General features: G+C 38.5%; 3 protein-coding genes across 7 annotated transcripts; all 3 read right to left on the bottom strand.

The window, feature by feature from the left end:
• Positions 1–11225: 11225 nt before the first annotated feature.
• On the bottom strand, positions 11226–25253 carry pus7l (pseudouridine synthase 7 like). The gene is made up of 8 exons (XM_007245033.4): positions 23981–25253; positions 22853–23012; positions 21443–21638; positions 19474–19572; positions 18532–18613; positions 15678–15967; positions 12703–12756; positions 11226–12588 (listed from the first exon to the last, which is right to left on the bottom strand). The coding sequence occupies exons 1-8, from the start codon at positions 24798–24800 to the stop codon at positions 12268–12270; spliced, it is 2022 nt and encodes a 673-aa protein (XP_007245095.3). The 5' UTR covers positions 24801–25253; the 3' UTR covers positions 11226–12267.
• A 1801-nt stretch (positions 25254–27054) lies between these two features.
• twf1b (twinfilin actin-binding protein 1b) lies at positions 27055–43230 on the bottom strand. Its single transcript, XM_022671272.2, has 9 exons — positions 43119–43230; positions 41571–41648; positions 41173–41351; positions 38681–38776; positions 38156–38260; positions 33782–33907; positions 32721–32871; positions 29327–29448; positions 27055–28627 (listed from the first exon to the last, which is right to left on the bottom strand). Exons 1-9 carry the CDS (start codon positions 43141–43143, stop codon positions 28460–28462), a joined length of 1050 nt encoding a protein of 349 aa, XP_022526993.2. The 5' UTR covers positions 43144–43230; the 3' UTR covers positions 27055–28459.
• A 74240-nt stretch (positions 43231–117470) lies between these two features.
• nell2b (neural EGFL like 2b) lies at positions 117471–256348 on the bottom strand. Of its 5 annotated transcripts, none has more exons than XM_049474235.1 (20): positions 256025–256347; positions 251793–251921; positions 227084–227234; positions 214181–214354; positions 213921–214017; positions 213754–213826; positions 213477–213586; positions 212222–212350; positions 208937–209039; positions 205780–205871; positions 201546–201648; positions 198111–198245; positions 194802–194927; positions 180459–180581; positions 178198–178293; positions 155412–155552; positions 153490–153683; positions 151840–152016; positions 124252–124479; positions 117471–117823 (listed from the first exon to the last, which is right to left on the bottom strand). In XM_049474235.1, exons 1-20 carry the CDS (start codon positions 256125–256127, stop codon positions 117752–117754), a joined length of 2556 nt encoding a protein of 851 aa, XP_049330192.1. In that variant the 5' UTR covers positions 256128–256347; the 3' UTR covers positions 117471–117751. The 5 variants fall into 5 exon arrangements, with proteins under 5 accessions (XP_049330192.1, XP_049330190.1, XP_049330191.1 ...); XM_049474233.1 differs by lacking the exon at positions 117471–117823 and adding an exon at positions 118177–118789 and having other exon boundaries at positions 256025–256348; XM_049474234.1 differs by lacking the exon at positions 117471–117823 and adding an exon at positions 118185–118789 and having other exon boundaries at positions 213504–213586.
• Between the last annotated feature and the right edge of the window lie 32010 nt (positions 256349–288358).

Below are 288358 nucleotides of genomic sequence, written 5' to 3'. Positions count from 1 at the left end.
GGATGCCAGTGATGAGCACCATCAGGGTCAGTAAATAAGACCAGCAAGGGTGTAACATGGGCCCCATCTGGGCTGCACACTGTATATGGAGACTAGATGGAACCCATGTAAGATTAGGGTGGGCTTTAATAATAGAGTTCATTTGAGGGTCCCAGTAACAATACTCACTTGAAACCAACCTAGCCCATGTTCCACCCATGTGACCCACTCATGAGAAGATTGGCTGAAATATTATTATTTTTATTATTATTGGGTTTTTTAGGTCTTGAGATTTTCAGTGAACATAAGCAGGAAGACCCAGAAAATAATCTAAATATAACAGTAAACATATTTGAAGTTCCATTTGGAGTCTAGCTAAATGGAGCATGTTTAAAAACTTGAGGAAAGAATGATTCATTTTTATTAGACTTGTATTTTCCTGTTCCTCGGTTTCTCTGGATGTTCACGAGTGCAGTGGAGCATGAATGGAAGGGCGGCGGGATTCGTAAATGAGTGCCGTTGCTCTCCCCGGGACATCAGCTCTGATCTCTCTGCGTGTCCATCAGCCTGAGCCTCTGTGCCCACTCACCCGGCCGGCCTGCCTGCCTGCCTGACGCAGCTGCTGCTCTGCAGCCGGACGGCATATGGGCGAGAGACAGAATAAGCCGTGTTACACAACTAGTGTTTTCTGCATGAACTCAAGACACACGTTCTGCACCCGGGGCATCTGGTCTGGAGGAGAGCAAGCGCCAGCCCCAGTTTCTTCATCCTGTTGCTCCAGAATAGCTGAACATCTTACAGAACATCCAGTGACACACCATGTTAATGTGACCTAAAGACTACAAAACAGAGGCTGAATATCTCAGCACATAGAACAGTGTGCATTGGAGAGGACTGCAGAAGAGAAGAGATGAGAGGGAGAAGGCAACAGAAATAGGGTAGAAAAGAAGGGAAGAGAAGAAAAGACAGGAGAGTAGATACAAGGAGAGAAAATAAGAAAGAGAAGAGAAGCAGAACAAAAAAGAACAACAGAATGGAAAGGAATCAGGAGAACTGAATAGAGTGGGATACATTTTGTTATATATTTTTGTTTAAAAAGAGGAAAGGAGGTAAAAGAGAAGAGACAAAAATCTAAACAAAAATAAAAAGAATAAAAAGTTGAGAAAGGAAAAGAGAAGATAGAAATTGAAGAGAAGTGAAGAGGGGAGAAAAGAAGAGAATAGAAGAAGAGGGTAGAGGAGAAGAGGGTAGAAGAGAAGAAAAGAGAAGAGAATGGTAGAAGAGAAGAAATAAGAAGAGGGTAGAAGAGAAGGGGAGGAGAGAAGAGAAGAAAAGAGAAGAGAAGAACAGGGTAGAAGAGAAGACGAGGGTAGAAGAGAAGAAGATGGTAGAAGAGAAGATAAGAAAAGAGAAGAAGAGGGTAGAAGAGAAGAGAAGAGAAGAGAATGGTAGAAGAGAAGAGAAGAAAAGGGTAGAAGAGAAGGGGAGGAGAGAAGAGAAGAAAAGAGAAGAACAGGGTAGAAGAGAAGAGAAGACGAGGGTAGAAGAGAAGAGAAGAAGATGGTAGAAGAAAAGAGAAGGGTAGAAGAGAAGGGTAGAAGAGAATAAAGAGAAGGGTAGAAGAGAAGAGAAGACGAGGGTAGAAGAAAAGAGAAGGGTAGAAGAGAAGAGAAGAAAAGAGAAGAAGAGGGTAGAAGAGAAGGGTAGAAAAGAAGAGAAGAAGAGTGTAGAAGAGAAGACGAAGGTAGAAGAGAAGAGAAGAAGATGGTAGAAGAAAAGAAAAGAAAAGGGTAGTAGAAAAGAGAAGGGTAGAAGAGAAGAGAAGAAGAGGGTAGAAGAAAAGAGAAGAGAAGAAGAGGGTAAAAGGAAATAGAAGGGTAGAAGAGAAGAGAAGAGAAGAAGAGGGTAGAAGAGAAACGAAGAAGAGGGTAGAAGAGAAGGGTAGAAGAGGGTAGAAGAGAAGGGTAGAAGAGAAGAGGAGATAAGAGAAGACTACAAGATAGGAAAGAAAAGGATTAAGGAAAAGGGGATGAGTGAAGGAGCTAAGAACTGACAAAGCATTGTCAGGATGTATTTGAGTGTGTGTGTGTGTGTGTGTGTGTGTGTGTGTGTGTGTGTGTGTGAGGTCAGCTGAGTGATGGATGATGCTGTACTGTGTTAGAGGCAGTGATTATAGATGGGGGCAGGAGGACAGTGATTAGCTCTGATTGTGTTGAGCACTCTCTCACAGAGCTGAGCCGGGTTCAGCCACTTCACTTAGCTCCACTCCACTCTACTCCAATTATCATACTCCTCCACCTGATCTCAGCTCAGACCCGGGGCAGAACATCAGCAACCAACTAGTAAAGCTACACACTCCTGATCACCTATTGAACAGCATATGGTTATAAAAAGACTGAATAATGTAAATATCTGACCACTGCTAATGTATCAGCACACACAGTGTCACTGATTGATTGATTTTCTAAAATACTTCAACTACCATGATATTTTACAATTTACCAGTGTGGACTGCTTAAGCTTTACCTCAGCTAAACAGAGCAAAGCTAGCTTTAATATTTAACCATTCAGTGAAATGTCCAACTAGAAAAAGTTCTAGTCCCATTTATTTGATGCTAAATGTGTGAATGCTAATGCTGTTATTAAGAGATGGTAACTTGTGCGAGCCTGTAGCTTTAATAAAAGCTTGTTCATTCACGTTGGCCTTCTGCAGTTTAAACACTGTGCCAAACAAAATGCTTTACTTACTTCTGACAGTTATTCTCTGACAGTAACACATGGTTCAGCCATTGATTCTTTTAGTTTACTCTACAAAACTGATTTCCACTGTTCAATAAGGATTCCCCTGCAGACATTCATTCTCTGCCATGCTCAGAATTGGCTGAGCTCTTCTAACTGATAGCTCATCTATGCAGGTTCAGTGTGGTTGCAACATAGTAATACTTATAATAGTAATAGTAATACTTTTTTTTTTTGTTTGTTTTTTAAATGTTAGGAATTATGTTTATTGCCCTAAAACAGATAATAGAACTTCTAATTCTATGTTGACACAATATAAGATATGATTTCTGCCTAATTTTGTAACTCCCACACACTAGCTACACTGGCTGTGGGACGCTGAGTGGTCCAGCGGTCTAAAGCGCTTCCACTATGAGCGGGAGTTCGCAGGTTCAAAGCTCATGCAGCTTTGCCATCAAGCTGCCGGCGTTCAGAGGGTGCAAAATTGGCACTGCTCTCTCTGGGTGGGTAGATGGCACTCTCTCCCCACATCCCTCCTAGGGTGATGTCTGCAGCACTGTGAGCTGATGTATCAGAACCGAGCTGCTGCGCTTTCCTCCGAGTGCGCTGTGATGCTGCTCGGCAATGCTGCATCAGCAGCAGCTCGAAAAGAAGCGGTGGCTGACTTCACATGTATCGGTCTTCACCCTCCTGGTGTGCTGGGGCATTACTAGTTATAGGGGGAGTCCAAGTGAGTGGGTTGGGTAATTGGCCATGTAAATTGGGGAGAAAATGGGAAAAAATTGAAATAAAATTATATAAAAAAAAGGATTAACAGCTGAATAATTATCTGAGGTTTCAATAGGATGCAATATAGACAAAATCAACAATCCTGCAATTTAAAGCATATGATCACTTAACCTCTTACCATAAACACTGGCTGTGTGATTTCTCTGTGTTCATGTTTAAAACAGAACTACAAATAAGCATTCATGTGTTTTTGCTCCAGTAATTTACATAATATAAATATATAACACACTGCGCTCGATCACGTGGAACCGACCACTCAGATCTCGGTCAGGTTGGATTAACATAATACATCCAAGTGCTGTTGCCAAGAAGTTGTCCACCCCCCTCCATTCTTCCACGTTTCAGGCTGCGTCTATAAATGTCTCCGTTGTTGTTTACATTTATTGAGATGTCCAGAAGCCTGACTGCAAAATTAAAGCCTGAATAAACCAATGTGCATAAACCAGGCTCACGGATTTTCCGTGGCAGAAAACAAATTTAGAATACCCTCTGTTATGAATATAGTCTTCAAACAAGCGATTCCAAACAAAAAATAGGATTTTAGCTTTTGTTATTCTAAAATACAGTATGGATGTCTGTGTGATGCACTTACCAGTAGTGAATGTGGCTCCAAAAACGCAGTGGTTTAGTGAAATGTGACATTACAAGAGTGGGTATAAAGAGCAGCCCCCAACGCCGCTCCCGCGGCCCGTTTTTTCCCTGTTTTCCCTTGTAATCTGCGTTCTTCCGCCGGGCCCGCTGGCGGGCCGTGGCTCCGCCTCCCTGCAGTCTCGTAGGGCGTGGCCACTCCTCCTCCTCTGTCTCTCCTATTGCTCCTCCCTACTCCTCTTCTGTCTCCCATTGCCATCATCTTCCCACTCCATCAGCCCCCCCCCCCCCCCCCCCCGCCATCACACTCCATCGCCCCCCATCTTCCCACTCCATCGCCCCTTTCTAAAACATGCAAGGCCCTAAAGTTAACTAGTTAACCAGCAGCAGCTAGGTTACTCAACTTTACAGCTCCACTGCTATCAAATCAGCCCGGCAGGGTATCGGGTGCTTGAAGGGTTGTCTCAATTCTTAGGGGGAGGATTTTATCCCTTTCCCTTGTACCTTTGTTCCAAGTGGAAGGGTTGCACTTGAAAAGAAGGGGTAGGGGTAAGTGGTACAACCAAGGGGTAAAACGGGATTGAGCCAAACTCAGCAGCATCAGATGAGCTTCTGTCTCTGAATTTTTAATAGAATGGACAGTGATTGATCATGGTGTTTAAAAGCTCCAGCAACACTGCTGTGTTTACTCATACCAGCACAACACACACTAACACACTAAAACAAAGAAACAAAATTACTCCAATCTGTGATTATAGAATTATAGTGTGCTCCTATATCATCAGTGGAGCGTAAAAATAATATGTTTGATATAATAATATATAATATAATATGTATATCTATACAAAAACACATATCTGTCCAAAATGAACATTAAAAAGCCTATTTAAATAAAGGCATAACGAGAAGAAACATTCTGAGTGTTTTTAATGCATAATGTCACATAAAAATACAAGAAAATCTAGGATGAGTGTAGGAGAGAGAGTGAGAAAGAGGGTGGTTGTAAGATTGTTTATATTACTGATGAATGAGGGCCAGTACTTTCATGAACTTCCTCACAGCACAGCTCACTCAGTACACTCTATACAACATGACACACTCCACCATTGCAAATGGGGCCAGTAGATTAGCATAAGAGCAGTGCATAGAGAGCTTAATGGAATGGGTTTCCATGGTCGATCAGCTGCATCCAAGCCTTACATCATCAAGCGCAATGCAAATCATCGGATTCTGTGGTGTAAAGCTGTAGAGCACGCCGCCACTGGACTGCGAATCCTATAGACGAGACTGAGTTTAGTGGTTGTCAGGATTGTGCCAAGTGTAAATTTTGGTGGAGGGGTATATTATGGTGTAGGGGTTTTCAGGAGTCAGGCTTGACTGCTTAGTTCCAATGAAAAGAACTTTTAATGCTTCAGCATACCACAAGATTTTGGGCAATTTTATGTTCCCAACTTTGCAGGAATAGTTTGAGGAGAGTTTTGGGATTAATATGAATGAGCGAGTTTGGTGTGGAAGAACATGACTGGCCTGCACAGGGTCCTCAACCTGATCTCAACCTGATACAAAAGGTGCGTTGACATTATAATAAACCCTACAGGTTAAAATATATTTTTGCCAATATAGTGTATCAAGAACATTTCCAATACACATCTGAACACATTTTTTACACAGTTCTGCAGTATGTATTCACCCTCCTCATATTATAATAAATACCAATAAAGTGTAGAAATGGGTTTTTGAGAGTAATGCCAAAGAAAAACCCCTTTAAGCCCCATTTTTTATTTCTTTTTTCTCCCACTTACTCCCAATTTAGCTAGGCCAATTGTCCCACTGGTTTTATTGCTAGTCAGCTGTATATCCACCATCACTGGTAATGCCACCACACAAGGAGGGTGAAGACTAGCAACAAGAGTCAGCCACCACCTCTTTTTGAACTGCTGCTAATGCAGCATTGCCGAGTAGCATCACAGTGCACCCGGAAAAAAAGCACAGCGACTCAGTTCTGATACATTAGCTCACAGATGCCTTGTGCTGATCGACATCACCCTTTGGAGTGATGTGGGGAGAGAACGCCACCCAGAGAGAGCAAGGCCAACTGTGCTCTTAGGGCTCCGGCAGCTGATGGCTTTTAAGGATCCTTTTAAAAGGACCCTTCAAAAATATTAAAGTGTTTAATATTTGTATTTATGCATGTACTGTATGTTTTACTTTCACTTATTGCCTACTTTATAAAGTCCAAATACTGGCGATTTTACAGTCCAGAATTAAGTATATTCTAATGTCAGTATGCTCTCAATTTTTTTAAAGGTTATAAAAAATATATATATATATATATATATATATATATATATATATATACATATATACAAACAAGCTTTTCCATCCTTCTTTTTTTATAATTGTAAATTTAATTTTGAAAACATTAAATCTATACAAGAAAAAATATGGGAAGTGTTAAACAAACCCGAATATATTTTATACTTTAGATTCTTCTACATACCACATTTATCTTTGAGGACAGGTCTGCAGACTCTTGGTATTTTAATCTGAGTGTCTTTATGAGGGAGAGTCACCTGGAATAGTTTTCTTATCATCTTGAAGGAGTTTCTGGAGGTACTGAACACTATTGGCTGCTTTTCCTTCACACTGTGAAGCTTCAGCACCAAATCAGCATCGCAGTTGGGTTTAGATCAGGGGATTGTGGAGGACAAAGACTTTTTTGTTTAATGCGTAATTCCATATGTGTATGTTAATTATTTTTATGTCTAGTATGTATCCACAATGTAGAAAATAAATTAAATAAAGATTGTGAAAGAGTATGTCCAATTTTGACTAGTACTGTATGTTATGCTGTATAAGACCAACTTGTGAATTAACAATTGAATTCAATCAGATGTTTGGAAAGAAAATCAACAAACTCTGCTAGTAAAAAGAATCAGTTTAAATATTCAAGTAAACTCAGGTAGCTGGAAAGCTATAGAGGAAAATAAGCAGCACCCTCCTGTATTAGCTAGCTGTGTGCTGCCACACTGTGCTGAATCAGGTATATTACAGTCCCAGCCTGAGAAATCAGCATGCACGTGTTTCCTCCTCTCTCACAGTGAAGACATTCTCTCAGGCTTGTCTGTGTTCATACATTCACTGATAGATCTTATTGCTGTAGTCTGCTGTGCCTCTTCCGGGTGGAGGAGGGAGGGTTTAGGCCCCTGTCACCCTGATAAAGCAAACACAGTTGAAGCTGGACACAGGGAACAGCTCCTCTCTGGAAAACAGGCCGCAAGCAGCTATTTGAGGTTGAGTGCTGTCAGCACTGTCAGCTGGAGCTGAGCCACCACGGGTTAGAGCACATTAAAGATGATGAGAGGAAAAGGATGTGGCTCTGGAACTCACTCCAATAAAATAAAGAAGGAAATTTGGCAATAAATTTCTTTACTATCACGTTTACTCAAGCGTGAAGCCATTTACAGTACAGTGAGCACTAATAAAGTAGTTACTTTGTTTTCATTATATGATGATCATTAAATCTTCATAATAAAAGTTACCTTAGACCATTTAAAAATATATAACACTCTAAAACCCTGTATTTTATTACATTACATTTGGCTGACGCTTTTGTCCAAAGCGACTTACAATAGTCAAGTACAAAATTAATAGAAGTTAAAGGTAAAACATCTTTAGATAGGGCCTAAAGGAGGTCGAAGGGAAATAATGGGATAGAGAAGTGAAGGAGGGGAAGAAGGAAAAGATGTTAGAAGTAGTTAGTGTGTTAGAGGTGTTAGGAGAGTAAGTGCTCTTTGAAGAGCTCTGTTTCCAGGAGTTCATTAAAGATAGTGAGAGATTCTCCTGATCTGGTAGTAGAAGGTAGTTAGTTAGAGGTGTTAGGAGAGTAAAGGCCTTGGCATACTTCCAGCGAAACGAATTTCGTGAGCATTGCACGAAGTCAAGCTCGCTTTCGAGCTGGCATACTTTCTGCGGCTTCGCTTTGCCTGTCTCGCATGCTCCACAACTGCAGGTGGTGCTGTTACGTTAGTAACGCTTAGTTTCATGACTACCGGAAAACCATCGCGCTCTGCCTAAACAAGCTCCGGTATGGCAACGTGTGAAATACTCGAGGTGTATAAACATATCCTAGAAGATTTCTTCAAAATCGTCCATGTTTGTTTTCTTGGCACGCCTCTTTTTTAACGACCAATCACAGCCTTTGTCGCGTTGTCTTCGGCCATGGAGTTCGCCCAGCTTCCATGTGCACGACACGGCGAACGAAGCCCCTGTGCGACGTCCGCGCCTGTTCGTTTTCTCCGCAATTACGTCACATTGTTCGCTAGAGCCACGCGAACGTCGTCTCCGCATGAAGTATGCCGAGGCCTTAACTGCTCTTAAGAGCTCTGTCTTCAGGAGTTTCTTAAAGATAGTGAGACATTCTCCTGATCTGGTAGTGGAAGGTAGTTTGTTCCACCATTGGGGAACTCTGTATGAGAACAGTCTGGATTGCTTTGTGTGTGTGTTTGGTAAAGCGAGGCGACGTTCATTGGAGGAGCGCAGCGGCCGGGAGGTAGCGTAAGCCTTCAGGAGTGAGTGCAGGTAGGAAGGAGCTGTTCTGTATCACTTTGTAGGCGATTGTAAGAGTTTTGAATTTGATGCGAGCATCAACTGGTAGCCAATGGAGCTCAATGAGCAGCGTGGTGACATGTGCCCATTTTGGCTGGTTGAAGACCAGACGTGCTGCTGCATTCCGGATCATTTGGAGTGGTTTTACTACGCAGGCCAGGAGGACAGTTAGTAGGGTATTGCAGTAGTCGAGGCGTGAGATGACCACTACTTGTAACAGGAGTTGGGTGGCCGGTTGCATCAAAAACGGTTGAATTTTGTCTGAAGTTATAAAGCGCAAAGCGGCAGGATCAAGCAACTGAGGCCACATGGTGCATGAAGTAGAGCTGGTCATCAACCATAACACCCAGGTTCCTAAAAACTTTTGTCAGTGAGAGAGAGATTTTATAATGTGATACTTACACATCTTTACTTTCAAAAGCAAAATTAGCCTCATAGTCCTCTGACAGGGCAGAAAACCATCAATAGATCGTATTAATGTTTATGGAATTGCTGTTAATAAGTAAAAATTTTATTACCTTTAGACATTTGATGATTTGACACATTTTAGACTTTGTGGTATGTACATCTACTCATCCATGCAAATATCTAATTAATCAATTTTGAGCATAAAATGATTGTTGGAGGTAGACAGGCTAGTTTAAACATTTATTGAGTATATATACAATAGTGTGAAAAAGTGTTGGCCCTCTTCATGATTTCATAAATTTCTGCATTTTTGTCACTCTTAAATGTTTCAGATCCTTGAACTTTAATTTTAAATATTAGTCAAAGACAACACAGGTAAACCCACCTGAGTTTAATTTCTCTAGCTACACCCAGGCCTGATTAGCCATACCTGTTCTCAATCAAGAAATCACTTAAATAGGACCTGCCGAAATAAACCAAAAGATACTCAAAAGCTAGATATCACTCAATTTTAAAAGAAATTCAGCAACAAACTAGAAAGTAATTGAGATCTATCAGTCTGGAAAAGGTTATAAAGCCATTTCTAAAGTTTTGGTGAACCTCAGTGACTCTGAGTGACAATGATTCTGCCTAGGACTGGCCGGCCGAATTAAATTACATCAAGAGCACAGTGATGTCACAAAAGAGACATCTTGATGATCCCCAAGACTTTTGAGAAAAAATACTCTGTGGACTGATAAAAGTTAAACTATTTGGAAGGTGTGTGTTCCATTGCATCTGGCATCCTAAGTAAAACTGCATTTCAGAAAAAGATCATCATACTTTCAGTAAGATATGGTGGTGGAAGTGTGATGGTCTGGGGCTGTTCAGGAATGTTTTCTTAGGAAATCATAAATGAAAGAGCCATGTAGAAGCTCAGTGTAATGAAGGGGTTGAATAATTCTGAGACTGCAGTAGTCAACAAAAGTGAGATTTTGAGTTAAAATTGAAAAAAAAAAAAATTGATAATTAAAATATTTGTCTGTGTTTCAGCTGAAAGTTAATAAAGCTAATTTGCTTGCTATCAGCTGCCGGAGCCCTGAAAGAGCACAATTGGTCTTGCTCTCTCTGGGTGGGTAGATGGCGCTTTCTCCTCTCATCACTTCAAAGGGTGATGTAGATCAGCACAAGGCTGCGTCTGTGAGCTGATGTATCAGAACCGAATCACTGCGCTTTCCTCCGAGCGCACTGTGATGCTACTCGGTAATGCTGCATCAGCAGCAGTTGGAAAAGAGGTGGTTGCTGACTTTACATGTATCAGAGGAGGCATGTGCTAGTCTTCACCCTCCTGGTGTTGTGGCATCACTAGTGAAGGGGGATATACTGCTAAGTAGCAGATAAATGGGTGGGACAATTGGCCTATTTAATTTGGGAGAAAAATGGGGAGGGAAAAAAAAACTATTTTGCAGTGTGGGTAAATTAAATAGATTACAAGTGTATTTGCTGAACACATGTAGTATGCAAAAATTCTTGTGCAAAAAGGAGTGTTAAGGTGCAGGCTATTATTTAAAGACATATTTACAAAAAAATCGTAGTGTTCTTTAAAGAAATGTTTTTTTTTTATTTTATAAAGAAAATGCAGCTGTGGTACCTCTTAAGAAAAAAATAATATAAAACTTAATTTATAGTTTCATTCACAATGATTTTTTTTAAACTTGTGTCAGGCTGTCTGCATGTAGTCCGCAACAGTTTGACAAGAGGAATACTATTTTTATGTACAAACAGAAGGTCTAATACTGATTTGTTAAAAAAATATATACAGATACATTTAACAGACAATTTCTCAGCCTAAACGGCAAAAATGTGTTTAGTTCATGCTTTACTGTTATTACCATATTACAGCTTTCATTCCTTACAGGTAACTTTTGTTTTGCAGGAATCTGTAAAAAAAAAAAAAACTTTTCCACATCTCCAATGTTAAAACTTGTGACTTGAAGTGTGAGAAGCAGAAAATGATTCAACTACTAAAAATTGGAGCATATTTTGCTTCTCACCATACAAACAATCCCAAAATGACATTCAGTGACAACTCTGAAATGGGATTGCCAGTTTCTTGTTCAGAAATCATCAGCATATTCAGTTGCTTTGATTTGATTTAATGTTTTTCTGTGTGTCCTTTAGATCAGCTCTGCAACGTTGAAATAGAAGAAAGGACAAAAACAACTGTGTTTATTTTGGAATTCTTTTCTTTGCATTTGCTTGTGCTAAAGGATCATCTTATGAATATTTGCTGCTCACAAATAAGTTTTGGAAAAAAATGTCTTACATTTGCACAGTTCTGTATTAGAAATAATGAATACTTTGCCTCAATCCCATTTTACCCCTTGGCCCTACTATTTACCCCTACCCCTCTGTTTTGCACGTGCACGCCAAGGTGTTTGTTAGCCCTTTATACGGAGATTTTTCTGAGGCACACTTCAAACCAAGTATGAGAATCACTGGTAAGATAGCAGAACAAGCAACCAAAGAAACACATTAATGTAGGTATTTTCCTTGTTAAAAGTGACGATGAGCACTATATTACCAGATATTTTAATGAGTAGTTTCAATGTTTTATGGCTATATTCTTCATAACAAGCTTAAAAAAGATTGCTAATAGTTTGTCTCAGTAGCTAGCTGGCTAGCTAACTTTTCCATTCCACCTTAAATGGTATAAAAGACTGCAGGGGCTGCAGCATTTAAGGCAGAGTGAAAACATTAAATAAAATAAAAGCTAACCAACGCTTATTTCAGCTTTTCTTTACAGAGGAATTAAGTAATGGACAATAATAACTAATTTCTGCCCCATTTCCCCCCTTTCTGAAGATATATGATGCCCTAATGTTAACTAGTTAACCAGCAGCTAGGTTATTGAACTCTAGCACTCCTGATGTCATGTCGGTGGTTAAAGGGTCATCCATTTCCACCCCTTTCTTCTTGTATTCTAAAGGCTCACACTCGAAAAGAAGGGGTTAGTTAGGGGTAAGTGGTAAGGCCAAGGGGTGAAATGGGATTGGGCCTTTGTATTACTTTTGAATCAAGTTCATGTAATCCAACCATCCCATCTAGTGGCCACTTGATGAAATGACATGAAATTAAAGCAAAATGAAACCACTGACATTTACAAATTCTACATTCCTAAGGGTCACACTTCATAATTTCCCTGAGACAGACTGTGGCGTAGCAGGAAGAATCAAGATCAAAAGACAGTTTTAAGGCAGTTGTGGAGGGAGGGGGTGACGGCTCTGTGAATGATTCTTCTTCAGTAGTCTGTAGGCTGTAGGTGATGTTATGAGGATAAGCCAGTAAGGGCCGGTAGCAGCCAGGCACGTTGAGTTTGAGTGAGGTGATTCTGAATCTGCAGGAACCCAGACCGTCCTGTGATAGCCGGTCCTGATACCATTTACCAAGTACATTCTCTGGATATTTTACAGTGTTGCCGGGCATGGGGAGGACCACCTGAAAGATTAATCATATGAGATAAAAAGAAAAAAAAATGTATGTAAGCCTGATACTCAATTAGCAATGAAAGCTTTTAAAAACCGCTTGATACAATAAGTGTTAGGCTGGTACCTGTTTTAGTGAGAAGACATTGTCTTTTTCTTCAGCAGAGGTGATAATATGGACCTGAAAGAGATCAGGTGACATCATGTATATCGAGTATAAACTATAAAAAAAGTATCTACACAATGTAACACTATTTCTTTTTTAAGTTTCATTTCTGTGTTATTTCTTACAAAAAATTAATATTTTTATACCAACCCAATTAAAACAAATCCACAAATACATATGAACTCCTCTGACAGGACTGATAATGTCTTATGAAAAGTTCACGTTGACTGTCAAGTAATCGACAGTGTGCCTTATAATTCAATAATTCGCCTTATGTATGAATTTTACCAGTCAGGTATTGAGGAGCAGTAAAGCCACTCTGCTGAAGTACAGCATTATAAGCGTAAGTTTTCAGTGAAGTTTCTCCAGCAGTAAGGCTGGGTGCAGCAGTATTAGCATTAGCCGCTAACCACAGTGCCATTTCACCATTTTGAGGTGAACATATCGGACTGTAGTTTGCGTGCCTGCCATGTTAAAACAAGCTACATGGGACGTAACGCTAGCTGATAGCGCCCTGGCTTACAGGAACACTCAGCGTTCCTTAGTCTAGCACTGTCCAGTGGCATTTACGTCCTGATTAGCCAAAATATTTGAAATCTAAGCAAACTGTAAATAAACAAAGTGCTTTATTCACCCAAATAAACAGTTTTCAGGAAAGAAATCTGTGTAGGTTAACATCCAGTGCTCGTTTGATTTTAAAAGAGAAGGGACACATGGTGACACCCCTGCTCACTTAAATGTAGGAATCCTTATTAGTGTCGCCCTTATTAGTCTGAAAAAATGTGGTCATTGAGCAAATAATATCTATACATTACATAGAAATCATTTAAAATATAACTTTGTACATATAAATAGCTAGAAAAACGATTCCAAAATTTCAACAGAGGCATTTAGTGCTTTCAAACTCAACACAACTCAACACTCAGAACAGAGTGTCATGGAATGCCATATAATTCATTCATCAGCTTTTTTTGTCGAATGTAAAACATTCACCCAAACATTTTAACATTTTGTGGAGGAGAAACTTAATAATGAAGATCCAGTGAAGCGGTTGGACAGGTTGAGTGAGCCTGTCATGGAAGACACTAGCTTAAGAATTCATTGGAGTTTCTTAACCAAGACATTTCTCTGGTCTAAGGGTGTTCTAGGATTGTTTTAAATCATTTACTCTCCACAACATTGTAAGATGCTAGGTTCTTCAACCAGTTATCTTTGTTTGAAAGACAGTGGATGTGATGTTCTGAGATGCTATGATTTTCAGTATTTAACTGAACCATTCAGTTTGCCCTGTTCAGTTTGATACACCCATGTGAACTTTAATATTTCTGTACACACGCCTCGGCTGATGAACACATGTGAAGACACACACTCGTGGCTCAGGAGCAGCATCCTTGTGAGTTTGAGTGTGCCCACAACTGTCTCTTTCTGGTTCTGTTCCTTATCTGGCTCCCTGGTGTTAAAACTTTTTAAAAAAGTTTAATGTGTTTATTTCACATTAATTGTATTGGACGATAGTCAGAACTGTTTAGTACATGGGGTGTGTTTTGGGTTTTTTATGAGTTCTCAACTTGTCTCTCCACAAGCATGCAACAACCAATCAGATTTTCCCTGACTTTCCCAAAAGCCAATCATGGCTTTTGCCGATGTTTGAGTATGTGAGTCGCATGACCATGGCGATGGAACGTGAGAAAAAGGAAAGAACATTTGAAGATGCACAGTCATCCTATAAGTCCGCTGTGTAATAATATTTTGGCTTCATCAAACAAAGCACAGTGTGCTGACAATATTTGTTGTTTGAGTTGATTGAATAATGTTCATGTTTAGATTTCACATTACTTTATACTGCACTTTACTGTACTTAATATTGCCTGTTTTTGACAAGGGCAGAATAAGAGTTCCTTTTTAATAATACATTTTGGCAATTGACTTCATCTGTGCTGTTTTTAGTGGTGTCAAACAATTTAAAAACTTTATTACACTATAAATTAAACACAATATAGTTTGTGATTAATCACGATTAATCACACTTGTCCTTGCTTTAGACTAAACTTTTGATAACGGGTATTTAAATATGAATAAAATAATCAGTGTTAAAATTACTTGGTTTTTTGTTATTGGTGCCAATCCATTAAAATAATTTATTGTATTAAATTACACCAATATTCTGTGACTAAATTATGGACAAAATCATGATGAACTTGCTTTATATGCTGGTACTTAATAATGTTTTTGGGAAGGGGACAGTAATAACGGTGTAGTTTGATTTAGGTCTGTCAGACTAGATCAGTTTATTTACTGTATTAAAGTTCTGATGCTTGAACATTGTAAAGTGCTGAGTTACTGAGTGTTTTAATAGAGAAAATAAACGCTAGTCTAGCTCCATAATCCACACATTTAACAGCTTGAAAAGAGTTGCCATCAGCTGTGTGTTTTGTGTGCATATCCTAAAATAAAACTACTAATGGGTCACCAGAAAAAAAAATGTGTAAATTTTTCTAGATTAACTGCATTAATGCATCAATGTTTACAGCCTTACTTTTTATATTTAATACTGTCTCTGCAAGTGTAAGTAATTTTGACAGAGAATGAGCAAATAACCTGCTGCATGTTAGAACTAAGATAATACTGATATTGCAAAAACAAACTGTTACCATGGCCCAAAAATCATGATACAAACAGAACTGTGGGCACCGTGTACCATTGCATTCATTACAATTTTTTTCAAGCCAGATTATCCTCATATTGGTGACTCTCTAGGCATATTATTTCATTTATTATTTCATTGTTCCATTAAAATATAGCAACTTTTACTTTAATATGAACTCTACAACTGCTACATTACTGGCAAACACAGCTAGAAAGTGTCTTTGTTCTTCAAACACTACATATCAGCTAGTGCTACATATCAGATAAACAGTGACTCTTAATGGACTCACCTGAGCAGTATCAGATTCTTCAGTTGCTGGTTCATCTTGTCTGGAACTGGTCCACACCAGGTCTCCCTGTACAGGCCTGTGTGGCAGAGTGTTCAGCCTGTAGGAGGCAGCCTCGTTCCACAGCCGGCTGCAGTAGGCGTGGAGGTAGAAGACCCTCATGCCATGGGGCAGACTGATCCAGGCTCGCCCACAACCCTCCTGGTCGCTGCCATAACGGTGCAGTGCCCGCAGCATGAGCCTCTCTCTAGCTTTATACGCTGGCATTAGAGCTAGGCTCTCTTTTGCGTTACCTAGAGAAGAAAAGGCAGTAAGTCAGGTACTTATATTTTTAATAGATTTACAGTCCTGCTCACCATTATTTGCACCCCTGTATTTGTTGCATAACATATATCTGCAGAAATAAATGGAAATCATTATATTATTAGGACTTTTAATAATTTGATTAATATTACACAGAATTACATTTCAGCTTACAAGCTGTGATTTTAAATAAGAAACAGAAAAAACAACATAGGCAGTAATAAAGGCATTATATTTTATATTTTCACACCCTTTGACAGTAAGGACAGCGACCAAACATTTCTTGTAGCCATCGATAAGCTTCTTGTACTTCTCAGCTGGTATTTTATTTATTTATTTGTGTTATTCTTGTTAAATGTTCACAGGGTTCTTTTCCCTAATAGCAGATTTCAACTCACCCCAAAGATTTTCAACGAGAATGGGATCAGGACTCATTGCTGGCTATTTTAAAATAGTGGTGTTTTCCTTTACAGCCATTCCCGGGTGCTTCTGAATGTGTGCTTTGGGTCATCGTCTTGCTGGAGGACCCATGATCTTTGACTTAAACCAAGTTTTCTTACACTTAATAAGACATTTCTCTCTAAAACCTCTCTTGATAATTCTCATAATTGCAGTGATTTCATAATTTATATATAATTAAGTAATATAATACTGGATATAATACTGGATTTATCAATTTCCTGTATTATATTACTTAATAATTTTATAATGGTCAAGGCCTCCAGTACCAGGTACAGCAACTCACAGCATTATGCATCCTCAATCATGCTTTACAGTAGGTAGGGCATTTTTTCCCCATATGGGGTTTATTGCACTGCATTTAAACAATCTATTGGGGTGCACTGCCAACAAGCTCTATTTCTCTTTCGTCTGTCAACAGAACATTTCCCTAGGATTGTGGATTGTCCAGGTACTTTTTGGCAAAGATGAGTCTTTCCTTTTACTGTCTTTTATTCTGTAATGATTTATTCTTTGGCCTTTGACTATAAAGCTCTTGGTTTAGTGTAAGGTGTGGTAACTGACCCCAGACTCTTCCAGATTGGTATTCAGGTATATAGATGTTTGTCATGGTGTTTTTTCCACTGAATACTTCTCTCATCAATTTTCCTTTACCCTCCACATCCAGGGACTTTCTTAATAGTTTCATGCCTAGCAAAACGCTTAACATTGCACACTGTTGAAACAGGGCTACAAAGGTCTTTGCAGAACTTGCTTTTGCTAATAATAGCATGTTCAATGTCCTCAGGCAGCTTCTTTGTCTTCCACATTGTAGCAATAGAACAGGGAATAATGTGGCTTTTTAAAGCACCACAGTCATAATTCATTGGGTAATGTCACAGGGGCACTATTTGGATTACTTTTAATAAATTAAAATAACATTTAAAAAGTGCTTTTTATATTCACTCAAGTTATACAGGGGTTGGACAATGCAACTGAAACACCTGTCATTTTAGTGTGGGAGGTTTCATGGCTAAATTGGAGCAGCCTGGTGGCCAATCTTCATTAATTGCACATTGCACCAGTAAGAGCAGAGTGTGAAGGTTCAATTAGCAGGGTAAGAGCACAGTTTTACTCAAAATATTGCAATGCACACAACATTATGGGTTGTGCACATCTTGCTGGTGCATCTGTGACCAAGACAGCAAGTCTTTGTGAGCCACGGTATCCAGGGTAATGTCAGCATACCACCAAGAAGGACGAACCACATCCAACAGGATTAACTGTGGACGCAAGAGGAAGCTGTCTGAAAGGGATGTTCGGGTGCTAACCCGGATTGTATCCAAAAAACATAAAACCACGGCTGCCCAAATCACGGCAAAATTTAATGTGCAACTCAACTCTCCTGCTTCCACCAGAACTGTCCGTCAGGACAATGAATTATTGTGGTCTAAAACCAGGTGTTTCAGTTTCATTGTCCAACCCCTGTATTTGTCTGATATAGTTTGTTTAATAATCTGGAACAATGTATGTATGACAAAAATACAAAAACAAAAGTAATCTGTAAGGGGCAAATACTTTTTCATGCCGCTGTATTATGCCGATGCACACCTGTTTCCACGTTCTCTTTGTATATAGCTATTTGTATATCCCTTTGTATAAAACTATACAATTTAAACCTATAAAATGTATAAAATATTAGACTTATTTGTTCTGTATTTATATTAGACCCATTCTCTAATCTTTAGTATGAATATGTTGTGTGATATGGTTTTTCTTTTAGCAAAAATGAAAGATTAGAAAATTATTAGAAAATGGTTTTAACTTAGACTCTCTCTCTCGATCTTACTTAATATCAGGTACTATCGTACCTGATATTAACACTGTGAATTTGCTGAGAAGCTGAGCTGGGGTCACTGCAGACTGAAAGGGTTATTTCTGATATAACTGCAGCATTTTGTACACTTTGCACATACCTGCAGGCTGTATTTAGCCTGTATTCTCTAAATACATGTACCTTTACCCGCTTTTAAATAATAGTGCCGGACAGATATAATTGCTAACACTTATACATTAGGTTAATTAGGTATGTTGTATGTTTGTCAGGTGTACTTACCCGTATGAAGGAAATGCCGTTTTGCTTTATTTTGGAGGTCATCACCTTCTTCAGGGCTCAGAAACAACTTCAGAGCAGTAACCTAATGGCATACAACCAGTTTGTGGAATGCTGTTTATAGTCACTGTACAAATAATATAACTCGATTTTGACTTGACACACCCAAGAGTGATGCCTAAGCATCAGTCAAATAAACACTGCATCATTTCTCATGCCCACTGATTTATTTGTATGGGCTGTTCTCTACATTTCAATACAATACATCAGACTGGTACCTTGTAAAATATTGTATTATATGACAGTGTAATACTGTATCTAATCTCCAGTGTAATAACAGGTCTCACTCAGTCACACTTCAACAGATCTAGTCTGAGCAACAAGAAGAAAACAGATAAACCATTAATTAACCAGTTAGTGGCATTTAATGTTTGCTTAACCCTTTCAGATCTGAATTATGTTTCAGTAAAAATAGAAGAAGGCTGTTTTCTGTCTACAATTCACGCAAAAATGATTGTAATTGTCTTAAGAGAAATAAAAATAAATCAAATTAACTAAAATATGTAACAGCTTTTTTATTGACCATTGCATTGGGCGCTTGTGATTGACATTTTTATTTCACAAATCATCCATAAACAGTAACATTAACGTGATAAAGTGTTCAAAATCACATACAATTAGTAAAAATTTGCTTTTACTACTTTGAGTTGCTGTTTTTCTTGATGCAGTGGGTGAGGTTAAGCTACTGTACATTTTTCATTGGCTTGTTTAATGTTCTATTCTGATGGAACATAGGCTTTAATTAGAGTTATTTGCAAGAAGACATAAAAAAAAGAAAAGAAAACACATGCTGTCCATTGTAATGGACGTAGGGTCTGAAAGGGTTCATTTCTGGTATAAAAAGGGGAAAAAAAAAAAATTAATGAATTTAAAAATTCAACCTACCATGTCTTCTTTCAGAAGTGCAAGTCCCACTCTGTCAGCTTGAACACTCTGGCTATTTCCAAATCTCTGAGGCCCATAATAATTCACAAAACCATGAGTCTGCAAAGAAAGCTTGCAAGAGTCAGCAGAGAGAATGCACTTAAATTATGAATTATGTATATCAGCGGGGTGGAGAATAGAGGGCATGAGTCCTGTACAGTCTGCAGAGTGTTCCTTGCTCCAACACACCAGATAAACCTGGCAGTTAATATTTGTGGTGAATCAGATGTATTTGAACAAGAAAAAGAACAAAACTGTGCAGGAATCTGTTTATCTAGGATCAGACTTTTCCATTCCTGCTGTAAATTTGTTTTTAACCCTTGTGTGGTGTTCATATTTTTGTTACTCGTTTACTTTGTTACTTGTATTTAATTCAGCAAAATTAAGCAATTCTACATTAAAATGCTTTACACAAGCTCGCTTCACCTAAATTGCAAGCCATATAAACAGCTTACATGGTTAATATTTGCCCTTTACGTTTCTTATGTTACATTTCTTTTAAAAAGTGCTACTCTTTTTTTTATTAGTTTTTTAATCAAATGTAAAAGAAAATGAATTAAACTCAAGATATGAGTAGAAAATTTGTTTAGTTTCAAATTTACAAATGAAGCAATGTTTATTAGCCCTTGGCCAAATGTAATATAAATGTGTGTGGGGGGGGGGGGGGGGGGGGATGTGTTTTGATATATGTTTTTCACAAAAAATGAGCCAATGCCAATGAGTTTGAGTTAGAAAAAATATTTTTTTTGTATCATTTGATGAAAAATGAAAACGGGTCCCGCAGACCCGAACACCACACAAGGGTTAAAAGTTTAGAGCAAGCAGATTAGGGGTGGGACAGAATATCAATCTTGTGATAAAACATATGATTTTCTTTTGTGATACATTATTAATATATACAGTGTCAAATATTGATATATTTGTTGAAATACAGGCATTCTAAACTTCCTAAGAATCGCCCAACAATTTAACTGAATGAAGTTACTGCTGCATTACTCCACATGGTGGCGCCTATCAAATGAATTGGCTAAACCTGTGGTGAAGAGTGAAACTGGCACAAACAAATACATAATTCCTGGTATTTCATTATTTAGCAGCATGTAGTAACACAGATGGCATTAAGTATCTGAGAAAATTGTCTTGAGATAAATTAAGCATTGTAAAATTACTGTATCGTGAGATCATCAATATTGTGGGCAAAATATTTTGATACAGTAGTATGAAAAAGTTTGGGCACCCCTGGTAATTTTCTTGATTTTCCTTTATAAATCAATGGTTGATATATTTGACTAAAATTGCTGATCTAAACATACAGCAGATGAACACAGTGATGTCTGAAAAGTGAAATTAAGTTTATAGGATTTACAGAAAGTGTGCAATAATTCTTTAAACTAAATTAGGCAGGTGCTTAAATTTGGGCCCCAACAGAAAAATGGAATTAATATTTAGTAGATCCTCCTTTTTCAGAAATAACAGCCTCTAAACACTATCTATAGCTTCCAACGAGAGTCTGGCTTCTGGTTGAAGGTATTTTAGACCATTCTTCTTTATAAATCATCTCCAGTTCAGTCAGGTTTGATGGTTTTCGAGCATGAACATCCCACTTTAAATCACACCACAGATTTTCAATAATACTCAGGTCTGGGGACTGAGATGATCATTCCAGAACATCATTCCAGTACTTGTTCCTCTGCATGAAGGCTTTAGTAAGTTAGTAAGTTTTCACAAATTATTGCACGCTTTCTGCAATAATTTATAAAGTATTTATAAAGTAAAATCATAAAAATGATTAGGGGTGCCCAAACATTTCCATACCACTGTATTATCATGTCATAAGATGCCCCGTGATTCCCACCCTTAAAGGAGGTTATGTCTTAATATAAATCATGTAAAATGATCTTCTGAATGAATGCTGATGAATTTGGCTCACCTTCACATTCTCCACTGCCTTCTTCACAAGCTCTTCCAGCTCTAGTGAACTACACTTCTCATAATTCTTCAGGTCCCGGATGACGAGGTCAAAGTGGTTACCCTTTAGCCTCCCGAGTCGAAGGGGTTCGGACACTGAATGAATATTAGACACCTGCATTCCTCTCCTCTCAAACTCTGAGAGCTTCTCCTGCAACCTAGCAGCAGACATTAACCCAAACACTGTAAACACGAGTAGTGTAAAATATATATATATATATATATATATGAAAGTATGGCAATAGTTAGTTGTAATACTGTAATGATTTACAAAAAATAATTATGATTTTTATTATTACTTTACATGGTAATTGTTTCACTCAGATTTTATATGATATGATTCCTAAAATTTAAATAATCATAATATATTTCCTTGCTTCCAGTATTGCAATATTTTGAGATCTATTGAATAGGGTGTGCCATATTCACCCTATAAATTCTGACACAATCTTTTTACTGTATTTATTTCATATTTTATTTGTTCATGTTTACAGTTTATGTGCACTAAATATGCTGCACTTTAGTTTTGTGGTGGATTTTTGTTGTTACAGTACTTTACTTTTGTTATATTGATTATTTTGTTAAACTATTATTATTCTATGTAAAAGACTTGAAAAGGTAATGGTTACGAAACAGACAAACTTTCACAGATGTTTTTTTGTTTCTACTGAACGTATGAAACGCTGATACTAAATAAAACTACACTTTTTATTTTGCTCCAGGTGTATAATTTTTTTTACATTTCAAGAAATGTCAGTGTTTTGTCATATTGCCAAAAATATCACTTTCGCTAAAATACCCTGAAATGTTGTGATATTACTTTAGTCGCCCACCCCAAAACAAAAAACTTTAATAGTGATATTTATTTTATTTTTTTTTCGTTACACAGCAGATTAATCCAAGGTGCCTTCATTTATGAAAAAGTCTGACATATTAAAAAATAATAATAATAATTGAGGAATTCACTGCCATCAGCAGTGGAGGTCTTCCTTGGCCTACCAGTCCCTTTGTAATTAATGTTTTAATAATCCCTAAGTTTGATTGATGATCTGTAATGGTTTTATTCATGCCTGTATTAATAAAGCAATTAAACACACCTAAATAATCATAAACACCTATGAAGACAAATGTCTCAAATATTAGGATACCATAAATTGTTTACAAAAAAAAATATATATATATATATATATATATATATATATATATATATATATATATATAATTATAATTATAACATTGTAAAATTTAAATGTGTGCAAAGAAGTCTGAAATGTGTAGTGTAATCATCATCTGTAAGGTCTGACTTGAATCCTTAATATGTGGAGCAGACAAACATTACGGAGTGTATGTGTTTGTATGTTCTGTTTATTACCGCTTTGTGGAGATCTTCTTCACAACCATGGACTGATAGGTGATGGCCCGTTTATCTTTAATGCCAGCGTAGCTGAAATCTGATGGGAGAACTCCAAACACAGCGGCCATGTAGCTGATTGCCTCAAGAGTCTCCAAGTTTTCTTTCTTTAGTGTGAAACCTTATTTAAAAATTAGAACATTGATACATAGTGAAGATTAAAAAAAAAAAAAAAACATGACAAGGTAGAATAAACTTAACCACTTAATCACTTATCAACACCAATCAATCATAAAATGAATCAATCATGCCTACATATAACGTAAATAACAAAAATTACTTATTATTATGATTAATTATGAATTAATTGTGCTGTCATTGTACTTGTGTCAAGCTATCACAGCTCACCTTACAAAGCATTTCAGAAATTTCACTAGAATGAAGAATTCCACATCTAAAAAACGCCATTTATGCCACTATGCCAAAAAATATATTAAATCATTATTATGAGATAGTAAGTCATAATTATGAGACACTACATCATAATAAGATGCTAAGTCATTAATTTGTGATACTGAGTCATAATTATGAGATACTAAGTCAACACATTAAGATACAAAGACAATTATAAGATTCTACATCATTATTTTGAGATGGTAAGTCATGATTTTGAGATACTACAACATAATGAGATGATGAGTCATTAATTTGTGATACTGAGTCATTATAATGACTTTACGTCTTTTTTGAGACGGAAAGTCATTATAATAAGAAGCTAAGTCATACTTATTAGATGCTAAGTCATAATTATGAGACACTAAGTCATTATTTTGAGATGTTAAGTCAAAATTATGAGATATTGAGTCACAATTCTGAGATAATGAGACTTACTCATAATTATGACTTAATTATGACAAAATATTGACTTAGTATCTCGTAATTATGATTTACTGTCTCATAATTAAGACTTTTTTTTTCCAAGTGGCAGAAATAGGCTTCCATACACATCAAACCACTCTGAATGACTCGTCTCCAGTAAATCAAATTGTAATTGCACAGGTATTTTTATTTTATTAAATAAGTGTAATTCTTTCTCTATTTAGTTTGGGAAAAATGGAGCTCTGACACGACTTCCTTCCTCCCTCTTACCTGTGTAGGTCTCCACCTGCTCTTCACAGTCTGCAGCTGTCCTCTTCTTGCCCTGTTTTCCTCTCTCTCTCAGTCTCACTGTGATAGCAGTTCTGTCCTGCTCTGAGAAGCTCTTGGTCTCCACCAGCTTCCCAAACCTCCTGCTCAGGAAGTGGTGCACAGATGTGCGGTGACTCTTGCTGTCATCAGGTGAGAAGGTGAAGGCAGATCCGGGGACTTTAGCATCTATAAACCGGAAGAAGTCCTCCGCCTCCTCCTCAGGGACCAGCTTCGACAGCTCTCTGAAGTCTGGGTCCTCTCTGACCCGGATCTCTGCCTGGTTGGTGATGGTCATGAGATGTGGGTAGCTGTGTCTCACTGCTCTGTGTACACTGGCTCGCTGGTGTTTATCAGGGAAGGTACCGAGGCTCATTTCTAAGCCCTCAGTCATTTTCTGCTCCTCTCTGCATCCTACAAGTTTGCTGGAGAAGTTCTCCAGTGCTTCATACACAGAAGAGCCCAGCAATACATTTAGATCAAACCCCTCAGTTAGATCTCCTTCCCCATTTAAACTGGACAGTTCAGCAGTGACCTCCTGCAGGACTGCTTTCTCAGTCCTGATATCTGCTCTCTTATTCTCTTCTTCTTTGCTGGAGGACTGCTGGACTTCAGCAGCAGGCTGCTCTGGGGTTTGCTGGGGTAACGTTAGTGAATTCACACGTTGTCCATGGAGGTCTATCTCAATGACTATAAAGTCTCTGGTGGAGTTCTTGATGCTGCCACTGAAGCCCTCATGGTCAGACACGAAGCAGGGAGAGAGGCACTGACTCTCCATTTCCATTCAAACAACTAATCTAACCTAACCTAGATAACCAGCAATGCAGAGGCACAGCTTTCACCTGCCCTAAATTTCAGTTTAACAGTAGAAATAGGCGATTTTCTCATTATATACACAGTATTAGAACATATATAAAGGCACTGTGTAGTTCAGGCGCACACAATGTGCACTGAACGTCTTTTCTGAGTATTGTTTGAACAGAAATCAGAAATGTATCAATACACTACTGTACACTCACCCACATGCTCTAAACAACATACGGGGAATTTCCGCCCCACGTGTGCAGCCTGGAGGAGGAGCTTCGCCTCTCTTAAAGCTACAGTAACCTAAAGCAGCCCATGCACAGAGAAAGCAGAGCCATAGAGAGACTGATACCGTATACTAGGGGTGGGCAATATTATATCGTATACAATATATCATGACACAGAAATATCATGATATTAAAAATCCATATCGGGATAATAGGGCTGTTCTGTCTTAAAAGTAGTCTATTATTTACTGTGAAGCTTTAAGTGTATTTATTGTATAATTGTTTTAGTTTGCAGTTTATATGCATGCACTAAATATTTATATATATATATATATATATATATATATATATATATATATATATATATATATATATATATATATATATATATATATATACGTATGTATATATATATATATATATATACGTATGTATATATATATATATATATATATGTATGTATATATATATATATATATATATATATATATATATATATATATATATATACATACATATATATATATATATATAGATAGATATATATATAGATATATATATATAGATATTTTTTTTCTGCATTATATTATTTTATGCTATATTATTTATTTTGTCGTATTATGATTTTGCTGTTATACTATTATACTATATTCCTGAAATTAATTCATTATTTTTCTGTTTTCCTATATTGCCAAGTATATTGTTATCGCAAAAATACCCTGAAATATCATGATATTATTTAGAGCCATATTGCCCACCCCTACTGTTTACAGAAAAATACTTAACTTTTAAATGAGACATTTAAGCCTAATTTTCTTTCCTTTTTTGTGCTCACTCTGTTAACTGTTATAGAGTCCGTATATGAAATTTCTTTCTGTTAAATGTTTCATTTCAGTATGTTTTTTATGTTTGTCCCAATGGTCTATAAAATATAAAAATGCAACATTTACAAACAATGCTAATAAAAACATGACACTTTGCTCTGTGATGTCACTTTATCTAGCATCAAATTATGTTTTCAAAATTCCAAAAATTATGTTTGTAACTGTTAGATTTGCTAGTGGAATCTTATTTGATAAGCACAAACTTAAGGCACAAAATGGTGAAAATATTTAAGTATTTCATGATGAGTTAAATATTTGTATACATTAATGGATCCACAATCCTAAAATAGGCCTTATATATACAATTATATAAAATTGGCCAAATAAATGTGTAAATTATGCAATTCAGATTTTTCTTTCTTTCAAAAAACTGTTGCAAGAATTCTGAATATAGAATTAGCATGTCATTATGTGATTCCTCTGAGCAAATTTCAAATTTCAGAACAGTAGAATATTTTTGTACCACATGTAAGAGGACCATTATTTAATTACATTAAAATAGTGGTAAGCTGAAAAAAAAGTAAGGCAAGTTACCCTAAATGTATAATTCTGTAACGACTCTGCATCTTTTACTTTTCCATTTGCACATATTCATATATTAATAGATGTTTGTTGACCTTAATTTTGAACTGTAACATAACAGTAGAACTGCCTAATTCACAAATATCCGATATATGAAAGATGAATCTATCAATTCCACAAAAATAGACTTAAAAGCTGCAACATTTGCATTAAGAACAATTGTGTAGCCTACCCTAAAGTCACACATCACTGCCAGTTGCACAGTTAGATATTTAGATAGATACAGTTATGCTGACTGCTCTAAAAAAAAAAAAGAAACAACAACAAATAGCACAGTTAATATATTGCGTTAACTTAAGTGTTGCATTTTGCTAACAATTTACAGATTTTAAGTGAATAAGACATTGCTAGTGGTTTTACCTGAGGATTTTATTCCGCTCATGATGCAGGCTGAGTGAACTGAGCTGAAGCTGCAGACATGCACAGAGTATTAAAACTCAGCGAGAACTAAAGCTCAGTGTGCACATTACTCCTCGAATTTGCTAGTCAAATTTCCCGTCACATCCCCTGTGCTTTAAACAAAGAAAGACAGACAGATACATGTGATTTAAATATTTTAATTTCCCTATCTCATACATTTTGATTTGTTAAAAAAACATTTGAGACATTACACTGAACAATGACGCTGACATTCAAGACTTCATAACACTCAAGAGAAATGCTTATAGTGGTTTGCCTGTTCAGTAGACGGATCTCTTCACTGAAGTCCTTTTCCCTTCTGAGAGGTTTTAAAGGAGTAGTCCGATGTTGTTCCTCTGTGTTTTTTTTTATATTTTTTACTGGATTCTTAAATGGTTATTTGCCTGATTTTGTAAATGTTTTTTGGCAAAAAGGTTGGGTAAAATATGACAATTATGTAAGGACATATAAGGACAATGGTTACATGGTTGTAGTCCTAGTTTGGGGGCCTACAGATGGTAAGCTGTGTTTTGTACATGAAAGCACACACTTCCCCTGTAGAGTTTGCCCAGAAACTGGGCAAAAATGTTCTTTGAGGATCAACTATTGTACTGTTCCTTTAGTGTTGTTTTCTCCGTAGAGATGCTGTGTAAACTTAATGCATGTTAAAAGGAAGTGAATGCCATGCAATTTCCTGGAAGCAAACATTCTCCGAGACAAACAGGATAGCCACTGTGACAGAACAAACTTGATGTGGACATACCAGCTGTTCAGGTTTAGAAAAATAGTGTTTCTACAAGCTTATATTTCACTTGAAGAATGTGAAAAACATTTTTCAATGCAGAGAGCATCAATCAATCATTCAGATTTCTCAGACAAAATGGGTCCTTTAGAAAAGGCATCCTCTCTATTATTAAAGTCCTCTACACATTACAAATCACAAAAGAGTTAATACCTACATTCAATGCATTATAAAAATGGTAGAATTTCTTCATGGGTTGGTTGCACTGAGCAACTCCTTCATTAAAATGATCTGACTCCAAACAAAAGGGCTACAAAGCTCAGACATGTCAAATGTCCGGTGTGCTATTGATTAACTCACTCTCTGAGTCATAAGGTCTCTGTTTAGGTAAAAAGCAATCAACTGCTGACATCCTGCTAAAATGCAGAGAAAGTTAATCAATAAGACCCAGACAAACGAAGGGAAAAAACAGCTGACCTTTCAGCCTTCCTGAGGGTCAAACAATTGCATAGGGCTACAGAATAGTCCTGGCTTTCATTCCAAAGCTGGGTTGTAGTATGCATCTGAAAAGCTTGTCCGTATTCCAGCTAAAATGTGTAATGTAGTGTTAAGGAGTGTCACCATATTAATCACAGATGCATCCAAATGCTCTTCAGATGGTCCTAGATTAGTGTTCTTTTTTGTGCATAGATAAAGCTATGGGGATGTGGGCTGCAGGTAAACTGGGAGGTAAGTTATAACAAGGGCTCATCACTGGAGGTGTGTTGTACCACTGATAGGCTAAAAAATGGAGACAAGTTAGGCATTAATCATCATCATCCCCATCCCCCGGTGGACGTGTGATTCTGCGCCCACCTCTCTTCCCGGTTGGCCCCTTGGGCTTGGCAAAGGCTTGCTTGTGCGCATGCTGCTTGGGGTGCACCTCTTCATACATGTAATCACTGGTGAGTTCATCGCCATTATCAATCTCCAGCTGTAAAAAAAAAAAAAAAAAAAATCAGAATGGTTAATCAGGAAAACAGTCACACAAAGAAATATATATACAGTATACATATAGCTCTGGAAAAATAAGAGACCACTTAAAAATGATGAGTTTCTTCGATTTTATAATCAAGGAATATAATCAAAAGGGAGATGGATGACCACAAGCCATCAAACCAAACTGAACTGCTTGAATTTTTGCACCAATGTGGCATAAAGTTGTCCAAAAGCAGTGTGTAAGACTGGTGGAGGAAAACATGCCAAGATGCATAAAAACTGTGATTAAAAAACAGGGTTATTCCACCAAATACTCATTTCTGAACTCTTAAAACTTTCTGAATATGAATTTGTTTTCTTTGCATTATTTGAGGTCTGAAAGCTCTGCAACTTTTTTGTTATTTCAGCCATTTCTTCTTTTCTGCAATTAAATGCTCTAAATGACAATATTTTTGGGAGAAATGTTGTCCTTAGTTTATAGAATAAAACAACAATGTTCATTTTACTCAAACATAAACCTATAAATAGCAAAATCAGAGAAACTGATTCAGAAACTGGTTTAGAAACTGACGTGGTCTCTTTATTTTTTATCAGAGCTGTATATTAAAAAAGAATCAAAAAACCCAACATGAAAGTGAATTGGTTTTAAATAGATTAACATTTTACTGGACTTCTAATGTATAATATACTGAACCTTTTTGGCAACTTCAATGCGTAGGTTTTTTTCCACTGTGTCTATGAGGGGATTTTTGCAGCTGGAGTACAACATCCTCTCCCGAATGCTGCACTTATAACCAGGCATCGAGTAGATAAACACTGAAAACACACACAATATAACACACTTTATGACACTCTGAAATACTGTATAACTACATAATACATAAGAGAAAATAAATAGGAAAAAGTGCTTTGGACACACATTTTCATTTAATGTTTTTCTTCATTTATTTACTTTGTAGTATGTAGATTAATATTTAAGATTAATTAAAATTAAGGGACACATATAGAATTACATAGTAAATGAAAAAAAGTGTTTATCCTCCACAATCCCCTCATCTAAACCCAACTGAATTGGTGATTTGGGATGAGCTGGAGCTTCAGAGTGGAGGAAAAGCAGAAACTATTGTTCAGCACCTCCAGGAACTCCTTCATGACGCTGAGAACTATTCCAGGTGACTCTCCCTCATGAAGACACTGAGATTAAAATACTAAGAGTGTTCAAATCTGTCCTCAAAGTACTTATGCAGTACTTAGAAGAATCTAAAATATAAAACATATTCTGGTTTGTTTAATATTTTTTGTTCACAAAATAATTCAGCATGTGTTTCTGTATGGCTTTAACATCTTCAATATTACATTTTTAATGTACAAATAAATAATTAAACATAAAAAGCAGGAGAAAACACGAGAGGTATGTGCAAACTTTTGACTGGCACTGTATATTATTAAGCTATTTAGGGCAAAAATATGTAGACACCTGACCAACAATACTGCTCGATATTACATTTAAAATCATCAGGCTTTAATACACAGTCAGTCAACATAGTTGCTATTAAATTTGTTCTCCACTCTTTTAGTAAGGCTTTCCACAAGGTTTTGGGGCATCAAAAGAGCATCTTTGAGGATAGACACAAAAATGGGACAACATTTTGATGGACCTTGATTTGTGCACAGGGCCACAGTTGTCTGCAAACAGTAAAGGGTATTACTAGTGAGGAAATAATCCACAACATTTTGTTTATTTATTGTAATTTTTATATTATTACTATTGTTGTTGGTAAAATGAGACAAAAAAATACACAAATTGAATTTAAATGCATTTCAAATGTATTTTTGTTGATTATGCTTGGACTCTAGATGCTCAAAAATGCTTCTAAACCTGAATTTTCACAAAAGACAGTGGCTGATCACTAAGCATAATGAAAGTGAGCTAATTCTCTGTGATCCATTTAGTCTTTAGTCGTTTCCATTTAGTCTTCATAAATTTATTTGGTTTTTGAAAAGCATGAGTGAAAATCGCCTGCCTGTTTGTTCACTAGCAAGAACTATAGATTCTCGAATGTGCAACCTCAGTAGTTGCTTGATTAAACTGATTAAACTGTACAATGAAATTGAGCCATACTCCCACCCCTCAACATGCTGGCTTCACACACATTACAAGTAAGTGTCTTGCTCTTTAGCATTTTTAGACTAAAATATCTCCAAACAAATATTTTTTTAGTCAAACCAACGGTTACATTATTTGCTCACTGATGCTATCCATGGCTGCTGCAGGTTCATAGTAAGATGTGGACTGGAATCTGGATCAATGATGTGTGTCATGTTATATTATTGTTGGTCTAAAGTCCAGTGTATGCTGTGGACTAGAATCTGGATCAGTAAGTGGATCAGAACCAATGGAAGTGAATCACACATATTTATTAGAGCTAACAAATACAGGATCAAATCGACCCCCTTTCTAGGTCCTCCGCACATTGTTACAAAGTTAGAAACTAATACTTGTCCAAGTTGTCTTTGTGAGCATTGACATTATCCTTCACTGGAAAAAAGGCTACGTTCACATTACAAGTCACATTGCTCAAATCCGATTTTTTGCTCAGATCAGATTTGGTTTGAAGGTTAACATTAAAAAATGTAAGTGACCTGTATCTGTGTGTAATGTGAACGAATCTGTCCCTAAAACGCCTCACATGCGCACATTGATACGTGTATTAATGTCGCCTTTTTCACCAACAACAAAAACTACGTCATATTTGAGAGACGACTCGTACCTTTATAAAGGGAAATGGATGTGTTAGCAGCTCATATGTGCAGCATCTTTTACTCGAGCGGAGAGGAAACAGCTGGTCAGAAGTTCATGCTGTGTTGGTACGAGAGAGAGGCATGTAGCTCAGGTGTAAAAGCAAAAAGACGCATGAATTCTGATTTGACCGTTCACATCTATGTCGCAGTCCATGGTCAGAGACATATCCGATAAAAGACCACATATGAAAGTGACTCAAATCTAATTTGGAAAAAATTGGATTTGGCATGTTCACACAGCAATGAAAAAATTTGATCTGAGCCACATTGAGCAAAACAAAACAAAAAAAAAAAATCAGATTTGAGTCACTTCATCCTGCTTAATGTGAACACAGCCTAAGCCTAAGCCTTATCACTTCTCCACCAAACTTAACTGCAAGCAGCTTCCAGGAACAGATAGAAATTTGAACAAAGAGATGCAACAGAAAACAACTTTCAATTGACGGGCATATCTAACAGTGCAGAGGTTCATTAAGTGACATGATAAATGTGATAATCTCATGACAATGCTGTTAAAAATCAACTAATGTTTGTTTGTGGAAAGGACATTGATATATAGTTGATTTTAAACACCTGGTAGAAATTGGTGTGGATTAAACATTCAAACTGTCACAGGACTATGAAGGACTGGACCCAAGTGCAAAGAGGTAAGTAACATTTTACTGCTTTATAAGGATTTATTTTTATTATGTTGATATGGATATGAGGGATTGCTTTAAACTAGGCTCGAACTCCCAACCTGTCAGTGCTGGGCCAACACTCTACCCCTTCGCCACTGACAAGGACGTGGGAATTACACCCTCTTAACTAAAGAGGAAAAAAGGCGGGAAAACCAATCAAAGGAGATGCCACATGGCATTTCTCAAACAAAGGAAAAGCAAACAAACTAAAAAGGAAACTTAGGACAGACTTGCTAAAAGAAGTCATTTTCTTTCGAGATCTTTTCTTTCTTTTCTCTTGTTTCTTCAGTACCCTATGTTACCAGTCACCCCTCTACAAAGATGTGGCAAGAGTGTGCTGCTTTCCTAGGCCTTATATACCAGTGCCAGCAGGTATATATCGTTTGCAGTGATTACCACTTGGAACTGTGGGATTTTTGTGTGCGCCCCCTGCTGGCAGCTGGCAGCACTGGCCAACCCCTTACACAAACATTGTAATTGAAGGGGTGTCTACACACATTTGGCCATATGTTGTAGGTTTATAATTAATAAAATAACCACTTTAGGAAAGCGCAGTTTCTATTTTGTTTTGGTCTGTTCTTGGCGAGTAAAATTAGATCCTCTTACCTGTGGACTCCAAGTAGTCTCCTTCATGGGTGTGTTTGTAGAGGAAGAAGTGGTAGCGTGCAGCATCTTTAGGGATTCTTTTCGGCAGGTCCTTCAACTCTGTGGGAGCTGTGCTGGACAACTTGATGGACTCATTCGGAAAATCTATTTCCTGCAGAGAATGCAAACACTTTCATAGACTGTTCAGAGTCAATCAGCTTTAAGCAGAGATACAGTATTTCTATCATAAGCTGAAGCTGTTTAAAGCAACAGAACACAAGATCAGGGGATTTGGGGATGTAAAGACCTCGCTACACAGATCACATACAAAAGTACTTTTTTAATAGAGGATATTATAAATGTACTGATGTGTGTGAAAAACTGTTTTTGAGTGTGTTGTTTTGTACACTGATTATTTCTGTAATATTGTAGATATAATGTAGAGAGCAATTACATCAAACAAACCTACCACACCACCCTGTATTTAATATATGATATAAGATGTTGGGGGGGTGGCTGTGTCAAGAAACTGACACTATTAATTAGAATAGTTTGTCCTGTCCAAACTCAAGAATACTATTGGCTTCAGTTTAAAAGAAAAAGATCTTAGGGACTGCTGCTTTTATTTTTAACTTAATTTTCCATAGAAATAGCCTTTTATGAAGAGACAATAGTACTGCATTTGCTTGATAATCAGACATTACTTACAAGTAGGGGTGGGCAATATTAGATTGTATACAATATATCGTGGCACAGAAATATCATGATATTAAAAATCAATATTGTGATAATAGGGCTGTTCTGTCTTAAAAGCAGTCTATTATTTACTGTGAAGCCTTAGGTAGTTTGCAGTTTATATGCATGCACTAAATATTCTGCAATATTATTTGCTGCATTATATTATTTATGCTATATTATTTATTTTGCCACATTATGATTATACTGTTATACTATTTAATACTATATTCCTGAAATGAATGAATTATTTTAGTTTTCCTATATCGCCAAGTATATCGTTATCGCAAAAATACTCTGAAATATCGTGATATTATTTTAGAGCCATATCGCCCACCCCTACTTACAAGTTGAACATAGTTTACTCTCTTCTCTCTGAACTGCTCCAGGGCCTGAATAGCATCTCTCTGCATTGGAAAAGCTACACCCTGCAGAGTCTGCTGCTTAGTGTCTATGTGGATGTCTGTCTGCACCTGAAAACACACAAACACACACACACACACACAAAAAGTTATTTTAACATCAAGCATCTCAGCTCCATCTGGGACTGATAGAGCTTATGCAGTCATAAAGAAAAAATCCTGTTGCCTATCTGTGAAACTAATTATTGGTGTAACATTTTGGGGCTTTTGTTTTGCTGTACTATTCAACACTAGGAGGACTGAAATTTCAGGATATCGAGGACATCACCCCTCTTTTATCTCAATCATTAGAGAGCTTTCTCTCCGTCTATATTACAGTGAGAAACATAAATGGTGAAACCATAGAAAATAACTATGATCTATCTATCTATCTATCTATCTATCTATCTATCTATCTATCTATCTATCTATCTATCTATCTATCTATCTATCTATCTATCTATCTATCTATCTATCTATCTATCTATCTATCTATCTATCTATCGCAGCTGTCTTAGCTGTAGCTGAATAAACGCAATTTACACTTACAGCAAATACACAAACTCTGCTTCAGCACTACAGTTCCCAGAATACATTAATTATCTAAAATCAAACAAAATATTCTATGTTAAGAAAGAAAAAAAAACACTGACTACAATGCCTGCTTTTACTCTGAAAGGCTTTAACCAGACGACTATTCGATAACACTTTACAATAAGTGTACAATACTTAACAGTACTTACCACAGAACATCTCTGCTAATTATTTATTAATTGACATTAGTTAAGACAATATTAACCATTACAAAATCATTTAACTAATGTCTCAATTTATTATTATGAATTACATTATGAAGCATTAAAATTTAGTAATGTTTAATAATGTCTTAGATAGTACCAATATATGATTAATTCAGCCATTACTTATCTAGAATGTACTTATAAAGAATGTATATTTCTGTCATAAATACTGTTATTTGTAACCCTTAATGTTAAGTGTTACCAACTGTTCTGATCATTGACAGTGTTGTTCAACGAAAGACATATTTGAGACTGTGCTGGGCGGTATACCGGTCACTACAACCGTAGTGTATTTATCTCGTACCGCCATAGTTTTTGACTGGAGAAAAAAGGGATGAATTGTGGCTGAGTTTAATACTGTAATGCCTCTAATGGCTTCAGGAATAATATATAGTACATTTATGTTGAACGTGTGTCTTACTTGTGCAATAGAGCTTTTGAGAAATATCTCTTTAAATACTTAAACATTGAGTATTTTATGTCCATTTATAGTGTTTATGGAACTATTACAAATATTTAAAATGTTTTTTTAAAGGAAGTTGTGTTAAAGTTGTTGGCGTACGTTTTTTAAGGTATATTGTTTATATTCTTCAGCTGTTTTTTAACTAATAAAGTCGGATTTTTTCATATACTGTTTAATTTTGTTGGACAAAGTAAACTCAATAGTAATCAAGTGTTTTATATTATATGTTCTCCTAACAGTACAGTAACTCACAAACCTATATTAAAGCCCAATCGTGCAAAAAAAAATGTAAAAAAAAAAATATATATATATATATATATATATATATATATATATATATATATATATATATATATATATATATATATATATATATATATAAATACAGTGATATACCTTGAAACCGTCAGAATCTTATAAAATATTGTGATATGCATTTTTGGCCATACCGCCCAGCACTAGAAAACACAGGTGCACCACTGACTGATTAAAACCCTGATAGTCACCCTTCAGACGTTCATACCTATCTTGGCGCACTCGGCATGTATACACCCCAATTCGTTACACACACATACAGCAGTGCACAAACCCAACTTTTACACTAAACCCAACAATTTACCCAACAATAAAGACAATAAAGATACCAAAGACACACTGATTCGCCCTAAATCATGCCGCGCTATTGAGCTGTCAACAGCTCAACTATAGATTGCTAAAATAGGACCCTATTGCTTCAATGTCGAGAAATAAACAGATAAAAATAACTGCACTGCAATACTGCTTTTTAATAATTAAATACAAAACAAACAACAGCACAGCTTCTTAATTTACAGTGCATTTCTCCATGTATTCAAATGAAAAATCATTAACCTTTAACTGTGACTCTGGGACCACTTTATCTACTTTGTCCATAATGGCAGGATGTGCCTCAGTTCCTACACTTTCAACAGCAACAGGCTTTCCTCTCCTCCTGTTCACCTAAACACACAGCATACGGCTTATCCAGTCACAGAGGCTGCATGAGATGGACCTGTTTTTGCATCTATCCACTTAAATAGATGCAGCCTCTCAGAAAATGAATAGTAAATATCTCAAAGCCTCTTTTCCCTCTGCCCACAAATGTAGCTTAGTGCGGTATTATCTTTTTCCTGCAGCTGCTGAACTACTGGTGGGGGGATGCTGCTTTGCAGTTGGCTGCTTTTTCGGTGGCTGTCATTTTGAAATAGCCAGAAGGCACTTTTAAAACAGCCAGGCTACACTTTTATGGTTTGGGTGTAAGTGTACAGCCTGTACATTGAAAGTGGTTTAAATGAGAGAGTAACCATAACTTATTTTGAGCTCAACCTGGGCTGTAAATAAAGAAGAAAAAAAAGAATCACATCCAGAGGTACAGCAGCAGATGCAGAACCTGACAAAGAGGCAAGGCAGACAGCTACAGCCTAAAACATATTCAATATGCATAAAATACAAAAACGTGCATAAGTGATGTGAACAGCACAGTGTCCATGCACTGTAGATGTGGAGACAGATGGGAGATCCAAAGCAAAGAGAGTAAAACAGCAATCTAGGCCAGTTTCTAATCTGTTCAACACATCGTGCAAAATCAATGGCCTACACTGGCCCAGCATGGTCACATGACCAACTGCAGCCAGCATTATGAGGCTTCACTTAGTAAAGCCAGTTCATGTCTTTAGTGTGTTGGGAGAACAGGGTGTAAAAACGGACTGTAACTGACCAGGGCATCTGCACACATTCCATCAAAGGGAGAGGCACATAATCTTTGTATACAAAAACCTTGAGGCTTATTTTAGTAGACTGATAAAAAGGTTGTATTTAAGTATACACACTGCTTCTATCTCTGTTAAAAAAAACACATTTTAACAAATGGAAAATGTGTTGGAAAATGAATGGAATCTTGACTTCAGGGTCAATCTAATAATATGTGTAATACTATACTAATACTATACTACTTAAGTATACTATAGGAATTGTATTCAAAAGAGCACCTTTCAGTCAATTTATTATTTGCTTATTTTCTTGGAAAAATCAATAAAAAACAAAATTCTACACATATGAAAACATGATTAATGCTTATTTTCTTAATTTATTATACTGTAAAAATAAAACATGGCATCTAGCATGTGTGACACAGTTAATGTTTTTTGAGCAAAATAAAAAAAACGCACACTGTAAGCCTAAGTAACTGGTTCCCTTAAGATTTCTAAAGTAATGTTTACTGAAACCTTCAAAAAGTTATTTAGACTAAAAACCTTTAGATATTAAGCTGATTGTTATATCGATTGCTTTGCATAATAATTCTACTTTGAATGTTATAGTCAGGTAAATACCTTTTAATACCTTTTTTGTGAAATTATCTTTATCTATTTTATATTATTTTATTTATATTCTATTTTATTTTTATCTTTATATTTATCTATTTTAACAACTGCTCTCTGGGTGTAAACTGTACCGTGTAAATACATTCACAATTGTTCCACCTCATGTACCATATGTGATGTGAAGTGACAATTAAGTCTCCTTGAATCCTTGAATAAAATAGATTCATATTAAGTCTTTTTTTTATTTCATTTAAGAAAAACACAGATTTAAAATACTCAAAGAAAAAGTATGCTTGTTCTTACAGCCTACAACATAGAGGCCATTTATGATTTCATAAATAATAAAAAGTTACCTAAGGTAGCCTGGGGGGTTATCACTTCACACAGATGGTGAGTGTCAGAAACTGGGGGACACACCCAGTATGGAAATAGAATGTGCCAAAAGTCAAAGAAAAAGAAGCTGAAAATGGCAACAGACTGAACTCAGTTATTATAAGTCGATTCAACTCAAAGATCTCTGTTTGAATGCATATGTGCCCACAAATGTTAATCTAATTTAAAATAGTTGAATATTGTTTGGAAATATTAATTTGTTTGAGTTCAATCTAATAGTGGTTATACAGTGTAGTCTCTAATGTTCTATTAGTTATTACATTTGACACCGACATGTCAAAATTGTAATTGATTCTAGTTTTAAGAGTGTTATGGACTGTGGTACCTCACTGAGTTTGATTTGCCTCAGTTCCTCCTCAGCAGCCGTCAGTGGGAGTGGAGCAGCCTGGGAGGTCAAGTACCTTTTATATCCATTGAGAGAAACATCATCCTGTGCAGAGAGAGGTTTGTTAGCATGTCCTTAAAGGCTGCACAATAATGATTAAATTAAATACTAGCAATGCAACTATTTAGCTGTATATCAAATTTGCAACACCCCCTGCAATATTTATTGCACAAGTCAATCAATAATCTGACACAACAAAAAGCTGTCCTGCATTAATATGACCAAAACAATTCCTTTTGATGGATTAAATTGGTGGACATTAAACCATCCGCAGAAAATGTAAATGGAACTGTAATTGTCACAGCAAACGATAAAACACACACTGAAATTGATTTGAGGTCTCATTTGTATGAGTAACTCATGGAAGAACGTGTAGTTTAGTAGACTGTTTCATTAAATGGTCTTCTCTTTTGTGTGTACATGAAATGAATCACACTGACAGTTACTGTCTGACATTAAACATACCTTAGCCGTGCCAAAGATCTCCTCTTTTATGTGCCCACCACCAAATTCTTTCTTTAGTGTTGCCCTGGTAGCAGCATACAGCATCTTTTGCCGGACCTGAAAACAGCATTTATATACTGATTAGTATAAAAGATTATATAAGAAAATTATAAGAATGAAATCATGGCATTAAAAGCCTTATGGAAACAAATGCAGGGAATTATTGGCAGCAGTGATGGGACTTCTGCCATTTTGTCCCCTTCCTGCTGGCTGTGAAGCACAACTGCGTTACTGAACATCACAGGAGATCATCAGAATTGCAAATTTACCACACAAGTCTACCCGGTTTTACAATGGTGGTTTCCCTATATTTAACCTCTCTTCTCTTCAGTAATCCTTCTATAAATGTGCGTAACGGGTGGGGATTTGGGGATCTTAATGCAAGCTGAATAGTTTTAACACCAAAATAGTTCAACATGTTAATTTAAACGTACTGCATTTAACACTTTGTTGAAGGGATAATGCACCACACTGCAGCTTTCTTCATTAAAAGATGAGTCATTTGTGTTGCTTCAACAAAACACACTGAATTACTTGAGATGTTTATTTAGTCAATGTAATTTGGCCAAGAAAACTCCTGACACCACTTATTATTATGCATATTTATAGTTTAATACCCAACCTCTGTGTCTAATCTTTGCTTCTTTATCGCCGTCTCCAGTGTGTAAATATCTCTATTACTTTTGTTAACCACCTAGCCTATTATTACCACCTCGTTTCTACACTGACTGTCCATTTTTTTAGGTTCCACAGACCATACAGGCACACTTTATAGTTATATAAATACAGACTGTAGTCCTGTCTCTGTTTATCTCTTTACTTTATTATTATTTTTTCTTTCAACCTGTTCTTTAATGGCCAGGACTCCACAGGGTAGACCACCACAGAACCGCTATTATATAGCTGGTGGTCTTTCTCAGAACGGCAGTAGCAGCACTGACATGGTGGCGGTGTGTGTTAGTGAGTGAACTCCTGTTTTTTTTTTAAGGAATAACATTTTGATAAATATCTATATTGCTATAATGTACATAATCTGCTGCTGTGTAAGAACGTGTTTGTTTATAAACCATGTGCTTAAATTGTGTTTAAAATGCCATACACAAGGTGAGCTGCGATGCTAAATGCTATCTTACACTTCGCCAACAGCCTATTTCATGCCCTGCACCTGCGTTGTTTAAATTGCATTTTCGCTTACACATATATTTACACAATGGGACCGGGTGGTCTGGAAGTGAGGTGTGTTCAGGTCAATTTCTGGCGTATCGCTATCTTGGCAACAGAAAACACAGGTGCAGCACTGACTTAGAACCTTGACAACAGTCAACCGTCAGACGGTCATTGCAAACTCGGTAGCACAGGAATGCCACGTGCATGCTCAACACATGTATACCCCCCACTCATTACACACACATGGACACCCATTTTTTTACAACAGCTATAAACAAAATACTAAATTATCTGCTCGGTATTAATCTGCTTGTGCACCTTCTCTGCATGGCTGAGAACCGCAGAAGAGTTGTACAATTAAAATACCAATCCACCAAAGTCTGAGTGCACCTGGCACCTGGCTTGCCTATAGATAAAAGAAATGGGGTCCTTAGTGTTAGAAACAACACATGTCTATTTGGGATTACTTAACAGTTTCATGAAAGTGTGTAATGATTTAGGCATTCTGTTTAAGCAGTTTAAACATCCAGCTCCCCATATTACTAATTAGGCATTGTGCAACGAGCAAATTAAAGGTGTACAATATTGACAAATATAGCTCTGAAACAAATTAAAAGACCACTTCAGTTTCTGAATCAGTTTCTCTGATTTTGCTATTTACAGGTATATGTTTGAGTAAAATGAACATTGTTTTGTTGTTCTATAAACTACAGACAACATTTCTCCCAAATTCTACATAAAATATTGTCATTTAGAAAATTTATTTGCAGAAAATGAGAAATAGCTGAAATTAAAGCTTTCAGATCTTTATGCCACTCCTGGTGCAAAAATTCAAGCAGTTCCACATCATTAAGTGGTCTCTTATTTTTTTCCAGAGCTGTATGTGATGGGTCACAGGCGAAGAAGGCGAACAAAGTAACTGTTGGATATTACTGTTGTTCAGATATCGATGTGAAAAGCATCATTGAATTTAAATTTGCTGTTATTCACTGCTCTTATAATGTCTTTATTGTAAAAACTTTTTATATGACGATAACCATACAAATATGATTTTTCAAAGCCCTTGAGCAACTTAAGTATAGTTTAGGTTAAGGAGAAAGATGTGTAAATCTGATTTTGCCATTGATTTAAGAGAAAAACATACACACTAGGTAAGAACAATGCCCATGTCTCATTTGCCACGTGACTTATTTCCATAGATAAAGCAGAGGCTACAAGTCTCGACACTTCCAAACATACACGACTTGATTTGCATGAACAATATCAATAGTGTGGGTGTTACTCACAGGGGAGTGGTCTGGTGACCATGCCAGGAAGATCCACTCATAGCCCTGGTTATTGGTGGTGTCTAGCCTGTAGAGGAGGTAGGAGGGCAAGTCATCCTGCAGCAGAGGGAGAACGTAACTGTCCCATTCCTGGTCCCACTTCTTGGCTGCTGGTTTGGTTCCTCCCAGCACAAGCTGTTCTGGAGAACAAAACAGAGGTGGCAGGCTCAACAACAGAGGCAGCTCTCTCGCCTTTTAAGGCGTCTTAATAACATAAACAAACCTGAATACAAACTAGCCATCTATTTATCACCAGTTCAGGGTTTATATTCACACTCCACTGCATAACAGCTCTTTATATGGACAGTGTCGTTCTTAAAACAAAAAAAAAAAGACTTTTCCCCCACCAAGACACTTACCATTTTCAATCACGACTTTGATCAGACGATACTCTCCATTCCGTGCTTTGGCAAATATGTCTTTCACTTCAGCCGTGGCTGCAGAGAGAAAAAAAAAAACAGTGTTAACAAAGAGGTTGTTTAGTGCTGACAGGAACAGAGCAGATCTGACTGAAGAACAACTGAGGCAGATCTGGACGATGAATGTGAGCAGCGTCTGTGAGGAGGCTTTGTTTGGGACTTTGGACAGCAGGGTTAGCTCTGTGGCGATGAACAGGCCTCTCAACAATCACCACAACAGAGGCACCTTATATAACCTACCTACAGGAAGTGTCAGAGAGGCATGAGCTTTACTTATGACATGGGTTGTTATTAACAGGTGTTTGGATTAGACAACCGTCCTGAGGTAACTTAAATGAAAAGTCCCAACAAATGAGCACTCCTATACAAGAAGATGTAGTTAGCTAGGTTAGCAACCAAACACAAAAACACATTTTCAGTGGGAGCACTAAATAACACTCAGAACCTTTTGATTAAGCTACTGTAGCTGGCTACGAAAAACACAGCCCTGTACAGTATAGCTAGCTAGGAAATAAAGTGTGTCACTCGGCACAATTCTTCCTTTTTTTGGGAGCATAACCATAATTGAAAATAAAACGATTAAAATGACGTTAAAGCTGCATAACAAGAAGTGTAAGGGAAGTTTAAATGCTGAGCTCACAGAAAGGAATGAATGAAATGTGAGAGAGAAAAAAAAAAGGCAACGCTGACTGAATGAAAAGGATTTAATGTAAACTCAGGTAGGTTTCAACTGCATACAAGTGAAAGTAATGTTTTAAAATCCTTAAAAGATTAATCATCATCTTCATCAGTACAGTATGTATGTGGCTGTAACTAATTAGTTACTACCAAACTACGATTATATTAGTACTACTATCACTTGCGAGTGCTTTTAAAAGGCGCCGCAGATCTGAATGAGTAACCAGTCTAGTCCAGACTGCTTTTATGGATCAGACCTTTGAAACCTTCTGCCTGGCCGGAGAAACGACGCCTTAATGGACTACAGCTCTGCTGATGGATGAAGAGGCCACTCTCTGTTTATTTGCAGGACATATGAGAGCGATAAAAGCTAAATCGCACTTGACACAGATTCTCTCTCTCTCTCTCTCTCTATTTCCCTCTCTGTTTATCTATCTCTCCATTCTTTCAATCTGTCTATCTCTCTTTCTGTTTCTCACTCTATTTTTCTCTTTGTCTATTTATCTACCTTTCTGTTACTCGCTATATTTCTCTGTCTCGGTGTTTTTTTTTCTCTCTCTCTTTAGCTATATGCCTCTCTCTATCACTCTATGTCTCTCTGTGTATCTCAGGGCTGTGTATCTCTGTGTCTCTCGGTCTGAAGAATCGCCGGTATCGAGGAGGTTGTAGTTAGTAGTTACAGTCTCTGATTAGCGACTCATTCCCTGCGGCTGATTTAATCCGGGTTAAACACGCAGTGTCCGTGTTTCCTGGGTATCTGACAGTGTAATACTAATGATATCAGACGGGAATAGAAGGAGAAAGCTGTACCTTGGATGCCGGTTTGGTGAGACATCGCGGCTCTTCGCTCTCGTCGACCGGAGGAGCTGCAGAAACACGGAAACGGAGCGCAGCGCCCAGGCCCCGCCCTGCGGCGTGATGTCACCGCGCAGCCCCGCCCCCTCACTCACGTGACAGTGGTTTCTTAAAGAGTAGGTTCATATGAGGGGCGAACATGCTGTTAGCTCTGCTCCAAAAATATCGCCCACATTTTCTCAGCCACCTTCTACAATGTTTATCCTTCTTTTTTACACAGAACTGCGCTTCAGGAAATAGAATGTGGGCGGGGAGACCCAGCAGAACAGTGATACTGACAGACAGTAACTGCAGGTTCCTATACCTGACTATTCAGTCTATTTAAGGAATTTCAGAGGACAAGATGTGTTATTATAGGAACATAATTAACACTAACACTCTATGGCACAGTGTTGCCCGCAGGCAGCAAACCTAAATTTGGTTATTGCACCTTTCATACCATACTTCATTTAATTATTTACTAAGTTACTTACTTATGGTATATCTACTTTTCAAACAGTGAGGTGGACAGTCATACATAAAATACATATACGTGCAAGAATATGTAAAGAAGTATATTTGGCTGTTAAAATTCTTACTATTTTCTTACATTCCTGTTGTAGCCTTACTTGTTTTTTTGTACAGTTAAACCACTTTTGTTAGATTATAATCACAATGACGCAAGTGTTCTTATCAAAACATGCCTACCTTGCATGGTTTGGGCACTTCCTTGCCCTAAAAAACACCTGATTCAAATGACCAGCTAGTTATTAAAAGTTAAAATAAAAAAAATCTTTATGCAAAGGGACTCCCAAACCCCTCCAGAACAGTAGAATTTATCCCATACAGGCAGGTCTCTAGAGTGCGACCTAATTTCTCAATGGTGCGACCAGCTATAATTTAAGGTTGTGACGGTGCGACCAACCGATTGACCGGAAAACAAGCCTCTGCGACTCTGAAAGTCTCCCTGTGGTTCAACAACACACAAATTAGACCTGTCTAAAACAACAATAGTAAAGGGTGGGACCCCACCGTGATATCATTATATTTCAGTATCACTCAGAACACTCAGGTGTTCTGTCAAGTTCTAAATTGAGAGTTTTGTGCACGCGCAGAGCCGCTAAGCAGCACATACTTGCATGTTAATGGGTAGAACAACTCAATATAACAGTAAAAGCATTCTCTTATCAACACAATTCATTAAGAAAACAGTTAGCATCGCCAGTTAGCCCTCAGCCAGCTCCATTAACATCTGTAGTCTTTTAGCCTAGCTAGTTAGCACTAATCCAATAGTTGCATTCCCGTGTTCGGAGGTTGACAAATAAAGACTTAAGTAAACTAGAGCAATAATCTACATATCATATTAAACCACAGACAATGCCCACCCTATCCAGCACAAATACATCCACCCAAAAACACGGTGATTAATTTATCTTGGAATTACAGATAGCATCGTCAGTTAGCCGTTAGCCATCTCCATTAACATCTGTCGTCTGTTAGCACTGGACAGACAGCTGCATTCTGTAGTTGTGAGAGTAATAACTAAGGACCGGAGTACACAAAAGCCAAAATCCACACATTATATCAAACCACAGAACTTTCCCACTGTAACCTGACCAAATACATCCATCTGTTATTAAAAACAATGATTAATTCAGCTCGGAAGTATCATTAGCATCGTCAGTTAGCCGTTAGCTATTGTGGCTAATATGCTATTGTGATTTTCATAATAAAAGTCCTCAGGCTAGGTCATGTTCCTGAAGGCCCTTGCACTTTTAGATTTTCTCTGTATTTAATTTTATCTTAAGATGATTTAAGTTTAAATTTCAGCTCAGTGAAGCACTTTTAGTATCAGCACTTTTTTCAGTAAGTTGCAGAAACATTGTTGAAAAATGTTGTACACATTGCTGCATAATCATTAACAAGTCAGTACGCTATTAAAAAAGTGAATCTCTGAAACCAGTGTTAAACTCAATGCGGTCAAAAAGCACAAAAAACGTTTGCGCGGGTGCACCTAAGAATAAAAGTTTGGCTCACCGGTGCAACCAGTGCATTTTTTCTGGATGATATATTGTACTAGAAATAATTGTGATAAACAGTATTATTGTAATTGTAATTTTTTTTTGCAACTAATATAAATATAATCGCAAAATTGCAAGTGCCCTTTTACAAATACAAATAAATAAAAAAATATATATATATATATATATTTATATATATTGTGGCATGGAAGAGGATGGAGGACTCGTGAGACTAATTGCAAGTACTCAACAGCTCTTTATTAACAGGCTTGCCACTCACTTATAGCCTTTAACAAGGCTAGGAGTGCAAAACCCAACTGCTCACACAGTATAAACAGCCCTAAGGTCACTAAACCAACTAGGAATCTACCGGATGGTAGATTCAGAGTGGTGCCCACCACTCTGCATAACCCCACCTAAAAGGGAGGCCCCACACCTGACATCCACTCACACACAGGCACACGGAGGCGGGCACACAGAGACAGGCACACAGCAGCCACACACACACACACAGATGCCACAATATATATATATATATATATATATATATATATATATATATATATATATATATATATATATATATATATATATATATATTCTCTTTTAAAATAAGTTATCAGCCCAGTCAATAGTCAAATAGTCTTTAAGTTTTTAGAGGATTTGATCTGCTCATAAAAGAGACAGCAAACAAAAGTACAGCAGGGCAACTGTCCCACCAGTTAAGCAAATCTACTGTGGTCCAATGTGTCCAGCTCTTAGTGGGCCAATGTAAAGAAGAGGACAATAATGTGGCAATGAGCAAATCCACACCTCAAATCTTGGGATCAGAAACTAGGCCCAGGTTATCAATTCTGGACCTTAAATCCAGTATACAGGCCCGGATCTTGTAACCCACTGGAAATGAAAGGAGCAGCCAATGTAGTTTATAGGCAGTGTAGTGTCAGACTTATCAAGGATCATGTAGCCAAGGAACCAAAACTGGATTCAAGGTCCAAATTTGAAAAACTATAGGCAAGAATGATGGTTGGCCACACATTGCACTGGAACAGATGAGCAGCAGCTTTTAACTCAGTAGTCTTTAAACTCTCCAGCTACCTTCTTGCACGTTTCAACTCCAGCCCAGATCTAACACAATTCAATTAAGGACTTCTGAACACAGTAATTAGTGGAATCAGTTTGTGACAGATTAAGGTTGGTTCCAAAGGCTGCAATAATCTTGACCTACAGAAGCAGGGCTCTGTTCTCTCTCTCTCTCTCTCTCTCTCTCTCTCTCTCTCTCTCTCTCTCTCTTTCTCTCTCTCTCTCTTGCTTTTTTAAACAAATATTTTCTAATTTAATGCCATTTTTATCCAATCCCACTTCATATGAAATTCCCCATACATTTGAAGCCTCCTTTGACACTTGTAGAGTCCATAGTGGAGACCACTTTTCTAATTGTACTCCAGCAAGTTATACCAACAAGACAGGTGTTTCCAATAAAGTGGCACTGAAATATATGGAATGAGGACCTTAGGTCAGCCCAGAATCTAAAATTAAATTATAACTTGAAATAAGCAATGAGCAAAACTAGGAAGCAAATGTATAATGAAATAACACTGCAAGTAAAAAAATAACTAATTGTTCATTTAATATAATTTAACAACTATTACAGGCCATACAGGTTGTACTATGTAAAGGTTCACTGAATAGCCTGGTGGTAGTGTAGTGTAGTGTAATCCTGGCCTAGTTCTGTAGCAGAGAATGCTGAGAATGCTGCAGTTTGTATGGCCACCTCAGACCCTGCAGCTATAAGAATTTCTGAAGTGCAGGGTGGGGCTGTGAACTCCACCCTACAGTCTGGCTATATAAATACTCTTCCAGACTGCTGTGTTGATTCAACTGCTTTGTGTGTGTGTGTGTGTGTGTGTGTGTGTGTGTGTGTGTGTGTGTGTGTGTGTGTGTGTGTGTGTGTGTGTGTGTGTGTGTGTAAGTGCGCACATGCGTTTGTAGAAACCACAGAGGTCGGAGGGAGGGGTGGCTCAGAACTATAGAGAAGAAATAACATGGTAGGAGAGGACTAAATGCTGTGGATTAGTAGTTTCTAGGAAACACACCCTATGGTACTCCAGTTTAAAGACTGGAGGTAGACGTGCTCCTCTGCAATTAAACCAATGAACACCATTTTATAACCACTGTAAAACACTTCCAGTACTGTTACATTGGGACACTGAAGACAAAATATTCAGCTTTAAAACCAGTACAATTAAGCAGTTTTAATTTACTAATTACATTACGTTTTGAACTACAGGAACAAACAGTAATCTTTTTTTTCTCAGGCAGTGTTAGTACAACATGCATCTTTTGTAGATTTTTTGAAGAAACAAACTAGCTGCTTCCAGATAAAAATAAAGTAGATGGGTTTAATTCTACAAGGTTCAACCAAATGTGTACAAATATTATGGTCAAAAGTGTAAAAGCTGTACCAAACAACAAGAACAGGTAGCATTAGCCAAAAAACAAAATAAAAACCAGAGAAGACAGAAAGAAAGAAACAGCAACCTGACCAAAAGTAGGAAAGTAGAATAAACACTCTGCATCCAAAGAGCAGGGCTGAGGCAGGGCTTACTACATGAAGTAACAAACAGTCTAAAGCAGGTGTGAGAAATTAGTATATGAGTGAGTATGAATGTGGTGCTCGCTGGCTATAGGTTGGTGTGACGCATGTGAGAATCATCATTAGAGGGTATTAGAGGGTTCATACATACTGGAATCTGTACTTGGATCCCAAAGACTAGGCTGCAGCCAGTACAATGTAGAAGGCTGTCTCAAACAGGACCTTCATATACTGCTAAGAAATTTAGGGAAGGTTGTGGACGATGGATTTGAGGATGGCACTGATGTATCCTTCACAGGCCTTAGTTACTACCAATTCATTGCAGACATATGCAATGTCAAGGTAAAACAGAAAACACAGCAAAACATACATTTTGTGGAAAATTGTTTGAAACAATAACCTCCAGAGTAGATTTAGTTTTAATAACTGTTAGTCATTTCTGTGAAGAAATAAAAAAGCACATGCATTATGTGCCATAATGCCACCATGTGATATTTGCATATGGTGTCAGCACAATGCTTTTGTTAGACTGATCTACAGGTATGATCAATAGGCTACTAAGAAGGAGTCTTCATAAGACAGTCCAACCAAGGACCCGCTCTTCTAGGCTTTGAAACACAGCTTGTGAGGCTGACAGTACCATTTGGAGAGACAGGTAGCATAACAAAACTATACAGATAACACCTAATGTTTTGTTAAATGTCATAGCAGATTGAAACATTTACTAGAGGCTTCTGGTTGGATTTTTGACCACTTATAGGTATATTGGTTAGTTTAAATTGTTGGTTTCCTGGCGTTGATTCCACCCACATTTTTATGTTAGGGCTGAGGTCAGAACATTGGGAGCGTTTTTACTAAAGCTTAATGTTAGTCTGCTTTATCCTTTCCTTCCTATTCTATCCTTATCCTTCCCTACCCAATGTGTTTGTGGTCATTGTCCTGGTGGAACAACAACTGTGCCCAGATTTGAAACATCTGATGATTTGAGGTTATGGTGAAGAATAAGTGGTAGGTTGGAGAAGGTAGTCCTTTATTTACATCCACTTTGTGAACTGTACCAGTTCCACTGGCAGAAACAGGTGGCAGAGTGTTATTTGTGTTGAATGCCTTATGCCTCTTTTAAACACACCTTTTGGTCATTGTGGCCAAACAGTTCAATCTCAATCTGCCTATTTAACATTTCACTAGCAGCAGCAGTAATGCTAGCATCTCTGTTATCCGTCTGCTGTAGAAAAATTTGAATATACAGATACATTTTTTTTAGCAAAATACTTTACTCTAAAATTACAGGGATATCGTGGACATCACAATTTTCAATTACCTGTAGCTCAACACCCATTCATTAATTAATAACCAGCAGACTCCTTCTAGCGTTTTACGGTTATTTTCTGTTATAAATCCTCAATATCATGAATTATATTTTTCGGGAGGAAAGAATATAATTTTTTGGAAGCTGCGAGTCCCTGTGGACATAGCTTAAATTAGCTATTTAGACTTTTGATAACAAGCTGATCTTTGAATCATATTTTAGAGCAAGGAGCACAAAAGTGCTCTAGTAGACTCAGAAACAGACTCAGAAAGTATTTAGTCTCTCAGGCCATAAGACGGTTCAACTCCTCTCAGTACAACAAATAAAAAAACTGTGAAACATTTTCATTCTGGTCACTTCAATACCCCCATATACAGGCACGCCCTCCTAGAAGCTCTATTTTTATATTATTTTACCCCATTCTGAACTAGTACTTTTGCTTTTCTTATTTATTTTCCACTATTTACATCTTTGCAAATTCGCACAGCTAAATTATTATATACCTGCGTACTTGTACTGTCTGTATGGCTGACATCAGTCATCTTCTCAATATGCACAGCAACTTGAGTCTCTGAGTTATTAAGAGGAGGATGACAGGAGAAGATCTCTGTGAAGATGTGACCTGTAGAGGGAGACAGAGGGAAGATCATAGTCACATAATATCATATTAAATATATACAGCTCTGGAAAAATTAAGAGACCACATCAGTTTATGCATCAGTTTATCTGATTTTGCTATTTATAGGTATGTAAATATCAAAACTACATATAAACTACAGACAACATTTTTTCCAAATTCCAAAATATATATATATATATATATATTGTTATTTAGAGCATTTTTTTTGCAGAAAATGAGAAATGGCTGAAATAACAAAAAAGATGCTGAGCTTTCAGACCTCAAATAATGCAAAGAAAACAATAATCATAAAGTTTTAAGAGTTCAGAAATCAATATCTGGTAAAATAACCCTGGTTTTTAATCAGTTTTCATGCATCTTGGCATGTTCTCCTCCACCAGTCTTACACACTGCTTTTGAATAACTTTATGCCACTCCTGGTTCAAAAATTCAAACAGTTCAGCTTGGTTTGATGGCTTGTGATCATCCATCTTCCTCTTAATTATATTCCAGAGGTTTTTCAATTTGGTAAAATCAAGGAAAAACATCAACATTAAGTGGTGTCTGGTATATACACATATATATATATATATATATATATATATATATATATATATATATATATATATATATATATATATATATATATATATATATATATATATATATTATTATTATTATTTATTTTTTTTTTTTTCATAAAGTTGGACACATTTCTGTGGGCTACTATCATTGTATTGACTGTTTAATATTAAAAGGCTTGGTTTGGCTTTTTGCTTTATTGTGTAAATGCATATTAATTAAATAATGACACCAAAAGACAACTAGGACTATTTACACAGTTTATTTACATCTGTACAGCAATACAGCAGTCTTCGTCTAGTGGGTGAACTCGACAACCTCATACTCATAGAAACTCTTGCTCTGTTTATTGGTGTTCCCATCACTTTGACAGACCAGAGGCACACTCTTCTGACTGATCTGTGGCAGGCGATCAGGACGAGAGTCAGAATCAAACACAATGTGGGCTTTAGGTTTGAGGTCACCCTGCAAGGCTGCTCTTCTGGTAAGCAGCGGCTTTCAGTGTACAAAGTGGGAGAAACCTTTTGGCTTTGTCTGGGGTAACAAGATCACCTGAGGGAACGAAGTCAGGCTTTCCAAGTCCTGAAAGAAAACCTTTCCTCCTGTACCTGCTTCCCAAACCATGGAGCTGCTGTCATGACTGCAGACCTCACTAGCTCTGTACATTTGTCCTGGATATACAACAGGTCCAGCTCCAGCGGTCACCATCTGCAGAATACATAAAATGGAAGTTTGTTGTTATCCTTCTCTATAATAATAAAATAATATTTAAATCTTAAAAACAAAAAAATATTTTTTAAAGGGAAAAACATAGTTATAATAAAACTTGTGCTGTACAACTACCATTTCCAATTCAGTTAACTGCTGCTGAAAGCTTGTACTTCTCCCCGACTGAACAAATCTAATTAAATTACTTTCTTTGTGCAGTAGAATACTTACATCCTCCTCAGAAGTGTCAGAGGTCAGAGGACGCAGTTTGCGACAGGTTCTGTCTTTCTTTGACTGGGGAGGTTGGCTGGTTGGAGGCCGTGGGATTCTGCAGCATTGTTGTTGCTGGTCCAGAATCTCTTCAAATCCATCAGCCCTCTCTTGTCTCTTCCCTCTGATTCCAGGTAGCACTGAGAAGCTCCTGAAAGACATGTTTTTTAACTGATTCCAGCAGAAACGGTCTTTTAGGCATTCTTGGTAAGTTGATGGTCCTTTCAGGTATATGGGCCTAAAATAATATCACGATATTTCATGGTATTTTCGCGATAACGATACTCTTGGCTATATAACAAAATACTGAATTATTTCAAGAATACACTACTGCAACAAAATGAATATTAAATTTTCTTATTGCATACGGTATGATATGTCACACCCCTAACTGAGATTTTAAAAAAAATACAAGACATTCAGTAACATTAATTTGTAACAGAAGTCAATGATCCAGAATGTCATGATACTAATAATAATGCACTCCAAATATCTCCATATATCCAGGATTAAAGTAAAATAAATGATACTGGACAGATATAATCTCTAGTAGATATATAATTAAAAATGAGAACAGTGTGAATTTTTCTTTTGCTAAAAACAGCAAGAAAGTAGTACCCTGATGTGATAATTAGGGGTGGGTGATATGGCACAATATTTCAGGGTATAATATCGTACACGATATTAAAATGTTTTGGCGATATTGTCGCATACGATATGACATGGCACACCTCTACTTTCAGGTATATTCTTAGGCACCAACTCTAAATCATTTCCAATTAAATGACTGGCCTTTTTCTCACTGAATTGCTGGCTGACAGCAGGAGGGTTTGAAGACCATTCTGGGATGATTCTCAGTTTTGGAAAGAAGGTCTTCCTTGTTGGGTTTCCATGCCCCGTCATTGTAGCACTCTGAAAAAAAAATTGGTCATTTTGAGAACCTAATTCATATATAAATTAATTGTGTATTCAAAAATGTACATATGTACACAATCCCCACACATACAAAATGAATATGTTTTCTAGACATAACATATGTTTTCTTCACATAACATTGCTTAGCGGCCATATTAAAGACTGAACCGGGGAGATAGCTAGTGTGTTGTGCAGGATTATTTTTGGTTGGCTAGAATCCTCCAGTATAAAACCTAAATTTGTATTAAATTTCATCTTTAAATCCCTTTTGGTCTTGTGTTTCAGGGCTGCATGCTTTGCAGTGCGCTGTGCTAAACCCATAAATATAATCCCCCTCTACTGGTAAAATGTGTGCTAACTTTTTAGCTGGTTAGCTTAGCAAAGGAAATATTCATGCGGCAAGATGTTTGTCATTAAAAAAAGTTGATATTCTATATGTTAGCTTTATGTTTAACTCCTCTACAAATAAAAAAGGGCACTAATCTGTTAGCTAGGTAGCTAGATAGTTAGCGTTAGGTAACGCTAGTTTTGTGAACCTGTGTTTCCTCATCGGTAAAGCTTAGACTGTAGCTCTAAAGCACAAGTTAACAACAGAAGTATCACAAACAACATGTGAAAACATCAAAAACTGCGGGTGTGTGAACAAACAGAGCCACCAAGTAGCACTTATTGATCTGTTGAACTGGACAAAACACCCGGCTAAGCTAAGCTAAACAAGCTAATATGTAGTTTGTTTTAATAAACCATGCAAGTACATTCTCTCCTCTGATTGGTCAGAGCTGTCTGGCACAGGAGCAAGAAAGTAAATATAGCGAGACGATGCTGTGTTCCAGAGCGTATATCTGTGCAGGGTCACGCTGCTTTAACACAGAATGCTGCAAATTTGTCCTTGCGCTTTTGCGAGCAGTGAACACAGCACATACTGTGTTTAGCATGTAAACAACATGAACATGAATCAGATTAAACTAATCACGTTTTTACTATGAGCGAACCTCCAGAAAATAAATCTTGGCATTGGGTAGGGGCGGGGCAGATTTTGGTGGAAGTTGGGGTCAAACTTGGTGGTGTAATTAAGTTGCATTAAAAAAATAATAACACGTTAGTGATTCTGAATTAAACACGTGCGTTAAAATGTTAACATTGACAGGCTTAGACAGGCTTGGGTGCCAAACTGATTTATGTGCTTAAAAATGCCCCAAAAAAAGCACATAAAATGGGTTGGTTAAAACAACCCTGTCAGCAGGACCACTCCCAGCTTAGGGTCTGCTTCCTGTGTGCTACATGTTTAACTGTCTTTAGAAAACATTTACAATATTGAAAAAAATAAAAATTATCTGTCTAAAATTACTGCAAACACCATGCCTCACAGGTTTAAAGACATTTTGAAACTTTTCAGCACCTAGTGGGTGATTTTTTTTTTGCATGTTTTTGTATGTACAATTTTGACATTTTATTGATTTGGCAAAAAAAAAAAAAAAACTTGTGCACTAATTTTTTTCTTTTCTTTGTACTGTGCATTGTACATTCATTTTGAGCCAAGAAATTGAATAAATTGCTGAAAGTTTAATATTGTTATAATATCCATGTAAATTATATTGTAAGCATAACTTGTGAAGGTATACTGTAAGTGAGTAGCTTTAATTTTCACTGAAACTAATGATAAAAAAATTATGTTGTAACACAAATACACAATTGATTGCAACAAAAGAACAAGAAAAATGTGTATTTGAAATTTCTACCATGAACAAGCATTTAAAATAAATTAATCTAATTAAATACTGACCATAATACATTACCTTATCTAGTCTCCTTTTCATCTTTCTATGATACCTAAAAGGTAATGGAAGAAATTCCTATAAGTGCCTCTTATTGTAATCATGTGTTTATCGCAAATGGCCACTAGATGACACTGTTTTCCAAGCTATTCTTGGAAACTGTGTTAGAACTGTGTGTGTGTGTGTGTGTGTGTGTGTGTGTGTGTGTGTGTGTGTGTGTGAGAGAGAGAGAGAGAGAGAGAGAGAGAGCCCTACTGACTTTTGGCCTTCCCCTAATGAGAAAATAAATGGACCAATCAAAAGCTGCCATCAGGTGTTTGGCCTAGACTGAGACGCCCTATCAGGCAATGCACAGGAGGCTATAACTCAAGCTGTCTGCATTAGAGGAGGGGAGGTGAGGGGGAGTGGGGGTGAGAAAAACAGAGAGAGAGAGAGAGAGAGAGAGAGAGAGAGAGAGAGAGAGAGAAAGAGAGAGAGAGACTGTTTCTAAAAATTTGGGGACTTCAAGCAACATACTTTGGAGACCCTCATACATTTCATATTAAGAATATAAAAAATGAAAAAAAAAAGTTAAACGATAAAAACATAATAATAATAATAATAATAATAACAATAATAATAATAATAATAATAATAATAAAAACAATAATAATAATAATAATACTAATAATTTTAGTTTTGTTGTTGTTGTTATTATTATTATTATTATTATTATTATTTTAATAGTATGTTATATTAACATTACATACATACATTACAACATTATATATAACAGTGTCATTATTAATATTAACATTATTATTATTGTAAAGATGATAAGAAGAAGAAGAGCAAGACCCAGCTGGCACACAACCGACCTTCAACGTTGAAATGTGGTTGAAATATGATTTAAAAAATGTCTGTTGTTGTTCTAATGTTGATTCAACAGTGATTTAACATTGAAATGCCAGCTGGGGAGTACGAAGGAAAGAAAGAAGTTGAAAAGAAGAAGAAGAAGAAGAAGAAGAAAAAGGAAAATAAAGAAATGCAAATAATCACATAATCTATCAGTTCTGGGGGCCCATTTGTTTAGGGGGTCTGTGACCTAAGGCTTATACAGAGTATAGCAATAGTGTGTGTGTGCATTATGACATGCCAGATGGTGAAGTGGTAACAGTTGTAAACATCACTTTAAATCCTGTCAGGCATTAGAACAGAACACCAGAGATCACAATTTACAGGGCAAGTGTAGGTCACATGAACAACACACAGTACAATACAAATAAAAAGCCAGTTATTAATGCTTAGAAATCCATGTTAATGTCTTTCCTCTACATCCTGATCTAAGATCTTCAGTCCCTCACAAACTGGCATCATGTTTCTACTGAATACCTAAAAAAGGGTGAAGGCAGTGAGGCAGAAAATGGATGGCTGCCTCTTGATTTTATGGCTGTGGAAAAGCAGTGAGTGTGCTCGTGTCCATCTGTCACTGCTTTCCTGGACTTGCTTTAGCACCAGCCGTCTGGAAGCTTTATTACCCCCCCTTCATTACGATAAGCCCCCACCCAACCTGCAACGAGTGGCTGGTAGGATCCTGCCTGGTGCGTTATCATTGGATGATAGATGTGCTTGTAAAGCTATGAGCCAGTCATAGTGCTGGGCATCTTATGAAGATGGGACACCACATTTAATCGCTTCTGATGGAATTAGCAAGCGATTAGAAGGATCACTTCAATGTCCAGTTTAGAGTCAAAGCATCTGTTGTCTAAGAGTATGAAGATAAAAACTGCAGTCTGCGAAATATAAATGCCAATGTTTGTGGATGCATTTTAATTAGATTTCATGACTGTATTAATTTGAGTAACCATATTTTGCTTTTTAAAAAATACACTGGGCTGAAAGGACATACGCTTGCAGACAATAATTGATTGCAACTAAAACTATGCAAGGCCAAAGCATAGAAACATATAGAAAATAGTGCAAAACCAATCAAAAAGAACAGGCAAAACATTCCAAAATAGCAAACCGACAGGAAATTGGATAAAAGAGAGAGCTTATTTACATGTAGGCAACCAGATAGATAGGCAAAATGCTAAGTATGCCAGTGAGTATGCAATACATTGCAAAGTACACAGAAAAGCAGACTAGTATACATTGGTGGTGTCAATTGATAAAAAAAAAATACTACGATTAATTACAACAAAATTCTGTAGTTAACTGGGATTAATCTTGTTCTTCTTAAGATGCACGGTTTTACAGTAGATATTTAAATGTAAATAAAATAATGAATGTAAGAAATGTAAAATGCAATTATATTTATATTAGTAGTGTCAATTAAAATATTAGTATACACTTGTATACCTCTAATTAGAGGAGTGGGTGACTTGGGAATGTACACTGCAAAAAATCCATTGGCAAAAACTAGACAAAATATATGCAAATTAAGACACATATATGTATATTATGCAAACAAATCTGCCAACGGGGTAAGCAAAAATTTCTTAATAAGATTTCTTACAAAGAGCAATGGCAAAGTCTCAAAATAAGTGAAGTAACACCTAAATCAAGCAAAAACTAAGAATGATTAAGATAATTATCCCTAAAATAAGCAAAATAATCGAACACTTACCATGCTTAGTAAGACAAAAAGTCTTATTAGAGAAATAAGTCTTATAAAAAATTATTTTTATTGTCTAAAATTTTGAAAATTTCACTTGCTAAGATTTAGTTTTTTGCAGTGTGTGCACAATCTTCACAATCTACACTTCCAGAAATCTGAAATCACTGGGTACTGTGGCGTGAGGAGGCGGGGGAGTTGTGGGTCCGCCCCACGCCAGAGCGCAAAGCCATGCCTGTCTCAGCTGGCCCGCATTGAGCTGCCAGTTGGGACAGGCATATATACTCAGCCTCAGCCATCATTTAGGGGGACTTTGACTGGGGAGCTGAGGGCTGAGGCTGCGCGGACTCTAAAACAAAAGAAACTAAAGAAACTACTGAACTATAGAGCCCCACTGGGCTAGCATTATGTTTTGAGTTTGTTCTGGGTGTGGTGGAGGGCGTTTGAAGCTAATAAAGGTATGGTTTGAGTTCATTTACTCCCCGTGTCTGTGTTGTCTGTGAGCTTCCTCCTTCCGGGTCACAGTGGTCACGCCCCTAACCCCAGGGGCCTACCACAGTACATATAATGAATATCCTCTGAACAGGAAAATAACCCATTTCAGGGTTTATTATGTGTGATGTCTTGTTCTGTGTCTCTCCTGTGTGTCTCTCTGTTTTTTTCTGCCTTCTTGTTTGTTTATTTACCTTCCTCTGCATGTGGCCTTGTGTGTTTCTCCTGTGTCTCCACCTTAGTGCTTTCACCTGTGTTCATTTGTAGCTCCACCGCCTCCTAACCTGTCCCCATGTGTTTCCTGTTTCCTGTCCTCTTCCTCGTGTGTGTGTATATAGTTCCTTTCGTTTCAGTGTCCCGTGTTGGTTCTTGTACGTTGTCGTGTTGGTTCTTGTACGTCGTTACGTCGGTTAGGTTGTAGGTTCTTTTTTGTTTTCAGTCTTAGTGAATTCTGTGTTTCTCCTAGTTACTCTTTTTGTTTATTTACCCTTTTTTTGTTAATTTTGGTTTATTTTTGTTGATAAAAATCACTTGTATTTGCATCCGCTCTCTGCGTCCTCCCCCTGCTCCAACCTGACATGTGAGCCCTATTTTTTAAATCTCCAATAAGAGTACCAGTCCTGGAAAAACTGACATACACTGAGGATGTTATCCTCCACGGCTGTCGTATTCCAGAACTACAACCTGCCTTGAGTGCCCACAAGTACATGTGCTGTGCTCAGAGACATAGCCAATGTAAGGAAGGCTAAAACGTGTCGATTAAGACACAAAAGATAAAGTATCAGCACTGAGCCAAGATAAAGTGGTGTGAAAAAGTAAACATAAGTAAACACAACATTTTTAAATGAAGGTTTTCATTACTAAGAAACAAAAAAAAAATCCAAACCTACATGACCCTACAGGGGTAAACACTTTTTTACATCACTGTATCTGAAGATTTTTCAAAAGTTTTTTTGGACTGATCAGATGGATAGGCCCGTGGCTGGATCAGTGACTGGCACAGAGCTGGTACTTCAACTCAGACACCAAAAAGCTGAAGGTGGAGTACTGCTTAAAGTGGAGTACAATCCTAAAATCGTATGCATACCTCTACCTACGTGCCTATATTGTGAAGGTTCAATTAGCAGGGTAAGAGCACATTTTTGCTCAAAATATTTCAATGCACACAACATTATGGGTGACATACCACAGTTCAAAAGAGGACAAACCGCCAATTTGTCCCTCTGTTCCCCTGGAAGTAGTTTGAAATTGAAGAAGTCTATGAGATTTTCATTTTCGTTTTCGTTACAGTCTTTAAACATAATCCGTTTCCCAAACCTAAAATCAGCTACAGCTTTGTACAGTGTTTTACTTGAATTCATGTTCCAATTTAGATTTAAACATGTGTGCTTTTCAATAAAATCAGAGTATATTGGTTTATACACTCTAAGAAATATAAGTACAGATTTGTACTTAAAAGAGTACAAAGCTTGTCGCTGGGGCTGTACCTTATATTGAGGCACAAAAAAGTACCTTTCAGTTAAAGTCCTTTTTTGTACCCATGGTTTTTGTGGCAGTAAAGATCATAAAGATTATAAACATTATCATCAACTAAATATGGCTCAAAAACTTGATGATACAAAATTGTCTGGCTTTCAAATAAAAAAAATTGCAATTTAAATATATATTGTTCATTAGTACAGTGATGCAGAATACTGAATGTACCCTTTGGCTGGTTAAATGGTACAAATTTGTACTTATTGCTGTTAGAAATGACTTTGTACTTCAGAGGGAACAAATCTGACCCTGTAAAGACCAATATTGTACCTTTGAGGGTACAATTATGAAGAGTGTACCTTCGAGTACAAAAAAGTACTCATGTCGTACCTCTGTTTTTTAGAGTGTAATATGAATTTTTCCTCTTGCCTTTTCCCATTCTATTTTATTTCCAATTCATGTAGCTTTGTTTTCAATACTTACACTGACATATCTACAGTAGCTGACCTTAAGTTTGTCTCTGATCTCAAAGGCGCTCAAACCACCATTTTCTTTTGCTTATTGGCTGGCTGAGACACATGACCGAGAAATGCATTCTTTGAATAAGAGTTTTTGAAGGTGGAAAATTCTGTGACATTACGACTGAAAAGATGGGTCGCTAAATAGTTTTTTTTATTTAAAAAAAAATGTTTATTTGTAAATCTTGAGTTATATATATAACAGAAAATAAATGAGTGGGGTGGATTTTTTTTCATTTAGTTGCATAATAATACTGCACACTTTGCATACTACATATTTGCAAATTGTGCATAATAACAATATAATAATTCTCAAAACTACAAAAAACAACTCTAAAAATGTTGCACACAGTGTACAGTCACTAGAATGTCTTGGTCTTAGCTCTGTCATAGTAAAATACTGCCCCCTAAGACTGGATTAATTTGCTGTGAGACTGTGCACTCTGGATGATCCTATACTCTGAATGTCAGAATATGAAGCATCCCTCTCTTTTTGGTGGATGACATGAGTGGCAGTAAGATACTGTAGTGGGCAGATTAACAAGCCCATACCATAGTCTGGTTTGCGCAAACTTTGTTTAGAAGGACAGAGAGTATAAATAACCACCAAACATGCAGTTGGTGGCGATAAAATTGTGGCACACTGGTGGTGACCCTTATTCACCGTTCAGCTCAATATAATTAGGGTGAACAAAGCTCCACCAGTGGAACCACCACAACTAAACCAAACAAAACATTTTAAACACATGAAGCAATAACATCACCCTCTAACCAAAAACACCAAAAAGAACCTTATATAATCCCAGTGAAAGAGAAAGGATGACTGTCAATCATGCTATAAACCCTCCAATGCTCACCAAAAAAGTATTATTCTGTTTCCTATCACTGTTCACTCTGTTGTTGCCTCTTCAACAGTAAACATATAAACAGGTTTCTTTTGGGAATGATTTCAAATTAAATATTGATAGTTTCATTATAACAATAATAAGCAATATGTGCCTGGCATCAGCAGCCCGTCAAGCATAACTTCAGATTTGATGAAACAAGCTATTGAATATAATATATACACATTTTCTGTAAGCAAAGGAAATTAATTGAATTGAGACCTAGCTAAATCTTACTCTCAAACAACATGAGAGTAAGATTTACATGCTACAAACACAAATATTGTAATATCCCCAACCTTTGTTTTAAACCCTAAACCTTTAGCTCTTTTTCTTCTACAACTAATTTACTAACCTAAACCCTAACATTCCACTATCCATAAAGTAAACTAAAACCTAAACGTAATTTAACTCTAGACCTAAAGGGCTAATGTTACCCTAAACCTAACCCTAATGTTATCCTAAACCTAAAATAACCTTAAACCTAACCCTAATTTTACCCTAACCCTAAACCTAATATAACCCTAAATCAATCCTAACATTAAACTTAATGCAATCCTTACTCTAAACCTAATGCAACCCTAAGTCTAAACCCGATGCAATCCAAACCATAAACCTAATGCAATCCTAACCCTAAAACTGATGTAACCCTAAACCTAATGCAATCCTAACCCTAAAACTGATGTAACCCTAAACCTAATGCAATCCTTACCCTAAAACTGATGTAACCCTAAAACTGATGTAACCCTAAACTTAATGCAATCCTAACCCTAAACCTAATGTAACCCTAAACCTACTGCAATCCTAACCCTTAACATAAAGTAACCCTACTCTAAACCTAATGTAACTGGTTATTTCCTGATGTTTTACATTACATGTAGCACAGTGTCTAGGAAGTCTGCATTTCATTCATCACTCAACACATATGTGACACAAATGACTTTGATTAATAGCAACTACATTTGAATTAAATTGCATCAGTTCTTTGGTCATTTTTATATAGTTACAGTCATGCAATGCTCAGCAAAAAATAGTTTATGTATTTCTTAGAGTGATGTATGAGACTTCCTGTAATTATTATCCTGTATTATCTTCTAAGTAGTTAAGAACTTCCATTGCTTGATCGCTGCATCAGTCAACAGACATCAAACATATTCTGCCTGACTGACTATGCTTAGAGTAAAAGAAAAAACAATGTATAATTTAGACTTTTACTGATCCATAGTAGTCCATGGTAGACTGGATTGACTGATACAGCTTCCCTCTACAGCGCTGATTTATGCGGGAATGAAGATGTGGGACATGAAGGACAGTGGGAGCAGACACAATGCACCGCAGTCCATGTTATTAGAGTCATCTATTAAATTTCCCAGTGATAGATGATAGTATACATGTTTAGTTCCACTCTCAGAGGTAGAGATGATTTTTCTTTTCTCTCTCGTTCTTTTCATTTTTTTTTTATTGAGTGGGGGATGTGGATACATAATCACCTCATCTGTCACGCTGGCCACATTCATCTTGGGAGGGGGAGGGCCATCTACAGGTATTGTACAGAGTAATAAAGAGAGGCTGAGGGGGCTGAGGATGGGCTGTCCTGCAAGATGCGTACGACCCATGAGATTCTTCTGAAATCTGCTTGATTTTTTTAGGATCTCAGAAATACCTGATTAACATAAAGATTAATGTAGTAAATCATTAAATTCATCCATTTGGCTCGAACACTAAAACCCCTGTTTTACAAGCAGCTGAATCAATAAACCACGAGGCAGGACATGGCACAGGGTGTTGTGTGAAACTGAGGCCTTTTTTGTTATTGATGTTCTGCTGTTATAGTTTTTCAGTGTGTGAGATCAGTTCAGAGCAGGTGGGGATCAGCAGATGGCAGCATACATTAACACACACAAATCCTCCATCCCTAAAGATGAACTGAAAGGCAAAAAGCTGCAATTGCAAGAATTATGACGTGTTCAAGACAAGTCAAAAGATGCATACAGCAGCACAATCCTAGCTTTCTTTGAATTTTCTTTCTATTACCACTTTTTTACCACTCTAATATCACTTTTCTACACCACCCTCCCCCACCCCAGGGGTGTGCCATATTGTATTGTATGCAATAATATCGCCAAATCACCCAGCCCTAATTATCACATCAGGGTACTACTTTTTCAGCTGTTTTTAGCAAAAGAAAAATTCACACTGTTCTCATTTCCTGTTATATATCTACTAGAGACTATAGAGATTATATCTGCTCAGTATCATTCATTTTACTTTAATCCTGGATATATAGAGATATTTGGAGTGCATTATTAGTAACATGGCATTCTGGATCATTGAGTTCTGTTACAAAGCTGATTAAATTCTTGTATTTTTTAATATCTCAGTTAATGGTGTGCCATATCATATATTTTGTTGCAGTAGTGTATTCCTAAAATATTTTGCCTAATTTAGTATTTTGTCATATCGCCAAGAGTATCGTTATCACGATACTTATAGTTTTCATCAGATTTTCACAAATCAGGTTTCAGTGGGTGTTTCTGGATACTCAATAATACATTTTATTTTCTTGGAGCAATTCAAAAATATATAAATATTTGGAAAGCTAACATCAGCATGATGTAAATTAAATTATATTTAGTATATATTTTTAAAATAAATCTGACATGAAATTTCTAACAACATTTAAATATATTTTGTTGTGGAAATCCAAGGCATCCCAGAGAGGAAAGCAATGTTGACACATCATGGATTTTTAACAGAAACATTATTTAGGTTCAGATTAAAATTTTAATATCGGTATTATATTGGATCAATGGTAAAATATCAGTGAAAGCTGATGGTTCTCCTAACATTGGAAGCAATGATATAGGATATACACTGAATATGTGACACTTAAACTCACTCTGGCAATTTTAGCAAATTGTTACAATCTGCTGCCTCTAAAAGTGCTAAAAATATGTGTTTTCTGGGATGCTACTGGTAATATATTGGGTTTAAAATAATGTTATTTAATAACTAACTAAATATACTTTTCACCATCATGTCATCTGTTTCTCAACAACCATTATTAAATCCAATTTAGTTAAAACTTTTCCTGCTGCATCTGTGGCTCATTTGATAAGGGACGTATTAAGGACAACTAAATAATTTAAACATTGTGGCTGCAGAAGTAAAAAACAATAATTTCAAACTATACTTATAGTTTTCATCAGATTTTCACAAATCAGGTTTCAAAACAATATTTAGAACCTTAGAGTAATTATTTTTTTTTTTAAACTTTCAGTAATATATCAGAAAAGCGATAATAATCCAAAGCTTGTCAGGTTGTACTCTCTCCCAATAAATTGTCTGAAAAAGTGTCACAGTGCCATAGGTGCCGAGTGGAAACAAACTCCATTTCCCATGATACACCTGCACTCAACTCTCGGACATGCTGGATGACATGACCCATCCTACTGATTGCACACACCTGGACTCAGCATTACAAAAAGTTTTCACTTTTACCTTGCCTGGTATTGAACCTATTTAGCATAGCTCTTCTACCTCCCAGTTCATCTTTTTTTTTTTTTTGCTACTCAGACAATTTTTTTGCCTAGCCCATTGTTTGTTACCTTTTTTGGTACCGACCTGTTCCTGTTTATTGACTATTCCCTCTGCCTTGCCCTCTTTCTCTGTTTTGGATATTCTGTGTATGACCTTCTGCCTTAAACATTCTGGTATGTTGTTTGTTTACGCCGCCATTTTGTTTCTTGCTCTGCCTGCCCTTGATTTATAAACCTTATCCATGCTTGTCTGTACCCTGTTTGGCAGTTTCTGGCAACTCTGGTAATGTGGACTGTCTCTGTGAAAATGCATCAGTGGTTATATGAGTTGTTCAAGACTACTCAAAAGTGCTTGGACCCTGAAAATCGGCACTTTCAGCTATATCTGTAGTTGAAATTTGCTTCAATATTAATTTAGAGTGCATACATGATGACTTAACACCTAATTGGAACATTTATTTATTGGTTAATACATTTTGTTTAAGTTTGAGAGCACCAAAAGGTTAAACGCCCATACAAGTAATATTTCCAACTTAATCATTTCAATGTTAACAGTAATAAAAGCAGCAGCCATGTACAGTTTATTATCCCCTGTAGCCATCTGTGAGTTTCATTAAATCAGTTGTACACACACTACTGTCCATCTACTGTCAGGGGACATGTTTTCATGGAGTTGGATGCCCAATATATATATATATATATATATATATATATATATATATATATATATATATATATATATATATATATATATATATATATATATAAGACACATTTTATTTGGATTTGTAATACATGGTTGTCAATCCAGCTGACTGTTGTACAGTTGTGTGTGTGTAAGGTTCAAATGGTACATATTCCATTCAGATGTGAGGTCATTCCCAGCTCGACTTCTGAAGTAAAGAAAATATAGCATGTTATACATTTTATGTAAAAAAAAACATTTAAGAAGTAACTAAATAAATTAAACAGTAAATTACATTACAATTTACCTCACACTCCACAATTAAATAATAAATATGGTTTAATTTTTTTCTATGCTGCTCCACAGCCTTGTTGGCGGTGGAGCTCGCTGCCCTTAAGAACTGCAGGTCACACTGCTGCTTTCAGGATAAATCATGTTCTAATCCTTCACACACATTTAATTAACATCAGCCCATTTACACACAGCCCATTCATCACCTACTGTTTCAGCTCTCTGGGTGTGTGTGTGTGAGAGAGAAAGAGAGAGAGAGAGAAAGAAAGAGAGAGAGAGAGAGAGAGAGAGAGAGAGAGAAAGAGAGAGAGGGGAAGGAGTGGAGCTGACGGCTGTGTGTTGGATGATATATGTAAGGCTGATAAGACTTGTTGTAAGAGCTATTAGAAATGGCCACTAAGTGTTTAGCAGGATTGCAGGTGGTTATGACACGTTATCTCCTGACCCAGGTCAGTCTGACCTCTCCTCCTCCTCAGTGTCCTCTCTCAGTGTGCATGCTGCCTGCACATCTGCACAAACAGCAAAGATTGTTAAATAAACCATTTATTATTTATTTATTTTGGTTGCATTGCATTTTTTAACATTGATTAACATGAAAAACAACCTTTATTTATCATTGCCTCACAGACATCGATTAATGTTGAAGTTCTGACATTGCATCAATGTTCATTTAAAGGCTTTAAAGGGTTGGGGCTTCTCTACAATCACAATGCCTTTAGCTGAATAATAATTCATTTATTTTGTAATTTTACCCCATTTTCTTTTCAATGTGTAAGGCCAATTACCCAATCCATTTATCAGGACTACCTTTATCATAACTAATGGCCCCACAACTAGCAGGGTGAAGCCCAGCACATGCCTCCTCTGATAAACAGAGGCTTGCAAAAGTATTCATACACCTTGATTCTTTCACCTTCTGTCACCTTACAACCAAAACTTAAATGTATTTTATTGGGATTTTAGGTGATAGATAAACACATATAATTGTGAAGTGGAATAAAAAAATACCTGTTTTTCAAAATGGTAATCAAATAAAAATTGTGATGTTCTAAATATTCAGCCCCTCTATATCAATGCTTACCTACAGTATATACCTACCTGTAAACAGCTGTCATTAACAAGACATCGATTGATTTCATTTTTTTAATTATGACATTGAATCAATATTCATGCTTTTAGGTGAATAATAATTGATTTCCAATTTTACCCTATTTTTTTACCCAATTTGGAAGGCCAATTACTCAACTCTTTTAATAGGACTCCCCCTATCAATAGTAATGGCCCCTAATACTGGTAAGGGTGAAGACCAGCACATGCTTCCTATGATATATGATATATGACATATGGTTTGTTTCCCTATGCTGTGCCTCATTTTATCACAAACTACTTTATTTAAAAAAAGGAAAAGAAAAAAATCATGATAGGTACTCCCCATGTTGACATTGGGGGGAACACATCTGCTAAAATGAATCAAAGCCCACCCTATAGTAACTTAGAACAACATTTGCACAATTACAGTTAATCTAAAAAAAAAAAAAAAAAAACATTTTTTTCTGTACTTATGTTTATTATTAGATAAATTCATACCAAAAACATGTTACTTCACTACTACTACATTTCCACATTAATTTACTGAGAGAGGGTGCTTTTCCTGGTGGGGGTGCTGAATTCAGCAATATAGTTGTGCCAAAATCTGCACCCCCTCCATGAAAAGCACCCCCTCTCGGCAGCGCGTATGTACCATCTTCCGGATAAAAGTGAAGATAATTGCTTTAGCTAACTTTAATTAGAAATGTGCTCCCGAGAGGGGTGATTTTCATGGTGGCAGTGCAGATTTCAGTGCACTTTCAAAATAAAAGTTTATTTTAAAACAATTTCTGCTTTTTCTGCGGTATCATTTTTGAGGGGGGACAAATCCAGCTATTTCTGATATTGGGTGGTGCACGTCCACCCCGGTTCCAATGCCAATGGGTACCTGAATGTTACCTATATACCTACTGTACATGTAAACATCTATTCTGTGCTTTATATATATACATAAACATTTCTTAAAAATTAAACCAATGTAAACAATCTGAATAAAATCCTGTTTTATCATAAAGTGTTGTTTTGTCTTCTCATATAAAGTTACCAGTTTGCTGGAATGAGATACAAGGTTCTGGAGTAAGCATTGCTATACTTGGTTTAAGTGACTGTGGTTTTATGGTAATTCCTCGGCTGGACATGCGTCTGTATTACCAGCTCCATTGAAGCCCTTTTGTTTGAAAGACTATGAATGCTATGAATGTTATGAATGTGTGAATATTATGACGGCGCTGCGAGCTCTCATGCAGACACCTGCGGCTCATTTAATCCATTTCCAATTCTGTTTCCACACAGAACATCTACGCAATTCTACCACTAACTAGGGCTCTACAGTCCGTCCCATGTAATTTCCCTGGCTCAGTGCATACAATCAGGCCAGGCTATTCCTGCTCCACACAGGGGGCGCATTGTGTATTCTGGCCCAGGCTTTTCACACACACAGTCAGGAAATGTAGCCCTAATGAAGACCCCAGGGGGTCCTGCCTCGCTGAGTGATGCACGGCATCATCGGAACGGACCCTAGCTCCATCCCGCGAGGAGAAGGCCCGGGGAAACCGCCGAGAAACGATTAGCGGATTGGGAACGTAACCCTACACCGAGTTAATGGAGGTTCTACACGCTGGCCTACAGGCATATAGGGAGATTTCCTGATAGAGCTATTGAGTCTGTCCTCGACGTGAGACTGAGGGGAGTGGAGCATGGTTAATAAATGAAAGTGACTGCCACCCGTGACAGTTTTATATTCCTGAATAAGAGCTCCGTGGAGAGACTGCGCAGTCCATACTAAGCAGGGGCTGGAGAGCGAGCGCTTTAGCGGGAGTCTATCTATAATCCACTCTCCAAACATCTGGACGGGAATTGGAGTGGAGAGGCCTGGTCAGCTGCCATTTCAGACTTACAGGGAAACCGGTGGGTATTATCCATGTATTGGAGAACTCGCTGTTCTGGAAACGAATAAACGTCACCTTTGTCACTAAATCAGTCCCACTCTCTCTCTTTCTCTCTGCACATTGAAGACTCTCACGGGCAAACATGACCTTATTGCGGGTGTGCATGATTTGTCCTTTAGACAAGTGGCTATTTCTCAGCCTGCAGGGGTTGATGAATGATCCACCAGGAAGCAGGAGCTGATTTAATCATAGGCTGATTTGGGTGATACACTAATACCGCAGTAAACGGTCTCTCTCTCTCTTGCTCCTATTGCATTAGTATGGTAATGCAACCCTGCAAGGGTTCACTGGAACAGATTATTCCATTTTAAGTGAATCATGTGCAACTAATATCACTGCTGTATTGCTGAGGTAAAATATGAGAACGGACAATTACTGAGAAAAGAGAACCGTGAAATCATATACCAAGGTGCAGCAATTTACATCTATGCAAGGTGTAAAGTCACTGTTGGATATGATACTCAAGTGCTAAAGTGCTAATGGTTTAGGCAGCTGAGTAAATTTGAATTAAAAAGCTCTTTATCGTAAGCATTAAGTGTTTATTTGCTCAGTGAAAGATTAACAATGGAATAGTAACTGATTATTGTATTGATTTTCCAAACCTCTCCTTGTGGTGGCCCAGTATTACTCTTATAACTATCGTCAAATAACTACTTTCATAAATCAGTGCTTTTAAGGTATTGGTGATAGATTTTAAAAAATCCACACTCTGCCTGGAGAATTCCAATACTTGTTTTTTTTTTTTTTTTTTTTTTTGTGTTTACCTCAATAAATTAAAATAAATAAAAAATAACAGATGTTAACTGCAGTTGTATAAGATTATATATGTACTTTTGTATAATTTATGGAAATTAGAGATTATAGAACAATGTTAGGAACCACAAAAGTAGATGTCTTTAAGATTACTAATATATATTTACCAGAAATATATGTAAAAAAAAAAAACAATTAAAATAAAAATAATATCATATCATTTCATGTTTAGTGAGTCATCCCTTTACCTTTATTACAGTGTACATTTATTGAGGAGACCATTTCAGAGGGACATTTTTTTCACACGTACAAAGTTCAGTCTTATAATTGGAGCATTTACTGTTTCTTTCCATTCGATTTATGCCAAACAAATTCAACAATGTTGAATGCCTGGATGATCCTGATGGTTAATCCATTGTTGTGAGAGCAGCAACAGATTAAGCAGCTTGATTTGATCAAATGTCTTTTCTAACTCAAACTGAAGTATTTACTAACCTTTTTATTCTTGTTGAATTTGGCTTGAAGATAATTGTACATTCAAGCAAGGCAGACATTGGTAAAGATTTTTTAAAAGATTTTTTTAACAAGATTACACTGAACAAACAAAAATATGTTCATTATTTAAGTTCAACCAATGAAAGAGAAATGATCAGTGTTGGGCACTTTGAAAAAGTAATTAGTTATAGTTACTAGTTACTTCTCCAAAAAAGTTACTAACGGAGTTACTCCACTATAAAAGTAACTAGTTACCAGTGAAGGTAACTATTGCATTACTTTTGTGTTATTCGCCCAGTAAAAAAAAATAACAAAAGAAAATAAATGATGTAATTACTATCATTATTAGAAAAATAACAAACTAAAATAAACCCAAAATGTTGACAAAAATATAATCTAACGAATTTCAAAAAAAAAGAAAAAAAAAAAAAACTCCACAAAACCAAAGAAAATACTAAGACTTGTAATACTAAAAAAAAACAACAACGGAAAAACCAAATACGCATCTGGGGATGAAATTAAACAAACCAAACCACACTCAAAGGAATAATGTATGTATTTAAACAAAACAAAAGAATAGACAAAAACAACAATCTATTGACCATTAAAATGGTATTAATATAACAGTTTAACAGCTGGATCAAACAGCTTCACCAAGGAGGAAAAGATCTTGCGATCTGAGGTCTTGCAGTTTCCAAACCAGATGGTAATGCAGGTGCTCAGGATGCTTTCTACAGTCCCTCTGTAGAACATGGTGAGGGTGAGAGCTTTCTGGGCTTTCTTTGTTATGGAGGTGGTGTTGAGGGACCAGGTGAGGTTCTCTGCAATGTGAACACCGAGGAACTTGGTGATCTTCACAATTTCCACAGCAGAGCCGTTGATGTTCATTGGTAGGGTGGTCACCTGGTGTCATCCAAAGTCCACAATCAACTCTTTTTTTGTAGAACCACCTCGTTTTTGGTTCTACACCAGTCCAATAGCCACCGCACACCATGAGTCAGCAGAGTGAAGAGCAGTGGACTGAGCACACAGCCCTGGGGGGCACCGGTGCTTAGTATGGTGGTGCCGGAGGTGTTGTCTTCAATCCTGGTGACTCCAGGAAGTCCAGGACCCAGTTGCAGATAGAGGAATTCGGGTCCAGCAAGCTCAGTTGTCCAATCAGATGCTGATGTTGAATGCTAAACTGAAGTTAATGAACAGCATTCGAAAATAAAAGTATTTATTGTCAGGATAGAAGAGGACAATTAAGGAGGAAATTCAAAATGATCAAAACAAGTCAGTTCGAATCCTGTTCATGTAGCTTGCCATCGGAGCCCTAAGAGAGCACAATTGGCCTTGCTGTTTCTGGGTGTGTAGATGGTGCTCTCTCCCCACATCACATCTAGGGTGATGACGATCAGCACAAGGCATCTGTGAGCTGATGTATCAGAACTGAGTCGTAGCGCTTTCCTCTGAGCGCGCTGTGATGCTACTCAACAATGCTGTCTTCACCCTCCTGGTGTTGGGGCATCACTAGTGATGGGGGGAGTCCTAATGAGTGGGTTGGGTAATCGGCCTTGTAAATTGACAAGAAAATTGGGAAAAAAAATAATTTAATTATTAAAAATGTATCTAAACAACAAATTAACAAAACAACATAGAGAGCATCACAGAACTGTGCAACCATGTGTGAGCTTCATCTTTGCTCTAAACTTGTAAGGGAAATGAGGAAAATGAAAAATCATTCTACAAAAGAAAAGTAACTTTTAGATAATAAGAAATTTCCAACTGCAATATGTTCAGAGCCCCCAGAGATTTAGCAGAATAAGCGAGATTACTGATCAAAGACAAACCTTTAAAGAAAGAGAGGCAAAAAAGACAGTTTTGACCTTCTTTACCTGTCTTTGTCCTCTTATCAGGGCAGAGCAGGTGAGGATGTGGACTGGGCTCTCAGACACTGCGAGTTCATTAAAGTTTAAGCAGCATGAATAAAAGAGCAAGTGTTTGCAGTGTTAGCCCCGGCTGAAGGAACGGGTCAGGGCTGACATGTTTTCCCTTTCTATTTCCATGTTCTTCACACTAATCTAATTATCATCCAATTTCAATATGTTTAGAGCCCTGTTGTGATATTTTTAGAATTGGGGGAACGAAGTTGCAAACTTTAAAACAGTTTAAAGTTGCCTAAGTCTCAGCTTTAGGAAAAGATTTACAGTTGTCTGCTTTGCATTTTCTGCTGTCACAGCAGATGATACGTGAGCTGATGGTGGTATTTTAGTAAAAGTGGAATTTTAGCTTTTCACTTATTTGGCTGTTTATATGCACCTCACAGCAAAGTCAAGGTCAAAGAGAACTCTCTCTACTGTCATTCGGCTGTGAATAAGTTCTACTGTCTATTAGACACGTTCCTTTGAAGCCATGAAGATAATTTAATGTCAGCATTAAATTAGCATAAAAAAAAAATCCATTCAATATTATTATTATTATTATTATTATTATTATATGTCCTTGTTCATTCAATCATCTTAATGTAGCAGGATTAATATTGTTTTAGTAGATTTTTGTCATTCATATATAGATTTATATATGTATATTATGCATTTAAAATCAAAAGGACATTTCATTTAAAAGAGTGGGTGCTGTACACTGTACCCACTAAATGGTGGGTGAAACGGCCCAGCTGGCACACAACCGACCTTCAACACTGAAATGTGGTTGAATCAACATTTAATGTTAAATGGTTGTGCAAATGTTGAAATTTTAATGTTAAATCAACATAATGTTCTCAACCTTCTGCCTGTTGAATTAGTATTTTACATTTCATTACTAAACAATTTTAAAAAATGGTTGGATGGAGGAATGAAAAAGTGGTTTTACTTCTATTTGCAGTAACTGCTTTTTAATTTACCACCAATGCTTCACCATATCTGCGGGTCTGTTCATGTTCTATTAGTTTCACTGTTGTTTTTTGAGATCAGATGTTGAATCAGATTGGTAGTGCTGATGGGTAACTTTCTTTATACTCAGATTTACTACAGTGATGTAAGTTTATTGTTAACACTCTGTTAACCTTAGAATGTTCTAGTTTTAGTGAACTAAGGTTTATTAAATGTTGAACGTCCGACGTTGAAACAAGGTTGATTCACTTTTCACAATCAATACCAAATTCAAGGTTGATCCAAATCATAACATTAACGTTGATCAACATTGATTCAACGTTGAAATGCCAGCTGGGAGGGGTGCAGCAGCAAATTCACCCCTTTTCTTACACATTTCCATTTTTATAACAGTTACTGTCCAAATGTTGATGGTTTAATTGTATTTTAGTACTAATATAAGCAGTATACATCCATGTTGTGTTCATTTTATGGTATAGTGCAGTTTCTGTAGCAATATTGAGCTCATGCAAGTTGAACACTGGAAGATTTAGCAGCAACTAGATAACTGACGGATTATGTGTCCTAGCTATTCTCTTGTGCTCAAAATACCAATATAAATACTTTATAACATCTCATTTTATGCTATATTGTGTAGCACCCATGCACATTATGTTTAATTTATTACTGCCGGATAAACTGCTGCTGTACTAATGCTGTCTTTTGGTTCTGCATTGTAGCATTTATTTTTTATTTTGTGATACATATTTTAAAAGTCTTACACTTGATATATATTGTATTATAATGCTATGTTAATTCATTGAAATTTAACATAACCACTGACTGAATAAAACCTAGACGGACGTGAAGAATCAGATATCTTGATATCTTGACAGTGAATTGTCAACAGGCACTCCCCCAAAGTGTGCACACTTGTTATGCACCTATAGACACACAGCAGTGCACAAATCTACTGTGTAGCATGTGCCAGTTGCCATCCATGCAAACTTTTACGTAGATCATTATTAAACAGAATTGAATGACCTTCGAGCAGGTCAATTTTTTTCTGCTGAGAGGCTTTAGACACGTCCAGGTAGCTGCACCCCTGAAATAGCAATGCATCAAAATCAGAGCGCACCTGGCTCTGATTGGTCTATTGCATTTTACGCCCAAATCACACCCAAGATTAATTAAGATGATAAGTACATGCCTTTTGTGTGTTTAGAGCCACAGAAGGTGTACTTTTCCCGTCGTTTCAAAAGCAAAGACACACTTACATGTCCTAAATCAAGCTGCACCATGCACAGTTGATGACTTACCTATAGATCACTAAAATATGGCCCCTAGTGTTTAATTAGCGTTATCATTTACATATCTGACTAATCCTATAATCTTGCACCAATTGTTAAAGAGTGTATAATTGATCTTTCACAAAATAGACTCTTTAAAATAAAGGAGAATTCTACTTTAGAATTTAGATTCTATTCTAAATGCAGTAAGTCATAGGGCAATTCACAGTTCGGTGGGGTTTTTTTTTCGTACTGAAAGAGAGCAGGTTCAGCTCATCTGCTAATTATCAAGCCCTTTGTCGGCTTTAATGAGGTATCTGTGAATTTTCCTCTCTGACTCTCCCTCCATTTTCACCTCCTCCTCCTCCTCCTCTTCTCAGGTCATTTTCTCCTCCTCAGTGTGTGTGTGTGTGTGTGTGTAAAGTGAGCATGACTGATGGTAAAGGAGCGAGAGTACAGAAGAAGAGGCTGAAAGCTAGAGAGGGAGAAAAGCGAGAGGAGTGTTTGATCTGTAAAGGAACACATTGCACTGGCACAGTGGAAGGTGTAATGTGTGTATATGTGTGTGTGTGTGTGTGGGGGCTGGAGTCAGCTGCTGCTCTCTGGCAGGAATAACGTGACATGGAGAAAGAAGCCCAGAAGACTTTGTGCTTCGATTCAGTCACTTAGCCACCTGTCACAGTTGTCAGATGTGATCTCAGTGGAGAAGGCTGTGCGTGTTGAGTAACGGAGCGAAACGGCATTTGCATCTATTTTGTGTTACTAAGTTCTTGCTTCGAAACGCCCTGAAACTCACTTACAAGCACTTCCCTGAGCAGAAAAGGCTGATGCAGGTTTTTTAGACTAGTTTTCAGCGTATCTGTATGAGCTTAAGCAGGAATTACCCAGGTATAAAGATGTGAAGTTCAGATGTTTGTTTTTGGATTTTGGTTACTTGAAATTATGAACCAAAACAACAAAATATCAAAGTCTAATGGTATAAAGTTTTAGAATGTCACATCGAGCTGATGTTAAAATTCCCAGGTTTACCAGACATTGGGTTTTGGTTACCCTACCTTACAACAATATGTTGATATTGTGATTATATCTAATGTAAGGATGTAATGTTATATTACATTACATTACATTTGGCAGATGCTTTTGTCCAAAGCGACTTACAATAGTGGAGTACAAAAATAATAGAAGTTAAAGGTAAAAACATCTTTAGACAGGGCCTAAAGGAGGTCAAAGGGAAATAATGGGATAGAGAAGTGAAGGAGGGGAAGAAGGAAATGAGGTTAGAAGCAGTTAGTTTAGTTTGTTAGAGGTGTTAAGAGAGTAAATGCTCTTTGAAGAGCTCTGTCTTCAGGGGCCAGTTGTTCAAAAAATTTAATCCGGATCAAAATTATCCAGATTTAGTAATCCTATTTTTTGCTATCCAGGATCAGGTGATCTGTCTTACTTTTAAGACAGTTTTTTCAAAGCAATATTGGATTGGATCACCCTGATCCAGAAACACAGTTTTCAGGATTACCTAAAAAGAACAGGTAGAAGAACCAACATGGGTTGATGACTCCTTTTCTTGCAGTAACAAAATACTGCTCATTGCAAAACAATAAGTGCAATTGAGCGTTTAAATGGAGTCCTGCAGAGATGCTCTGCATGCCTTAACTATTTGCGAGTCGAACCACAGGGAGCATGCAACATAACACTTGCATGTATTGTCCTGCACAACGTTGCTACCAGAGGCAATTTCCCGGTATTTTCCGGTGCATCATTGATGTTTATGATGCACCGGAGCCTGTTGAAGAACTAGAACAACCTCTGGTTTTCTTTGCAATTGTTCGAAATTATTTTTGACAGTTTCATATCTGATAAATGTTTCTTTGACATTAATATACAGTGATGAATGACAGTGACGTAGATGAAAAAATTAATATATTATTTTTGTTTGTTATTGAAATCTTTTGGGGGGTTTATTTCATGGGGTCAAGATTGTTTTTATTTTTACTTTACTACAGTAAAAGGCTTAATTGGTAGCCTATGTCTACTTTATCACTGTAACGGTTAAACAGGTCAAGTGCAAAATAGAAATAAAAATATATACACTAAATTGTACAAATGCATTTTTTTTTACTTAAAACTTTGATTTTAAAGTTTTACTACATTTTCTTCCTGAAAGCCATCTTGAAATCCTACCCCTTGTTGGGATCAGGGTAATCCTGTTTTTTTGGATCAAAGTTATCCAAATCCTACTGAAAAGTTTTGAACAACAGAAACTGAAGGTTTGATCCATTAACAAACTAGGATTGGATTACGTGATCTGATCCGATATCAGAATGCTTCTTTCCCTTTTGAACAACCCGTTTTCCAGATTTGATCCAATCCGATAACCAAAATCCGATCAGATTACCTCTCAACAACTGGCCCCAGGAGTTTATTAAAGATAGTGAGAGATTCTCCTGATCTGGTAGAGGAAGGTAGTTTGTTCCACCATTGGGGAACTCTGTATGAGAACAGTCTGGATTGCTTTGTGTGAATGTTTGTTTGGTAAAGCGAGGCGACGTTCATTGGAGGAGCGCAGCGGCCGGGAGGTAGCGTAAGCCTTCAGGAGTGATCAGTGCAGGTAGGAAGGAGCCTGTTCTGTCATCACCTTGTAGGCGATTGTAAGCTTTGAATTTGAATGTATAGGTTATGTTGGAGTTTGGTTACTTAACATTATGACCCAAAAACTACACAACATCAAAGTCTTATGCTGTTAGAATGTCAGGTTGAGCTGACGCTAAGATTCCAATATTCCATATACCAGTTTACCATGCTTAATGGAATATTTTTTATGTATAGTTGATATAAGGATGTGATGTTTGGGTGACATCATATTTTGGTTACTTAACATTAAGACACAAAGCAACAAATAATCAAATTGTAAAATGCACTGGAACTGGTTACTCTAAACATATGTACTCTAAACAAATGGATGTAAGTCTACATGCCCACTTATATCCTGGATGAAAAGTGCTTGATGCAGTCCCTCCGGGGAGGGTTGTTTCTGGTTAAGAGTAGGCTGTGCACAGTTGGCTGCTGCTTCTTGCTACTGTGTGTGTGTGTGTTAGTTGAGGGCTGAGTATAGAGGATTGTGTAGATTATTATTGGGCGATTTGGGAAGCCCAACTGCATGGGACCCAGTAAAAACACATGTACAAACTCACTCAAAGCCTAAGCCCAGTTGAAATCTACCTATAGCCCACAGTCCACTCATGAACTCACCAAGAACATGTTGGCTGGGAAAATAAGGTCATGCACAGCCTATTCCATAAACCTGATCTCTCTTATGATCCTTTATTTTTCTGCAGTCGAGGAGTAAGTAACCCACATTACCTCTTTTCAGTAGTGTGAAGGAAGAATTTCATGTTGTAAATTCTTAAACCAGCTTGCTTGTGATTTATTGTATGCATGATTGCATTTGTTCTTTTTGTAGTAGTAGTTTGTTTCAATACAATTTGTGAAGTGAGGCTCATGCTCATTGCAAGCTGAGGCACAAAAGGGGAGCTCGAGAAACTCAGGCTGGAGAGCAAATGCTGAGCATGAGTTTGGAAGAGAAGGAGGAGCTGGGGTTCTGGTGAGGAGCAAATTGCTGCCACTATAAGATGTTTTAAGCACAGCTGTTTTGTTCAGAGGTGGAAAAAGTACTGAAAAATTGTAATTAAGTAAAAGTACCTTTACTTTGCTAAAACTCTACTCAAGTAAAATCTAAAAATCTACTCGAGTAAAAGTAAAAAAGTACTCAATTTAAAATGTACTTTGAGTAAAAGTTACATAGTTACTTTGAATTATTTGATGTAAAAAAGTACAATGAATCATAAATTAATTATTATTAATTAATATATATAAGTTATTATTTCACGTAATAATTTGGACCTTTCAGGCAGTATTTGTTCAGACCAAAAACAAGTGGTATAGGTTTCTATGATCCATTTTTTTTCTTTACTGTTAAAAAGTTATGGTCACATAGGTGACTATAAACTGTATTTTTATAGTTTTACAGTTTATTATATATTTTTTTACTTGCCATTACTATGCTTTAACTGCTATTTATATGGGTTTTTTTTTTACATTCAGGCAGATTGTTTAATGTTTCCAATAAAAAAGTTAAGGAAATATAATTAAAAACATGAAATCATACAAAAAAAAAAAATGTTGGTCGGTGCATACGCAGTGCTGTAAAGAAGCACATATTGATGGGTAGCATAACTAGACACAACACCGGTTCCCCGAGCCTCGTGCACACAGACCCCAGGCTATACAGCGTCTTTCCCGCTAACCATCTCGTGGGGCTCGCATCGTATTACAGGCGGTTTATCAGGGGGTTCGCGGACGTGGCGGCGCCGCTTCACAATTTAACTAGACCGGGTGTGACATTCCGTTGGTCTGACGAGGCGGAGCGAGCGTTCGAGGAGCTAAAAAGCCGTCTATGCAATGCTCCAGTTCTAGCGTATCCGAATATGTCGGAGAGTTTCATTGTGGATACTGATGCGAGCGACCGTGGCCTCGGAGCGGTCCTGTCACAGGTTCAGGATGGCTCAGAGCGCGTAATAGCGTACTATAGCCGCCGCCTGGACAAGGCGGAGCGTAACTATTGCGTAACGCGCCGGGAGCTACTCGCGGTGGTCGAGAGCCTGAAACATTTCCGACCGTATGTGTATGGGGTCCCATTTCTGCATAGCGACCAGGGGAGGAACTTCGAGTCGGAGGTCATGGCGGAGGTCTGCCGCATCTTGGGCATACATAAGACCAGGACGACGCCCCTTCATCCGCAGAGTGACGGGCTGGTGGAGCGGTTTAACCGCACGCTGGCAGCGCAGTTGGCCATGGTGTCGAGCAAAGGCCAGCGTGACTGGGACAAACATCTACCGGTCGTGCTGCTGGCCTGCCGCTCGGCCGTGCAGGAGACGACAGGATTCACGCCGGCCCTGCTTATGTTTGGTTGTGAGCTGAGGACGCCGGTGGCTCTGGCTTTCGGGGCGCCTCCTGATGGGGGCGAGCACGCTGCGGACGCGCCCACTTTCGTTTCGCATCTTCTGTCCTCACTGGATTTAGCGCACGGGCTCGCGCGCTCGAACCAGTCTGCTGCCGGACGGAAGCAGAAACGCGCGTATGATACGCGCTGCTTTGGGGAGCCTTTATCTGTGGGGGCGAGGGTTTGGCTGTACAACCCTCAGAAAAAAGGGACTGTGCCCGAAGCTTCAGTCGGCATGGGTTGGTCCGTGCTTGGTGCTGTCCAGGCTGGTGGAGGTGGTGTACAGGATCCGGTGGGGAACCTGCCGGCCCTGCACCTGAGCCTGACCAGCATTCTAACTCTGTGGAACCACTGGCGGGTGGCGCTTTGCCCGGCCCCTCCAGGCTGCCGCGGGTGAGGAGGCCGCCCGCCCGTCTTCAAGACTTTGTGTGTGACTGATTGTAAAAAAAAAAAAAAAAAAAAAAAAATGTTTTGTTGTTCATGGGGTTATTGTTGGGTTTGTGGGGTCGCCGGGACGGCTGACCCTTAAGGGGGGGGCTATGTGGTGTCTGTGTGTGTGTGTGGCTGCTGTGTGCCTGTCTCTGTGTGCCCGCCTCCGTGTGCCTGTGTGTGAGTGGATGTCAGGTGTGGGGCCTCCCTTTTAGGTGGGGTTATGCAGAGTGGTGGGCACCACTCTGAATCTACCATCCGGTAGATTCCTAGTTGGTTTAGTGACCTTAGGGCTGTTTATGCTGTGTGAGCAGTTGGGTTTCGCTCTCCTAGCCTTGTTAAAGGCTATAAGTGAGTGGCAAGCCTGTTAATAAAGAGCTGTTGAGTACTTGCAATGAGCCTCACGAGTCCTCCTTCCTCTTCCACGCCACAATATGTAATTCAGTACTAAGCTTAATGTTTTGAAACCTTGCTTATATGCAATCTGAAATGTGTTTATGGAGACAATGGGAGCCCTTAAAACAGCCCTCCTGCTGCAAAAAGTAAAGTGACTTAGATTCTGTATCATTTAGGTTAAATATGTGTTTTATGGTATCTGAAAATGAAAAAGTGAACAAAGTCTGTTTTAAAGTGATATTAAGTAAATGAGGGGTCTACTACTACTACTATTAATACCACTCCTACCAATAATAATAAGTCTGCCTCAGGCTGTTAATATTCCAGCATAAATGAATGTGGATATATATTTGGGCAAAAAAAGAAAAATTCTACTTAATATTCCTGTACACAGATCTGATATAGAGGCATGCGTGAGTAAAAAGGCAGTATTCAGAGGGGAGCATGTCTTTTACACTAACACTGAGGTAATAGAATGGCTTTTGACCCGGTCAGTGTTAGAGCGCGGGAGAGAACACAGTGTATTGGATAAGCACATGCATTATGTAACAGTTCTGGCTCGGTTAATGCAGTCTGGTGTCCAGGATGGTGGGCTGGAAGTGTGTAGGGGTGATTTTCTCAGTCCCACACTCACACACACACAGAGTGAAAGTGACTCTGACAGCAACCATAATCACACCCAACCATAGCAACTGCCTCTCACTAGGAAATGTCTCCTTTCTGGCCAAACTGTCCTGCTTTTTCCTGCTGATATTTCTGCTCCTGGTTTTGATGCTGAGAACGAAGCAACTGCAGAGGATTGACTGGTGCATATAATGAAAAACAAGACTTTATAAGCTTTTTGAGTTAAACCAAAACACATTTCTGTTGTACAAAAATGATGTCACAAATTAAGTCCTTCTCAAAAAATTAGCATATTGTGATAAAGTTCATTCTTTTCCATAATGAAATGGTAAAAATTAAACTTTCATATATTTTAGATTCATTGCACACCAACTGAAATATTTCAGGTCTTTTATTGTTTTAATACTGATGATTTTGGCATACAGCTCATGAAAATCTCACAAAATTAGCATATCATGAAAAGATTCTCTAAACGAGCTATCAACCTAATCAACTGAATCAACAAATTAACTCTAAATACCTGCAAAAGAATCCTGAGGCTTTTAAAATCTCCCAGCCTGGTTCATTACTCAAAACCGCAATCATGGGTAAGACTGCCGACGTGACTGCTGTCCAGAAGATCATCATTGACACCCTCAAACAAGAGGGTAAGACACAGAAAGAAATTTCTGAATGAATAGGCTGTTCCCAGAGTGCTGTATCAAGGCACCTCAGTGGGAAGTGTGTGGGAAGGAAAAATTGTGGCAGAAAACGCTGCAAAACGAGAAGAGGTGACCGGACCATGAGGAAGATTGTGGAGAAGGGCAGATTCCAGACTTTGGGGGACCTGCGGAAGCAGTGGACTGAGTCTGGAGTAGAAACATCCAGAGCCACCGTGCACAGCGGCAGAAGCCCCTGACCTGGGCTAGAGAAAAGCAGCACTGGACTGTTGCTCAATTTTTGCATGTTCTGAAATCAAGCTGCCAGAGTCTGGAGGAAGACTGGGGAGAAGGAAATGCCAAAATGCCTGAAGTCCACTGTCAAGGGCAGGGTCAATGCTATGGAGTTAAATCAGTGTCACCAGAACCTGAAACAAAAAAACATGATTCTTGAAAATAAAGAGTGTGTAATCTGGTGTTCTTGAAAAATTTACCTTCAAATATTTAGATATTTAAAATTCAGGTATTGGAATTTCAGATAAGGACTGTTTTAAAAAATTCAGGTACAAAATTTTTAAGTAAAAAAAAAATCATGTAGCAAAAAAATAATTCAGGGATTAAAAATTCAGGTTGTAAAAATTCAGGTCGAAAAAAATCAGGTTATAAAAATTCAGGTTATAAAAATTCAGGTTGTAAAAATTCAGGTAAAAAAAATTCAGGTCGAAAAATTTCAGGGAAACATCCGGGGTACACAGAATGACCAATCAAGCGCAGAGCTAATCGAGCTCACAGCGGCCAATCACAACACAGCTCTGAAGCCTGTGGGAGCTGCGTCTTTTTTCACCTGTGGAGAAGCTCCGTGGCAGCTGCTGGGAGAACACAGCTCCTACAGTCGTAAGTAAACTATAACTTGTTTACTCGTCCTCACGTTCGTAAAAACTCTTAAAACTAGTGTTTATTGTTGAAATGGTTGTGTGTTCATGATTGGAAGTGGCTCAGAGCGCGAAATTACGTTAGGTTAGGAGAGGGTCAAGTTAGCTAAGTTTAGCTTAGTTTAGCTTAGTTAAGCCTAATTTAGCTTACTTTAGGCTAGTTTAGCTTACTTTAGCTTAGTTAAGCCTAGTTTAGCTTACTTTAGCCTAGTTTAGCTTACTTTAGCTTAGTTAAGCCTAGTTTATCTTAGTTTGGGTTAGTTTAGGTGAAGTGATGTGAGGCAAGGTGAGGTTACGTTATTTGAGTCTAGTTTAGCCCAGTTTAGGTGAGGTGTCTTATGTGTTGTTAGGTAGCTGGCATTGAGACTGGGTGACTGGATGAAAATAAACAGTGAGTAAATTAGCTATTTAATAGATATGTAGAGCGTCCTCTTATCTCTGTGGTTTATTATTGACTGACGAAATCAGTTTATTTCTGTTTTAGTTAGTTAGATAGCTTGTGTATGTAACTATTGAGGTTCGTACACCATGCTATTGCCAGATTCCCCATTTAACAGACTGGCGTTGGCTAGCTGTTATATTTATATATGTGTATATAAATATCTAATTACCTTTCCTGGACTTTCTGGCTGTTAATTCATGTCAGTGCAGTTTAATCAGTTTAGATGTATTTGGCATCCAAATACATGTTGATTACCAATATCTAATGTAACATTATCATTAATGTTGAATTATTTATTTTTTGCTTTATTTTGTCTAACATACATTCTGTTGTGTCTTGTTTTTTAGGTTGTGACCGTGCGAAGTACTGCATATTACCAAAACTAGGGGAAATGTGCTGTTAAAAAATGTGTTAACTGGTTTGTATGTGTTTATTAGCGTGTATGTGTATATATATATATATATATATATGTAGAAAGAGGATCACACAAAGTAGCCATAGAGTGGCTTACATACACACACACACATATATATATATATATATATATATATATATATATATATATGTGTGTGTGTGTGTGTATGTGTATGTAAGCCACTCTATGGCTACTTTGTGTGATCCTCTTTCTACACAGTATTATATGTATATTTGTTTGAGATACCACATGTAGAATGTTTTAATATTGGAGAATGATTTATTTTATGATTTTATTTTTCCACCAGCTAATGTTCTGTATGTTTTGTAAACTCCTACACTTCATAGAATAAACATGTTTTCTAAAAAGACTTGTACTTAAGTCTAGTTATTTTAGTTATCTAGACTAGTTATCTTAGGTCAAGAAAACAAGAGTTTTACCCCTGAATGTCACAGCTGTAGGGGATAATTATCAAGATCCACTGCATGGCAATAGGTTTTTATTTCATTAACAAGTAAAAAAGCTTATTTTAGAGTATGTCAAAATCCTCGAGTAGACAAAGACTAATTGTTTGCTAAATGTATTACATTACTAAAGCAAATTATTCACAATACAAAAAGTAAACATATTTATTGACCTAAATATACTCATTCTTTTCAGGACAGTTTCCATCTGTTTTTATGTGCTGTGATTTATAATGACAAAGATTGAAATAATATTGTGTTCTAAACATAGAACTTTGCAGTTTGAAACGGAGACAATGAAAAAGAACCATTAAACAAGGTTAGTTGAAGGGTTTACACATTTATTTACATAAAATAAAAGTACAATGTCTATCACATTTGGCTTAAACGGTCAAATACACAAAATGTCAGTGTATAGATATATAAAACGTAAGTGATTGTATAAAAGTATTAATTATCCAATTTCAGGTAGTTGGTGTTACTAGTCTCTCAGTTAGTGAAATGGGGATCAGCTGAGTGCAGTATAAAGACACCTGTCTGAAAGCTCTCATCACTGAACTCCATATAATTAATTGCGAGATTACTGGGACAAACTACCTGGACCTGAATTAGCTCAGTCACTTTTTAGGAGGTCAATATACTGTATATGCAATTTAATGTTTACATAATGGGCAAAGGAACTCCTCTTCTTCAGGTGGGTTTCCTACACAGGAATGATGGAAGCACTTGTCGCATCCATTGCAGGCAATAACGAATGAAAAAAAAAAAAATCAAATACAGTGGTATGAAAGCTTTTGAGCACCCCTGATATTTTTCATGATTTTCTTTTATAAATCATTGGTTGTTGGGATCAGCAATTTCAGTTAAATATATCATATAGCAGACGAACACAGTGATATTTGAGAAGTAAAATTAACTTTATTTTTTACAGAAAGTGCGTAATTATTCCTTAAACAAAAATAGGCAGATGGATACCTTTGGGCACCCTTGTTGTATTGATTTGAATATATTTAGCACTAATTATTGGAACACAAAATTAGTTTGGTAAGCTCATTGACCCTTGACCTACATACACAAGTGAATCTAATTATCAGAAAGGGTTCATGTAGCCAATTGCAAGTTTTTCCTCCTCTTTACATCTTCTCTGAAGAGTGGCAACATGGCAGCCTCAAAACACAACTATAAAATGAATTGAAAACAAAGATTTTTCATGTTTTTGGGGAAGGATGCAAAAAGCTCAGAGATTTCAGCTGTCAGTTTCCACTGTGAGAAACATAGTGAGGAAAGGGAAGACCACAGGCACAGTTTGGAGCAGAGACGAAGGATGGCGAGAACAGTCATAGTCAACCCACAGACCAGCTCCAAAGACCTATATCATCATCTTACTGAAGATGGAGTCACTGTGCATCTTCAAACCATTTAGCACACTTTGCACAAGTATGAGAGAGAAATGCAGAAGAAGCCTTTTCTGTGCACACGCCACATGTCGCTTGAGGTATGCTAAAGCAGATTTGGACAGCCAGTTTAATTTTAGCATACAGTGCTGTGGGCTGATGAAACTAAAACTGAGTTATTTAAACATCAGTGACGGTGTGCATGGTGGGGAAGAGGGAAAAAAATTAACATTTGCCAGTTCCATCATACTGTGGGGCTGTATGGTGAGTGCAGGTACTGGGAATATTTTTAAAGACAACGACTCTAAAACACTAAACTCTGATCAAAATCTACTTAAGAATTCATGCAGAGGAACAAGTATGACATTCTGGAATGATCATCTCAGTTCCCAAACTTGGATATTATTGAAAATCTGTGGTGTGATTTAAAGCGGGCTGTTCATGATCAGAAACCATTAAACCTGACTGAACTGGAAATGAAGAAAAATGGTAAAATACTCCTTTAACCAGAAGCCAGACTCTCATTGGAAGCTACAGAAAGTGTTTATAGGCTGCTAATCTGCAAAACAAGGAGCTACAAAATATGGATGTAATTTTTCTTTTGGGATGCCCAAATTTCTGCACCTGGCTTTTGTAAAGAATTATTGAACACTTTCAATAAATCATATAAACTTCATTTCATTTCTCAAATATCACTGTCTTCATCTGCTTTATGATATATTTTACTGAAATTGCTGATCCAAACAACCAACGACTTATAAAGAACATTTTTGAAAATGATCAGGGGTGCCCAGACTTTTTCATACTACTGTTTGTACATTATATCAGACTGTTCTGACCTTATCTTAGCAATACAAGTAGGTGACAGCCAAAGAACATAAAATAGATACTGTCATTTATTGGCAACAAAATGTTTTAAAACAGAACTTCGTTTGTACCCATTTAGGAGGCAAAGCAGCTTCCAAAGCATGATGTGGAGTGGTTTCCCCACAGTCTGCACACATCAGACAAATCTACAAAACACAACAGAATACATTTGTATGCAAATAATTGAAACACTAAGCACTCATTTTTTTTTTAGCATAAATACACTTGTGTTGTCTGGTAGGATATGTCAGTAATTAAATTAGGCTGCAATGCAGACTGTTTACAGTATTCTTCTTAATGCGTCAGAACTGGAACGTGCAATTTGATACACTGATTGCTAAATAATCTATGGGTGGGTGGAAACAAATAGTCGAACCGTTGGTATTGATGGACAAACCCAATTTGACTGACAAAATCCTGAGCCGGGTACAGCCCTAATATGTTTAGAATACAGTAACTATTCTCCTGAAATGTTTTTGCCGTAGTCAGCAGTAAAATCATAAATAACACAAATAATAATAACAGTTTTATGCAAACATTTGAACATCACTGGCAACACAACTGTGCCTAAACGTTTGCACAAGATGCATGTGTATAACATGTACTTCAAATATGCTATGATTCAACATTACTTGTTAATAATTCATAATTAATTAAATGAACTTAAATAATTAATTAAACCACTGAGATAAGAGGACGCTCTACAAATCCATGAAATAGCTAATTTACCCACTGTTTATTTTTCATCCAGTCACCCAGTCTCAATGCCAGCTACTTAACATCACATAAGATACCTCACCTAAACTGAGCTAAACTAGACCCAAATAACGTAACCTCACCTTGCCTCACATCACTTCACCTAAACTAACCCAAACTAAGATAAACTAGGCTTAATTAAGCTAAAGTAAGCTAAACTAGCCTAAAGTAAGCTAAACTAGGCTTAACTAAGCTAAAGTAGGCTAAAGTAAGCTAAATTAGGCTTAACTAACCTAAAATAGGCTAAAGTAAGCTAAACTAGGCTTAACTAAGATAAACTAGGCTTAACTAAGCTAAAGTAAGCTAAACTAGGCTAAAGTAAGCTAAACTAGGCTTAACTAAGCTAAAGTAAGCTAAACTAGCCTAAAGTAAGCTAAATTAGGTTTAACTAAGCTAAACTTAGCTAACTTGACCCTCTCCTAACCTAACGTAATTTCGCGCTCTGAGCCACTTCCAATCATGAACACACAACCATTTCAACAATAAACACTAGTTTTAAGAGTTTTTACGAACGTGAGGACGAGTAAACAAGTTATAGTTTACTTACGACTGTAGGAGCTGTGTTCTCCCAGCAGCTGCCACGGAGCTTCTCCACAGGTGAAAAAAGACGCAGCTCCCACAGGCTTCAGAGCTGTGTTGTGATTGGCCGCTGTGAGCTCGATTAGCTCTGCGCTTGATTGGTCATTCTGTGTACCCCGGATGTTTCCCTGAAATTTTTCGACCTGAATTTTTTTTACCTGAATTTTTACAACCTGAATTTTTATAACCTGATTTTTTTCGACCTGAATTTTTACAACCTGAATTTTTAATCCCTGAATTATTTTTTTGCTACATGATTTTTTTTTTACTTAAAAATTTTGTACCTGAATTTTTTAAAACAGTCCTTATCTGAAATTCCAATACCTGAATTTTAAATATCTAAATATTTGAAGGTAAATTTTTCAAGAACACCAGATTACACACTCTTTATTTTCAAGAATCATGTTTTTTTGTTTCAGGTTCTGGTGACACTGATTTAACTCCATACAATGCAGCTAGATATCAGGGGATTTTGAAGCACTTCATGCTTTCATCTGCTGAAAAGCTTTATGGAGATGAAGATTTCATTTTTCAGCACGACCTGACACCTGCTCACAGTGCCAAAACCACTGGTAAATGGTTTTCTGACCATGGTATTACTGTGCTCAACTGGGCTGCCAACTCTCCTGACCTGAACCCCATAGAGAATCTGTGGGATATTGTGAAGAGAAAGATGAGAGACGCAAGACCCAACACTCTGGATGAGCTTAAGGCTGCTATTGAAGCATCCTGGGCCTCCAGAACACCTCAGCAGTGCCACAGGCTGATTGCCTCCATGCCACGCTGCACTAAAGCAGTCATTTCTGCAAAAGGATTCCCGACCAAGTATTGAGCATGACTGAACATAATTATTTGAAGGTTGACTTTTTTGTATTAAAAACACTTTTTCTTTTATTGGTCAGATGAAATATGCTAATTGTTTTGAGAAGAAACTGTATATGAACTTGTTTTCATTGCATTATTTGAGGTCTGAAAGCTGTCAATCTTTTTTGTTATTTCAGCCATTTCTCATTTTCTGCAAATAAATGTTCTAAATGACAATATTTTTATTTGAAATTTGTGAGAAACATTGTCTGTAGTTTATAGAATAAAACAACAATGTTCATTTTACTCAAACATACATATAAATAGTAAAATCAGCGAAACTGAAGTGGTCTCTTAATTGTTTTCCAGAGCTGTATATCATAACTTTTTCTAAAGAAAACGAAGAAGACTTTGCCTAAAATTGAGATTCTCCAAATATAATAGTTTGCTTTCTAATTAAATTCATTTAGAAGGTGTTTCCTCCATTCTGCTCTCTTAGTTTAGCAATCCAGTGGAGTGTCATGGTTTAATGTGCTCTGGGGCTCTCTCTCTCTCAGTGATGAAGGGTTTATTGCCTCCTCCCCCTCCACACTAATTATTTTGTGAGCCCTCCACATGAGCACACAGAGAGGATAGGCTGAGGTGAGGAGGGAGCAGATTGAAGCCTTTGTTGCCCTTTTTTCTATTAACAGTTATGTTTATAGGAAACTAAATGTGTATTTTTATTTGAATTTATATAATGATTATATTCTTTTAGCATTTAAAAATGTTCAGCGTGGTGTTAATGAATGTCTTACTGATAAAAAATACAAATTATTTTAATTTTGTTTTGTTTCTAATTTGTCCCCATTTTCTCTCAATTACCTGATCACTGTTCATATGAACTCCCTCTATCACTAGTGATGCCCCAACACCAGGAGAGTGAAGACTAGCACATGCCTTTTGAAGTCAGTCACCGCCTCTTTTTGAGCCATAAGCTTCAGCTCTAGATCTATTTGCTGCAGGAAACTCCTGCGCTAGTAACTTGTATCTCAACCAATCACCAGCTTCCATCTGTCTTTATAAGACCTCCTCTTACACGCCCTTTTATGCTTGCAGGCACTCTTTCATTTCCCCTTCTTCCTCCCCACCGCCTCCAGTTCAGTCCCAGTTGTTGGCCCCGCCCCTGCCTCCTACATACGGCAGGATTTGCGGGGGTCCAGATGCTGCATACCTGGGCTGATGACGGGTCATACGCCAAAGACTAACTTAACATAAACTGTTATCTAACACATCGTTAATATTATCGAAATAAAAGCTGTTATTATTGCACGCTTGCCTCTGAAATCTTCCTGGTCGAACTGTGGTTAATGCTGTTGTAGCAGCATCACTGAGTAGCCTGTGCGCTCAGAGGAAAGTGCCAGATCCCCAGGTCCAACACAACAGCCAATCGACGCCTGTGCTGCGCAACATCACACTAGGAGCAATAAGGGGAAAAGCGTCATCTTCCCACCCAGAGAGAACAAGGACAACTGTCTCTCTTAGACTCTCTCCCCCTTAGTCCACTCAATTCTAAGGACCTTTAAAATGGTAAAATGTTGATAATGTATAATTCTGAAAGTCTAAACAAAGGGTCTTATAGGCAAGTTAGTTTCCTCACAGCTTTTTTTTTTTTACAACATGACCCAGTGCTTATTTCCAGTCATGTAAAACTTGATAGCCATCTGTTTAAATAAGGAGACATATTTTTAATTCCCTGGTAAAATCTGATAAAAACCTCCTAACCATTTTTTTTCAGATTTTTCAGTTGTAATGGCCACTAAGCCTGTGCACAACTCCACAACGATTGGGGGCCCAGACGTCCACAGTTTTTGGGGTGGGGGACTGTGCAGACATACTATATATATATATATATATATATATATATATATATAGTCACAATAAAGTAAATAAAGTCACAATAACTCACCTCAACATGCCTTTTGCAATCCTTTACTCCCCCTTGGGCAAAACTGATTGGCTGTGTTGCCTGCGTGTGTGTTTGTGTTCACTCTTGGGCCACTCGTTCTAGATTCCAGGAGATTTTATCTGACCTGTGGGCATCAGGGAGCCGTTATTGATATGCAGTAAACTCCCGCAACTTTTGTGAGACATGGGATGTCTGCCACAGACTCTCATCTGCTCTAGCCTGTTTTTGATGAAGTGTGGACTCTGTCCTACAAGAACTCCCATTCACACAGCAGTCTCCTCAATAAGGTCAGCTATGAGCATCTCTTAGTTGATGCTTCTTAGTGTGCAGCAAATAAAAAGCCAGTCATTGCTTGAATACGCTGTTTTTTCCGTTGTTCTATCTCTGAGCTCTTAAGCTCTTGACTTTGTTTCCGGCAGAAAGCTTTTTGATATTTTCTTTATAAAAAAGAAACAAATTGACTGATTTCCTCTCATTACCTCTCAGTCATGTCGAAAGTGGTAATAGTGAAATAAATAAATATAGAAACAAATAAACAGACATTCAGCGTTTGTGCACTGGCTGAGTTTCCTCTGTGTTGCCTCAGATGAGGTCCAGGATCATCATCCCCTAAAGACCAGATCCAATGAAGGAAGAGGCAGTGAGACTGTCTCTGTGCTGTAACAGAGTGTGATCTCTGGCCTCCCAATGACACTGTGCAACTCCACACTGCAAACACACACACACACACCAAGATTACAGCAGCACACACAGCAGAGAGAGAGAGCGAGAGATAGATTAAAGGTCATGCAGAGTCAGAGATGAAGCAGAGAGAGAGAGAGAGAGAGACCATGTCCATTTCAAGGCATTTGGGGGTTTCTGTGAGAAGGAGAAGCGAAATCAGGAAGAATAAGAGACACTGATAGAAAGGAAAAGAAGAGAGGCTGGAAAAAGAAGAGAGATGAGTAAGAAAGATGGACAATAGAGATAAATGTGGCAGAGAGAGATAGAGACAATAGAAAGAGGACATAGAGAAGATCATGAGAAAGAGCAAGAACAAGCGCAAGAGAAAGGGCAAGAAAATAAAGAGGACAGAGAGAATTATAAAGAGGAGAGAGAGCAGAAAAGGACATAGAAAAAGAACGAAAGAGGCTGATAAAAAGGATGGAACAAGAAATCAGGATCAAAGGAGAAAAACTAGGGAGGAGAGAAAGCAGAACAGAGAGAGAGAGAAAGAGGCAGACACAAAAGATAAAAAGGATAGATAGCACGATAGAGAGAAAAGAAGGCAGAAAGGAACAGAGAAAAAAAATAAGAGGCTGATAAAAGAGAAAGAAATATGGAGAAGGGAGACGGAGGAGAGAAAGCAGAACAGAAAGAAATAATAAAGAAAATAGATGTGTTAAAGAAAGAACTGAGACGATAGAGGAGAGAGACTAAAAAAGGGGCAAGGAGATAGATTTGATAGAGAGAGAGGACGAAGGAAGCAGAAAGAGAGAGAGAGAGAGAGAGAGAGAGAGAGAGAGAAGAATATAGACTCAATAGAGAGAGGACGAGAGCAGATAAAGGAGAGAGAAAGAGAATAAAATAGGTTGATAGAGGAGATACAGAACACTTAAGAACAACAAGTTTCTTTGATTTTACCAAATTGAAAATCTCTGGAATATAATCAAGAGGAAGATGGATGATCATGAGCCATCAAACCAAACTAAACTGCTTGAATTTTTGCACCAGAAGTGGCATAAAGTTATCCAAAAGCAGTGTGTAAGACTGGTGGAGGAGAACATGCCAAGATGCATGAAAACTGTAATTGAAAATCAGGGTTTTTCCACCAAATATTGATTTCTGAACTCCGAACTCTTAAAACTTTATGAATATGAACTTGTTTTCTTTGCATGTTTATTTTACTCAAACATATACTGTACCTATAAATAGCAAAATCAGAGAAACTGGTTTAAAAACTGAAGTGGTCTCTTAATTTAGCTAATTAAAGCTGTAGAGAGGAGAGAAAGAGAAAGACAGAGAAGCATATAGACTTGATATAGAGAGAGGACGTAAGCAGAGAGAAGAGAGAGAAAGAGAATGAGAGAGGCTGATCGAGAAGATGGAAAGAGAAGAGAGATCAGAAAGAAAGATGGAGAAGAGAGAGGATAGAGAGAAAACAGAAGAGAAAGAAAAAAATAGAGGGAGATAGAAAGGAGAGAAAGCAGAAAGAGAGAGAAGGAGGTACAGGGGTTGGACAATAAATCTGAAACACCTGTCATTTTAGTGTGGGAGGTTTCATGGCTAAATTGGAGCAGCCTGGTGTCCAATCTTTATTAATTGCACATTGCACCAGTAAGAGCAGAGTGTGAAGGTTCAATTAGCAGGGTAAGAGCACAGTTTTGCTCAAAATATTGCAATGCCCACAACATTGTGTGTGACATATGAGTTCAAAGAAGGACAAATTCTTGATTCACGTCTTGCTGGTGCATCTGTGACCAAGACAGCAAGTCTTTGTGATGTACCAAGAGCCACGGTATTCAGGGTAATGTCAGCATACCACCAAGAAGGACCAACCACATCCAACAGGATTAACTGTGGACGCAGGAGGAAGCTGTCTGAAAGGGATGTTCTCTCCTGTTTCCACCAGAACTGTCCGTCAGGAACCAGGTGTTTCAGTTTCATTGTCCAACCTCTGTAGACTCTGTAGAGAGGAACAAGAGCAGAGCGGAGAGTGAGAAGGAGAAGGAGAGAGGCAGATAGAAAAGAAAGACAGTAAAATATCAGAAAGAAAAAGAGCGGGTGAGTGTGTGTTGGGCTGGTTGGGGGATAATGATGGGGTTGGGTCGTGTTGGGGCTGAAAGCTCTCTGACAGTGTCCATTTAAACCCCCCTTTTCTTCCTGGAGCTGCGGACAGAGAGCACAGCCATCAGTTAAGATGCCTTACACTGCAATCTTCCAGCTATCTGATACGCTGCTGCTGCTGAGGGAAGAATGGCCTGACAGCTCACTGTTAAACCAGCATTAGTATTCAGAGTGCACAGACACAGAGCGAGAGAGCAGGAGAGAGAGAGTGGAGTGTGTGTGTGTAAGGGCGAGCCAGAGCCCCATATCCTGCTGACATTACAAGCTGACTTTGTGCACAAATTATTCAAAAGAGGCTCCTTTGTCAGAGCCCTCCTGCCCCGTCCACTTAGTCTTGGGGGAGACAAACACTCAGCGCACTGTCCTCTTTGTTCTTAGCCTTTATTAAAATGCACATTTCAATACTGCGCAACCAAAACGAAGGACTGGTTCTGCGCTCCTGCTTCAAACGGCAGCAAATGAGATGACTGCTGCGCTGACTGGGGTGTTGACCTTGCACTCAAGGTTAAGAATATCAACAGTCACTTAAGTATTTCACTTTCCTCGTGAAGCACTGCTCTGTAACACACTCAGGTAAAGAGGAAAATACAGGGGTTGGAGAATGAAACTGAAACACCTGGTTTTAGACCACAATAATTTATCATCATGACGGACAGCTCTGGTGGAAACAGGAGAGTTGAGGTGCACATTGAATTCTGCTGTGATTTGGGCAGCCGTGGTTTTATGTTTTTGGATACAATCCGGGTTAGCATCCGAACATCCCTTTCAGGCAGCTTCCTCTTTCGTCCACAGTTAATCCTGTTGGATGTGGTTGGTCCTTCTTGGTGGTATGCTGACATTACCCTGGATACCGTGGTTCTTGATGCATCACAAAGACTTGGTGTCTTGTTCACAGATACTTCAGCAAGACGTGCACCAACAATTTGTCCTCTTGTGAACTCTGGTATGTCACCCATAATGTTGTGTGCATTGTAATATTTTGAGCAAAACTGTGCTCTTACCCTGCTAATTGAACCTTCACACTCTGCTCTTACTGGTGCAATGTGCAATTAATGAAGATTGGCCACCAGGCTGCTCCAATTTAGCCATGAAACCTCCCACACTAAAATGTCAGGTGTTTCAGTTTCATTGTCCAAACACAAATCACTATCACTATGGTCTGACACAAATCACTATCGTTTTGCATCTAAATGTGAATTCACTGTCATTTTTAACTCCAAATTTAACTCCAGCTTTTCCCAAAATGTCATTATATATATTTTAGACACAGTGTAGTGTTTATGTTCAAATACAAGGTAGGTTCTAGAATGGCCACACCTTCAACTAACTTGATTGGCCACTAACAGTTTGGGGCTTAAGAAGGCGCTGGTGATTTATCTTCATGTCTTATACCTTGCCCAATGGTCCTGGCCCCACCCGTTTGCATACTGGTTGTGCAGATATTTAAGTAATGACACTTTGACACAATAAAAAAGTATTTTTGAGTGCAGCTTATATAACAGTGTACATTTATTCTTCCCTCAAAATAACTCAATATACAGCCATTAATGTCTAAACCACCAGCAACAAAAGTGAGTAAACCCCTACATGTCCAAATTAGCACTGCTTGTCATTTTCCCTCCAAAATGTCATGTGACTCGTTAGTGTTACTGGGTCTCTACAGGTGTGCACAGGGAGCAGGTGCGTTCAATTATGTAGTACAGCTCTCGTACTGGTCACTGAAAGTTCCAACATGGCACCTCATGGCAAAGAACTCTCTGGGGATCTTAAATGACGAATTGTTGAAGATGGCCAAGACTACAAGAAGATTGCCACTACAAGAAGTCCACTCAGAACAGACCTCGTGTTGGTCGTCCAAAGAACCTGAGTGCACGTGCTCAGCGCCACATCCAAATGCTGTCTTTGAAAGAGAGGCACAGGAGTGATGTGAGCATTGCTGCAGAGATTGAAGAGGTGGGGTGTCAGCCTGTCAGAGCTCAGAACATACGCCGCACACTACATCAAATTGGTCTGCAGAAGCAGCCTCTTCTGAAGTCTAAATTATGATAATGACCCCAAACACACCTCTAAGACGAGCACTGCTTTATTAAAGAGGCTGAGGGTAAAGGTGATGGACTGGCCAAACATGTCTCCAGAAACGGAAGGTCTCCAGTATCCGCCAGGTCTGTGAGGGGTTTACTCACTTTTGTTGCCGGTGGTTTAGACATTAATGGCTGTATATAGAGTTATTTTGAGGGCAGAATAAATTTAGACTGTTATATAAGCTGCACACAGACTACTTTTCATTGTGTCAAAGTGTCATTTCGTCAGTGTCGGCCCATAAAAATGGCCCAGAACTGTGAGGGGTGTACTCACTTTTGTGATACACTGTATAGTATACAGTATGTCCACAGAGCCTGATTCAAGTAAGTTAAATGTAAGTAATGTAGGTTAATCTGTACATAGGCAATATAATACATTAAAATCTAGTTTGTAACCTAGGAACATGTTATCATAAAGAGAATGATGTAATGATGCAGTTCATAAATTAAACAAAAAATACATAATCAATCAACCAATCAATCAATCAATCAACCAATCAACCTTTATTTCCACTCTGTAAATAAATGAATGGGTAACCCTCATTTTGAATGTAGCCAAACTTACATAAAATTAAAGAGATTGAAAATTAAGTTTAAAATATAAAACAAGCAAAACAATGTAAGATTTAATCAAGAAAAATAAAATAATTTAAAATAAAAGGATGTGCAAACAGGCTACAATGTAGATCAATAAAACAAAGAGATAAATACGTAGAATAATAACATATAAACAGAGTTAACCACAATAACTACAATTATAAAAAAGTAAATGATGGAACTTTAAAAAATAAATAAATATATATGTATATATATATATATATATATATATATATATATATATATATATATATATATACTATATAAAAGTAAAACCAGTTACAAAACAAATAAAAGGACGAAATTAATAAAATAAATAAAATAAAAGGGCTAAAAGGTAAAGCATAAAATTAGATAAATAGAAAGACAATAATTAAAATAAATAACAAGGTAAAAGAAAAACTCAACTAAAAAAGTCTAAAATAATGTAATCTAAATATTAGTACTTGTATTTTAAAAGTAATTAAGTTAATTTATTTGATTTTGATTGGACAAATTTAGCTGTATTTCTGCCTCACATTGGCTTTAGGTTGTTCTAAAATATATTTTCATGTTAAAAATACAGTAGAGTTGTGTGGAACCACTGTTCAGGATTGTTAAATAAATTCAGCTTGTTTAAAGATTTGAGTGGAACATCTATACTTATGGCCAGTGAAGCTGAACTAAAGCACAGTAGGGTTTAGTGTGTTCTTATTAAAACCCTTATTTAAAGAGTCTCCTCCAGCGCACTGCTTTAAATCAGGTTCAGTGATGGTACAGTGCTCCTCTCAACTACATTCCACTGCAATCCATAGTTTTGACTGCCTTGACATTGACTGACAGCTGAAGATGGAGAGCACCCATCAATAAAAATGACAGTGATGATTAATATTCTTCAATAAAATAAAAAATAAAATACACTGACAGGTTCTGAGTCTCTCCAGAGAGAATAAATCCATAGACGCAGGACTGGTCTGCTCTCTTTCTTCCAGCTACAGGGCAAATTCCAGAAAGAGTAGAAATCTCAACACAAGCTCATGTGACAGTATGAAAGCAAGCATCTACAGACGAAAAAAAAAAAAAAAAAACTCAGCAGTGCTCAGTACTGATAGCAGTGATCCAATACCCAGCATCAGCATCAGACCAGCACCTGCAGAACATACCTGATCAGACATAAATATGAAAAAAAAAAAAAAAAAATCAGGAGTTTATATTTAATAAGACAGCAGATCATTATACTTATAGTATACATCAGAACAACAACTGGCTAAATATTTCAAATACTCTCATGTTGTTAGTGGTTGTTGGTGGACTTCTTTATAGAGTTTAAATAGATAGACTCAATTTTATTCTCCAAGCTCAGTACAGGTATTACACAACAAAATGCAACAAAAAGTATTAAAGTGCATAAAATACTGCAAATCATGTTTGCTATGTATTTCTTGTGATTAAACCGTTTCCAGGATGTTTTTAATAATCATGATCTTAACCTCACTATGAGGTTAAGATCTAGTGAGAGACATAAATGATTAATAGTAAAGTAACAGGGAAGAGTTACTCTTAACATCATAAGATAATTATGCACTAGTTATACACTATGCAGCATATCATAAATACCCCCCCCCCCTTTCTCAGATTACTGCCTATTAAACTATTTTTAATTGGAAAAGTTTGTCGTGCAAAAGTATTCATCCCCCCATATATCAATACTTAGTAGAGGTAATGTAGTAGAGGTAGTGTAATTACGGCTGCAAGTATTTTGGGATTTGTCTCTACCAGCTTTGCGCATCTAGAGACTTTTTGCTCATTGTTCTTTATAAAACAGCTCAATTTCAGCCAGGTTAGACCAAAAGTGTCGGTGAACAGCAAATTTCCTGGCTTGCCACAGAAGCTCAGTTGTATTTAGGTCAGGAATTCGACTGGGCCACTCCAACACATGAATATTCTTTTTCTAAATCATTCCACTGTAGCTCTGGCTGTATGTTTAGAGTCATAGTCTTGCTGGAAGGTGAATCTTCTTCCTAGTCTCAAGTCTTTTCCATCCTTCAACAGGTTTTCTTCCAAGATTGCTCTGTATTTAGCTGTATCCATCTTTCCATCAACTCTGACCAGCATCCCTGTCCTTGCTGAAGAAAAGTATCCCAACAGCATGATGCTGCCACCACCATGTTTCACATTGGGGATAGTGTGTTTAGGGTAAAGAGTTACTTTTTTGCCACAAACAGCGCTTTGCATTTTAGGCCAACAATTTAAACTTATTCTCATCTGACCACAGAACCTTCATCCACATGTTTGCTGTGTTTCTACGTGGCTTGTGGCTAATCGCAAATGGAACTTCTTATATCTTTAATCAATGTTTTTTTCTTCCCACATTTTCATAAAGAGATTTGTGGACAACTTATTGGACAGACTATCCCCTGAGCTGTGGATTTCTGCAACTCCTCCAGAGTGATCATGGGCCTCTATCTACCTACCTACCTCCCTCCCTCCCTCCCTCCCTCCCTCCCTCACAGGGCACTCAAGATAGGTCACCTCCCCAATTAGTTTTCATGAGTATTCAGATGTTTTTTTTTTTCCCTACGCTTCTTCAATAAAAGGGTGTCCTGCAACGTTCACTTATCCTGTACATCATTGCTCTCTGAACAAAGTCTTGCATTTCTATTTCTTTTACATCATGGCAAAATTGTATGATGACTGGATGAAACTGGCAAAATAATTTGGAATGAAAATTTTGCATTGACTTACTATACACTGAACTTTATAAAGGTTTTACTGTAATGTCTGTTAAGTGTGTGAGTTTTTCTCCTGTTGTGTCAAATGTATTTACTGTACACCTCAGTAAGCATCATTAGCCTCAATTTATTCCTCAGTGAGCATCATGACCATGACTTCATATTCTGTTTGTCTTCAAAGTGTATCAACAAATCTTCTCACTGTACAAGATCTGTAAATATGTTTACATCAGCAAGACAATGTCAGAACTAACCACTGCTGACCAGAAGTAACCAACAAGCCTAGCCTTGCAATGCCTGTCTATCTCACATCTAAAACATCAAATACAAGAACCAACTGTTCAGTTGCCTTCTAAAACTTCACAAAAGACATACACCATTGTTCCAAGCTAACCAATACACAGCTCTATTTCTGAGTGTTCTTAATGTTTGAACTCCCCAGTGTTCGTAGTTTCACTCTCTCTCACAGGGGAATGCATGTTGTAGCTTAATAATTGAACATCATGATACGATATAATGACATTTTGGCAGAGTAGGCGTATAGAGCAGAGGTGAGCTCCCCTATGACCCTTTGAGAAAAGGATCAATTGAATTTAATTTGTAATTGCACTGAAATACTGTATCTTATTAGTGCATTATGTTTTGTGTGTTTTTGGGCAGTAGATACAGTATACAGTATTATTACACTGACTGAAACATGAGACTGCACCCTATTTACAATGGCTATTAATATTTTCACATAAGTTGTTGTGGATAAGAGCTCTACTAATATCAGAGTGTTTCAACACCCATTCTCCATTTTTTCAAGCTCCAATGAGCATACAGTATAGGACTACATTATAGAATGTAGTTCTATCATTACAGCCTGTAGTTCTTCTGTTTTTCTGCATATTTTATTATTATCCTCCTTTTACTCTGTTCTGTTACTCTGTTTACTCTATTTGGGTGATGGCTTATTCTCAGCACTCAGTGGCACTGACTTGGTGGTGATGCGATAGTGTTTCTTTTATGATTCCTTTTCTCTACTTTTTATTTATTTTCTCATTCCTTCTTTTTCTTTTCTCTTTTTTTCCTCTTCTGTTTTCTTTTACCCACTGTTACCGGTCACCTCTCTACAAAGGTGCGACAGAGAAGTGTGGTTTGTCTGGGGTTTATATGGAGTTTTGAGTATCAAAGTGTCATATCTTCAGTGTTGTTCCATGAAAATAAATGTATAAAATAAATACATTACCGTATATCAGTGGCGTGAATGCAGTGAATATAGTGGTACCCCTTCTGCAACCACCCCCCATACCTTCAACACAGTGCTAAGAAGGGGTTAGACAGCCATGGCCCCACCTACATAGTGAAAATCATGAATCTGATTGGTTAGACTTGCTTCAACTTGGCTAATAGATTCATTACTACACCCTTCTCAAAATCAGGAGACGAGACACGCAGTCACGTGGGGGCAGAAGCCGTTTTAAAAAGCTTTGATTGGTTAAAATCGCTGTCAGTCAGATAAGAGTCCTGTAGCAACTAAAAAAAAACACAGACTAATGCTTTGAATCAGTTGCTGTTTTTTTATTTTAGTTCATTTATAAAATAAATTCATACACTTACAATAGCTATGATATATATTTCCTGATTAAAAATTATGTCATTATTTACATGCACTTATTGTCACCCCTTCTCTGAAGGGTTAGTAGGGCCTCACTGCACACCACTGCTGTATATTTAGCATACCAAGAGGCTGCTGGCCAACCAGTTCACGACCAAAGCGTATGTTGTGACCTAGATGACCAGCTTTTTAACCACCTTGACCATCAAAGAACAGCTTAGGCCACCCAAAACCAGTGACCAGCAAAAGCTGATCTTGATCTGGATTCTTCACCTTCTTCACCTTCACACTTCTTTTTTTTTTTTTCATGTTGGATGACTGACTTTTGAGATGTTATCCTAAATCTGGATTGGTCAACTGTGAAAGATGTTTGGTGCTTTTTATAAAAAAGGTGTTAACTCTTTTCAACTTAAATGTAAGGTTTAAAATCTGTGATCTTGGTCAAAGGTGAGCTTTCCTGCCATAGCTCCTGCTGCTCCACAGGCAACAATGAAAAAAAAAAGCTTTAAACTGTTTAAAAAGCTGTCAAGGGGTTACAATTTCAGAGACAGGACAGATAGACAGCTCAGAATTTTGCTTAGAAGGCTTGAGAGCGTTAATATCTTGGCTCTTACGTTTATTTGAATGCATATTTTTTCCTCTTTGACAAACCAATGTATGCTATTGGGGTCCTCCGCCATCCCACCCAGCTCTAAATTCTCCTCACTGACACCTAGTGCCAATTAGCCTTCAGCTTCCGAAGGGCAAGTTGAGCTATTATGGCTGTGTCACTCTCTTCTCTTCTCCTGCACTCAAATTCACCTTCAGCCGAGCACTCCCTCCATAACCGTTAATGCCCTGTCAAAGCGGTCCTCCCCAATATGACAAACATTTTAATTTGGATGAGCCAATCAATGCTCTCCCCTGTTGGAGCTTCTCGCTGCTCATTTATATATTTATGCTGCTGCCAGTGACGGCTTCCATGCTGTTCTGCTGCACACAGCTCTGCTGAAGTGTAACCTCTCTGAAGGCCAAATTGCACAGCCGAGGAACGAACGATGATGGACAAAGAATAAAAGAAAAATGAAGAAGAGAGATAGAAAGCCATAATGCTGAAGAGAGAGAGAGAGCAACATCCTGACAGTGGCTTTGTACCAGAACAAACAAGTGTAATTCTGTTTTCTATATTCAGTGCTCTATTCATGAAACCCCAGTAGCTGATCACATGCTTCAATGGTAGGAGATTGAGGCTCAGTTGGCAGTAGATTGAGATTGATGATTGACCGTCTTCACTAGGGACATCTGGACCTGATCCAGACATATTTTGATGTATCAGGTATTGGTTCTATTGAGCAATCTTATCCACTTCCAATGCTTTTGTTTCTTTTTGTACCATTTAAGGTGAAAGTTAGCTTTAGCTTCAACTTTACCATTTACAGTGGTTCAAGTTTATGGTCCACTCTTCTTTGCAGAATTGTTGTAATTCTGCCACATTAACCACCTTTTTTAAGTTCATTCCACAGCATCTCAATCGGATTCAGGTCAAGACTTTGACTAGATCACTCCAAAGTATTTACTTTGTTTTTCTTCAGCCATTTAGAGATGGACTTCTAGTGTGTTTTGGATCATTGTCCTGCTGCAGAACCCAAGTTCAATTTAGCTTGAGGTCACGAACAGATGATGGGACACTCTCCTTCAGGATCTTTTGGTAGACAGCAGAATTTATAGTTCAATTTATCACAGCAAGTCTTCCAGGTCCTGAAGCAGTAAAACAGTCCCAGATCATCACACTAACACCACCATGTTTTACTGTGTTACAGTGTTTCTTTTACACAAGATATAACTAAACACACACACCAAAATGTTCAACTTTTGTCTCATCGATCCACAAAATGTTTTCCCAAAAGTCTTGGGGATCGATCATCAAGATGTGTTCTGGAAAAATTGAGACGAGCTTTAATGGTCTTTTTGCTCAACAGTGGTTTTCGTCTAGGAACTCTGCCATGTAGGCCATTTTTGCCCAGTCTCTTTCTGATGGAGTCATGAACACTGACCTTAACTGAGGCAAGTGAGGCCTGCAGTTCTTTGGATGTTGTTGTGGGGTCTTTTGTGACCTCTTGTATGAGTCGTCGCTGCGCTCTTGCGGTAATTTTGCTTGGCCGGCCAGTCCTGGGAAGGTTCACCAATGTTCCACGTCTTCGCCTTTTGTGGATAATGGTTCTCACTGTGGTTTTCTGGAGTCCTAAAACTAAAAAAAATGGCTTGATATCCTTTTCCAGATTGATAAATCTCAATTACTTTCTCATTTGTTCCTGAATTTCTTTGAATATTTGCACGATTTCTAGCTTTTGAGTATCTTTTGGTCTACTTCTCTTTTTCAGGCAGGTTCTATTTAAGTGATTTTTAGATTGAGATTCCACCATATGTTGTATAATCTTCCCCTTTGGTAGTTGGCATAGCTGTACAGCTGTGCAGTGTATGAACCGGTTCTTGAAATAAAACAAAGTACCGATAGTAGGGCTGGGCGATATGGATCAAAAACTATATATTTTTTATCCCATATGTTAATATCAAAAAGATTTTTAAGTCTTTTAAGACAAAGCTACGTGTTGCAAATTTTATATTGGTACTTTTATAATTCAGTGCCGTATCCTGTATATTAGAGTAGCCTGGCAGTTCTAGCAGCATTTTATATAATCAACAACTGAAAGTCATTTTAAATTATACTAATTATTAACATATAAATATTAAACAATTTCTCAAATTAAATATTAGTTTTTTTCCACTTAAAGTAGCCTAAAAACAAGGGATATATAAAAATGACATTGTGCTTTTGGAAAAAGAGCATCTAAAGTGCTTAAGAAAAAGTAAATAAAAAGTGCAGTTTGAGTTTTCTGTAAATCTGGGCTGAAACAGTGTCAGGTCTATTCTCATACCCGTGTGAAGGAGCTGATTGGTCAGTTCAGGTTAGAGTGGGTGTGTCTGCTCTAAAGAGCAGTGTTTAGTTCAGTGGTGATGCTTCACGCTGCTGCGGTTTATAAGCACTATGATCTCAGAACATGAGACGTGCTGCTGTATCGCTGAAAAGTCGGGTTCTGCCGTCACTGTGTGTGTTTTTATAGAGAACAGCATCTGAATGAGCTTCATATCTCTACTCTGTGCGCGCCACACTTTATTTAGAACGCAGGCGATTGGTCTTTGAGTTTCCTGCACTGCAAAACCTCCGTCAACGGCTAGTAAAGTTCAAAATAAACCCTGTCGAAAAACAAACTAGTTCTCAATAGTGGACCAGGTCTGCCTATTACTGCCTATTACATTCTGCTGCTCATCTGACTCGCTGAATCCAAACCATCCGGAAATGAGTTGTAACGTGAGGATTCTCTGTCACCTCTTCCCGTCTGCCTGATGCTGACTGCAGTGGGGGAGGGGTAGTGTGTTTAGTGAGTGAGGGAGGCGGGGCTAGGTGAAGCTGCACAGAGACACAGCGGGAGAACTGACGGGGCTCACTGTAGCGCGGCGTAGTCTATATCCATATACACAATATTGTCTCGTCTTATATCGCACGTGAAAATTTATAGATATATAGAAAATTTATAGAATTTATGAAGGAAATCCAAAAAGAGAATCTTTCTAATTTGAAAGAAGTTAATTTTGGTTGAGAATTGTATTCATCAATCTTTACACAGAGGCTGCTGTGTATTCTGCATATGACTGCATGCTGTAAACCATATGTTTATGTGATTAATACGTATCATTACATCCCAATGTGGTATCCGTATACTGTGCAAACAATAAGGAAACCAGGGCTTTAATAATCAGGGGGAAGGATATTAGTCAACCTGGATCATAAGCAATGTCAAACAACACTGTCAAATAATCTTTTTTTTTAAAAAGTGTCTGTATGGAAATTTTTTAGTTTAATATTAAAATATTGATGGTCAACATACAAGAACTCCGATTACATAATCAGACAGCTCTGAAAGACATCATCTCATGTATGTGTGCTGCTGTTTATTTGTGCACATGCAGTCTAAAGCTTGTAAGCTGCAACGTATGAACTTTCAAAATGTCAGTCTTGCCAATATTTCAAGGCTGACCTATATGGATGAACCGCAGTCGAGCATGCTGTATGCGCACACTCCAGCAAAGAACATGCATGTTTTATGTCTTATGTTTCTCATCAAGCCTTTGAAGTCTTACCGTTCTGTTCAGATGGCACTAACACTGCTATATCACTCAACGTATCAAATCGTATCAAACTCACAGGTATCAGTAGCCTGCAGGCAAGAGCAGTGATATGTAAAGGCATATGACTTTACTGAAGAAAGCACAAGAAGTCAGTCGTGACCCCGGTCTCTTAGAAACCCTGCGACATAATCATCCAATCATCAGTTTATGCAGTTTATTCTGCATTTCTAGGAACATTTTTTATCGCAGCCATCTCACGCAGCTCTGTATTCCCACAGGCCCCATCAGCGCCCGGCCTTCGCAATTACTGCGCTGTAATGATTGATAAGCCTCTTCTGCACAGGCTCATTCAGAGACACTGCGTGTGTGTTTGTAGGGCAGTGTAGTGCAAGACTAGAACTGATTAAATCTACAGAAACAGGACGCGTAAATTCATCTGATTCCCTCCCATTTGATTAAAGTAAGTGTTTGAAAGAGAGAGAGAGAGAGAGAGAGAGATAGAGAGAGAGAGCTTGATTTGTTGATCTTTGGACCCTACCAGTGATCTTAAAAAGGAAAGTCACATCAGTCATTCCTAATCTAAGAGGATGCACTCCTTGGCCACTTTATTAGAAACGCCTTACACGTAGCTTTTCTTACTGGTTTAGCATTAGAGAATGTAATCAATACACTGGTTAATTCCATGGCCTATTTTGACTGAATTACTTTTTACTTCATTAAAAAACAAAAACTGGGGGCCCCGAGTGGTCCAGCGGTCTAATGCGCTGCCACTATGAGCGGGAGGTCGCAGGTTCGAACCCCCACTCATGCAGCTTTGCCATCAGCTGCCGGTGCTTAGAGGGAGCAAAATTGGCTCTGCTCCCTCTGGGGTGGGTAGATGGCGCTCTCTCCCCATCACACTTAAGTTGGCGCTGGGCGGCACGAGGCATCTGTGAGCGGATGAATTGGAACCTAGTCGCTGTGCTTTTCCTCTGCTCGAAAAAAGGGGTGATTGACTTCACATGTGTCAGAGGACGCGTGTGCTCGTCCGCATCCTCCAAGGGTCACGGGCGTCACCGGTGATGGGGACGCACAAAGGGGTGGGACAATTGGATATCCAAATTGGGAGAAAATGGGGAAAAATCAGAAATAAAATAATAAAAAAATAAAAAAATAAAAAAAATGTTGTAAAAATGCAAAAATGCTCATGTTCCTTCAAGTCTGGATGGATTCCTCAATCATACCTAGCACTACTGTGAGAAAAGCAGTACTTGTTTTTGGCTCGGTTGATGAACATAATACATAATACAAATGGCCTTAGACACACCTTAAATTTAGAGGGTTTTTTTTTTCATTATATTAAATTGTCTGAATCATAGATTAATACTAAAGTCATCCAGACTATGAAAAAAAAAGCTGTGCTAAACTTCTTAAGACTTAATTACTTGAATTTCTTGCCTCTTAATGTGTTTGAGAGCATCAGTTGTAAAGTTGTGAAGAGGTATTGGGTCTGCTAACACCGCCGCCAGCTCTGCTCCGCACTCCGGCTAAGGGTGCTGCTAACACCGCCGCCTGCTCTGCTCTGCACTCCGGCTGAGGGTGCTGCTAACACCGCCGCCTGCTCTGCTCCGCACTCCGGCTAAGGGTGCTGCTAACACCGCCGCCTGCTCTGCTCTGCACTCCGGCTGAGGGTGCTGCTAACACCGCCGCCTGCTCTGCTCCGCACTCCGGCTAAGGGTGCTGCTAACACCGCCGCCAGCTCTGCTCCGCACTCCGGCTAAGGGTGCTGCTAACACCGCCGCCTGCTCTGCTCCGCACTCCGGCTAAGGGTGCTGCTAACACCGCCGCCAGCTCTGCTCCGCACTCCGGCTAAGGGTGCTGCTAACACCGCCGCCAGCTCTGCTCCACACTCCGGCTAAGGGTGCTGCTAACACCGCCGCCTGCTCTGCTCCGCACTCCGGCTAAGGGTGCTGCTAACACCGCCGCCAGCTCTGCTCCGCACTCCGGCTAAGGGTGCTGCTAACACCGCTGCCAGCTCTGCTCTGCACTCCGGCTAAGGGTGCTGCTAACACCGCCGCCTGCTCTGCTCCGCACTCCGGCTGAGGGTGCTGCTAACACCGCCGCCAGCTCTGCTCCGCACTCCGGCTAAGGGTGCTGCTAACACCGCCGCCTGCTCTGCTCCGCACTCCGGCTAAGGGTGCTGCTAACACCGCCGCCAGCTCTGCTCCGCACTCCGGCTAAGGGTGCTGCTAACACCGCCGCCAGCTCTGCTCCGCACTCCGGCTGAGGGTGCTGCTGCTAACACCGCTGCCAGCTCTGCTCTGCACTCCGGCTAAGGGTGCTGCTAACACCGCCGCCTGCTCTGCTCCGCACTCCGGCTGAGGGTGCTGCTAACACCGCCGCCAGCTCTGCTCCGCACTCCGGCTAAGGGTGCTGCTAACACCGCCGCCAGCTCTGCTCCGCACTCCGGCTAAGGGTGCTGCTAACACCGCCGCCAGCTCTGCTCCGCACTCCAGCTGAGGGTGCTGCTGCTAACACCGCTGCCAGCTCTGCTCTGCACTCCGGCTAAGGGTGCTGCTAACACCGCTGCCAGCTCTGCTCTGCACTCCGGCTAAGGGTGCTGCTAACACCGCCGCCTGCTCTGCTCCGCACTCCGGCTGAGGGTGCTGCTAACACCGCCGCCAGCTCTGCTCCGCACTCCGGCTAAGGGTGCTGCTAACACCGCCGCCTGCTCTGCTCCGCACTCCGGCTAAGGGTGCTGCTAACACCGCCGCCAGCTCTGCTCCGCACTCCGGCTAAGGGTGCTGCTAACACCGCCGCCAGCTCTGCTCCGCACTCCGGCTGAGGGTGCTGCTGCTAACACCGCTGCCAGCTCTGCTCTGCACTCCGGCTAAGGGTGCTGCTAACACCGCCGCCTGCTCTGCTCCGCACTCCGGCTGAGGGTGCTGCTAACACCGCCGCCAGCTCTGCTCCGCACTCCGGCTAAGGGTGCTGCTAACACCGCCGCCAGCTCTGCTCCGCACTCCGGCTAAGGGTGCTGCTAACACCGCCGCCTGCTCTGCTCCGCACTCCGGCTAAGGGTGCTGCTAACACCGCCGCCAGCTCTGCTCCGCACTCCGGCTGAGGGTGCCGCTGACACCGCCTTGTCATGCAATCCCCGATAAAAACGTCGCTGTTTTTTTGTGTATTACTGTTTGTTGTTTGGCAACATACCCAGACTCATGTTCCTGAGCTCGGCAGTAAGCTTTCATCTGGAGTTGCTTCTGTATTTTATGGCATTACCACATTGGATTTTACTTTACCCCCTAGAGATGTCTTATCCTACTGGATCACCAAAAACTTTGGACTACCGACCACTCAGGTACTTCACTTATCTCAACTTTATCCGCTTATGCTATTGGAGCAACTGTTTGGTTGTCATGATCTGCTTCTGTGTACATCCTCTGTGAATGATGACAATTTGGATAGTTTTGATACAGCTTTTAAACGCATTTTAATTATACTCCTGCTACTTATTTCTGGCAATGTTCACCCGAATCCTGGGCCTGCTTTTGACACTACCTCATCTCAGTTGTTATTTAATGACTTCTGTGATCGCAAATCTTTGGGTTTTTTACACGTGAACATTTGTAGTCTGTTAAATTCAAGGCACTTTGATAACTTAAAAACACTGGTACATACTTCTAACCCTGATGTCTTAGCCATCTCTGAATCCTGGCTTAAGAAAAGCAACACTGATCTTGATATTTTGTTACCAGGTTACATTGTATTTAGACAGGACAGAAGTACCAGGGGAGGTGGTGTAGCTATGTATGTGAAAGACCATCTGCATTGCACTGTTGCTTTTTCTAAATCAGTCCCCAAGCAATTTGAGTTATTGGTGGTAAAGCTTAAACTTTCAACAAATTTCGTTCTTACTGTTGCTGTTTGTTACAGAGCACCCTCTGCTACAGCTCTGTCACTAACAGTTCTCAGTGAATTCCTAGTTCCATTCATCACCTCAGAATTTGTTCTTTTGGGTGACCTGAACTGGGATATGTTCAACCCCCCAGACATAGTTCAGCAACAATTTGATGCTCTAAACCTCTCTCAAATTATATCTGAGTCTACAAGACCTAACCTTAAATCTCCCTCATCCTCCACACTGTTAGATCTTATTTTAACTAATACTCCATCTAACTACCAATCTGGAGTTTTTAGTCAAATAAGTGATCATTGTGCTATTGCATGTATACGCTCTGGCACCTCTGTTAAACGACCACCGGTGATTGTGACAAAGCGTTCCCTGAGGAAACTTGACATGCAGGCCTTTGTTCAAGATGTTGCAACAGTGCCTTGGGACATAATCAATTCCATCCTCAGTTTAGACAATGCCTGGTCTTATTTTAAGAAAACATTCAGCATGCTTATTGATAAACATGCCCCGATGAAAAGATTTAGAACAAAAAATCGGTATAGTCCTTGGTTCTCCCAAGACCTAGCAGTGTTTATCCATAAAAAGAATACTCTCTGGCGAAAAGCTCGATCTACTCAATCTCCCGCTGACTGGCTTGCTTTTAAGCAGTGTCGGAATAAAGCCACACAGGCCATCAGAAACGCCAAAATCTCCCATTTTAGTGAAAAATTTAACACTTGCGGTTCTGATGCAAGAAAGTTTTGGAACACAGTCAAGTCCATGGAAAATAAACTTAATTCTCCTCATCTGCCAAGTTCTATGATATTCAACAACATTGTTATTAATGATAAGCATCAGATGGCCTTACTCCTTAACCATCATTTCATTAATTCAACTAAAGCGTTTACCACCTCAAACTCAGTTACTACTTTTCAGCCTCCCTCTTCCAGCAATTCAGGCTTTTCCTTTAGATCCATCTCTGTCTCAGAAGTGTTGGAAGAACACACTAAATTAAATCCAAATAAATCTGCTGGCTATGATGGACTTGATCCCATGTTCCTCAAGGCATCTGCTCATGTCATTGCTGCTCCAATCACAAAAATATTTAATCTGTCTTTACATCTGTCTGCTTTTCCATTGGACTGGAAGTCAGCCTTGATTTTTCCCCTTTTTAAAGGTGGTTCTGGCTCAGATCCCGATTGTTATCGGCCCATCTCCATTTTACCATGTCTAGCCAAAGTCATGGAGAGGCTGGTCCATAAACAGTTAAGCTACTTCCTTGCCTCAAATAACATCTTGTCTGACTTTCAACCTGGTTTTCGGGCTGGATATGGTTGTATGACCGCTGTCACAAAGGTCCTTGATGATATTATCACGGCATTAGACAGCAAGAAGACCTGTATAGCTGCCTTCATTGACCTAGCCAAAGCCTTTGATTCAGTTGATCATAGAGTTCTCCTAAGTCGGCTTTCTAGTATTGGTTTGTCCACCTCCTGCTGTGATTGGTTTGCCAGCTATTTAGTAGGCCGTGTTCAGCAGCTGAAAACAGAAAACTTTCTGTCCGAGCCACTAGCCATATTTAAAGGTGTACCTCTGGGTTCCATTCTGGGTCCAACCTTGTTTTCTATCTACATTAATGATGTAGCCAAAGCTGCTGGTAATTCACATATACATCTTTATGCTGATGATACCATTCTATATTCATTTGGTCCCTCACTTCACTCTGCAGCTTCTACACTTCAACTTAGCCTCACCTCCATTGAGCAGTCCTTTCAAAACCTCCATCTCCGTCTTAACACTAATAAGACTAAGTGCATTATTTTTGGTCTAAAAAATGACGCCACTAACCCTCCCAAGATTAGCTGTGCCAATGGCACAGCTTTGGAATATGTTAATGTTTATAAATACCTAGGCATCTGGCTGGATTCTTCATTGTCTTTCACCACACACATCAATAACTTGCAGATGAAAGTTAGATCTAGACTTGCCTTTCTTTTTCGTAATAAAGCCTCTTTCACTCATGCTGCTAAACACACTCTTGTCAAGATGACAATACTCCCAATTTTGGACTATGGTGACGTCATTTATAAAATGGCATCAGGCACTGCTCTTAGGAAATTGGACACTCTTCATCATTCAGCAATCCGCTTTGCCACTAACGCTCCTTTCCACACTCATCACTGTGACCTTTATAAACTGGTCGGCTGGCCCTCCCTTCATACTCGGCGGCTCCATCACTGGTTTAATTTAATCTATAAAGCAATATTGGGAAAGACACCACATTATCTCTCCTCTCTACTTGACATAGCCCGTAATACGTATCATACTAGGTCAAGTAATTGCATTAAGCTCACCATTCCAAAAACCCGTACTATTTTTGGTCGTAACTCCTTTCGTTTTGCAGCAGCAAATGACTGGAACGCCTTACAATGCACATTGAAATTTGAAATTTTAACTAAATTTACCACTTTCAAGCAAAAAATTGAGCATATCATAGTTGATGACTGTTCCTGTTAGTCTTTACAAGTCCTTGTTCTTTGTGTCTTTTATTGTTGACATGTTTTTAGTTTTGTGTTTTATCTATGTTTATGTGGTGCCTATTTCTATAGGGCCAGGTCATGTTTGTAAATGAGAACTGGTTCTCAAACATTTTACCTGGTAAAATAAAGGTTAAAAAAAAAAAAAAAAAAAAAAAAAAAAGGTAGAGTTGGTATACAGTGAATAAACCATATTTAAGTAATGTCAGTAAAAGTGAAAGTATCCTCAAGTGCAGTAGCAAAGACTTGCTTAATTTTCCAAAAAAAAGCCCATGTAATGGACCATGTAATGGCTTGGAAAATATCTGGCCCACGGCCAAAACTATTTGCTGACCCCTGGTGTAAAGATTTTTATTTTAAAAAGATTCCTTATGTGTTCCTTCGTGGTTATTCTAAAGCACTTCCACAGAAAAGACTTTAAATTTATTATAAAAAATGATTTGATTGATTCTCTTTTACTCAGAGTGTAGACAACTGCTGCCACATGTAAGGCGTAATGCGCTAAACACAGTATAAAGCTATAGTTGTCTCCAAGCAACTGTGCTATCTTGTGGAAACGAGGTATGCAGACATCTAGACATCTCAAGTCTCCCGGAAGTTGCGGGAGTCTACCGCATGTCAATAACGGCTCCCTGATGCCCACAGATCAGATAAAATCTAGAAATCTAGAACTGCCACGCAGGTGATACAGACTTTTCTCCCTCCAGTTGCGTGAGGGGAAAAAAAGAGAGAAAGAAAGGCGCTCCCCTCGTGTGCATATTCATGAAGCGCATGCTTAAACAGAGAGGATTATGATTGGCTTATTTACTGCAAAGAGTCTCTGAGTCAGCCAATCAGTTTTTAGTGTGGGTCGGCAGTGTTTTTTTTCCCTTACTGGAGAGGATGCATTTAGGAGCATCATGGCTCCCATCAAAACTCGTTTCACCTCTGACTACTCTAAAGTATATCCATGTCTGGTAAAAGTAAAAAACAATGAAAGCCTTTCCTGCTGTACAGTTCTTTTTTTTTAACAGAGGATGGGGAAGTCCAGGTCCAGGTCCGGGGATACCTCCTTGAAATTATTTTTTGCAACTTGGGATGTTGGGTATGATATATTAGCTTTAAAGGAACAGTAACAATAGATACAGATAAAAAGAATGGTTGGAAATTGATTATTGTTTTCAGTAAATAAACTCACCTGAAGGAAACATCAGAGAAAAATGAGGGAAATTTGAGTTCTTCAGAAAGTCATAAAAGGAACTAAGGTCTGCTTTTTTTTCCCCTTGATTAAACAAAAGATTCCTCTTTGTGCTCCTGCAGGAAAGACCTTGAATGCACTGCTATGGGCTAGAAAATAAATAAATTAAAAGCTAAACGCACCAAACATCATTCAATCCAATCTTATTAGCCTTGTCATTTCTGGCAAGGTCATTCAGAACAAGGATGAAAGACGTTCTCCTGAATAGAAATGCCACGCAGACAATGAGACTAATTACTCACAACATGCACGTCCTCGCTCTATGGATCCGAGTCTGGCTAGGCCTCTCCAGCAAAGACCTTTTGTGCAGGGAATTCAGCTTGTCTGGCAGCAACATGACTGTAAAATGTAAACCCTACAAGGCTCGGAGTTGAACTGTGGAGCAGCTGAATGAAGCAATGGGTGCGAAAGTGAAGTCTGTCTGCGTCCGTGCGTCTACGCTTTGAAATGAAATATTGATTTTGATTTTTTGGTCTGCTACCTTACGTGGTAAGAGGTAACAGTTTAGAACAGAGAAACAGACATCCTGAAGAGAGCCCAGAGCTCAGGCCTGGAGTCTTTAATAGTGCTGCAACACTCACACCTTTGAAGCTGGGCGAAAACAGCAAGAACAGGGGAAGCCTAGAGAGAGAGAGAGGAGGGGAGAAAAAGGATAGAGAGAGAGAGAAAGAGAGATAGAGAGAGAGAATTTCACAAAGTGACTTCCTTCATTCAGTCAAGATCAAAGCAGACATGATTCCTTTTCTTCTTTCAGATCACAGCAAAGCGTTGGCCCTTTTCTCGTACAGTAAAGCAGCCGTGCTGCTGAGAGCGTCACCCTCATTACCAGCAAATGAACATTTTCCCTTTTCATAAAAGAATGACGTGATCTGAAGCGCCGCCTGCGTGAAATTCGAGTGAGAACTCAACACGCTTCTCATCTTATTACACGCAGCTCCTCTGTGTAAAATAAACTCTTACCTGAAGGTGGTCTGAGAAGATGCTGGTGCACAGTGGTGTAGTTCACAAACAAATCTGACATTACTTTAGTGCTGAAGAAAGACCTGCTAACAGTTGAGGATGTTGGATTGTTTTCTTTTTTTACTGAGTAAGAGGCCATCAAGGGGCCACAACACGTGTCACATCTTTAGCCTGTTTTCTGTCTCTTTTCTCATTTCTGTCTAGTCTCCTCACGTGACCCGGCTCCTCTGTGTTTCCACTGGTGTTTTTCCACTCACCTGTGTCCATTTGTAGCTCCGCCCCTCATTACCTTTTCGTCAGGTGTTTCCTGTTTGTCCGTGTCTTTATATACTCCCCTTGTTCCTGTATTCCTGATCCGGTGTTGTACGTGTTACGTCAGTTCGGGTGTTTTGTGTATCTCAGTTCTACGTTCTCCATGTTTCTTTGGATGGTTCAGTCTTTTTGTTTCTTTAATAAATATTTGCATTTGCGTCCGCTCTCATCGTCCTTCCTTCCTGCACACCACCTGACAACATGCATAGAAGGGTCAAGTATTTATAATCACCAGTCACACCATGTTCACACACTTGGACACACTTTGAAAAAACATACTTCGAAAAAAATAAATAAAATATATATTTTTAAACATACTTTTATACTTTTCATTTTTTTTCTTCCAAGTCATTTGAAAATTATTTGCATTTGGATTTTGCCTGTCTTTGCATTCATTTTTCTGTTTTTGCAAATTTTCTGTGAATTTTTGTCAATTTTGCTGCTTAAGTCCTCTGCTTCTGGTATCTTTTTGTATATAATCTGCAATTTGGATATTTTGGTGTAAGACTTTTTGTGTAGAACTCTGTAACAGCTATGTTCTTGTGTGCTTAAGGTCAATGTAAATGGTCCATGTCTTGCTACATGACCCATAGCTTTTGAGATTCGGTTCAGACAGACATCCTGATATTTTCCTTTATAATTTTTTTGTGTAAATCAGACTTATTGCTACAAGCTGAACCAGGTTCAGGAAATCATTCCCAAACCATGATACTCCCACCACCATGTTTCACAGATGATGATGATGATGATTCTTTATACAGTGTTCTCCTTTCTCTTAACTTAACTGGTCTCATTTAAACCACATAATAGCCAATGTGAGACGTAGCAATCTTTCTTAGATTGCATAGACTTTTTTAGTGTTTTTGAGTTATTGGTCACAAAAACAAATCATTTTAAAAGGGGTTGAATAATTTTGGAAGGCACTAAATATGAACATATTTTACGTAGTTTACCTGTTCAGGTTTCTATAGCTGTGTCTTCTGACAGTGAGAGGAGCTCTCCATGGTACTTTAGCATTAACTGAAGAGCAGCACTCGTGACTCTGTGGGAGTCAGCAGGATGACCACTCCACATGGACCTCTCTCATTTCCTCCTCTCATCGCTTCTCATCTCCTTTTATCTCCTTCCCTCCTCCTCCACTCCACCTCCCCACTGCACTCTCCTCCGTCTCTCCACCGTAGGAAATGATGATCCTGATCTCGCCCAGGATTCACTTTCTGGTGAAGTCTTGGCCCAGGGCCAGGCCTGCTTCCTGTCTCCGGCCTAGACAAGCAGACAGAAACGGAGCCAAAAGCTGTCGCGTCACCGGGGGAAGGACAGAGCGCCAAGTTCTGGCAGGAACCTGATTCACCACTTCAGCAAGAATCCATACTGTGTTGAAAAGGGCAAAATGATTAAAGGATATTTGCTCAGCCAGGGAAGGACAAAGGGAGAGAAATAATGAGCACTCAGCTACAGCAAATGCTGATGCAATAAAGAAATCACTTCAAACAAGTTCCAGACAAAAAAAAAAAAAAAAAAAAAAAGAGAACCTGCATTCCCATCTACTCACTACATGTCAGTTTAACTGAAGCGGTTTGCTTAAGAATTTAGAGCCTGGGCTAATGAGAGTTGTCATTTATTTACAAATGATCCTGACTAAACACAGTGATTTAGGACAAGCAATGTACTGAGGGGCAAAAAATTACGCAATTACATCAAATCTTATTTATTAATGTTCAGTGTCAAGAAAAAGTATTTGCCCCTTATAGATTTATTTTGTTTTATATATGTTTTTATATACAAGATATTTATTATACAAGATAATGTGAGTAAATATTAAAAGCACCTTTTCAATTATGCTTTCATTTATTATGGGAAAAGGCTATCCAAACCAATCAAGTCTTTTGTGAAAAAGTGTTTGCCCCCTCTTAAATTAACTGTGATTAATCACAATTTGGAAAGCTGAGTCCAATTTCACTACTAACCACAACCAGACCTGAATACCGCCAGACCTGTAGAATCAATAAAACACTTAGGTCTCTAAAAGGTCTCAAAAAGCAACACATTATGCTATGATCTGAAAAAAATCAAACAGATGAGGAAAAAAAAGCCATTGATCATCTATCAATCTGGAAACATAAAGTCATTATAAAGCTTTGTGACTCCAGGTTACCACAGTGAGAGCTATTATTCACAAATGGAGAAAACATGGAACACTGGTGAACCTTCCCAAGAGTGGCCGGCCGATCAAAATTATTTTAAAAGGGCATGGACAACTCATCCAGGAGGTCACAAAAAAAAACAGCTTTTAAACAACTTTTAAAGAACTGCAGGTCTTACTTACCTCAGTTAAGGTTAATGATTAACTAATAAGAAAGAGAGTGGTCGAAAAGGGTATCCATGGAAGAGTGCCAAGACGGAAACCACTTCTGAGCAAAAATAACATTAACACCTGATTGCAGTTGTTGCTGCTAAGGGTGGAACAAGCAATTATTAGGTTTAGGGGCAACACACTCTCACACAGGGCCATGTAGGTTTTTTTCTCTCTCAATAATAATATCCTTTATTGAAACTACATTTTGTGTTCACTTGTGTTGTCTTTGACTAATATTTAAATTTGTTTGATGATCTGAAACTTTTCAGAGTGAAATTCATGCAAAAAAAAAAAAAAAAAAGAAATCATGAAGGGGGCAAACACTTTTTCACACCACTGTACATTAAAGAGTAGAGATTTTCTTGCTTCTCCTATAAAGCATTTTAAAGGTCCAAGGACAGCTAGCATATAGCATTTTACATGGAGAAAAATACTGGGACACAACCTTTAATCAAGAAAAAAGCAGGCGTATAAAATCAAGCACCTAGCTATGCAGCCTGTCTTTATATACACAAGTAAAATAATGAGTGGTTCCTAAGAGCACTTGAATTCAAGAGGGGTCTTGATTTAAAATATTGGTGAAATGTATATTCTTCTAGATATTCTAGGTATTAAAAGTGGAAGCACTGGCTCTGAGGGGTCCAGAATCCAGTCATCAGGAAATCACTGGTTTGAATCCTGTTTATGTAGCTTGCCATCGGCTACCGGAGCCCTGAGAGAGCACAAATGGCTTTGCTCTCTCTCCCTACATCACTCCAAAGGGCACAAGGCGTCTGTGAGCTGATGTATCAGTCGATGCGCTTTCCTCCGAGTGCACTGTGATGCCACTCGGTAAAGCTGCATGAGCAGCAGTTAGAAAAGAGGAGGAGTCTTGACTTCACATGTATCGAAGGAGGCATGTGGTAGTCTTCACCCTGCTGGTGCTGGGGCATCACAAGTAATAGGGGGAGCCCTAATGAGTGGGTTGGGTAATTAGCCCTGTAATGGAAACATTTAGGACACAGCAACTGAGGAACCTTGCACAGAAAACTCTAGAGACTACATATTAATTTTGATGGATTTAGGTATGGGATGCTATAAAACCTTCTGTAGGTTCCTACTGTTTGTGTCCCAGTACTTTTGTCCAAATAGTGAAGATAGTGAACCGCAAACTAACTTTCATTTTATATCAGTTTTAGCTGGTTATGTTTTTGTACATGCCCCCTGTTGTACCATGGATCCGATGGGAACGTAATTTCACTACACTGTGTACCTGTACTCAGATGTAATGACAATAAAAGCCTCTTGCCTTGACTTGACTTGAGTTGTCTGTTGTTTCTCTACTGGCAGTGGGTAACTTTAGCCTCATGGCTCTAAGTGTTTTTACATGGCGATCATGAAGCTTTCTGAGTTGGCTGCTGAAGTCCCTTTATGTTGCAGTTCAGTGGATTTCTGGGTTGGCTGCCGGAGAAACAGTACATCACGGTTTAAAGTACTGCTGAGTAAGCCACTAAAACCCTCTACATTTCAGCATATCAGAGTTTTCCAGGCCTGCCTCTTAGGCTGAGAAGCTTTTTTTGACCTCCAAACTTGTAACACACATCAGGTATATGTGTGTCCCTACTGGTTGGATAAATTTTGGCCTTTCCTTACAAAACTGCTTCAACTAAATAATACTGGTAGGCCTGTCGACATTCTAAAAACCTTTGGTTGTATAAATGTAAAGACAGAGCAGTGTGTTTAGAGAAGTTAAATGTGACAGAGTTGTGGGTTTCACTGTGAAGACTGCCCACCGCTCTGGGCATGTGTGCTCTCTGAATTACTGTGTGCCTACTGTCACTGCATGAATGGGCTAAAGTGTAGGTTGTTTGTTCCTTGTCTTATGTAATTTTTATTTGTGTTATTTTCTTTTCATTAAGATTTAGGGATAAGATAAAAAAAAAAACAATTCTGGAAAAAAATCAAGAGACCACTTCAGTTTCTGAATCAGTTTCTCTGATTTTGCTATTTATAGGTATATGTTTGAGTAAAATGAACATTGTTGTTTTATTCTATAAACTTTAGACATTTCTCCCAAATTCCAAATAAAAATATTGTCAATCTAGAGCATTTATTTGCAGAAAATGAGAAATGGCTGAAATAACAAAAACGATGCAGAGTTTTGAGACCTCAAATAATGCAAAGAAAACAAGTTCATATTCATAAAGTTTACAGAGTTTAGAAATCAGTATTTGGTGGAATAACCCTGGTTTTTAATCACAGTTTTCATGCATTGTGGCAGATTCTCCTCCACCAGTCTTACACACTGCTTTTGGATAACTGTATGCCTTTACTCCTGGCGCAAAAAAATCAAGCAGTTCAGCTTGGTTTGATGGCTTGTGATCATCCATCTTCCTCTTGATTATATTCCAGAGGTTTTCAATTTAATAAAATCAAAGAAACTCATAATTTTTAAGTGATCTCTTGTTTTTTTCAGAGCTGTAAATAATCACAATAAATATAATACTAGTGCTTAGTATAATTGTGGAGGGAACATGTTAACATGGAAACAAACAAACTCATTGGTGTATTTTAAATCTTATAGGCTGTAACATTAGGGTTTTAGAGATTTCAAATCTGTCTAAAATAAGCATGGAACTTCTTTCTTTTCAATTTTAAAAAGTAACACATGTCACCAGTTCTTGAGACCTGTTATAATGATTTATAAAGATAACTTTATAAATCCAGCTCAAGGTCCGTCTGCATAGTCAGTAATCTGAAGGCCGGTGTACTATATGGTCGAATAGGAGATGTGGTCGAGCTCACAAAGCCCACAGAGATAGACTGAGTCAATCTACTGGACAGTCAAGGCCAGTGACTGACCTGCCATGCAGCATTGTAAATAGTATTCAGGTTTATCAGCTGCAATTTATTCAGTAAATAAAGTTTCCACCCACAGAAGTAGCAAATGTATGTGTGTGTGTGTGTGTGAGTGAGTGTGCATGTAGGGGGTTTAGATTTTGAAATGGAGCAGGCTGATAGAGGATAGTATGGCTCAGAAGTAAAATTGACCTGCCTTTCTTGGAATCCTTCCCAGACAACCTAAAGGGGAATCAAAGACAGCAGAATTTTTTTAAAGGAAAAAAAAAAAAAAACTGATTTAATTAATCTGTTTTAAGTAATCTGCGAGTACACCCTTAGCTCAAATTTGAAAAATGACATAAAAAATAAAAATAAAAATTGGGAGGGTTAGTTATGAGTGGCACTTGGTGATGTATGGGTTTAGGGGTGGGGCAGGAGGGAGAACTGATTGGGCTGAGCTGCAGCAGTGTGCCTCTCACAGCAGTGAGACGTAGATGTTTTCGACGTCAGCTGTAGAGGCAGAAATTACCACAATAAAAGCGTTTTTAAGAAATGTTTATAAAAAGTTTAAGCAGGACTTAATATGTATTTTTACTTCAAAAGGTACACGTTTCAGATATTAATAAAAAAAATATGGTTTAGGGATTAAATGTTCTAAATGTTGTGTCTTGATTTATTATTTATTCTGCATTACACCTGCTAAGCATTGGACACAATACAAATACACTTTTACCTTCTACTAGAAAATAAATAGCAAAGACTTTTGCTAAAAAAATTGTTAATGCTGTGCCAAATCTGAATTATTTTTAATATTAAAAAACTGTAAAAATTCTATCCATAGCAACCTGGCCCTATGTAAAAAATAAAAAAAGGGAATTTTTTGATGATCCCCGAGAATAATATTTTTTGGACTAACAAGACAAAAGGGGAACTTTTTTGGAAGGTGTGTTACCCATTATATCTGGCGTAAAACTAACACAGAATTTCAGAACAAGAAAATCATACTGAATGTAAAACATGGTGGTGGTAGTGTAATGATCTAGGGCTGTTTTGTTGCTTTAGGGCCTGGGCAACTAGCTGTAATAGATGGAACCATGAATTCTGGTGTTTACCAGACAATCCTGAAGAAGAATGTCTGTCCATCTGTTCATGAACTCAAGCTCAGGTGTATTTGGGTTCTGCAGCAGGACAATGATCCAGAGCACACAAACGAGTCCACCTTGGGATGAACAAAAACAGAATAAAGGTTTTGGACTGGCCTAGTCAAGGTCTGATTGAGATGCTGTGGCATGATCTTAAACAGGATGTTTAGTTTATGCTTATAAATCCTCCAATGTGGCCAAATTAAAACAATTCTTTATAGAAGAGTGGGTTATAATTCCTGGCACAAGCAAGTTATTAGGTTTAAGGGGCAAATACTTTTTCCACACAATGCCAGGTTGGTTTGAAAAGATATTAATATAATAATTATTATTAAAAAATAGTTAATGTTTTAAATATTTACTCAGGCTATATTTGCCTGATATTAGAATGTGTTTGTTAACCTGAAAAAAATGTAAGTATGATAAAAAAAATAAAAAAAAAAGCAAAAATAAAATATATCTGTAGTGGGCAAATCCTTTTTCCTAGCACTGTATATTGTATTTATATTGCCATCGAAGAAAACACAGACTACATGACAGGACTTTGTATCAGTTATGTGGACTTTGGAAATCACAACAATATTGCTTATCATAATTCTAAACACATTTACTTACATTATTCTGCAACCTTGTCTGATCAGTTTCTCATTATTAAATGTATTTATCTACCAAATTATCCCAGTTTAGTCTTTCTGTTCTCTTTCGTAAGAACACTGTATATTTTATTTTTGTGGAAAGAGTACAGACGTTTAAAAAACAGTGTAGGATTCCTTTGCTGCTTTCTCTCTGCCAGAGCGGCACAAAGCAATGGCAGCCAATTCTGGGCATCTGTTAGATCACATATACAGAACTGAGCAGTTAGTGCGGGGTTCAGCTGTCCTACGTGGATGCGTGAGCGGAGGCTCAAGAAGATGCAGAGACTGCCTACACACGTCATGGAGGAAACACGTGTTCGTGGACGCTCTGCCAGGTTGGAAATCACACAGCAGTAACGGAGGCCCCCGGTGGGTGAGAACTGGCAACGGTGAAACGTTGGCAGAAGACTAGAAAAACAAAGAAGTAATAATAACATACTCGACGCATCTTTCCACAATTTGTATAATTACCATGAATTAAAGCTGTAACTTTGAACAACTTCTCTGGTCAAAAGTTCAAAACAAAAATCATTTCAAACAGAAACACACATTTCATTTTATCATTTTAATGGAAATCTTTATTTCACCATTACACAATACCAAGCCACTGAATAAATTAAACATCAATTCAACCAAAATGTACAATGTAAAACATTAAAACAGAGACAGTTTCAGAAACAAAGGAGAAAAAAGAACATCAAAAAACCCGTCAAAACACCAAAGTCTTTGTTTCTCTTGGGAACGGAACAAGTGGCAATACTGTAAAATAGTCAACACCGGATACAATCATGCCCATGGAGGTACGAATGTGGTTCATTTACAGAGGACTGACTGCATGGGTTCCTGCTTACTAGCCTTAAAGTTAAAGCCTGGAGACAAATCACATTAGCATGATTTATCACTTACATACTATATGTCCAAATGCTTGTGGACACCCCTTCTAATGAATGCATTTGGGTACTTAAATTTGCACCCATTGTTGACAAATATGTGCAAATGTACTCACACAATTGCTGTAAAGAAGAACTGCCAATAGTAATAGACTCGTTGGAGCAGATACACCATATTTGGTCCATAGCACTGCCACTATGATCAGGAGATTGCTGGTTCGAATCCTGGTGTCATCAGCTGCCGGAGCCCTGAGATAGCTCTCTCCCCACGTCACTCCGAAGGGTGATCTCCGAAGGGTCACTCAGCACAATCGCTTAGTCTGTGAGGTGATGTATTGGAACAGAGTCGCTACTCTTTCCTCCGAGTGCCTTGACTACTTGGCAATGTATTGGAGGAGGCATGTGCTAGTCTTCACCCTCCTGGTGTTGGGGCATCACTAGAGATAGGGGAAGTCCTAATGAGTGGGTTGGGTAATTGGCCATGTAAATTGGGGAGAAAATTAGAATAAAAAAAAAAAAAAATCAGTACCACTTTAAAAATAAGGCTCCTGTATATAGGGTTTAGAAATAGTCTATGAGGGAGTTTATTAATGGTTAATAATTAGATTTTAAATACTTTATAAAACATTAATAAATAGTTATTATTTATTAACCATAGTTTTTTTTTTTCATCAGCCAGCATTAACATACCTAATTAAATAATATGGAAAATCAATTCAGTTATTACTGTTATTTTATGCTAACATACATCAAGTTATGATTATTGGATAAATTATTAATCTGGGTAGTTAACGGTAATAACAGATGTTATTAACAGACATGTTTATGACTGCTAACTGCTGACTGATGGAGCAGACAAAGCAAGGTTTGACAGTATAAATGAATGTGGAATCACTATTTGGCAAACAACAGGTCACTGTTCTCCTTGCTATGTATGTGTTGTAACTGCTTATTAATGGTTTATAAAGCATTTACAACCTAATTAATAACATCAATAAACTCCGTTATAAACTATATCTATACACCCTTTATAAAGGAGCCTTATATATTTAAAGTGGAACCCCTAAATCAGATGGGACCATGCCTAATGCCGGATGTCTGATGTGGGCTAGAGTGGAATAGAACCCCGCCCCCTCCCCCCCCAGTAGTGGAACTGTGTTCTCTGGCAAAAGTATTTGATGGTGCTCCATCCAATACTCTTGGGATCTGGGCAAAGTGTAGAGTTGGGAATGAGGTGAGATGGTGATGGTCTAATATCCCGACTGAATGCAGTCAAATCTTAATAGAAATGCTCCAAAATGTGTAAAGAATGGAAAGAATAATCTCTTTTTAATAACAATTAATGTGCAGGTGTCCCAATACTTTTGTTCATATCTAGTGTACTCCAGATGCAATCAACCAGCCAAAGCAATGAACACCATCATCACAGCTGTTCCTTAAGTTACACCAGTGCAAATATTTGTAATTATGGAATGTATTTACAGAGATGGGATTGGTCACAGTCCAAGTCCAGTGTTTCTTATTAACGTTATGTTTCAAACTGAATATTAAGATAAGATATAACCAAATATAACAGGGCTGACTGAGTTCATCTGGAGCAAATGACTAAGCATGTTAATTAGATTTTCCTCTATGCTGTTCTTTCTGAGATTCATCTGCATCAAACATCTTTCTTTAGTCCAAATGATTAAATCTGATAAGAGTATCAAAAGCTAAAGCTGCTCTCAGGCCAGTCTGTTCACAACGAGAAGTGAAAAAGTCTGATGCATGTGACCCACTGCTGAGCGACAGCTGCATTGTGTGTGTTCCTGTACTGCACACCCAGTAAATAAAAAGAAAAACACATTTTCTGATGTGAAATGAGACTGTACAGCACGATAAGAGGAGAGAGAGAGAGAGAGAGAGAGGAAGAAAAAAAAGACAGAAAGAAACAAGGGCAGTAAAGCAATAGAGTTGCCTTTTGAATGGCACTAAAGGCACAGAGGATCCACAGAGCAACAGACGTGGCCGTTCTGTAAAGAGAGAGAGAGAGAAAGGGAAAGAAAGGGAAAGGAAAAAAGTGAAACGTGAGAAATAGTTTAGTACAGAAAACAAGACAAGAAAAACACACTCTTTTAACCTCTAAACACATCTGTGTTTCTGCCTCTCTCTTTGCACGCACGGGAGGTACAGTGTGTAAGACAGCCTGTACAGTTCCGTCCGTGCGCAGATTCCTTTCGCAGCACAGACGATGGTGATGTCCTTGGAAATCCATTCAGCTCATCTTTCAATAGACAGATGAATTCTGCTTTCTGACTCTGGAGACCTCAGTTCTGTTTTAAAGCAGCTTCATTCCCGTGGCCTTCAAATGCTTCCCTTTATGCACAAAGCCTAATCCACTGCATAGCTGACTGAATAGCTGCTTTTCTAAACTCGGGTAAACCAATCAGAACAGCCTGTGGGATTCTCTACATAACCAAAGACCAAACCTTCAAGACTAAAAGACTTAAAGAAAATCAATAAACTCTACAGGGATCAATCAGATCCTATAGAAGTAATCCTATTCAATAGAATGTAAACAAAAGACACACAGTATCATTAATGCTAAGCACTAAAGGTTATTTACATGTAGTGATGGGGCGATTCGATTCCGATATAAAATCGAGCTGAATTAATCACTGTTTTTTTAATAACAGTTTGATTACTAAGTGCTGGTTAGAGTGGGTAGGATCTGTGGTTTGATATTCGATGTGAATTATGACTGTAGTTCCGTTTAGTTAGTTAATTATTACATTCACAATGCCGGAATGCGGCATAAGGCCCAATGCTAGCTAGGCGAACATAGAGATAACACAGAGAGGCTAACGGCTGACTGGCGATGCTAACTGTATTTCCGAACTAAATTAAAAACTACTGTTTTTACCAACAGATAGGTGTGTTTGTGCTGGTTAGTGTTTGTAGATCCTGTGCTTTTATAGGATATGTGGATTATGACTATAGTTTACTCCAGTCTGTTGTTAATACCTTTAAAAAAACTGGAATGCAGCTGTCGTATCAGCGCTAGCTAGGCTAACAGACTAGCTGGTGTTAATCTGTTCACCCCTTTAAACGATGAATTTACAAAAATTACACATAGCCGTTCTGCTGTTTGGCGTTTTCAAAGTAATAACTCCCCAGACAATCAACATTTTTTTGTAGACAAACAGCTAAAGTTTTTTATTGTCCAGCTCAAGCTGCAGGCTGGAATACGGATCGGTAAGTGGATCGGCCGCGGTCGCCCGATATCTGATACGTTAAATTCCGTCAATATCGGTCAATACCGATACTGTATCGGATCGGCCCCATGTCTATTTACATGCTAACAGTATAGTTCCCTCTTGCGACAAATCCTTAGTCTGCAAATTGTGAGTGAGTTAGTGAGTCAATCCAAGATCTTGCAAATCTACAAGCTTCCACTAGATATATACATTTATTTATATCATGACTTTGCTGGTGGAATTGTTGAAGGAACTGTTAAAAGTAGCTAAAAGATCTAGTCAGTGGTTGTGGAGAAAAAGAAATAAAAAAGTAAAAGAAAAAGGAAGGTTGTTGAGTGTAATTTTGGGATAGTGGTATCAAGGTTGTGTGTTAAATCTTGTAATGTTCTATGTAATTAGCTTGGAGGGGAGTGAATATGGGATGGCAGAATTCACTGCTGAGCCTGACGAAGGATGGGTCTACCTGACGTCCCCTGTGATGAGCTTACGATATAGTGGATGACTAGTGTATTTGTGAAGGGAAGGTTAGGCTAGGTATTGCATGTTTGTGTCAAATGTTATTAACTGGATCATAGACGGCCACAGAAACCTAGCTGTTAGGTTGACCATACTGTGCCTAAAACGCCAGCAACAAAAGTGATTACTGTATTATTTGCACTATAAGACACTCCGGATTATAAGGCGCACTATCAATAAACATCTATTTTCTGGTCTATTTTTATACATCGCATTTTATGCGAAGGAACAGGGGTATCGCAATTTTTTCCCTCTAATTCTGCAGGTCTTGCGGCTGGGTGGTGAGACTGTAAAGCTAAGCTAAGTTAAGTAAACAAAACTATAATTCTTTAAAAAAAACGAGCGCTGGAAGTTAATCTACACAGATTTCTCCTCCCCTTCTTCATTTGGGTGAGTAAAGCACTTCCGTTTATTAACAGTAATATTAGATTTCCTAACCGCTAGCCGTAATGCTAATTACGTAATGCAGTGCTTGCCGGGGTTAGCAGCAGGCTACAGGCTGATTATACTTACTTCTGGACGGTAAAAGAGCTAGCATGTAGCGCGTTAAGCGGCTAAAGCTAATGGCTGTATAACATTGTACTTCAACGGAGTGGCTTTACTGCTCTATATGTAACCTGACTGGTAAAATTCATACATAAGGCGCACTGCATTCTAAGCCACACTGACGATTTTTGGGAACATGAAAGGATTTTAAGTGCGCCTTATAGTGGGAAAAATTCAGTACACCCCTCATTTAGGGGTGTACTTACTTTTGTTGCTAGTGGTTTAAGTCACAGCAAATTAACATAACACTGCTATACAATCTGTACACTGATTATTTTACATTGTATCAATGTTGCATATCTTTGTTATTGTCCTATGAAAATATATAATAAATTATTTACAAAAATCCAAGGGGTCTATTCATGTGTGCATAACACACTAGCAGTTAGGTGCAGGATTTGTCATCTTCCTATATTATGTTACTTACTATAAAGAGCCAGGTTTTGCAAATAGGGATGTTTGAGTTTGAACAACCATTAAATAACCTTCACTTTATGTAAACATTATGGACCAATTTAAATGTTCTTCACACAAAAACGCACATCTAGAAGCAAAGCATTTATGGCATTGCATAAAGAGCCATTTCAAACATCTTTTTTTAGAGTGTATTAATTAAAGTCTAAAAATAGTGTGTATAGATGTATTGTGTGTCTCTGTGTTTGTGTGTGCGTATATATGTTACCTTGCACTGGCAGAGAGAGCATTCAGTGCCGTGTTTGGTCCAGGCCGAGCCGCTAAAGCGCGTGACACCGTACTCATCCACGCAGGTTTTGGTGATGTCGTTTCGCACCGTGTCGGCCTGGCAGGGGTCAGAAATGCAGCGGGGGCAGCACTCGCCTTCAGGGACCACCAAGAACTCACAATTCAGCACAGGAGTGCACGGCACCGGCCAGCAGTCCACCTCCCCACGCTGAGACACAGAAACACACACACAATACATTAATTGTATATTTTAATTATTTAAACGACGAATATGTCATTTATTTTCAGTAGTAAATTATGAAATTATCAGGATGTATCATCAGATATTAAAGAAACATGCTGAGTTAAAGCACTGGCAGCTCTTGTCAGCAGGTCTTATCTGTGTTTGTTTTGGCCTCTGATTTCACCTCTGAGATAGCCAGCATGTACGCTACAGTGAACGATCGGTATTGCAGCATGGAAGCTAGCAAGCAGGGCTGGATCAGTTAAATCTCAGCTACTACACAGCCTAAAAAGCCTCAGCATGTCTCAAAAAAGGAGCAAAGAAGAAATATAACAAGAGTAAATATTGGCAGTGAGTTTGAAAGTTGGAAAAGACTTAAAAAGACTACAAGACCAACTCAGAACTGCTACTTTTGTCCTGAACAGCAAAGCTAATTTATTCAGGTAATTTATCACCACCAGTAGATTAGCTTAGTAGGGACTGGTATTTAAATGAATTAAAAAACTGAGTGTTGGCATTCATATCAGTGGTCTGTGTGCTGCTGGGATAACAAGGCAGAGGATATCTGAGAGAGATAGATAGGTTAGGAAGTTTAGCTACAGTGATCTGGACTATGCTGGCTACGCAGGTGAACTGCAATCAACCACAACGGAGGAGCAGGCTAACGCAGCTAGCAGTGAACAAAGCTAGGTTAGCTAACTATGGATACATGAGTTCACATGAGCCGGTTTATAACGTGAATCATCGTCGTTTCTTGCCATGGTAGAAGGTATTGAACTCATCTTGCACTGGATTGTGGAGATTCAGCCTCCTCAACTCGGCAACCCGAGTGAGCTTTGCGTCTGGGGAGGAGTGGGCGGGGAAGACTACTCTATGTGGTGTTTTAAAATCAGACTGCTGTAACTATTTCACACGCTCTCTCTCTCATTTCCTACAGAATGTACCTTTATTAAAGTTTTTTCTGTTTTGGTGTGGTCTGCAGAAATGCTCAGTGGTCCTGCCTTTTTCTTTCCCATTTACTCACAATGTGCATCCTTCTCAAAACTGCTGAGAGAGAACTCCATTGTTAAATACTCTCACACTCTCCAAACTGTTGCAATAGGTAAGGGAACTCCATTGTTATGTGTCCTGCATCTCAAGACAGTACTACAAAAGCTGATATTCAGAAATGCTACTTAGACTGGTTTTCACACAACACCAGGAAGAGCTCTGAAATAAAACCCTTCCTAAATGTTTTACTGGGATTTTTTTTAGGTTACTATTCTTAAAAATAAATCAAACATGCAGAACTGTATTTTAATGTTAAAAGCCTATATGATACTGCTGTGAATTTGTGTAAAGAGCAGGGGTGTGCATGTGTAAAGAGTGCACAAGTATAGTAGATAGAAGTAATGAATGTCTGACAATTGACTGTTGTCAGGGTTCAAATAAGTCAGTGGCTCACCTGGGTTTTTTGCTGCTAAGATACCAACAAGCCAGAAATTTACCTGAACACACTTCCCTTCCAAACCACCTCACCCATCACCGTAGATATAACCGTCTATTTTTATACATAAGGCACATCAGGTTTTAAGGCTCATTAAGTGACACTAGTAAGGATGCCTATATCAAAGTGAGTAAGGGTGTCGCCATGTTTTCCTTCTAGAGGGGAAGCTGGGAAAAGCGCCTTAGTAAACAAAACATTTTCTTTTAAAGTCAAACGAGTGCTGTATGTTAATCTACAGAGTTTTCTCTTCTAAAAATTTTTTATTTGGGTGAGTAAAGAACTAAGTAAGCTTAGATTTTCAATATTTTGTCTAAGAGAGAGTTTTCAGTTTCTCCAGCACTAAGGCTGGGTGCAGCAGCACTAGCATTAGCCGCTAACCGCAGCGCTGGCGAGAGGTAATGCCGCAAGATTGCACCAGATTGAGGGAACCTGAGTGTTCTGGTATTAGCTAGTGGTTCGTCCCACGTAGCTTGTTTTAAATAACCATTATGGACAAAAGGAGCATGTTCTGTGGCAGGTTGCTGTCAAAGAGCTGTTCTACAGACAGACTCAGGAGATCCTTTGTACCGAGAGCCATCAGGCTCTTGAACTTTTTCCACTATTGTTGGACTTAATCTCATATGTTTAAATGATCGGTTTATTGATCTGCACTACTGACACTTTACAAAATACCAATGATCGTCTGCACTTCTGGACACGAGCCACTTTATCAAATACCTATATATGCACATGTTTATTATTCATTCATTACTCTTATTGTCATATGCACATGTTTATTCAGTATTCTCATATTATATGCTAATGCTTACACCTCTTGCACATTGTTTTATACATCACTGCAGTGCTTTGATTTATCTGTTTGATTTTCATTTTCTATGTATCGTTTATAGTGATGTGTATAAGTGTGAATAGGATAATTTAGTATATATTGTTGCACTTTTTGTATTACTTTGGTGTATTGTGTAAGTGCTATATTGCCTTCAGGATCAAGCAAGGAAGAAAGGAAGCAATGAAGGAAACAAGAAAGGAAGGATGGAAGGAAGGATGTTGGTTGGTTTGTTGTTGGGGTTTTATTGCCCCTTCAGCACATATTTGGCTATTTGTGGCATACATTTTTTTATATATCTAGACAGAGTAAAGTTGTTCAAAGCTTATAGAAGGTAAATATATCTCGCTACATTTGTATTGAATTAGGTGTTTGAGGTTAAGATGCGATAAGAACTTTAAAATCGTCCCTGGTGGGTTTTTTTCTAACAAGGTCTTTTATGTTCTTTTCTTGGGAGTAAAATTGTCTAATACACTTATAGGCAGGACAGTTGATGAGGATGTGTTTCATCAGTAGCGGGATGTTGCACGGTTAACAATATGGCATTTCATTACTTGTTAATAGGTGTCTATCTTATAGATTAGAGTAACCTGCTGTATGCAGCACCTTTTGTAGATTGTCTGATCTGATCTGAGTTGTGCTTGTAGATTGTCTGTCTTAACAATGGCTGAATTTCATGCAATTTTTTATTATTATTATTATTATTATTATTATTATTATTATTATTATTATATTGCAAAGTGCTTGGTCCCAATCTTCTTCCCATTTGAATCTGATGGACTTCATGACTAAAAGGTGTCCAAAGGTGGGTTTGAGAACTTGGTGATCTTTTTTGTTGGCGCGTTCTTGGCGAGGTTATTTGCTGTATCATTTCCTGTAAATCCACAGTGGTATCTTTGTTTATGCAGGAAGCTGACTTTTGTATTTCTGAAATAATGGGATGGTCTGTTCTTAATGATTCCAAAGCTTAAAGGCAGGACTTTGAAGCAAGGAAGGAAGGAGGCAAGGAATGAAGGAAGCAAGAAAGGAAGGAATGAAGGAAGGAGGGATGGAAGGAAGGTAGGAGGCAAGGGAAGAAGGATGGAAGGAAAGAAGGAAGGAGGGATGAAAGGAAGGAGGCAAGGGAAGAAGGATGGAAGGAAGGAAGAAAAGAAGGAATGAGGGATGGAAGGAAGAAAGGGGGAAGGAAGGAAGGAGGCAAGGGATGAAGGATGGAAGGAAGGAAGGAAGGAAGGAAAGAAGGAGAGAGGGATGGAAAGAAGGAGGCAAGGGAAGAAGGATGGAAGAAAGGAAAGTGGGATGGAAGGAAGGAAGGAGGCAAGGGAAGAAGGATGGAAGAAAGGAAGGAATGAAGGAAGGAGGGATGGAAGGAAGGAGGCAAGGGAAGAAGGATGGAAGGAAGGAAGGAAGGAAAGAAGGAAAGAAGGAAGGAGGGATGGAAGGAAGGAGGCAAGGGAAGAAGGATGGAAGAAAGGAAGGAATGAAGGAAGGAGGGATGGAAGGAAGGAGGCAAGGGAAGAAGGATGGAAGGAATGAAGGAAGGAATGAAGGAAGGAGGGATGGAAGGAAGGAGGCAAGGGAAGAAGGATGGAAGGAAGGAAGGAAAGAAGGAAAGAGGGATGGAAGGAAGGAGGCAAGGGAAGAAGGATGGAAGGAAGGAAGGAATGAAGGAAGGAGGGATGGAAGGAAGGAGGCAAGGGAAGAAGGATAGAAGGAGGTAAAGAGGGATGGAAGGAAGGAAGGAGGCAAGGGAAGAAGGATGGAAGAAAGGAAGGAAGGAAGGAATGAAGGAAGGAGGGATGGAAGGAAGGAGGCAAGGGAAGAAGGATGGAAGGAAGGAAAGAGGAATGGAAGGAAGGAAGGAGGCAAGGGAAGAAGGATGGAAGAAAGGAAGGAATGAAGGAAGGAGGGATGGAAGGAAGGAGGCAAGCGAAGAAGGATGGAAGGAAGGAAGGAAAGAAGGAAGGAGGGATGGAAGGAAGGAGGCAAGGGAAGAAGGATGGAAAGAAGGAAGGAGGGATGGAAGGAAGGAGGCAAGGGAAGAAGGATGGAAGGAAGGAAAGAGGGATGGAAGGAAGGAGGCAAGCGAAGAAGGATGGAAGGAAGGAAGGAAAGAAGGAAGGAGGGATGGAAGGAAGGAGGCAAGCGAAGAAGGATGGAAGGAAGGAAGGAAAGAAGGAAGGAGGGATGGAAGGAAGGAGGCAAGGGAAGAAGGATGGAAAGAAGGAAGGAGGGATGGAAGGAAGGAGGCAAGGGAAGAAGGATGGAAGGAAGGAAAGAGGGATGGAAGGAAGGAGGCAAGGGAAGAAGGATGGAAGGAAGGAAGAAAAGGAGGAAGGATGGATGGAATCAAGAAAGGGGGGAAGGAAGGAAGGAGGCAAGGGAAGAAGGATGGAAGGAAGGAGGCAAGGGAAGAAGCATAGAAGGAAGGAAAGAGGGATGGAAGGAAGGAAGGAGGCAAGGGAAGAAGGATGGAAGAAAGGAAGGAAGGAATGAAGGAAGGAGGGATGGAAGGAAGGAGGCAAGGGAAGAAGGATGGAAGGAAGGAAGGAGGCAAGGGAAGAAGGATGGAAGAAAGGATGGAATGAAGGAAGGACGGATGGAAGGAAGGAGGCAAGCGAAGGATGGAAGGAAGGAAGGAAAGAAGGAAGGAGGGATGGAAGGAAGGAGGCAAGGGAAGAAGGATGGAAGGAAGGAAGGAAGGAAGGAAGGAAAGAGGGATGGAAGGAAGGAAGGAGGCAAGGGAAGAAGGATGGAAGGAAGGAAGAAAAGAAGGAAGGAAGGATGGATGGAAGGAAGAAAGGGGGGAAGGAAGGAGGCAAGGGATGAAGGATGGAAGGAAGGAAGGAAGGAAGGAAGGAAAGAAGGAAGGAGGCATGGAAGGAAGGAGGCAAGGGAAGAAGGATGGAAGAAAGGAAGGAAAGAAGGAAGGAGGGATGGAAGGAAGGAGGCAAGGGAAGAAGGATGGAAGGAAGGAAGGAAGGAAGGAAAGAGGGATGGAAGGAAGGAAGGAGGCAAGGGAAGAAGGATGGAAGAAAGGAAGGAAGGAATGAAGGAGGGATGGAAGAAAGGAGGCAAGGAAAGAATGATGGAAGGAAGGAAAGAAGGAAGGAGGGATGGAAGGAAGGAGGCAAGGGAATAAGGATGGAAGGAAGGATGGAAGGAAAGAGGGATGGAAGGAAGGAAGGAGGCAAGGGAAGGAGGATGGAAGAAAGGAAGGAATGAAGGAAGGAGGGATGGAAGGAAGGAGGCAAGGGAAGAAGGATGCAAGGAAGGAAGGAAAGAAGGAAGGAGGGATGGAAGGAAAGAGGCAAGGGAAGAAGGATGGAAGGAAGGAAGGAATGAAGGAGGGATGGAAGGAAGGAGGCAAGGGAAGAAGGATGGAAGCAAGGGAGGAAAGAAGGAAGGAGGCAAGGGAAGAAGGAAGGAGGCAAGGGAAGAAGGATGGAAGGAAGGAAGAAAAGAAGGAGGCAAGGAATGAAGGATGAAAGGAATGAAGAAAGGAGGAAGGTATTTACTAGTAAAAGGCTAAAACAACTGTACTGACCTGTAAATATGTGTATGAATGTAGATATGATTTCTGCCAGAGTTACTTGTCTGTTGGTACAGACATATCTAGCCAAACAATGCCGCTGTTCACAATCAGTATTACCCGCTGCACTGCCCACTGTAATACTGTTTTACAAACATTACACTGAGGATCAAGGCATGTTAAATGCCTGCACCCACTAACAGACTTAGCACAAACAGGCCAGTACTCCACGTCACTCACAAGATAACACCACACAGCATACACATGTGTAGGAGTCCCCAATCTGTCCTCCTAAGTATCACTTTACGGTCAACTTACATACTGCAATTCACTGACCTTCGGAATATCAGTGTATCCTGCTAGGGCTTCTTTCATCTTATACCAGATGTTCACAACGGGAGTCGAATTCTTTTTTGTAAAAATCCAAATACACATGACTGTGCAGAAAGCAAACTAGTATCTATCGGTAAGTATTTATTTGTTGAAAGCAGATCTCCGTAAGTTTTGGGATTTAGGGCCCTCTCTGGTGAGAATGGGTAATTGCATTGAGCATGCAGTAGAATTATTTTAAACTGGGCGGGTCTGATGCAGTCTCCTTTCAGAGCGGATGAATCCGATTCCAGGTTATGTTCAGTCAGAGAGAGAGAGAGCGTCAGTCAGAAACATCACTTCAGATACACTTTATTTGTATTTACTATGAATGAATGAGCTACTGAGGTCTGAGTTTCCTCTTCTGAAGTCTCCATTGCTCCACCAGTCACTCACATTCAGTAAAACTGAGCCGGATCCTCTTTTAGAGGCTGTAAATGTGATGTAACTACTTAAAGATGTGTGATGTGTGGCCAGAAGGACTCCCGCGAAAAGTGACCCGACACCCCAGTTTTTAGAATGAATATATCAGGCTTAGCAGGATGGCTGTTCAAGCACATTAAAGTAACATTAAACACAATATTTTATTCCTTCTTCACTTAGAAATGCTTCTGCTTTCAGTTTAAAACTAAATAATATGGACTGCCACTTTAAAGCAGAAACATTTATACAAATAAACAAAAAAAAAAAAACAACAACATTGTGATTGCATGCGTGATAAAGACCAGTGTTCAGTGATTAATCATCATTAAATGCCTTCTTAATCTAATCAATCCATTAAATGACATCAGTTAAACAGTGACTTAAGCAGGCAATACTGGGCACATAGGAGGAATATAGCTTTAAAAAAATAATCTTTACAACCTAAGACCTTTGAGTACAATATAAATATAAAACACATGCTTTTATTACATCTACTCGACTCTCTTGTATATTATGTGACATGAAACTGCCTGTGGCGACGTGTCAGAGTTTATTGAGCCCCCGAGCTTCTGGGACTGCACTCGATTAAAAATATCACCCAGCACTGGCAGTGAGAAGCTGTAAACCACTTATGAGTCCTGCTTGCCAGATGGAGATGGATACTTGGGATTAGGTATGAGGGCTCTGTGTGTCAGAGTGAGAGACATGAGTACAGACTAGGCCACAGTGATAAGAAAAAGAATTCCTTTTTTTTTTTTGGTTTCTGTTCACTCAACCCTCACCTATAACCTCCCCCAAAACACACACAAACGCAACACACACGGGAGTCTAGTGTCCAGCTCTGGTAGTGTACTAATTCCAGCTAATGTGTTCCAGCACTCTTGGGACACAGCTCATACAAATCTCATTACAAGGTTCCCCGCAAAAATCTCATTATTTCTGCTCCCGGCTTTCCCCTTTGTAAACACGCAATGGGATTCCCAAGGACAAAGACGCGGATCTGTGTGCGCTGCATCCGGTTTCGGGGAGTTAAATAAGAAGGATTTGGTCGGCTTTCTCTTTTAATACACTGGGGTTTATCTCCCATTAGGATAACAGGTTTTTAGGGCGCACTGCGAGGCCTCGCTGACACACTGTTCTAATATACAGTGGGAAGTAAAGGCGGTAGCCTGAAATTCTGACTGAGAAAGAGTTAATGAACAGAGAGATATCCGGTTAATCGAGGTGAAAAACTTGCTTTTTAAAAAAATAATGAGCAATGAATCCAGCTCCAGTCAGCAGTGCTTTCACCCACTCAAAAGTAGTGACAGCACTGCTAGCAAGAGTCTTTACTAAACATGAAAATGCACTTGTGCTAAACTAGAGATTAGTTTATGTTTTCTGTAAAAAAAAAGAAAGGAAAAGAAGCACTAAGCATTATGCTGCCTTCCATTTACCTCGGATTTCAGACTGTGCTAATAACAATAAAAAAAATCTAATATTAGCTAGCATAGTCCTGATATTAGTTGATAATAAAGCATTATGCAGTATTATGCTCATCCTAAAACCATAAAAACAATTCCACAGATAGAAGTTGGACAGTGCTGTCTAGGGGTGTAACTGGACATAAAATTCACGGTTCGGTTCACATCTCGATACAAACCCCACGGTTTGGTACGTTTTCGGTACAGTTACAGAGGCTGTGCACTCAGTATAGCCGCACCTTTATTCACTTCTTAATAACAGTGGAACTTTATTATAACCATGTTTTGTTCTTTGGAATGGAATATTGTAATGAAACTCGGAAAGAGAGAGAGCGGGCGAGAGAGACAGAGCGAGCGAGCGAGACATGGAGGGTGGGCGAGAGAGAGAGGGCAAGAGAGTGAGAGAAAGAGAAATAGAGAGAGACAGGGCACGCGAGAAATAGGGCATGCGAGAGAGAGAGGGCAGGCGAGAGAGAGAAAGAGAGAGGGTGGGAGAGAGGGAGGGCAGGCAAGAGGGAGAGTGAGAGAGAGAGATAGGGCACGCAAGAGAGAGAGAGAGAGAGCGCATATGTGTGAGAGAGAGAGAGAGAGAGAGAGAGAGAGCAGGCGAGAGAGAGAAAGAGAGAGGGTGGGAGAGAGAGAGGGCAGGCAAGAGAGTGAGAGATAGGGCACGCAAGAGAGAGAGAGAGCGCATATGTGAGAGAGAGAGAGAGAGAGAGAGAGAGAGAGAGAGAGAGAGGGCGCATATGTGAGAGAAAGAGAGAGAGAGAGAGAGAGAGAGAGAGAGAGACATGATTAAAATGAGCTCCTGAAATTTTCCACAAATTTAGATCTTAAAGTGAGACAAACAGAAGAATTAAGTTAAAAGAGTAAGTATTAGACCCGTAGCAAACTTTATTTTTGAAGTTTACGTTTTTATTCGGGCTAAACTCTTTAAAATCAGCGTTTAGAGAAGCTAACGCGGAGCAGATAGAGAAGATCTGAACTAACTTGAACTCAGCACACTGCGGCCGGGCACAGGAGAGGAGAAACAGAGCAAAGGAACTACAGCCCCACAAACTCCCACAGAGCGAGGTACGAGCTCCTGATGAACACCGAGCTAAATAAAATCTATAAAATCATTATAAATTAACTATAAACAGCTAAAACTAGCAGCTAACCGCTAGCAGTTCAGGCTAACGCTACGCTCCAGACGCGGCCGTTAGGAAAAGATACATTGTATGGTCGCCATGGAAACCGGACCCACGCCGTGCAGAGAGATCGAGTACCCGGAGAAATGCCGGAGCGCTCAGGCAAAGAAAAAACACAAAGAGCAGACCCTGAAGGAGAACCCCAACACCATGTACGCAGACTACATCCACCTGCACGACAGGAGGGTGAAGAACAACCTGATCTTCCACACCACCGCCCTGCCCGCCTGGAGATCTGCTATCTGCACCCACTATCAGTTCACCTTTAAAGAGGGGATCGGGAGGGGGGGCAGGATCACCGTCTGTACTGACGAGCACCTGGACACGGAGAACCCCGTACTGACCATCACCTACTACACTAGAGGAACTGTACTAGTGCAGGGAAACGAGCTCAGCCTCAACTCCTTTCAGCAGAGTTTCCCCCAGTTGAGGGCTCAGGTAGAGAGAGAGGGAGCCAGCATTACTGCGGACTATACAGACTCTGAGGAGGACGGAACAGAGGCCCCGCCCACACAGCCCGCCACGGCCCCGCCCACACAGCCCGCCACGGCCCCGCCCCCTTCCCCCTCTGACAAGCAGCTGAGAGAGAGCCTGGCTATGCTGGAGCTGGACTTTACAGAGTTCAGAGAACATACCCAGGCCCAGCTATCAAACAATGACCCCACCAACTCCACCAGCTCCATCCAGCAGATCAGAGAGGAGATCCAGCAGATCCAGAGGGAGAACCAGACCAGCATAGCTGAGCTCAGAGAGAACCTGAGAGAGCTACAGCAGGAAAACCACAGCCTGCGAGCACAGCTAGCAAAAATAAAAGAGGAGGAAATTACAAGAGAGAGGAATGTAACATCTCAGCTTCAGAACATGAAGGAACAGCTCCAGAACATCAGAGCCTGTACCTCAGCCTCCACACAAACACCCCCCGACCCAGACACCACAGCCTCAACCCCTTCCAGCTCAGACCTGCTCAGCTCCCCTCACCAGCCAGACTCACCTGAGGAAGCAGCACAGGAGGTACCATCTCCAGTCACCCAGACACCTCCTGAAGAACCCACGCTTCCCCCACAGCCCATCACAGTCACCAAGACACCGCCTGGTGAGCCCACCCTTCCCCCACAGCCCACCAAATTCACACCAGAAAAGCAGAGGCCTCATGTGGTCCTACTCATGGACTCAAACAGGAAGTTCCTCGACCCCCAGAAGCTATTTCCTGGTCACAAGGTGACAGCAAAACGCTGCAGCACCACTAGCCACGCCCACCAGCTTCTGAAAAAAGAGACCCTTGGGTGCCCTCAGTGCATTATAATCCACACAGGCACCAACGACCTCCACACCCAGAAGAACCACACTGCTGAGGCTGTGTGGAGAGTGGCAGAGAAAGCCAGCGTTGAGTTCCCCGAGACCCGCATCATCCTCTCCACTCTGCTGGCCCGCTCCGACACCCCTCCACACGTCATCAGCAGCATCAACGCAGAGATCAGCAGAGGATGTGCCACACTACCCAACGTCCATCTGGCCTACCACCACTCCATCACACCCCGCGACATGTACGACGGGCTTCATCTTCACAGGGACAGCGTCAGGATCTTCGCGAAGACCCTCAAGGATGCAGCCCTGGGCCGTAACTCCACACCGCGCTTCACACCGCCTGCAGGAGCCTTCAGACCACCCCCCCCATACATCCCAGGATATGCCACACTCTCACCGGTTAGACACAGCAGGCCCTGGGCTTCTCCCACCCACCCTACTGTCTCCCCATTCCCACCTACATCCACAGCCCCACACTCACCTGCAGCTCCACACCCCCCCACCAGGAAAGAGAAACCGAAGGCATCACCTGTGAGGAAGCCCCCCACACAGCAAAGGCCACAAAGCTACGCTGCTGCAGTGGCACAGCCCCCGCCATGCCCAGTTAAAGCCCCCCCATCAGCTACAACGGAGCTGGGAGAAATAAAAGAGCTCCTGTACACCCTGTGTACAAGACTGCTGCTCAAGTAAGAGCCATGTCTAATACACAAGTATGTAGGTAGCACTACATAAAAAAAAAAATAAAAAAAAGAAGAAGCATTGCTCAAAACATGAAAACTGCACTGTTCAAAATATGCACTGTTTATATAAAATAACAAAATTGTACTGTATAATGTGTGTGTATGTGTATGTATGTATATATATGTACATATATATATGTGTATGTGTGTATGTATGTGTATGTATATATATATATATATAGTAGATATTTCTAAATATTCTAAATATTTCTAGATATTTCTAAAGATATTTCTAAAGTTAATTCCTGTTTATACAGTAGATAATTTCTTCTGTTGTGTCTCACTATGTAGATCAGTTTGTTATATATTTATAAGATGTGTTTAAAGCGCTCATTTTACATTAGTTGTTGGAACATCCAGGGTCTCCACTCCTCAGTATTTGGTCTGAAGAGTGGAGATCCTGACTTTATAAAGAATATAGAAGGTGTAGACGTCCTCATTCTGACAGAGACGTGGTGTAGAGAGGACATGCCCACTCACTGTCCCTCAGGCTACTGTGAGGTCATTGTGCCCTCAGTTAAACTAAGCACAGTCCAGCGTGGTCGAGATTCCGGAGGTCTTTTGGTGTGGTACAGGGAACATCTGGCCAAACACATGACAACTGTAAAATTAGGGAAATCACATTGCTGGCTAAAAATTAACAAAGAAATTGGCATATCAGAAACAGACACTTGCCTGTGTGCTGTGTACACTCCTCCAGCAGAATCACCATATTATGATGAGGAGTACCTCAGCAGTCTCCACACAGAGATCAGCCATTTCCAGGCCCAGGGGAATGTGCTGCTATGTGGAGATTTTAATGCGAGAACTGGATCTAAATTAGACTATGTAGACTCACAAGGCAACAAGCATGTGTTCGGTCAGGGCTCACTGTACCACACACCAACCCTCAGAGACAGAAACAGTCTAGACTGCTCTGTAAATAAGAGCGGTAAAGAGTTAGTGCAGCTCTGTCGAGCTTCAACAAACAAGCAAAAAACAAGGCAAAAAACAAGGCAAAAAACTGCCAAAAGAAAAATGGTTTGATCATGAATGCCAATCAATTAGAAAAGAATTAAGAAAATTATCAAATTTAAAACACAGACAACCAGAAGATCAAGACCTGAGACAAAAATACTGTGAAACTCTTAAACAATATAAACACTCAATCAGAACCAAAAAAACTAAACCATACAAACAAAACACTCAGAGACATAGAAGATTCTATCAAACAAAATCAGTTCTGGGAGATGTGGAATAACTTAAGCAAAACAAAACCACAAGAAGTACCCACACAAAACGGTGAAATCTGGAAAAATCATTTTGAAATTCTATACAAAGAAATATCAGAAAAAAATCTAAATTCCACTTACAATCTGATCACACAGAAACTACAGTCACTTGAATGTGCAATCAAAGACAATCAAAACCCCCTCGATTACCCAATAACACAGGAAGAATTGGCACAAAAACTAAAATCTTTAAAATCTAATAAAGCTTGTGGCCCTGACAGCATCAGAAACGAAATGCTTAAAAACAGCACTCCTGAGCTGCAGGGGGCAGTGCTCAAATTATTCAACCTCATCCTGAGTTCTGGATGTTTTCCTGACATCTGGAGTCAAGGACTCATTACCCCGATCCATAAGAGTGGAGATAAATCAGATCCCAACAATTTCAGAGGCATCTGTGTGAGCAGTAATCTGGGGAAAGTGTTTAACAACATTTTAAATAGCAGAATTCTCTCTTTCCTTACCGAACACAATGTCCTGAGCAAGAATCAGATTGGCTTCCTTCCAAATCACAGAACTACTGACCACATTTACACCCTACACACCCTAATAAATCAACACGTACATCAGTCCAAAAACGGAAAAATCTTCGCCTGTTTTGTAGATTTTAAGAAGGCATTCGATTCTATTTGGCATGACGGACTATATTACAAACTACTAGAGAGCGGTATAGGGGGTAAAGTTTTCGAAATTATTAAATCAATGTATACAGAAAACCAGTGTGCTGTTAGAATTGGAGACAAACACACAGAATTCTTCACTCAGAAAAGAGGAGTGAGGCAGGGCTGCGGTCTGAGTCCAACACTCTTTAATATCTACATTAATGAGTTAGCGGTGCAGCTGGAACAGTCTGCAGCCCCTGGACTCGCTCTGCAGGACGGGGAGGTGAAGTTCCTGCTCTATGCAGATGACCTGGTGCTGCTGTCCCCCAGTGCGCAGGGATTACAGCAGCACCTGGACCTGCTGGAGCAGTACTGCCAGAACTGGGCCCTGGCAGTAAACATGAAGAAGACCAGAGTAATGGTCTTCCAAAAGAAGCCCAGATGTCAGGAACACAGATACCAGTTTAGTCTGGGCAGCACCGCCCTAGATCACACGATGCAGTACACGTACCTCGGCCTCGTCGTTACTGCATCCGGGAGTTTCAGTTCGGCAGTGAATGCACTAAAAGACAAGGCTCGCAGAGCGATGTACGCCATCAGGAGAAAATTCTACAATATTGACATTTCCATTCCAATCTGGTGTAAAGTATTCGACAGTGTGATCCAGCCCATTGCGCTGTACGGGAGTGAGGTCTGGGGTCCACTCAGTGAACTCAACTACACTAGATGGGACAAGCATCCAACAGAAGCCCTGCATGCAGAATTCTGTAGATTGATTTTAAAAGTCCAGAGGAAAACTCCAACCAATGCATGCAGGGCAGAATTAGGCCGATTCCCTTTAATAATAAACATCCAAAAACGATCCCTAAATTTTTGGATGCACTTGAAGACGAGTCCCAGTGACACGCTGCATTTTAAGGCGCTACAGAGCCAAGAACTGAACCCTGAAAAGAGCTCCCTCAGTCAGCTGGTCTTGAGGCTTATTAACCCTCTAACAAATCCTAACAATCAGCAGCCTCAGCCCAGCACTGCTTCATCCCCCAAACCCAACATCAGGCACATCACCAAAAACACTCAGAGTGATTATCTGGAACATTGGAGAAAACAAATCCAAACCCAAAACAAGCTAGAATTCTATCGGGCCCTAAAAACAGAGTATGAATTAGAAGAGTATCTCTTGACTGTCCAAGATACGAAGCAGAGACAGATCCTGACCAGGTACAGACTCAGTGACCACAGCCTGGCTATAGAGAGGGGCAGGTATAAACGCTCCTGGCTGCCCAGAGAGGAGAGGAGGTGTGGTCACTGTGAGACAGGTGAGGTCGAGACAGAGCTCCACTTTCTTCTTAAATGTGAAAAATTTAAAGAAACAAGAGAATTATTCATGGACAGATTTAAAGATCTGATTCCAAATTTTGAAAAATTTACAGAAACTGAAAAATTAGGAATAATTCTGGGAGAGGGGAACACCGCCCCCCTCGCTGCAAAATATGTAGCAACACTTGACAGCCTGAGAGACAGTGAGTAACACCCCCCCACCCCCCCCACCCCAAATCCAGTAATTAATATGAGAATCATAATGATTCATATTGTTAACACAGTCTAACTGTTATTATCATTTATGTTGTTGTTATTTTTGTTATTTGTTATATATGTTCATGTCATTGTTATTGATATGAATTGTTGTAATGCTTTGGCAACACTGTACTTTACACAGTCATGCTAATAAAGCTACATTGAATTGAATTGAATTGAATTGAGAGAGAGAGATAGGGCATGTGAGAGATAAGGCGTGCAAAAGAAAGAGAGGGTGCATATGCGAGAGAAAGAGAGAGAGTGAGGGCGTGCGCAAGAGAGATAAAGAGAGAGAGGGCAGGTGAGAAAGAGAGAATGTGCATGCAAGAGAGAGAGAGAGAGAGAGAGAGAGAGAGAAAGATAGGGCACGCGAGAGATAGAGGGTGCGAGAGAGAGTACGTGTGAAAGAGAGGGCACGCGAGAGAGAAGGAGCACGGAAGAGAGATAAGGCGTGCGAGAGAAAGAGAGGGTGCATGTGCGAGAGAAAAGAGAGAGAGAGTGAGGGTGTGCGCAAGAGAGAGAAAGAGAGAGAGAGGGCAGGTGAGAAAGAGAGAATGTGCGTGCAAGAGAGAGAGAGATAGAGAGAGAGAGTGAGAGAGAGTACGAGCGCCTAACCCTGTGTTCATGCTGGAAAGCAACAGGCGACCATTCAGTTCCTATGGGAGAGCACAATTTCAGCACAGGGACGGGTACACCATTCCTGTGAACATTAGTTCTGCATATTTTTCTCTTAGTTCTGCATATTCCTGTGTAAGGTGTGTCACGGTGCTCATTGCTATCTTACACCTCGCCAACAGACTCATTTTTAAACGTCCATCGTTTAAATAGCAACGGAGCTTGTGAATATATCCATGGTGGTCTGGAAGTGAGGAGTGTTTATCTACTTTTAGGCCTTCTGATGATGTCATATTTGTGCAGAAATATAGAAACTTCTAAAGAGTTCACAAACTTTCAAGCAACACTATAAGCAGCAGTTAATAAACATATATCTAGTTAATTGTGAAAAATGAGCTGTGCTTTAAAAAATAATAAGCTATATGCTTGCTTTTGAGTGGGTGACAGCATTGCCAGTAGGAGTCTAAAAACTCATTAGCACTGAGGAGAGCTGATCATGTGACTGAAACAGCTGCTTTTCCTCAGACTTTTTAATCACAGTCTTAATAAAGTGCATGAGAGTGAGTTCAGATTAAGGCTGGAGATAAAATAGCAGCAAATTCAAGCAAGACTCCTGCACTTTACTGACCTGTTAAAACTGAAAATCGACATTTCATTAAACCTTTGGTCTTCTTATTTTCTCACTTCATTTTAATGTCTAAATTCTGACTAATGATTAACCAAGTGTGATCTCTCTCCTCATCCATTTCCTACCTCCCTGTTTAACTCCTCCTCTGTCTGTTTCGGTCTTAATCTCCCTCTTTTTCCCTCCTTCTCAATTCATTTCCTTTTTCCTCGTCTCTCTCATTCGGCTTCTTACTGAAGGCATCTCGTCTTCCACCTTTCTTCTTCCATCTCTCACTTCCACTCTCTAATTTCTTTATTAACTCCTCCTTCTCTCTCCATTTCTCTCCCTGCCTCTCATTTACCAGTCTTCTAGTTCTCCTACTTTGTCTCTCCCTCACTAAGAGCCTGCCTCTTTCTTTCCTCTCTCTCTCTCTGGTTACGTTCACATTATCATGCTGAAGTAATCAAGATCAGCTTCAGTTAATATTTGAACCAGTTCCACACAAGCACTCAGGTCAGATATGTATACAATTTGTAGGCATGTAACATAATATAAGGGCCCTATGCTTTCAGAAACATGGAAAACCCTGACGGAATCACGGAATTGCAGAACAAAAAATCAGATATGAACATAGCAATGAAAATAACTGAAGACCAGAGTAATGTACAAACATCATACCATATCATATCAAACAGCAGAATTTACCATACCTAACCAGCACAGTAACATCATTCTGATATCTAAAATTAGCCATTAATTCATTTCAGAAAACAGTTAGCATCCAAGCTAACACGCTCCAATCCTTACTGCTGAGTTCAGCTGTTAGCTAGAATCAAGCTGCTAGCTGCATTCCATTGTTCTGAGGTCAGCAACTAAAGACTTATGTGAACTATAATCATAATTAAACCACAGAATTTACTAATCTAACCATCACACTGCAAGCTTTTTGCATTTTGGCCTTCAAATTAAAAGCCCCAGGGCAGATAATATAAATTAAAATATGTATGATAAAATAATAAGGAAAATTTTATTTTATTTTGATTATTTGTATTTGGACTTCTATAAGCAAACTTTTTTTTATTAAAACATGGTCAAAATATCTGAAATCTGTTTGTATTTGCATCTCATTTTAATCTGCAAAAACCTCTGGCATGTGTAAGCGTCTTTTATAATTGTTTGTAATTTTAATCTTTTAATAAACTTATGTTCATTACAGGGAGCTTTTAAGTCTATGTCAGTTATTCGTTCATTTATTTGCTCAGCAGCTAAACTTCAACTAAATTGTACAGCTATTATTATTATTAAAATTAGATTATTTAGATGAATTAATCACAGAGCATGTAATTAATTGGATCTTTTTTTAACCGTCTTCTGACAGCACTACAAACCTAAACTTCTTAAATGTGGGAAAAAAAAAGAAAAAAAGAAAAAAAAAAAACATTAAAACTAAACTTGGCAAAAAATAAAAATGGATTTCATAAGGCTCTACAATATGCATGTATTAGCTCCCCCCTGCCAAAATCTAATTTCCTGTTGTGTGCTCCCACATCACACACGAGTATGGGAATAACAGATTGCACTCAAATCCTGTTTTTTCTGTTCATGAATAACAATTAATATTAAGTTTTCCTTCACAACAAACGACAGAACATTGTTTAAGGGGAGCAGGATTCTGTTAGAATGTCAGAAATTGGCACAGCACAGTGTGAACACAGTAAAACAATGGAGGTGATGTGCATAAATATTAATCAATCAAAGTGCAAATCTGTTTACTTTACAGACAGAAACAGATCACTTATATTCATGAATGTGATCAGAGCAAAAAATCTCAATTAGGCTTAAATATAATCTCTCACTTGCTTTTTTTTTACTGTCTCTCCCTCCCTGTCTCTCTGTCTTCTTCTTACTGTTAATCTTACTGTTTTTCTTGCATTTACTCTCTTAATTCTTTCTCTCTCCCATTCTCTTCACTGTCCTTCTCCACCTTTTTCTCATCTCTCTCGTTCCTTCTCTCTCCCGCCAACTCCCTTATGGCCTCTCTCTCCTGTGTTTCTCTCTCTCTCACTTTTTCTCACTCTTTCTTCTTCCTGCTACTTCTGCTCCACTCTCTTTATTCTCTTTTTCGGCGCTCATTACGCACTCTTTCTCATGACACTGTAGGCCGCGCACACGTCCCTGCAGCCCTCGCGCTCTTTTCTCTCCGTCTCTCGCCTACCCGCCCCCACCACTGCCACCAGTCTTTTAAGTTCTGAAGTCGACTCCATGTTTATTCTGCTTGTGTGGGAATGAGAACACGCAGTTGTGGAGATAAAGGAAAAGTAATGAAGAGTAACATCATCATGCAGCACAGAGATACAAATTAAAGCCTGTATAATAAAGAAAGCGCCTGTATGGAGAACAAGATGCACCAGATGTTTTAGATTTGGTTATTTTGAAAGTCCAGAGAGACACAGAGAAAAATTCAGAATTTCAAAATTTAATTAAATTTAATGAGTAAATTTGAATGGAATCCACCTCATACAGTGGTATGAAAAATGTTGGGCACCCCTGATAATTTTCTGAATTTTTCTTTATAAATTGTTCTGATCAGCTACTTCAGTAAAATATATCATATATCAGATGAACACAGTGATGTTTGATTAGTGAAATAAAGTTTATAGGATTTACAGAAACTGTGTAATTCTCTAAACTAAATTAGGCGTAAAAGTGTAAAAATTTGGGCCCCAACAGAAAAAATACATCAATATTTAGTAGATCCTCCTTTTGCAGAAATATAAGCCTCTAAAAGCTTCCTATAGCATCCAATGAGAGTCTGATTTCTGGTTGAAGGTATTTTGGACCTTCTTTATAAATCATCTCCAGTTCAGTCAGGTTTGCAGGTTTGATGGTTTCTGAGCATAAACAGCCGCTTTAAATCAAACCACAGATTTTCAGTAATATTCAGGTCTGGGGACCGAGGTGATCATTCCAGAATGTTTATGTGTTTAGGGTCATTGTCTTGTTGAAGTATCCAGCCCTCAACTTTAACTTTCTTACTGAACACTCTTGAACATTGTTCTCAAGAATCTACTGATATTGACTAAAATCCTCCATGCATAATCAACCTCCAAATAATTAAATTTTAGCTTCATCAGTCCACAGCACCTTATTCCAACATTAAGCTGACGTTTCCAAATGTGCTTTAGCTTTAGCATACCTCAAGCGACTCTGTTTGTGGCGTGTGCTCAGAAAAGGCTTCTTCTGCATTACTCTCCCATACAGCCTCTCCTTGTGTAAAGTGAACCGAATAGTTGAACGATGCACAGTGACTCCATCTGCAGCAAGATGTTGTAGATCTTTGGAGCAGGGCAGGATTTATTTCAGGCAATAAACTGCCTAATATTACATCACAAAATCTTGAGGATTTCTATTCAAGTATTACATAAAAAGCTTTCATATTTGATGAGAAACATTACTGAAAAGCAAGTAATAGAAAAAATAAGTAAAGTAATATAAGAAGTAAATCTGCTAAAATGTCAAAATATAGTGAATAAAATCATACAATTTGATCTTTCCTGAACTTAAAATCAGTATTTTTTTCCTGAATACAAATCAAACAGTTCATGTCTTTCGAACCTTTAGTTTCTTTATGTTTGTCTATTTTTTAGAATTTGGGTTGATTGCTGTTACTGATCTGGAATTATTAAGTGGAGTAGAGAGTGAACAGGCAGCTTCTCCAAGCCCTCAAATTTTCAAAATGTAAATAACTTATTTTACTGCAGAAAAAAGGGTTTTGTATAATCATTTTATGAGGTTAAATAAATTAACTGCTGGCCACAAAGAAATAGCAAAAAATAAAAAAATAAAAATAAAAAAATAAATGTTTAATCCTGACTGAGGGAAGAAGAAAAGCAATAGTAAAATAATTAACTATACAATTAAAAACCCAATGCTGAATGTAGTACAATATAATATTGTGTGTTTAATTATCTGCTGTTTTGCTTTATCTGACCTTTTACTTTACTCTGTGACAAAACCTTAACACATCCTATACAATCCTATAAAAAAAAAAAAACTTAAAGCTCAAAAGAGCATTTACATGACTGTGAAAAATACTTTTAGAAAGCAGACATTTCCTTTAAAATGCTATAAAAACACAATTATAATTACTGTAAATGGACAGGTAATGTTTTTTATACCCCCTCCTCGTCCATAAATGCAATTTACTTTTGCCCAGAACTTTAAATGCTTTGTCAGTTCACAGCTCTTGGCAGGAACACAGTGGCAGGTCTGAATCCTCAGCAAATGTGGTGCAGGAGTGGAACCTGTATCTGTGTCCCAGATCGATATAACGGCAGAGATTTAGTGGCCTTGTGTAAGCTGAACTTTATGATTCAATTCCGCTCGGAGTGGGAAAGGGTTCCTAGATAACGAGAAAAAGCCAAATCCCCGGAGGAGGAGGTGGCTGAGCTGAAGCGCTTCCAGTCTGCAGGGGATCTGAGTCTGTGATCTGAGGCACACGCTCGCTCCAGCAGCTCATGTCTGCCATGCCCTTTCATTTCACACGTTTCATAACAGGTGGCACGCTTTCAAGATCATTTTCTGGGAAACTCATTAAAGTATTATCATGAACAATTTTCACGTTTTTAGTCACATTTGTGCACATTTATGGTGCTAAAAGGTGTTACATTTCTTGCCAATCCTGACTCCAGCAGTAAATATGCACACAAGTAATTTTCCCATGCAAATGAGTGTCAATTAGAGCATCTACGCACAAGCCTTGCCCCCAAAAGGGATTTACAAACCTGGATTTTACAGGGAAACGGAGTGCTTCATTAATTACTAGCTTAAATGAAAGTTCACCTGACGCACTGAAAAGCTGGAGCAGTATAGCATGTGATTTAATATAGTCACTCTGTACTTTGTGTTGTCTTAGGCTAGTAGTTGGGTTTATGCAGAAGACTACAGCTCAATTTTTTGATAATGGAAACGCCCAAATGGAAAATCCAAGCTGAATGTAAATAAACGAAAGTGCTTTACTCAGAAAACTGATTTCAGGAGAGATACACGTAAATCGTCAGTGCACCTTATAATCCGATGCCTCCTATAAATACATTTTACCTATAGTTTACCTATAGTCTGCTGCTAACTCCAGCTAGCACTGCTGGAGCAATATTAGCATTACACACTAACCAAGAGACTGTAAAAAAAAAAAAAGATGGACGCTGTGTCACTGTTCCCATTCATTCAATGAAAATGAAACCAAAATCTTCCGCCATGTTGGCGATCCTGAAACCCGAGTCTGCGCAGTAGAGACCAGAGGAGGGAGAAAGACTGTGGAGAGACAGCCTACTCATTTAAATAACCCCGCCCCTGAGGGCTGCCTCCACAGAGCTATACACAGTCTATGGTCCCGCCCATACAGTCATTGGTCCCACCCCGGCTAGGTGTAACCCAGCCCTTTTACAATAACCACACCTTTTTAAATAGAGCTGAATAACGTTTTAAAAAGGAATTCTGTGGGGATATAAAAATTTTACAATATAAGCAGAGGTTACATTAGCTGTTGCAATTAAATAATAGAGGTAGAATTACAGTATTTTGGAAAAAAACGTGATTGAAAGTTGTCTGTTTTGCCATGTTTTGCCACTATAGGAAGGGTGGGGTTACACAGCTTTCTGCAACCGAACAGCAGGGGGCGCCCGACCTGTGGTGGCTTCAAGTGCTAGCTCTTTCGAGGCTTAGAGGTGAGTATTATCGTCCTGTAGTCTGCTGCTAACCCCAGCTAGCACAGCTGGAGCATCATTAGCATTACCCACTAAGCACGAGAGCCATTTGGCCGTTCAGAGGTGAATATTATTGAACTGTATTCTGCTTCTAACCCCGGCTACCAGTGCTGGAGCAGTATTAGCATTACGCGCTAATCCCTAGATTTTTGGCCGTTCAGATGTGAGTATCATCAGCCTGTAGTCTGCACATTTACAGTGTTAAAACAAGCTACGTGGGACGAACCGTTAGCTAATATCGCCCTGGTTTAGCGGAACACTCAGGGTTCCTCAGTGTAGTGCTGTCAGGTGGCAATTAGTCTAATGCTAGCACTCCACTAATGCTAATGCTCCAACCTTAAAGTAAATCTGGAAATCTGTGCTTACTGTAAATAAATGGAATTTTAAGAATTACGGTTTTGTTTACTTAACTTAGCTTAACTTTACCTGCTGAATTAGAAGGGAAACATGGCGACTCCCCTGTTCCTAACAAAAGCCGCTGAAAAAGCACCCTTTGATTCACAGTAGGCTTGTCCCGATCCGATATTTGGATTGGATCGGCCGCCGATATTTGCAAAAATGCGTATCGGATCGGAAGGCATGAGAAAATGCCGATCCAGATTCCCGATTCAGTTTTTTTTTTTTTTGAAAGTCCGATCCGGGTTTTCCAGCGCACCCATTTAGATAATCTATTCCAGTTTTTGCTGCGTTTTCGCCAGTGAGAGTAAAATCCGGTCCGCATTTTTCAGCACACCTTCAGCACATAGCATAGCGTCTCCCTGGGCGGGAAAGATGAACTTGGTCAGACAGGCTGGAGGCAGCATTTGCTCCCTTTATGAAGAGTTTATTTTTCTTTGAATTTAATAAAGATTTCTCTCTTAACATTATGATTTTTGCTTGTTGTGTTTTAGTGTCATTATGCTTATTTTAGTATCACATCTCAACTAGTGGGTATGGGTAAATTTTACAATTATTTGCAAATAAAGAAGTTTATGAAACATGTTATGTTTCTCATTTATGCAACTAAAAGGTAAAACTGTGTGAAACGTAGCTTATTTTGATAATTTAGCTTTAATTGCTTATACAAAATATTTATTATATTATGGTTACATTACTAACACAGGAGCTGGATGACACCTGAGCATATAGAAATGCTCGTCTTTGTAAAAAAAAAAAAAAAAAAAAAAAAAAAAAAAAAAAAAAGAATCTCCCCATCATGCTCGGACTGCAGGGAGGGCAAACAGTGGTGGAATTGAAGGGAGTATGTAGATGGGGATGGAGCAGCAAAGTGTGGAGGAGATTGGGGAGTAGAAGGCATTTTGCTTTTAAATAGTTTACAATATTTGCACTGATTTGTTTTTAAGCTTTGGTTTACACTTGTTCAAAAGCACTGATGAGTACAGCACTCAAGAGTACTGATGCTGTTAATAGACTATTTTCTACTCAAGTTGTGTGTTTTGCTTTTTTAATACAATTTACAATATTATTTGCACTTATGGCTTTTTAAGCCTTTGTTATTTATTATTTTGTCTATTTTGAGTTTATTAATTGCTAAATAAACAGGTCAGTTTCTCCTCACCAACCACTGTGTATTATTCAAACACACCTTATTCAGCTGGCTACTTGTTATCAAGAGTAAAACGCTTGTCAACATGAGTTTGACAACAAAGTAAGTTGGCTAAATAACTTTAAACTTTATTACATGCTTGGATAGGCCGGTATCGGTATCGGCCGATATCGGATCGGAAGTGCAAATAAATATTGGTATCGGATCGGAAGTTCAAAAAGCTGGATCGGGACATCCCTAATTCACAGCCTAATTAAGTTTATGCATTCAAACATAATTGAGGGTTAAAAACAAAAACTATATGCTTTATTTAGATTTATCTTAATAAAGAGACAAATTCCAAAAAAGTACAAATACAACCTATCATTATTAACTGAGTGCACCTCCTGATCAGGGCAGGCAATATTACAATAAATTATTGCTATCCTGATAAATACGGTTCTTAGCGTAATTGTGATTATTCATTGTTTTTGGTTACCCACACCCTCCTGTACACTCCTCTAGTGCTCTTTTATTGCCTCTCCTCTTTCACTCATTTTCTAAAATGTTTCTACAAAATCCTTAGGGTTCAGATTTTGCCTCAGCGTCTGTATTTGCATGAAAACGACACGTGTGAAATCATCAATGGATCTCATCTTGTTTTAATACATAATTGTTGTATTTGTTGCGTCACACATATACAGCTTTCAGCTAGAGGCTGCTAGAAACTTATTGAAATTCAGACTCTGACTATTATCTAAAGTATCATCTACCAGCAGGTCCTCTTCCGTTCCTGGAATTGCTATAATGTGCATGTAAAATAAAATGAATGAAAGTAACAAATCAGAATAAGCAATAACAACAGCCTACAAATGTGAGAAGTGACTCTCTGATGCTCTGAATTTTCATGAGCTGAATGCGTTATGAGGGTTCAGATGAATAAAACGTTTCACAGGAACACAGGAATTCTTGCCAAATCAAGCAAAAAAAGCAAGTGAATCTGGAACCATTTGACTCACTTCAATTAATAAAACATTATTTTCCAGTGTGAAATTTCAGCCCTCCATATTCTGCCTCAATATTGACCTCTTTAAATGTGACGTGAATAATAAACACAGAAGTCAATACCAGGGTCTTCAAAAATGTCAGCAAGTGAGGTGAACGCATTAACAATCCGGCCAGAATAACTCACATTTACATCTTTATATACAGTGGTGTGAAAAACTGTTGGCCCCCTTCATGATTTCTTTAGATTTTTTTGCATGTATGTCACTCTTAAAGGTTTCAAATCATCAAACTAATTTAAATATTAGACAAAGGTAACACAAGCAAACACAAAATGCAGTTTTTGTATGAAGGTTTTCATTATTTAAAAAAATCCAAACCTGCATGGTCCTGTGTAAAAAAAAAAAAGGGTTTCACCCTTCCCCAGTTAAAACATAACTGTAGTTTATCATACCCGAGTTTAATTTCTCTAACCACACCCAAACCTGCTTACTGCCACACCTGGACCTGATTAGACCTACTTGATAAAGTAAAGTAGACCAAAATATACTCAAAAGCTAGACATCATGCAAACATTCAAAGAAATCCAGGAACAAACGAGAAAGAAAGAAATCGAGGTGTATCAGTCTGGAAAAGGTTAGGAATAGTGATGGGCGATACACTTTTTTCAGCTCCGATCCGAAACCGATATAAAACTGATATAAAATTGCTGATACCGATACATTTAGTTTATTTATAGTACTATGATTAAGGTTACATAATGAGGCTGAAACAGACCACAAAGCCCTTTAAAGAGTAAACACAAGTGCATTTAATGTAAATGCATTCAAAAGTCATTTATTTGACATATTTTATATGCAAATACACAATAGTTTCCTTTCAAATTAATAATAAATATATATATTTAAAAAAAGTTAAATATTAAATACGTTAAATATTAAATTCAGGGCCTTTTTTTGCAACGGTTGCGCAGGAGACATTTATTTTGACAGGTAGTGTAGAGGATAAGCTGCAATAGCTAACGGCTAACCGACGACGCTAACTGTATTTCCGAGCTCAATTAATCACTGTTTTTTAATAACTGATTTATTTCTTAGTGCTGGTTAGGGTTGGTAGGATCTGTGGTTTGATATTAGAAGTGGATTATGGCTGTAGTTCACTCAACATAGTTATTTATTACATTCACAATGCCGAAATGCATTTGCTAGCTAGGCTAACAGACTACAGATCTTAATAGAGATGGCTAACGGCTAACTGGTGATGCTAACTGTATTTCCGAACTAAATTAATGACTGTTTTTTAATAACAGATGGGTGTGTTTGTGCTGGTTAGTGTTTGTAGATCCTGTGGTTTTATAAGATATGTGGATTATGACTATAGTTTACTCCAGTCTGTAGTTAAAACCTTTACAACACCGGAATGCAGCTGCTGTCGGTTCCGTGCTAGCTAGGCTAACAGACTAGCTGGTGTTAATTTGTTTACCTTTCGGACACTGACTTTACCTGTACCGTTCTGCTGTACAGTGTTTACAAAGTTAAAACTCTCCAGATAATTGACTTTTTTTGTAGACAAACAGCTAAAGTTACTCAGTCAGCCACAGACTGAAGCTGCAGGGGGCTTCAGGGTAAACTGTTAAACTGGAATCCGGATCAGGGATGCGTTTCGTGTTAACGTTACGGCGGGTTTATTGTCCTGCTCAAGCTGTGGACTGTAATATGGATCGGTAAGTGGATCGGCCGCGCCCGCCCGATATACGATTCGTCGAATTGGCCTGCATGGCCAAAAAAAAAATGCTTGTCTCAATTTTTCCAGAAAAAAATTTGATGATCCTCAAGACTTTTGGAAAAATACTCTGTCAAGACAAAAGTTGAACTTTTTAGAAGGTTTGTGTCCCAAGTTATTATTACAGTAAAGTGGGAGTAAATCAGTGGGAAAAAGCCAGCCAACCCTGGTGCATGAGCGTGTTTAAGAGGTAAGCACACTGAGCCAAAACAGTAGATATACTGCATTTACTAGTAGGGGTATGATGAGACATAAATTAAGAGACCACTTCAGTTTCTGAATCAGTTTCTCAGATTTTGCTATTTTATGTGTATGTGTTTGAGTAAAATGAACATTGTGGTTTTATTCTATAAACTACAGACAACATTTCTCCCAAATTCCAAATACAAATATTGTTATTTACAGCATTTATTTGCAGAAAATGAGAAATAAGAAAAAAATAAAATAAGAAAAAATATGCAGAGATTTCAGACTTTAAATAATGCATTCATATTCATAAAGTTTTAGCAGCTCAGAAATCAATATTTGGAGGAATAACCCTGTTTTTTTTTAAATCACAGTTTTCATGCATCTTAGCATGTTCTCCTCCACCAGTCTTACACACTGCTTTTGGATAACGTTATGCCACTCCTGGGCAAAAATTCAAGCAGTTCAGCTTGGTTTGTATATATATTTTAATTTTAAAGTTGAAATATATGATTGCAAATATTTTGTTTGACTGAAACTCACATCAAAATTGTAAGTGGTTTTACCATAAACCTAACAATTTGTCTCCTGTATGATCTCACAGGAGTCTCTTCAGACCTTAGAACTATTGTCAGAATCCCACCTGTGAGGGTTCTGTATTCAACTGGCAATCCCCATTAAGGGTTCTATACAGACCTGGCAACCTATGACCAAATCTCAGCAAGTTGCCTCTGCATGTGTCCATAATTATGTGTTGCTCTGCAGTTTAAATCATAAAGGTGGGAATGAGTGGGCGAAGGCCGTGATTATCAGAACACGGTATAACATGTTAAAGTCAGCAGATACAGTGAGGCAGGTGCGTGTGTGTGTACAGTGGCTCACTCGAGCAGATCAGCGCTGCTGTTTGCTTACAAAATAATCTAACATTTGTTTTGGTTACCTGTGCAAATGTTTTACAAGACACAGTGAACACGGTGCAGATTTAATCATGTGCGATCTCGTGGCACAAGATCTCGCCACACTCCTATACATTAGCTATACTACACTTTAGTATAAATTGAAAGTGTTGTGATGATCTCACCATGCACTGACACTGCTGGCAGTTCTCCACCCAGGTGTCTCCGTTGTTGTACGTCAGAAGACCGTTCTGCTGCAAACACTGAGAGGTGAGACGAGGGTCACACTCTGGACAGCAAGACACGTCCACCGTCGGGTTCTCGCAGTCACACACCATCCGCCTACACATCACCAGACCAGACTAAAGAGAGGGAATATGAGAGCGAGATCAATAATCAATAAACCGTCTATTAAGCCCTATTAAGCATAAGTTGTGGATTAGCAGCAGCCATTTCAAACATGATCAAATTACAGTCTTTTTTCAACTACTGCAGTCTATTCTATTTATAGATTTACACAAACATTGTTCACTATTTAGCAATTTTGAGGCATGCATTTAAACTTTTAGCTTCAAAAGATCTCTGACTTTACATATAAAATACAAAAACAGTAATGGTATTAAAAAGACTAGTTTTAAACAGAAATAGTATTTTTATAAATTTTTTGCGTCAACTTTAAAATGTTAAAGTGTAACAACTGTGTGCCATTTGGGAACTTACTACATTTAAAAAATATATTGTTTTTTTAGTAGTATTTTATATGAATCGGCTGACAACCATTTTGAACATAAATTCTTGCCAAAACTCATATCATACTGGTCATTTTAATTTGATATAAATTCAATTTGAATGTACTGATTAAAAAAAGCAGAATGTGAATGTGGAATGTGCTATATTGTTTTTAAATTTACTTATTTACTTTATTTCTAAATATTAATGCACTGCATGGGCACAATTACAGGGAAATATCTTTATTGTTAAATTCAAAAATATTTAAAAACGTTTTTTTTTTAAGTAACTGTCTCCACTTTCTCAAATAAAGAAAAAACAACAATCAATAAAACAATGTGATAATACTAGATTAATGTAGACTAATGTAAACAACTAATGTAAAATATTCTTAAATAAGAATAACTGTAAACCAATTACAACAAGGGTACATTAATTAACAGTACTTACAGCAAAATGTGTTAACTAATTATTCGTTTACACTGGTTAAGACATTTTACAATATTTACAATATTGTTTTAGTAATAATTAATGATGTCTTATCTGGTGTCAGTTATTAATTAGTTGAGACATTAATTAACCATTCAAAAATGTTAATTACTTTTGTAAGTACTGATACTTAATGTACCATTATTGTAAATTGTTACTAAATAATGCCTCCTGCACAAAAGCTATTTGATATCGGTTTAAGCCTAATGAACATAGAAACCACAATGTGCTTTTACTGTATAAAATAAAAAATAAATAAACTACAGTCTGGTGGTGCTTTATACCTAGAATTCCTAAAATTAAACACAATACAAACACTTTACACTCAACTTCGGCTGTCTCTAAAAGTTTTTACTCTAGAGACTTTATTAAATATCAGTACTTTTCATGTTTAAACAACATCCAGACATTTTAAATCTCATGATAAGCTGTTTCAGTAGTTTTTAGAGATGGAGGACATGGCAGAACTAATCAATGACTTATCAATTAATCAAAAAAATAATCAGCAGATTAGTAACTACCAAAATAATCATTAGCTGTAATTCACAGATGCTCAATATTGATAGATGGATCACAACTGTGGCAAAATGAGACGAGCACATGCTCACTGTGCTCACCTGGCAGGAGCAGACAGAGCACCTGTCATCATCCAGCACCCAGATCTGCCTGTTGTGTTTGACTTTCCCATCGTGAACGCAGTCTCCTGAGCAGTTCTTCCCATGAGGGCAGCGGCAGTCGTATCCTCCGTCCATATTAAAACACAGTGTGTCATTAGCGCAGCTGTGTCTCCCCGTCTCACACTCGTCAATATCTGTGAAACAGGAAACGCACAGATGGTTTCCTGATTCATGTTAAACTGAGCGCTGTTATGAAATCTTTCTGAAGTCTGACAGATTACGTGGCAGGTTTAGTAATGCTCTGTTCAGTCACACATCCTGTTTAAGTGCTAAAAACTGACAGTAACGGCTGTTTAGCGCTCATAATAGGATTGAAGTGGTGTTTTTGCCTCACTGAAATATGCACTGCCTTAGCGTTTTCCTCCAAACTTGCAAAATGCTGGGAGGAGAATATTAAAATGGCACAGCAAATGCATTTACCAAGACTGATAGTGACTGCAGGCTGTTAAACAGCCATGTCCACTGTTTAAATATTACAGCTAACATGGGTGCTATTACTTCTGCTGAAACTTATAAAATTTCCATGAAGACGAGTGTGTCATATCGTATTGTAAACAGTATGATGTGACGCATTAAAAATCCATATTGTGGTAACACCAAAATTCTGTCTTAAAGGAGTCTATTATTTACAGAGTATTTTTCTTCATTATCACAATAAATGCCCTAAAATATTGTAATTTTATTTTAGGGACATAATACCCACTACTGAACTACAAACCACTACAAATGACTACAAAAGAGTTTTTGATTTTCCCGAATTGAAAATCTCTGGAATATAATTAAGAGGAAGATGGATGATCACAAGCCATCAAACCAAGCTGAACTGCTTGAATTTTTGCACCAGGAGTGGCCTAAAGTTACTCAAAAGCAGTGTGTAAGACTGGTGGAGGAGAACATGCCAAAATGCATGAAAACTGATTAAAACCAGGGTTATTCCACCAAATATTGATTTTTGAACTCTTAAAACTTTACAAATTTGAAATTGTTTTATTTACATTGTTTGAGATCTGAAAGCTGTGCATCTTTTTTTTTTGTTATTTCAGCTATTTCTCATTTTCTGCAAATAAATGCTCTAAATGACATTATTTTATTTTTTTTTAATTTGGGAGAAATGTTGTCTGTAGTTTATAGAATAAAACAACAATTTTCATTTTATTCAAACATATACCTATAAATAGCAAAATCAGAGAAATTGATTCAGAAACTGAAGTGGTCTCATAATTGTTTCCAGAGCTGTATATACAGTATATACAGTAAATAAAAAATGAAAATTAAATGAAGCTCCAAACTAAATAAATGTAGCAGCACCAATAACTTGTTGGGATTATCGTGAAAATCTTTCTTCTTCTTTTTACTATAAAAGAATGCAGAAAACTAAACAGAGCCTGATTGTGATTATCTTTTGATTTTTGTAAGATTATCCCTATAAACTGAATTAAACTACACTATGCTATAAAGGACTATTAGTCTTGAAAGTATTTTTAATATGTTGTGTTGCTTAATAGAAGTGATTGGCATAGAAACTTCATAATGGTTCAGCAGACTGCCAATCATATAGACTCTGAAATGCTGGAACGGTAGCTTATTGGTTAGCATGGGTGGAGTCTCCCTGTGTCCTAAACTGCCCTTAAGCTTATGTATATTCGTGAGTGTGTGTGTGTTGATTGTCACTGGGTCCTGGATCAATAGACGTTCGTTTCTAATAGAGAGTGCGCTGTGTGTGATTGGCTGCTGCTCCACACTTGTGTGTTTGTGCTGGTTAAGTGCTGAGTGTAAGTGACTGTGAAGAATGTAATTGTAACGCATTCTTGTGTAGGTAGATAAGTGAGCTAGCACTATGAGATTGTCCTAGCTCCTCCTACCTTCACATGACTCCCCATTGGCTGAAAACATCCCGTTGTCGTGGTAGCCATCGCGGCATTCGCAATGATACCAGCCAGGAAGGTTCACACAGGTGGCTCGACTGTCACACTCCACAAAGCCATCTGAGCACTCGTCAATGTCTGTCACATGGCCGAGAGAGACAGAGAGAGAAGGAGAAAGAGTAATAAGAGAGAGAGAGAGAGAGAGAGAGAGAATGAGAAAGAGAGAGAGAGAATGAGAGATCAGCAAAATCAGCTATGATGATCTTCCACTTCACAATGTCATTCACTGCCAGTGCTCTGGCTCGAGTCAGCGGTTTAAGGTGTCATCACAGGAAAGTGTCATCCCTATGGACATGTAGCTTTGTGACAGTAGTTATTACTGCATTTTACAGTTTACATATACTGTACCTCCTAAAGATTTACTATATTAATCACCTTTGTTATTTTTTTTAGGTTACTATGTAGAAACATGACAGTTTACAAACTGTTTATGAAGCCTTATGAAGCTTCATTCTTTTGAATACTAGAATTGTACAATTACACTGTAAATTAATAAGTATACTACAGTTTGATCTCACTGTAAAAATCTCATACATTGATAATCTTAATAATATGATCAGTGGTGGTATTTTTATGTTAACCTAAATAAACTGAACTCTCCAGTAAAGCTCTAAAGAAAGCTCTGCTTTCTCTACAAAGATTCAGATTCAGTTTTCTTCTCACACATAAAGAGAGGAACAAGAACGAAAGCCAAACAAATGCTGCCAAACAGCAAAAGCACAGAGTATAAATATATATTTATAAATAAAAAAAGCAAAAGCACAGCGCTCAAAACTCTATTAAATACAGATATTCAGAGTCTTTCCTAATTTCTTCCTCTGTGCCCTTGATCTTTGTACCATCATAAAAGCCCATAGTAAATGTCCTGCGAGGAATATGTCAATGTGGTGACACTTCAATTACAAAGCCATTCAGCGTTTAAGAGGAACTGAGTGGTTCTTCGGCAGACCCGCCATTTACCACGCCGGTGACCGTGACACCCTTTCTGAATCGAATTCATCCGGCCTGTTTCTCTTCAAAAGATACATTCCTTTCGGCTGATTTTAAGCCACTGTACTTGTCGTTCTCTTTGTGCTGGCTGAAACAGCTTCAAGGCCACTCGCTGCATACAAGCTGAATACCGCGTCTGCGTGTCCTTGTGTGTTTGCGCATGCGTGCCAGACACACGCCTTTGTACTTTTGTAAAGCTGTTGCTGAGGTAAATCTTTTAAAGCAATCCTGAAATTTTCTATGGTTAACTTTGAGAGAACTACGACCTGAATCTCAGCAAATCATCTGTACTAATTAAAAATATATCATATTGCCGCAAAATGTACACAAGTGCACCACTGCAAACACCAACAGCAGTTTTTGGAGACCCTGTTCACTAGGGACGCTCATTCCTTCCATTATTAAATCAACTGCTATCTAATTATTTTGGGATGAAGTTATTATATTCAGAGAATACGGGCCCTATTTTAGTGGTTTCTAGGTAAAAAGGGGAAAAGTGTGTCTTGTGTGGCCCAAAACATGCAAAGCATGAACTAATTCTCTTAATTAGTATGTGTGTGTTTTGGGCGTGTGCTTGAGCATGTCACTTGCCATTCTCTTTAGGAGCCAGATGCCAAGATGACTAAGTTTTTTTTTTATATTTATTTCTGATTTTTCCCCATTTTTTTCTCCCAATTTGGCTATCCAACTGTCCCACCTCTTTGTGCGTCCCCATTACCAGTGGGGCCTGCACCCTCCAACACGTGTGAAGTCAATCAGCCCAATCAGCTGCTGATGAATCATTGCCTGAGCAAAGCACAGCGGAGGAAAGCACAGCGGCTAGGTTCCGATACATCCGCTCACAGATGCCTCGTGTCGCCCGGCGCCACCTTTGAGCTTGATGCAGACAATTGTGCTCCCAATTGGGCGCCGGCAGCTGATGGCAAATCTGCATGAGCGGGATTTGAAACTGCAACCTCCCGCTCATAGTGGCAGTGCAATAGACCGCTGGACCACGAAACCGACAAGCACATTCATGCTGTAAAAGTGGGCAAGCATGTCATTTACAGGAACAGCAACTTGGTAACAGCATTATCAAGATAGGAAAGAACATTTGACGGGTGACTGTTGTCAAGTTTTAATAAGTCAGTAGTGCACCTGTGTTTTCTGCTGCCAAGATACCAACACGCCAGAAATGTACCTGAAGACACCTCACTTCCAGACCAACACGACCATCAGCGTAGATGTATTTGTAAACTTTAAAACTATTTCAACAGCGCAGATGAAAAGGCATGAAAATAGACAGTTTGCAAGGTGTAAGGCAGGAATGAGCATTGTGACGCACCTTGCGCAGGGTGTAAGACAGGGCCCAGTCATTATACTGAGGCACTAAGTAGTTGCTTTGAAATTCAAGTCATCACATTGAAGTACTCTATCATTATTTTGAAATATAAGTCATTATTATAGTAAGCTATTAAGGCTTTTATTAGGTTATTAAATCATTATTTTTAGATATGTAATTGCTTTAAGATATTAAGTCATTATTTTAAGATACTATTTCTTTATTTTAAGATATTTAGTCATTATTTTAAAATACTAAGTCACTATTTTGAGATACTATCTCATTAATGTAAGATACAAAACTAAGCATGTACAGTAAATATACCATATTAAGGCGCGTTAAGCGACAAAAGTAAGGAACAGGTGTGTTGCCATGTTTTCCTTCTAATTCTGCAGGTCAGGTAGTGGGAAAATTGAGTAAAGCTAAGTTAAGTAAACCAACATGTAAAAAAATAATAATAAATTATTTTAAAGTCAAACGAGCACTGGATGATAATCTACAAATTTCTCTTCTGAAAACTGCTTATTTGGGTAAGTTTACAGTAAGCTTAGATTTCCAGATTTACACTAAGGCTGGGAGCAGCAGCATTAGCGGATAACCGCTAGTGCAAGCAGGACGTAAATGCTGCCCGACAGCGCTACACTGAGGAACCCTGAGTGTTCCGGTAAGCCAGGGCAATATTAGCTTGGGGTTCGTCCCATGTAGCTTGTTTTAACACGGTAAACACACAGACTCCAGTCCAATAATATTAACCCCTGAACAACAAAAGAGCTAGCGCTTAGTGGGTAATTCTAATGCTGCTCCAGTAGTACTAGCCGGGGTTAGCAGCAGGCTACAGGCCGATAATATTCACATCTGAACGGCAAAAGAGCTAGCGCTTATTGTGGTTAGCGGGTAATGCTAATACTGCTGCAGTCCCGGTGCTACAGAACTAGACTGAATCTCCTGTGTAGCACTGTACTTCATCAGAGTGGCTTTACTGCTGCTTAAAACCTGACTGGTAAAATTACGGAAAATACGGTAATAGAAAACTAACAGGGACTTAGTAGCACATGGGCCTCAACTGGTCCACTTGAAAAGCACTGTTCACTTTAACAAGCAGTGTGTTTCCTTCTGTAGCAGAGAATTGCCATTGCCTCTTAAAGTCTTCACTCCTAGAATATCAAATCCCCCCTGAAACAGAGCGGAAAAAACAGCTGTGACAACAGTGCACAAATGACACTGAATAATAAACAAATCTAGGCGGTGTTACAGATGACATTTATTCATTTTCCTCCTTCAGTAGCCTCGTCTTAGACCCCTTCCCACTGCACACCTTTCCTCAAAGGAGAGGCTGGCATTTGCGCTGTCAGTAAGTGATAGGGACTATTGATTGGGTGTGCATTCTGAGGCAAGCCCCTGGAGCGAGTGCTGTCATGCAGTCTAGCCACTAATTTGTCAAGGAATGTCGCAGTAAGACAGCACAATGAATAATCTTCATCTTAATTCAACACTAAAGGAACAGAAGCCCACTGGACCCAGATCAGTGGAGATATTATGAAGTGGCTTAATCTCAAATATCAAGAGCAAGGTCTAAATATTATTACAGTTAAAGAGAAATACAGATACAGAAACATGAATAACAACATTCAATCTATGTCCCAATGCATTTTTTTTATATATAATATAGACAGAAATGTCCTAAGGAAATTACATGTATAAATGTGCACACAAAATAACTTTAAAATACATTTTATTATTAAGCATGGTGTCTTGTACACTGACCTAACTGCAAAAGTAAAATATGCAATTAAAATATATATATATAAAAACTACTTAGAACACTGAAAAAATAGCATTTGTTACCAGTCCCCACTCTCTAATTATAAACTTTACCATAAAATATAATTATTCAAATCCATCAGAGCTGTATTTTTTTTCCCAAATATTTTTTTCATAATAAATCCATGATATTTAAGTTAAAATGCACATTTTAGTTGTATCCCTGGGTTTCACTCATTCCTGTTACCATAAAACATTACCCCATCTGAAACATCTACAAATCACATTTACAACAGGAAGTGACAAGTTGGTTCTTCTGAAGACTATGGGAAGACCAAAATTAAGTTTCCTCATTTGTGTTTTTGTATATTTGATCTTATTGTAACTGTGACTGAGAAGGTCAAACTCAACACTCTGTCCTGTTACCTAAATTAATGCTTAGATATTATTTGTTTATTTCTAAAATGCAAATTTTGGGAAAATCACTAGAATGTGCTCAGTGTCCTTGTGCTATTTAGCTATTTTTCATGTTTTTGGTAATTCTATGCTAAAAACGAATTCCTGTTACATTCATTCCTGTTACTGAAAACAATAAAGTAACAGGAATGAGTGCCAAAAATTAATAATTAGTGAACTTGCTTTTACAACAAGCAAATGGCACCTATTTGGTGGAATGGCCCTTATATATCCATTCATATGCTGCTATGTCCTAAAGGTTGTGCAAAGTTAGTGTTCCATATTTATTGTCCTGTGTGTTCATCCTGTGCCATGACTTTTGTAATCTTTCTTCCTGCTACTTTAAATTGTTTCAGTGAAACCACTTTATTTTTTAAATGTGCAGTTTAATAAATAAATGCACACTATGTAGTCCTATACATGCTACTGTGAGCTTAGTGGAATAACAATTGTATAGTGCTGTGTGTAAATTATGGTTAAATCTCAGAAGGCTTCCTATTCCCATTATATTGCATAACATAAGTCATGGAACTATGGCTTCTACACTCGGTGTACAGTGCCTTAAATGGCAAATATAACGTTGTGCATCATGTGTCTGCCTATAAAAGATCATAGGACTATTAGACATATAATGATTTCTATAAATAAAAAGAGAAACACTCTTTATTGCTGTGTATTAAGCTGTGTTGGTTTAATGCACTCCTTGCATGACACAAAACAGATTCATTTTGCAAATCCTTTTAAATGTTTTTGTGAAGTTCTGGGTTACACACCTCCAGTGAAAAGTGATCTCAATGCACGCACAGTGCACAAAACCTAACTTTTACATCAATAATAAGCAGAATACTAATTAAAACAACATTCCTGCTTGTGGACCTTTACAGCAGGAACCCACAGGTCACTTTCCTCTGCTGAGAAGCACAGAAACACTGCATTGTTAAAATATCAATTCGCCAAAGTCAGAGCGCATCTGACTCTTAAACGGAATGGCAAGTCACGCTGATTGGGTTATTGCATGTTATACCCAAAAAACACCCATGATTAATTAAGAGAATTAGAGTTTCGAGGTGCATGGAGTACTTTTCCCGTTGTTATGATAGCAAAGACACACTGGCTGATTGCTTGCCTAAAGATTGCTAAAATAGGGTCCTTAGAAACTGGAGAACACTAAAGAGGTCCAGTATAGGAAGAGATGGGACATCCAATTACCGAGGTTTGTGAGATTTAATATTCCCCAATCCAAAAAAAAACAAACAAAGAAAATAAAAAACTGAAAACCTCTGGAATATAATCAAGAGGACAATGGATGATCGCAAGCCATCAAACCAAGCTGAACTGCTTTAATTTATTTTGTACGGAGTGACAGAAAGTTATCCAAAATCAGTGTGTAAGATGGGTGGCAAGATGCATGAAAACTGTGATTAAAAATCAAGGTTATTCCAACAAATATTGATTTCTGAACTCTCAAAACTTTATGAATATTATTATTTCAGCCATTTCTCATTTTCTGTAAATAAATGCTCTAAATGACAATATTTTAATTTGGAATTTGGGAGAAATGTTGTCTGTAGTTTATAGAATAAAACAACAATGTTCATTTAACTCAAATATATACCTATAAATAGTAAAATCAGAGAAACTGAAGTGGTCTCAATTTTGTTCCAGAGCTGTATGTTAGAGAAGGCATTAGCACCACAGTGGAGAGCGCAGTTGGTGGTAATGATCATGAGTGGCAGTGTCTAGCTAGAATTCTAGAACTCTGAAAAAAAAAAGAAAAAAAAAAAAGAAAAAAAAATATATGCACATTTAATGCAGGACACCCTCACACATAATTAAAACATAGCACTGTGTGTAAACTATTGTATTCTGCAGGCCAGTGCACCAGTGTTTAGCTTTCATGGGACAGTACCACCCCCTCTTTAAAAATAAAAGAAAAGGGAGTTTTGTTACTTTTTAGTTTGTCTAGGTAAGACAAAAAGCCTTACACGCATAGACAAAGTCTGTCAAATGCAATGTAGATGCCTTCAGATGACAGGAGATTGATTATTCTTTTTAAAATATGAAATACGTCCTTGAGTATCGTTTCTTCTGCTCATAGAAAACAGAAATTATTTAGTAAACAAAACAGCACAATGGTCGATTACATGTGGCAAATGACTGGCACATCACATAAACAAAACCAGCGTCCTCTGCTTCTGTAAGTAGAGCCTCAGGGTCAAATCATTAGCATCAGTGAGTATTCTTCATAGAGTAAGTCCTCTTATTCCCTTGAATGTGAGAGCTGCCACCTCCCACACAGCTTTCCTTCATCGGCCCGGCTCTTCTTCTTCTTCTTCTTCTCCTCTCACTAATGAATGGATTCACACCTGCTGCTCCGTCTCTGCAGAGCTACTGCAGCCCTTGAGGATGCACAGGGCCTTTGTTGTGTCCCCAGTGTGTTTGTGTGTGTAGACTGTGTATACTGTACACTGACAGCCATCTCCTCAAAGGTTCAAAGGTCAGTTTCACACATACAACATTTGCATCACGTGATCTCCTGTGTTCTACATCATCTGCTGTCATGCTTTACACTGACTATATGATATGATCACTTAATTACACTGCCAAAGGTTAAAATAAGAGATACGTCAATACAGGGTTTAATATGATATGTTCAGGTTGCATAATAGGTCTGTCACAATCATTTTTAATAGGGGTGTCACAATTTCGATATTTAATCGAAACCGATCGAAATTATGTCATTGTCTCGAGCCTCGAAGTGAAAAAGAGGATCGACGATCCCACCCTCTACGCTACGCAAGCACGCACACTACGCAAATGGCGCAGCACACTGTAACCGACGCTCAAAGAGCAGACCTTTCTCCAGAAAATGTGGACATTCTTGTCTCCTTAAAGAAAAACTTGAAAATATAAAAATAACAGTTGTTTTGTCTAGCCTCAAATATGTTAATAGTTTTGGTACCTTAAGGAGCATCTTTCTCTCAGATAAAGTTAATAATATATCTTTATTAAAGAAAAAAACATGTAATTCTCAGGGACCTAAAAAAAGCCTTAAAGTCTTATTTTTCAGGACAGAGTTCAGTTTGTTAAGGCTCTAATTGTTCTATTATATTGTACATGACTGTTCCTGTATTTTTTTATTATTTATTTTATGTTGCACATTGCTGTTTTAATAGTGCACACTGCTGATACAAAAAAAGCCACTAGATGGAATTACATATATATCTTAATTAAATTATTTAAATTTGACCATTAGTGCCTTCTGTGGTGTATTACAGAACACTTGTATCACTTTGCATCACTTATATCAAGCCCACCTTTTGAAATAAGATATTGTAAATTTGATGAATCAAACCAATGACTGACCATAGACTGATCTAAAACTGGCAAAGGCCTCTCTGCTGTAAAAAAAAGAAAAAAGAAATCGAATCGTGACCCTAAAACTGGAAATAAAATCGAATCGAGGATTTAGAGAACTGTGACACCCCTATTTTTTAACAATATATTTTTCCAGAATTAAAAGTGTGGCTATCCACCTTCCAACACCTTTGCAGATGGATTGGTTTGTCCCAGAGTTTGTATCAATGGAGCTCTCTGGAGATGAGCTCTGTCTTTGTTTTTGTCTTCCCCTTCACCACATTGTCTTATTTGATTTTGCTTGTCTCTCAAACAATAATGCAAAAAAAAAAAAAGGTTAAAAATAGAATTAAAAAAAGGAAATGTTCCGTTAAAAAAAAATCATATAGATATCATGATAAGCCTAGTACATGCTGATGTAGTAAAATATCTTTTCGTCATATAAAATAATGTATGTTCTGAACATTAGATCAGAAGGAATTTACATTAAATGACTGTGAAAACTTTTTCAGATTGCACAGTGTTTATATCCATACAGTGCCTTGCAAAGTTTTTCGCCCCAAACTTTTGCCACATTTCAGGCTTCAAACATAAAGGTATGAAATTGTAATTTTTTGTGAAGAATCAACAACAAGTGGGACACTATCGTGAAATGGAACGAAATTTATTGGATATTTTAAACTTTTTTAAGAAATAAAAAACTGAAAATTGGTGCGTCACTCCAGACGTTCAGTGAGGATCTCTAAATGATCCAATGTTGACCTAAATGACTGATAATGATGATGAATAGAATCCACCTGTGTGTAATCAAGTCTCTGTATAAATGTACCTGCTCTGTGATAGCTTTAGAGTTCTGTTTAAAGCGCATAGAGAGAGCATCATAAAGACCAAGGAACACACCATGCAGTTCCGAGATACTGTTGTGAAGAAGTTTAAAGCCGGATTTGGAAACAAAAAGATTTCCCAAGCTTTAAAACATCTCAAGGAGCACTGTGCAAGAGATCATATTGAAATGGAAGGAGTATCAGACCACTACAAATCTACCAAGACCCGGCCGTCCCTCTAAACTTTCAGCTCCAACAAGGAGAAGACTGATCAGAGATGCAGCCAAGAGGCCCATGATCACTCTGGATGAACTGCAGAGATCTACAGCTGAGGTAGGAGTCTCTGTCCATAGGACAACAATCAGTCACACACAGCACAAATCTGCCCTTAATGAAAAAGTGGCAAGAAGAAAGATATTTCTCAAAAGATATCCTTAAAAAAGTCTCGTTTAAAGTTTGCCACACGCCACCTGGGAGACACACCAAACATGTGGAAGAAGGTGTTCTGGTCAGATAAAACCAAAATCGAACTTTTTGGCAACAATGCAAAAGGTTATGTTTGGCGTAAAAGCAAAACAGCTCATTACCCTGAACACACCATCTCCATGTCAAACATGGTGGTGGCAGCATCATGATTTGAGCCTGCTTTTCTTCAGCAGGGACAGAAAAGATGGCTAAAATGGATGGGAAGATGGATGGAGCCAAATACAGGACCATTCTGGAAGGAAACCTGAGACTGGGACTGAGACTTATCTTCCAACAAGACAATGATCCAAAACATAAAGCAAAATCTACAATGAAATGATTCACAAATAAACATATCCAGGTGTTAGAATGACCAAGTCAAGGTCCAGACCTGAATCCAATCGAGAATCTGTGGAAAGAGCTGAAAACTGCTGTTCACAAACCAATGCTCTCCATCCAACCTCACTGAGCTCCAGCTGTTTTGTAAGGAAGAATGAGGCAAAAATTTCAGTCTCTCGATGTGCAAAACTGATATATAGAAATACCCCAATGACTTGCAGCTGTAATCACAGCAAAAGGTGGCGCTACAAAGTATTAACGCAAGGGGGATGGATATTGCATGCGCCACTTTTCAGTTTTTTATTTCTTTTTTTTTCCCATTTCTTGGTTCTTATACATCAGCTCACAGACACCCTGTGCTGCAGACATCATCCTAGGACTGATGTTGGGAGAGAGCGCCATCTACCCACCCGGAGTGAGCAGGGTCAATTGTGCTCCCTCTGAGCGCCAGCAGCTTGATGGCAAAGCTGCATGAGCTGGGGTTCGAACCTGCGACCTCCCGCTCATAGTGGCAGCGCTTTAGACCACTGGACCACTCGGCACCGGCCTTTTTATTTCTAAAAAAGGTTTAAAATACCCAAAAAATGTTGTTCCACTTCACGATTGTGTCCCACTTGTTGATTATTCACAAAAAATAACAATTCCATATCTTTATGTTTGAAGCCTGAAATGTGGCAAAAGGTTAAAAAGTCAAGACATTTATACCATGTCAAAACAGAAAAAACAAAACAAAAAAAAAAACAATCTGTGCTAATATGCTGCTGTGAGAAACAGCCACGGATCAGATACTCAGAACCGCAGGATAATGACTTCTTTTAACCCTGTTTTCGCTTCAAGCTAAAACTAACCACTGCAGATCTGAAGACGAAGTTTAGCTTTATGAACTCAAAGCTTGGGTTCACATTGTTGCCAAGTTGTTAGTTGCTAAGCATCCTACACTAATCGCAAAATAAGAATGCAAGATGTGGAGCAGAGATTCATCTACTGTACTGGAGCATTTATTCTGGACTGAAACAAGATGGGTCTGCCTATATTAATATACAGTGGTGCTTCAAAGTTTTAAGAAGATAAAGAGACTAAATATTATACTTGTTCATTTATTTATTGGGAAAAATGATCATATATTACATATTAGTGAGACACAAAAGTATGTGAATCTTTGCTCTCAGTATCTGATGTGACCCTCCTTTGCAGCAATAACTGCAACAAAATGTTTTTGGTCTGTTGGCTTGAGAAGGAATTTTAACCCATTTCTCCTTCCAGAACAGCTCTGGGTTTCCTTACATTAACTGCTCACTTCAGGTCCTTCCACACCATTTTAATTGGATTAAGGTCAGGACTTTGACTTGGCCATTCCAAAACATTAACCTTATTCTTCTTAAAGCATTCTTTGTTAGAAGAACTTGCTGCAAGACCCACCTTCTCTTGAGATTCATTTCATAGACAGATGTTCTGACATTACTCTTTAGAAGTTTCTAATATAATTTAAAATTCATTGTTGCATCCATGATGCAAACCTTTCTGTACAGATGCAGCAAAACAGGCCCAAACCATGATACTACCACCACCATGTTTTACATAAAGGATAAGGTTCTTATGCTGGAATTCAGTGTTTTTCTTTCTCGAAAACTAACACTTTTCATTTGAACCAAAATGTTATACTTTGTTCTGATCACTGCACAAAAGCCTTCTGGCTTGTCCACCTGATCTTAAGCAGACTGTAATGAACAGCAATGTTTTTTTGGAGAGCAGTGGCTTTCTTCTTGCAGTTCTGCCATGCACACCATTGTTGTTTATTTTTCTCTCGAAGGTGGACTTATTAACATTAACATTAGCCAGTGTAAAAGAGGCCTTCAGCTGCTTTGTAATTACTCTGGGGTCCTTTGATTCCTCGCCGACTAGTACATGCCTAGAGTGATATTTAGAGTGATATTTGTAGGACAACCACTCCAGGGGAGGGAAACAATGATCTTGAATTTAATTCATTTGTACACAATCTGTACAGATAGTTTTGTAACCATATACAGCCTGATATTAATCAACAACTCTTTTTCTGAGGTCTTCAGAAATCTCCACTGTTTGTGCCATGATACACTATAAAGCAGATGTCCGAAGGTTTGGGGATTTAGTGTCCTCTCTGGTGAGAATCGGTAGCTGCACAGAGCATGCAGAAGAATCATATTAAACTGGGCGGGTGTGATGTGGTCTTCTTTCAGAGCGAATGAATCCGATTGTTATGTTCAGTCAGAGAGAGAGAGAGAGAGAGAGAGAGCACGTTCAGTCAGAAACTTCACTTTAACTACACACTTTGTTTTTACTATGAGTGAATGAACTACTGAAGTAGCTTCTGAAGTCCCCAATGCTCCACCAGCCGCTCGCATTCAGTACTCAGTACTTTTACGTGTGACACAAGAACATAAAGACGCGTGACGTGGCCAGAAGAACCCCCACTAAAAGAGACCTGACACCCCAGTTTTTAGAATGAACATATTAGGCTTAGCAGGGACGGTCATTCCAGCACACTGGTACTATACTGCTTTTAGTTTAGAAACAAAATAATACAGACTGCCACTTTAACAAACATTCGTTGTGAAGAGCAGACTGTCAACTGATCTGTAAAATGACCTTCAAACGAACTGCTAATCCTAAAGTTTCACATACTTTTGCCACTCACAAGTGCGTAATATTGGATCAGTTTCATCAATAAATAACTAAGTATAATATTTTTGTTGCATTTGTTTAACTGGATTCTCTTTATCTACTTTTAGAGCATGTAGGAAAATCTGATTATGTATTAGGTCATAATTAAGCAAAAATACAGAAAATCCTAAATGTTCACCCCTGTATAACCAATCAAAAGTCTCACATTTTAAACAGGGGAGAGATAGGTGGAAATGGGAAGGAATGAGGCTTAATACTTTCTTTAAAATAGACTTACTTTCTCCGAGCTGAAATCCGTCAGTGAAGCAGACTGCTAATAAATGTTTTATAGTCAGGATTGTGTCTGAGATGTGAGCGCACGCAGTACGCAGACACTGATGTATTGAAGCAACAGTTTCAGCAGAGATAAAAGACTTTGGCTTTCAAGAAGATGGAACATTTCTAAGAAACTTTCTCTCCAGACAGAAGACTGAATTTTCATTTTCACTCCAAATCTCAATCCAGCAGAAACAGTGGAAATCAGTGCAAGGAACCACAGGATGAGCTCTGTTGATAATCCAGTACACAATCAACCTATACTTTCAACAACTATAAGACATAAAAACAACAGTTCTTAACAGCATGCTTGGTGGTATTGGTTTTGTACTCAGAACACAGGATTTTAAATCAGCTCATTATCAGTTTTTATCAGAATAATCTTCTTATGCCTGTGTAGAGATCATGACATACAACAATGGATTGCTACCCACTAGGGGTGTAACGGTACATGTTTTCTTTACGTCACTGTATGGAGGTCACGGTTTGATTCTCGTAAACGCACGCAGAACACACCTTACAGGCAGTCTGTAGAACAAACTAATGTTCACAGGAGTGTTGGACCCGCTGCTGTGCTGAAATCGCACGTTTTTCAGTGTAACCGCAGGGTTAGGTGCTTGTACTCTCTCTCACTCTCTCTTTCCCTTTCTTGCACTCATTTGGGCTGTGTCTCTCTCTCTTTCTCATGCTCACTTTCTCTTTCTCTCTCTTTCTAGTAATTTGTTTAGTTTAAGTAGTGTAGTTTAAGTAGTTAAAGTAATGCTGTTTTTTTTTGTTCTTAATAAAGTGCCACAATCAGGCTCAGATTTAAAAGATGGAGCCTTTCATGATGACAGTAGGAGAGAACCCTGGTTTCAAGCATTTAATAAAAGAGCTCGAGCCCTGTTACAACATTCCAACCCAAAAAAAAAAAAACATGGTTATAATGATGTTCCATTTTTATTATGAGGTTAAGAAAGGTAAGGCTATACAGAATGCCCAGCCTCTTTATTTTTTCCACCAACAGTACCGGAAACTTATCTATGCAACGTTTTTCAGTTAATCAATTCACTTCATACAATATGAGATGAATAAATGAGTGATTACAGGGCAAACAAAAGCTTTCTTGGCTGCCCTTGTGGTCTGTAGGGGGAACACCATACTTGCAAGTTCAGGAGACCTCAGGCATCGCCAAGTCAGCCCTGCTTTACAGCAAATACTACAGAGACACACCCCCAGCAGAGAGAGAGAGGCAGCTAGCAGCTGTAAAATCATGATTGCGAGAGCGAAAAAGCTGATTGTGGGATGATTTCTCTCTTTCTGTGACTGTATGTGCTTTTACTAGGGTAGTAATTTTTTGTAAAGATGTTTTTTCATCTATTTTTATGAATGTGAATTGTTTGAAAAAGAAAGCTTAGTGGCTAGTGGAGATGTTAAGATGGCATAGATCAATGTATGCCTGGACAATAATTCGATACAGGTATTTATCGCAATAAAAATGGTTTCAATAACGGCAATATCATTTTTGAGGTATTTCTATATGTATTATTTACCAAATCTGTCATGGACAGGCGTTTTTCACTGCTGTCAGTTACATACATTTAAGCAGAGCTGAACACAATCAGCCTCCGTAGCCGGGCTACGTCAGTGCATGATGACAATCACACAGGCACGTAGACAGATAGGTTAAGCTAGTTTTGGCTCCGATCAGCTTGGCTCGAGTGCAAGAGATTTTAGATGCAGAATGAGTGCCCCTGAAGCTTCCACAAGTGATTAAGCAGAAGAGAAGAGATGAGGGAAGCAGGCCTAATTCAGTGGTTCGATCAGCTTCAGACTTCAGTTTGCTGCAGATTGTGCCGGAGAGTGGAGCCGACTAGCAGCGGTAATACATCTAATCTGTTCCACCACCTCAAGCAGTTTCACTACATACAATATTTTCCTTATTCTGGCGGAAGCACTTTTGTAGTTTATATTGTAACTAAGTTATTTATAGTTGATGAAGCCTATAGGTTTGTTTATTTGACGGGGATATCATGTTCCTTTTAGGTATATAAAGGCTTCTTGTATTCTTTATCCTGGTTGAAATACTTTTGTTTTAATCTAATAAATGTGTTTACAAAAGAATAAAAAGCTCTGCCTCTGCTGCAAATTAAAGTTTTTTTATATTGGTAATATGTATATAGGTTAAAGGATTATGTTTGACAGGGATGTCATGTTTTTATTTTACTATATGCAAATAAAAGTGAGCATTGATTCATTTTGACCATTTTTATTTCTGAAGTATTATATAGTTCTTGTGAGAGGAGGCTTTAAAGACTTAAATTAAAATTTCAGACAGTAGTAGGTACGTACCTCCATTAAAGCGATTCTTAGCAGTTTTTCTAAGGCCTTCAAAGTATATTTACATCAATATTGAAATTATATCGTATCGACCGAAATTAAGGAATATATCGCAATACAAATTTTGGCCATATCATCCAGCACTCATTCAATAGTTAGCTTGCTGGCTAGACATTTGCTTGCTATTTGCTATTTGGCAAACTTGCTTCATAAGTGAAGTTCAGTCCAGGTATGTTTATTTACTTTACTATATAGTCCATTTTTTGGCAGAGATTTAGTTTGAAGTGTGTTTTACTATCCAAGAAAACGATCCTGCAACTTTGGATTTCTCCTCAGCTTTCAGTTATGAATTTCTGGATCTCTAGCTTACAAAATAGTTAGAATAGAATATTTAACAGCTAAAATTAACAAAGCAAAATTTTTAGTTAGTAACTGGGAGACTTTTTATGAGTCTGTCATGCCTGACTGTAAACAGGCAGAGAGAAAATAAGAGACACTGCTGGGATGTAGAACGAAGCAGTAACATTTATTGAAATAAACAACAAAATAAACAATATAAAAGAGGACTAGAGCAACACACTAAAGTAGGGCAAAACTGAAAACAAATAAACACTGACAAAGTAAACAGGACTGGGCCAAAAGAAACAGGGACTAAGGAATAAGTGGAACGGCCAAAACAATAAAACCAGGAAGTAGTAAGGGGAATGGGGAAAAACAAAGGGAGCACTAGACTACAAAATAGCAAACAGAAAACTACTAAGCAGAGCTTAGGAAAATGGCTAGACTAAGAAAGTAAACAGGGCAAACAAACAAAACAAGAAATAAAACAGGGATACTTAGGCCGGGAGGAGTCCAAGGAAAAAACAGGAACTAGGGAAGACAGGCTTGGGAGATAGAACGCTTTGTAGAGTAGCAAACAGGCTGGAACCACAAGGAAACACAGACCATGAGAGCGACCAATACTCGGCAACAGCAGAGAGGAGCAGCGTGCTTATAAGCAACTCTGCCCAAGTGAAGCTGATCTCTAATCAGGGCTGGATGACTGCATGAGCGTGCCCTGATTAGAGGAAGTCCATATATGGGCATGGAGTGCCTCTCAGAGTGTGTGTGTGTGTGTGTGTGTGTGTGTGTGTGTGTGTGTGTGTGTGTGTGTGTGTGTGTGTGCTCTAATTAGGGGAAGTCCTTATTTGGGCATAGGGTGCTTGGCTTGGCTGGACGGGCCTGACACTATCCAGAATTGTGTAGCTCTTTGAGTTTTGAACATTTTCTTATTTGATGGCTCTTTAGTATTACATCTTGGATTTTATAGTGTTAAATTTACTGTATGTGGTTGTCTGCTCCCCTTTCCCCACCCCTGTTATTGAAAACGTTTGTAAAACAAATAAAAAATTGATCACAAAAAAAGTGTGTTTTACTATGAGCGGCATAAATCAAAAAACAGTTCAAGATCTAGTCGCGTTGGTCAGCCATATTTTCTATAGTTTGCTTTCAGCCATTTAATCTACGAACCCTTTTCTGTGAAGTTCTTCAGGCTGTTGTACTCAAACCAATGGTTAGTGCGCCTTTATGAAAGTGAACATTTTCTCTGGTGGTCTGTCTACCAGAGAAAGTTAATCAATGCACTTCATACTGTTTGAGACAAATAAATAAGCGACTAAAGGGTGAACATAGGTTCTCTCAGCTGCTCTTGTGGTCTGTGGGAGGAAAAAAAAAAACACACACACTTGCAAGTTCAGGAGCCCTTGGGCATCACGAGAGTCAGCCCTGCTTTACAGCAAATACTACATAGACACACCCACAAAAGAGAGGGAAAGGCAGGCTAGTTGCTAGCAGCTGTAAAATCACGATGGCTAGAGCGAAAAGGATGATTGTGAGATGACTTTGGGATAATGCGTCTCTTTCTTTTAACCCTCCAATACAAAAAACACAAACCCTATTCCATTATATTCATTAGTCTGTTATACTCAAAACAATCACGTATGGCTAGGACGAGGAACCGGAGGAACTGCAGCACATCTTTATGACAGTAAACATTTTCTCCCAGCCTGTAGGGGGAGCCTCATTCTTAAAAAAAAAGAAAAAAAAAAAAAAACATCCAAGGGTCGCATAATGTGCATTTAATTTTTTTTTAAGTGGCTTTATAATTACTCTGACTGTAACAGCATGACAGCTGTAACCTGGAGAGGTTTGTGGTGTAAATATCTTGGTTAAAATGCACAAAAAGCCTCCTCCTCTGCATAGTTTAAAAATACTAATTACACATCTCTGAATAAATAAGAGACAGGAAACTCTTCAGAATACAAATACCAAAAAACGCATCTTTACAAGCTTAAACAAGCAGAGTGCGAGCTCTTTTTAGCTGTTCGGTATTTACACCATTATTCTGCTTCCTGGGGGACTTGCTTAACTACACAGAGCAATCCCGCTTCCAAAGACGCCCTCATTAAAGTTTGATAGAGGTAGCTTTCCATTATGATGCTTTATAGGAACAAAAGCATCCCTAAATTCCGGCATTCCTAAGAGAACTGGGCTTATTGCACTCAAACCTGATTGGCCTCGGGGACTCAGTGTGTTTGCTTGTCTACGGTACAAACAAAAGCATTGTCCAGCACGTGTGTAGAAATGTCTTCCTTAAGAGAAAAGGGGGGGGATTTAGCCATGGGTGTTTAACCCTGGGGGACCTGCGGTAATTGGGTTTTCTTTATGGGCAGAATTTCTGTTAAGGATCTAAGGCGCTCCTTGGGGTTTTTACATGGGCCAATCTCCTCAGCTTTAAAGCCTGGGGTATTAAAGGCACTGCGAATTCCCACTCCCTCGCTCTCATTTCCTACAGCATCATAATGAGAAAAAAAAAAGAGAGAGAGAGAGAGAGAGAGAGAGAGAGAGAGAGAGAGAGACTTTTCCTCCAGCTACTTTTATTCACATGCTGTCTCTGCGTGAGGGGAACATTTGATAGAGAAGATAACACTAGATGCTTTTCATTAAGTGCACATGTGGAATAACAATAATGGTCCTCTAAAATGTGTTCCTTTCTTCACCTGCAAATGTAAGACCTAGTGAAACTAATGGATTGCTTTTTCTATCCTAATCTGAACACGGGTATTATCCGCGTCTCCAACAAGCACAGAACATTTTCTACAATTGCCAAAGAGGCTCCCTGACAAAGGGAGAGTGTTTAATAATGGAATCTCTTTAAATGGAGAGAAAGAGAGGTTTTAGCAGGACACAGGTTTGTCTAATCGGTCCGTTCAGCTTTTAAAAACGTTATAAATGTTTTATTTGGACACTTCAATATTCTGACATTTCTCTAACAAGTTGCGCAGATAGGATTCATTAAGAGACATGAGGCAGAACTGCATTTATCGCCAAAGACAAGAACACACTGTGAAATACACACACACACACACACACACACACACACACACACAGAAAGAGAAAGAGAGAGAGAGAGAGAGAGACGAGGAGTATCTGTCACTTTCAGTGTCACTCTCAGTTCTCTCCAAGAACACCAGAATTACACAACCAGCGTGATACACAGCCAATCACACTCCAGCATTTTACATCCTTCTCACAATATCTCTAACACTCTCTGTTTTCTCCAATTTATATTTTTATCTGTCTATCCCTCTATGCCTATCTGCCTATCTTTCTCCATCGATCTGCTTCTCTGTGTACCCATCTGTTTATCTGTTAGTCTTTCTCTTTCATTTATTGTCTGTGAGTCCATCCATCCATCCATCCATCCATTAGAAAAGCTACCATTTAAAAATCACCTCTGACCGTATTTTTTACACTATAAGGTGCATTTAAATGCCTGTAATTTTCCCAAAAAACATTAGTGCACCGTATAATCTGGTGCGCCTTATGTATGAATTTTACCAGTCAGGTTGTAAGGAGCAGTAAAGCCACTCCACTGAAGTACAGCATTATACAGGAGTTTCAGTTTAGTTCTCCAGCACCGAGAGATTTCAGACTGAAGTAGTATTAGCATTAGCCGCTAACCGTGCTAAACACTTGCTGTTCAGTGGTGAGTATTATCGGTCTGTAGTCTGCGTGTTTACCTTGTTAAAACAAGCTACGTAAGACAAACTGCTACCTTGACTTTAAAAGAAAATGTTTTTTTTTGAATTTCAGTTTTGTTTACTTAACTTGGCCATCCAGTGATGAGACCTGCTGAATTGGAAAAAAGAAAACATGGGGACACCCCTGTTACTTACTAGTGCCGCTTAAAATGCACCTTATAATTTGGTGCGCCTTATGTATGAAAATAAATCAGAAAATAGATGTTTATCGATGGAGCGGCTTATAATACGGTGTGCCTTATAGTGCCAAAAATATGGTACATTCTGTCTGTATATCTATATTTCTTTATTTATCCACCTTTTAATCTGATGGTCTGTCTATCTATCCACATGTGCTTCTCTTATATCTATACCTTTATCCATCAACCATTTAATCTGCTATCTATTTTTTAGATGTATACTCCTCTTCACTCTTTCTTGCTCTTGTCACTCACACGTAGTGGTGGGTGAGTGGGTGTTGTCCCGCTAGTTGAAATGCTGCTAAAGACTCCAGCCAGGTGCCCCACTGTGACAGAGTTATGCAATGGCCAGTAGCCGCATGTATACACACACACACACACACACACACACACACACACACACACACACACACACACACACACACACACACAGCATCCCACATGATCAAAGAATGAAAATAAGTGCTTGTACCTCTATGTTGATGCCTTTATAATGTGCTCTACTTCCACTGTGTGTTTGGCTGTGAGCACCGAGGTCGTAATACCACATATCCTTTTTTTCCCACGCAATCTAAATCTAGAGTATCAGCTAATGATGACGAGAGCCAGTGATAAGATTTAATATAATATTTATACTAGGCTGTTCAGATTGGTGCAGACATCTAAGCATTAAAATGATTTTTATAGGTTTTAATCCCTCATAAAGTCCAAGTACTCTACGTACAACATGCAGTGGCTTCCAACTGGACAGTTGATCACCCTTGGAGAAGAACGGTAAGTACCTGGTAACTGGTAGTTACCGTAGCCTGGAAAAGTGTTTTTACCCCTTAAATTCTTAGACCAATGGAAATTGGCCATAATTGTGGAAAATGATACATGGTTAACATTTTAATATAATAAAAAACTGAAAAGTGTGACATGCAAAAGTATTCAACCCTGAAACCCTTAAATAAAATGAAGTAAAATTAATTCCCCTCAGAAGTCACTTAATTAGTCAATAGAGTGCAGCTGTGTGTAATTTTAGTCTCACCTGTTCTGTAAAGGCCTCAGTGGTTTCTTAGGGCATTTTCACACCTTTAGTTCGTTTCTCTGGTCCGAATCAGTTAAAGAGTTCTTTACTTGGAGCGTTTTCTCGCTCTGTTCGGTCTGGTTTCACAAAGGCCTAATTGTAAACGCACCAAAATGCGCACCAATAAACCACGCAAGCAGCCTGTGTCCTCTGATTGGTCAGAGCTGTCTGACACGGGAGTATGTTAAATATAAATATACGAAATATAAATACAGCGAGAAGATTTTGTGTTCCAGCGCAAATATCTGTGCTTTAACACTGAAACGCTGCACTTTCAAACACATTGTTTCTTCGTGCAGCGCAGATTTAGGGCGTACTCACACTAGGTCCGGTTTGGTTGAATCGTGCCGGAGCACGGTTCGGCCCCCTCCCCACTCCCCCCCAGGCCTGCACTCACACTGCGCTAAACGATCCATGCCCATAAATAGTGACCAAAGGAGCGAAACATAAAACTCAAGTAATAATAAAATGTGTTTGTTGTTTAGGACTTGTAGATAGTAGTCCTAATTTATTATGGGTAACACTAACCATTATGGTGCTCTTTAGAACCCTTTTCAAAAATATTATATGCAGAATTGTGTATAAAACGTCCTCCGTTTACAGTAGCATCGCATCACTGACATCATCTTGATCCGTGCCCAAGTGAACCGTGCTCGGGCCCACCTCTCCAAGCGGGCCCGGGCACGGTTCGGAGCGATCACACTAGCCAAATGAACCGTGCTTTGGGAGGTAACCGTGCCCGGGCACGGTTCGGATTGCCTAGTGTGAGTACACCCTTATACATAATAAATAGTCACGCGGCTGTGAGCAGTGAATGTAGCACAGACGGGGCATGCATGGACACAGTGTTTCTACGTGCAGCGCAGATTTATACATAATAAATAGAGTCATGCGGCTGTGAGCAGTGAATGCAGCGCAAACGGTGCGTGCATGGACACAGTGTTTGTTCACAGCTGTGGTAATTAGCGTTATCTGGCTAATATATCAGTTTAAACTGTGCTTGCTTTATCATCAGTTTAGCACAAATAAATGACTTATATTTAATAGCTGGATCCGATCGAGACCGGATCACGTTCTCACCACAAGCGAACCGCTCTAGCTGGTCTCAGTCCGGTTCTTTTGATCCGCACCCGAGTGTGATTACTGTTTTCACACCTGCTCAATCGAACCGCACTAAAGTTACAAACGGACCAGAGTTCGATTAACCGGACCAAATAGTGCTGGTGTGAAAACGCCCTTAGAGAACACTAGTAGTTTACAGACAGGCATGTAAAAGCACTCTTCAGAAACTTGATGCCCTGTACCATTCTGCTTTCTTACAAATGCTAATTTTAAAACTCCTCACTACTCCCTTTATACTTTAATTAATTAGCCATTGTTACAAATGCATCACAATATAAACAGGTTTACACTCATTTATAAAAGTCTGCTTGGTCAGTCATCGCCTTACTTACAGAACCTACTGCAACCAGTATCTTTTAAGTATAACACCAGGTCCTCAACTTTAATTCAGCTAAAAATCCCCAAAACATACACCACTCTCAGCTCCTCATTCTTTCAAGCATCTGCTGCTAAAGACTGGGACACACTCCAGAAAACATCAAAATTAGAGTCAATGATTCCAATTGCATGTCTTGCATCTGTGGCAAGACATGGAAATTGCGTTTCACAGACGCTCTCCATCCAACCTGAGTGAGCTTGAGCTGTATTGCAAAGAAGAACGGGCAAAAATCTCAGTCTCTAGATGTGCAAAGCTGGTAGAGCCATGCCATAAAAAGTCTTGCAGCTGTAATTGCAGCAAAAGGTAGGTGAATGCTTTTGCATATTACACTCCTCAATTTTTTGTTTGATTACAATTTTATTTACATTTATGTGCTACTTTTTGTTGGTATGTCACTTAAAATCTCAATAAAATCCTTTTTTTTTCCATTTTATGGTTCCTCCAGTTTGTGGTTGTAAGATGACAAAATGTGAAAAAAGTTTGAGGGGTATGAATACTTTTACAAGCCAAAGTAACTGGTAGTTACTGGTAGTTGTCCTTCTTTAAGTGTGATCATCTGTCCAGTTGTGCTGCAATACTGGCAGTTTTAAAAAAAAAACATGTGGGTACGTCAGTCATGCGACTAATCCCCTGAAAACTGATGGCACTGTGTAATCTCAGCTAATGGGTAGGGGCTAATGGGACATAGATATGATATGTTAAGTTTTTGCTCATCTTACACCAGATAAGTTACAGGATTAATTAATTCGTTCCTGTATCTGATTTATTTTTTGTGTCTTCCAGTATTTTACCTGGTATTTTTAGTGAGATGCCAATAACCATCCATACCAACATTATATTTCCAAAGGTCATAATTACTTGACAGCACTCCATTACTTTCTCTTTGATTACTCAGCAGTGATTAGTTGGCAACAGCGAAAGCCCTGGTTGTGTTTGTGTTTACACGCATATCCAAATTACACCCAGAGCCCAAGGAAAACAGGACATTTACCCAGATTTTAAGATGGCATCGGCCAAATCACAATTAACAGATGTTCTATATTGTATAAATCTCTTTGCAAAAAACAGTGGAACACAATCTCACCTGTTTCACATCTCCTCCCGGTGAAGCCCTGCTGGCAGATGCACGTGTCTGGAGCTACACAGGTGCCTCCATTATGACACAGCCCATCACAATGTGCTGCAAATCAAAGAAACATTTATAAACACAGTATTAACTGACTAGAATAACAGAGTCTTCTCTCCCCATCAATGGAAACATACCACCAGAGATTACTTATCTCTTTATTGGCTACATATTAGATGTACATGCCACATTTTATTCATTTTAGTATATTAGATGAAGACAGAAAGAAATAGTACATAAAACTAAGCTAGAAAAATTTTGCTTGAAAAATTAGAAAGGTGGCATAGAAACTACAATGTACACTTTCCTATTCTTTTTATGCTTTGCTTGCAGTAATCAGACTTGTGTCTATAAAAATATATCAAATTAAAAGAGGTATTGCAATAAGAACAATAAGCAAACCTCCTTTTTACTTTTGTGCATATTTTGCATGCAGTTTTACAAAGTATGGCTTATATGTGAATACTTTCACAGCTGCAAAGTTACTTTACTTAAGCAATAATACACTCGAGGTTGGTGCTATAGTGTGTAATATTGGCACTTCTCTGCTGCCTTTGCAGCCTGCGGCCTCGTGCCTATGACCGCAGCACAGCAGTACAATATTACACCAACCTTGAGTGTATTATTTAAATTATACCACATTTCCATTATCGCTGTTTGTTAAAAGATTTTGAGTTAAAAAGATGAGAAAATATTATCAGCTTGGTTATAAAAACTCCACGAGTTAAAATAGTTTTGTTGCTGCTCTGTTTGTAGCTGCGCTGTTTGGCTGGTAAGTGCTGCATTGTTGCTAGGTTACCTGTATGTGCTGGAGTAATACATGGAGTGCTTTGGTTACAGTACATTACCGGCTGATAACATCACTCATAAAACGCCTCCCAGCAAATCACATTGCAGGGTCGGAACTGACGGTGGTATAATTAGCAGTTAAACACTTACACGAAATGGAGAAATAAGTTACAACTGCCAGTAGATTAGGAATATTGTGATATAAATGTTTTAACAAAGATATGACTGATACAGAATGATTTTTAAACTCATTTTTGATATTTGATATTGATCACTCAGATCCCACCCCGTGCCCAAAATGAGTCTGCAGCTATCTGGCTGCTGTAGTGTCATCAACCTGTTAGCAACTAACACAGAGTAATCCAGCTCTTAGATAGCATCACAGCTAACACACTGCTGTGTCTGCTAGCATCATGGCTTTAAACAAGTCTATTGCTATACTAGGCTTCAAACCACAGGTCCATGCAGCTGAGTCAGCTGAGTTTTTTGAACAAAAGTTCAAGTATTACACCACAATGGAGCACTGAAGTGAGTCGGAAGCTATAATTTTACTTATTTGAAAAGTTCAATTAGCAAGGAAATCCTACCTAGTGTGCCTTTAATATTTATATCTCCAAAGAAAAGTAACATCTGGCATGATTGTTATAATTTCTTTGTCATTTCTAAGTAAAAACCCGTACATCAGACTATGAAAACAACAGATAAATGACTTTCATTACAGGATACTGCCATCAGTTCACTGCATTTAAGGCTATAAGAAAAAAAAAACAGAAAACTACTTCAGTAGTGCTTCTGTAAGCTTCCATAAATTGGCAAAATGTGTATCACAGGCAGAGACATTTATACTGATCATATGGATATCATAATTCTATCATGACATTTTTTTTTTATATATATGTTTCATAATATACAGTATCAGTCAAGTTTTAGACACAACCCTTCTCATTCAATGTGTGGTGTTTTATTTCTATTGTAAATTAAATATTGAAGACTACATTCAAGCTGATATATATCTTACACTTGCAGAATGATTTAGTACAAACAAAAGTGTGAAACAAACCAGAATATGTTTTATACTTAAGATTCTTTTAAATACCACATTTATATTTGAGGACAGATCTGCAAACTCTTGGAATTTTAATCTCAGTGTCTTCATGAGGTAGAGTCAGCTGGAAGCTCCAACATATCACAAATCAACATAAATCACCATCTCAGTTGGGTTTAGATCAAGGGATTGTGGAAGCAAAACTAAATAATGTGTCCCTTAATTGTTTTCATATATTTTATATTATTCTACATTGTAGAAAATGCTACTGTACGTTTTGCCCACATTGCCATTTCTAGAGTGAATATACACTTGGAGAAAAAGAGAAAACACTACTGATAAGAGAAATAAAGTAGAGTGGGGAGAGTAAAGCCAGTGGACTCACCTCTGCAGACTGTGCCATTACCCATGTATCCTGGCTTGCAGGTGCAGCTGTGTCCTCCCACTGTATTGAAGCAGAGCGCATTCTCATCACAGCTGTGTAGCCCACTTCCACACTCATCATGCTCTGAAATCAAACACAGAATATATATGTTTTAAATTTGCTTAAAGTAGTATTAGTAGTAGGAATGGATTCTTAACGCTAGGGGTGTGACGAGACACGATACTGGGTTCACGAGAACGAGACGAGAGGAGATTTAAAAATAAAATTTTAATATAGTTTTTATATAGTGCAAACAATTAGTGCAAACCACAACCAGTCATATTAAGCCTATGGTTTGTGTTCTTTTCTCCTCAATCTCTTGTCATTTAACTATGCATAACTATAACCATAGTTAGACAAACAAACAGACAGACAGACAGACAGACAAACACTTTATTCATCCCGAAGGAAATTTAGGCAAAATGCAGCCAGATATACAACTTAAAAGTAGCAGAAGCATCTTCTATGCCAGGGGTATTTTATTAGAATTCAGTATGGTCCAGTTAGAGAAGGTCCAGACCGATTGTTAACTTGTGTTAAGTGCTATATCACGCGCACTCAGCGTGACTTTAGTTTCGGCCCGTTCTCGTTTTTTCGCCCGTTCTCGGGCTCCCCATCTCCTTATAAAGGCGTTTTTTCATGGCCGCGTCCCAATTCAACAGCCGGAGCAGCGTCAACACGGGTTTGATCCCGCGTGAGGAGCGTGTTTATTTATTTACGCGCCGCAAAGCGTGTTTACAACTAAAACCTTCTCAGTAGGTTTGGGTCCGCATTGGACAACGTTTGGTTCCGGACCCGGACCGGGGTCCGCCCATTAGTGACCTCTGTCCTATGCAAATACCTGAATTTTCCTCTTCTGCTGAGAGCTGCTCTCTGCTCGGCGACCACACTCGCTGTATAGCTACTGTGTTGCCAGAACCCTCTTAAAAAGTCCACACTAAACTGTTTTTTCTTCCCGCGAGACAGGTTTAACCTTGACGAGAAATATAGTCACGTTTTAATCTCGCGAGATCTCATGCCACAAGTTATCACACCCCTACTTAATGCCAAGACAGATCATTGGCTATTTTCCTGTCAGGAGCGGTTATGATATGTACAGTCTTTGGGGGGTAAAGGAGTGTTCAGATACATGCTTTTAGTCCAGTAAGCAATAAGAACTCGATGGTACAATTTGCAGTCCAGTAATCAATGTTTAACAGAAAGGGGAGTGTGGCAGGTTTCACAATGTGGCGATTCTTCTCCTTTCAACAAAAAAGAGTGTGTCAACCTGGTGTGTCCAATTCGACATCTAGTATATACAACTTGGTTCACATTTGCTTAAAGTGTTGAAAAGGTAAAGAGGACCATAAAGGAGTGGTCCATAGTGCCACTATAAGCAGGAGATCGCTGGTGCCAATCCCGGTCATGCTGCTTATCATCAGCAGCAGGAGTCTGAGAGAGCACAATCGGCCATGCTCTCTCCAGGTGGGTAGATGTCGGTCAGCACAAAGCGTCTGTGAGCTGATATATCAGAACCGAGTCGCTGCGCTTTCCTCCGAGCGTGCTGTGATGCTACTCAGAAAAGCTGCATCAGTCTGGCTTCAAATGTATCGGAGGAGGCATCTGCTGCTAATCTTCATTCTACTGATGTTTGATCATTACTAGTGGTAGTAGGAGTTCAGCCAAGTGGGTGGGACAAACATCATAGCTAAATAGGGAATCAGGATTAGGGGTGGGCGATATGGCCCTAAAATAATATCACGATATGTCATGGTATTTTCGCGATAACCAAACTTTTGGCGACATGACAAAACACTAAATAAAAAAATAAAAATAAAAAAAAATAATAATAATATATATATATATATATATATATATATATATATATATATATATATATATATATATATATATATATATATATATATATATATATATATATTATTTTTTTTTTTTTTTTTTTTTTTTTTTTTCCAGGAATACACTACTGCAACAAAATTTGAATTCAATTTTATTATTGTATACGATATGATACACAAAATATGAAATACAAAATTATCAGATTTGTAACAGAAATCAATGATCCAGAATGTCATTATACTAATAATGCACTCCGAATATCTCCAAAATCCAGGATTAAAGTAAAATAAATGATACTGGACAGATATAATCTGTCTCTAGTAAATATATAATGTGAAATGAGAACAGTATGATTTTTAATTTTGCTAAAAAAAAGTAGTACCCTGATGTGATACTACGGGTGGGTAACGTGGCACGATATTTCAGGGTATAATATCTTTCACGATATTCAAAAATGTAGCCGATATTATTGCGTACGATACGATATAGCACACTACTAATCAGGATTTAAAAAATAATCATTAAATAATAGTAATAATAATAATAATAATAATAATAATAATAATAATAATAAAAGAGGAAAATAAGAGTGAGGACGGCCATTGCCCATAGCCAGACCCCCCTGCAGGTCAGCGTAAGCCTGAAGACCTCTCTCTCTCTCAGCCCCCTGCAAATGTCAGCAGCCACCACACTGCACCTGCTGTTGCAGAGGAGCTCATTAACATTTCAAGTCAGACGAAAAGCTCCTAAAGGCTGCCCATGGGTGCAGAGCTGCTCCAAGTGAAAGAAAGGAAGAATTCTGGAGGAGACATTTCTCAAGTGTGTGAGAAGCAGAAAAGGAACCTATAGAAGGAAGCAGCCGAGCTCCAGCAAAATGATTCTCATTAATACCAATGAGTTCCCCCAGCGCACTGAGCTGTATACACAGCACATAAAGCAGCGGTGTGAGTGGGCTGATATGACATACACAAGACTTCTCTCTCTGCTTTTGACACGGAATAACAATATGTTTACTTTAAATAACATCACACGTTATACATGGATGCTGAATATACTCGCAGAACAACAACATGATTCCAGAATGTCAAAAAAAAATGGCTCAGTGTGACTCAAATGAAATGGTATAGAACAGCTTCAGACATAATAGGCTTGAACTTCCACAGGTAGGTCATTTTTTCATTGTCTCTTAAATAGGCAGGTTTAGTAAATGATTTGTAGTATGAGAATTAAGCTAAAATGATAATTAATAATTGAGTCATTCCAATAATTAATCATATCACAACCATTTCTCCATTTGTTTACAAATGAGTTAATCTTTCTTATTGAGACTTCATGAAGGCCCATAATGGTCAATATTAATGTTAAATTCTAAATTCTTGTTTGGGGGATGTTCACCTTACAGATTTCTAGTTTCTAATTGCTTCTAGTTCCTTAAAATGAAAAGCCTATCTTACTTTCTTAATTATATTTTGGTGTATAATTCTTTCATGGGTGCCTAAACCTATGTCGGTATAATCACAGGACCATCGATTCAAATAACGGATCATGCTGCTTGCCATCAGCAGCCGGAGTCCGAGTAAGCCCAACTGGCCTTGCCCTCTCTCTGGATATATCCATGCACTCTGCTCATGAGTCGATCTGATTCACAATTCTTGATTGACAATGGATTTTATTTCTGATATTTGGAACTCATTTTGGATACAAACATTTTTTAAAAATATTTCGTAACTGTATAAGCAATGCCAAATGCACCTTTTATGAATTCTCCATGTATACATATTTGTTGTTTAATTTATTCTTTATTTTTTTTAAGTGATATAGAGTTAAAGTATCATTGTATAAGATGACTTAGCTGAACAGTGGTGAACAGTAAAGTTTTTTTCTTGTATCTTTACTGAAGTATTAAAATTTTTTTATTACTAAATTAAATTACCTACATTTATTTTCATTTCACATTAAAATAGCATATTGTATTTTTCACTTTACTACATTATCCAAAATGTATTGCTCCTTTTGGATTGTGAAGATGAAGATATATGGCTGCAACAACAATTTTTTCATTCTTACACCCCTAGTAGATGGTGCTCTCTTTGATGTTGGTCAGCACAGGCTTCCTCCTCTTAAAGCGTCCACAGTTAATCCTGTTGGATGTGGTTGGTCCTTCTTGGTGGTATGCTGACATTGCCCTGGATACCGTGGCTCTTGATACATCACAAAGACGTGCTGTCTTGGTCACAGATGCTTCAACAAGACGTGCACCAACAATTTGCCACCCATAATGTTGTGTGCATTGCAATATTTTGAGCAAAACTGTGCTCTTACCCTGCTACCCAGCTGACCTTATTCTTTCAGCACACACTGTTGCTGAACCTAGACCTAACCAACTGCAGCAACCTCACCTTATTTACTTACTGGAGACTTTTTTTTGGCCAGGCAGTGTAGTTTAATGCTTTAACAAAAAAAAAAAAAAACAAGTAAAAAAAGCACAATTCATCTAATATCATCATCATTATCTCTCAGGAACTACTGGGAACAACCTACTCTATGTATGTGTAGCTAAACTCTTCTAAGCCTCCTCTCTTGTAATATAATTCATACTCTGTGGTCCTTTCAAACAAAAAACACAAACACCATCTGGCTATGACAGTAACTGCTGTCAAAAACATCAGTTACATCCAATTAGGATTTATCTATCTTTCCTTAAGTGAGGCGAACTAGTACTAATGTAGATTAGGCTTAAAAGAGAGGAGATGAAAAGATGAAAGAAAAGAAGATGATAGAAAGTATATGAGTGTGCTTCGCTAATATGTGCTCCTTAGAATACAGAACGGTTTAAAGTTGTTTATGTTGTGCTGTCAGTGAGTGTCACACTTGATAAATGGAACCTTCCTTAATTACAAAAAATACACGCTGTTGAGCTCCAAACAGCTCTAGAAGTTTACACTGTAGATGTACGGGTGAGTAAATGCAGTATATATTAAATGTTTAATATAAACACAGCTGTTCTGCTCTCTTTCTGCATTATGAATGGTGTGGTGACGCAGTCTTTGACACATGGCAACGTGTTCTAAAAAAATGGTGACAGCTTTTTAATGTATGACAGTGTTATCACATGTTAGGACGTTACATAAATATCCTCTGATGCATTTCCTGAAACGACTGAGCACACAGTATTTTATTAAACTTTAATAGCCACAGTAAAAAAAAAGGTAAAGCTCTGATATCGCCATGTATCAATGAAGATACACTGTAGATTAAAGGTCAGAGACAGAGTGAATTACATCTATCCTAACTGATTTAATAATATTTACAATAAATGTGTTTCATTAAGTGAAATATAAGGTGGCTATTTTGCACATTGTTTAATATAAAAGCTAATAGTAAGATTGAAGCGGGCTGTTCGCTATTCTTAAAAAAATAATAATATTTCTTGAAATTAAATGCAAAAGAAACAGTAGTTTGCATATTTGATAGCTCCAAATTCTGCAATTGTTTACTATTGTTGCACACCTATAAATAAAAAAGGCTAAAGTTGTTTGTAAGAACTAAAAAATCTAATTTGTTAACAAGAATGGCTCATATAATTGAAGAACCTAATCGGTCCTATGTTACATTCTTCACAACGCACATTGAGATGCTCACTGTTGTCTTACCCCCCGCAAACACTCTATTTTCACCCCTTGTGCCTGCATTGCCTAAATAGCACAGACACTTGTCAATATAGCTACTCTGATGGGCGTGGTGGTCTGGAAGTAAGGTGTGTTCATTTAAATTTCTGGCTTATTGCTATCTTGGCAACAGAGAACACAGGTGCGACTCTTACTCCTAATGATACTTACTAATGATATAACATTGCTGTTCCTGTAAATTACCTGCTTGTGCACCTTCACAGCGAGAAGGAGCAGGTCAGCTTCCTCTGCTGAGAAGCACAAAGGCAGCACACTGTTAAAATACCAATCGGAGGGGGCTCCAAATGATTCAGCACACTAAGGCGCTGACACTATGATCCGAAGATCGCTGGTTCGAATCCCAGTCATACGGCTTGCCATCAGCAGCCGGAGTCTGAGAGAGCACAAGTGGCCTTGCTCCCTCTTGGTGGGTAAATGGTGCACTCTTTCAACATAAGGAGTATATGAGCTGATGAAATGTCAGAGCCAATTTGCTGCACTTTCCTCCGAGTGCACTGGATACCTAGTCAGCAGCTGTTTGAACAACAAAAAAAAAAGGTTGGCTGATTTCACATGTATTGGATGAGACATGAGCTAGTGGCACTAATGGCAAGTGACATGCTGATTGGTTTATTTGCACATTACAGCCAAAACACACACATGATTAATTAACAGAATTAGTACGTCTTTAATGAATTTCTAGCTGAGCAAGGTGTACTTTTCCCGTCGTTACGATAGCAAAGACACACAGACATGCCCTAAAATCAAGCCCTGCTGACACTGATGTTTTTACAAGCACATAAGAACATAAACCAACCTGTATAGGACCCAATCAAGGAAAACTTTACTGTATAAATAAAACTGTATAGTATGTAAATATACATAAACATTACCCTTTAACCTTTACTGTAGGCCTGCTGTGTTCTCCACTACAAGCTTAAGAGGATCAGCTCACTGGAATTAATATGCATAAGCAACAACCGTTCAGTGCTAAAGGTACAAATATAAACACCTCATTATAAAAGCAGGGTCTGAAACAATAAACTGTAATGTTATATTAAATATCCATACGCCGGTTATATTGCCATTTATTTAACAATACGTGACCAATGTGGAAAACAATCATTAGTTTGATGTTTCGAATTACAATTTAACCTAATTAAAAATTACTGGAGTAAATAATACGCTACGGGTAATGGCATTTTAATCCATTACATTTGTTCTAATGGTCCCCAGTCTAAAAAAAAATGTGTAATCTTAGCCTGTGGATTACCTTGTTATTATAGCAGAAGAAAAATAGACATCATTCCCTGCGCGTGATTATGCACATAAATAATTGAAAATGCTAATGTTTCCCTGCTTCATGCACAAAGTAATAAACACTGCCAGTGTTACACTGACTGTAATTAGTGATAAACTGCCTTCATCTGTTCAATAAGAGGAAAACAGAGGAGCAGACAAGGACAAGGAGGAGAGCAGAAAAGAGAAGGAATAGATGGGATAAGCGGAGAAGAGAAAGAGAGAATGAGAAGAGAATGCATCATATCAGAACAAGAGAAAAGAAGTTATGAGCAGAAAAGAGAAAAGAGGAGATATGTGAAGAGATAAGAAGAGAGATGATGACAGAAAAAGTAGTAAAGAGACAGAAAAGAAAAAAAAAGATTTGAGGACAAAGAAGAAAATAATGAAGAAAAAATGAAAAAAGATGAGACTAGAGAAGAGAGAAAAAGAGATGAGAAAAGATGAGAGAAGAGATGAGAAATGACATGAGAAAATGTGGGAGGAATGATGGATGGAAAAACAACAAACAGATGAGTGCAGGTCAGTATGGCTGTGGATTAAAGCGTTAATGTGTTCCCTGTCCTAATGGAATCCAAGCCATAAGTGGCTGTCAGGAAACAGGCGTTCTATGGCTTAGGCCTCAGTGGAAATTAATTGGAGGAACAAGGTTTGACCAAAAGTTCGAAAAGAGAACAGCAGGTCAAAATGGTCAATAAGCAATAAACAACCATAATTATGTTTAACCCAATTGTTTCCTTAATAGTCACCCAGTTTATTTTTAACCAGTTTTGCAGACTAAAAACTCAACTTAACATGCGCTGATATGCTGCAGAGCCACGGAGAAACTCAGACAGTGGACATAAACTTCTGAATTTCATAGCGCTGAAGTTTTTCGCTATGAGCTCGGTACGTTTGTGTTTGGCTGCGTTTGGAGTGTTTGGCTTGTTGCTTTGTTTAGAAAATATGAATGCTTTTCTGTGGGAGGCGCCGGTAACCAGGGTAAGACGGAAAAACATTTAAGAATTGAGTAGCGTTTTTGCATATTTTAGATTAAAAAAGAAAAAGTCTGTATGTCAAGATGAAAATTGTGACTACTATTTTAAAAACTGCAATAAAACTGTCGTGCAGTGCAGTAACAGGACATTGGATAATAGTGCAAGGGCAATAGGTGAAAGATGCATAGTCGGGAGGCATAATAGACAAGAGACATTATGTGGCACTAGTAAGGCACAGGGGTGTCGCAATGTTTTCCTTCTAATTCAGCAGGTCTGGCTACTGGGAGGCGAGACCTGTAAAGCTAAGCTAAGCTAAGCTAGGTAAACAAAATTGTAACTCTGTTGTTTGTTAATTTACACAGATTTCACTCCTGAAAACTGTTATTTGGGTGAGTAAAGCGCTTCCATTAATTTACAGTAGGTAAGATTTCCAGATTTCCACTAAGGCTGGGTCCAGTAGCATTAGTGGCTAACCGCTAGTGCTAGCAATTCAGTGGAGTGGCTTTACTGCTCCTTACAACCTGACTGGTAAAATTCATACAATTTTGGGGAAAATTAAAGGATTTTAGGTGAAGTGGAAAATTGGTTTGCTTTAGTTGTGTGTTAGAGGAATTTACAAAAAAAATAATGGAAGTATAAAAAAGGATGGATAAAATTCAGTTTAAAAACTGCATGTTCCATTGTTCTTGAAAATTATAAAGATTGTACTTTAATTTCCTGAAAGGGCAGATGAAATGAATGAAATGAAAAGTGAAAAGTGTATGAAGTGGAAGAAGAAATAAGGAGTGACACTGGTGACGGCTCCATCTGCAGCTCCCCAAATGTCCCGTCATCAGTTAGTCTCACTGCTTCTGTTCAGTTCTCAAATTAGTTTACTTCTGCCTGTGGAGCCTTTTTTATTGAATAAAACTGTTTGCTTTATTTCAACTATCCTTTCAAGAATTGACAGACTATGCATCACATACAGCTGAAGTCAATACTTGAGTCTTGAGTTTTATTGGAAATCCTAAACCGAGAGAAACACAAGAGAAAACAAAGCTGTGTAAAACCCATACTGAATATCCATAGAAGAAAAAAAACAACAAAAAAACAGCAGTTTTTAGAGGAGAAACAAAGAAGCAACTCTGGGAGCAACCGGCTGAAATACTAAATGGGACCTAAATTTTCATTGTGTACTATTAATATTAGACTATTTAAACAGAAAGAAAGTACTACCATAAGGTTCTGTCATGAATGATCTAAATTGCAGCCTAATTTAATTGCCAACATGTACTGTGAGGCTGTCATATGAATTTGTGGAAAAACGAGACAGCACTTAAGTATTTATGTTTAAAATAAGCTCTCACAAAATACATATTTTTTATACTTGAAACATTAAAGTTGACATTTACATGAATGAACAGTTGAGAAAATTTAAAAAATGCCCACCATAAAAAACTCCTGTTACTGTACCTCTGTTTAATCACAGCAAAATCTTAGCTGTGCATAAATAAGAGTAAATAAAATAAGAATAAATAAAAATCAATGTGATATAGGTTATAAAATATTAGAGATAACATAAGGAAATGTGTGTCTTCAGTCTAGTATGCAAGTTTATATGAGTTAACTCATCTGTTTGAAGCAGTTTTTTCCATGTTTCCATGTTTTCCATGTCATGAAATGATGAGCAGAATATGAATTTAAATTCCAAAGTTTGTATTATTTTTATATTTTTTCTGAGATATAAAAATTGCTAGCCTAATGTAACCTGCTGTGTCTCAGCTTCACTCTCCCTCAAGAACACACACACACAGAAAAAAAAATAAAAAATACAACCAAACTGACGATACAGACACATTTCCCCAAAATACCTAAAGAGGCTGCCAGCCTCTCATTGGCTGATCATGTGACCTTTAGTATTTGGAGTGTTCCCATTGGTTGTTTTGTAATCATGTGTGTTTTAAAAGCTGGAATGCTATTAACTTTTGCCTTTTAACCCTGATGAAGGCCTGAGCGCCGAAAGGCGTTGGTTATTCTTGTATTGCTAATAAATCAGAAATTCTCCAGTCAACAAATGCTGCTGGTCTTTACCATTTTTTGATCAGTGATTTTATTGCCAGGCACCTTGTTGTGCACTGAAGTTGCACCAGATCCATCTGCTTCTCAGCTTCACTCTCAAACATGAAACACCAGTACATTTTTTTTTATATAAAATAAGCTATTGAGTCTCTCCTGGTCTGCAAAAGGTGTTTACACATTTGCAGACATTTTTGATGCATTTTTGAGTAATGGCTTGCGCACCTTCCAGGCTATTCAAAAAGAGTTCTCTCTTACAGGCTCCTCCTTTTTCTTATACTTGAAGCTAAGAGCTGCAATGAAAACCTATGGTGTACCTTGAAACCATCCTCTGGTCTCTCATCCAATGTTAAATCTAATACAATGTACAACAAGCTCCCAAAGGGTTTTTCTTGCACCTATAAAAAAAAATTCTTGAAAGTTCATACAAACCAATTAAAATTATAACCGTGTGGGAAAGGGAGTTAGCATGGTTGTGATTCTGCCCTAGCTGTGAAACAGTATGGTCCAATTTGTGTATTTCCTCAAAAAAATCTAGCGCATGTTCTCATTCACTTTAAAACTATCCATAGAATGTACTGTACACCATACAAGAGATACCAAATGAAGCATGATTCAGACCCATGCTGTAAATTATGCAAGAACACTTCTATAGGCACCTTTCTTCATATCGTCGCTGTCCTATGAAAAACACTTCTCTATTTTTGTCGATTTTTAGTTTGTGACAATACGTTCTGGCAATGTTCAATAATTTCATATGTGGTCTGTAAATTAAGTTTTTTTTGCAAATATAACTCTGAACATGGATCCTTGTTTATTGTTGTTAAATGATGACTCTCACTACCAGTTTTCTTGTACTTAGAAAAGGTTGTTGAAGGCAGGCCTCACATCCGCAAAAAATATATAATTCAAAGATTGTTTTCACCTGATATTAATATGGAACTCTTCTGGATCATTTCTTTTTTCAACATAGCCTGTCTAGAACGTAGCACTGCAAAGATCAACAAAGCTAAAAACTCCTATTGACTCATGAACTGATGTAATCCAAGCACTGAAACTTTTATTTCAGTAATTGTTTTAATGATTCATGTCTTTTGCTGCACTTTTTGTTTTCTTTTGTTCTTCTCTTTATTTTTTTCTCTCTATCCTCTCCCCTCTCTCCACTCTTTGTTGTATAATATATGCTGTATGTGTTGTTCTATGAATAAATAATAAAAACTATAATCACAAAAACAAAAAAGCTATCGACTGCTCCACTTGAAGGACCTCAGTCGACTGACAGTATATGTATGTGAGTATGTGTGTGTTCACTGCACGGAGGGGTCACAGATGGAGGTCCATCTGTGTCAAACACAAAAGATTGATGTGGTCGTCTTCAGTAGTAAGTGCAACTCTCTGTAAATTCTTTGAGGTATTTAAAATGTGAGGTTCATTAGTTTCATAGCATGCCTCAAAGTATTATGCTGATAGAAAATGAGTCAAAAATATCCTTCTAGGAATTAAAAAGCATAATATAAAGTATTTCAGCATGAAATTTTGTAATGGTATTTGGTATTTGTAATGTGTAACAACGTCCTGTATCATTACTACATCTCTGCTGTTTGTAACAAAACAAACCGTGTAAAAATTGGGTAAAAATTGGTAGAGTTGTGAATATTATAGGTGTATTAAACATCTTAAACATCAGTGTAAATAAATGCACTGGGCGCCGGCAGCTACGGCAGGAGGCAGGCTATGCGGAGTCTATGTATATATGTCCATGTCATGATCACTACAGTGATGGTGGCGCCCAGAGATTTACCTGCGCTATGGGATGTAAACAGTGTTTTTAAAAAGCTTTGTCAGGGCTTTCCGGATTCTACCAATGAGGTGTGGAGCTAGTTTGAGCCTGGATAACGGTGTAAAAAGCAATTCATCAGGGCAAAATATGCCTTGAAGCGGCCATTGTAAATGTGAGCGCTGGGCAAAAAGCACAAAATTACTGGATCTCAGAAGAAGCTGGGGGAGAACGGAGGTGTGCCATTCAACAAAGGTAAGTACTCCACAACCAAAAGTCAATTTTACACCGAAGTTCTCCTTTAAGTTAGATAGAATTGATACAAAAGAAAAAAACTATAAATTTATAAAACTTATTTTTCAATGACCCATTTTGTATATTGAGATGTAAACAACAACTAGGAAAAGAACGCAAAAAAAACAAAAAAAAATTTTTTAGGATTTTGGAGCACCTCTTTATAAACAGCATGCAAACATGTCTCACATTTAGATATACAGCGCTGTCAATAAGTATTTCATTTATTTTTTTGTTTTTTTTTTAGTTCAATTTCAAAGTCACAACCAGGCCTAAATAATTCCAGACCTGCAGAATCAAGAAATCACTTAAATAGAACTTGTCTGACAACATGAAGCACATAAACAATCTCAAAAATCAACACATTATGCCATGATCTGAAGAAATTAAAGAACTGATGAGAAAACAAAGCCATTGATTATCTATCAGTCAGGAAAAGGTCATTTTTAGTCATGCTTTGGGACTCCAGCAAACCACAGTGAGAGCTATTATTCACAAACTAGTGCACGGATCAGACAACACGATTTTAGCCTGATTTCTACCCAATTTTTGCCTGGCCTTAGTTTTGTGTAGTGTAACGCAGTCAAAGAGCAGTAATCTGACATGAAGGATGTCGTTGGAGCATCTGACGGAAAGACTAGCATGTTAGATTTTTTTGTATTTTATTGTCTAGTTTGACATGCTCCGCAACCTTCTCCCTGACGCTGACCAATAGAAACACAGTGCGTTCTGTGGCGCACAGATGTAAACATGGTGAAAAGAAAGCGGGACGGTGCTTCTGCAGTTCGCTGGACCAGAGAAACAGAAAAAAAAAGGTTTGTTGAGCTGTGGCAGCAATACCCCTGCCTTTATTCTGATTATTCTTTCTTTATTTATTTATTCTGTTACTCCTTTATTCTGTTTACATGCACTGAAACCTAGCTTAAGTAGCTACATCTTTACTATACCTCAGGTTCTCTCTGGAGTAAATTACACAAAGCCCGTAATGTCCTCTTTGTTTTACCCAGGAACGAGCCCACAGTCACTTCTTCCTCTTCTTTTTACCTTTTTCTGAGCACAAAAGAGCTTCCATCACCCAAAGCGCTTCAGTAACCATGATTGTCAGATTCTATGCTTTTCCCCTGCAATGACCTTTGAACTCACTCAGGGATGTGGATGATGATTGGTTGGTGACTAATGTGTATTTTTGCCAGTTCCCCGAGTACGACACGAAACGAAGATAACTGCTTAATCTGACATAGTGAACACGGTGAGGGACAAAAACGTTGTGTAGTCTGAGCTTGGCATAACAGAAAAAACATAAAACACTGGTGAACCTTCCCAGGAGTGACTGGACTAAGGAAATCACTCCAAAAGGGAATGAAATCTCATCCAGGAGGTCACAAAGGAACTCAGAACAATATCTAAAGAACTACAGACCTCACTTGCCTCAATTAAGGTCAGTGTTAATGATTCAATAAATAGAGAGTCTGGGGTAAAAATGGTTTCCGTTGGAGAGTTCCAAGACAAAAAACACTGCTGACCAAAAAAAACACAAAGCATCGTCACACATTTTTGATGATCGCCTGGTCTTTGGGAAAATATTCTGTTGGCTGACGATACAAACATGGACCTTTTTGGAAGGTATGTTTCCCATTACATTTGGTGTAAAACTAACTATACTATAATTTCAGAACAGAACATCATTCTGAACGTCAAATATTGTGGTGGTAGTGTGATGGTCTGAGGCTGCTTTGCTACTGCAGGAGCTGGACTACTTACTGTTACAGATGAACCATGAATTCAGCTGTTTACCAGACAATCTGAAGGAGAATGTGTGGCCATCAATTTGTGACATTAAGCTCAGAGGTACTTGGATTCTGCAGCAGGACAATGATCTGAAGCACACAAACACGTGTGCAAAATAAATAAAAGTTTTGGAGTGCCCTATAATGATTGAGATGTTGTGGGGTGACCTTAAACAGGTTGTTGATCATGCTCAAAAAAACGTCAGAGTAGCTGAATTGAAACAATTCTGCAATAAAAAGAGTGGACCAGAATTCCTCCACAGAGACTTGGAGGCTTGATTGCAGTTGTTGCCAACAAGAGTGGCCCAACCAATTTATTAGGCTTAGTGGGCAAATACTTATTTTCTACACATAAATGAAAATTTCATTTAAAAACTGATTTTTGTATTTAGGTTAGGTTATCTCCGATATTAAAATGCCTTGGTTAATCGGAAAAAAAAAAAAAAAAAGCTGTAGGTGGGGCGGGGGCAAATACTTTTTCCCAGCACTGAATCATATATATATATATATATATATATATATATATATATATATATATATATATATATATATATATGTGCCATCTGCAATCTGACAGCTAACAGCAGCCACCCGGCAGAGTCACTTACCAGTGCAAGAGTAGTCATCAATCCGGATGTAGCCGGTTTGGCAGACACACATGAAGGATCCCGGTGTGTTCACACACACAGTGTTCTCCCTGCAGTAGTGCTTCCCCTCCGCACACTCATCAACGTCTGCAACCGAATACCCAGACAAGCAGAAACTCACAATTAGGACAGAATCAAAAAATAAATAAATAACATCAATTTCATCCACAGTGTTATCAACAGCATTACTGGGCTATAAAGTCATTCATATAAACATTATGGAAACACTCTACTGACTCCATCTAAAGATGATATTGGGAGATTGCTTGTGACTGCTTGCTTTTTATTATCTAGAAGTGAATATTCTTATAAAACAGAAGTGCAGGCTACTAATGTCAGCTCATCAGTTCTGGTGTTTCCTAATTATTTACACAGATGGGGTTTCTGCTACAGCCAGTGGTTTCATGATCCAGACATCCAGAGCAAATACATTTTGCATGTTGCTAAAGCTCACTTAAGACACTTAAGGAAGAGCATTAAGTTCAACATCTAACAAGAATTTGCTAAGGAAAAAAATCCTGCTTTAGCTTCACTGTCTAAGAACAGAATTTCTTTCTTTACAGAAAACCAATCTACACCTACAGGGGCTGTACGACATGTTTCCAGTAGGTTATATTATTATTAATTTATTATATTATATTATCTTGATCTACTGCTCTGGAAAAAAAAATAAGAGAGCACTTAAAATTGATGAATTTCTTTGATTTTACCAAATTGAAAACCTCTGGAATATAATTAAGAGGAAGATGGATGATCACAAGCCATCAAACCAAACTGAACTGTTCGAATTTTTGAAACAGGAGTGGCATAAAGTTATCCAAAAGCAGTGTGTAAGACTGGTGGAGGAGAACATGCCAAGATGCATTAAAGCTGTGATTAAAAACCAGGATTATTCCACCAAATGTTGATTTCTGAACTCTTAAAACGTTATGAATATGAACTTGTTTTTTTTTTTTTGCATTATTTGAGGTCTAAAAGCTCGGCATCTTTTTTGTTTATTTTTAGCCATTTCTCATTTTCTGCAAATAAATGCTCTAAAAGACAATATTTGTATTTGGAATTTGGGAGAAATTTTGTCAGTAGTTTATAGAATAAAACAATGTTAATTTTAGTCAAACATATACTTATAAATAGCAATAACAGTTATCTTAATTTTTTCCAAAGTTGTATATTTTAACAATTTTTTATATAGTCAGAATATCCTTGATTTATTCTGTAGTAATAATAAAAAAAGACGTTTGCAATGTTGAGCATCTGACTTTTTGTCTTGAGGGTGCTCAAGTAGAAAAAACAGAATGAATAAGTGATGAATAAGATTCTGCCAAAACACGCGCTGCTGCACCTCTTCTGCTCTCCTTCTAATGATTAAACGAATCTCTAACCAAAACTGCCTGTAATTATATTATTCTTTATTTGATTCTGATGGGACAAGAACTGCCTGTCTAGGTTATCTTGCCAGAGCTGGAGCTGAAGGTTGGGTTAATTAAGGTCTCTAACTCTTCTTTTTCTCTAACAAGCACAAACCCTTTGATGTAGATGTCCTCCCACTTTATCCTGCATCATTTGTGTTTCATTTTATTGCTTTCCTCAGTCAGTCTAACATTTACACCTTATCAGCCTCATGGCAGCTGCACTCTTAGCTTTTTTCAACACATAATTTGCCAATTATATTGTTCTTAATTTGAATTTGTTTTATAAAGTAAAAGGCTTTTTCATTTCTAAACAGGCATCACAGAGCAATGTTGAAGTACCTAAGAAATTGCAGTGTTAAAATTAAAATGCTTAAATTAAACTGTTTAAATTCACAAATACTGTATGTTTCACACTATAAGGTGCACCATATTATAAGGCACACTAACAATAAACGTCTGTTTTCTGGTTTATTTGTATACATGTACGGTGTAAAAAAAATTGGGTGAGTGAAGCAATTCTGTTTATTTACAGGAAGCTTAGACTTCCGAATTTCTCCAGCACCAAAGCTGGAGCATTAGCATTAGCCGTAGCTTGTTTGTACACGGTAAACACGCAGACTACAGTCAAATATATTCGCCTCAGAACAGTGAAAGAACTAGCATAAGTCAGCGGCTAATGCTGCTCCAGCTGCGCTAGCATGGGTTAGCAGAAGCTACAGGTCGATAATACTTACCTCTGAATGGGAAAACAGTGGCTAGCGGTTAATGCTAATGCTTCTCCTGCCCCTGTGCTGGAGAACTAAACTGAAACTCCTTACAACCTGATTGTTAAATTCATACATAAGGTGAACTGGATTATAAGGCGCACAGGGTTATTCCACCTAATATTGATTTCTGATCACATAAAACTTTATGAAAATGAACTTCTTTTCGTTGCATTATTTGAGATCTGAAAGCTCTGCTTCTTTTTTTGTAATTTAGCTATTTCTCATTTTTTGCAAATAAATGCTCTAAATGACAATATTTTAATGCTGTCCGTAGTTTATAGAATAAAACAACAATGTAAATTTTACTCAAATATATACCTATAAATAGCAAAATCAGAGAAACTGATTCAGAAACTGAAGTGGTCTCATATATATATATATATATATATATATATATATATATATATATATATATATATATATATATATATATATATATATATATATATATATATATTTTTTTTTTTTTTTTTTTTTTTTTTTTTTTTTTTTTTTCAGAGCTGTATAGTGCAAGACTTTACTGACTATTCCTGGGTCAAACTGTTATGGCCAGACAACTGGGTTGAAGCATCTTCATAACGGCCAGGCTTGTGGGGAAGGGTAAAGAGTCCCTACCCTGGTCTGAACTGACAGAAAGGCTACTGTTGCAGAAGTCTCAGCCATTTTTATTATGGCCACAATGGAAATATCTCACAATACACAGAACATCACACCCTCCTGCACATCCTGCACAGCTGCAAACCAGTCAGAAATGCCCATGCTAACCCCCGTCCACCATTAAAAATGCTTACAATGTGCCCAAAAGTAAAAATAATGTTGCCTTATATAACATGTTCCGTGCCAGACACCACAGGACACCTTTATGGGTATTTTATAGAGTAAGCGATTTTTGCTGGCATGTTGATAAACATCAGCATATTATTGGGCAGGTTGTCTTAAAGTTTTTTTTTATTTTTATATATATATATTTTGCTTATACTATATATAGTATGTACTGCTCTCCAGAAAGTGTACTCAACTTTTATCTTGCACTCCACGTCAGTCATATCATGTAGCACCGTGCACACAGGGGTCTGAAAGCTGAGAAGTACCTTGACAGTAAGCGCTGTCATCCCGCAGCGCTTGGTAGCCGTCCCTACAGTTGCAGCAGGCTCCTGCCTCCAGATTCACACACTCGGAGTTCTCCACACAGCTGCTGCTGTAGCCCTCTGCGCAGAAATCATGTCCTGTGACAGACACACACACACACACACACACACACAGGCAAAACACATCACACCCCTGTGTCTTCCTGGCATCTCCCATCAATACACGGAGGGAGATATGGGGGGTGAGGGGGGGATGGGATGCAGAGACAGGAAAGGGGGAGAGAGATTTAAAGAAGAGGAGAGAGAGAGAGAGAGTGTGTGTGGGTTTGTGTAAGTGTTATAAATATAGCTCAGAGGTGTCAGGGAGATCCATGGGTAAGTGTTGACCGAGTCCATTGTTTATGTGTATAATGAGCAGGGGTAGCAACCTTAGGAGGGAAGTCATTAGCACACGAGACAGTGATAAAAAGTAAGGCAATAAAACTCGGAAAAAGCCACGTCTGTGTGTGTGGGTATAGCCCTATTCAGTTTATTTAGTTTTACAGAGAGAGGTGAGGTAAAGTTAATATTATACTATCATACTACTATACTATTATATCAGGGTTCTCAGTGATTTTAGTCCCATTCAAATGTGCTCCATCAGTCATTTTATCACATGTACTGACTGCACTCTCAAGTTTTTTTTATATCTATAATGTGAACTTGTAAAATAACCTCAGGTTAGGTTAGTCCCATGTGCTTTGACACATGGGTAAATATACACAGTTAAATTAGCAGTGCTGGATCAACACCTAAAGAGTTAACTTTAACACTCCTTTGGAGCATATATGGTCCCACTCTACAGAGAGTAAAAATGACACTGATAGCAGTGTTAAATGTTTAGTGTTAGTATGACACTGTGCAGTGTACTATTTACTTATGCTAGTGTTGTTCATTAGTGTTATAGCAACACCTAAAGTGTTAATTTTACACCGTTTGGAGTATGTACACAGCAAAAAGGCAAGTCCCACAGAGTTGATTTTAACTCTTTTTCAGGGAGTTAAATCAACACTTTCAAAATAGTTAAACATTTAACACCTTGCCAGAGTTCCTTTTTAACTCACATTTGTATTTCTTTAACTTCCTAACTTGTTACACTAACAGTGGAAAGAGTTAAAAAAAATATATAAATGAGAAGAAGATTAGTCAATTAATATGACTTTTTATTATTTAATTATTATTCAGGACAGGTTAGCGTGTAATTTTCCATTGTATTTCTTAGTGCATTACCAACCCTTTATCACAGTTTACTGTACAAAGGATGGTAACTTGCTCTTATAGCCTACAATATATTGGCTAGACAAACAACCATTAAACAAAATATAACAAAACCCAATGGAAGGCAGCCGTGGTAGGCAAGATTTCACACTGATGGTAAGTTAGGATCTGGGGGACACACCCATTATGCAAATAACGTGTTTAACTGGGCGGAGTTTAATTAAATCTCTGTGGAGTTGGCCAGTATTGGCACACAATATGGCCACATTGGAGGGTTTCAGAGCATGAACCACTGTTTTAAGGTCATGCCACAGCATCTCAATAGGATTCACGTAGGACCTTGACTTTTTTGTTGTTTTTTTCAACCATTCAGAGGTGAACTGGCTGGTGTATTTTAGATCATTGTCCTGCTGCAGAACCCAAGTTTGTTTCGGCTTGAGGTCACGAACAGATGGTCAGCCAGTCATGGTTCCATTTACCACAGCAAGTCTTCCAGGTCCTGAAGCAGCATAACAGCCCCAGACCATCACACTACCACCACCCTTATTAACTGTGGGTATGATGATCGTTTGCTCTACTTCACTTTGTCAGGCAGGTTCTATTTAAGTGATTTATTGATTGAAAACAGGTGTGGCAGTAACCAGGCCTGAGTGTGGTTTTAGAAATAGAGCTCAGGTGTAATAAACCACAGTTATGTTTTAACTGGGAGGAAAACACTTTTTCACACAGGGCCATGTAGATTTGATTTTTTTTTCCCTCCCTGCATTTTGTGTTTATTTGTAATGCCAGTCACTAATATTTAAATTAGTTTGATGATCTGAAACAGTTAAGAGTGACAGACATGCAAAAAAATTAAGAAATCATGAAGGGAGCAAACACTTTCATTCCACTGTATACTGTATACCTTGGGTAGTTCATGTCTGTAAAAATAAAAAATAAAAAATAAAAAAATGTATTATATGACTTAAAGCATGCAAATCCAGAGGATGAGCCAAAGGAGTATTTAGAGATGCAACAGTTGTGGCATCTTTAAGGCAAATCATTGAGTAGCCTGTAGCCTATAATGTCCATTATACAATTAATTAAACTGTATTACTGGTAGATTATTTTTAAATAAGGTTTGTATTAAAGCACATTTTTGTACAGAAGCCTATTTTGTATATAGTAATTATCATTAATTATCAGCTCTCTGTCAATCTGCTAGTATGGCTGCCAATCCTAGTAATAATGTTATCAGGCTTTGGAATTTATTGTTAGGAAACTCCCTTTGTTCAATTTTGATGCACAGCTGAAAAACATTATACTAAGAAGGGGGCATAAAGGGAGCAAACTAGAGTAATTTAGTATCTAAAGTATCAGCAGTTGTTGGCTTGCTTAAAGGCTCAAAATGGCCAGAAAGAAACTATTCATTTTTAGAGACCTGTTAGTTTATTGTTGTCTTAGAAAAAGAAGGCTACTCAATGTGAGATACTGCAACAAAACTGAAAATTACTTTCCTCAAAGAGTATCACAAACTGACTCTTACAAGGACAGAAAAAGAAAAGGTGTGGGAGGCCCTGATGCACAACTGTGCAAAATGGTAAATATCTTAAGAGTTTGCAGTTTGCAGATGACAAAGATGCCGCGCAGGTTGTCAATTGACAGCCAATTCACATCAATGCTGAACAGGTGACTTCATGGCAGAACTGACAAAAAAAAAGCCATACCTCACACTGATAAATAAAAGGAAATGACTGCATTGGGCCAAAGAGAAAAGACACTGGACACTGAAAGATTAGAATAAGGTGTTATGGACGGATGTATCCAAGTTTGAGATCAAGCTTAGATCAAATAGAAGAATTTTTGTGGGGTGCAGGATCAATAAAAAAAAAAGGTGCAAGGCCATCTGTCAAGCATTATAAAGGCAGCAGTCTGGGGAAGCTATAGAGGCAGTAAAATAGAAGATTTATTAAGAGAGGAAGAGACCTTGAAGAAGAAAGTGTACCACAAGGACGTGATTTGTTTTAAAAAAAGGTAAAGTAAAATATTATTATACGATTATACTTTTATAATTGAGTTTCTCAGTGATTTTACTCCACTTCCCCAGGAAAAAACATTTACATAAGCTTTCATGGTATGTTTAGCATTACTTAGGTAATACAGTGTGCCTTAATTACGTATATGATCACGTATGCGTCTCACCTCGACACACTTTGCAGCAGCGGTCTGTGAGGGTTATCTGCTCTGACTCGGGGCAGGTCAGCTCTGGACATGGTGTGCTCTCAGCTCTTCGCATGCTACGATCCTATCCACCCACACACACACACACACATACACACAAACACAAACACACAAACACACAGGTAAAGTATTGTGTGATTTTTTTTGCAAAAACAAATGTTCAACATCCAATTATATCTTATGCTGCCCTAAACACACTAGCGCAGTTCTGCAAGAATAAAACACACTTTATTAGAAACATTTGCCTTGAAGCTCTACTTTACTGGTCTACAGTTAATGATCTGTTGAGGTCTAATTTGTGCAAAATCCCTTAAAAAAAGAAAGAAAGAAATAAACAGTGAGAAAAAAAAACAACACTTACTTAGCGGTATAGAAAACTAAACAATATTAAATTAGGACAAAAAGAACAGTAGGAATACACTTTCTAATGGAGCGATTAAAAGTACAACAAAACATACAGACTAGGGCTGGGCGATATGGAAAAAAATCTTATCATGATATGGTTTTCCATATCAGCTGATATCGATATGTATCACGATATAAATCAAATCACTTTCTGTTACACTTAAAAGTTTCTTTTTACTCATAAGTGAGAGAATAAGGAAGTTATTGCCAAAATCACGAGCAGGCTCAGAGCCTTGTGGACAGACACTAGGATATCCACATCTTGCCAGGTGGGTACAAGGTGATCAGACAGATTTTAAATTAATTTTAAAAAGTCATTATACATCCATACATACATCCCCCCCACGTGTTTGGCCCTTAAAACAAGTACAAGGGGACAAATATATAAACTAAGAAAAAAAATTCAGACCCTTTACATTATTTGTCTCTTTAATTTAAATTGCAATAGCACTTGGATTTTTAATACAATTATATTTAATCAAAGGATTATTCCCCTCCCTGAATGCAGGCAACTACATAAAGCAAAATAAGCAAAATACAAGAGTATATCAGTGATCATTTTGACAGGTGATTTTGATATAGTTTTAGTCCTAGTCTTTTGACTAAAATGTATAATAGTTTTAGTTAAATTTTAGTCTATAGGATATTATTAGTTTTAGTCAAGTTTTAGTTGATGAAAACAAACATTTTAGTCTAGTTTTAGTCTAATACATTTTGGTCATATAAAAAGTATGTATTACATATGTTTTACAGTTTTTCTATTTTATATTTGTTGTTATTTTGAGATTATTTACTGCTAATGTTTATTAAAATAATAGCCTTTAAGTTTTGTTGCATTTAAATTATGCTACATTTAAATATTTTAAAGCTAGTGACCTGTAATGGATGTGGGACGAATAAAGTCAAGTTTCTGAAATTATACACTTCTACTGCAGTAATTACAGATTTATACTAACATTACTGACTTTCAGTAGACTAGACTTACATTACTTAACAAGTGTATTTAAAACTCCTCCAGTTCAGTAACAGCAATGTTTAGCTCCATTCAAATACAGCTACACAGATTATATAATCTTCTCTATTTAGTAAAATATTCAGCACAACAGACTCTCTATCTGTTATTAACTAAAAACACAAAGTGATCGCTGTATAAACAGGCAGCACGCTGCCTGATCGCGTGCAGCACCTGTTCGCAGCGCTTCTTAAAGGAGAAATAGAAAATAAAGTTTATCGAATCCTATCGTCCGGCTTATCATAGTCATCGAGGAAAATATATATCACGATAAATATCGATATCATTTGACATGGGAAATTTCATTACCACCATTATAATCATGTTATTATGACAAATGTAATAATTTTATGCATGCTCATTTCACTAGATGTCATCATTTGTCTGCATGGTTATTTTATTAGATGTGCTTAATCACACTTATTGTTCACAGTAGGTTAGTCTGACATTTATTGCACGTGCTGACTAGCAGAGAAATCTTGTCTGATAACCATTTTGGGTAAACACCAGGATGTGAACGTGAAGAGGTTATGCTGACGTTTAGACGAGAAGCAACTCTGTCTTGGAACAGAAGGGAGTTTCTGTCTTTGGGATAGAAGGGAGTTTTGAAGGATGCAGTTGAAGGCGGAAACCCTATGTCCTTATATGGTTAATGTTTTCAGAATATGGCCGAGCAGGGATAAAGAACACCCTCTGAGAAACTGTTTGTCTCAGAGCACCTTCAGAGCGTGATTAATTCATGACTGATTGTACTCTCAATAATTTGCATTAATAAAAACTTGTTACTCATCTGCCACGACTCAGAACTTAATATTTGTCTTTATTAATCGTCACAGGTATTTCCACCACACATTTTATCGTCCAGCAATAATACACCCACACAACCGCCGCAACTTAAACACCTTGACTAATCAATTTTGTGCCTGAAACCCTGGTCAACACTAGCAGACCCAAGTAGTCAAAAATATGGGAGCACTCTACATTAACACCTCCTTAAAGAACAAAGTTAGCTGCAATGTGCAAAGTTAATAAACAGAACACTTTAAGCAATTCCTAATGAACAGTTATTCGGTCTTTAATTCTAAAAAATAAATAGAAACACTTGAAGTAGCTACAGAACATGAAGCCAAATAAGTCTAGAATTGCTTACAAATGCTGTGGACAGATAAGGGTAAACACAGAACTCTCTGACCAACATCAGCAAATTTCCTGCATTTAATTAAAGGAACCTCTTGCCAACTGTGAAGCATTTGGGTGAATGTATCATTGTTTTGGGCTGAGTTGCTGCGAGTGGCATTAGCAGTATTGCACAGGTGGAGAGAAGAAATTGATTGAAGCAAATCCATTAAATTCTGGATACAAATTTCAAATAATCTGTTAAAAGGTTGACACTTATGAGTCTGAGGTCTGAGTGGTCCAGCGGACTTCCTCGAATTCCCGATCATGCTAATTTCCATCAGCATCCAGAGTCTGAGAGAGAACAATAAGCCTTGATCTCTCTAGATCTCTCTATGTAGGTAGATTGTTCTCTCTCCCCATATCACTCGTAGTGTAACGTCAGTCAGCACAGGCGTCTGTTAGCTGATGTATCAGAGCTGGTTCTATGAGCAGACTGGCTTTCTGGTGATGCAGCATTAGCAGCACTTTATAAAGAGGTAAAGTCTGGCTTCACATGTGATGGAAAAGGCATGAGCAAGTCATCACCCTCTTACTGTTGTAGGAATTACTAGCGATAGGGGAAGTCCAAATGATTAGGGTGGGTGATTGGCCTCACAAACTGGGAAGAAAATGTGATCAAATTAGAAATAAATTATAAAAAATTTAAATAAAGGTAGACACTGAAAGGAGGATGAAATCTACAAAACCAATGATTGAAAACATACCATGAAAAGACACAAATGGATGATTCTGTAATGCCCTCACAGATCCCTGACCAAACGCCATAGAACATTTATGTACAGACCTTAAACAAGCTGTACATGCAGACTAACCAAGAAAATATAAGAACTAGAGGCCTTCTGCAGAAATAAGTAGAAGAATTTTTAACTACAAGAACTGAAAGACTTTAAATTCTTTAAATTGCTACACAATGTGTTTGCAGTCAGATTTCCGCCCAGGCCACAGTAATAATATTTTTTTATGTTATGAAAGACAAAGCAACTGTACATTAGGGTTTGCTGAAAATATATGTCTATGTCTAATTAGCTACAGCAACTGTGTTCACAACTTCTCTACAAAAACACAGTAATTGGCCCTTTAATCAGGCATATAAATGGCTTTTTAAAAGGTAAGTAAGAACGTTTTTCTGGGATTTAAAGGTGTAAATTCCACATTTAGGTTAGGCACATAAAGCATGTTTTTAGCGCATGTGTCGTAAGCTGTGCACCTTAGTCCAGCACAGTTTTGCGCAGATATTTCCAGTTACAGCTGAATTTACACCTTTAATCCCAGAAAAACACTCTTATTTACCTGTAGTCACGTCCTGCAATGTGACTATCACACATGTGCACATGGTGATGACTATGCTTAATCGATATATAATGCAGCCCTAAAGTCTGCCCACTCAAAAGCAGAGTTTCTAAAGCGGTCAGAGAGTGGAAATTCAAGGTGGGCATTTCTAACTGAAGAGTAAAGATAATATTCTACAATTGAAGCCTCTTATAAATAAGAACCATAATCAATAGACACATCTTGTAGCACCCAACTCCAATTGTACTGTCAACGTGATCTGAATCAGTGGAAGATTAGACGTAATCACTTCAATTGCCTCCTGCTTACCCTGCACTCAAAGAGCAGACAGTTCCCTGTAGAGTCACGCACACTCCTACGATCACCCTCCACATACACCCGCCCCCTGAAAAGACACACAGCTAGAGAGAGAGAGAGAGAGAGAGAGAGAGAGAAAGAGAGAGAGAGAGAAAGAGAAGGAGCGAGAGAGATATTTAGGCAGGGACAGAAATATCTGATCAGCATACTAGATTAGTTAGCACTTCAGTTAAATAACACATTTATTCATTAGTCAAACAGCCATTAGCCCTGCTTACTGAAACATGCCACTGCTCGGCTTCATGCTGGCACTGAATTATTGATGATCTGTATGAATGTGTGTGTGTGTGTGTGTGTGTGTTTGTCTGAGTGAGTGGCTCCCATTTGTTGTGAGGAAAGCCATGCAGAAAACAGGTACAGGGTCAGACTGTTAAACTGATGAGGAGGACCAGGGGTTCCGGCTGTGCTCGGGTTAAGATAAAAAGACAGATTCAGCAGAAAGCAGAGGAACATAAGGGAGGAAGAGAGAGAACTGTGAAGCAAAACTGTTGTACATTACAAGTATGTTTATTATATTGTAGGCTTGTCTGCATTTCTATTGTAAAGAGAGACCACAATGTTTACATGCAAAGACTTACTTAAATCTGAGTGAATTCATTCTGATTACAGCATCTTAGTACTACATCTAAGTACTTAGTAAATACAGACTACTCAAAAATGGAATGAAAATCTGACTAAACTAATCCTAAATGATGAGCATGTGTTTAAACATTTTTATTGCAAACGATCACGTGAGTCCTTAAGTAGAGTAAGAGCAGAAGGACTACCCGAGTTTTAGCTAGTGTGTTTTTTTTATATGTTCTTTACCTTCATGCATTACAGTGCAGGAGGGAGGAAGATACAAGTACCATCCAAGCAAATGATTTCATAGATATTTAGTGGTGCCACATCTATTCTGAATACAATTTCTAATACAATCATTTAAATGAATTTTTAAACAGAAGAATAAAATGCCCTCAGAGTTCCCTGGCCTAAAAGTCATAGCATATTTATGTACAGATCTTAAACAAGCTCTTAGTGCTGACTAACCAAAAATGTCCTAGAACTATATTCTGCAGAAATAAGTACGAGAAATTTTAACTACAAGAACCAAAAGACTCTCTGACTGAATTTGTTCCAATTATAGCATCTAAGTGTTTATTAATACAGACTACTCAAAAATCGTATGAATATCTAATTTTTAATGTACGCGTAATCTAGTAATTTAATCTAAAATAACGAGCATGTGCAGAGTACCGCTTTGTTTAAACATTACCATAACAACGATCATAGCGTGAGTCCAATCAGAGTTAGAGCAGCAGTATAAACGGAGTTTTCAGCTACTGTGTGTGTTTCTTGTTTTTTTGTTTTTTTTTTTAAATGGCAAACTGAGTAAAATATTCTTTACCTTCATGTATTAAAGTGCTGGTGGGAGGAAGATACCAGTACCAGTTACTGCAGCAAAGAAATTCTCAGATATTAAGGGGATTGCATTGCTGATTCTATGACAGATGATCTGACCCCTGCAGAACATACCGTACCAGTAGGCAACTTTTCCACCAAATGCAATGCGCAATTCTCTGGCCACTTCCTTTACCAGCACATCGCCACCTGCATGCATCTGTCAAACTGTAAATCCTTAACTCTCCCAGCTACTCTCATACACCTGGTTCAGAAATTCCCTTTATAAGTATAAGTATGACAGGAACATAGTACAGACAGCAACTGCCACCCTGTCCTATCTCCAGTGCATGGTGTACAGTGAAGGAAATAATTATTTGCTTCCTTGCTGATTTTGTAAGTTTGCCCACTGACAACATTACATTACATTAACAGTCTATAATTTTAAGGGTAGGTTAATTTTGACAGTGACAGAAAAATATAAAAAATAAAAATCCAGAAAATAACCTTATGTAAATTATATAAATTTATTTGCATAAGTATTTGATCCCCCATCAAACATTAAGAGTTCTGGCTCCTACAGGCCAGTCAGCCACTCAACTTATTACCTTAATTAAAGACAGCGGTCTTAAATTGTCACCTGTATAAAAGATTCCTCTCCACAGACTCAATTATTCAGTCAGTCTCTAACCTGTTCAACATGAACAAGACCAAAGAGCTTTTTAAGGATGTCAGGGACAAGATCATAGACCTGCACAAAGCTGGAATGGTCTACAAAACTGCAAGTAAGACGCTGGGTACAAAGAAGATGACTGTTGGTGCAATAATAAAAAAATGGAAAATGTCAATCAACATCGATCTGGGCATCAATGCAAAATCTCACCTCATGGAGTACCCTTGATCATGAGGAAGGCAAGAGATCAGCCTAAAACTACACATGCACAAACCTCATCATAAACTACAAAAAAAACGTCTGACTGCTGTGCTAGACTGTTCATGTCTTTGGCAGTGGGCAAACTTACAAAATCAGCAAGGGCTCAAATAATTATTTCCTTTACTGTATCTAATTTCTGTATTGCATGTGGTGCTCATGTAATGTGAAAGTCTCTATTCCCGTAATAACGCGTGTTGCTGTTGTCGTGTATGTATGAAGAACATACTTAAACTTTTCGATTGTAAATGCATACGGATGCAGGTGTTCACATGACTATTATTCTTCTATTTAACAAATTATTTAAAGAATTAGCCACCTCGTTCCATCACATAAAAATAGTATTCAGAATGGCCTCAATCAGACTACTCTATTCCGACTGACCTGTATACATGGACATGTTCTATTCTGATTGAGCTACTAGTCTACCATTACTAATTTATTATCATGCTGCATGTAAACGTGGCTAACGTTAGTGTTTGGTCAGGCTGGTTATCAGACTAATGAGCAAGTGCGGTCTTTCTGTAACCTCACTGATATACTGTGAAAAAGAATCTTTAACAACAGGACTACTGTAGTGTATTTACCATCCATGTGCCTGAAATTGTGGGTGGTCATAGCTGTGGCACCCAGGGAGCAGTGAGGATTAAGGGCCTTGCTTAAGGGGCCCAACAGTGGAAGTTTACCAAACCCGGGTATTAAACCCACAACCCGCAGGCATCAACTACCCAGTGCTCTAACCGCTGACAATTCAAGAATTAATTAAGCAAGTGTGTGTGTGTGTGTGTGGGTACTCACGCTGGCATTCTTTACAGCAGGCTCCAGGAATGTAGGCTGCTGCAGTGTCTGGAGGACACTGAGGTACAGGACAGAAGATGCTCTCACATTCAACAGTGCCATTCTGTAAACAGGACACATTTATTAGCTCTGGGACTGTGTGAGCTTTAAGAGAGAAACACAAAACTATACAAAGTTTAAAAAAAAAAAAGTGTCATCTATTCTTCAGCTTATAAAAATAACCTGTTATAAGAATTTCTTTTTTTTGTAAAGATATCAGTAGTCTGTGTACACACATGCAATCATTGCTGCTCAAAGGTATTTACGATATTTTTTGCCCTATAAGGCGCACTGGATTATATTATTATCAAAATTATTATGTTATATTATAAGGCATATTTTAAGAGACACTTTAAGGAACTTTTAATTCAGCAGATCTCTCTGCAGGGTGGTGGGGGTGTAGCTAACTAAGTTAAGTAAAGCTAAGCTAAGTAAACAAAAACTGTAATTAAAAAAAAAGACTCTTTTAAAGTCAAATGAGCACTGGATGTTAATCAACACAGATTTCTCTCCCGAAAACTGTTTATCTGTGTGAGTAAAACATTTCCATTTATTTACAGTATATCTATATTCCTGAATTTCTCCAATACTAAGGCTAGAGCATTAGCATTAGCAGCTAACTGTTAACAGGCAATACTAATACTGCTCCAGCAGTGCTAGCCAGGATTAGCAGCAAGCAACAGGGTGAAAGAATTCACCTCTGAACGGGGAAATAGTGGTTAGTGGCTAATGCTAATGTTATTCCAGCTCCAGTCCTGGAGAACTAAACTGAAACTCCTGTATAACACTGTACTTCAGCAAAATGGCTTTACTGCTTCTTACAACCTGACTGGTAAAATCCATACACAATGCGCCTTATAGTGCGAAAAATATGGTATGTTTGAATCCACACTATATCTATCACTGTGTAGATGGGAACTTGATTCATGCTTGTAACTTAAGCAGTTGTCATAGCCAGTGTACTAGCTCCATATAAATTGTTATATTTTCTGTGCCTTTAAAAAGCTTTGTTTGTATTTGTGTTTGTCTCTCTGGCTCATTATCCCCCTGCTGATTTCAGTTTTTAGTTCAGTGTGGATTCAAGCAAATGACTGCATAAATAGTTTAACTCCAGATAACAGCTACCAAATAGATTCATGTACACAGAGATCCCTAAAAATAGCACAGAGTATACAGAGCTGTTTCACTGTAAGCATGGCTGCAGTAGAGAGAAAATGCAATCTGCATAGCTTTTTAAATGTGAGGGTTTTTTTTTTTTTTTTAAGTATGAACTGTTTTTTTACGTACACCACACCACTGGGTATGAACTATCACAATGTTAGCTTAGAAGCTACTGTTTCAAACTGATACAGCTGACAATATTCTGAAACAACATTTCAGAATATAAACACTTTAAGGAAAGACAGTAATGTTGCTGTAGCTTAGAAATATAAAATGTTAGCTCAGTGGCACTAATAGCTTTATGCCGCAGTTAGCTCAATGCTATCAGTAGCTCTTGTTAGCTTTATGCTATCGCTAACTTTATGCTATTGTTAGCTCAATACCATTATTAGCTCTGTGACACAGTTAGCTCATTGAGTCTGTTAGCTCAGTGGCTCCGGTAGATCAGTGGCACTGGTAGCTAAATACTAAGGTTAGATCAATAAAAATTGTTAGCTCAATGTAAGTTCTGTTAGCGTAATGCTATCGTTATCGTTAGCTCAAAGACATTATTAGCTCAGTGGCTCTGGTAGCTCAGTTAGTTCTGTAAGTTCTGTTAGCTTTATGCTATCGCTAACTTTATGCTATTGTTAGCTCAATGCCATTAGCAGCTCTGTGACACAGTTAGCTCATTGACTCTTTTAGCTCAGTGACTCCAGTAGATCAGTGGCACTGTTGGCTAAATACTAAGGTTAGATCAATAAAAATTGTTAGCTCAAGGCTATTGTTATGTGGCTCCATTGGCTCTATGACACAGTTAGCTCACTGACTCTGGTTCAATGGCTGACACTGGCTCTGACACTGGCTCAGTGGCTCCAGTAAGTCAGTTAGCTTCACAGTTAGCATCACTGTTAGATAAATGCCACAGCTGGCTCAATGCTTTAGCTAACTCAATTGTATCATTAGCTCAGTGGCACTGCTAGCTTAATGCCAAAGTTAGCTTAAAGCTATCATTAGCTCAGTGGCACTGTTGGCTCAATGCCAAAGTTAGCTCAATGCTATCATTAGCTCAAAGCCATCATTAGCTCAGTGGCACTGTTGGCTTAATGTTGTTGTTAGCTCAGTGGCTCTGTTAGATCAAATTTTATCATTAGTTCAATCTTATCATTAGCTCAGTGGCTCTGTTAGCGTAATGCTATCTTTAGCCCAAAGTCATTATCAGCTCAGTGGCTCTGGTAGCTCAGTTATCTCTGTAACCATGTTAGCTCAATGCTATTATTAGCTCAAAGACATTATTAGCTCAGTGGCTCTGTTAGCGTAATGCTATCGTTAGCTCAAAGACATTATTAGCTCAGTGGCTCTGTTAGCGTAATGCTATCGTTAGCTCAAAGACATTATTAGCGCTGTGGCTCTGTTAGCTCAGTAAGTTCTGTTAGCGCAATGCTATCGTTATCGTTAGCTCAAAGACATTATTAGCTCAGTGGCTCTGGTAGCTCAGTTAGTTCTGTAAGTTCTGTTAGCGCAATGCTATCGTTATCATTAGCTCAAAGTCCATATTAGCTCAGTGGCTCTGGTTCCTCAGTTAGTTCTGTAAGTTCTGTTAGTGTAATGCTATCGTTATCATTAGCTTAAAGACATTATTAGCTCAGTGGCTCTGGTAGCTTAGTTAGTTTTGTAAGTTCTGTTAGCGCAATGCTATCGTTATCATTAGCTTAAAGACGATATTAGCTCAGTAACTCTGGTAGCTCAGTTAGTTCTGTAAGTTCTGTTAGCTTAATGCTATCGTTATCATTAGCTCAATGCATTATTAGCTCATCGGCTCTGGTAGCTCAGTTAGCTTTGTAAGCTCTGTTAGCTTAATGGCTCCAGTATCTCAGTGACTGAATCAGTGCTAGCTTACTGATTTTGTTATCTCAATGACTCTGTATGTCAATTAGCTTCATGTCTGTTAGGTCAACGTATATGTTACGTATGTTTAAACCCACAGCTTTGGTATTGTATAGTCTTTTGTTCACTATTTTCTTCAAAAAACGAAGGTGCCCTCATAATTTTTGGGTTACTAGCTTTCTACCTGAATCTAATACAGAGAGGAAGTAACACTCTTACCGAACATGTGCAGTTCCTGCAGCCGTCTATCCACACTTCCTCATCTCTATAGAGCTCTCCATTCATAGAGCAGGTTCTCTCACAGTAGCAGCCATCTAAAGCCCTCATCCTCTCCTCAGCCCGTGCAAGCTGCAGACAGACACCAACAAGAACGAGAGGCATGGAGATATAACAAATGCAGAAATTCAATATGTCTCTCTATATATCTTTCAACACTGAGAGGTTTTACTTGTTCAGTGCAATGTACCATGCAATACTTTTCTAGAGTAAAACTGACATGGATAACACAAGACTTTTTAAGCTGCAGTATGGTGCACAGAAGAACATCTTTATCCCTATATTTGTTTATGTTCATATACAGTATATGAGTCAAAATATTTTTTTTTTCTTTTTTAAATTGTAGATTAATTCTAGTCATCCAATCTATTAAGAAAACGTTAAATTATTTAGTTAAAAAAAGTGTTAAATTTTAGATTCTTCACAGAAGATTTCTTACATTCTTCACCTCTTGCTTAGATGACAGTTTTGCACATTTTATGAAGTAGAGTCACCTGGAAAGGCTTTCAGTTAACAGCTGTGCTGAACTTGTCAATAGTTAATTACTTGAATTTCTTCCCTCTTAATAAGTTTTCAGTTGTAAAGCTGTGAAGAGGTAGAGTTGGTATACAGTGAACAGCTGTATGTAAATAATGTTCTAATCCATATTAAGGCAAAAACAATACTTGATGGTAATACGAAAAATGTTAAGAATTTCGAAAATATCCTCAATTGCAGTCCAATTGCAAAGACCATCAAAAACTTTGATGAAACTGGCTCTAAATCAGGTCCATACTAGGAAAGGAAGCTTAAGAAACTACAAGCTACCAGCACCCTAGATAAGAGCCATCTAAATTATTCACAGAGGTTTGGTTTTTTTCAGCACTTTTACTACATAATTCCTAATGTGTTGCCTTATAGTGTGGATGAATTCAGTATTAGGAAAAAAAAATAGGTGTGTACAAACTTTTGACTGGTACTGCAGCTTAAGTGTTATTTTCTCTGAATCAATAATTAAGTTCTAAAATATATTGTATTTTTGAAACGTATTCACTTTGTCTATTTCTATTTGTTTATTATTATGGTCTTTTTGGCCCTCTCTTTCACCACACATTGCATTTTGATGCCATATACTTTTCATGACTGTAACTGTAGCATACCGTTGACAATCCCCTTTTATTATTATTAAATATTATATACAATTCACAAGTTAACATGCCTTTCCCTGTGCAGGAAAAACGGTCACCTTTCCAGATGTTTTGGCCAAAATGTCCTGAAGCTCCATGATTTTCTGCACCAGACCGTGGAAATCATTGCAGGTGGGACAAGCTGAAATCGAAAAAAAGATCTTCACTGGCACTGAGAGAGAAAGCTTTAATGAACATTTAAAGTGAATTATTATCCACTGTAATTTATAACCACACAGCAAAGCTGTTAATCCAAATTTAATAAGATGTGATTTATGAGCGTGCGCTTGGCTGATGAAGTGCACTTACTGCGGTTGAGGTCTGGACATTGAGAAATGTATCCCTGAGGCATGAGAAGCAACTGAACATCCTGCATCACACCCTATTCAGAGAGAGACAGAGAGAGAGTGAGAAATATATAGAGGGAGCCTGAAAATCAGAAGTGTAGAGAACTACATTCAATACTTCAAACTTACCTTGAAGAAACCGTGTGCATTATTTCTCTGTCCTAGCCAGACAGTTGACCCTGCAGGAACCTCCATAGACGGCGTTCCCACAACCCTCTCATAGATTCTAAAAACAGCAAAGCATTTAAAAACGATCATTACAATGCAGTCTGCTTTGTTCCCTGGTGGAGAGGAGATCGATGCTCTAAAGTCCTTGCCCTTGGCCTTGAGCCTCCTAGACAGACTGTCGGAGGCACTGAGGGAACCGTAAGTCTCCAGGCCGTACTCACCTGCTGCAGTCCACGTACAGCACCAGCTGTGTGGCACTCAGTGACAGGGCCACTCTGTGCCAGCGGCCATCTGCCAGACTGTAGGGAAACACCTCGGTGTGGATCTGCCGCTCTGCCGTCCAGTAGTGCAGCCGCACCTCACTGCGCTGCCCGCTGCTTTCCAGCTCCAAATACCTGCAAATTCAATTTACTTCAGTTCAGTCTTCACTCCAGTTCTACACAGGCACAACCAAACACTTGCCAGAGCCATGTGGTTCTAGCAGCAGGATCATCAGGCAGATTACAGCATTAACTGGCAAAGCATTACAGGAGAGTCAAACAGTGCCCTCCAGACTTACTGGCAGCCCTGAGAAGATGAGCAAGAAATTATGTTATGTAGTATATCTATAGACTTAAAAACACATTAGAACTAAAAAGAAGGGACTAATTCAGAAACTAAAGTTCTGCCACTTGCAATGTGGCAATTTTAAAAACAGGCACTCAATTATCATGTTTACAAAGATTCAGTAAAAATAAATACACTTTACTGATTTGAGGTAAAAACCTAAACACTAGCAGGTTCTTAACAGTTTTTGCCCACTATAAAAAAACTGAGTTGAATGAAACAAGAAAGTCCACAAAACTTTTAGGTAAAGTTTACTAAATACTATAGAAAGTTGTTTTTGAGATGAGATTCTCCCTCAGAATGTTAGAACGGAAAGTAGCACCCCTTCCCCTTTTCAAACTGAAAAACTTAATAAATCTACATTGCATGAATGGTGTATTTATCATTTTAAATGATAAACTTTTCTAAGAATCTTTCTCCTGCCATTTTGCATGCTGGCATAGATGATATAGATGTATGACGAGACCTATAACAACATTGTACTGTTATGCAACATATTAAACTAGAATTGTCCTTGTATAGTTATTAATATAGTATTGAAAAACATTTTCCTTCTTTTCTCATTTTTTGTGAGTTCAGTTCAGGTCAAAATACCTACAGTTGTGGCTAAAAGTTTATATATACTTACCATGAATTGTCAGTAATTTATTTTATTTTTTCTTTTAGTATAAATTTAGAACTTATATTACAAAGTTAATTTTGTTTTTATTTTAAATCAGAAAATATCCAATTTATATAGAGTCCAAGTTCTACATAAAGCACACATAATACTTAATAGCCCCTTAGCAAGTTGTTTTCGTAGTCGTCAAATAGCTTTTAGAAGAAACTGATTTTTTTTTTTTTTTTTTTTTTTTTTTTTTTAACTTTCCTGAGCAGAAAGGGTGATTTTAAGCACGATAACTATTTCTGTTTGGATAAAATATACTGTCCCAGATATTACTGCAATAAACAATAAAATAACTGCATAATAATCACAGTTAGTGAACCTTTAATTATTACAAATATTTAGACAGGAAAAATGCAATACTTCCATAACAAAAAACAAAAAAATCACAAATACAATAAACCGCTGTTTTAAACAAAGTCAACATACTACCTAATTAATGTTATTGGTCCTTCCTTGCTAAGAAACACATAATGCTAAGATCAGCCAAAATTAATGAGATCATATCCACATGTTGTACAACAAGACAAAAATGTAATTGTAATTGTGTTGGATGTCTTGAACTGATTATATTTTTAAGCACAGTCCAACCAAGTTTCAACTGACTGGTTTAGTGGTTCTCAACCCTGGTCCTGCAGTACAAGTAATCTGCACATTTTGGTGTTTTCCTGCTGTAACAAGACACACAGTTCTTTCTTGGACAAGAGCCTCTTAGTCTATGGTGATGTAAAACATCTAAAATAAAAACTGGTGAATGTATAATAATAATAATAATAATAATAATAATAATAATAATAATAATAATAATAATAATAATAATAATAATAATAAATGTCCTTTTCATCTTTTCCTTCAGATGGTCCTGCAGATGTTAGGGTGAAACAGTAGGCATACTAATTTATGTTTATATTTCTTTTGTCCTATGGCTGCTGTAAACAGACGTCCCATGATATGAAAACCAAGCAGAGCCATCAGAGTGTCTGTCAGCTCATCTCAGAACAGCACCTGACTCTACTCTCTGTCCGTCTGTCACTCTCGCTGACTGCCCCTCACTGTTTCTGAATGTGTGTTTAACAGAGCGAGAGACTGCTTAAGTGTCAAAAAGTGTCAAACTAAATGTCTTGTTTCATAAGCAGAAATTAGCATGATTTAGAGCAGCATGTAGGGTCAGGCAGTACGACTAAACATCTGTATTTCCAAAAAATATAAAGTATATCACTATTTGTTTCCGCCTGCCCGCCTGCTTATCAGTCATGACTGAGGCTTCATGAGAGGTTAATGGCTTATTGCTGTGTTAAGAGTACAGAGAATATAAAAATATTTGAATTTCATCATGTATAAACAGAAGGAATTTAGTACTATATGATTAAAACATTGATCCATCACAATTTTTTGTGACTGGTTCTATTAATATTATTATATCTCATCATAAACTGCCTGGCCAAAAAAAAAAAAAGTTACCACCAAAAGAAAAAGGTCACACACACTAATATTTCGTTGGACCACCTTTAGTTTTGACTGCAGCACACATTTGCTGCGGCATTATTTTAATAATCTTCTGTAATATCACAAGATTTATTTTTTTCACCAAGATCTTGAAGCATTGATGACGGTAGAGTCTGACCACTGCACAAAGCTTCTCCAGCAGATCCCAAATATTCTCAGTGAGGTTAAGATCTGGACTCTGTGGTGAACAATCCATGTGTGAAAATGATGATCTCATGCTCCCTGAATCACTCTTTTACTATTCCATCCCCATGAATCCTGACACTGTCATCTTGGAATATATCTGTGTCACCAAGGAAGAAAAAAATCCATTGATGGAATAACCTGGTCTATATTTAGTATATTCAGGTAGTCAGCTGACCTCATTCTTTCAGCACATACTGTTGCTGAATCTAGACCTGACCAACTGCAGCATCAACCCCACATCATTTACTTACTTAAATCCAGTGTATCACTATACCATTGGAATTGACTTGAAGTAAAAACCCACTGAAAACAGTACAGTACAGAGAGCAAGAGAGAGAGAGAAATGGGGACATGTTAGCCAAGAATGTAAAGCTATGAGTAAAGCTTGTGTATGGCAGATCTTTGCCTGAAGAGTCTCACAGGCCTGTTTGTTGAGCGTTCTCTAAGTGAGCCTTTAGTAATGTTGAGTTGATCTCCTTTGTAACCATGGGTTGGTTAGGACTAACAAGCAGGCTCACTTTTTAATCATGCAAATAACTCTCCTGGGGCTGCTTGGGGAGCGTATGTTATGTGAGCCTATTGTGCTTTTTATGATGAGTCTAAGGATGTTTTCACAGTAGTTGTGGCTAATATATCAGATCTAACTTTGCTTTATCAGCAGTTTAGGTCAAATAAAAAGCAAATCAAACAGCACTAAAGTTACAAATGAACCAAATACTGCTGGTATGAAAACGCTCTAAATGTGCAGCACTGAATTTTGATCTACAACTTTTTGTATAAGCTAATATTTTGTGTTAATTGTCTTTAACAATTGACCTGCACTGGTGATTCTAGTGGACTGCTTTAATTATTTTAGATCTAAAGACAAAATGAGGATCAATTAAGTGGTTGCTATGGTCAGTGACATCATGTGATTAAATGTGTGTGCTCAGAAACAGCTGGTCATCAGTCACAACCAACACAGAGTTCTAAAGCAGCTTAGCACAGGGGAATCTCCAATCACATAATATTACCAGTGCCCAGAAGGTGAACGTTAGCATGTGCTTTTTTTTTTAAAGTGCCTTTGTATCTTTTTGATCACCGGACAGCTGAACATGCTGCTTGGAGAACACTTCCAGTATTTACAATACTAATTTATTAGCCAAATAATTGTTCATATGACTAGCATTACACTGAGTGATGAGAAGAAAAGGAAGAGAAATTGGGTTCTCAATGACTTAACCAATGACTGCACACTTTACTGCAGTTGAACAACAGTTACAGCAGTTTCTTATTGAGATTTTATCATGTTACTGCTGTGGAGCTTCTCCAGATGTTTACACAAAATGGTCATGCTGCTACACAGTACTCAATTTTACACATCACATATCAAATCCTACTGATGTTAAAGTGAAGGGTTTCCAATTTTCGGACATTGTTGGTCGGGCACAATCCTGCCTGACCTTATGTTAAGCTGCTGGAGATTTTAAGCTGGATGTTGTAGAATGGATAGGGTGGAGTCACGCGAGTACACACATGGTATTGTAATTTTAATGGGACCATACATGAACAAAAGGTATTAACATGAGCAAAAAGTTAATTAATACTTTGAAAAAATAAGGAATAATGCAATTAAAAAATAAACTAAAATGATGAAAGGGTAAAACTTATAAATATAGATTTTTTTTTTTGTTAACAACTTTGTGTTTATTGAAACTTTTTGATTATTGACCATATAAACATAAAAATAAACATAATTATGCTGAACTGAGATTCAATATAGGGATAAGATAAAACATAAAAACTAATATAAAATTGTAGGTTTGTTTTTATTTTTTGAAAAGAAGAAGCCTGTTACAAAAAAAATTCTAAATTGGTTGATAATATCTGACCATATATTAATGGTTTTACCTGAAGCTCCCTGAAGTCTAGTGCATGATCGTTCATGGACAGCAATTGACAGATAAATATAAATTTTGATTAATTTCCACTTAACTGTCCAGCCCTACTACAGCATACAAGCATCATTTTTCAGAAGGGGTGTACGATTTAGACAAGTTTTGCAATTAAGCAATAGAACACAAGAGGGAGTGTGTTATCAGGAATAACATCACGGCTGTGATTTGGTCCTAGGCACGAGCTGAATGCGAGTATACAACAGTTTTTCTTTTTTTTTTTTTAACAAAATGAATCAAGAAAATAAATCAAAGAACTTAAAAAAAAAAAAAAAAATGGAGAATGAATATGCTTTAATATGGACTGTGCCTTCTGCCAAAAAGTAGTTCCACAAGAACTGTAGAAGAAATGAAACTTAACTACACAAGGGTGTATGGTTTATACAGACTAACATCACGAAAGTTAGCTTGAAATCAAAATTGGGAATAAGTGAAGATGGTAACGTTAGGAGTGTGGAATAACGCTAAAACTCTCCTCTCCTGCTTTGTGGAGTCAACTTCAGGTAAAAGCTGCGCATTTTTTGAGCATTTCTGCCTGTTTTGCTGGGTGGTGTTGGTTTTAGCTAGCTGGCTGGACTGTGGTTAGGTTAGCATAGCTTGCTTCAGCTCAGCATTAGCTTAGCTTAGCCTAGTCTGGCTGGTTACCGTTCTGGCTGTCAGACGGCATTAGCCGAGCGATTTTCCTTCCCTTTTTTCCACAAAAGACGAGCCAGCGCTGCGGGCTGAGGTTGAGCATGCCGCGGCTGAGCGCTAGCCTGTGCTAAGCTAACACTGCTGCAGGTGCCGTTGATGATTCAAAGCTGTCCTGTGTGTATACGCCGTTACTTGTTTAGTGTGAGAAGGCCGTGATGTTATATTACAAATATCAGCACGGCTAGAACACTTCCCAAACAATCAGATTATGAGGTCGGAACTAACTGTTGTATAAAGTGCAATAACGCTGTGGGTTATCCCAATATCAGTGTAAAACATGATAAACAAAAATCCTATATTAATTTAAGCTACGTAAACTGAAGGTTTTTCGGCACTTGGCTCGGCTGCACTCATATTCCTCAGGCTAAGTAGTAGTTTGGTGTGTGCGTTCACCGTGGAGCTCTGCCTCACTCTGCCTCCAGCCTTGTTATGTCACTTGAACACAGACTGTTATTCACAGTGTTATCCCAGCTCTTTTGATGTGTTTATTGTTATCATATTGCGATAAGAAAAATAAAAAAGGTCCAGAGATACAGGTATTTTATGAAGCTACAGTTGTTGTTGTTGGCTGTTCCATATGCAGCAATATGAAATTACTTTTAGAGATAAAATATAACTTTCAAGCAAAACTGACACTGTGGATACTCCTTCCTGAAAGCAAGGTATATTTCATTACTGTTATGGATCAGAGTATTACCAAAAACATATGAAAGCCCACACTGAGAGATATTTTCAGGAGCAATATTTTCACCCTGGAGCTGAATCTAACACGTTGTCTCCTCCTGTAAAGGAGCCCTGTGGAACACAATGAGATGGAACAGTGGGGGCATGGGATAAAAGCAATTAACATTGCTCAGGGTGTTCACACACAGCTGCCTTCAACACAGACACATCAATCAGAGGCGGCTTCAGATTTCTGATTGCATTGCCAGAGCTGAACAAATAGCGTTTAAACACTCACTCATGGATGGAACTCATCATTAACACAGAGCAATGCAGAATTGCTCGCCATCTATCAAGTTATTAATCATCTGTGTGCAAATCAATTAGCTGTACAATCTACCATATTAAACATCAGCCATTCATTAAAAAGTCCACAATCCAGTCTGACTGTGTTCAGCCTCATTGATTTTACTCTCCATCTTCTTTACAGCTTACATGCAGTGCAATAAGATATCCAATCATAATCACATTAACTACCAAATTCATCAAACTTACCATCAGCACAACTAGCAGGCTAATCACCTGCCCACATTTCAGTTCATTTGCAAATGTAATGAATGATTCTGGAAAAGGTTTGGTTCTGTTTACCTTTCTGTTAAAATATAAGATTATTCCAGATTATTTCTCAACATTTCTGTATAGTTCAGTCCCTGTCATTTAAACAGTCATTCATTTAGGTTTGATGTGAAACTGACTTTTCTAAAGAAGTATTTTTCTGCAAATGTGAACTTATTTAAAATTAAATTAAGGGGGTCACAGAATGGTCCAGCAGTTTAAAGTGCTGTCACTATGATCGGGAGATGATTGTTGGTTCGAATCACGATCATGCACCTTGCCATCAGCTGCCGAAGCCCTGAGAGAGCACAATTGGCCTTGCTCTCTCTGGATGGTTAGATGGTGCTCTTTCCCCTTATCACTCTTAGGGTTATGTAGATCAGCACAAGGCATCTGTGAGCTGATGTATCAGAACCGAGTCGCTGCGCTTTCCTCCGAGTGCACTGTGATGCTACTCGGCAATGCAGCATCAGCAGCATTTGGAAAAGAGGAGGATGCTGACTTCACATGTATCGGAGGAGGCATGTGCTAGTCTTCACCCTCCTTCACACCCTATGAAGTTGGTACTTCGCTGTTTGACAAAAAATCTTGTATCTCTAAAGAAGTCAATGGGAAAACAAATGTTCCAAGTTCTTTAGGCATTTCTAATGGTACAACAGCTGCCATATTCACAACACATTTTTCCAAAGGCCAACAATTCTTCTCCATCTTGCTTATTATGCCCACAAAGCCTCAATAAGCCAGTTACTTTATCAGGCTATAGCACTGTCTTGCCTTTGGCTCTTAGATGCTTCACAAACTTCACATTTTAATAGTAAAAATTACACTTCCTGACTGTTATTTTAATGATTTATGCAATGTATGCTCTTTATTTCTTAATCCTGGTCCTGCCCTGCACATTTCAGAGGGTTCCCTGCTTCAACACACCCCAGGAACTCTGAAAGAGCTGGTTAATGAGCTGATTAGTTAAATAAAGCATGCTGGGAGCAGGTAAAGCTGTAAATAAGCAGCGCAGGGGGCATCAGGCACAGGATTGAGGAACATATATATATATTTATGCCAATTTTTTAAAAGTTATTAGAAGTCTATGTAAGTAAATGTCTCCTGGTAAATCCTGAAGATTTTGTTCAGTGTGTGTGTGTTTGTGTGTGTGCGGGTGGGTGTGCCTGTGTGTCTGTATGTGAGTGTTGCTGAGAAAGGCACTGATCCGTGAGCCCCCCGTGTTGTGAGCATGCTGACCTTAAAGGGGAGGCATAATCAATACAGTATGTATTTAAGAAATGTCACCGGATGCTCAGTGACATTACACACGCGCCATCAGCAAGGTGGCCCATGCATCAGCACACGCCCTAAAGATGGAGTGATTGGAAAAGGAAAGCAGGAGGAGAAAAAAAACGGATGCCATCAACAGTGTCCCAATGCCCAGAGGGATTTTTATGACGCATCCTTATTGATTATCCCTTTCTTTCTCCTTGGGATAAAACAGCCAAGAAACAAAGGAAAACAAACAGCTGTCATCTGTGGCATTTTCTTTTCTTGTAGTATAAGAGAGGAAAATCCCAAAACGTGATTAAGAAAATTCTCAGAAATGAACAACTATCAGGAATGTGCCGCTGAGGGTCAAATTTGTGTCAACCCTGTGTGTGTGTGTGTGTGTGTGTGTGTGTGTGTGTGGAAGAGAGCTTGCTATCTAATATGATAATGATTAAGTGTAAACTCTAACAATTATTTTGACAGCTTGATCTTTGGCACATGATTAATATGCGGTGGCTTATGCCTGGTCCCTGTAATCTATTCAGAGGACACCAGCTGTTGATATTCTGCTGATGATGTGCGAGCACAGAGCGACCTTCAAGTAGAGGTCATGTGATGATTTTCAAAAAAACGCTGACTAGAACTGGACAGAACTATAAATGTTTAATAATGACGAAGAACAGAAAGGCTAATGTTCACACTGAAAGTAGAAGTGGTCTAAACTAGGGCTGGAAAGCTAAGCAAATTAATTTGATTAAATCAAATTTCTACCTCTTAACAGGCCAGGATTATTGTCAATTGTCAGTCTGACCTTACATCACTAAATCTTGAGGAACGTTACTGAAAAGCATAATTATAACTGTAATAGAAAAAAAAAAAGTAAATCAGCTAATGTCAAACTATAACTAATAGAATTATAAAATTGGCTCTTTCCTGAACTTCATTTTAAAATCCATATTTTCCTAAATACAAATCAAACAGTTCATGTCCTTCAAACCTTTAGTTTCTTTATGTTTGTCTAGTTTTTACGTCTTACAAACATGCATAGTATGGGTTGATTCCTGTTACTGATCTGGAATTATTAAGTGGAGTAGAGAGAGAACAGGCAGCTTCTCAAAGTGTCCTGTATGAGATTTCAAACCCTCAAAATTTTAAAATGTAAATAAGTTATTTTACTGCAGAAAAAATAATTTTGTATCACCTACACATGTAGCCCGTATACGGGTCAAGGCATGTTAATAGATGATAAATCTTTACATGTAAAAGCCGTCAAAGGAAATCTCAGTATATAGACATCTGTTTCTGTCAGAAACCTGTAAAGAAGTGTCAGTGATTTTTATATTTTACATATTTCCTAAACTGAAACACAGGCAGGTGCTGTTTGCATCATGTTTAACATAAAAGCTGCATGTAAGGCTGAAGGGGGCTGCTAACTATTCGTAAAAAAAAGAAATTAAATGTAAAGGAATATATAGCTCTTTAAATTGTGCTTTTTGTTTACAAATAAAGCAACTAAAGTTGTTCTGAAAGAACTAAAAATTGTAATCAAGAATCGCTCATATATTTGAAAAATATCAAGATTTGTTTAAACAATATCGCCCAAAAGCAAGGCCAAAATCACTGCAGAATGTTTTTTTATTATTATTCTAAACAAGCAGGGGCTCACCTGACCAACCATGTAAAGACCAACTGATTAAACAACTGGAATCAGGTCTGGAATCGATTGTCTGGGATTAAAACCTGCAGCCACACCGCTGCTGCTATTTTGATAAGATTAGACATCGCTGGTTTGAGTGTTTGCCCTTAAACCAGGGATAATTGTTAGATTCTACCCAGTGTGGGCGTCTGGATGATTGTGTAACACAACTGGCAGTTAGTATTTTCCTCCAAGCTTGCTCAGCTGTTCAACACCATGAGCCACCAAACACTTGCCCAAATCACGCTTTTTTTTTTTTGTTTCTTTTTTTTTTTTAGTTTTTGCAAGTTAGTGTGAACAAAATACACACTGAATTATATTATAATATGATATACATCTAATATATATACACTGCTCAAAAAAATAAAGGGAACACTCAAATAACACAATATAACTCCAAGTAAATCAAACTTCTGTGAAATTAAACTGTCCACTTAGGAAGCAACACTGATTGACAATCAATTTCACCTGCTGTTGTGCAAATGGAATAGACAACAGGTGGAAATTATTGGCAATTAGCAAGACACACTCAATAAAGGAGTGGTTCTGCAGGTGGGGACCACAGACCACTTCTCAGAACCTATGCTGTCTGGCTGATGTTTTGGTCAGTTTTGAATGTTGGTGGTGCTTTCACACTCGTGGTAGCATGAGACGGACTCTACAACCCACACAAGTGGCTCAGGTAGTGCAGCTCATCCAGGATGGCACATCAATGCGAGCTGTGGCAAGAAGGTTTGCTGTGTCTGTCAGCGTAGTGTCCAGAGGCTGGAGGCGCTACCAGGGGACAGGCCAGTACACCAGGAGACGTGGAGGAGGCCGTAGGAGGGCAACAACCCAGCAGCAGGACCGCTACCTCCGCCTTTGTGCAAGAAGGAACAGGAGGAGCACTGCCAGAGCCCTGCAAAATGACCTCCAGCAGGCCACAAATGTGCATGTGTCTGCACAAACGGTTAGAAACCGACGTCCACAGATGGGGGTTGTGCCCACAGCCCAACACCGTGCAGGACGCTTGGCATTTGCCAGAGAACACCAGGATTGGCAAATTCGCCACTGGCGCCTTGTGCTCTTCACAGATGAAAGCAGGTTCACACTGAGCACATGACAGACGTGACAGAGTCTGGAGACGCCGTGGAGAGCGGTCTGCTGCCTGCAACATCCTTCAGCATGACCGGTTTGGCAGTGGGTCAGTAATGGTGTGGGGTGGCATTTCTTTGGAGGGCCGCACAGCCCTCCATGTGCTCACCAGAGGTAGCCTGACTGCCATTAGGTACCGAGATGAGATCCTCAGACCCCTTGTAAGACCATATGCTGGTGTGGTTGGCCCTGGGTTCCTCCTAATGCAGGACAATGCTAGACCTCATGTGGCTGGAGTGTGTCAGCAGTTCCTGCAAGATGAAGGCATTGAAGCTATGGACTGGCCCGCCCGTTCCCCAGACCTGAATCCGATTGAGCACATCTGGGACATCATGTCTCGCTCCATCCACCAACGTCACGTTGCACCACAGACTGTCCAGGAGTTGGCGAATGCTTTAGTCCAGGTCTGGGAGGAGATCCCTCAGGAGACCATCCGCCACCTCATCAGGAGCATGCCCAGGCGTTGTAGGGAGGTCATACAGGCACGTGTAGGCCACACACAATACTGAGCCTCATTTTGACTTGTTTTAAGGACATTACATTAAAGTTGGATCAGCCTGTAGTGTGTTTTTTCACTTTAATTTTGTGTGTGGCTCCAAATCCAGGCCTCCATTGGTTAATAAATTTGATTTCCATTGATGATTTTTGTGTGATTTTGTTGTCAGCACATTCAACTTTGTACAGAACAAAGTATTCAATGAGAATATTTCATTCATTCAGATCTAGGATGTGTTATTTGAGTGTTCCCTTTATTTTTTTGAGCAGTGTATATATATTATATCTTATAGGTTTTCAATGCTGCTTTGTGTCACTTAATATATGGTCTGAGTAAGCAGTTTGGAATTCATTGTCAATTAATTTGTGTTCAAATCATTGGAAAACTGTTCAAGATGTCAGTGCTCACTAGGGGTGGGCGATATGGTCCTAAAATCATATCACAATATTTCATGGTATTTACGCGATAACGATACTCTTGGCGATATAAATTAATGATTTGTTTTTTTTCCAAGAATACACTACTGCAACAAAATGAAAATTTTATTTTATTATTGCATATGATTTATGCCACACCCCTGCCTGAGATATTAAAAAAATTAAAGAATTTTATCAGATTTGTAATAGAAGTCAATGATCCCGAATGTCATGATCCTAATGATGCACTCCAAATACATCTCCATATATCCAGAATTAAAGTAAAATAAATGATAATGAACAGATATAATCTTTATAGTCTCTAGTAGATATATAACGATAAATTAGAACAGTGAATTTTTCTTTTGCTAAAAACAGTAAAACAGTAGTACATTGATGTGACAGTTAGTGAGGGGTGATATGGTACGATATTTCAGGGTATAATATCGTTCACGATATTTAAAAATGTTGGCGATATTATCGCATACGATATGATATGGCACACCCCTAGTGCTCATAGAGCTAAATGACTATTTGTGTTATTTGTTGTGTTACATCACTGAACATTGGGGAACAAAAATGACCCTACATGTTTTATCTGGATTGTAAAAGGTTTCTATTTTGCTTATATTTATGAGTGATTATTGGAGTATTTAATATTATGCTACACTAAAATGTTCTGCAGGTGTTATTAAAGACATGACGGAGAAACCAGACTCTACAAACCATCACTGATTGTGGAAACTTCACGCTAGACCTCAAGCAGCTTGGACTGTGTGTCTCTCCACTCTTCCTCCAGACTCTGCTCCCTTGATTTCTTTTACTGATGGTCAGTGATGGTTTGGAGAGACATCATGTCATCTGCTAGTGTTGATCCACTGTGTTCTATCAGGTCTAAAGTCAGTGCTTGTGTAACAGAACTGGCAGTTAGCATTTTCCTCCAAGCTTGCTCATATATATCTACTCTGATGTGCGTGGCGGTCTCATAATAAATAAGAAAGTGTGTTCAGGTGTCATTTCTGGCATATTGCTATCATAGCAACAAATATGCACCAAGCATGCCCAACACGTGTGCAACCCATGCAGTGCACAGACTCGACTTTTACATCAACAATACAATAAACAGAATGCAAAATAAATTAGCATTGCTGTTCAGATTTTAACAATAAACCAGATTTTGGTCCATAATTTACCAGCACAAAGAGTTGTATCCATCATTGGTCTGATGAGCTAACAGGTCTGGTATCAGTTCATTGCGTACCTCTGCTCTCCATGATGTATGGACAGCATCACCCCGGAGTTGAATTTGTCCTGTTTGAGGGTCAGCAGGAGGGTGAATTCCACCCTTCCTCTGAGCTTCTGCATCATCCGCTCGGAAACGCCTGCTGAGGCTCGCACACTCCTCCACATGTCTGTGTAAGAGAGAGAGAGAGAAAGAGAGAGAGAGAGAGAGAGATTTAGGCAGGGACAGAAATGCAAGTAAACGGATTTCCAGTGAAGAACACACTGATGATCTTTTTTCTCCTCTTTCAAACAAACAGTCAAAGAAGACGAGGCTATTCTCATGTCAAAAGACAGACAGGAAGAAAATCAATGAGTTGTGAGGGGGTTAAAAACAATGTTGCATATTTCATAGGTCAGTGTCTTAAGAAATGTGACGTCCACACAGACATGTATGGAAAATACAAGGCTGTCGAACACAACTGGCATTTGAATGTTCAGCTGTTCAATGCCACACACCACTAAAAAGTAGCATTACTTTCTTCATACATCTAAGTAAATCTATCATTTTTGAATTGTATGGTATTTTGTACACATTGTGTGCATATGTATATTTTACTTTTTAATTTTTCTCTACATTGTAAATTATTTCTTTCATCCAGTATAATCCAGAATCATGTACTAAACTTAAAAGTGATAACCAAACTAAAATACTATGTGAAGCATTTAGTTGCGCTCTTATCTAGGGTTCTTAGGCTGGTAACTCTGATGAACGTATCCTGTGCAATAGAGGAAACTCTTGGTCTTAAACACATTAAGAGGAAAAGTAATTTAAAAGTAATTAACTCTTGATAAGTTCAGCACAGCTGTTAACTGAAAGCCATGCCAGGTGACTCTACGTCAGAAAGCTGCCTGAGAAAACTCCACGATGTGCAAAGCTGTCATCTAAGCAAGAGGTGCTACTTTGAAAAATCTAAAATATAAAACATATTCTGGTTTCTTTAACACTTCATCAAATGTTTGGATGACTTTAGTATTAATGCAGAACATTAAAAACATGTGACGTGTTTAAACTTTTGATATTACAGATGGAAGTGAAGATTGACTATGTATATTTATCAGACAATAATTAAACAGATCCCGAGAACTGGTCAGATCATATGATCTCTAGAGTCTAGGGGTGTGTCATATCATATCATATCATACACGGTAATATCGCCAACATTTTTGAATATCGTGAACGATATTATACTCTAAAAATATCGTGCCATATCACCCACCCCCAACTTATTACATCAGGGTACTATTTTTTTTTTTTACACTGTTTTCATTTTCCATTATATATCTACTAGAGACAGATTATGTCGGTCCAGTATCATTTATTTTACTTTAATCCTGGTTGCATGGAGATATTTAGAGTGCATTATAAGTCATCATGACATTCTGGATCATTGACTTCTGTTACAAATCTGATCAAATTCTTGTATTTTTTTTTTATATCTCAGGTAGGGGTGTGACATAAATCGTATGCAATAATAAAATGAAATTTTCATCTTGTTGCAATAGTGTATTCTTGAAAAAAATAAATAAATAATTTATATCGGCAAGAGTATCGTTATCGCGATAATACCATAAAATATCGTGATATTATTTTAGTGCCATATCGCCCACCCCTACTAGAGTCAATCACTCAGTCCAGTACAGTGAGTGTCAAACACAGCAACAACTGAAACCAGCTGCAGTAAAGTCCTAGCAAAGCCTCATAAAGGAAGAAACCCTGTGTTTTGTGTTGTTCATTGGTCCTAGGCTTCAGGCAGACACTGCCTTTAAAAGATTTTCAACATAGTACTAAAAACTTACATTTTATTTTTGGTAAAGTTCATTTGTCCAATTACTTTTAAACCATGCGAAATGAGGAGGTTTTGTAGAAAAATGGTTGTAATTTCTAAACGCTTCATATGATATTTTTGTTCAAAACTTAACTTAAACATGAATGTCTACACTTAAACAGCATCTAAACTTTTTCTTTTCTTTTTAAGTCCATTGCCGTGGCATACAGAGCCAAAATCATGAACAGTGTCACTGTTGAAATATTTCAGGCCTAATTGTACCTTTTAATGCAATACATGCAAAAGCTCTGATCATCAAGTTATACACTGCACATTTGATCATAGGGATAAGATGCTACCCCATGAAGTTTATTGCATCTTCTAACTGTGACTTATGGCCACTCAATGTTTTTCTAACATGTATATTGGTACTATATAACGGGTACCTTCAATCATTTTTACTGACATCGTTGGAGATGTATGATTCTTAACAGTTACATGTTAAAATTGTCAATTAAAATGCTTTTTTTTTTACATTTAAGATTTAGAATTTGAATTCCTCATATTTAAATTTCCAATCTTCTGCTTGGGCATGGCTTTCACTATCCACGGTTTACTATTTGCATTGAATTGTTTTGGTGCCACATATTATTTTAAGTATTTTTAAGTATTTTGAGTCTGTTCAAAAGCTGCTCTCACAAACAGACCTTGCAAACACAAACTTAAACGTCTTCTATTAAGATTTTAAGTGATGGACCAACACAAAGTAGCTAATAACTGAAGTGGAATGAAAATGACTCATGGTTTTCAAAAGTGTATCAATACTTAGTCAGGCCATCTTTACTGCATTTATAGTTACAAGTCTTTGTGGTATGTGAACTAGCGTTTCGCATTTAGAGACTGAGATTTTTGCCCCATTCTTCTTTACAAAATAGATCAAGCTCAGACAGGTTAAATGGAGAGCGTCTGTGAACAGCTTTCATTTCATTTCATGTCTTGTCACGGATGTTCAATGTGATTTAGGTCAGGAACTTGACTGGGCCATTCTGGCTGTGTGTTTAGGGTCATTGTCTTGCTGGAAGGTGAATCTCCTCAAGTCTCAAGTCTTTTGCAGCTTCGAAAATGTGGCTGTGGATTTCTCCAGCTCCTTTGCAGCTCCTCCAGAGCTTCTTATGGTTCCTTAGTGTTGCTTCTCTGATCAGTGCTCTCCTTGCTTGATCTGTCAGTTTGGGTGGACAGACATAGAATGCAGTTGTAGAATATGTTTCCATTTTTTTTAATTATATATTGAACAATGCTTCATGTGTTCTAAGACACAGACCACAGTTTTTGACTTATTAAAAATTAAGTATTTGTTTATCAGTTTTCTAGTCAGTTGATTGCATTGACTGATTAATGCCCATAATTTTTTTTGGTTTGTTTGTTTGGGTTTTGTGCCATATCAGCAACATGTTGGCTATTTTATGGCATCGACAATGTTCATGACTTCAGCACCACAGACTTAAATCAGTGCCTTCTTATGTAGAACTTCCTTTAGCTGGTGGAATCGTTTTAAACCGTTCTTTCATATTTGTAATTAGGGGTGGGCGATATGGCTCTAAAATAATATCACGATATTTCAGGGTATTTTTGCGATAACGATATACTTGGCGAAATAGAAAAAAATGAAAAATAATGAATTAATTTCAGGAATATAGTATAAGAGTATAACAGCATAATCATAATGTGGCAAAATAAATAATATAGCATAAAATAATATAATGCAGCAAAAAATATTGCAGAATATTTAGTGCTTGCATATAAGCTGCAAACTAAAACAATTATACAATAAATACGCCTAAAGCTTCACAGTAAATAAAAGACTACTTTTAAGACAGAACATTTCTATTATCACAATATGGATTTTTAATATCACGATATATGTAACCCTATAAAAGGTATTTCTGGTGGTTAAAAGTGCAGGGCAGTCTACTAAAATATGTTTAATAGTTTGAGGAGCATCATGCCCATATATACTAAATTTAGAGATTCATCTTAAGTGATATAATATAAAATATTGTATTGTGAGATTTCTCATTTTAAAAGCTACAAGACTGCATCAATCACAGTCTGTTGCTACGGCTAAATTCCTCTGTCAAACTAGCAGACATTCACAATCTGGCAATATGGAGAATACTAAATAAACTTTGTGAGTAAGAGAATAAAGACACACACACACACACACACACAATCAGCTAGGGGTTCACAGAGCGAAAAGAACAGCTCAAAAAAGGGAGGAAGAGATGAGCTAGCCTGCAGGATGCTGACTATCTCCTCAGGGAGGAGTGTTTGAATCAGGCCTGTGAAAACATCGGAGACGTCTGGCTTCTGCCTGTCCACACACAACAGAGGGCTGCAATCCTGTAAACATACACAAGCACAAAGTGCTGTCTGTGTGCACAAACACTCATACACACACACACCGAGGTCTGACATTGCATCCTAATGTTCCTCGGCTGTTGTGCTCGGAGCTGCATGGGCCCTGTAAGCTTCAGAGCTAAGCCTGCTCCATGAAAAGGATGAAGACGGCACTCATTAGTCAGAGTCCATCTAAGCTGGACAGCCGTACTGAGTTCTGGATCAGATCTGAACTGAGTCTGTTTGTTAGTGCTGGTCTCATCAGCTTTTGTTATTAACTTAGGATAATCCTGATAGTTTTTGACTCTGAAATCTGAAAACTTTTTAGACTAGACCCTAAATGCACCTGTCAATACATAATCCATTAAATCCCATTCACATCTTTCATTTTATTTTACCTTAAAAAAAAAAAAAAAAAAAAAAAAAAACAGAAGGAGACAGAAGGCATGCCAAACAGCCCCAAGTAAAAAAAACACTCACACACACACATACACACAGCCTGGTGCAAAAATTGCTAATTTGCATATTTGTCACACTTAATTGGTTCAAAGCTTCAGGCAAAAAAACCCAATCAAAAACAAAGACAAAAACAAACAGTTTTTAATTAATCTTTTTATTAATGAAAGAAAAAAAAAAGTTCAACACCCACTGGCCTTGTGTGTTACAATTACAGCCGCCTTGCCTACCAAATTAACCAATTAACACAAAGGCAGTTGACACTTGGGATCAATTAAGCTTAAAAACAGCCAAGCCTGATTGCTGCAGCCCTCCTGAATCTAAATATCAGTCAAACAGAGCCTTTGGCCCAAACCCACTTCTATTTTGTACCCCTTACCTCTTGTTTTTGAGTGATCCTTTCACTTAGTGAGTTACAAGAGGGAGGGGTAAAATACTCTCTCTAAAAATTCAGACAAACTTTCCAAACCATGCCAGGCTGATGTGACGATAGCATTGGAGTGATACAATTCAGCAACCTAGCAGTTTTAGGGCATTGTATGTCTTTAGAAAATGGGCAGGATGTACAGCAATTCATTATTATATCTATGTCTATATTAGAGCTTAATTTCTCTGCCCGAACCTGACTCCCATTACGCACTTCACTCGCAACAAAATGGAGGCTTCTGAAGTGAGGAGAAAAATGACATCAGGTAAGCTGACTTTGGCCCATTGCGAAGGAAAGTCAGAGGTATGGAGCTACTTCAAGTTAGTTGTTGATAGTAACATGTGTGTCGGCTTCGTAGAATGTGTCAATTCAGCATGCTCCTAGCTTTCCACAGCAAAAAAAGACGTAGATATATTGCTGTTTCTGTGTTCTGCGCCTAGACTGTATGCTTTATAAAAAAATTTAAAAAAAAGTTTGTTCAGAAAGTATTTTTTATTCTTAAACATTGTTAATTAGATTAGATTAGATGAAAATTATTGTAAATGATGTTATTGTTTTTGGTCTATTTCGGTTTAATGACTGTGCAGTGCATAGCCTAGTTTTTGTGTTTTGTACTGAGGCTATATGCTTACAAAAAAAAAAGTTTGTTTAGAAAGTATTTTATATTCTTAAACATTGTTAAATATATTAGAGTAGACAAAAGTAATTGTAAATTATGTTATTGTTTTTGATCTAATTCGGTTTAACTCATAGACTTATTGATGTTTGTGTTTTGCTGTAGGCTATACGTTTAAAAAATTGTTTAGAAAGTGTTTTATTTTCTTAAACACTGTTAATTATATTAGATTAGACGGGGAGATCTGTTCTTAAATGATAGGTCTATGCTTCTTCAGTGTTGCAGGGTTAATTAACATCATTCCGAACAGATGTCGCTTATTTAAACAGCCTGAAAATTATTTTAAAAAGCTCAGTTTTAATGCTCTACTTATTAAAAAAAAAAAAAAAAAGGCTCTGTTGTCCAATCCTTAATTTCTCTGGGGATGGGGAGCTGTTACCTTTTATTAGCCTTCTATTTATTTTAGTTCCACCTTAAATGCTGCAGCTTCTGGAAACAGGAAATTAAGCTAGTTAGCTAGTAACTGAGACAAACTACTAGTGATTTTTTTTTATGCATATTATGAAGAAAATAGCCGCCCCATTTAAAAACTGAAGAACTGGGCGCACCCCCCCACCCCCCGGTGACCAACTGAAGAAGAACAGTGCACATCCAACCAACCCACACCCCCCCTCCCCCCCCTTGGTACAACAGAAGAAGAACTGCGCACAGAGTTAAAAGAGAATTGAGACAAACCTTCACGAACCTGTAGGTGACCCTGCCAAACTGATGTAATGGTGGCAGTGGAGCCCTAAAGTTTAGCAGCCTAGCTGCTGCTTAACTAGTTAGCTTTAGGGAATCATTTATATGTCTTCAGTGTAAAGTAATTAATTATTATTGTCTATTCCTTTATTCTTCTGTGATGGAAAATTAAATTAAAGGGATGGGAAATTAAAATTAGCTTTTATTAGCTTACATTTTCTTTTAGTTCCACCTTAAATGCTGCAGCCTCCGCGTTCTGTTGCATGATTTAAGGTGGAACAGGGAATTCAGCTCGTTCAGAACCCAAGTTCAAAAAGTTTAAACTTTCTACAGTCAGTAAATAAACTAGTTTTAAACATAAAATTCAATGAGAAATTTTACCTGACCCATGCTTCTGTCTGGACTGGCTGTAGAAACTCTTGACTGGGATTCCGCCAACTTGTTTTCAACCATTTAAGTTTCATTTGTCATGTGTCCACTAAACAGTATGGGTAGCGTCTCCATATGAGGCCAAATGGTCAAAGCAGAGAAGCAGAATTGTAACGTCCCCATATGAAAGTGCAGGGTCTCAGAGGTTAATGAACCAGATGTCAGTTAATAGCTGTCTAGTTGTGATCTGGGGCTGGATGGAAGGATCAAATACGCATATCATGGTATTTTTTAAGACTGATTTATTAATTAATTAACTGATTAATTCATCAATCCATGCACTCATCTTCCATTCACGTTTATTGCATTTTCTAGAGTACATATAATATAAAAATGTTTATTCCAATAAGTATCTAAGACTTTGAGTACTACAGGGTTTGTGTTGTCCCACAATATCAACTTTTACAGTGTCCTGAAAAGTATAAACCCCTTCAAATCCCTTTGATTTTCTCACATTACACAAACCTGCATTTTATGAGTTGATATACCAACACAAAGTAGCAAGTAATTGGAAGTAAAAAAAACTTTTTTAATATATTGTTTTCAAAATCTTTCAAATCAAACATGTGGTGTGCATTTGTAATCAGCTCCCCTGCTCTCTGATACCTCTAAATAAAGTCCAGTGTTGACCAATTACCTTCAGAAGTCTCCTAATTAGTAAACAGAGTCCACATGTGTGTAATTTATTCTCATTATAACTACAACAGTTCAGTTAAGGGCTCAGTGGTTTGTTAGCGAACATTAGTGATCAAACAGCATCACGAAAACCCAGGAACACACAACACAGGTCAGACTGCCTTTAGCTTTGATTGCAGCGCACATTCACTGTGGTATTGTTTCAATAAGCTTCTGCAATGTCAGAGATTTATTTTAATCCAGTGTTGCATTAATTTTTCACCAAGATCTTGCAGCAGCTTTGATGATGGTAGAGTCTGACCACTGCTCAAAGTCTTCTCCAGCACATCCCAAAGATTCTCAATTAAGGTTAAGATCTGGACTCTGTGGAGAACAATCCATGTGTGAAAATGATGATCTCATGCTCCCTGAATCACTCTTTCACAATTCCAGCCCCATGAATCCTGACATTGTCATCTTGGAATATGCCCGTGTCATCAGGGAAGAAAAAACCCATTGACGGAATAACCTGGTCTAATTTAAAACTGCCCTAATTTAAAACTGATTATCACCTCTCTGGTGATAATGGGTAATTGCACTGATCATGCGGAAAAATCATTTTAAACTGAGCGGGTGTGATGCGGTCTTCTTTCAGAACAGATGAATCCGATTCCAGGTTATGTTCAGTCAGAGAGAAAGACTCCGCTCAGTCTGAAACTTCATTCTCCATTGCTCCACCAGCCGCTCGCGTTCAGTAAAACTGAGCCGGATCCTCTTTTAGAGGCTGTAAATGTGATGTAAGTATGTAAAGACGTGTGACGTGGCCAGAAGAACTCCCGCGAAAAGCGACCGACACCCCAGTTTTTAGAATAAATATATTATATTAGGCTTATCAGGGATGGTCGTTCCAGCACAGTGGTACCATTAAAAACAATATTCTGTCCCTTCTCCACTCAGAAATGCTTCTGCTTTCAGTTTAGAAACACAATAATATGGACTGCCGCCTTAAATTAGTCTAAATCAGTCCGTGGGACTAATATAGGATAACTGTATGTTATTTTTTTTTACAGTGTATAATAAAAGCAAACAATGGCAATATCAAGCATATTATTATGAATCCGCTGAATGGATTTCCTTGCCCAACTGGACAGGTGATTCTTGTTGTGTTTTACCTGACTTGCCTCAGGCAGACATTACTTTTGAACCCTGTTTCAGTTCATCTCTTTAAGAACAAGCAAGTAAGAGCACTGGTTGTTTATTCTACTGTTTTTACTGCCTGGGTTTGTAATCGATCAGATCATGTCCTCACGTACAAAAAAAAGCCCATTGAAACAGAGAGAGACCAGATAAAAGAAGACTGAGATCAAGATAAGAGCAAGCTGATTCTCTAATGAAAGAAGCAAACAAACTGCTAGAAAGCTACATCTCGTGTGTGTGTTTGTGTGTGTGTGTGTGTGAAGAGGATCTTGCAACCTCTCGACAGAACAGAGGCCACTCAGAGTGCTTACCTTTTATTTGTTCCTCTGTTTGTTTCATTAATTTATTCATGCTGATGGCAATTGATTCCTTTGTGCTTTGTACTTCTTGCAGCAAGTGTACCAGAAGTAATTACCTGGAAAAACATGTGGCCTAGCAGTTCATTACATGGCTTCTTTTATCATCTGGGCAGAAATGTATCCTGTTCACGTTTACCTTTTTAAAATCTGCTTTCCAAATCAATACCAAACTAAGAACCTTAGAGGAACACACAGGAGAAGCTGTTTAATGCAGTTAGCTCAATAAAAGCTATTAAACACGCTTTATCTCAGCAAAGAGCAAAATGTCACAGCAAAAAAAAAAAAGCATCCAGCTAACACCAGAGCTCAGAAAGGCTGCGTCGCTGTGCCCGAGTGACCCGTCAGCTGCGGCTCTCATGCAAAACAGTGGAACCCCCACTAATGCTTTCACATTCCACCTGTAAAAGTGCACTCATTTACATCCGATGAATAATTCAACCATAATTACAGTGACACAATGAACAAGTGTCTCAACTCCAATTAACATTGCATTAATCAGCAGATATCAACATTACATTTTCCCTGCCACTGCCTCAGAGCTACGGAACATAAATAGAGGCATGTCAGCCTGTCTGTGTGTAGGAATGTGTGTGCACTTAAGTTTTTGTGAGTCTTGGTTCCTCCCATGGTTCCATCCTTCAGCTTTGAGGGAGTGTACCACAGTTATCCCATTATTCGAGTAGCCATCTAGCCATCGAGTTTAGCCATCTAAACAACATAATTAGCTTTCTTAGAACAGAGTTTAGTATGGCATCACATCAATGTCAAAAGTTGAGGGCTTTTTTTCCTTGTAGCAGCAGTTTATGCTTGACTGAGTGTTTTGAGCTCTAGGGGTGGTTTTGACAGTTTGGGGGCGGGGTCAGGGTCGCCTCCCTTAACAAACGCTATTGGCTGTTATACAAATGTTAGTTCCGACCTCACAGTCTGATTGGTTGAGAAGTGTTCTAGCCGTGATTATATTTGTGATAACATCACAGCCTTCTCACACTAAACCTGCATCACTCCGCCGACGCGTTGCCGAGTAACGGCGTATATACACAGGACAGCTTAGAATCATCAACGGCATCAGCGGCAGCTTTAGCTTAGCACAGGCTAGCGCTCAACCACGGCACACTCGCTCGCAGCGCTGGTTGTCTTTTGTGGAAAAAAGGGAAAGAAAATCGCTCGGCTACGGCCGTCTGACAGCCAGAACGCTAACCAGACAGGCTAGGCTAAGTTAATGCTGAGCTAAAGCAAGCCACGCTAACCTAACCACAGTCCAGCCGGCTAGCTAAAACCAACACTACCCAGCCAAACAGGCAGAAATGCTCAAAAATGCGCAGCTTTCACATGAAGACGACTCCTCTGAGCAGGAGAGGAGAGTATTAATGTTATTTCACGCTCCTAACGTTACCATCTTCACTTATTCCCAATTTTGATTTCAAGCTAACTCTTGTGGTGTTAGTCTGTATTAACCATACACCATTTTGTAGTTAAGTTTCAGTTCTGTTACAGTTGTGGTGGAACTACTTTTTGGCAGAAGGCTCAGTCCATATTAAAGCATATTCATTCTTAATTTCTTAAAGTTCTTTGATTTATTTTATTTATTTATTATGTAAAAAAAGAAACTGTTGTATAAAAGCAATAGAACACTCGAGGTTGTGTGTTATCACAAATAACATCAAGGTTGTGATGATCTACGGCTACGACCGAATCACAGCAGTGATGTTATTCGTGATAACACACTCCCCCTTGTGTTCTATTGCTTAAATATCTCCAATATCTCCCGCTTTCCGGCGCTGTTCGCCTGGTTATAGTGCCTGAAGCGATCAGCTCGCTGGCACTGTCTGCCCGGCTTCAGTGCTTATAGCGACCGGTGCTGTTCGCCCAAAAAGCCAGTTGCTCTGGGCACTAAACCCAGGTAGACAGAGCCGGAGAGCGGGTTGTTTTGATGTTAGCATAGCCAGTTAGCTAACTCTCCTTCTGTTCTTCTTTCCCCACCCTCCTCCGGCTCGTGGAGATAGGAGGTCCGTCACAAACCCTGGAGATATCAGTAAATAGCGTTTGCTAAGGGAGGCGACCCTGACTCCACCCCCAAACTGTCAAAACTACCCCTTTCAAAAACTCAGTCGAGCACAAACTGCTGCAGCAGGTAATTCACACAGAACGTGAGGGAAAAAAAAGCTCGAAAGCGATATTCTGTTCAGTGCGTACCGGATTCCCTTTTTTTTCTTGGTAATTTTACATTTGTGCTCACGAGAAGTTAATTTACACTCTCAAAATGTTAAAACACGCTGGTTAATTTTTTTCACCTGGTATTTTTGCGCCCCTGACTTTTATTTTTGCGCCCTCAACTTTTGACATTGATGTGACAGTGATGCCATAGTTTAGAATGAAGATTAAGAAATCTGATTTTTCATTTTAAGTCCATTTAATGCCATTGATATAATTATAATAGATTAGCATAACAAAGAAATCTTACTTTATTAAAAAAAAAAATTGGGAGATTGGGAAGATTGGGAGTTGCAGTTATTGAAGCATTGGTTATTTAGCATGACTGGCTAAAATACAGGTCACTGTTTTATATATATATGAACAAACATACATATAAACGCAACAGACAATCTCACGATTATCAAAATTATTGAGGTAAAGTCCATTTATTGTACGATAAGTAGATAATGTAATAATTGTGACAGGCCTATAAACAAACCATAATATGTTTTATACTTTAGCTTCTTTAAAGTAGCACCTCTTGCTTAGATAGAGACAGCTTTGCACATCTTGGCTGGATTTTCTCAGTCAGTTTTATGAGGTACAGTCACCTGGAATGGCTTTCAGTTAACAGCTGTGCTGAACTTGTCAAGAATTAATTAACTGAATGTCTTGTCTCTTAATGTGTTTGAGAGCATCAGTTGTAAAGATGTGAAGAGCTAGAGTTTCTATACAGTGAATTTAGTAAATAGCTCTATTTGAGTGATGTTCTAATCCATATTATAGCAAGAACTACTTAAAAAATACTTTAGGAAATGAAAATTCAGTTCATTTCTAGTCTAAATGACATTTGTGTAGTCACAAAGACCATCAAAAACTATATGATGAAACTGGCTCTCATCAGAACCACCCCAGGAAAGGAAGACCAAGAGTTACTTCAGTTGCTCAGAAGAAGTTGATCAGAGTTAACAGCCTCAAAAACTGCAAGTTAACAAAACCCCTGATAAGAGCACTTTAATGCTTTACAGAGTATTTTGGTTTGTTTAACACTTTTAGATTACTACATGACTCCTTGTGTGTTCATTTCTAGTCTAAATGACTTCAGTATTAATTTACAATGTTCAAGAAGAAAAAAAAAACACTGAAAGAAAAGGTGTGCCCAAACATTTCACTAGTATTATATGTGTGTTCATTTTTGCATCTCAGTGTATTAAAAAAAGGTTTGGTTTATACCCAATGTCTTATTATGTGAGTTTGCTGGCTGAAAATATAATTTTTGTTTAGGCCAGTCATTATGATCATTTGTGTTTGGACAATATAGTGTAGGAGACCTACATTTCATTTTAAGACAATTTCATGAGCCTGTAATGATAATACAACAATAGAATAATACTGCACTTTTTATCCTTTTAAGAAGCAATAACCTTTTAATTACTGATTTCTGAATTGGAATATAATGCACATAAATATATCTAAAATGCCTAAATAAACAATAAATACAATAAAAACATTTTTTATACAAAGTTGGAACACAGGCTCACTCACGTTAATTGTCTCTTCTTTCTAAGAAAAACTAAACAGGTAATATTAAGATTATCAATGTCAAATCTGTTTATTGTCTGATAAGTGGTAATAATTATAATAAAAATTATTATATAATAATAATAACTATGGTGACAGATTATGACGGGCCGCTCACTGAGGTTTTTATGATTTATGTCTTGTTGACCTTTTGGCTTATTTCTGGATATCATAAAAGCTGCATTACAATATCAGGAAATAAAAATATTTGATTCAATTTGATTTGATCTATATCACCACAGAGGATGCACAAGTAAGGAGACCCTGAAAAGAAAACAGCAGACGGAAGGTCCAGACAGGAAAGATCTCAGACAGTCTCAATCCACTAGAAACACATTCAGCTAAAGTCCCGCCTCAGGGTCAGTCTGCTCAAATAGCCGATGAATTAGCAGCAATTTGATCCTGGCACTCAGAGCCAGTCAGTCAGCTTTATAGCTTTAAGAGAGCAAGAGTGGAAAGATTTAAAAAAATAAATAAATAAAAAGCTTCTGTCTTACACCTGCTCAGCTAAGCATGTTTCATACATGCATCAGTGGTCTCTACCTGTCAACACCAACCCAAATCTAAAACAATCTATTTAGACAATCAAATACTTACAGAAAGCAGTGATTAGTTGGATCAGATAGGTACTGTACATCTTCATTGGCTGGAAAGGTGTTGTGACAAATTCTAGTTCTCTGTCAGAGTCTGACTCCCCTTCATATACATGTGCACCCCCAACAGCAGAATGAGTGCAACTGATTATCCTCAGATTCCTTTTATTTCTGTTTATAAATAAGAGTTAATTTACTGTTACAGTAAATAAAATAATTCCCAGTCTAAGCGTTTATGTTCATACTTCTGCATGACACACCTGCACATCAAGGGTAGTCAGATTTCATCACAACACCAATTTGTTTTCCGTCTAGTTTGTTTAAAGACTGACTCAACTTCCTGTAATCGGTCCGAAATTCTGAACTACTGAGAAAATTGCTTTTACACTGCAGACAAACTCGGCAATGGTTCAGTAGATCCGGACCGAGGTAACCTCTTTTGGTCAGACCAAACTCTGGTCCTCAGATCTGCACTGTGTGTTTTGCGGCCCCTTTCACATTTGCTACTTTGCTTCAGACCAAACTGAAAAGTCTGCAAGCCCAGAACAAACAAGGTAGGTGTAAAAGCACCCTAAAGCATTTTCATGGTCAAGTGGTGTTTGAAAGTTTGAGAAACCTTCGAGAAAAAAAATCAGATTTTTTTTTAAATCTGAAGAAAAAAAATAATAATAATAAAATGAAACCAAACTATTAATTGAGAATAATGATTTACTACTACATAACTATGAGTGGCAAAAGTATCTGAATTAGTAGAAGATAACTTGAATGTGAAATTAGATTATGGTGTTTTAAACCAATGTGATGACAATCAGGTGTGATTGAGTGGAGCCCTGTTTTGTTTAAAGAACAGGAATCGATGAAAGTCTGAACACATGTTTATATATAAATGAATGAAACTCGAGGATGCTTTACAATTTACACGTTTTACACACAACTATTCACACTCAGCACTCATCCACACACCGGTGAGAAGCCACAGCCAATAGCGCACAGCGTACTCTCAACCTGAAACAACCATCCAACCTGGAGCACTGCATCGGGCACTACAGCATTTTACTCCACCCATATAGGGACTTGAACCCAAGACAAGGCAAATATGCTAATAAACAAAGGACATTCTAGATGAGCCCAAAACGAGCTGTTTATACTTCTACTCATCAGGCTGGAAAAGGTTACTAAAACCATCTCCACAAAGTTTGACCTCCACAAATGCACTGTTAGATTGTGTACAAATGGAGGGAGTAGTTGACCAACAAAGATCACACCAAGAGAAGAAAGGCATGCAACAGTCCACATAGTCACAATGGAACCCAAAGTAACTTCTAAGCAACTAAAGGCCTTCTCACATTAGCTAATGTTAATGTTATTGAGTCGTTGCTGCCTGTCTCCAGTTTTCTAAAGCTCTCATGAACAACACAGAAGGTTATTGGAACAATGTCTTGTGGAAAGATGGGATCATTTTGGTTTAAATGAGAAGCATAATGTTTGAAGAAAGGACAACACAGCATTACAGTATAAAAGCCTAATCATGTCTGTGAAACATGGTGGTGGCAGTATCATGGTTTGGGCCTGTTTTGCCGAATTTGCGCCAGGATGGCTTGCCATTATTGATGGAACAATGAATCAAACAAATTCTGAAGACAAAAAATGACAAGACATCTTTCTGTGAGCTTAATTATAAGAGATTAAGAGATATGCAGAAAGACAAGCACATTTGAACGTACAAAAAGGGACTTTATCCTTCTTTGTTGAAGTAACAGCCTCAACTCTTTTGGAAAAGCAGAACACTAGAGGGTCAGAACATGATGTTGGATTCTGGACATGTTCTGGAAAATGGATTTAACCCCATCTTATCCAAAAGTACTGGATAAAGCACCATCAATCCACATAATGCACTTACACTGCTCAACAGCTCAAAGCTGCAGGGCAGACACTGGGCACGATGACCTTAGGCTTGTGCAGCTGCTTCAGAGTGTCCCATTCTAGTGATCAAAGCTTTTCTATAGAGGTTGTACAACTGAACAGTGGTGTCAGAAATGATGCACACTGATGCATATAAATTTACTAACCAGAAGCGTATCCCACAAACTGTTGGACATGTGTGGAGTCACAGTAAACGGGTTGTTTGTTTTAGGTTCACTATAATCTGCCTCTTTATTTATATAGATACATGCAGTTCTTTAGAAGGGTTTTATAAGTATTGACGATACCCATTAAACCCTCTCTACTACTCTTTACTGTGAAAGTGTATTATTACAGTGACAACATATCATTATACCGTCCATCCGACTCCACAGGAAGGAGAAGGAAAAATGCCTTTAACATCTGTTAATGTGACTTATAAAAGCGTGAAAGATTGTCAAAATCTACATCTTTCTTTAATGAAATGTCTTCATGAATGACAGTTATACGGTAGGCAAGGTTTATGATAGTGATGTGTTGAGTGAGCAAGTGAAGACATCTCATCAGTCTCGTCTCTCTAGTAAAAAGCAGCACGGCAGATCATCCTCAGTCATCTTCACTTTCGTTCCCTTTTTTTTCCAGACACTTTTCCCCCCACATAAGCAAGATACTGGGACACCTCATCAGGGAGGGAGCACCACTGCTTGTCTCTCATTTCCATTCTGCAGACAGCGGAGTTCATTCAAAACCCCATGTGTAATTCTGCCGCCAGGCCATCCGTCTTGCAGCATGGATCAATGTGGCGCCTGAGTGCCCTGCTCCTGGAGCTGCCACTTCCTCGGTGATGTCCAGAATGCAGAGAAGCTCTAACTAGAATAATAAATGAGGTCCTGATGTTTTACGCCTGTTGTGCCACTTTGCATTCTGCCTGGGGTTTGTGTATGAAAGTGGTGTAAGTGTGCAGTTTATGGACAATATGCATGGTAATAAACCAACGGTTTTATGCTATTAAAATACTTGGATTATTTAAAGTTTTTCATCTTCTTTATCAATTATCAAATATTGCTAAAGATCCCAACAATTCGCACCCAAGCACTCGTGGTATTCACAAAGCAGGAGAAGACTGGAATAGAATTGCAAAGTGTTTCCAGGAAGCATCAGGCCATAACAATTATGTATACCCTATTTTTCGCACTATAGGGATTTAAAATGCTTTAATTTTCCCAAAAATCAACAATAGCCTAATAATCCAGTGCAGTGAGTTTTAGTTTAGTTTCTCCAGCACTGAGACTTGAGCATTAGCATTAATACTAGTTAGTTATTAGTGATAATACTAATAATAGTATTAGTATTGACAGGCTAAGCGCTAAGCTATTTTGCCGTTCACAGGTTGCCTGCTCCTAACCCCGGCTAGCACTGCTGAAGCAGTATTAGAATTAACCGCTTAGCGCACCAAGCGCTAGTTAGCTCTTTTGACATTCAGAAGTGAGTATTATCGGCCTGTAGCCTGCTTCTAACCTCGGACAGTACTGCTGGAGCAGTATTAGCATTACCCGCTAACTGCACTAAGTGCTAGCTCTTTTGCCAATCAGAGGTGAGTATATCGGACTGTAGTCTGCCTTTTTACCATGTTAAAATAAGCTACATGGGATAAACCGTTAGCTAATATCACCCTGGCTTACTGGAACACGCAGGTTTCCTCAGTGTATTGCTGTCGGGTGGAATTAGCCACTAACCGTGGCTAGTCTTAGTGGAAATCTGAAAATCTAAGCTTACTGTAAATAAATGGAGGCGCATTACTCACGCAAACAAACAGTTTTCAGGAGAAAAATCTGTGTTTATTAACATCCAGCACTTATTTGATTTTAAATGATTATTATTTTTTCTTTTTAAGAATTACAGTTTTGGTTACTTAACTTATCTTAGCTTTGAGAGAGTGTTGAGCGAGACCTGCTGAATTACAAGAAAAACATGGCGACATTTTCTTACTAGTGTTGTATACTGCGCCTTATAATCCAGTGCGCCTTGTGTATGAAAACAGACCAGAAAATAGATGCTCCGCGGGAACGGTTTTCATCTGGTGATATTTTCATGATGAGCATCTTTGTACACTGGTCTGTGGTCAGGGGTTTGCATTCTGCCTTCGATTTGTGATGAAATGGTGTAAAAGGTGCAGTTTATGGACAATGTTCGTGGTAATAAACTAGCGGTGTCAAGCTTGAATTGATCACACTTTTTCTTCTCCTTGATCAATTATCAAATGTTGCTGAGCGTACCTACAATTCACACCCATGCACTCATGGTATCTATAAAGCAGGAGAAGACTGGAAGGAGATTGCAAAGTGTTTCCAGGAAGCCTCAGGTCATAACAACATTATAAAATAATGGCTGTTAACAAGAAGAGAGGAGGTCAAGCTGAGGTCTGGACAGCCAAGAAAACATTCAGAAAGAGGGGCTTGTAGTACAGTTAGAAAGGAAAAGCAAACCCCTGTTTGACTGCAAGAAACTTTTAGAGGAATGAGCAGACTGTAGTGTACAGACTGGAGATCTCTGTACAAATATGGTCATCATTTAAGGGTCAGTAGAAGTAAAACTTTCCTGCAGGTATGTTTGGGGAAAAACAGAATTTCATAAAAAGAACCTCTCTCCAACTGCCAAGCATGATTGTGTTGCAGCCAGTGGCATGGAGAAACTTTCTCCACAGATTATCAAAAAGAAAAATAGGTTTAAGGAAATAGCAACAAACTTTGAAAGCAAATATCCCACTATCTCTAAAAAATGTCATTTGATTTTGAGTATCTGCCAATACCGAGCCCAATCCGATACCAATTTGGAAAGAGGAAACTGTGTGTGTGTAAATGACAGAGCGAGGCTGAGAGTCTCCAGCTCAGTGATGGGGTGTCTGCAGTTTGGAGGAAAATAAAAGTGGATATTAGTAGAGGATGGCTGGATAGGTAGCTTGCTGGATAACCTTTAACCGGATATAAATCAGCGTTAATAAACAGTACAACAGAGCACACTGACAACATGAGAGCCTTGATGCTGACAGTATAATCACAGCATGAGCATTCCCAATGCATGCAGCAGAGTACAGTGAACTTGTGGAGTAACGTAACTTTATATTTTTGATAAATTAGAGATCTGGATCTTTTCCACCCGATTCTGTTCCTTTAAAAAAAATAATAAAAGATAGGCCCCAATTTCTGGTCACAAAATTGGATCAGGGACACCCCTAGTAAAAAAAAAAAAACATGCAAAAAACGCTCAGGAGATTCCTGGTTTGAATCCCCGTCATGCCGCTTGCCATCAGCACAGGCATCTGTGAGCTCACATATCGGAACCGAGTCGTTGCACTTTCCTCAGAGTGCGCTGTGATGCTACTCAGCAATGCTGTATCAGCATTAGATTGAGGTGATGATTGTATCACATGTATGTGCAAGTCCTCACCCTTCTGGTGTTGGGGCATTACTAGTGATAGGGGAGGTACAGCTTAAAAGTATGGGTGGGATTTTTGGCATAGCTAAATTGGAAATGGGATAAATTAAAAACGGTTAAAAAGAAATGTAAATACGATGCTTTTTCCTGGCAGATAATGATCCTGAACACACCTTAAAATTCAAAGTCGGCTACATTGAGATGCACAAGCTGAAGGTTTGTCCATGACCTGAATGAGTAAAAGAAGACTTTTAGCTGTCCACAAAAAGACTTTACAAAAGGAATGATTCTTGCGAAAGGGGGTGTTACTGACTACTGACCACAGAGGGTGACCAAACGTTTGCTTTTTTTAATTTAAAGAATGAAATAGAAAACTGAATCTTGCTTTAACTAATAAAGAAATGTGGTTTTATTTCATTTCAGAAATGTTTTCCAAAATGTCTCCACCAATAACATGAATAACCCGTTTTTTTAGTTTATTTAAGCGTAAAAAAGGGTGCTAAACTGTTGTACTGTTCAACTGATAATACATTTATACTAGATGTGTTTTGTTTTAGTTTTAGTTTCTTTAAAAATACAGTGAAAAAGACAAGAAAAGAAAAGAAAGAAGCTGTTTGGTAACTTCTCCCACAAGTAGTAGGTCAGAGGTGCTTTATCACCATATTACATCAGAATATGTAACAGTGTGGGGTACAGCAGCAGTAGCTGTCTGCAGACAATATGGAGAAGCATCTTATACCAACCTGCCAAGATTAAGATATTCTGACATCTGTCAGCAATTCACTGAGCCACTGCGACATACTACAGACATACTATCACAAGATAATCACATTAGTGTCTCCTATGTGATGCCAGTTCTTCACCTCCTTATCACATCAATGCTAATTCATCAGAAGGAAGACAAAGACCTCAATAAAAATATGCAAGAACATGATTTTAGACTGTATTCATTAGAACAGAAAAAAAAGTAGTGTTCATAGTCATTATACTAAAATTATGACTTTTGTTCCAATACCTGCCTAACCATCTCAAAACTGCTGCTGTGGCACAATTTTTTTTTTTGTGTTAATAATAAAAGGAAAAAAAAACTGCAATAATAAATAATGTGATTACGTTTATTCTTCATTGCAAGTAAGAATTATAATAATTGAATTAATAATTTGGATTTTTTTTTTATTGTAAACCTTGTCTGTGAGCTGTCTGAGAGGAGAGCCCCTACTAATAAAAAAAATAAAAAGATAAAAAAATAAAAAGATCAGCCCCATCACCATGTGTGCTCCCATTGGAATTAAAGTTAAAGGAAAGAATTGAGTCATTATTCCGTGTTTTTCACTTGAGCTCAAAAAAGAACAGAGGAAACCAGACAATAAGGTATTTAAAAGCTAGGAGACATTTAAATGGTGTTTAAATGCTTTGCGAAAAGTGTAGAGTTGACATATTGAGTGAATCGGTTCAAAAAAACAATTGCAAATAGATTTAAAACATAGTTTTGACATCACAAGCCCTTGCGTTACTTCCTGTATACACAACCACGAGGAATCTCAGACACTGGATTATATTTCAGATTGCAAAAACTGAGAAAATAAAACCAGTAAATGAGTCACAGAAAGTAACTTTCAAACTAATTTTGAAGGAACGTTTATTACTGAGAGTTTTCCACAATGGATTAATCATGGATTCTCACCGGAGAGCAGGATACTACAGCAGCAGTAGCTGTCTGCAGACAATATGGAGATACCTGGCAGATATTCAGACATCTGTCAGCAATTCACTGAGCCACTGCACGTTTTTACAGACATACTATCACAAGATAATCACATTAGTGTCTCCTATATGAAGCCAGTTTTTCACCTCTTTATCACTTTATCACTCTGAGAAAATTGCAGGATGGGCTGAGTGTAAAGTTGACTTATTGAGTAAATAGGTTCACAAATCGAGTGCAAATCAAGTGCAAATTGATTCAAAACATACTTTTGACATTACAAGCCCATGCGCTGATATCACGCTGTGACCTATGTATACAAAATCGTGGTGAAACTCCGACACTGGATTTTATTTCAGAATGTGTGTTTGTGACTGTAAACTGAGAAATGAGGTATTAAATGTGTCAAAGAAATTAACTTTTTTTTTTTCTTTTTTTTTTGAAGAAACTTTTATTTTTGAGAGTTTTCCACAATGAATTAATCACGGATCCTCGCCGGACAGCAACGATGCTGACATTTTTAAAACAATAGGAATTCTTTCCAGCTCTTTCTAACAATATATATGGTTTATACTGATTAGAGCTGGGCGATATGGCCCCAAAAAAAATCTTCGATTTAAAAAAAAAAAAAGATCAAATTTAAATTGATTTTTTCCCCCTACTAAAAATCAAATTAAAGATGATTAAAAAAATGGTTAAAACTAGTTTTAGTTAGTTAGTTTTCACTTAAATGTCCCCTTTGTGGTTAAAGTGTAACCAAAAACAAGCCAAAAAATATTGTAAACATCTAGTAACTTTAAGAAAGCTTTCTCCAACATAGTTTAGGTACTCACACAACGCACCCTCAAACTTAAATAAATAAAATAAATAAATAAACCCACCCTCAAAAAACAAATAGAAAGAAATAAAAAAGGTTTTATCAAAAAGGTGGCCTTTTTGATAAAACTTACAAAATAGAAAACAAGTACAATTTAATATGCTATTAAGAAAAGACTCTCTCGTTGGGCTTGAATTGCAAAACAAAGCTTTAAATAAGCTTTAAATAAGTGCCAGTACCAGTGCACTGGGGTGCGCGCGGGAGGGAGGGGCGGGGCTAAGCCTGTAGTACAGGAGCTCACAGGGGCGCGTCGGTGGTGAAAATTAAAACTGAGAGAAAATCGATTTTCAGAAAAACACATCGTCCTTAACTGTAAATTCGAATTAATCGATAAAATTGATTAATCGACCAGCTCTAATGCTGATATGTTGAGGCATTCTTTAGTTAATAAGCTGAGAAGATGGCAAGCTTGGATTTGTGTAAATAGGGTATTGTATCAATTTAAATGACAAAGTATTAAGATGCTTTTCTATTACTGATATACAATGTAACACTACATCAGAGACATCAAGCTGAAGCTCTGAAGTTGAGCCTAAAGTTGCTAACATGTTCCAGACCAATAAAGAGCGTATAAAGAAACAGAGTTAAGTAAATACTAGGGCTGGACCCGAATATTCGGGTATTCGGATATTCGTTCGTTGAGTAGGTATTCGGTTTTTAATTTTGGTATTCGGATATTCGTTTTTTTTTTCTCCTTTCCAGAGTTCCACCTCACTCTAACCACTTCTGTTCTCGCGGGTCCAGTCAGAATATCTTGCGCGCGGGACAGAACTGAACTGTTATTGGCTGGAGCGGGAGTTTAATCCAGACGATGCGGGAGCAAATTAATAAATAGTTAAGAAAACTGTAATAATTGTAAAAAAAAAAACCTAAAGAAAACTCTCAACGCGCAGGATGGACCGACACACACACGCACACACCGATGGTGTTTGGACTGGGGTAAGGAAAGGGACCACACTATTCAGCGCTGCTGTTTTAATAAATATATAAGTAAATTTGAAGCATTAAATGTAGTTTATTTAATTTATATTAGGAACGTGGGGCGGGAGCGGCAGAAATGTGTATGCGCGGGATTAAAAGAAGCAATTTTTTTGCGGAGCGGTAACGAGACAGAAACGCGGGAGCGTGGAAGAGTGGGTTTAAAAATCAGTCTCGCGCAGACCTCTATTATACATGATAAAAAAAATGCAGGCTCTTCGAAACTGATTTATATAATAAAACGTAAGGGGTAATGTGGCAACAGTAGGGGCTAAATCGGTTACAAAAGCCTGGCCTACAAAAATGATGTCTGAACGAATTTCCTCTTATCTAATATAATTTAAAATGGTTTAAAAATATAAAATAATTTCTAAGCAAACGAAATATTTAATATTGAGCCTATAGCCCAAGTGCAAAAATACAAAATCAGTAATACGGCTATGCCCTGCACAATCCTTAAACCGAAATAGACCAAGTACAATAACGTCATTAACAATGACTTTCCTCTACTCTAATATAATTTAACATGGTTTAAAAATATAAAATAATTTCTAAACAAACGAAATATTTAATATTGAGCTTATAGCCCAAGTGCAAAAATACAAAATCAGTAATATGCCCTGCACAATCCTTTAACCGAAATAGACCAAGTACAGTTTACAATGACTGTCCTCTAATATAATCAACAATGTTTAAGAATATAAAATACTTCCTGAACAAACGTTTTTTTTGTTTGTTTTTTTAAGCAAATAGACTAAGTGTGAAAACACAAACAGCAATTTACTGGGCTGGCTTGCGCAGCGGAGAAACCGTGCAGCAGCAGCCGCGGTGTGGGGCAGCAGAAATTCCGGGATGAAAACACAAAGAAATCTGGGCTAAAAACACAGAAAAAATATGGGGTGAAAACACAAAAATCCGGATAAAAACACCAAAAATCCGGGGTGAATATGTCTCGTCGGTCAGAGCAAATTGAACATTTTTCAGTAGATTAAAGGGGCCGTGATTTGCTTTTTTTTTTTTTTTTACCTCTTTTTTTAAAAACGAATATTCGAATATTCGCTTCGAATCAGTGCCGAATATCCGGAGCTCAAAAAACGCTATTCGGGCCAGCCCTAGTAAATACCTTCCAAAGACAAGGAGGAAGACCTTGTATAGTAAATCATATACATACTAAGCTTTACCTGACTGACTAAGCCTGTCTGCAAGTATTTCTGATATTAGCCTCCCCTCAGAGAGACTTTTCAGTGCAAGCAACATTATCATCATCACTTCCCAATGTTCTATTCTTCAGCCTGAAAGGGTGCATAGGTTGGTTTTCGTGGCTCAAAACCTCAAAACATGCAGATATTTAAAAGGTTCAACTATTACACAACAGATAAAGAAATGAGACAAAGAAATGTTTCATCAGTGCTTAAATAATACTGATCCAACTGTACATTTAATTACAGAGAGTGTATTTAGTTCTGCGTAACTGGATGATGTGCAGCAAAAACTGAATAAGCACTGTTATGTGCATGAAAGGGTTAAAATGTCTAAATATTGTAAATATTCTGATATAATATTTTAATGTTCTGAATTGTCGATACCTCTACTGTATTTAGGTTTCTCTGTCTGTATTTATTTAGAGTCAGTGCAGCACTACCAATAAACTAATTACTGAGAAGATTAAGAGTATGATGGGTGGAAAAAATAATGCATAAATGACACAACTATTAATTAGACTGGATAAATATTTGCACAAACTATTAGGCTGCTGCCACCTGGGTTTAATCAGGACTAAGAAGAAGCTTAAATAGCTTAAATTTGTCCAACACTCCCTTTGCAAATATGATGGAATTAAGGCATTCATCTAATTAAAGGCAAAATATATAGTTCAATAATACATAAATAACATGCTGTAACATATAATGGAAGCCTATTACAATAGTTGTACCTACTGAATGATTGTATTTTTAAACGGTTAATATAAACAGGTCTTTTGACTGCTAAAGCTCATTCATTCACATGTAGAAGGTCATGGGGAAAATACACAACACCTCAAGGTGGAATTTATAGCCCAGATATCCTGCATATGGTAGCTGTAACTGTGCATTAATGGATGGGCTACTGGAGCAGCACGGGTGGCTGTTAACCTGTTTACCATGCTGCCTGCTGTTTTGCTGTTGTTGTGATCCATTTTTCATGAGAGATTAAGATTAAGTGGAGGCCGAAACTACGCCGTTCCCAGCAGCTGCACACCACCGCCGGCCTGGCAGCTTTTCAGCCAGATGTTTGCTGTGGATTGACCACTTCAATCTCATTTCAAAATCTTTTTCAAAATGAAACAGTGACCTCCCTCAGGACATTTCACAGAGAGCAGCGTTTACACGTGCAGTTTGCTAATAAGCACAGTATGGTGGAAAACTAAAACCCCAGGTCCTACCTTTAAACTGAAAGGCTCTGCTCTCATTGTGAAAGCCCTGGACTTGGGAAACTCCTGCATAAGTCTCATCAAGGTGAAGCTCATCGAAGAAGTCAATGCGTAATGCCGGATCAACTCCAAAACCTGAAACTAAAGAGAAAAACAAATGAGACAAAAAAGCAAAGAAAGCAGCTTTAATATCAGAACTGAGAAGCAGAGTCTACCTCAAAATCTAAAACTAAAAATGAGATTAAACCCCAAAACTTGAAACTAAAAAGAAGAACCAACACTAAAACCCAAAACGAAAAAGGAGAGTGAACCCAAAATGTAAATCTAAAAATCAAAGTAATCCTCAAAACATAAAACCGAAAGGAATGAACGCCAAAGCCTAAGCCCAAAAATCAGACAAAAAATCTAAAACTGAAAAAAAGTCAATCCCACTGTAAAACTACAAAGCATACTCATCCCCAAAACCTGAAACGGAAATGCAGACCCAGCCCCAAAGCAGTCTCAGCCCCAAAAACTCAAACTGAAAAGCAGGCCCAGCCCCAAAGCCTCAAACTGAAAAGCAGACTCAGCCCCAAAGCCTCAAACTGAAAAGCAGACTCAGCCCCAAAGCCTCAAACTGAAATGCAGACTCAGCCCCAAAGCAGACTCAGCCCCAAAGCCTCAAACTGAAATGCAGACTCAGCCCCAAAGCAGACATAGCTCCAAAGCAGACTCAGCCCCAAATCCTCAAACTGAAATGCAGACTCAGCCCCAAAGTCTCAAACTGAAATGCAGACTCAGCCCCAAAGCCTCAAACTGAAATGCAAACTCGGCCACAAAGCAGACTCAGCCCCAAAGCCTCAAACTGAAATGCAGACTCGGCCCCAAAGTCTCAAACTGAAAAGCAGAAACTACAAAGCATACTCATCCCCAAAACCTGAAACGGAAATGCAGACCAAGCCCCAAAGTAACTGAAAAGCAGACTTAGCCCAAAGCCTACAACTGAAAAGCAGACCCAGCCCCAAAGCAGTCTAAGCCCCAAAAACTCAAACTGAAAAGCAGGCCCAGCCCCAAAGCCTCAAACTGAAAAGCAGGCCCAGCCCCAAAGCCTCAAACTGAAAAGCAGACTCAGCCCCAAAGCCTCAAACTGAAATGCAGACTCAGCCCCAAAGCCTCAAACTGAAAAGCAGACTCAGCCCCAAAGCCTCAAACTGAAAAGCAGGCCCAGCCCCAAAGCCTCAAACTGAAAAGCAGACTCAGCCCCAAAGCCTCAAACTGAAATGCAGACTCAGCCCCAAAGCAGACTCAGCCCCAAAGCCTCAAACTGAAATGCAGACTCAGCCCCAAAGCAGACTCAGCCACAAAGCCTCAAACTGAAATGCAGACTCAGCCACAAAGCAGACATAGCTCCAAAGCAGACTCAGCCCCAAATCCTCAAACTGAAATGCAGACTCAGCCCCAAAGTCTCAAACTGAAAAGCAGACTCAGCCCCAAAGCCTCAAACTGAAATGCAAACTCGGCCACAAAGCAGACTCTGCCCTAAAGCCTCAAACTGAAAAGCAGACTCAGCCCCAAAGTATCAAACTGAAAAGCAGACTCAGCCCCAAAGTCTCAAACTGAAATGCAGACTCAGCCCCAAAGCCTCAAACTGAAATGCAAACTCGGCCACAAAGCAGACTCAGCCCCAAAGCCTCAAACTGAAATGCAGACTCGGCCCCAAAGTCTCAAACTGAAAAGCAGACTCATCCCCAAAGCCTCAAACTGAAATGCAGACTCGGCCCCAAAGTCTCAAACTGAAAAGCAGACTCAGCCCCAAAGCCTCAAACTGAAAAGCAGACTCAGCCCCAAAGCCTCAAACTGAAAAGCAGACTCATCCCCAAAGCCTCAAAATGAAAGACACTCAATTCCAAAGCCTAAAACTGAACAGCAGACTCAGCCCCAAAGCCTCAAACTGAAAAGCAGACTCAGCCCCAAAGCCTCAAACTGAAAAGCAGACTCAGCCCCAAAGCCTCAAACTGAAATGCAGACTCAGCCCCAAAGCCTCAAACTGAAATGCAAATTCGGCCACAAAGCAGACTCAGCCCCAAAGCCTCAAACTGAAATGCAGACTCGGCCCCAAAGTCTCAAACTGAAAAGCAGACTCATCCCCAAAGCCTCAAACTGAAATGCAGACTCGGCCCCAAAGTCTCAAACTGAAAAGCAGACTCAGCCCCAAAGCCTCAAACTGAAAAGCAGACTCATCCCCAAAGCCTCAAACTGAAAGACACTCAATTCCAAAGCCTAAAACTGAACAGCAGACTCAGTTCCAAAGTCTCAAACTGAAAAGCAGACTCAGCCCCAAAGCCTCAAACTGAAAAGCAGACTCATCCCCAAAGCCTCAAACTGAAAAGCAGACTCAGTTTCAAAGCCTCAAACTGAAAAGCAGACTCAGTTTCAAAGCCTCAAACTGAAAAGCAGACTCAACCCCAAAGCCTCAAACTGAAAGACACTCAATTCCAAAGCCAAAAACTGAACAGCATACTCAGTTCGAAAGCCTCAAACTGAAAAGCAGACTCAGTTCCAAAGCCTCAAACTGAAAAGCAGACTCAGCCCCAAAACTTGAAACTAAAAACAGATTCAGCCCCAAAGCCTGAAACAGTCTTCCTCAAAATCTTAAAACTGAAAAGTAGACTGAACTCATCCTAAAACATGTTTAAATTCAAAGCCTAAACTGAAATACAGACTCAATCCCAGAACCTAAACTAAAAAAAAGAAACAACCCAACAAATTAAACTGAACCTAAGAGTCAGCCCCAAAATTGAAACTCAAGTGCAAAAACTGAAACTAAAAATAAAGGTCAACAACAAAAACTGAAAATGAAAAGCAAACTAAAAATACTCAACCCTACAAAAGCAGGGTTAAAACCAAAACATACACTAAAAAGTATAAATAACTCAACAATCCTAAAAATCAGACTTAACCTCAAAACATAAAACTAAAACGCAGACTTAACACCTTAAACACAAAACTTGGAAGTAAAAAGAAGAAAGAGCCCAACAATCCTAAAAACAGATTCAATCCCTAAAAAACAGGTTTAAACTGAAACCTGAAACTAAAAAGAAATAACCCAACAATCCTAAAAATCAGACCCAACCCCAAAACCTTAAAATAAAAAGCAGACTCAACCCCTAAAAAGGTTTAAACCCAAAACTGGAAACTAAAAAGAAAAAACAACAATCCTAAAACAAATCAGACCCAACCCCAAAACCTTAAAATAAAAAGCAGACTCAACCCCTAAAAAGGTTTAAATCCAAAACTGGAAACTAAAAAGAAAAACAATAATCCTAAAACAAATCAGACCCAACCCCAAAACTTTAAACTAAAAAGTAAACTCAACCCCTAAAAAGGGGTAAAACCTAAAACTAGAAAGGAGAACCAACCAAACAAGCATAAAAAGCAGACTTAACCCTAACAACTTAAACTAAAAATCAGACTCAAGCCCAAAACTAAACTAAAAAAACAGACTCAAGCCCTAAAATAGGTTTAAACCCATAGCCTTAAGCTAAAAAGAAGAAATAACCCAACAATTCTAAAAATCAGACTCAACCCCAAAACCGTAAACTAAAAATCAGACTCAAGCCCTAAACAGGTTTAAACCCAAAACCTGAAGCTAAAAAGCACACCACAATCACACCAAATCCCAAAAATAAACAGCAAGAGCAGCCCAAAACATCTATTAAAATCACTTTACAGTACAGCCAACTGCACGACCAAAATGGAAAAAGAAAAGGCAAGATTAGCTTCAAACACTGAACCGGAAAATATATATGTTGAGTCTAATTCATCTTTAAATATTAAAAATGACTACAAAACCTTTAAATATGAAAAACGAGATCAAATCCAAAACCTGAAACCTGGTTTAAAAGAACTTCTGGTTTAACTTGTCTTTCACTTGAAACGAACAAAAAATAAAAAGCTAGATCAACTTTAAAACCTGGGATTCAACATTTTATACTGAAACCCAGAACAGCAGGACCCCCAGATGATAAAAACCTGATGAACACAATCAATAAAAAACACGCCCCAAAAACACAAACAAGACACAAACACAGAGTGAAGCCTGAAGCCTCGGGGACAGTTCTGATCATCTGCTCAGCTGTAAAGCTGCAGGTTTACATTGTTATGATGGAGGTAGAAAATACACAGTTAAACCCTGTGAGAGACTCAGCTCTCAGCCTGAACTCCACAGGGAACATTAACCTGAACACAGAGAGAGCAGGACCTACCGGAGGAGAGCAGGCTGACTGAGATCAGCGCTGAAAGTTGGAATAGTCTCATGCTGAAGGAAGCGGCAGGTCCATCTGCGCGTCCCCGCGAGAGAGTCCGCATCACTGCTCAGTCCCAAGGAGCGCCCGACTGCGCATGACCAAACAGCAGCTGAAACTTTACAGTCCGCACGGAGAGACGCGGAGCGGGGAGAGGAGCGCGGACAGTGATGAACAGAGACTCAGCAGACAGAGCGGGGATCCGCGGCGGAGCGGAGGAGGAGCTGGAGCACCATACCTGCTGCTGCGCGCGCGATCACACACACAGAGTGAGGGCTCGAGACGCCCCACACTCAGAAACCGCTTTGTTTCACGCCCGTTTTGCACTAAACCCCGCCTACTCTGCTCTGAAGGGCGAATACTAAATCGCGTCTGCGCTCTGATAGGCTAATAGTTAATTATCCACAGATAGACAGTAGCACTGACTAATCACAGCGCAGCAGGGCGGGTTGGTCTGAATACGGGTGGAATGATGAGACGCCGGTCTGAGAGAGTCGTGAGAGACGCGCCCCACAGCCCGCTCACTCCTGCCCCCTTCTGGTGGACACTGGCAGCTACAGTCACTGAGCTTTCTGACAAACAGCACAAAACAAAGTTTAGCCCCTCAGAATTTTCTATATTTCCTCATTAATATGACCTAAAACATCATCCGATTTTCACACAAACCTGTTTTATTTAAAAAAGCTGGAATCTAATAAAGTCTGCTCTTCACAACTGATTGATGCTCATCAGGCTGAGAAAAGGGTAAAAAAGGTCTCTAAAGAGTTTGGACTCCACTAATCCACAGTCAGACATATTGTGTACATTTAGGACATTTGGTGTGAAAAGGTGAGCATGGGCTCTGAGTAGATTTGTACATGTATGTGTTTTTACTGGGACTCAATTGGGCTTCCCAAATGGGGCCCATCACTACAGCCCACCTTAATATTATATGAGTCTCATCTTCCCCTCACTGGCATTTACAGTTAGGCCCATAAATATTTGAACAGTGACACAGTGTTTATGATTTGGTGTCGGCATGCCACCACACTGGATTTGCCACCACAGTGTGGAAGTGTAGACTTTCAGGTTTAATTTAAGGTGTTGAACAAAAATTAAGCTATTAAGCGTTTAGGAATTACAACCATTTTTCTACAAAACCTCATTTCACAGGCTCAGAAGTAGTTTTGTCTTAAGTGAGTAAAATGCTGCTCAAACAGGTTCAGATCTGGAGATTGACTCAGTCAGTGAGTCAATTCCACTCCTGGGTTGCTTTCACAGTATCATAGGGTCATTGTCCATCGCTACTGTTTAGCCATGTCCAACCATCTTTTATATCTATCTATCTATCTATCTATCTATCTATCTATCTATCTATCTATCTATCTATCTATCCATCCATCCATCCATCCATCTACAATAGTGACCTAGTGACATTGATTTCACCTGTTCAAAAACACTGTTTCAGAACTGGACTTCTTTAGATGTTTTTAATTTGGCCTTTCTGTTAATGATTTGCAGCTTGTTATGAACCCTCTGTATTTGCTCTAATTAAGTCTTCTCTTTATAAAATACTGATAAGATACTGATACACCTACTTCCTTTTTTTACTTCGGTGGAGGTTGTGAAGGCTTTTTCTTCACTGTGGAAAGAATTCTGTAATAACCTCCTACTGTGGTCTTCTGTGGCTGTCCAGATCTTTATGAGTTCCTGCTCACCACTGAACTCTTTTTTCAGAATGTACCAAACTGTTGATTTGGCCACTCCTAACAATTTCACTATCTCTCTGATGGATTTATTCTTTTTTTTTCAGCCTAATGATAGTATGTTTTACTTCCACTAAGAGCTTCTTTAACCGCATGTTGTGGGTTCACAGCAACAGCCTTCACATGCAAATGCCACATCTGGAATCATCTCCAGACCTTTTACCTGTTTAACTGATGATGGATAACGAGGAAATAGCTCATGCAGCCTGTAAAATAGCCTTTGAGATAATTTGTCCTGTTGCCCCTGGGATGAGGAGGCTTTGTAGAAAAATTGTTGTAATTCCTAAAAGCTTAATGGGATATTTTTTATGTGTTTGTTCAATCCTTTTAATTAAACCTGATAGTCTACACTTCAGTTACATCTTATTTGTTTCAATTTAAGTCCAGTGTAGTGACATACAGACCCGCAATTATAAACCTTGTATCACTGCCCAAATACTTATGTGCTGTAAGTGTGGGGCCAACATGGAAATTGTACAACCCTTTCTGGTTCCCAGTTGGGCTTCCCATTTTACCTGGGTATGAATTTAATTAAAAATCAGGATCTGTGTTCTGTTGATAGTTTTTATATTGCTGCTTTGCTTTAAAAGTTCAGTAAAATGAAAGGCTGGGCTGCAGGCAAGGTGGGTTACATCATATCAAGTCTGTTTCAAAGAGACTAGGGAAAGAAAGTACAACCTATTTTAAGTGCTATTTTGAAGACATAATCAATTTATCCTTCTTGGCCTACGTTACCCACAATTCTCTGCACACAGCACCAAGGAAACAGGACAAAATTGGCAGAAAACGAATTCCAGTTTTTATGTCAGTTTTTATTTCTGTGATAAAATAAAAAAGTACACATCATCATGCAATACTCGCATTTGACGTCATGAAATTTCTACTGTTCCATATGATACCAACATGATACTGTACAGGGTTACATGTTGCCCATCAGCCATACAGCTCTGGAAAAAAATAAGAGACCACTTAAAAATAATGAGTTTCTTTGATTTTACCAAATTGAAAACCTCTGAAAGGTAATCAAGAGATGGATGAGGATGGATGATCACAAGCCGTCAAACTAAGCTGAACTGCTTAAATTTTTGCACCAGGAGTGGCATAAACTTATCCAAAAACAGTGTGTAAGACTGGTGGAGGAGAACATGCCAAGATGCATGAAAACTGAATAAAAACCAGGGCTATTCCATTAAATATTGATTTTTGAACTCTTAAAACTCTTTGAATATGAACTTGTTTTCTTTGCATTATTTAAAGTTAAAAGCACTTCATCTTTTTTGTTATTTCAGCCATTTCTTATTTTCTGCAAATACATGTTCTAAATGACAATATTTTTATTTGGAATTTGGAAGAAATGTTGTCTGTAGTTTATAGAATAAAACAATGATGTTCATTTTACTCAAACATAAACCTATAAATAGCAAAATCAGAGAAACTGATTCAAAAACTCAAGCTGTCTTTTATTTTTTTCCAGAGCTGTATGTAGGGGTTGTGGATGCTGGACTATCTGCTGCACAGAGTTTTTTCAGCACTGGAGACAGCAGGGAACAGTGTGCAGGTTTTTTTTTACTTCTCTAGTGCCTTCAACACTGTCCAGCCCATCATGCTGAGGGACAAGTTCATTGTGTTGCACAGGTGGAAACTCCGCTGGTGTCTTTGATCACAGACTATTCCTGACTGGCCAGTGCCAGGACATGTGTGGCTCCAAAACTGTGTGCAAGAGTAGACTGTAAACAGGCAGCAGAGGAGTTCCACAGGAGATTGTTTTTTCTCCTTTCCTGTTTTACTTTTTACATTGATTTCAAGAGACACATTTATCTTCAAATCTTTTTAAAACTGGTATTTTTTTCCGCAGTGAGTCAGTGTATGTGTATGGCGTAGCCTGCATGAGTGGCCTATGCCATTGTGCGCGTTTATACTTGTGCACTTGAGTCTGTGTCATTCTGCAATTAATTTAAGACATAAAGGCAGACCAATCACAGCTGCTGCTGTTTGTGTTGTGCATCATGTCAGGCTATGGAGCAGCTCATAGACTATCTCTTAGGTTCGATAGAAGTATAAATTGGCCTTTAGGTTACAGTTATTGTCGGATGTATTAACAGAGATGTCCATTATCTTACTTAAGTAGAAATGTTAGTTATCTATACTTTACTTGAGTAATTATTTTTCTAATGACTTTTTATTTTTACTTCTTACATTTTCACACAATTATCTGAACTTTCTACTCCTTACATTTTAAAAACAGCCTTGTTAATTCTATTTAATTTTCGCTTTCACTTTTTTCAAAAAAAGAAAAAAATCCAGCTAAATCTCTCCACCCGGATAGAGTGAATTTGATTGTGGTTGGATGAGAAGTATAAACATTTACCATTCCGACACCCTATTGGTTTATACAATCCATCACACCTACATATCATGTCATGATCCAGTAAGAACATAGCAGACGTATGTAGCCCAGTATGAAGATGATCCATGGCAGCGACTCAAGAGAACTCGAGCCAAACGTCCCAAATAAACTTCTTTAATATATTTTAAATAATTGTACTAAAATACATTTGTTTTCAATGGCCATACATGCGTCTGAAACAAGAAGCCTAGAACATCCCAAATTTTCAAGTCATTTTGCCTTTTATAATAAACGTGTTTTGGGGAGAGGGTTAGTGCTGTTCAAAATCCTAACAGTACTTTATTTATTCAATATATAATTCATGATCAAACACCAATAATGCATCACAAAATGCAGTATATAAACAATATGGTATGCTAGAATGTGGTGTTGTTGCTTCAGTCATCATCAGAGCGGCACAAACAAAGATGTTTTGTTGTTTCTTTGTTGTGGAGTCAGTACACTATACATAGCAAATGCTATATAATGAATGATGAAGGATGTATTGTGTGTATCATTCTACACACAGCTTAAGTGTTTGGTGGCACAAAGGAGACCAGACACAGTGAGACAAAAGGTGTAACAGTGTAACTTTGATAATTCTTTACAGATAATAGGCTAAAAAAAACATGGTCACCTTAGAAATTCTTCCAAAAACACTTAATTGCTTACTTGAACTGAAAGGCATACTACATAAAACAATTGACAAAACATTGATTTGAAAGATGTCCAAACCTATTGAAAATGTCTGGAATGTACAATGTGTGTTAAACAGTTTGAACTTCTGTGCCAGGAGTGACATAAGATCACCCAAAAGCAGTGTGAAAGACTGGTGGAGAACATGCCATGAAGCCTCTTCCACTCTATTGTGGAAAAATACACATCTTCCAGTTGATACCTTCTTCAGTAAAGGGTAGGTGAGGATGTTGAGGGAGTGACGAGGACAACAAAAGCCTGGTGAACAGCCTTATGGACATGTATCAGCACACTCCTCCCTAACTGTGAACACCAGGAAGACAAAGAAGCTTCATTTGAATTCCTAAAAAGTATCCTTAGCATAGTCTTGCTCTTGTCACTTTAACCAGACTGAGAACATTGAGCTGGTTAAAGTCTATTAAAGTATCTGTTTGTGTTGATTTGTGACCATTTAAAATGGGAATTGAAAATAACAGGCAGCACAAGAAGATCTGAAGCAATCGTACTTCTTAAAAAGGCTGAGGTCTTTCTGCTGTGACCTGTCCTCAAGTCTGCAGTGTCTAGTGCTGTTTTGTGTGCTGGGGCAGCCAAATTACAGCAAAGGTCACTAACAGACTAAACAAGAGCATTAGACAGGTTGTCCAGACCTTGGGGCTAAATTAGACAGGGTGAAGATGGTGGCAAGGAGAGGAGGATACTGGCAAAGATGTCAGTGATCATGAAGAACACCTTCCAGGACTACCCCACTACAGGACAAAACATGTCTGCTGGACATTTCTTCCTGCAGCCAGCAGACTGTACAATTATGCATGCTAATTCAGTATTCACCAACCATCTCTGTACATGTAACTGTATGTATTTTCTGACTGCAGACTTTATTACTCCTGATTTGGCACTGGGCATGCTCCTTAACACAAAACTGCATTTCCAGCTGTTGTGTGTTGGTACTTTATTTATTACTGTAAATGTAGATTATTATTACTAAAAGTATCAGTGACTAATTTAATACTGCATTTTGTGACAGCCCCCCTGGTCGTCTGGAAGTACAGAGAGACACAGACATAGTGTGACACAGTGTGAATGAACTCAAACATACCTGTATTTGGTAAAAATACCCTCCACCACACCCAATCAAACTCATTCCAACATAATTAATGGCCCAGTGGGACTCTGGTCACTTTATTTTGGAGTCTTTGGTCTGTGTTACCTCAGACTTTCTCTCGACTCCAGTGACTCTCCTCAAGTGAAGGTTGATGCAGGGTCTTGCTGGTCCCTGGTGCCAATCCTGGCTGCCTAATCGGTCCAAGGTGGGCCAGCTGGGACAGACCGGGGTTGCGCACTATAGTGTGGGGTGATCCCATGGTTCCCCTACCTTCGCATATCACATCCCCTCCCCTTAAACTTCTAATCGCCAGGGTGGAAGAAGAGGTGTTTTGTGGTGACTGGGGCAAAACAGGAGTGGTAGAGTGAGGAGGGTGGGGGATTCTTCTCCAAGGAGGGACACAAGGAAAAGTCTAGGTGCCTCTTCCTACCTGTCGACCGAGGAATGTACTGTAGGTCTTGCTGCAGCCTGTAGGAAGGCGGGGTTGGACTATCAACTCTGTCCACATCCAGCCTGGCCAAAGCGGGACAGACTGGGGCTGTGCGTCATGGCATGTGGGGGTCTCTCGGTTCCCCCGCCTCTGCACATCACAATATATTAATAACATTCATTTTTATGATGATTTAGTATGACAAAACAAGACATTTCATTATCCAATTTATATTATTCTTATTTTTTTAAATCAGTTTCACAGTCATCGTTTTAATGCTAGATTGCCTTGTCTGACTGAGTGATGTCAGTCTCAGTCACCAAGTCTTTTCCAATTTCTGATGATGCAGCATCACTGGGTAGTCAGAGATTAAGTGAAAGCTGAGATGAAAGTGGCAGATTTCCAGCTATGATAAGTCAACTAGCAGAGATCAGCATTACATTACATTAGGAGTGATGGGTTAGGAGAGCACCATGCACCCCCTCAGAGAGAAGATGGTCAATTGTGCTCTCTCGGACTCCGGCTGCTGATAACGAAGCAGCATGACGCATGGACCATAGCACCAGCATATTACCCTGCATTCACCCTGCAAACCATATATTTCCTATAAAAGGCCGTGATTTGTACCGGCACCACAGCGACAAGAGACAGAGTGACAAGTGAGTTGTGATTTTCTCAACTTTATGCAAATAAATTATGACGTGATGCAGTGACATTCTACATCTGATTGTCCGAACAAATTCTTCAGACCAATCCCAAACACTGTAAACTTTTTGTTTCAACCAGATTTCGTTCTTATGTGTGGTTCTAAACACAACAGAGGGGATTATAACTGAAGAAAGTAGTGGGTGGCTCGATAGGTAGGTTGTTAGCATGCTAACTGCCACAAGCGACAAACGTGGGCCGACACAAGCGACTCATTGCCGGCCAGTGTAAACCCAGTGTAAGTCTTCTGAACGCTCCTCTGTAGTATAGATGTTTTGCTAAGGTAATCTCATGTTTTTCCCATTTGAATTGAATAAAAAAATGTTTTTTTTGCACTTTTAAACTGTAATGATGATACAAATACTATTTTAAACTAAACCAACCATCAAAATTATATACCACACCAACCACTTGACAACACCTGAGCAACCAAGATTAAAGACACCTGTTAAGCTAATTAAAAATTTCTTGTTGTTTTTTTATGATTCTGTGAGCCATAATTCAAAATTAATATCTGCTTTTCATTAGATTTTTTAGTATTTTTTTTTATTATTATTACTTTTATCAGTTAAGTCTTTTAGTGTGGAATCAGTATAAAAACCGTTCTTCTGCATGAACAATACATATGACTCATGAATACATATTTTAACAGTAAATTCTGCTTTGAATTCCCAGACAATCGTCATAGCTTAGGATTTTTCAAGATGTAATTTCCGTTCCAGATGCATTTAATATGCAAAAGATTCACCAGAGCAATCTGGCAGATGACGCACACTGGCGCTTCAATAATGACAATTTGTGCTATTGAATTTCGCCATAGGAAAAGGCATTCACGCAATGCTGCTCTAGGCTGTATACAGTGCTGCCAGGGTGCCCTTGAAAAAGCACTCAGGGGTGGGTGTTGTTCACAGGCTGCTGTTGCTGATGTTGCCTTGGTATCAGATATCCGATGGGCGCATATGGAAAGAGTGTTGAGGAATCAGAAGGGAAGGACAAGTATAAGCTTTAAACATATATAAAACAGAGTGGTCTAAATATACACCCAAAATACAGGTTTTATCTTGAGAGTTTCCAAAAGCACATGTTCATGTCTTTGTTCATACATTGTGAACATTTGGAACTTTATCCTACATCATGTTGTAATCAGTTGTGTGGGCAGAGTCTATTCTTCTATTCTTCATTTACTGTAATTGGTTTGTAGAATGTTAGTTATGAGTTCGGCAAGTTAGATGGTGTCACTGCTGCAGATGGTGTCACTGTGCATCGGTCAACAATACAGCGCACGAGGAGAAGCTGTATGGGAGAGTGATGCGAAAGAAGCCATTTCTGCAAGCACGCCACAAACAGAGTCGCCTGAGGTGTGCAAAAGCACACTATGAAGTTCAAAGCTCAATGAGGTTACCAAACCAATTTTGTGCTTCAGTAAGTCAGTAAAAAGTAGTTAGGAGTATTCAAATCAATAAAATGATAAGGGTGCCCATACTTTTGCACCGGTCAAATTTTGGTTTAATGCATATTGCACATTTTCTGTTACAATAAACCTCATTTCAATCCTGAAATATTACTGTGTCCATCCATTATTAGATATAACAAACTGAAATGGCTGTTGCAAACGCCCAAATGTTTAGAACTAAAAATGATAAAGATTAATAGGGGTGCCCAAACTTTCTCATATGACTGTAGCTCTCTGTGCGCCCCCAACAGCAGAATACATGTAAAAGATTATCCTCAGATTCCTTTTATTTCTGTTTGGAAATAACGGCTAATCTACTGTAACAGTAAATAAATGTATTTCCAGTCTAAGCGTTCGTGTTCATACTGCTGTGTGTTGGGCTTACATGCCAAGGGGAGTCAAATTTCGGCACAACACCAATTCTTTTCTCCTCTTGTTTGTTTAAAGACTGACTCAATGTCCTGCAATTGCGCTGAAAGTCTGTAAGTTCGTGGTCCCTTTCACTACATTGGGTTGGACCAAACTAAAAAGTCAGAAAGTCTGGTCCAGTCAAGGCAGGGTTATCTTAAACTGTGTAGTAGTTTTTACCATGCACCAGTGTTCTCTGAAGGAACATATCTCTATCCATTACCTTTAGGATGTGATGATGAGGTGTTTGTGACATGGCAAACCTCATTGGATAACATTATATATAGCGGTGTGATATTTTTTTTTTAGATTATCAAAGAAACTTTATTATCACAAAAATATAAACATATAAATACAAAAAAAGCACTTTTTGAATGATGATTTCATGTATTAAGTTCAGATAAGGTCAGTGTTAATGATTAAATAATAAGAAAGGAACTGGATGAAAATGATATTCATCAGAGAGTTCCAAGGCAAAGAACGCTGCTGATGAAAAAAAAACAACAGCCCATCTCACATTTGCAAAAAAAAAAAAAACGTTTTGATGATCCCCAGGACTTTGGGTAAATGGTCTTTGGACTGATGTGACAAAAGTGGAACTTTTGGAGGGCGTAAAACTAACACATACTGTCAAAAAGAACATCATACTGAACTTAATACATGGTGGTGGTAGTGTAATGATCTGGGGCTGCATTGCTGTTGTAGGGCCTGGACAACTTGCTGTAATAAATGGAATCAGGAATTCTGCTGTTTACCAGACAATCCTGACCATCAGCTTGTAACCTTGAGCTCAGGCATACTTGGGTTCTGCAGCAGGACAATGATCTAAAGCACACACAAAAAAAAAAAAAAAAAAAAAGATTTTTGGAGTGGCCTAGTCAAAGTCTGGTTGAGTCATGCTGGAAAACCCTCCAATGTGGTTGAATTAAAATTAAAATGATTCTGTAAAAAAGGGGTAAAATTCTTCCACAGAGATGTGCACACACTAAGAAAAGTAAGTACTTAAAAGAGTACAAAGCTTGTTGCTGGCGCTGTACCTTATATTGAGGTACAAAAAAGTACCTTTCAGTGAGTACCTTTCCTTTTTTATACCCATGTTTTTTGTGCCAGTAAAGATTATACAAATTATAAACATTATCATCAACTAAATATGGCTCAAAAACTTGATGATCCAAAATTGTCTGGCTTTCAAAAAAAAAGTTAATTAAAGTTGCAATTAAAATATATATTGTTTATCAGTACAGTGGTACAGAATACTGAATGTACCCTTTGGCTGGTTAAATGGTACAAATCTGTACTTACTGCTGTTAGGAATGACTTTGTACTTCAGAGGGAACAAATCCGACCCCGTAAAGACCAATATTGTACCTTTGAGGGTACAATTATAAAGAATGTACCTTTGAGTACAAAAATGTACTCAATATCGTACCTCTGTTTTTTAGAGTGTAAGACTCATTGGTAGTAATTGGTAAAACTTCATTGGTTTTAGATTGGTTTAATGGTTTAATTCCTTTAAAAGTAAATAAAGTAAGTAAAAAAAAAACTTTTTTAAAATCATAATTTCATTTAATAAATTTTTATTTACTTTTTTATTTACTTTATCTTTGTCTGATATTAAAGTTTGTTTGATCATCTGAAAAATATCAGTATGACAAAAAAAGCAAAAACAAAAGAAATCCGTAGGGGGTACATGCTTTTTCACTCCACCTTAAGTTGATCATGACGTCTTACTTCAAGGGACGGCTTGGGAACACCCACACGAGTATATGTTGTGACTTGAGAGCGGCGTTTGATAGCGGAGAACAGATGTATGGGAGATTTATTTTCCAAGGTTGTGCAGGTAATCACATACAGATTCATTGCAGGAGAACCCACACATATCCCACAGGTCAGTGGAGAATTCTTTGGTTACATCATGGGACATGGTATTCGTCATATCAGTGTACAGAAGTGTATAGCAGTTAGTACAGAGTCTCAGAGAAGATTGTACACGTATGAATGATGAATATTCTGACATCTTTTATGACGTGCAGTTGATCTTCGGTGCATAGCAGAAGTCATTAATGTAGAAATCCATATATACTATATAAACAGCTTGACTGATGGAGCCTCAAAGCTAAATCTATAGCAGATCCGATGCGTCGCTGACTGTCAGCTTCCAACGCTGTCAGATGGCATTAAGCTCACATCTGTTACCTGCTGATGATCTTGCAGCGCTAACACACAAGCCTCATTGGCATTCCACAGGACACACACACACACACACACACATTCACAGCTTGCTGCTCCAAACAGCTCAACATTTTAAAAGCAGGACCTCCGGGGGAGTGATGGATGAGGGCACTAGAGACTTGCTCCACCCCATGATCTCCCCCACAACGTAATTACGATATCCGTCCACTCCTGACCTGCAGAGAGCACAGAGGGATGGGGAAATAACCCTGCGAACAGAGTAGAGTAATTAAGCTACAGTATATACAGACACTTGGCCACGTGATATAAAAATATATAGGGATGAAAAAATACATTAAATTCTATGTGAATTGACACATTTATCAGCAATTATGCTCAACCATTATAAAAACCTCACATACCTATCCAGTCCTCACGACCATATGTTTCATGAGATGCTGTAGATGCAATCATGCCCACGTTTAGATTATGACGTCCTTAAAATAAATGAGGCGATATACAGTACACCGTCTGGCAGGAGAAATAAAACACACAATGGAATGTTTCAATACAAGACAATACAGCTCCAACAGAAGCGTTTAAGTTTCTTTAGGTCATTGATTGTTCAATTCATTTGTATGTATAAATTGTAAATCAAGATATCAATAGTGATTATGGCACTGACTATGGAGTGAGTGTGTCTTTCACTCAGCAATTCATACTGTCTTAAAAATATAGTTACAAAACATCAGCACAAGTTATTATTTATTAACCCTGTGAAGAGAGAGAGAGAGACATAACAGCTCTAATATGTCACAATAACTGCACTGAGAGAGAGAGAGAGAGAGAGAGAGAGAGAGAGAGAGAGAGAGAGAGGTGGGGGACAGGATAAGATACAGACAGCAGGAACAAGACAGGCTGAATAAGAAAAAAAAGAGAAAGAGAAGAAAGAGAGGGCAGGTGGAAAAGATAAACATACAATACAAGATACAGAAAAAGGGAGTGAGACAGGGTGAACGAGAAACAGAAAGTGAGAGCAGCAGAGAGCTTAAAAGACAGAATAGACTGAGAGAGACAGAAAGAGATAAACAGTGGAGGAATAGAGGGGACAAAAAAGAGAGAGAGATAAGAGAGTAAGAGAGAAATAAAGAGAATGGAAGACAAAAGAGGGAATAAATAAGGAAGAAGGAAAACTGTTGAAAACAAGGGACTAAAAGAAGGAGGAAAAGAGAGTAAGAGAGGGAAGAAGACAAGAAAGGAAGGGAAGAAAGGGGAAAAGATGGAGAGCGAGCTCAAAAGAGAGGGAGAGAGACAGAAAGAGACAAACAGTGTTGGGAATAGCAAAGTCAAGAGAGAGAGATAGGTAAATGGTGAGAGGGAGAAGAAAGAAAGTAAGAGAGAGAAGAAGAAAATGGAAGAAAGAGAGGGGGCAATTTAAAAAAAGAATAAAACAGTGATGAAAATAGATAGAGCAAGGGACTAAAAAAGAGTCAGAGAGAGAAAAGAAGAAGAGAAAGGAAGGGAGAAAGGGAAAAAGACGGAGAGCAAGCTTAAAAGAGAGGGAGAGAGACAGAAAAAAGACAAATAGTGGGGGAATAGAGAGGAAGAGAGAGAAAGAGGGAGAGAAAGGTAAATGATGAAAAAGAGAGTAAGAGAGAAAAGAAGAGAATGGAAGAAAAGAGAGGGGGTAAATAAAAGAAAAAGGAAAACTGATGAAAACAAGGGACTAAAAGAAAGAGGAAAAGAGAGTAAGAGAGGGAAGAAGACAAGAAAGGAAGGGAGAAAGGGGAAAAGATGGAGAGCGAGCTCAAAAGAGAGGGAGAGAGACAGAAAGAGACAAACAGTGTGGGGAATAGCGAACTCGAGAAAAAGAAGGGGAAGGTAAATGGTGAGAGGGAGAGAAAGAAAGTAAGAAAGAGAAGAAGAAAATGGAAGAAAGAGATGGGATGAGATAAATTTTAAAAAAAGAATGAAACTAGATGAAAATAGATAGAGCAAGGGACTAAAAAAGAGTCAGAGAGAGAAAAGAAGAAGAGAAAGGAAGGGAGAAAGGGAAAAAGATGGAGAGCAAGCTTAAAAGAGAGGGAGAGAGACAGAAAGAGACAAATAGTGGGGAAATAGAGAGGAAGAGAGAGAAAGAGGGAGAGAAAGGTAAATGACGACAAAGAGAGTAAGAGAGAAAAGAAGAGAATGGAAGAAAAGAGAGGGGGTAAATAAAGGAAAAAGGAGAAAACAGTGATGAAAATAGATAGATCAAAGGAACAAAACAGGGAGGAAAAGAGAGTAAGAGAGATAGAGAAGGAAAACAAGAGAAAGGAAGAGAGAAAGGGAAAAAGAGGGAGTGTGAGCCTAAAAGAGGGAGAGAGGAAGGGTTGAAAAACAGAGGATAGGACACAGATTGAGGGAATAAGAACATCAGAAAGAAAGAGAGAGAGGCTGAGATAGACAGAAAGACATAGAGAGAGCAGGAGGAGAAGATAAACATACAGAACAAGATACAGAGAGAGGGAGGGAGACTGAGAGGGTGAATAAGAAACAGAGACAGACAAAGAGAAAGATTAAAAAAGGGAGAGCAAGCTTAAAAGAAAAGGAGAGAGATGGAAAGAAAAAAAAACAGAGAGGGAGCAGAATAAAGAAATAAAGAAGTGATTGACTAAAAAGAGAGAGAGAGAGAGAGAGAGAGAGAGAGAGAGAGAGAGAGAGATGAATCTTGTTCTGATTTTTTCTCACTGGTGTCGTCAGTGTGTGTCCTCCAGTAGCTGGCATTATGGCTGGAGGTGTTGCAGTCAGACAGATGGTAACATAAAGCTGAATACACAGGGGACGCCATGTCCTCCATTCTGGCTCCAGCTCTTCATAAAGCAGCAGCAGCAGACGCAGGAGCTCTGTGGAGCACAGGCTGACTGAAGTCTGTGTCTCTGTGATGTATGAGTGCACAGTTGATATACAGAGAGACCCTCAAACAGTTTACATTGACTGGGATTGAAACAGTTTCCATGCAGAAGCACAGGAGGTGGCCACTGGGTTCATCTCAGGTCAACTGGATCTGTGTTCCCAGTCAAAAATTACAGTCCTTTAATAGTTAAAAATTCACTTGTGAATATTAGACGGCTTTTTAAAAATATATATTTTCTCCCAATTTACATACAGACGCCTCATGATGCCCGGCGTCACCTTCGAGCCAATTTGGCTCCCTCTGGGTGCCGGCTGCTGATGGCAGAGCTGCATGAACAGGATTCGAAAATATTAGAAGTCTTAAACTTGTATTTGCACTTACTTAGATGAAACATGTTGTGTCATTTATCACAGACAATTTTGTGTCAGAGTTTAAATAGTCAATATTGACTGGTGAGATTCTAGTGAATAAAAGACAAAATAACACTGTAATCTTTAAGAACACATTTTGAAATTACAGAATAACTGTGCACATTTATCTTATTGATGAACAACACATGGCAAAAGTTATTGATTCCAGAGTTTTCTATAAAAAATTCAACCATTTAGTGCTCTAGGTATTCTTCAATTAACTTGTTTTTATCATCAAACATCCTTATTTCACTTTTTCCTTATTTACTTTTTGAAAAAAAAAAAAAATCCTTTCAGTATCACTACCCCTCTATTGCACAAAAAAATTACCTGCAGTAATTTTCAGCTACTTCATGTATGGCTTTATGTACTTCTATGAAATATCTTTAAAACACATTAATCACTAACCATTTTCTCTCCCAAGTGTGCATTAATTATCTTGTTTTTGTTTAGAATAATTATTCATTTTTATTTTCCTTTCTTACTTTGTGAAGGAGCACAGCTTTTGTATTTCTACATCAATTTACACACACAGGTCACAGAATACACACAGGGACGTTGAGTTAACATTTTTTTTTTCTTGGTTTTGGTTAAATGAACAAAAATAAAAAATAAATCTATGTTATTCTAGGTTAAAGCTAAAAATGTCTTTTAATGTTAAAAACATTAAGACAAATAAATAAAAAGCTGCTGAAGCTGCTGCCTTCCAGTTTAGTGGACTGACCACCCCTGAATTCAGACCTCAACATCATTAAATGTGTTTAAGATTACAAGGCTAAAAAGCTGAAAGCTGCCAAGCCAATATTTTCATGTAGGGTTGGCCTGAGTGAAAGTTGGCCTGGGTGAATTCCAGGTGGGCTTGTTGCTGGGACACAGTTGGGCTTCCTAAAGGGAAGGGTCCATCTAAGACTGTCTTGGACCCATCACTGACCCTTTGGTGCCCATTCCCGACATTTATTTTAAAGGATAATTGGGAAATCGTGCACAAAACTTTCTGGTTTTCATTTTTGGGCTGCCCACAAAAGCACTCATATGGGGTGTTATCCGGGTCTCCTGAAGGGAATGAAGCTGGCGGCACAACTGTGGAAGTTTCAGTTGCTTGTCAGTGGTTTTAATTAATCTATGTGGTGGCTTCTCCACTTCACCACCTGCTGAAAACAGCCAGCATGTCTCCTTATCTAACAAGCATCTTGCTTATTCACGCACAGTATCTGCCACACAAGCACACACACACACACACACACACACACACGCCTATGCTGTTGAATTCCAGTACATTCAAACAAATGTTTGTTTTAAAGAACATGAAAAGGGAGGAGGTAAAGGCATCTCAACAGTCTTATTTTTTGTTCTGAAGTTTCTTACATAATATTAGCAGTCTCTGCCATTATCATTTGACAGGTTAGGGTAACCTGTCAAAAAAGGATGGCTCAAATTGCTGATATTAAGTACGATTACTGTCCCAACAATAAATCACACCCAGCAACTGCAAACTGATACCATAACTCAATCACATACAGGTACATCTTAATCCATTTGAAAAAAAAAGTATGTGAACCCTTTGGGATTTACTTGAATTTTTGCATAAATTGGTAATTAAATGTGTTCTGAAGTAAAAACATAGAAGTAAATCAACAACCAAATGGATTCAACAGAATAAAATACGCCTTTTTGCCTGGCCCTTCTGTGGCATGACCTCAAAAGTTCAATTCACACCAGATATCTCAAGAATATGTGTTGATCAGAACACATTTAATGACTAATTTATGCAGAAATTCAAGAAATCCCAAAGGGTTCACATACTTGTTCTTGCAACTGTAAATTAGAGTTGCATGAAAAAGTTAACTTTTTCCAGTAATGAAACTCAGATTATATAGACTTGTATATGGTTCTGGTCTACTTTTGCAGGAATTACTGCATCATTGTGTTGTGGCACGGAGGCAAACAGGTGTTATAATAGCAGCCTTCAGCTTATTTACACAGCTGGGTCTGGTGTCTCTCATCTTCCTCTTGACAGTTTAGGTCAGGCGAGTTTGCTAGTCAGTCAAGCTCAGTGATACTGTGGTTATTAAACCAGGTATTGGTACTTTTGACAGCGTGGGCAGGTGCTGCCAAGTCTGCTGTAAAATGAAATCTGCATCTCTACAAAGCTTGTCAGCAGAGGGAAATATGGGACGCTGCGTGGACTGTAGACTTGATATAACACAGTGGATCAACACCAGCAGATTTCACACCAGAAAACACCAGTTTTCAAATGAAATGCAAAATTTACACACTATCACCAACCGCTCAACTTAAATGTACTGGCATACATTTATGTATTATTATTATTATTATTATTATTATTATTATTATTATTATTATTATTATTATTATTGTTGGTTGTCATAATGAATCAGGTGTAAATGTGTGTTGTGGCTACTGAAATGTTGAACAGTATGAACATGAAACAAGTACAAGTAAAGGCTCATGATGCATGGAAACATTAGGGTCATATGGAGTAATGTCATGTGACATTGTCAAATTATTTAAAGTTTAGTATTGTTATTTGAAACTAGTAAATAATTAAATCAATTTTTACTAAATTGGGTTGTTAGTAGTGGCAGTTGTAATACAGGTGTTAATGCTCTAAATACTTATATATAATATATGGTAAATGTTCATGGAAAATTCTGTACTCTACTTTGTAATAAGTTGCACGTGACGAAAAGATAATTTCTCACATTTGTATTGTATTATTTATTATCACAGGTGACAGCCACACTCCTCTGGACATCATCAAGATGCTCTTTTCAGAAGGTGCAGTGTAAATCTTCTTGAGGAATATGTAAACTAGACTGTTTTCACTGGACATAACTACTTGATCTCTCTTATTACTATAATATCACTGATTAATTAATGGTAAGAATAATATTTTCGCACTTTTTGTTTGTCACAATTTTACTCGTATTTTAGGTTTAGTTTGAAATAAAATGTAAAAGATTCATTTTTTTCTTCCTTACAAAAAATGCACACTTTCTAAACTTAACTGTTTGAGTAACTGAATTAAAAAATGTTACTTCAAAGTAAGAAAATATTATGATACAATACTTTTAGGTGGCTAACCAAGTTGAAAATGTTCATTTTAATTCAACAATGCTGTCTAATATTTGTCAGGATTGGCAATTAACATAGAGACAGACAAGGGAAAGACACGGAACAGGACGAGAACGTGACTATTTTTATTATTATTATTATTATTATTATTATTATTATTATTATTATTATTATTATTATTATTATTATTATTATTATTATTAGTGTGATTGCAGTATGCAATCACAGTATTGTTCTTCTTAAGTCTTATTATTATTATTATTATTCCACCTGTTTTTTGTCCGGTTAACTAGTGCCGCAGTTTTCGAAATATCGACTTCGTTCAAAAGAGAAAACGTGCGTCCATATACGACGTACGGATTTCGTACGATTGTCGTACGAAGTGGCCCCATTGGAATGAATGGGGCCAATCGGAGGACGGCAGCTAGATCGAAGGACAGGTAGCTAGAACTCCAGTACTGTGAGTGTATGGAGCAGCTATGGGATAAAACAGCATTAGGTCAAAAGTTTGGACACCCCAGCCCCCCAGCCAGTTCACCAGTATAGTGAGTGTATGGAGGAGCTATTGGATAAAGCAGCTATAGGTCAACAGTTTGGACACCCCCGAACGGCCAGAGCAACCTAGCGTGCATAGCTGATTGATGTATTTGCACGTTGCGTAGATACCATAGCAACACCTTAGCAACAGCCTAGCAACCACCTAGCAACACCTTAGCAACCACCCCGGATACCATAGCAACACCTTAGCAACCACCTAGCAACCACCTAGCAACACCTTAGCAACCACCCCGGATACCATAACAACACCTTAGCAACCGCCTAGCAACACCTTAGCAACCACCTAGCAACCACCTAGCAACACCTTAGCAACCACCCCGGATACCATAGCAACACCTTAGCAACCGCCTAGCAACACCTTAGCAACCACCTAGCAACACCTTAGCAACCACCCCAGATACCATAGCAACACCTCAGCAACCGCCTAGCAACACCTTAGCAACCACCTAGCAACCACTTAGCAACACCTTAGCAACCACCCCGGATACCATAGCCACACCTTAGCAACCACTTAGCAACACCTTAGCAACACCATAGCAGATACCAGCCAGCACTGCAATCACACTCGCAGTTTCTGTAGGAACTGCAATCTAGTTATTATTATTAGTGTGATTGCAGTATGCAATCACAGTATTGTTCTTCTTAAGTCTTATTCTTATAATTATTCCACCTGTTTTTTTGTCCGGTTAACTAGTGCCGCAGTTTTCGAAATATCGACTTCTATATATATATATATATATATATATATAATAATATTGAGGACCTGTAGAACTTATTGAGCTCTTTCCGAAAATATGCGTTACGAAAAGTTACGACGTACGGATTTCGTACGATTGTCGTACGAAGTGGCCCCATTGGAATGAATGGGGCCAATCGGAGGACGGCAGCTAGATCGAAGGACAGGTAGCTAGAACTCCAGTACTGTGTGTAATGGAGCAGCTATGGGATAAAACAGCATTAGGTCAAAAGTTTGGACACCCCGGCCCCCCAGTACTGTGTGTAATGGAGCCACGGGTCAAAAGTTTGGACACCCCGGCCGCCCAGTACTGTGTGTAATGGAGCCACGGATCAAAAGTTTGGACACCCCAGAGCCCCAGCACTGTGTGTAATGGAGCCACGGGTCAAAAGTTTGGACACCCCAGAGCTCCAGTACTGTGTGTAATGGAGCTGCGGGTCAAAAGTTTGGACACCCCCTAACGGCCAGAGCAACCTAGCGTGCATAGCTGATTTATGTATTTGCACGTTACGTAGCAACGTGCAAACACCATTTAATCTAATTTATGCATATACATCACCTAGCAACCACCTAGAAACACCATAGCAACCACCACAGATACCATAGCAACACCTTAGCAACCACCTAGCAACTGCTTAGGAGTGACCTACCAACCACTTAGCAACACCATAGCAACCACCCCGGATACCATAGCAACACCTTAGCAACCACCTAGAAACACCTTAGCAACCACCTAGCAACACCTTAGCAACCACCCCAGATACCATAGCAACACCTTAGCAACCGCCTAGCAACACCTTAGCAACCACCTAGCAACACCTTAGCAACCACCCCGGATACCATAGCAACACCTTAGCAACCGCCTAGCAACCACCTAGCAACCACCTAGCAACACCTTAGCAACCACCCCAGATACCACAGCAACACCTTAGCAACCACCTAGCAACAACTTAGCAACCACCCCGGATACCATAGCAACACCTTAGCAACCGCCTAGCAACACCCTAGCAACCACCTAGCAACCACCTAGCAACACCTTAGCAACCACCCCGGATACCATAGCAACACCTTAGCAATCGCCTAACAACACCTTAGCAACCACCAACCAACCACTTAGCAACACCTTAGCAACCACCCCGGATACCAGAGCAACACCTTAGCAACCGCCTAGCAACACCCTAGCAACCACCTAGCAACCACCTAGCAACACCTTAGCAACCACCCCAGATACCATAGCAACACCTTAGCAACCGCCTAGCAACACCTTAGCAACCACCTAGCAACCACCTAGCAACACGTTAGCAACCACCCCGGATACCATAGCAACGCCTTAGCAACCGCCTAGCAACACCCTAGCAACCACCTAGCAACCACCTAGCAACACCTTAGCAACCACCCCGGATACCATAGCAACACCTTAGCAACTGCCTAGCAACACCTTAGCAACCACCTAGCAACTACCTAGCAACACCTTAGCAACCACCCCGGATACCATAGCAACACCCTAGCAACCACCTAGCAACCACCTAGCAACACCTTAGCAACCACCCCGGATACCATAGCAACACCTTAGCAACCGCCTAGCAACACCTTAGCAACCACCTAGCAACCACCTAGCAACACCTTAGCAACTACCCCGGATACCATAGCAACACCTTAGCAACCGCCTAGCAACCACCTAGCAACACCTTAGCAACCACCCGGATACCATAGCAACACCTTAGCAACCGCCTAGCAACACCTTAGCAACCACCTAGCAACCACTTAGCAACACCTTAGCAACCACCCTGGATACCATAGCAACACCTTAGCAACCGCCTACCAATGCCCTAGCAACCACCTAGCAACCACCTAGCAACACCTTAGCAACCACCCCAGATACCATAGCAACACCTTAGCAACCGCCTAGCAACACCTTAGCAACCACCTAGCAACCACCTAGCAACACCTAAGCAACCACCCCGGATACCATAGCAACACCTTAGCAACACCATAGCAGATACCAGCCAGCACTGCAATCACACTCGCAGTGTCTGTAGGAACTGCAATCTAGTTCCACCTGTTTTTTGTCCGGTTAACTAGTGCCGCAGTTTTCGAAATATCGACTTCGTTCAAAAGAGAAAACGTGCGTCCATATCGGGAATGGTGGGCTTGTATACAGCTTTCCGATCGGACTTACGTTTTTCGTAAAAACTTCGTAAGTACGCGTTTTTTTGCCCATTGAAAATGAATGGGCAGAACTTTGCACTCCCGTGGACGTCGTAATTTTTGAAATACGAAGATGAAACCAATTGAGGACCTGTAGAACTTATTGAGCTCTTTCCGAAAATATGCGTTACGAAAAGTTACGACGTACGGATTTCGTACGATTGTCGTACGAAGTGGCCCCATTGGAATGAATGGGGCAAATCGGAGGACGGCAGCTAGATCGAAGGAGAGGTAGCTAGAACACCCCGGCCCCCCAGTACTGTGTGTAATGGAGCCACGGGTCAAAAGTTTGGACACCCCAGAGCCCCAGTACTGTGTGTAATGGAGCCACGGGTCAAAAGTTTGGACACCCCAGAGCCCCAGCACTGTGTGTAATGGAGCCACGGGTCAAAAGTTTGGACACCCCAGAGCCCCAGCACTGTGTGTAATGGAGCCACGGGTCAAAAGTTTGGACACCCCCGCCCCGCAGTACTGTGTGTAATGGAGCCACGGGTCAAAAGTTTGGACACCCCAGAGCCCCAGTACTGTGTGTAATGGAGCCACGGGTCAAAAGTTTGGACACCCCAGAGCCCCAGTACTGTGTGTAATGGAGCCACGGGTCAAAAGTTTGGACACCCCCGCCCCGCAGTACTGTGTGTAATGGAGCCACGGGTCAAAAGTTTGGACACCCCAGAGCCCCTGTACTGTGTGTAATGGAGCTATCGGTCAAAAGTTTGGACACCCCAGAGCCCCAGTACTGTGTGTAATGGAGCCACGGGTCAAAAGTTTGGACACCCCAGAGCCCCAGTACTGTGTGTAATGGAGCCACGGGTCAAAAGTTTGGACACCCCAGAGCCCCAGTACTGTGTGTAATGGAGCCACGGGTCAAAAGTTTGGACACCCCAGAGCCCCTGTACTGTGTGTAACGGAGCCACGGGTCAAAAGTTTGGGTACCCCAGAGCCCCAGTACTGTGTGTAATGGAGCAACTGGTCAAAAGTTTGGGTACCCCGGCCAGCTCTGCAATCACACTCGCAGTTTCTGTAGGAACTGCAATCTAGTTATTATTATTATTCCACCTGTTTTTGTCCGGTTAACTAGTGCCGCAGTTTTCGAGATATCGACTTCGTTCAAAAGACAAAACGTGCGTCCTTATTGGTAATGGTGGGCTTGTATACAGCTTTCCGATCGGACTTACGTTTTTCGTAAAAACTTCGTAAGTGTGCGCTTTTTTGCCCATTGAAAATGAATGGGCAGAACTTTGCACGCCCGTGGACGTCGCAATTTTTGAAATACGAAGATGAAACCAATTGAGGACCTGTAGAACTTATTGAGCTCTTTCCGAAAATATGCGTTACGAAAAGTTACGACGTACGGATTTCGTACGATTGTCCCCAGAGCCCCTGTACTGTGTCTAATGGAGCTATCGGTCAAAAGTTTGGACACCCCAGAGCCCCAGTACTGTGTGTAATGGAGCCGCTGGTCAAAAGTTTGGGTACCCCCAGTACTGTGTGTAATGGAGCAACTGGTCAAAAGTTTGGGTACCCCGGCCAGCTCTGCAATCACACTCGCAGTTTCTGTAGGAACTGCAATCTAGTTATTATTATTATTATTATTATTATTATTATTATTATTATTATTATTATTATTGTTATTACTATTATAATCAGTTGCAACAAAACCCCTAAATATCGTCTTTTAAGTATAGGCCACCGGCCCCATCTGCTCTCTAATCGATATCAGCCAATAAAAAAACAATATTGGTCAATCATTACCATAAAGTATTCTTTTCACTGTTAAATTATTTTGCTCATGCATAACATTCACCAACATCACTTGTTCTTTTTTTGTCTTTTTTCTGCCCCACGGTCATCCTCAGTAAAGGAATTTCCAAAAATATTCTCTCAAGCTCTGTAATGTTCTTTATATATTTAATTTAGATCCTAAATTAGATTTTTTTTTTTTGCTTTTATTCTAGCGTCACCAAGACATGACAAATGAGCTCAGTGAATACATGCCATATTATTTATTGCGTTTTTAGATGGGTCACAGTGAGGACAGTGCAGGCTTGGGTAGTATGAACAGTGTGAGACAGTTTTGCCATCTTGTGGTGAAGCAGAGGCATCACAGCTACAAACATTACACCTACAACTTCTGATTTAAATTTAGAAGAGATGCATTATTTATGTGACATCAATTTTTAACGAAATGTAAAATCCTCAGATTCAATGATTTAACATTATATTGTTAAATCAATGAAAGACTTAAAGCTTTTGCAATAAAAGGTGGTTTTACCAAGTATTAGTCTTTCAAACTTGTATACAAGCTACATTTTGGTTATGCATATATGCTGCAAAATATTTTAGGTACATTAAACCAAAATCATGTTAAATCAATTAATTTTAAGCTTTACCAAGTATTAGTTTTTGGTGCCTGACCAAAGCAGTATTTTTCAATTACATAAGTCCAAGTACAGCCTTAGCTGAGTTCCAAACTTGCGATTCTCGATGGTTAGAAAAAAATAAAACCCGCAAATTCACTCAGTACACTCAGTAACACTGAGATAAATAATTGATCAGCACAGTGATTAATTAGTCCATTTTAGGGGGTGCAAATCAATATTTCAAAAAGGTAAACACAGGCTCTAAGTTACCTATCACATTCAGTGCCTCTTACGCTGTATTTGCCAGTGCACAAGTTGAGTTTAAAAAAAATGGCATCAGCGATGTTCACTCTCACAGGTAAATCCAATCCGAAATTGTCTGTGATGTAGGCGTCTATTTTTAAAGATGTATTTATGCTGTATAAAGCTATGGTGTGATAATTACAGTAAACAAATCATGTTTTCTTTAAATAAAAGTTGGACAACTTTTATGCAGCTCTTATATGTTATCACATGTGAGCCCCTTGAATTGCAGCGCTATGTGTAGCTGTTCTTAATAAACATTTTTCTTAAATAGTAGCTATGCTTCTTAAGTGTTGCAATGTTAATTCAAATCATTCTGGACAGATTTCGCTCATTTAAACAGCCCGAAAATGTTTTTAAAAGGCTCAGTTTTTTTGCACAGGCTTGGGCCCAATCTAAGCTCTATTAGTTGTAAGCTATTCCACAGCTCCTGAGTTGGAGTTTACAGTTGGACACTGTAAGAACAGGAATGCATGTACAGAACTCAAGCACATTTGCTTGTAACTCTCTAATATTCTCATCCTTTGATCATTGCTTGTATCTTTTTTTGATTCAGAGATGGGCTGGTCATAGGGAGTACCCGGTGGGCTGCTCTGTGTGTGGACCTGAGCATTTCCTTAGCTAGTTAGCTAGCTTTCCTAATTTGACAGTTGGTTTAATTTCTGTACATGAAAACTGCCCGCAGTGTTTACTGCTTGTTCGCAAAAATGAGAGCTGCTCTTTAAGGGGTGTACTGTTTATATGGGTACTGGCTGTAACTGGCATATGTGATGTTTTTCAGAAAGAAGTGACCTTTAAAAACTACTCATTTAATAAGGTTTATCTATGAACATTTAGGGCATTTTCACACCTGTAGTTTGTTTTCCTGGTCTGAGTCAGTTGAGGGGTTTGTTTATTTGGAGCGTTTTACCGCTTGGTTTGGTTTGTTTTCACACAGACAAAAACCTAAAAGCACCAAAATGCGTCCCAACAAACCCCGCAAGCATGCTGTCTGGTACAGGAACAAGAAGGTTTTTTGTTCCAGACTATTGCATATACAGTTGCTCGGGATTACTTGGATTTCTGCATAAATTGGTCATTAAATGTCTTCTGATCTGAATCTGAGTCACAACAATAAACAAACACAGTCTGATTAAACTAATACCACACAACAAAGTATATGTTTGCATGGTTTTATTGAGTACAACATGTTAACATTCACAGTGAGGGGGGAAAAGTATGTGAACCCCTAGGCTAATGACTTTTCTAAGAGCTAATTGGATCCAGGATGTGACGACATTGGATGTGTTGGTTAAAGCTTTGAGTTTGCTGTTCTTAAGAAGCATTGCTTGATGCAAATCTTGCCTCACACAAAAGAGCTCTCAGATGACCTACGTTCAAGAATTGTTGACCTGCATGAAGCTGGAAAGGGTTACAAAAGTATCTCTAAAAGCCTTGATGTTCATGTGTCCACAATAAGACACCACTACTGGCTAAATATACTGTGGGCAGATGAAACCAAAATTGAGTTGTTTGGAAGGAACACACAATGCTGTGTGTGAAGAAAAAAGGCACAGCACACCATCATCAAAACCTCATACCAACTGTGAAACATGGTGGAGGGTGCATCATGGTTTGGGGCTGCTTTGCTGCCTCAGGGCCTGGACGGATTGCCATCACCAACGGAAAAATGTTAAGCAAGACATTTTGCAGGAAAACTTAAGACCATCTGTGCACCAACTGAAGCTCAACAGAGGATGGATGATGCAACAGGACAACGACCCAAAACATAGAAGTAAATCAACAACCGAACGGCTTCAACAGAAGAAAATACGCCTTCTGGAGAGTCCTGACCTCAACCCAACTGAGATGCTGTGGCATCATGACCTCAAGAGAGCGATTTACACCAGATATCCTAAGAATATTACTGATCTGAAACAGTTTTTGAGAAGAGAAATGATTTAAAATTCCTCCTGACTGTTGTGCAGGTCTGATCTGCTACTAAAGGAAACGTTTGGTTGAGGTTGTTGCTGCAAAGATTTACATACTTTCCCCCCCTGCACTGTAAATGTTAACATGTTGTGTTCAAAACCATAAAAATATATCATTTTTTGTGTGGTATTAGTTTAAGCAGACTGTGTTTGTCTATTGTTGTCATTTAATGTGTACTGAATGTGGAAAATTAGTAGTTGCACATACAAACACATCTATGGGTGCACAGTAAGCAGAGTGATTATGCATTAAAATAATATTTTTTATTGCACTGAAGCATAGCTTTACACCTTGTGCAGCTTTAGAATAGGATTAATATGAATTTGAAGAGAGTTTTTTTTACAATAGGGCTGCCATCTTTACCACATGTCTGCATTCTTACAGATTTTTTTCTTCATCTGACTAGTTGAGAGATTTCCACTGTGGCAACAAGTGTATGACTTTTACATAAAAACCTTAATGTTACACATTTTCCGTCAATCATACATTTTCTGCATGTATTTGTCGTTGTCTGTGAAAATGTCTTATTTGCATGTCTTTGTTCTGTGAGGGGAAGCTTCATTTTCAAAACTGACATTCATTTAATTCATCAACGTTTATTTTTTACACATTATGTTGTATGTATTTCTTGCAGTTGCTACAATAGAATGAAAATATTGGGAGGACAAATAAAGTAGTATTAACAATATTTTAACATCATGTCGGCAGTGTTATTTTAGGCATACACCATTGTGTGTGTGTGTGTGTGTGTGTGCGTGCGTGTGGGCGGGCAGGCGTGCTGTGTCACTACAGGATGTTTTTAATTATGTTCCTAATTAGGGATGAGTGTGTTAATGACCAAAGTCATTGCCATATCTCATTATTATCTGGGCTATTAATTGTGATGCAAAATATTCAAGAGAGAAAGACAGAGGAAGAAGAAAAGAATGAAAGAGGGAGAGGGAAAGAGAGAGAGAGAGAGAGAGAGAGAGAGAGAGAGAGAATGATATGTATCTTTCTTAAATGGAGCAGAAACATATTCATGTCACTGCCCCAAGGCTCCTCAAGCATAGTCATGCAAACCGGACATGAGCAATTCCTCTGGCACGTGTGTGTGTGTGTGTGTGTGTGTGTGTGTGTGTGTGTGTGTGTGTGTGTGTGTGTGTGTGTGTGTGTGTGTTTGTGCTGAATGTGCGTGTAAGAAAGTACAGTATTAAATGTAAGGGATATTTCTGGACCTTCTACTGAATGTAAAGATATAGTCATTTATGATGATGTCATGGGCCATAATATTAAAGACTATTAACTCCACCCACACACACACACACACACACACACACACACACACACAAACACACACACTCCACCTGAAGCTCACCTCCTGTCTTGCTGAATCACGTCTTCAGACACCAGCACATGTACTACAGCGGTGGTGAACATTCAGGAGGTCAAAAGTCAATACCAGAGTCACTTGCCTCCCACTCTTTACTTTCACAGCAGAACACAAGGCACAGCTTCCTGTGTACAAATTAAAGCTCTAGTGAATAAAAATGGAAAAAAAAAAGTGTCAAATATTGATTCTAGAATGTCGCAGGAAAAGCTTTTAGATTTATATCTCAAAATGTTACAGGCTGATGCTCAAAAAAATGTAATTTAGTGTAGAATTTTTTTTACATTATGTAAAAATGTTTATTGTTACTGGAGATACTCTTTAGCATTTCTTAAAGTATTTTTCTTTACTTAGTTGAGTATTTTTTGGGCTACATTTGTTTTTGAGAGACTCTGCTTCTTTAAAATGCTAAATATTTTATCCCAGTAATGACAATTAGTTTTGAAATTCTTCTATTGAAGCTGTTTTTTATTAGTAAAACTTTTTTTTTCAGCGTTTTGTTGCCCTGTCCCAACTTTTTTGAGATACAGTATGTTGCTGCTATCACATTTTAATTTTAATAATGTATCGAAAAATGTGTCACTTTTAACATCTGATATGTTCAAGAAGAATAAAGTTAATGTCCTGATTGTAATCGAATGGAAATTTGACGTTTACATTACATTACATTTATGGCAATTAGATGAAACTCTTATCCAGAGCGACTTACAAGGTTATTACTATTGCAGAGGAGGCCAATGTAGTGTTGGGTTAGGAGTCTTGCCCAAGGTTTTCCACTGGCATAGCACAGCATTCAGTCACCCAGACCTGGAATTGAACCCTAGTCTCCCACATGGTAGATCACTGGCAGGCAGTGGTGTTATCCACTGCACCACACCAAACAAGACTGTTGTGGAAAGACCTGAAGCAAGCAGTTATTGTGAGGAAATCCACCAACATCCCAGAGCTGTAGCTGTTCTCTACAGAGGAATGGGCTAAAATTCTTCACATACTTTTCCCCATTGGTTTAACTGAGTTCTCTTTATCTACTTTCAGGACTTTCAAATTTGATGATCTTTTAGGTCACAAACTTTCTAGCACCCCTGTCAATATGGTCAACATTTGTCTTGGTTATGGTTATGTTCTATGTAACTGAATCTGAAGAATGTTTTTTTTGGCATTTGAGATCTAACTAAGAAGTTAATGCAGACATGTGAGATGGCGAATCATGGCCCGGTGTCTAGAAGGCCTCAGGATTGCTTCAACCACGGACTGTTTTTAGTCCTGCAAAAGCCATGAGCAGAAGTAGAAAGAGAGATGATAAAATATTGCATCATTTGTGCACAGTGCGTCAAACACTGGAAGACATTTACAGAAGCTCAATCATCCACGTTTTAGTGCGTATGACTGAGTCACATTGTTTCTGCCAAACCTTCACGTGGAGCATTTATTCGTAAAAGCCAAATTAAATACATCCGCAATTCTAAAAAGTTGGAATAATGTGTAAAATGTTATTAAATGTAAATAAAACTAGAATGCAATCTGTACGTTTGATAGATCTGAATTTTATTCATAATAGAACAAAGAACACATACAGTATCAGATGTTAAAAGATGTTGGGACACGGTTCCATTTAATGAAAAACATGAACTAATTTAGAACTTGATGGCAGCAACATACAGTGGTTTGAAAAAGTTTGGGCACCCCTGATCATTTTCATGATTTTCCTTTATAAATCATTGGTTGTTCAGATCAGCAATTTCAGTTAAATATATCATATAGCAGTGATGAATTAGAAGTGAAATGATGTTTATAGGATTTACAGAAAGTGTGCAATAATTATTTAAACTAAATTAGACAGACACATAAATTTTGGCGCCCTTGTCATTTTATTGATTTGAATACCTTTAGAATATCTTTAACATACACAGGTGAATCTAATTATGAGAAAGGGTTAAGGAGCCAACTGCAAGTTTTTCTCCTCTTTCCATCTTCTCTGAACAGTGGCAACATGAGAGCCTTAAAACACAACCCTCAGATGACCTGAAAACAAGGATTGTGCAACATCATGGTTTAGGGGAAGGATATAAATATCTATCTCAGAGATTTCAGCTGTCAGTTCCCACTGTGAGGAACTAGTCACAGTTCTAGTTAAGACTTAAAGTGGCAGAACAAGAATAATCTCAGATAAGCTGAGGAGAAGGATGGTAAGAACAGTCTTATTCAACCCACAGACCAGCTCCATAGACCTAGCTTCATTTTGGAATAAGGAGCTGTGGACTGATGAAAGTAAAATTTGGTGGTGTTTCCATCATGCTGTGGGTCTGTGTGATCAGTGCAGGTACTGGGAATCTTGTAAATGTTGAGGGTCTCATGGGTTTCAGTCAATATCAGCAGATTCTTGATAACAATGTTTAAGAATCAGTGACAAAGTTAAAGTTGCGCCGGGGCTGGATTCTTCAACAAGACAATGACCCTAAACAATAAACACTACTCAAAATCTACTAAAACATTCATATAAAGGAACAAGTGCAACATTCTGGATTGATCATCTCAGATCATCTCAGTCCCCAGATCTGAATATTATTGAAAATCTGTGGTGTGATTTAAAGCAGGCTGCTGATGCTCAGAAACCATTAATCCTGACTGAACTGGAGATGTTTTTTTAAAGAAGAATGATCCAAAATACCTTCAACCAGAAGACAGACTCTCATTGGAAGCTATAGGAAGCGTTTAGAGGTTGTTATTTCTGAAAAAAAAAAAAAGCTCAGGTAAATACTGATGTAATTTTTCTGTTTGGGTGCCTAAATTTATGCACCTGCCTAATTTTGTTTAAAGAATTATTGCACACTTTCTGTTAATCCTATATTTAACTTTAACTTCTCAAACATCACTGTGTTCATCTGCTATATAATTTATTTAACTGATCTGAACAACCAATGATTTATAAAGGAAAATTTATATGTAAAATAAGTCAGTCAGTCAGTCAGATTGTGGGTAAGTAAGTTCTGAGTTAGTTAGCACTGGGCTGCAGTCTCTAGCTGATAGTATATAATCTTGTTTACAGACCAGGCCTAGAATGCCGCACCCCGTTTATTCCAGCTCCTCATTTCCCGTGCCTCGCAAGGACTTCATTACTTAAATTTCTGTCCTTCTTAATGTGTTTGAGGGCATCAGTTGTAAAGTTGTGAAGAGGTAGAGTTGGTATACAGTGAATAGCTCTATTAGAGCAATGTTCTAATCCATAGCAAGAACTACTCAACTAAGTAAAAAAAAATACTTTAAGAAGTAAAGATCAGTTAATCTGAAAAAAAGTTTATACACAAAGACCACCAATAACATTACAATTAAATTCTCACAAACTTATCAAGAGCTTAATGCTGTGGTATACCCCACTTTACCCCACCCTTGGCATTAACATGGTTACATTGACTTCAGGTTTATCTACTCCAGAAATTCCTCTTCTATTGGCATTACTTCCTTACAGGGACTAATAGGCTGTGTTTGTGTACATTTGCATATCTGCAACTTAAAGAAGCTGAGAGCCTTTATTCAGTTTAGTGCATGATTTGAATATGGGTTACACAGCCTTACATTCTGGAGAAGGATAGTACCGATTGGATAACACTATTCTCCCATTAGGACATGATTTTAACACTGTATTTAAAGATAAAATATCTACATATTTGTAAATAAAATAAATGAGAACTCTATCAGTTTCTATACAACTTTTTGGCATGTCAAGACATTTTTCAATTACTTATTTCATAGTTCAACAAATAGCCAGGAGCGCAACTACAGTCTTTTTTGGGGTGTATGCAAACGTAGTATCTGGTTGGATCGATACGTTTTGTAGTCGTTTGATAAGTTGTTTGTTGCCCAAGCTGATTGGCTGTTTCTCCAGAGAGGAAATTTATTTGGGGCTTTGATTTTGCGCCCCCTCATGGTGCAGCGCCCCTATGCGTCGCATAGGCTGCATACCTCCTTTTTGAGCCACTGCAAATAGTTTTGCAAAATGCAAAGTAGGTACATCAAAGCACAAAAGAATGCATTTTTTCAACATTCTGTGTCATCCTCCCGCTCTACCTACTTTAATATATCTGCTCAGCTGATGTCAATGCTACTGCTGTCCAGTGTTGGGAGTAACGGCGTTAAAACTAACGGCGTTACTAACGCCGTTACTTTTTTTCAGTAACGAGTAATCTAACTAATTACTATGACTGTAACTATAACGCCGTTACCATTTCCGACACCCCGTTACTGCACGTTACTTTAGCAGCTCTATGAAATTTTTTTTTTTATTTCGCTTTGCCCTGGTTAACCCCTCCTCTGTCCGGTGAACTTGAGCTTCTGGCCGCTGTGCCTGTGGTTTGGCGTGGTGAAGTGAGGCACAATTGTGACGATTTGCGTGCTCTAATCAATTCAGTGATTGCCGTGGACAACCCAAGTTCCGAATTAAGGACGTTAAGCTCTTTTTAGCTGCTCCGGTTTTTGTGGTGCTGCTGCTTTCTATTTTAGAGCTTAGATTCTCTGCCCGAATCCCACCTGACCTGAGGACCGACCCGAAATCAGGCTCCTATTTTTATTTTATATAAAGCTCTGGTGTGATAATCACAATGTTGCTAAGTAACCAATTATTATTGTTCACTAAAGCGAACGAAATAGCGAAAATTGAAAGTGAAAAACATTTGTGTTAACTGAATCTAATAAAAACGGTAATTAAAAGAAAAAACATAACTATCTCGAACTGTATTTTGTGTTTATAAAACTAACTAAAACGAACTGAAATTACTGATAGAATACCCTCATTTTTGTGTTTAATTTATTTATAAGCGCTGTTGTACAGCGGAGTTGTTGTGCCGAGCGCGCGGCACTCGTGGTCCGTTAGTTCTTGTGTAAAGCGCTCGCGCTAGCAAGCCCACCCTAAAATGAACAGAAAAAATAAAAACAAAATAAAATTAAACTATAATAAAAATGAAAAGTGTAATCACGTAGCTCTGGGCGCACGTGAACGCCTCCGCGTTTGACTTGCAGCATTGTGTGTAGCTGTTCTTAAAAATCATTTAAATTAAATAATAGTTCTATGCTTCTATGTTACAGTGTTAATTAACATAATTCTGATTATATTTCGCTCATTCAATCAGCCCGAAAACAGACAGTTTATGGGGCGGATCGGGTCAGGCTCATAATGACAGTTTATGGTTCGGGCTTGGGCAGAATGTGCACGGGCTCCGGCTGGGTCGGATTTTTTGGGCAGGATCTAAGCTCTATTCTCTTTTGGTGAAGCTGTTATATTAATACCATTTTAACGG

The sequence above is a fragment of the Astyanax mexicanus genome, chromosome 2 (genome assembly GCF_023375975.1).
Source record: "Astyanax mexicanus isolate ESR-SI-001 chromosome 2, AstMex3_surface, whole genome shotgun sequence".
Taxonomy (NCBI): Eukaryota; Metazoa; Chordata; class Actinopteri; order Characiformes; family Acestrorhamphidae; genus Astyanax; species Astyanax mexicanus.
This window is presented reverse-complemented; position numbering and strand designations above follow the sequence as displayed.

Excerpts from the sequence above, each read along its gene's own strand:
- pus7l (XM_007245033.4), bottom strand. The coding sequence starts at position 24,800 with ATGGAAATGGAGAGTCAGTGCCTCTCTCCCTGCTTCGTGTCTGACCAT. Across the intron at positions 23,013-23,980 it reads GCAGGTGGAGACCTACACAG|GTTTCACACTAAAGAAAGAA; the intron begins GTAAGAGGGAGG and ends TTTTTAAATAAG. Across the intron at positions 15,968-18,531 it reads ACGGCATTTCCTTCATACGG|GTAACGCAAAAGAGAGCCTA; the intron begins GTAAGTACACCT and ends TTTCTTCTCTAG.
- nell2b (XM_049474233.1), bottom strand. The coding sequence starts at position 256,127 with ATGCGGACTCTCTCGCGGGGACGCGCAGATGGACCTGCCGCTTCCTTC. Across the intron at positions 214,018-214,180 it reads CTGTACGTGGACTGCAGCAG|AATCTATGAGAGGGTTGTGG; the intron begins GTGAGTACGGCC and ends TGCTGTTTTTAG. Across the intron at positions 198,246-201,545 it reads CTGCTGCAAAGTGTGTCGAG|GACATGATTTCTGCGCAGAG; the intron begins GTGAGACGCATA and ends TGTCTGTCACAG.
- twf1b (XM_022671272.2), bottom strand. The coding sequence starts at position 43,143 with ATGTCTCACCAAACCGGCATCCAAG. Across the intron at positions 38,261-38,680 it reads AGATCTTTGGCACGGCTAAG|GATGATGTTTCTCTCAATGG; the intron begins GTATGTTTAATG and ends CTCTCTGCACAG. Across the intron at positions 32,872-33,781 it reads GAGTAAACTATGTTCAACTT|GAAATAGATTTTCCGAATGA; the intron begins GTAAGTAGGGGT and ends CATTCTCTGCAG.